General features: G+C 39.5%; 4 protein-coding genes, 1 long non-coding RNA gene and 1 pseudogene across 7 annotated transcripts; 2 read left to right on the forward strand and 4 right to left on the reverse strand.

The window, feature by feature from the left end:
- Window positions 1-551: 551 nt before the first annotated feature.
- LOC124149737 (exonuclease 1-like) lies at window positions 552-192,357 on the reverse strand. 3 transcript variants are annotated; one of them, XM_046521492.2, is made up of 13 exons: window positions 192,237-192,357; window positions 108,270-108,440; window positions 93,790-93,909; window positions 82,176-82,299; window positions 77,224-77,361; window positions 45,671-45,886; window positions 41,064-41,251; window positions 36,177-36,273; window positions 24,446-24,626; window positions 18,464-18,779; window positions 17,085-17,481; window positions 6,044-6,083; window positions 552-1,995 (listed from the first exon to the last, which is right to left on the reverse strand). In XM_046521492.2, the coding sequence occupies exons 2-13, from the start codon at window positions 108,428-108,430 to the stop codon at window positions 1,895-1,897; spliced, it is 2,079 nt and encodes a 692-aa protein (XP_046377448.1). In that variant the 5' UTR covers window positions 108,431-108,440; window positions 192,237-192,357; the 3' UTR covers window positions 552-1,894. The 3 variants fall into 3 exon arrangements, with proteins under 3 accessions (XP_046377448.1, XP_046377449.1, XP_048258994.1); XM_046521493.2 differs by having other exon boundaries at window positions 108,266-108,440; XM_048403037.1 differs by lacking the exons at window positions 93,790-93,909; window positions 108,270-108,440; window positions 192,237-192,357 and adding an exon at window positions 84,900-85,201.
- On the forward strand, window positions 83,828-89,383 carry LOC125384265. The gene is made up of 3 exons (XR_007223140.1): window positions 83,828-84,754; window positions 85,295-89,031; window positions 89,249-89,383. It is a non-coding gene; the product is annotated as an uncharacterized LOC125384265 (long non-coding RNA).
- Window positions 135,376-139,753, reverse strand: LOC124149738. The gene is made up of 3 exons (XM_046521494.2): window positions 136,740-139,753; window positions 135,842-136,034; window positions 135,376-135,635 (listed from the first exon to the last, which is right to left on the reverse strand). The coding sequence occupies exons 1-3, from the start codon at window positions 137,149-137,151 to the stop codon at window positions 135,446-135,448; spliced, it is 795 nt and encodes a 264-aa protein (XP_046377450.1). The 5' UTR covers window positions 137,152-139,753; the 3' UTR covers window positions 135,376-135,445.
- Window positions 143,012-145,876, forward strand: LOC125384263 (annotated as a pseudogene).
- Window positions 192,358-195,018: 2,661 nt separating the features above from the next.
- LOC125384394 lies at window positions 195,019-196,347 on the reverse strand. The gene has a single exon (XM_048403444.1). The coding sequence runs from the start codon at window positions 196,345-196,347 to the stop codon at window positions 195,019-195,021; it is 1,329 nt and encodes a 442-aa protein (XP_048259401.1).
- A 2,314-nt stretch (window positions 196,348-198,661) lies between these two features.
- Window positions 198,662-200,406, reverse strand: LOC124149723. Its single transcript, XM_048403445.1, has 2 exons — window positions 199,691-200,406; window positions 198,662-199,023 (listed from the first exon to the last, which is right to left on the reverse strand). The coding sequence occupies exons 1-2, from the start codon at window positions 200,244-200,246 to the stop codon at window positions 198,662-198,664; spliced, it is 918 nt and encodes a 305-aa protein (XP_048259402.1). The 5' UTR covers window positions 200,247-200,406.
- Between the last annotated feature and the right edge of the window lie 6,862 nt (window positions 200,407-207,268).

A 207,268-nucleotide genomic window follows, 5' to 3' on the forward strand; every position in this document is an offset into this window, starting at 1 on the left:
ACCCTAAAACAAGGACTGGTAGGCTCTGAGTCAGTATACTGTGTCTTAGAAGGGTATTCATCTTCAACTGCGGCAAGGTATCTCACTGGGCTAGCCCAATAAAACCACCATCAGTCCGGACGAGCGCACGCACGCACACATCACTATAAAAGTGCAATAATCTTGGACGCGACACCACACATATTTGATTTGTGAAAGTTACATGTGTCCATGTAGTTTTATTATGAGCATATCTAATTATAATTTACATTGTTACATATACCAAAGGAGTTGACAAGTTTCGTGGACACAGGTAACTTACAAAACTTTACATTTCCAGCTGGAAAGAAATGTTCTGCCTTTCTGTTTAAAGTTATTTTGTGGAGAAGCTGTTATCCAATAATGAAGGATGGAAACTATGGCCCAGTAAAGAAATACTTCACAGGTGCAAATGTCACCGAGCTGTGTGTTGACAGGGGCAGCAAATAAGATGTGTACTGCATTCCATTTGCTTGGAAAAATGATGGAATAGTTAAAAGCTTTGAAAACGGGATGATTTATTTTTAATCAAGAAGTATTTGTTGCTCTACAGATGATTTGTTTCGCCAGCGTCTGTACTATCACCAAAAAGAATGATAACTGGCTGATATCTACGTTGGCAGTACTGGCATTCTTTTTCAAGAACGTGATCTTCAGCCTTAACTCTGGTGTGATTTTAGCAAAGGCTGCATTGATCAGCACTTCAACCCTTAGACATTTGAGTTTTGTTGCCTTGCCATGAACCTTTCACACCCAGAATAGTTCAACATATTATTTTTAAGACAGAAGGATTGTCTTATACTTTACTGGTTTTATTTGTAGGCAAATTTTCTCAGATGATCTGTCCGATATTTCTGCACGGTCGCCTTCAGACTACTCCTGTTTGGTATGGCTGTATCTGGTTCCCGGGCGTTATCCATGACAATAACCTGGGTTTGTTAAGATTAATATCCATTGATATACCCCAGATCATGGGTTCTGGTGTGAAAAACAATGACACAATTACCTTTACCATATGGTACCACAGTGGAATGAATCTTATTCATCAAGGTCTGGAAGCCCCTGTGATCTTGTAGACAGGATGGACTAGTGTCTGAAAACTGCTCAGTCATCGCCACATACAGTGTATCGAAATCCCATCTCATGGAGAGAAATGTAGTCCAGGAAACATTCATTGTCTTTACTCTTCTCCCAAATTCTACTTCAAGTGAGCTCATAAAGCTTGTACCCATAACCCCTTTATCAAAGCTGTCTAATATCCTTTTACGTCATGTTTGATAAATATAAAAAAGAATATAGGGGTCAATTCATACTTGTTGGTATGTCCATTTAGTCTTGTCCTTTGACCTTCTCAACTCACTGGACATGCTTTCTCAAAAGAAGTTGTGTTAACTTTAACCTCATAATAATTGCAAACATATGAAGTAAAGAAGATACATTTATTCTTGCTATTATAACCTGAAATATACTATAAACATAAATGATTGTTATCATAACAGCTTCTGGAATATAAGACATTTTCACCCAAAAGTGGCTAAAGTTGAGTTCCAAGGATGCTTAAAAGAAATTAGTAACAGCTAGAACAAGAGTCATCAGAAGATGACAAATGACATGACATGGCACTATTAAAAGAAACCCCATCTAAATAAACCAATCTCTGAGTTATTGACAAAATGACATTTTCAATATGACAATTTGTAATCACTGGTATAGAATATGTAAGAACAAATGATCACTATCAGGCCTTGATGGAAATAAATAATGCACTGATTTTCTTCACAAAAACATCCTCTATTCTTACACATGATTTTCTCAAGTAAAGACTTCATGAATTTTCATCTTTGCAGCACCTGGAATCAGCATGTTTTCTTCATATCTACTTCTTGAAAGCAAACATGCTAAACATTTCTTTGAGATTTGTCTGTTTTGCACTCTTGGAGGTCTTCAACAAGCCTGATACCCGACAGTCCTTTTCAACTGCAAATAAAAAAACCAAAACATTGAAATTATGATTTGATGAATGTTGGGGACACAATTTCATTGATATAATCTGAAAATGATTCCAAAAGATTAGAATAACTAAATGCAGCAAATGCATCAATTCATTTAATCAACAAACCAGAGTAAGAATCATTTGTTCAATTCAGTGATATGCACCTGATATTCCCTTATATTGAAACAATTTACAACAGAATACAAGGTAATTTCAGTTATATTTTCTAGTTGACAGTCAGTGATTCTTCAAATTGTCTCATTAAAATCAGATCTTAGTTCTCGCTACTGCTAAACAAAGATCTTACGACTTCCTATTAGGAGTCACGTCAGAACGACCAATCAGTGTGTCGCTTACCAGATCATGAAAGTGACGGTCGGAATGTTATTTCTAAACACGGGGTATTCCGAACGATAGTTACGGGCTTAACAACTGCATCTAGACCATCTATTAGCCATTCCAGAATTCTTCAGGTTTTAAATATTTAATCGAGAAATTGTCAAAATATGTTTTGAAGCGTAGTCGCCAATTTGAAGTTAGTGTTGTCTGATTGGCTAATGTCGACTGCTTGTCAGTCATTCCATTGGTCGGTCAAAGTTTGTGCAAGGTTGGTCTGAGAACTAAGATCTGATTTTAATGAGATTGTTCTTCAGCTGATGGAGTCGGGGTCAATTTTGATATTGGAGATACATGTATATTGATGCCTTAAAGTTTGAGCTGGTTTCTCTTAAAAAGCACATTAATATAACATACTAATGGCATGATTCAAAGTTGCATTGGCACATTTGCTTTGCCGGATACAGTAGACTTGACATGAAAAACAAAATATTCTCTGAAAATCCACTCTGCTCCTTTCCTATTGGTATAGAAAGTAAATAAATGAAGTAGTTCTACTAAAGAAGTTGTCACAGGTTGTAAACTAGGATGATACATCAACAAAGTTCCATAGTTTAAATATATATATCATGATTTCCTGCTTAAAACATTCAGAATAACCAAAAACCAAAGCAGGTATGGAGTAAGGTCTATGTTCTAGAGACTGGTTCTTGGCCACAAACCCTGCAAGAGATCTGATAGATATAAAGCTCAAGAAGAGTCTAGTGCATGTATTTCTGATACTCTGCTGTAGCCACAGCCAGCAGAAAAGGCTGTGTTTCTGAATGACTGAAGAAGGAATCCCTGTGCTACTGGCTCATCATTCAATGCTGACGATAGCACAGATAAATCTCATGGAGTTCTGACATCTTCCAGGAAGAATGGCTGATTTTCTATAGTCAAACCATAATTCGCCAACATAGCGGGCCATACCGGTGCAATGAGTATGACTCTGCAGTCAGTACGTTCTATGTATGCCTTGGTCTGTCATTAAAAAATGTCCCCATCCAAAACTATGGAGAGTGTTTAGGTCGAGAGCTTGGGAGTCCCGATACTGGCTAGTGTACAGTAGAAAATTGTTGAGACATGATGACAATCCCCTCTGTGGCCTCCTCTCTGTCACTTGTAATGATTGATGGTTTTGAGCTTTCCCTTAAACAAATGAGGCGTTGTGATCAGGTTGGATTCCAGAAGTGCTTTTTGGCTGGACATTCCGCTCTTGTGAGCAACTCTTCCCACAATGCCATCTAGAAAACTGTAAATGAGGCCAACATGGTCATGGTAGAGTCAAGTTTTTCTGTGTTAAGTATGAAAAACCAGTCCATAGCATAACAACCCCTTTCGCCAGATGTGTTCTAGTTTAATAGCTTCCACTGCCTCTGTAATGGTTGTCAGACGCTTGTTAAGCAATGCTTCATTTAGCTGCTCAAAATCACTCAAGGACTCTGTGTTAATAGGATCGAAGTTGAAAAGGAAATGTCAGGATATGAAATAATTATATAATTCTACATACCACATACAAGTTTACAGAATATCATGCAGAAATGGATAAGAAACTGAGAAAATGACTGAGTAGTGGGGGGAAATTATTACTTGATCCAACATGCAAACTTGTGGTTTCAGAGATGTCAAAAACATAAAATCTCAATATAGATAGACAGTGTTACGACATAAGTTCACTGCAACAAGTGAGATGCCAAAACAATAACCTCCTGTTGAATAGGAGAAAAAGTTCAAAAACATAATGAATGATTTGGTCCTCAAGCCAGGTCATCGTACAGCAGTAGCAGCAATAGATCAAATACTAAATAACCTGTTGGTATTGTTTATTCACTTTCAGTATAACTGTATGTTACTGCAAGCAGTGTACATGGCGTATTGGGAATGTTTCATGTTGTACTGAATGAATTTAAACCCTGACTGTATATAACTCAACTATGAACCAGGTCTGTCATTCATTCAGATTATTGGAATGAAACTTTTTATACACTGAACCACAAAAGAAATGTCACCATGGATAGATATATGAGAAACACTGTAAACATACTTTGAGACATATTAAATAGATGAAACTTGGCAAAACTGATCATCAAGTTTGAAATTAAAGTGTCAAATGTTCTCAAAGTGAAACACAACACTAGTCTGAGAAAATGGCATCACAAGGCAGTATCCTTGGTGTCCCCCATGTGCATTGATGACTACCATGCAACGTCGATATATATAATGGGAGAGGCGGTTGATGAAGGCACTTGAGCCCCCACTCTGATGAACGCCTGATGCAGTTCAGCTGCAGTTGTCTGCCTTCATTCAGCCGTCTTTGAATCTCGTCCCACAGGTGCTCAATGGGATTTAAATCGTGACTGAGGGCAGGCCACTGCATGATTCTGATGCCATTCTGCTGGAGGAAGTCACTTGTTGCTCTCGCGGTTTGGGCACAGATGTTATCATGCTGAAACTCGTTGCGGCGACGTGCCAAATGAGATTTGGCATGTGGTCTCAAGACTTGATCAATGTACCGAGCCCACCATTGCCTCTCCCTGGAAGACCCTCTGTGCAAGACCAATTCCACCCCACAACATGATGCTCAGACTACCCCACGAGTCTCTTTCAACAATACAAGCAATTGAATAACGTTTCCCACGGCGTCGCCAGACTGTCTCTCTCTCTCTGCCATCTGCTGTTGCGATACAGTAACGGCTCTCGTCTGAGAAGAGGACTCTTGCTGGTGGCGCCAATGCTGATGCTGTGTTGCCTACTGAAGACGGTCCTGGCGATGACGTGGTGTCAGAATGGGTCCTTGGTGTGGCCTGTGACAGTGGAGGTGTCTGCTCATCAATCGTCGACGCATGGTGTCTGCACTAATGTATCGCTGGTGTGTCCCCATGGTCTTTCCACAACATGGTTGCTCATCTGTAGTGTTGGTGGTCTGATACCGTTGCTGGAGTCCTTACGTGGATTTGAAATGCATTGGCTACTTGCGGGGCGGTTTGTCCAGCTTGTCCAGCTTGTCCAGCTTGTCCAGCTTGTCCAGCGGCTTGATGTCGCTGATTTCTTGTCAATTTTGGCATGAGGTAGCAGTTCAATAACGAATTAATTTTATCCAATCTGGGTGGATTTTTATAGGGCAAGAAATGGGGGAACGTATGTGCATTTCATTTTGCACGGAACTCACGTGCATCGGGTTACCATGGCCGTTGCCGTGATGCGTTTTGGTTATATCGTCATCTGCTTTAATTTTTTATGATCAAATTTCATTTTTCCGGACAAGGTAATGTTAAATTTTAGAAACTTTGACAAAGATTACCCAGATATTAAAATGACAACTTTTCATGCAATGTTACTTGGGGTGACATTTCTTTTGCGGTTGACAATAGAATAATTGATCTGGTAATCATTCCATCATCAAGTTCTGTTGGTGTGATTACATACCATCTGAAGCTATCCACACCCAGATGAAACACAGCTGTGAAAACAACTATGAAAGGTGTATAAAAATATTTTAATAATTACTCCAAGAAGTAGTAGAAATATTGTATTGGACAATCTTTAGTTAATGCAACAGTATCACTAAGACCATGATGTCCTTCAGATGTCATCTGAGAGACATGCAGTGTGTGTTCCTATTAGTTATACTGGTCAACAGCTGAAAATACTTACATCTATCACTTGATGACATGGCCTTTTGTGCTGACAATTTCTGAAAATATAACAGACATACTCTCAGCTTGTGTTTTCTGTTTCAGTTTGCATTACTCAAATTATAAATGTTAATAATTCCAAGAATACTATCTCTATTACAGCAAGTGAGCAAACCCACCTCCCCAAGATTCTGCTATTAGAGAGCCGATGTTTTTCATCCTTTGAGCATGTGCAAAGACTTGGGCAACAAGATACTATTACTTGCACAACTGATTATATATATAGTTGACAGTGAAGAGGACTTCTGTTAAAATCTGAATTTTTATAGTGTGATCACAGCCAAATTACAGGAATCACGTTCATGATGTAATTAGAGGTTTCTTATTTGCAGGAATTACATGCATTATGAACCATTTGCATTTAACCAAATCAGGTGAGAGTTGACCTCACCAATACTTATCTATATTCATCTTTGTTCCCTCAACTTGGCTCCATACATCTATTTGCCCTAATCAAGAAGTTCATATGTACTACTAATTCAACATAACCGTGAAACAGTAAGTTTCATACCTCTACCTTAAAAACAATGAGAATGGATGCAAACAATTTAGATTTGCAAATCCCTGGGGATGCAAACAATTACAGCTAAAGATTGCAGGCTGCCTGTTACAGATAACTGTCAGTTCTATTCTGGTAGGATATACAGTCACGATTCAACACCTCAACTTTATTACCGAGTCCTCTGGGCTTGACAGTTAATACACTCAGATAAGTCCCTAGCAAAAGCTGCCCAGAATTTTGTTTCTAACCAATGTAGCATTCTATAGTCTATTCAGGGAAGAGTAAACAACAACCTGGAAAAAGCTGGGAGAGAGGGGATCCTAATCATAGGTGAGGTGAAATGGGCTTTAGCGTAGCATTCAAGATTATTGCACATGTGTGTACAAGTGCTTGAGCGTGTACGAGTTCAGAGTAATGCTGATTCTATGCATGGTGCTAGCATACTGAGATGCCATGTTGCAGTTTAACATGAATATATCAACAATACACAGTATCTTCTTTGATAGGCATTTAGAAGTTGGAGTAAGGATAAAAAATTATGTATGAACAACTTCACCACAGCCCTCACCACCAACCTCAAAGACTTCAAAATCAGGAAACTATACAAGAAGCCATCAACATAAAAAAGAATCCAGCCGTCAATCAACCGTGACCAAGGCTATACATACATTCTTAATCACATCCCTATCAAAATTCAAACACTACTCTTACAACTATACAATCTAATTTAGACCTCTGGCTATCTCCCCAAAACATGGAAAACTGCACTTGTGGTGCCAGTTCTGAAACCAGGGAAACCCCCAAATGACCCTGATTCCTACCACCCCATCTCTCTCACATCTCCAGTCCATAATTAACAACAGACTAAAGTTTAAAATTAAAAACAATAGCCTACTTAAAGAGGACCAGAGCGGCTTCACAGCCAATAGACAGACTTTAGACCACATTTTAAATTTGGAACATGATGTTAAGACAGCACAAGCACAAAAACAATACACTGTGGCCATATTTATTGACTTTTCTAAAGCATTTGATATGGTTTGGCACAACGGCCTTATTCAAAAATTATTAGACAAAGCCATAGATGGAAGAATTTTAAATTTCATTCACTCATTCCCCACCAAATTGAAAATGGCACCCCCCAGGGAAGCATCCTGTCCCCCACACTATTTAATCTCATGATTGATAACTTTTTTCCAAAACTCCCCAATAACAACTACAGCAAAATTCGCTGACGACATCTCATTCGGGACGTCATCAACATCCATAAAAGAAATTGAAAAAAGAATCAAACCCATCCTTTCGGACCTAGAATACTGGGCTTCCCAATGGGGGTTCAAAATCAATACCAAAAAAACCATCGGCTTATTATTAAAAAAATCCCACATGCCAAATTTAACACCCAAACTCACACTTAATGAAGAAATTATTAAATTCTAAAAAGAAGCAAAATTTTAGGAGTCACATTTGACCAACATCTCACATGGGCTCCCCACATTCATAATGTGGTCAATTCTTGTCAAAAAGATATCAACCTCATGAGAGCCATCAGCGGCTCTCACTTGGGAGCTGACAAACACACACTTATTAATATATACAAAACACTTGTACAAGCAAAAATAGACTATGCTGCTCAGGGCCTTCACTCCTTAACAGAAAACCTAAAAAAAAGCCCAATTCTATACAGTATAAAGCACTTAAGATAGCCCTGGGGACCAGAGCTGGCACCTCCCTAAACACATTACAAATCCTTACAGGCACCACATCCATACAACTGAATCGACACCAATCAATACTCAACTACTGGGCTGGGGCCCCATTCTTAAACAAATAACACTGAAATATCAAAATGCTAGACCTGCCACCATCAAAAAATTCAAAAACAATAAACACATAGCCCCTTTTATTACCCACCTATACAATCTCATAAAAACCTACAAACTAGAACATATCATCCACACACCACCAAACAATACATACATCCATGACCACCACCCCCCCCCCCCCCACCCCCCCCCCCCCCCCCCCCCCCACCCCCACCCCCACCCCCCCTGAAACAGACACAGCCCTAACCATAACATTAAAAAAACACAACAAACTCACAAACACAGTAAAAGGTACACTCTCACTCAACTACATTCAAGACAACTGGCCGGAACACACACACATATACACAGATGCATCATATAATACAAAAAAAAAAAACAGGGCTGGGTATCCACATAACACAGCCTTCACCAATCACTAAAAAATACCACTACACAAACTATACTAACACAAATACAGCAGAATTACTAGCCATATTACAAGCATACCACCAAGCTGAAACAATAAACCAAAATAAAATCATTATCATCTCTGACTCACTAATTAATTCAATACAAAAAATTGCAGACAAACACTCCAAAACCAGACCCGACCTAATTAACCAGATAATAAACATCCACTCAAAATTAAATACAGCAAATAAAACAATAACACTAGTGTGGGTACCCAGCCACACAGGCATACCAGGAAATGAAATCACAGATCAAACAGCAAAATTAGCAACAAATGAACAGTCCCCCACAATACAATTCCATACAAGCAAGGCCGAAACAAAAACATTAATTAAAAACACTATAAAACAAAAAAAATTCCAAGATAATATACAAAAATGCAAATGACAATGGATAAAAACACTGTTCACCACCCCAATTACAAAATGCAAAAACTATACAAACTCCATTCTAACAGATAAAAGTATAAACAGAATACATAGCGACCAAACAGATTTAAACACAACACTTCATAAACAAAACAGATACCCAAACCCAAACTGCACTCATTGTAACACCACAGAAGACATAAATCACATATTCAACATCTGTACCAAGTATAAACAACAACAAACACTATACAACTCCCTCCCAACTACAAAAACAATATCACCATACTATTTAAACCAAATTAAAAATAGCCACCTTTCTTAAAGCAACAAATTTAATAGCAAGACTTTAGACCATCCCAAACAAATTCACTGCCTAAATCTCCATTATAACAGCAACTTTTCAGATTCGGATCGGGATCGAAATTCTCAGCGCGGATTGTCTTCTACGACGTCCGCGCTTCAAATTCCGCCTGACACTTCCCCACGCACCGCGTCCTGACATACATCCACTCCCCCCGCGCTAGGCCCCAGTTTATTAGCTTAGGCTACCCACCCTTATCCATTGTTATTTTATCTTCTACTATTATTTATTTTTTCTTATTATATACTAGAATATCAGCTTAACTGTTCTCTATCTTCTTCTTTTTATTATTATTTATATCACTTTTTATCCCTATTTATATCACTTTTTATCCCTATTTACATTGGTTAATGTAGGACTTTACAAGCTTATTTGGCATCCCTTTGCCTCTACAACCCAAACCTCTCTTCTCTCCTACTTTATCCCCCTTCATTTACAGTTTTTTGGGCTAGAGGTTTATCATTATTCCCACTATTTATTGTTTTATATGACCCGTCTGCAAAATAGCCAGAGGCTGAAGCGCTCGTAAAATCTTAAACTATTGATTGTGAGAACCTGCACCAAAACATCGCTCTTAATTTCACCACATAAAACTCCGTAGATGTGATAGCGGTGTCTTCATCTGCTCATGCTAAAAATAGGCCAAGTTCAAAGGTTACGATCTCGTGAAACGAGAGCGAGACCTAATTACCCATGAGACCTAATTACCCATAAGCCCTTCTTCATCATGGCCTCATGCTAATAACAAGTACGTATATCGCTGGAGATTTTTTTTGGTGAATATACAAAGTAATATGAGTAGTACTCAATCTAATATCCCCAAACAACCTTCCAAAGGTTCAGGGGATCATGACAAACCTCCCGAAAGTGGAGCAGTCAGTCAAGTGTCGTTAAATCTGGCCAGTACGAGCCATGATGACGACCACGTGGGTCCGAAGGTTAGATCTACTAACCGGGGTACTTCACAGGGCGTCAGTAGCGCAGGCAAACTAGATCAGTTACCTTAAGGTTATAGGATTCCTAAAAAATGGAGAATTAACCACAGAATTGAACATGATCTCTCAGACTGGTCTAGCTCGAGCGAGTCAAGTTCGAGTGACAGTTCGACTGATAGTGACGAGTGCGATGTGGTTGATAGTTATCATCACAAAAGAGAGGTCGATTTTCAAACGTTTGTATCAATAAACTTGATAAACACCGCTCTGAAAATGGTCCTGCAACTGTAGCCGGTTCAGCTGAACCAGTAGATGAATATGTCCCTTTTTCGATCACACAGGCAGAATCAGATTCTTGGTCCTTGCCAAGCCATCTGTCTAATCATCTCAATACTCAGTTCTCTACCTTCAAAAAAGATAATGTGTTGAATGAGAACATTCTTGATGATCACCCCATACCTGATGAGCATTGTTTGACTGCTCCCCAACTGGATGGGTATTTAGATGATCTTTTTGAAGCGCGGGACAGGTCATTTGAGAAAAAAACAGATTTCTCTTTGCAGTTTATTCAAAAGAATGTTAAATGTCATGGGTCCTTTGTCACATTTATGGGGTAATCTTGACAAAATCAGACGCAGGGAGGCTTCACCTGATTTAGACATTTATGAACTTCTTGACATTGTAGAAAAGTCAGTCTGCCTTGTGGGACAAGCTAACTTGTCAATCAATTTCCACAGGCGGCTTTCAATTTTATCCAAACTGGTTAAGGATCCAAAGAAAGCCAAAAAGTTGCTTTACAAGTATGAGGGTACCTTTGCTGATGCTAAAGGGAAGCTCTTCGGAGACCCCTTTTACAACACGCTACTCGCCGAGGTGAAGCGTAAGCAAAAGGCCAGGGATATTCTTGGTAGGCGGCATTCGGCTCCTGAGGAAAAGATTAATTTCTTTAGAAACCAGCCTTTCTCGCAGCAGCCCTTTCATGGAGAGCCCTCAGGTAAGCCCAGTTCGTCTGGGGGCGGATTCAGAGTTCAGGCATCCTTCAATCCCAGGAGAGGAGGGAAAGACCGTGGTGGCAAAAGAGCAAGATCCTCAGGACCATATAGGTTTGTATCACTCTCTTTCAACAAATACCGATGCCGTGAAGCGCGGCATAAGTTCAAGTCCCTTGAATCTGAATGCTCAAAATCCAGAACATCCAGACAGTATGTTACCAGAAATAGAAGATCTAAAATTAGAAAGCATTCCTTTCCCGGAAAATATTTTGGGGGGCAGAATAACACATTTCTACACCAATTGGGCAAAAATTACTCTAGACCCATGGATTCTTCAGACCGTTCAGGGCTTTCAAATCGAATTCATTCAAAAGCCTATCCAGAGAAAACCACCTCCACCGTTAACTCTTTCTCAGGTGAACCAGGTTGTACTGGACAAGGAGATTGGGAACATGATGATGAAAGGGGCGATAGAAGAGATTCTTCCGGGTGTGAATCTGGAGGATTCTCAATCTCAGTTTTTGAGTCCCATGTTCGTAGTTCCCAAAAAAGACGGGGGTCAGAGACCAATACTCAATGTGAAAAAACTGAATGCTTTCATTCCATACAATCATTTCAAGATGGAAAGCCTTTCACTCCTGAAGGATGTCATTCAGGAAAACGATTATATGTGCAAACTGGACCTGAAGGATGCATACTTCAGCATCCCAATTGCCAGGCACCAGAGGAAATTCCTCCGCTTTCAATGGAAAGGGCGATTGTTTCAGTTTCTCTGCCTTCCATTTGGCCTAGCGCCAGCTCCACGGACGTTCACCAAATTGCTGAAACCTGTGGTAAGCATTGCACGCAGAGCAGGTATTCGGTTGATCATATACCTAGACGATATGATTCTCTTTGCCCGCAGCCCAGAGAGTCTAGTTCGTTGCCGAGAGAGTCTCTTGTATCTTTTGAAGAACCTAGGTTTCGTTATCAACAAGGAGAAATCAGTTCTTGTTCCGTGTAAGAACCTCAACTTCCTGGGTTTCGAGATAGATTCTCAGTGTCTCACTCTAACACTTCCCCAGAAGAAAGTGACAGACATCCTTCAAAGATGTCACAGGATACTGAAACTACCAGTGGTAAAGATTCGAACACTGGCCACTTTGTTGGGAAAGCTTTCAGCATCAATGAGAGCTATTGTTCCAGCCCAGTTACACTGCCGGTTCCTATAAATGCAATCATCACAGGAACTATTGGAACATCAGAGCTACGAACACAGGATCAAACTTTCAAGGAAGTGTGTGCAAGAAATTCGCTGGTGGGTAGACAATCTGTCGACCTTCAACGGCAAACCCATTTCAGCAATCCACCCAGATCTGATATTACAAACAGATGCTTCCAATCTGGGATGGGGGGCAGTTTGCAATCAAGACCGGACTGGAGGTCGGTGGAGTCTGGAGGAGAGCAAATTCCATATCAATGCTCTCGAACTGAAAGCAGTTCTACTGGCTCTTCAGTGTTTCTGCAAAAGTCAGTCAGGCATGTCCCTTCTGGTCCAGGTAGACAACCGCACAGCAGTCTCTTATGTGAATCGTCAGGGGGGGACAAAGTCTCATGTTCTAGTCACAATAGCCAAAGAAATATGGGACTTCTGTCTCCAGAGAAAGATAACTCTGGAAGCACAGTATCTACCGGGCAAGGAGAACATCATTGCAGACTGGGAGAGTCGCCATTTTGCAGATTCGAGCGAATGGCTCTTGAATCGCAAGGTGTTCAACCAGTGCAATCAGAGACTTGGCCCTCACTTGATAGATCTTTTTGCATCCCGCCTATCACATCAACTGGAGAAGTATGTCAGTTGGAGACCAGATCCCCAGGCAACTTACATAGATGCATTTCGGTTGGAATGGAAGGGGGCGAGAGGTTATGCCTTTCCCCCGTTCTCCATGATCGGGAGATGTCTGTGGAAAGTAAGGAGGGAGAGGGCAGAACTGACCTTGATAACTCCAGTGTGGCAGGGCCAGGCGTGGTACCCTGTCCTGTTGGAGATGTCAGTGGAGTGTCCAATACTTCTACCAGTGTGGGCCGACTTGCTGGAATCACCACAAGGTCAAACACACCCTCTGGTAGCAAACGGGACACTGCTATTAGCGGCCTGGAGGGTTTCAGGAATCTGGTCACTTCAGGAGGCATTTCGCAAAAAACTGCCGAGCTTTTGTCACACCAGTGGAGACCAGGGACGCAAGGAGCTTATAATTCCTCCTGGAAGAGGTGGTCTTGCTGGTGTGTGGAACGGCAAATCAATCCCTTTTCAGCCTCATTGGAACATATCCTACAGCATCTAACCCACATGTATGAAAGTGGATCTGAATACAGAACCGTTAACACTAGCAGATCAGCTTTGTCTGCTTTTCATCGCCACATACATGGCTACCCAGTTGGTCAACATCCTTTGACCAAGAAACTTATGACAGCTATTTTCAATCAGAAACCTCCATGTCCTCGATACCACCAAACTTGGAATGAAGACGTGGTCCTGGACCATATTGGTAATATGCCTGAAAATGGTAAATTATCAGATAAGCATCTGACAGAGAAACTGGCTATTTTGTTGATGCTTACATCAGCAAGTCGCGCAGCTGAACTTATTTCCATGAACGTAAAGTTCACATCTGACAAGGGAGACAAGGTTGTCTTTCTTTTGACAAAGCCCACAAAGGTCTCTAAGCCTGGGTCAGAACCTCATAAGTTGACCATACAAGCCTATCCTAAGAACCCTTTGTTCTGTGTAGTGCAGTGTATCAGAGACTACCTTGACCGCACACTCCTGTGGAGAAAGGACGGGGATAGAGATAAGTTATTACTCAGTTATGTGAAACCCCACAAACCTGTATCCGCAGCTACAGTTGCTAGATGGGTAACTAATGTGATGAAGGATGCAGGGATCAATGTTACAGTGTATAGAGCACACTCTGTCCGGGATGCTTCTACATCAAAAGCTTACACTAAAGGTGCTTCGATCACTGAAATTTTAGAACTGGGAAACTGGTCTAGAGCATCTACTTTCAAGCAGTTTTACTTGAGGGAGACTAAAGAATGTGGAATCCAGTTTAAAATACTTAACTAGAGCTTTAAAGCACCGCTATCACATCTACGGAGTTTTATGTGGTGAAATTGTTAATTTCATAAGCACATGTAATGTGTGAATTGAAATTATAATTTCATTAATAAAACGAAGTAGATGTGATAGCCCCACCCTTGAATTTCCCTCCCAAGCTTGTATTTTGACTGAATTGTATCTCTTTACAGAGGACGCCATTAGGAGGAGACCTGGCTGAAACTCCCACATTCCAGATGTCCAGCTTGGACCAAGATTATCCGTCCGGTTGCAGTCTCAGATGAGACTGTTTTTGTAGTTCGCGTTCGCATTCGGGTTATTTGTCACCTTAATTTGGGACATCCCAAATAAATGTTTGATTGAAGCTCTTTTCTTAGTTGTTCTTTTAACACTTCGGCATAATGAAGAAGGGCTTATGGGTAATTAGGTCTCGCTCTCGTTTCACGAGATCGTAACCTTTGAACTTGGCCTATTTTTAGCATGAGCAGATGAAGACACCGCCATCACATCTACTTCGTTTTATTAATGAAATTATAATTTCAATTCACACATTACATGTGCTTATGAAATTAACAATTGTAATAAAGAAGTTGTTCATCCATAAATTCTTATCCTCACTCATACACAGTATACTGACTCCGAGCCGACCAGTCCTTCTTTCAAAGTTATTTGGTATGATGCAGTCAGGGATCAAACCCACGACCTTCCACTCCCTAGGCTCACGCTCTATCCACTAGACCACGGAGCCTTTCCGATCCTTATCATAACTAATGATGGCTTTTAAATGGTTTTTCAATATGCCTGCCAAAGCTGCCATTTTGAAAATCGGATTGGAAACTCCTACAGCTCAGGTGTCATCATGAATGCAGGTTTTCCATTTGAAGCCAGAAGCCACTGAATTTAACCATTAATTTTCTTACCATTTGCACTGGTTGTTTTACTTTTCATAATGTGGCTAAAATTTGGGACACCCTTCCTGATATTAGATCTGATAAATCTTAACATGAATATGTATTACGTCATTGGGCTCTGTGTGAGCGTAAGCCATGTTGTATACATGATGCCCACAGTTCCATATACACCACACAATAGGTATCAGACTATCTGGCAATATTTGTTTGTATCAAATATTATTATCATGTAATAAACTATATTTTGAACTAATAAACTCAGTTTCTACCATAATCAGAAAGACTTCTGCCCATATCCTCCCTCTAAAAGCTATATATTTATTCACTGTGGCTCAATCCTTTTAATGAATTTTTAAGGGGGATACAGGAGGAAGTCTTACCCATACATACATATATCACATTCTGGCTGGTTATTTCACAATAAGAAACCTTTAAAATACTTAATAATCACTGTTTCACAGAGGGATTTGAATTGTGACTTCCCAGTTCAATGCATATGCATTTGACCATTCCAGTGCCAAATGCATGGCCTGAGTGCAAGTCGACCCAAATTGATGAAGACTCGCCTTAATTTTCCTTGTTCCCAATCTCACTGATGCAGGGACACAGACTGACAGAGGTGACAAGGGCCCTACGTGTGCCCAGACTTTCACAGCAAAGCCAGGCTTTGAGTGTGAGACTAGATATTTTTTCAGATACATCTGCAATCCAATATATGTTTTTGATTAAAACTGATGAGCCTAAATAATTTTTCTTTAAAGAACATCTTGCAGCTATGTACACTTTTGTGGCAGACAATTTCTCCTTTTTTTTCAACAGTCTGAAGCAGGATAATTTATTTCAGTTATCATATGGGGAAATTTAGTAATGTCCATAAAAGCCACCTCGTCTGCTTTACCAAACTTGACATAACTTATTCTGTTTATGTTGTGAGGTAGTAAGATGACTGAGATTTCACATAGAAAACTTTCTTCTCATCTTACACTGGTTGGCTTGTCACATGAAGAACCGGGTTTGATTCCCCACATGGGTACAATGTGTGAAGCCCATTTTCCGGTGTCGCCCACCGTGATATTGCTGGAATATTGCTAAAAGCGGCATAAAACCACTCATTCACTCTTGTTTACACATGTTGAATGTTCTGAATTTCTTGTTATGCATAAAATGAATTCATTATAATGGAGCTTTTAATTTAACTTCCAGCTTGTGTCTGTACTTCATGATTACTCCTTGACATTGAGTGTCAGTCTTGTCTCAATGTTCTGGAGATTACCAGAAAAAAACAACTTGATGAATTGAATGAAGTCTCTAAAAAATGAGCCACCACAAAAAAATGGAAACATTCCCATGCCCTACCCCCAATTCTGCTGATGACCTGTTGGTTTCATGTGCCTGTAACTTTAATATGCTGCTCGTCTACTTAACTTTCAGTAAGGTGAGCTAATATGTTTAAAGGGAACTGCAAGAGGGGGACACTTAAATTAGGTCACATTAATTTCATGATCGATAGTATATGTCCAGTATATTTTTTTTATCCTTGTGTACAAATTACCTGTGAATTTCGGGGAATAGGTGAACATGATACACCTCTGTTTAACAATGATGAAGAGGTCAATTTCTTGGCATTCTGACGGAGATCCTCATTTGTTTTCCTATCATGAATGTCTTCAGCTTGTGCTCCTGTCACCACACAATCCTCTTCTTTACAACACAGATTGGTGCCACTGGACTTTGACCAGTTAAATACAGAAACAGATTTTTTCGTAGATGAAACGTCAGATGCTGTGTGAGATGAGACCAAATCATTTTGCTGTTTGCTGCCTGCAGGTAGAAATGACTGAAAGTTGTCATCATTCAATGTCTGTATATCAGAATGGGTCTCAGGATTATGGTTTTCAATACTTCTTTGCCTTTGTGCCACTTCATTTTTTTCTTTGCAAGAAAAATACCTGGAACAAATATATAAAAAATCTTTAAACCAAACTTTGAAATAGCAATATTTCTAGATCTTACCTCATTGAACATACTGTATATCAGAAACAACATATTTACTGTATTTAAAGGCATTACATCAACATATCACAAGATACCCCCAGGATGACAGGACCTATGACAAAAACCAGAAAGGAACTGGAGGTGTTTGCAAGTACTTATAAAAACAGATGCAGCCCTTTCCATTTCCTCCAATCTTCTAAAGTCTTAAATTACTACCATGTACTTTGAGTCTAAAACTTTCCTTGCAGATTTTGACCTTAATCAAGACAATAGTGTAAGATTCAAACACAAATAATTGTCAGGGTTGTAAAGTAAAAGTGCAATGGTAGCTGGCAATACAACCATGGTTCACAATGGTCACAAACAAGACCTTGCTTGTAGAGGTAACCTTGCCTGAGAAACTCACAATGACATAACTAGTTTGACAAAAAATGGAATGCTGACCTGGACCTTTCACTATATCTTGACCAAAACCTTTCCAAGCAGGAGCCCATCATAAGGAAGGTTTACACCAAGTGGAAGAATAAATGCAGGAATAGGTTTTAAGAAAGAAGTAACCGCATACGTTTTTGGGATTATTTTCTTTCTGTGTGCATGATTCATGACATGCCAAAAGAATTCCCTTCAATCATTTGGAAAAAGTCAATGGAGGAATAATCTCAATGTCAATAATCTTTGTATTGTTATCATTAGAAAAATCACAGGTGGCAGCCAAATTCCAACAAAATCCTTAAAGCAGTTCCAGTTCCAACTGATCAGTGATTGCTGTTCACCAAAGATCAATTAACATGTTATATACCACGGTCAACAGTCTTATATCTATCAACACACACCTTCAGTTCAGGTGAGATAATAATTAAGCTGGTGCTCTACTTTTCAACCCAGCAGTCTGATAAGAACATGCTATTGTACAGAACATCAACTAACATATTATACCTGCTGTAAACTTTACTTCTCGGTTCATTTATATCCAATTTGGACCTGTGGGATAACGACTGAACAGCAAACATGTTCCTCTTGAAAGATCCAGGCTTGTTTTCTTTAAGGGTTGTGATACTGTGAAAATCTGCAGTTGTGCCATCTCTGCTTCTATCCTTCACAGGAGATTTAGGTGCAGTAGAATTACTATTGTCATTTGTTTTTTGGTGCATTTGGCTCCCTTTTTCATATCTAGATTTCTTATTATTAAATGCATTGTCATCATACATGGACGTCAACTCCTTGTCAGACTTGAAGTCCTGGTTTTCAATAGCTGAAAATAATATTTGCAATAATTATGATGCGACTCAAACAATTGTCTAAATCACACAAGTGTTTAGCTCTAGAATTACTGCATTGTTCCAACGGACATCACAAAGTCATGTGCACACAAATCTCAGATTACACATTGTGGCAATGTGTCCCAAAAGCTCTGCATTCAAAGCAGTTGGGAACTACTTTGTTGCATGGTTCAATGGCTTTCTCATGTTTTGCTAAAAGAAGTGCAATCTATGGGAAATGGTGCATGAAAAAGCCCTGTCTTGCTACAAATGGTGAAACTAAAATCTCAGCAGTCCATAATGCAATGAAAGCACTTATTCAAGTAGAAAAGTGTTTGCAAGCAGTTACAAACATAGAAACCCCTACACTGCAATTTGTAGAAGTCCCCAGAAATCAATACATATACACCTGTCACTTCCAGTGTGATACTAATATCCCCTTCAGTGTGGTGAAATACATGCCTACTACAGCCCAGCACCAGTACCTTGCCTCTAACTAATGTAATGAAAGTATAACTGCATTTCCACTGTTATGACATCCCATCTGGTTGGGGAAAATCATCCCCAGTGCAAAACAATTTGAACCCAGAATCATGACTTATGAACAAGACGATTAGTGCTCTGGGTTGTTTCAAGTTATAGAGGGTTGGAATATAAAACTTCTGATCACGAGTAATTTCATCAGAAACTTAACATTGTGCCGTGGATTCGGCGATGATGTTGTCATGGTGACTTTCTACAGCAGGATCAGCTGTTTGTGACATCAATTATAGAAAGCACACGTCTAATGACACCTTCAAACAAAACAATCCCATTCCTCTAGCTACCTGAATGAGAAAGTTACGTGCAGGGACTGGTAATTTGTTATAGGGGAGGGGGACCAATGACAGTAAGAAGAGGGGTGGTGGTAGTAGTAGTAGTGGAGAGTTGCAAAATTTACCCCCATGGGATGAGGTATCCTCTCTTACACGGCTGCACAAGCCTTGTAGTGCGGCGATGATCGCAAGCGCTCAAGAGCAGGGAAACCAGTCTTGCAAAGCACTTGGTGAAATACTTCACACACTTCCATCACGTGACAAAACAGAGAACTGTATAGCAGACAAACAAAAACGGCGTCCCGAGTTCTGAAGAGATGACAGTGTACATGCAGCCAGTTCCCTGTAGAATGGGTTATGTGACCTCTGCATAAGCAAGTTGATTGATGTGATGTCTGTAACTAAGTAAGAAAAGTCACATCACTGTTGATCACACAAGTAAAAATGGGACAAAAAATCCAGGCAATCTTCATTCCCTTGATAATGTCTATCTTGAGAGGGGTAAAAATGCTGGATCGTTATTAAGTTGGCAATCTCCTTGAGCAAGAGATTAATTGAACGGAGAGAGACTGATTTTTTCCATGAAGTAGATAAGGAAGGGTGATGCCAATATAACCGTCTCCAAACTGACATAGTTAATCCAATCCAGGCGATGTAGAGGTAGAGCGACTATGGTACATGGCGACTTATACATTGCTTGTAACAAACCAGTCTTGATCATACAGTACAGTGGGTGGTTGGCTGAAAGCGAGACAGCTGTAGAAGGTGAAGGCTGTAGAAGGCTGTAGTCATCGAAAGGCGGGAAAAAAATCGGCTATGAAGAATGAAACCAGTAGTGTGTCCTACTTCATTGATAGGTTAATGATGGTCGATGACGTGGTCTTGAACAAAAAACGAGTTCGATAACAATGGAGAACCTGTCTGCTAAGGTTTCTTGGTTGCTGATAGTACAGAATTCTTCAACGAACCCTTTAAATGACGATCTACCAAACGCTTGACAACCCTGGAGGCAGGTAATAAATCCGTCTCCGAGAGTTTGCGACATTGCTGACTTCAGTTATACATAAAATGTGCCTGGAAGGCAGATATCGATGTCGATGTCAACCCAGAGGCTGAGACGAAAATTGACTTCGATATACATATCCTGATGCCGCTCCCAGGTGGTGTGGTGTTGTGGGTCAGGGTTGGAAAATAAGATCAGCCAGGGAGGACAATCCCCGGATCAACATTATATCAAAGGAGAAGAGGTGGGGAATCTTGATGATCCAACACGTATCTGGCGACACAGTAGAAACCTCTTGTTGAACTGGGACTGCGCATCTGGGAGGAGTGACCTGCGCAGTAGTCGACGAGGGAGTCTTTTGAAGGTGGAGATGATGACTGGGAACGACTAGGAGAATGGCAATCCACACAAGCATCTGTCGGAGATGAACATCAAACAAGAGTCATCAGAAAGATGACATATCCCCCCGGCAGCTGTCTGTAAAGTAACCACAAGTAAATGTGCTATTCTGTATTCTGTGGGTTTTTTTATGCAAACAAATGACAATTTACAAGAAACAATGACTAAACAAGCATACAGTCACGAAGTCATCTATATCCCCTGCCCATTTTAACACGTTATGGTCCCAAACCAGGTAAGTGACCCAACATTTCTCTTAGCCCATTTCAAAATAGCGGCAATGGAAATTCTAAAATAAACATTTCTAAAACTTATTAACTTCCTTAATATCAAATGGCACCAGTTCAGTATGTGCTTTATATATCTATCTATCTATCTATCTATCTATCTATCTATCTATCTATCTATCTATCGATCGATCGGTAGGTAGGTAGGTAGGTAGGTAGGTAGGTAGGTAGGTAGGTAGATAGATAGATAGATAGATAGATAGATAGACATGCAATGTTTGGCAAGGAAATAATTAACAGTTTATTTGTTTTACTCCATAAGTGAACCCACCCTATATTAAAACTTATATTAAAAAGTCCAACTTGTTGCCATGGAAACGTAAAAAATCAAAATTTATAAAATTCCTAAATAGCAAAAGGCACAACTTCAGTATGAGACTGATAGATTTGCCAAGTTCCAATCAAATACACTGAATGGTTTACGAATTCTGCCCCGGAAACGAACCCCATCTCCAATTGAGTCTTATGTCCAACTTCATCCCATAAAAATTTAAAAAAATAAAAAATTAGAAAAATCCCAAAATATCATAAGGCACCACTTCAGTATGTGCCTGATAGCTTTGCCAAGTTCCGATCAAATACACTGAATGTTTTTTTAATTCTGCCCCGGAAAAGGAAATGATTACGGACGGACAGACGGACAGATGGACAGACAGACAGACTGGCTGATCGCTATATCCCCCCGCATTATATGCCGGGGGGATAACAAGGAGAGGGATGTTGAAGCTCATCACAGCGATGGTGATGGGCTGAACCCGAAGAGGAGAGCGGTAGTAATCATCATTGAATCAGAAGTCAGGATAAGACGAATTATAAGGGTAACCATGGAGTAGTACATGATGAATCAGTAGTGTCCTTTGTGAGCATTGACCCAAAGAAGGTCAATCCCCCAACCATCAATCCCAAGAGTGACCTTGCGAACCGGAAAGACGAACCTCAGACTGTCGATCCCAAGACAAGCAGTTCTAAGGTGAGAGATCATTAAAGTGCTGATCACGCAATTGACTATTCTAGGAATAGAGATCCGAGGTAGAAGCGCGAGATCGATCTGTGCTCTGTATATCCTTAGTAGAGGGTGAACCCATTTGACCAGTGTCAGGGGAAGCCTTATTCATCACTGTTCATGGAGGAGTGCCAGTAACGTTGGATGGAGAAGAGCGACTGGCAGCAGATAATCTTGTGTATCAGAGGCAGCTTTGGACAAATTGACGGAAGAGAGAATTCTGCGAAAGTCCGATGTAGCTGCATTGAGCCAGTATAATACGGACATTGTCTGTAAGAAAACTGTCTGAGACGACATCATCGACCACCAATAGTGCAGGCAAGGTGGATTCTGGAGGTGGTTTCACCGTAACTGAGGAGGGGATGCTGGATGACCCACAACTCATGGCTGAGGAATGCTGGGAGAGTTGACGGTCAATACTGTCGAGGCTGGCGTAGACAAACGCTCCTTGACTTCACTGTGCTTCTGTCCATGGGAGCAGGTCGCTCTAATGTTGGACTGGTAATGAGTGGACTTGTATCAGATGGCTGGTATGTTTAGGGTGGGAACGTCATCAGTAAGGAAGCTATCTGACATGCCATAAACAGATAAACAACAAACAAATAAAAGACGAGGATGGTATGGTAGACGTAGGGGGTGGAGGACACTTGGTAACATGTTGGGCTTCTTAGCAGAGGAAGGCACGTGTCTTACGTCCTGAAATTTAGACCGCCGATCAATGTTATGGCATTGCATAGGTAATACATAAGGCTTCCTCAGAGTGGGGAGAACACTGGCACCCCCATAGAACAAAGACAACGAGATACACAGCAAAGGTCGTGAGTTACATCTGCAAGTTACACAGGCTGGGCATTTATCCTTGCTGTTCCCATCTTCTTCAATATGTATCGTAGGTGTTATTACCAGGGAGGAGGTAGCTCACACACAAAAAACTAAAATGTATGCATGTCTCAACAGAGGAGGCGATGAGAAAGACCATGATGTGGCAGGGGAAATCATGTGATCACGTTGTGTAGGTTGCTATGCACAGGATTACATTTGCATGGGTCATGACCATGGTGATGCTGGGATGTGTTCTGATGATTTGTTTTTAGAAGAAGGAAACCTTGTTCAATCATGTTTCCACATAGGATTGAAAGAAGAAGGGAGAAATGCATAGAGTGAGAAAGGATAAGTTAAAAAATCTGTATTTCATTCTGTTGATCAATGTGAAGATACACCCTTCTACTATCAATAAAAACGACAAGTGGGCTTACGGTTGGCGCAACACAGGTCACGAACTAGTCAAGGTTTCTGGGATATCATTCGTGTATTCCCCAGGAATAAAACAATAACAAAGGTAACAACCAGTCCCGGTGAATTGTCAGAGATCACTGCCCCCTTAAGCTTCATGAGGAATTTGGTGGGAACAAGCAAGTGTAATTTCATTGATCCTGGGTTTTTTTAGAAGATGCTTACGTCACACTACACATGACTGACGATGGACAAACTGGTCACGACATAAGCTCATGTGAATTGAAGTGTCAGCTTCACTGGTCATGCTCTGGGAACGTTATGTTCACAGTACATCAAGATCAAGGTCAAAAGTTCAAATATTGCAAATACATGTGAACATATGTGTTCAATACCACTCCTTACTAAACATATATCTTATTTCATTACATTGTGAACAAAATGGCTTCATAATGTCCATATATAGATTTCAATATGGCTGTCTAATTAAACATCAGATTTGAATCTTTTTAACACACTCAGGTGTCATCATTAGTGTGAACAACATGTGAATTTTGAGCTTCACTGGTCCAGTGGTTTCAATGGAGAAGATGTTTACACCACACAATGCACGATACAAGATCACTTCAGGAAAAACGTGAACTAAATTTGTCAATTCTTTGCCAAGAACAAATTAACATCAAATTATAGTCTAGAGAGTTTCAGCTCTCTTGCCTTATGTTTTTTGAGAGATAACAAATAGACAGCACATGGAAGAACAATGGGTGTGGCAAGTGAAATATTTAGCTTTGAGCCACCTTAAAAACACAGTTGAGATCCCTTTATACCTACAATGTACTCAAGCAAATGAACATCATGCCACAAAATATGTCAGCACAAACACCCATATAGTCCACTTTTTTGTCTTCCAAGATAGTACCTTCTCTCTTTCTCTTGCAGTTGGTTTTCCTTTTGACCAGTTCATCTCTCAATGCATGGTCCTTTATCACCTCAGTGGTAGCCTGGGCAAGACTAACAATAGATGCAGTTGTTTCTAATTGAACATCATAGCCAGAGTTCCAGATGTGGACTGTTCTGACTTTATTCTGGCACTTGCTTTGCTGCAACAATAAAAATAGATCAACTTTCAATATGATATAGCACGAGAAAATATAGGAAAATAGTAACACGCAAGTTAGTTCTCTTACATGAACAGAACATTTTAAATGCTGGAGCAACCCTATGGATTCTGGAATTGTCACAATTCCCAAGAAGTGAACATTGTGAAAGGATTTTTCTCATAGAAGTATTTTAAGTGTGTTGCATTTTGCATTCTTTTGGCAATTTCAGTTCTCTGATCCAGATTCTAGTTTAAGGCTCTTAAACAATAACTGCCCGGATTTTAGTGGGGTGTCCGTGCTTGCTGCGGTGAGCATGGTGAGGACACATTTAGGAAGAGCTGTGTTTTTTTGTGGTCACTGCGGTGTACCAAGAAAAGTTATGGAAATTGGGGCCAGGAAATGTTTTAAGCATTAATAATTAGAATTATAACAATGTTTTTCTTTTAATTATATCATAGACCTGTAAAAAATTTAATTTCGCGAGTTTACGTGGAAAAGCACATGGTGATATGTCACCTATTTTCATGCTAAGCATATTTACCAGTTGTTAACATTCTTTCGCACTAAATGCAGTAAACTGTTGTTTTTATTTGTTGATATGTATGTGAGATATTCAGATAAACATGGGAAGTTTGGACTAAACAAATTTCTTGATTTTTTTGTGCAGCTTAAACCTATACAACTACACTTTACTGTACTGGTTTGTACACAAGCATGGTAAGGAAACTCTCAAGTATACTAATGTGTCAGAAGACTGATTGAGTTCAAGATTAACTTGGCCTAAATTATTCCCACATAAAAGTTCAAGAAAAATTGAAGATGTCATGCATTCCTAGAGAAGATATGTGTGAGAAGGAGGACTTAGCACATGATGAGAACAGCTGAGAATATCACACAGCTCAGGAGACAGAGGGGAGGTTTAGTGTCCTACTTTAGTAGACTTGAGAAAGTGATTAGAGACAAGTTAGAGGGAGGTGTTAGCAGCAGCGCTTCTCTGGACAATGAGATAAATTCATAAAAGAAACTGTAGATAAACTGATGCTTAAAACCATGCAACTCAAGGATTTGGTTGTTGGTGACCCTGATGAAAGTAAGCAGTCAGCTACTTACTTTGATGAGTTGAAACAGAGAAGTGAACTGTTAATGACTAATGTCGAAGGTGATGAAGCAGATAATGTACATCCAGCTGATTCTGTCAGTCAGAGGGGCGATAATGCAGGAAGTCATATTAGCTTCATATGTTCAAAGTCAAAAATTGCTGCTGCATTGTGTGTGCGTGTATAGGCACTCAAAAAACAACATGATTTAAAGTTAGTTGGTCACCACATACCTCTGTATCTCAAACTGTTCACTATATACACAGGCATACTCTTTGTTGAACTCGCGTATTGACTCGCGTATTGACACGACTCAGGACAACACTTTATTGGGATAAAACGGAACAGTTGTGCTCTCACAACTGCAACTTTATATCCCAAATAGAAAGGTGTTAGTATTACATGCAATAACAGAAGCAGACCAATCCATACTGTTTCCTGAATGCCCCAACACTTTCCCATCAGAAACATATATATCATAAACCATTTTAACTTTACCACATCTGACGCCAGTTGACCTCACTTATGGTTTGAGAAAATGCATGCCCAAAGCAGTACAACTTTGAAAGAGAATGTCTTATGCCTGTAAGTACCTAAATAACCAAGATGTAAGTACTTCAAGCTCACTAACATCCCTTGTGGGAAAACACATGCTCAGTGCAGTACAATTTTGAAACTGAAAAACCTTTGCCTCAAGCTGCATTTATAAAAAGTTGGAAGCACTTGTGTTAATTACCTTGACATTCATTCACAGCCATTAGGTGTCAAGAGATCGTATATGGGTCATTATCCAAATTTGTACCCCTTTTGGTCCTGTTGAATAAACAAAACTAAGCCTTGAAAATTCCAACTTTCAGTGATTTAACAAGAAACATCTAAACTTAACAAATAGTTTGGTAAATTATGCCAACATAAAGAAACATAATTTTGTCATATTTTAAATACTAGTATACCCAAGAAACAGTAGAAATTTATTGTCCTTGGTGTAACCATTATAGTTACTGATCTTTCACAGAAAAAAATTTAAATTAGGAAATTTTAGTATAAATTGTATATTTATATACTTATCCTATCTCACACTTTGCATTTCTCCCTTCTTCTTAGATCCTATGTGGGAACGTGCTTGAATCATGTTTCCAGCTTCTGAAAATAAAAATAGCCCCCCAAGCCCCCCTGCATCTCCATGGTTACGTCCAAAAGCTAGGTCAATTACGTGCCTCTCGTGCACGCCGTGCCTGCTTGAACTGACGACGTGTACGCCTCTACCAATTAATTCTCTAGAGTAAATGAGATGCGGGGATGGTTGGGTGGGCTTATTGCGTGTGAGATAGGATAAGTATATAAATATACAATTTATACTAAAATTTCCCAATTTTTAAACTTATCCTATCTCACACTTTGCATTTTATCCCACGGTCGGATGGTGGGCCGCAGATACCCTAGCCTGTATAGACTACAACCATGAGATATGCACGAGGAAGCTGGGTCTAGACAGTGTAATTTTGAAAAACTGCCTAGCGTCTAAAGACATGAACGTGTGAGCGGGGGGAAAAAATACACACGATCAGTGAGTGTTAATGATCCCGATACGTTACTCAAACGAAACAGCATGAGATCGGGTATACATGCCGAACGTTTTTTCCCGTATGTCATCGTACATATAGAACGACCGCATAGCTGTAAATGCATAAGCGAAATGGCAGACGACTTGAAATCGATCCTGGAAGGGCATCGATTCTTCAAACAAAACACAGCCACTATCTCCCACGGACCATAGAGTGCGTTAGGTTTGGTAACTCTTTTAACACTTCGTCACGGTTATCAAACACGTTCGAATGTATGAAGCGAACCAAAAGCAAGAAGAGGAACGATCGACAATATTCCATAGCAATGGACCTTCGAACCAAAACCCTACATCACAAATACCTTAGGCAGAGGTGAGCAGAATAAAGGTTTGGGACACCGATCTTTTTTGTTGCTGCGTTTATTTTGTTTTTTGATTGGCCGCACCGAATGGTGACTTCGTAAATTAGACTAAAAAGTCTCTACAGATGAGCTTATCCACCCTCCAAAAGGGACTCAATCTGGGAAGCCTGAACAATAAAAAATCATGTAATACCACGTAAAGTTTAATGATTTATTCTGTATATACAATTGTAACCCGCAAGGATTACGAAGGATAACAGTTTATGTTCTGCGTGAACTGGGGCGAGACAGTTGTTGTGCCAACACCAACGAACCGAACTTGTTTAGCCCTTGTACGATTGTGACTGAATGTATACGATCGGCTGCACCGATTGGTCACTTCGTAAATTAGACGAATAAGTCTCTACAGACAAGCTTATCCACCCTCCGAAAGGGACTCGATCTGGGAAAAATCGAATATGTAATACCACGTAAATGTTCAATGATATATTCTGTATATACACTTGTAACCCCGTGGTATAAGTGTTTATTATCTGCATGAACCAGGGCAAGACAGCTGTTGAGCCAAAACCAATGGACCGAACTTATGGAGCCCTTGTATGTCTGTGACAGAAATGTCGCAAAGGTAGTGGGATGCAAACACAGTATCAGACTTCCAAAAGCACCCTTCCATGATGGTTGAGAGGATGCAGTTACTGTGGAGGGCCATGGTGGAAGCAACCGCACAAGTCTCATGAGGATTTGAAGTTGTAGGTGGAGGCAGCCCGGCAAAAGTATACGCTCGCAGAATGATAGCGTCGTCCGAGAAATTTCTGATGTAGACGCAGTTGACAATGGGATGAAAAGTCTCTTCCGGGAACATCTGTGCAGGCGTGACACATCGAGATATATTTGAAGCACCCGAACCGGGCACAAAGAAAGGTCTTCATGGTCGTTCGATCCCAAAATAGCCGAGAGCGGGGGAATCGTAAATAGCCGGTCCGGTTGTCCGGGCAGTTGGTTCTTTGCCACGAAATCCCAACGAAGCCCCAGGAATGCTTTGCTTTCCGGATCTGTCAAACTGGACTCTCGTGACATCCAAAGCATAATTTCACTAACCTGTGCGGCAGTGGCCAAAGCCAACAAAAAAAACGGTCTTCAGCATAACTGTCTCGAAATCCTTCTCCATCAGTGGTTCGTAATCATCAGAAACCAGGTGTTGAAGAATAACGTTTAGGTCCCACGAAGGAGGCCGAAAACAACAAGCAGCCTGGTCGGCTAATTTGTAGGAACAGACGAGCGATTGTAGTTCCATATCCGTGGAAACCTTCGCACTGGAAGTGGTGGCGATGACGGAGTTAATAGCCACGAGGCAGGTTGCCAACGTGGACCCCCTAAGTTTCCGAGTCGAACGCAGGTGATGTAAGTATTCGTCAATCTGTTGAGGCGAAGCCGAGGTAGGAGTGAAAATATAACGAGCGCGACAATAACTCTCAAAAGCCGTCCACTTCTGGTCATAAAGGCGCCTGGTGGAAACATGATGGGCAGCAGAGATGGTTTTCGTTACCCGCTGGGAGTAACCTTTTGCTACTAGGGACTTCTGCAGATGCGCCAAACGCAAAGATGTAGGGTTGTCAGAGACTGATGGAGCCATCGAGAGTGCGGTTGAATGAGGACGTCATCGCAGAGCGGAAGAGGATGAAATCATTCGTCGGCGAGCCTTAGCAACATGGGGAACCAGTTGCGCATTGGCCAGTAGGGCGCGACCAAAATCAGAGACAGGTGATCGGTGGGTGCTACCCTCTGTAGGACCCGGGGAAGGAGCCCTGTCAGGGGAAAGGCGTAGGCATTGAGACCTTCCCACGAGATCGCCAACGCGTCGTGCTCCCAAGCCCGAGAGTCGGGGATGGGAGATACGAATCGGGATAGTTGAGCCTTGAAGCGGGTGGCGAAGAGGTCTTCCACCGGGGCCGTATAAAGTTGTCAAACCCATTGAAAAGATTGTGGATGAAGAGACCACTTGGCTGGTGATGGTCTGTCTGGTCAGGACAGGGAGTCTGCTATGACGTTGGATATCCCTGGAATGTGCTGAGCACGAACATGTATGTTGAGGGAGTCGATGAGACGAAAGAACTCGAGAGTAAGTGAGAGTAGGGACATCGACTTCCGGATCCCATCCTGTTGATGGACCACACCACCGCCGCGGAGGAGGTCCGACCAATGCGAAATCTCAAGAATTGTTATCTTGAACTCGAGATTGTTGAAGTGAAGGCAACGTTATACGTCGGACCACCGCCCTGCTACTTGCCGATCTTGAAAATGTGCTCCCCAACCGACGTTTGAAGCCTCGACGAACAGATTGAGGGACGGGATGAATGGCGTCAAGGAGACCCTGTCGCAAACGTTCGACACGACTAGCCACCATTGAAGATGAGGGTGGAGATTGAGCGGTAGAGAAATGGGTGTGTGACAATCTTTGATCCTCATAAAGGGCGCGAGTAAACATTGGAGAGATCGCAAATGAAGTCGACCCCGTACAGTGAATGCCTGCACCAATGTTGAGAGGCCCAGGAGTTGTTGCCATTGGCGCAGTTGAAGCGGCTGTTTGAGTGCTAACGGTACAAGACATTGAATCTTCACCCATCAGTCGTGGGAAACGAAAGCCGAGTTGTATGAGAAAACGCATTTGTGAAGGCAAGTTGTAGACGGAGGAAAACGACATCTGCGTGAACCTGAATGCAGTCGTCTAGATAAGAATCGAACACGATCCCGCGAAGATGTAGGAACTTCGTGATGGGTCAGGTCAGGCGGGTAAAAAGCCACAGGGCCGAAGAAATTCCAAACGGGAGCGCCTTCCATTGGTAATGGTGGTCTTGAAAAACGAACCGGAGGAAGTGACGGTGCTCCTGATGGATGGGATCGTGCAGATAAGCGTCTTGGAGATCAAGACTGATCATATAATCGCCGGGATGAGCGTATGAAGGGGCGCGATCGACGTCATGCGAAAATGTGGTGGGGTTATGAGGTACGTAGCGTTGAAAGTCTTCATGTTGAAAAAGAGCCTAGTTGTAAACTGTCCTTTTAGGGGACAAAAAAACTGGGGGAATAAAACCCGGGGGTCGGGGGAACTGTGCCGCGACATTCAATAGCGTATTTTGCTGGTAACGTACCTATCGTTTCGATCATTATTGGTAGCTGCCTGGACGAATACATTCTCCGATGGGGATGGAGAGTCGTAGGTGGTGGTGCGATCATCGGTAATCGATACTGTTGTTGAAGGCGCTCTTGTGTCGGGTAAAGGCGACCGATCAAGCCAAGGAGGGCTTTGGGCCCTGTTGACCTCTTCGACCTCTGCCGCGCCCTCGAAAGGGATTAGGCCTGGACAAAATAAGCTCACGCAAATCGTGCTGGGCAGGAACAAATTTGAGATATTGGCGATCCTTTTTCTGTTGATCCTCCAATTGTCTTCTTTGGAGACGTAGAAGGTCCACCGTGACCTGAAGGCTAGAATCTCTCTGCACGTCCTGTGCAACCTGTTGTATCGCGTCAGCAAACAAGGAGCGGGAAGACCAGGGTTGTTGATACAGTTTGGCCTTAAATTGGTCATACCAGGAAGAATGATGTAGCACACCACAGCGACGATGAGTGCCTGTGTCTTCAAGGATGAAGCTGGGGATATGGAGACGATCCCGAAGTCGACGAAAGGACGCGAAAGCCGTGTCTAGGTTAGAGTTAATGTCCAGTAAGACCGGTCTTGGAGTGAGCGTAATCTTGGACGAACTAGCTGATGGAACTGCGAATCCAGAGACCCTATCTGCAGCCGAAGTCGTCTGCTGTAACTGCAGTTTAGAATGACTTCAACGATCACGTTCTTTATACGACAACAAACGCCGATCCTGTGATCTGTGAGGTGGGTAGGCGTAGCCGGCAGAAGAGCGGTAGTCAGGAAAACGTGAGTAGGGGTATCTTGGACGCTGGTAATAAGAATCATGGTAGATGTCCCATCCTCTATGATGGGCCGCATAGGTATCAACCGCCGACAAGGTCCCGTGAGGGTAGCTGCTATGGTGGTAGTCAATGATGGATGATCGGTCTCTATCGTTAGTCGAAGACGATCGGGAGCGGGAACGATGACGCTCATGGAAACCCGATCGAGAATGCCGATCCTGTGAGCGAGAGCGCTGATCTCAGGAGCAAGAAAGCGGACCTTTGGAGCGGGAGCACTGATCCTGTGAGTGAGAGCACCGCTTCCAGGAGCGGGAATACCAATCCTTAGAATCAGAGCGCCGATCGTGGGAGCGGGAATGCCAATCTGTCGTCTTGGAGGGTGAACGTTGTACCGAAGTGTGACGATCTAAAACGACCCGAGATGAAGTCGTATCGATGACTGTAACTCTAGCCCCCAGGGGGGGGCGCAGCGATAGCCGAATCCAAGAGCGGGACTTTGAAAGGACTGGAGCAATCTGTCGCTGGTATAATGAGAGCAGGACCCGGGTTGGTCAGACTTGGTACGGAATTGGTACGTCTGCATTCTTTACAAGCAGGACGTTGATTGTCCTTCTTCCCATATTTATTTACGAACTCGAATAACCTGGCGAAGGACAATGATTCTATGATGTTTTCAAACACGTCGCCACACAGTGGAGATGAGAAAGAGAATGAATTGGTAGAGACGTACACGTCGTCAGTTCAAGCAGGCACGGTGTGGACGAGAGGCACGTAATTGACCTAGCTTTTGGATGTAACCATGGAGATGCAGGGGGCTTGGGTGGATATTTTTAGTTTTAGAAGCTGGAAACATGATTCAAGCACGTTCCCACATAGGATTGAAGAAGAAGGTGGAAATGCAAAGTGTGAGATAGGATAAGTTTAAAAATGTAATATTTCTTTCACTGTATTATTGTAAAACTAATAATTTACCTCTGCCTAAAAAAGAAAGGGAATCACACTTTTAATATCACCACTCTTTATGAGAAATTTAAATAAAATTAATTTTCTCTTCTGTGGCTCATGCATTACTAAATGATCAATTTAATTTTGATATTCTTTGTTTATTAAACATGTTCTTTGTACTTGTTGAAAATCATGCTATGCAATGTGTGTTGACCTGAATAATTTTCAGAATTTTGTCTGGTAACACCGAAGACAAAACTGTTACACCAAAGACAAGGCAGTAACACAAAAGACATAACAATTACTTACAGTGACTTTACTTTCATGTCAAAATAATCTATCAGTAGGAAATGATGCACTATAGTTGGTGTTGCATATTTGCAAAGGCATCAGGCATTTTTGTTTCACAATATTTTCTTTGATGGTAATACTGCTGACTTGTGGTAACACCAAGGACATATTAAGTAATACCAAAGACATTTAGCTTCATCTAACCCTAAGTTAGAGTCTTTTAATAAAAATACACATTTAAGTGTTAATATGATAAAAGAGTTGTAATTTCAATGTCACAAGACATGCTTAGCCATTGCCCATTCTAAGTAAATAATTGCTGACTTGTGGTAGCAGCAAGGTATACAAAGTTACACCAAAGACATGGAACTTTCAAAAGGTGATGTATATACGTCCTTGCTTGGTGTAATCTTTTTCGTTTGAATAACTTTTTCTTCAGTTGACTAAAAAAATATAAAAATCTTTTCTTCATGGAAGACAGGAATTGATATGATAAGGGAGCATTCATTTACCTTCTTTCTACATTAAGATGGACAACTCTTACACCTAATTTAGCAAATGGTAACACCAAGGACAAGAACCTTTTAGACAGGCATGCTTTGCTTATTTTCATTATTTAAAGATAGAATCATAGAGGAAACTGATCCCATTAGTAAAATAACAACATAAAAACTCATGTATATGACATAAAATCTGAAATATGATTACTCAAAAATGCATTCGTTGTCTATTGACAGTGATATTTCAACAATTTCAGACTATATACCACTCCACCACAAGCAAAACAAGAGTGCTCTGAGAGCACAACATCCCTTGCATGAATTTTTTTAACAAGTTTATATTTTCTTTGTATTTTATGAAATAACAACAGTAGATGGCACTGCATTTGAAGCAAATTGTGCAGAACGTTTTGTTGGGAGAAATCCAGTCTGAATACTAATGCCATAAGGATGTAGCTCACCCACAAAAGCCTTATACAAGGAAACTAACTAAAGTTATAGTTATAGTTAGATATTGTGATATTCTCTGGAAACTGGAGGAGTAGATTTCATGAAGCTCTGTAAAACAGGGGCAGTAACTCTGTCAAAATTTGTCGAAATGAAAAAGGACTGCGATATGTATATCATCAATATGTTGACATCTTGTGTGTAGAGTGTCAGGGATATTCTCTAAAAGCTGGAGGAGGAGTTGATTTCACAAGCTTAGTACCTCTCTCACAATTAGGCAAATGAAGCTCCGTAAAACAGGGGCAGTAACTCTGTCAAAATTAGTCGAAATGAAACGGGACTGCGATATGCGTATCATCAACATGTCGACATCTTGTGTGTAGAGTTTCAGGGATATTCTCTGGAAACTGTTGGAGGAGTTGATTTCACAAGCTTTGTATCCTCTGTGGGACGGACAGACGGACGATGGACAGACGGACGGACTGGCAGACGGATGGACGGACGGTCTGCGCCACGACATAATCCCCCTTCGGCCATTCTGGCTCGGCGGGGGAAAAAAAGCACTGACATGGCAAATTTGTATGATGAAATATTTTAATTTGGTTCCCCACTGAAATATTAGTGATGAAAGTCAAACTTTATGTAAGAAAGAGATTACTGACATAAAAAGGATACATATTTTGATAATGACCCATATATAATATTTCATCAAATTCCAATTATTAATGGCTAAGATATCGTGTACCCACGCTTCATGGGACATCAACTTCCCAGTGAGTGACCTTGATCTTCAACATCACTCTATCACATGTGAAAACATTACTTGCTGCAAACTTTAGTGGTGTAACAAACATCATTATCACTATCCCTTGCCATGAGGCACATTAGAATTTTGTTTGTTCATATAGTAGTTAATATAAACTATAAAAAGTCGAATAAAGCCTTAAAAAGAGATAGGCACTTGGGCTGCTTTATGTCATGAGAATAATTGATTAACTGTGAAATTAATACACACAAAAGGTCCCTTCTTTGAAAAAATAACTTTCTAAAAAATAACTCAGTCTTGACAAGTATCTGTTAGATAAGCTAACTTCAGTAGTTTCTGAGAAAACCAATTTTCAAACACAGTCTTGATAAGTATATCTTAGAAAAGCATGCAAACTTTCAATTATGTAACTTCAGTAGTTTCTGAGAAAACTTGTCCCCATTTCACACAGAATGCACTAGTTTGAAAAGTATAGAGCAAGGGCCATAACTCTGTAAAACAATACTTCATGGGATAAATTTTCTCAATCTTGACAAGTATCTCTTTGATAAACTTGCAAAGTCTCATTCATGTAACGTCAGTAGTTTCTGAAGACAGTATGCATTAAGTTGAAAAGCATGGAACCAGGGCCATAACTCTAGAAAACAATAATTGACGGGACCAATTTTCAAACTCAGTCTTGACAAGTATCTCTCATATAAGCATGCAAACTTTCATTCATGTAGTTTTAATAGTTGCTGAGAAAACTTGTCCACAATTTCACACAGTATGTACTAAGTAGAAAAGAATGGAGCAAGGGCTGCAACTCTGTAAAAAATTGAATGTACGACACCAATTTTCGAACTCATTTGAGATCGTGACCAGTAACATCAGTGTGTAGAATTTCATTTCTCTAACTTAAAATAGTTTTTATGAAAGTTTGTCCACATTGAGAAGTGGATGGACGGACGTATGTTCTTATATATATCCCCCGCGGGAGATGAATCTCCATACCATGCAGTCGTTTTCAAGTATAGGTAGCACAAAATACTGTCCTCGGAAGGACGGACAGACAGAAATCCTTGGTATAACTATATACCGCGCAGATTGGAGGTATAGTAATAAATATTCCGACTAGTAAAAGGCACCAAACTGATGTGTACTGGTATACAAATACATAGAGTTGTTATGCTTAAGAAAAGAATCCCACCTATATTTAAACATACCTTCTAGGTAAATCTATTTGGTGCTTTGACACAGCACTGATGTTTTTATAAGAGAAACACAAGAAATTTTCACTGTTTTTGACGGTTCATAACTTCATATGTTTCGTAATGATATCCCTCTTGTGCTATCTTAGACATCCCAAGTCATGTTTCAGCCAAGATACTGGAAGGCTGCAATTTATCGGATACGTGTAATGACAATTCTGCTATATGTAAGTTTTAAAGATATTAATCTATAAACATGACTGAATGTTCATGAATGTCTGACAGTCAAAGAAGGAAAAGGGTCTGGTGATTTGAGAGCTCATATTTCATTACTTTTAATCCCAGATTGGTTGTTCTCTTCACAAAACATATCCACATTTCTAAATCCAAAATATCACTAAGTTTCAATACGTTTGGGTCATGGAAAAGACATTTCCTTTCCTGTGGGGTGTTTTTCTTACCTGGAATTTTGCAGGAACAAATTCTCCAATTCTCTGTCCACTGGTTGTGTCTATGTTACCAAGGGCAATCTGCAAAGCTTGTTTATCATCCATAATCCTTCAGTATTAAGGTAAACTTGGAATGAGTGATTGAATGAGTGGGTTGGAAATATCAGGGTAGTTCAAGTTCAGAATGAAGTGGTGAAAATGGATTTCAGGAAGAATATTTAGATCATCTAAGTGGTATGTGTCTCAGCACAACTCTCCATTGAAGCCAACTTGTGTTCACATTGTTAATGAAATAAACACAAATAGAGACCCTTAGTCCCTATATGAATATGAACAAGTCACCTTCATCACATCACAGCCTGTCGGCCAAGCTTTAAAAAAAAAGCAATCTTTTGAGGTTTCTGAAGTCGGGAGGCAATTCTGTTACGTGTGGGTCCATAAACGTAGTAATGCAGGATCAGTATACAAATGTAAAAAATATTTAGATTTTACTAATTTTTTTACTTATCCTGCATCTTTTTGATGCGTCTGCATCGGATGGTTTGGAGGCGGGTATACCTTCAGATGTCCAAAACCTCAATAATTCACACCCAAATAACGACACATGTTTGTCAATAATCTGTGAGGCGGAAAAAGCATAGAAAAAACACCTTAAGGGTAGGGTTAGTCCAATCTTATTTACAGATGGAACATAAGAATGCACACCCTGCACACACATGGTAATAAAGGATGATAGCTAAAGTTAAAATCTTTACCTGTGTCACTGAGCCAAAGCCTGATAAAAAAGCTTGTCTTCATTTCTTCCACTGGGCATGTCTCATAAAACCAACGCGGGCTACTACCAGAGGGTAGTCCTCGAGAGCCACACCGCGAAGATAATGACTACCGAAAACCGTGTCAGACCTCCAATCATCCTTCCATGATAGCTCTAATAGTTACTATGCAACCCCATGGTAGAGGCTAACGCCCTTATCTCGTGAGGATTATTCGCTCACGGGGATTTGAGTTTGGCGATCCCAAAAGCCTGAAGGATAACTGCATGTAACCATAGAGATATGGTGTTGCGACTAACTTCGGTCGTGGCCATGAGGGATACAGGTATGAATAACCGTTTCCTCAAACATTCCTAAGTTTGGAGCAGCGGATGAAAACGGCGGGCACAAGAGGAGTTCACCCTCATCTTCAACTCCCACAATCGTAGAAATTGGTGGGATGTGTAAGGATCGATCAGGTTGGCCTGGTAGTTGATTTTTGCTATAAAATCCCAGCACAACCCGAGATGTACCGCTCCGATCATACCATGCTCAAAACAGACCTGGGTAATGTCGATTGCATGTATGCCGCAGAGGCTAATGACAAGGGAAATATTGTTTTCTTGGTGAGGTCATAAAATGAGGATGCGCAGAGGGGCTCAAAGGGGGGATAGGTATATGCAGGTATGCATCCTGCAAGTCAAGACTGATAAAGGAGTTGAACGCATTGATGCTGGCTCTGAGCAGTCTCAATGTTGTGAGACGGAAGTAAGGTGGACGCATTAGATAATGTTCGTGGAACACGGAGAATCAATCACATCTTGTCCGAGTCTTTCTTTGGCACCAGAAAGTTGTGAGAGAAATCCTCGTCCAGTGCCCTAACCATATCTCTCAACATCGGGTCCACTGGAATTGAGGTGGTATGTGACCATATGGTATCCTTCTTCCTCGCAACACGACGGGACTGCTACAAAATATGTTTTTGAGTGACCCGTCTATATAGAGCAAAACTCGATGGAGAGAGAGGTGAACAAATATAACACTTAAAAGTCTGGAGAGCAAATCTGTGTGCAAGCCAAACAGTGTGGATGAGGATCTTATATAAGGAGCATAATTAGTTGGTTGGTTGTTTAACGCCGCACTCAGCAATATTCCAGCTATATGACGGCGGTCTGTAAATAATCGAGTCTGGGCCAGACAATCCAGGGATTAATATCATGAGCATCGATCCACGCAATTGGGGGATAATTAGTACACCGCGTAAGCATATGTTATGCAAATACGGAGTCATTGATTGATACAGAGTTGAAGAGTTGCAAAAGAATTTAACAAATATCTATCTGCAAATGTTTTACGAGTTGAAAGTGTGTACAATGAAATGATACATGCAAACTCTATGTAACGCCAAAGTCTACCAGTATTTAAATACACATAAGCATGTTACAAATACCCAGCTACTAATTGCAAACAATTTGACTACCTTAGCAGGTAAACAATTGTACCAAATTTAAAATGGCGGGAAGCAACAAGCTATGAGGAGGAGAAAAACACACCAATATCACCCACATATAAACGCACAAAATAGTGAGAGTAATATGAAAAGAATACATCACCCATCGCAGATATAATTTAGAGTAATAACCGAAGCTAGTGGTCTAAAGAAATCCAATTTGAAAAGCTCCGCTGAGAGACGTCCTTGCTGTTATGCGACAGGCAGTGATGTGAGGAAAGTGACTTGTCATCAAGGTCACATAACAGTGGCAATGATCCATGCAAAAAGCAGGATTTGAAAACGAAAACATTTTTTTTTTTACCCAAGACCATCACTGAGCGGTGTCTTTGTTGTCATAAGGAAGGCAGTGTTTGCATTAAGGAGTAATGTAGGATAAGTTAAAAATTAATATTAATTCATCAGTAAAGAACTTGATTAAACTGCTTACCTGGCAAAACCTTCCCCTGGCCAGTTCATTCCCAGGGACAAAATAGTCTTGGCTTAACCTTATCCCCCCAAATTGAGGTGGGCCTATCTTTGCTGTTCTACTGTTCAGATATATTGTATATCAGAAGGGTAAGAGGTTCAGCTTATTATGTCCGATCTTCCCCTATAGTTGTATATACAAAGTAAAGGAGATGGGAAAGGTTCCGTCTTGCCAAATATCCCCAACTCATGATTTATACTGAACATTGAGATGGCCAGATCTCAAAGCCCACCAATCGTCCCACCAATAACCTTACATACACAGTGTGTATGATGGCAAAGGTTCAGCTTGCTTTCAGCTATGTACTTTTGGATCCTCCACAGAACATCAAACAATAGGTTTAATGTCAAGATGCAAGATTTTCATATTTACATTTAGTACTAACTACTAAATGACTTTATCGCTCGTATCCAAACCATGGGCTAATTACGTCTGTAACCTAATCACCCCTCGTAACTCAATCACCCCGGGTCACCACTCGGCACCGTGCCTGGGGAATAATCCCGCGCAAGCATCATCCCGCCCTTTGTTAGTCCGTCATTCGCGAACAGCCCTTCCCCAAGTACACACGTGTGTCACTGTATCTAATCGCTTTCGCTTTGTACGTTTCATTTGTACCCAGTCGTGACCGTTTGAATACCATCTATTCCAACACTCGCCGTATCGCATTTACACAATCGCGACCGTTTCGCCGATTATGCTTTGAATACCATCTATTTCAGCACTCGCCGTATCACATTTATTCCGTTCTACTCCCGAACTTCACCCTCGGGACAATTTTACGCTTGTGGAATACCAACTCACCACCTCGACCTTTTGTGATGCCTCCCAAGAGAAGAGCAGCCGTCAACCACAAGCTTGTGAGGGGAGCCAAGCAGGCCAGGACAACCAGAAGACAAACCCCGGGAGTACACATTGTACAGGAGGCAACAGTTGATGGTGAGTCTGCCAATTACGGAAATATCGAAGGTGGCAACAGAACTAACGTACAATCGGCGCAGCTTGTAAATGCCGCGCAGGCTGCCAACTCGGCTACCCAGGTAAACGAGCAACTGGAAAAAATACGCCAGTTGCTGGAACATTCAGCCCCCGGCCCGATTAGCGCAAACCAACAGGTAAGGCTTGGTTTTAGTTCTCCCGCCATTTCGCCCAACATAGGGAGAATCCCCGATGCTCACAACGAGGCCGACGGTGACGCGGCTTGGCCAGCCAATCACATCGCAGGATACGGGGATTCCCTTTCCTTCCGTGCGGACGGAATAGACGCGCACGTCAAACAACAGGTGAGGGAAAAAATCTGGCGTGGCAAGTATGTCGACCTCGGCACAATCCTACCAAACACCGAGGGAAGTCACGAAGTTACCATGGCGTATGACTCCTCAGGTAAGGTAATTTTAAACCAATAAAGCAGCAACCAAAGCGCCTGTCCCTGGCAAGCTGGACTTCAGCTTTCCACATTTTCATGTGTATATATGTTAGTAGGCACTCCGAGGTCCGCACAACCCAGGGGGTTGCTGTCCTACATGGAAACCATAAGAACGGCGGCACTTCGATTCGGTAGGGGGGGGGGGGGGGGGGGTGCCTGGTCAACCTACGACCAACAATTCCGACACAGAATGCCAAGGGATCCCTCACGACGCTGGGACAACATCGACGGGGAGTTGTGGCTGAAGTACATGGTAACACAGCCGGTACTACAATCAGAATCAGGCGGACGGGGCGCAATGACACACGTACAGGGGGACATCGCCAGTCAGGTATGCTGGGATTTCAATAAATTTGGCTGTAGCAGGGTCAACTGTAAGTACACTCACAAATGCGGTAAGTGTGGCAAACATTCCCATAGCTCTAGGACCTGCTTTCTCGTGTGTGTGTGTGTGTGTGTGTGTGTGTGTGTGGCCAAGTGAAGAAGGCCACTCATGAGTAACTACAGAGTGAACACAATTCCTTTGAAGAGATTTAACAAGAGATTATTCATTTCTTAACATCAAAGAATGCCAAGGCGGGCCACGATTAATCTTACATGACCTTTAATTCAGCTGGGCTTAAACTATTTTTCCACAATATCCTTTTTCCGGGTGACCTGAACATAATGGCCAACTGTGTTCTCGCAATTATTTGTACAGCTTTATCAGTGTCAAACATTAAACATTGTCTGCAAAGGATACGGTCCAGCATAGTCCATCTGTAACGGAAATACTTCTGGCGGGTATGGGTTTAGCGGTATAAGGGTTCTTTTCACTGGATCAAATACCAACTGATAGAGGAAGGTGTTGTCTGCCTGTACAAATCTGTCAATGTATTCCTGCGTCACAACCAGCTTCATCTTCAGATAGGACGGCAGTTTGGAAAGCAACTGTAAACCAGGAACATAGATTTGTTATATTGCAAATGCAGTAATAGAAATTTATCAAGGAATGAAACAATAGTTATCATTGTGTATTATTCTAAGAATACTCAATATACTCAATTACATCATAGTCAATATTCTTGTAATTTGGTCAACATCACACTATAAAAACTCCTCAGATTTTCAACAGACATCCTCTTCACTGTCATCCATCCTAAACAGTTGTTAGGAATACTGCATATCATGCCGAAGGTTAATAAACTTACCGGTATATACTATTTTGAGGTGACTTGGCCTGTCTACCTGCCTGTGGTGTCTGGTTACTCGTGGCTTAAAATATGAGAGTGACTTCCCTTTGCCTTACACTCGCGGAGCAAATGAAATCTTGCTTGAACTTTTTATGCATTTTTTAAAGTAAAGATCGCCAGGAATAAAAAAAAAGGAGTAATTTTTATTTTTATTTTTTTTCAACATTTGGACTTTGAAAGAGCAGCGCATCTGTAAACCAAGTAATTAAAAACATGTCGCCTTGGGGTTGATGATCAAGACCTCATGAGCCCTGACTAACCCTGGCTAACCCAGCAAGCCAGTGTTTACACAACACAACCACGGCCAAACCATCATCTCAGACAACACCTGATGAGCCATTTGCGCCAGTGTTTTGATGATGAAAGACTGAGGTGAAGCATCTGGTTAAAGCCCAGACAGCACTGATCTGGCCGGCCAAACAGATCTTCCATCAAAGATCTACTCCTGAGGACCTTGTAGATTACCCCAATGGCTCCGATTTGTTAGAAAAATATCCCATTTCCCCAAGCTGGATGAGAGAGTACTCACACAAGCTGGCCCTTGGGGTTCCATGTGTCCGGTGAACTCTGTGGCTGTTCTCCTTCATTGGAAGGTGGTTGGGAACCTCCTCAACCTGCTGACAGAGGAGCAGTGAACCAGATTTAAGGCTCTGTTTAGTCCGGGTTTGGTACCAAGGCCACAGTCACTGGCAAGTGTGACCAGCCCAAGAGAGGGCTGGTTAGTGTGGTGTCTGTTTCATTGTGACCAGGCCACATATGCAAAGGTCAGAGGCCAGGATAAAAGGAATCACCATGCTATTGGCCTGCATCCTGAGAAAGCAGACCAATTTAACCAGGGAATCCAGGAAAAGATCAGCCACCTCCTGAAACAGCCTCAAGTCGTCGCCCTAGGAGAGGTCGGTATAGACAAGTCCACCTCTCCAGCCTCCTGGGTGCGACAGAGGGAGGTATTCCAATGCCTTCTCAAACTCCAGCCATCAGGCCTTCCGTTGGCAGTCCATAGCCGTCTCTTAATATTTATGCGTGACCCTGGGGTCAAACTCCAAAACGAGGCTATCCCCGCAAGCTTTCAAAATGGCATCGGAGCATCGCCGTTTCCTCGAATGCGTTTCCGATGCGAGGTGACATAAATCTATGAGTTTTCATCGTTGTTCCGGTCGATTTATCTTTGCGGAAACGATGACTGGAAGCCATCCGACAAGTTATAGGGAAGTCCTTTACCGTAAGTAAAAATTTTCATTCATGTTTTTGCAAAACTGATGAGCGAATATCGCTTATCAACTATTGATTTTATCGCAGCTACCATGACGTTTCAGTACGAAGTACTCGTGCCTTTTTCTGAATACAATATTGATTTCTTTTCTCGTCACATTAATACTACATATTATCATATATAATTCATATATATAGATCTATATATATATCCTGGGTGTCGTTGTACAAAGCGATATTAGCGTGTCGGTGATCGTAACTTCCATACCTTAACATATGGACAGTCTAAGGTTGTTTTGTAAAACGGCACCCGGGAACTAATATTTATACTAATGTAGGTCACATGATGATAACATATCGACTTTCAAACAATTACATTTATTCTGGTCAGAATATACATATTTCTAGATTGGAAATGGACTACACATATAAAGCTAATATGAATGGTTTAAATTCCAGTCCTTGATTTGTGTGTTGTAAACAAGTATGCCCCTGTGCAAAGAATACTGAAATCAGGGACAATCCCATCCATATTTGCATGGACTGTGGCCACAACACCAAGGAAGCCCCCCTTGATCCTATAGGCCAGAACAATATAGTGTAAGAATTTACAACTGTCCACTATAATAATATGTGTATTAATAAATGTCATAAATCAAGATGGCATTATAATTAATTCTTTTTACTTTATTTATGAAACATTTATATTAAATCAGTATTATTTTGTTTGTAGTGTGAGGAGAACCTGGTTCCAGGAGGAGGTGTGATGGACATGAGGTTGAAGGGAATGATCATTCCACACAGAATGTGGGGTGTGAGGCACAATTTGAAATAAAGGAGATGCAGGTCCATGTTGAACAATGGGAGAACCATCTACTCAATAACCATCTGGCTCTTGAGAATTTTGGAGTATCAAGAACTAGAACTGACCCATTTCATGCACTATCATATTTCATTACTGACTGTGATACTTTCAAGTGATGTTTTTATTTTGATCAACCCAGTGCCACAAAAATGTGTAGCATGTATTATGTTTGTTCTGACAATGTTTCCTTGGCTGGAAGACCCAGGACTATTCTGTTGATTGCACTGAAATAAAAATTCAAATCCCATCGGCCTTTGTCCTCAACTCAAAAGTTTTATACACTTTACAAAACTAGCCGCCCACTCTAAAGCCTGATTGGTATAGCCCCTCACGATGCTGTGAACTTTGTATCATGTTTGTCTACAGCTGGTATATCTGATGCTGAGATGACAATGCTGTGAAGTGTTTGGTATTTTTCTTGATCTTGTACAGCCTGGTGATAGTGTGGGGGCAGACCAAGGCTTTACTATTGCCACTACTTTGCACACAAGAAATAGTCTCAATATTCCCCCTTTCCTATTTTAATTTAACTGTAGTCAGCTTTCAGCCGAATAAATAGGAGAAATACAAACCTTAACATCCTTGAGAGTCCATGTTGCAGAATTTTCAAAACTATCAATCAGCTGTGGACTCAAAATATTAAGAGAGGTCTTTTGCCAGGACAGGCAGTGTCAGGAGCTAGAGTGTCAGACATGAGCATTCATGTCTGTTGCTTTCGGGGGAGATTTCAAGGTCCCAGAGGCCTGGTTGGTCAAATTCCCCAGGACCTTTTTTGGATTCTCTGGTATGGTGGCAAGATTCACATCTCAACAAGAGAAAGCCATCTCCTTAGAGATGGATACACCCTACCTGTCCCCCAGAAATAACACTCAATGATATAGGTGAGGTTGCCAACTTGGTGGCAAGGATCCGTGGGACAACAGCCAAGCTCAGTACCACTTCTAGTAAATGATGAGAATGACACCCGGGTTTACTTCTGGGTGTCAGGGAAGTTGGTACAGCCACAATACACAACTCACTTGTTCAAGTAACCGTGTCTAGTCACTTGTAGTTGGCAACTGCACATCCGGAATAGTTTGTTGTGTTGCTATACAAACCCTTCACACCTCGCATGACAGAATGTGTGGAGTAGGGTTTCAAGAAATATTGAAGTATCCCTCCCAGCAATGATGTGGCCTCTTCGGAAGTGCCAGAGCAGCTTAAAATAAGGTGTTCCTCCAGCAATGACGGACGTCCCCGAATGTGCCCAAGCAGACACTTTCTGGGACTGTATTATAATCATATTGTAAACGGATCCTGATGTGCAATCACATTCTAGAATCTAATCAAATTGTTGTCCATGGAAGAAATAATACTACAATGGTATAGCTTTGTTCAATTTATGTCTGAAGACCAAATCTATTCAGTACAATGATAATGGTAATTATATTAATATTTTTACAAAAACCGAAGCATAACATGTAATTCAATCGTAAATAATTGAGGCTGGACCAGAAAATATGGTTATTAACATCATGAGCATCAACCAAGTCAGCCAGTCTAATTATCAGATCCTGTCAGTTGCCTCTATGTGGCAAGCATTGGTTGCTGAAGACACCTATTCTAACCCGGATCTTCACGGGTGGCGTATAGCAGTGACTATACATGGAAAAAGGGAAGTAAATTCCAAAAGAAGAAAAAATTACTCTTTCAGTTTTTTAACTCAGTCTTGACAAGTATCTCTTATATAAGCATGCAAAGTTTCAGTCATGTAACAAGATGGTTTTCAAAGAAAATCTGTCCCCATTGCAGACACTGTGCACTAAGTAAAACAAGAAAACACATCAAAAGGCACCAGTTCAGCATGTGTTTCATACACATGCAAAGTTTTATAATAAAATATTAAATGGTTTCTGAGTTATTCAGTTATCACCCCACACCCACACCACACACCACCCTCGAGACAATAACCAAAACACTAAACAAAGCATTTCAAGAATCCCCATCTGTTGTTGACACATTGTCAACTTTAGTGCATTTAGTTCTTATTAAAATACTTACCACTTTAAGATCTGGTTGTCGGGCCATTTTAAACACCTTGTTTGCTTTTGCCAATCCAATTCCAGGTAATGAAGCAAGGTAATCACAACCAGACAAAATACACATGTACCGGAATTTATCAAAAGTGTAGAAATCACTTCTGATCTGAAGTACTTCATTTAGTCGAGAATGCTCCACCAAAATTCCATTCCCAAAGACATCCATTTTGAAGATTACCTGAAAATAAATAGCCAATAATCACTGTCTGTCACCAGTCAATACCATTGATCTCACATTAGACCTACATGCCAGAAACCCATGTCATTTTCTGAATGCAGTGATTTTCAAATATTTTCTGACAATGAAAGTATTCATGCATATGTAACTTTAATATTGCAACAATGACTGCAGTATGTGTTTTGTGGCAGAATATATTGTAAATTTATTTCTGATGTTTGTTAGTGGCAGCAAATCAAAGGCCGAATGTTGTCGCAACAAATGAAAACATTTTCTTTCTTTTTTTGCGAGATTCACCGCCACTGTGTTGTTACGCTGGGCTGCTTCTTCCTCAATTTCAATGACTAAAGCTGACCAATTTAATCTTGTAGAAGCAACAGCTCGAATCAGGGACAACCACCTTACGGTACAGGGCTGTTTGACACTGGAGAATTCTGTGTCGTCCAAAACTTTAGAAAGTTCTTTTAATCTGTCATACCGTGTCGTGGAATACTGGTACAGTTTATACACGTCATTGATTGTTTACGGTAATCCGATATGCACTTTGATAGTTTAGCTGCATCCTGTGACGCCAGGGCAACACGATGTGCAATGCAGTGTACGTGCACTAAGCACGGACAATCACTTGTTTTAAGTCTCACACCAACACCACTCCTGATGCCGTTCATGATGCTCGCCCCGTCTGATCCCAAACCAATTATTTTGTTCATTGGCATACCCCGTTCCTCCATCACCTCTCTGATCTTTGCAGTTATTATTTCTGCTGTTCCCCCATGGACGGTATAGTTTCCCAGAAATATTGTCTCTGCTTTGCCGCCATTTACGAGGGGTGTTCATTAAAGATTTCCCCTGACCCACTTCCGATGGACCTAGTGGAATGAAACTTGGCACAGGTATTAGTCTTTCTCCACATAGGAACCACCAAGGGTGACACACTTCTCCCATCGTTTTATGCAACTATGGAGACCTCGCTTGTAAAAGCCCTTATTTTGTATCTCAAACCAGGACTTGACTTCAGAAATCAGTGTTTCATCATCTGTGAAACGTTTTCCCTTCAAAAATGACTTCATGGTTGGTATCATGGGATAACATTTATACTAAGTTATCCTATAATAATTAGACCTACATCAAGTGCTTTTATGAGTTATCATGGTGTAATATTTATACATCATTTCATATAATTATAGTTTAGCAAGTAATAATTATCATTAGGTAAAATGCATATATAAAATATCAGTAGTTTCAGTTAAAGCTTTTTTAGATGGTTGCTAGCCTAAGGTAATGGGAGCTCGTCTTCTAGACATGCTATTCAATAAGACAAGAGTTACGTCTACATAGTTTAATTGATTTGAAGCTTTTAGATAAATGCTAGCCTAAGGTATCAAGATCCCATCTCCCAGACAAAGGATATTTATTTAAGTATATCTGTCATCACCTACCGGGGTATATTAGAATAACATTACTTCAATTAAGACTCATTAAGGATTAGCCCCCATACAAGCTCGTCTATAGTGCATTAAGGATTAGCCCCCACACAAGCTCATCTATAGTGACACCCTAATCTCTTTCAAAGCATCCAGTAAATATGTCAACAAGATTAGTGCCAGTCCAACAGGATAAACAGGATTTAGTATTCCCCTCTGTCTAGCCATCCATTTAGCTTAGGACACAACCAATCGTGTATCAACCAATCACATCCCTTTTATTGTTCAAATTTTTGTTAAATACATACTGTAGGCAGGTTTTAAGCAGATAGACACAACACTAGCTAGCCAAATAAATAAACAAACCGACCCAAACATAGCTAAAACCACCACACTAGCATACATACACGAAAATTAGCCAAATTGGTGTCACATTTACACGGACGGATCTTCAGATCCGACCTCCAAACACACAGGTTTCGGAGTCCATACCACACAACCAACTAAAACTACACAATCCTTCCGACTCCCAAACAACCAATCAATATTCATGGCAGAACTAATGGGCATGGCCTCAGCCCTCCATAGTCAAGAATCCAAAAACCACAATAAAATCCTAATACTTACCGACTCCCTAAGTGGACTGCAAGCCCTCCAAAACAAAAATACCAAAAACCGACCTAAATTAATAAATCTAATACTTAAAAGCTCCAACGACCTAACTAACGCAGGCAAACAAATAACCTTCTTGTGGATACCCGCCCACGTAGGAATATACGGTAATGAAAACGCCGATAAGGCAGCTAAACTATCCCTCAAAATCCCAGAAATAAGCTTAAACTTACCCATCTCAAAATCAGAAATTAAAAGTGTAAATAAGCAAAAAATCACCAAAAAATGGCATAACCTTTATCTTAACTCAAATAGCCAAATCAAAAAGGTACTCAGCAAACCACTAACCAAACCAAAAATTCACCATCCATAAAAAAAAAATCGACAGAGTAATCACTAAACTCCAAACAGGACACACCAACCTAAATAACCACCTAGAAAAAAATAAAAAAACATACTACAGGTAACTGCCCACACTGCAAACAACTAGAAACCCCAGAACACGCACTCATCTACTGCACACACTACCTAACACATCAAACCGCATTACAAACCACCCTCAATCTAAACAAGGCTCTCACTCTAGAAGCAATACTAAACCCACAAAATAAACTAGAAAACTTCAAGGCCTTAGGCGTATTCTTAATCAAAACGAAACTAATAAAACGCATCTAAAAACACTATAATCCACCAAATCAAAATTACATAAACACACAAACATCCACCATACCCAGCTCCCTTAGTTCTCCTCCCCTACCCCATTGGCATCTATTCCAAATCTCAAAATTCCCAAATTCTATATAAGCAACCCCTAAAGCCCCCTCTTGGGTTGCACACACCACTTTCGCCCCTTTCGGAAACACATTAAATGGCCTGGCCGGGCCCGTGTGCGAAATACGCATCAGTCGGAAAGCGCACGTTAAATCTCCAAAGTAAGTAAGTAAGTAAGTAAGGTTTTAAGCAGAGAAGGGGTTTGACTCTCTTACCAAGCAGACCTCTCTCCCACAGCCCAGAGTGTGTACCGACTCTCTGTGGCACCCTCAGTTATTATCTAAGTATATTGTAAATTGTTAATTGTTCTTGTAAATAAAATTGTGATTAGTCTCCTATGACTCTGGCTCTTTGCTGACTAATTCCCCAAGAAAACCAGCACGTCATTTGGAAGGTATTGTTCACCCAGAACAGTTCCATGATAGTTGGAAAGGTGTGGAATTCAGATGGTGCAAGGTCAGGAGAGTAAGGAGGATATGGAAGGATTTCATAGCCACAGGACCGCGCTTCTGTCTGGGCAACATGAGAGTTGTGTACTGGAGCATTGTCCCTGTTTAGGACTCGTGGCGTAACCATTTAAATTCATTCAACCAGTCATCGTGAAATTTCCTGATTTTAGTCGTTTTACCTTTTGTAGCAGTTTTGGGCTTTTTAATCCCGCCGTCACAATCAGTACTGGATGACTTTTCTAATTCATCATTTGTAGGTTTGCGGGTATTCTCGGGTTTGCCATCGAAAAAAATTAAAGCTTCGTCTGCTTTGATGACGCCATGTTACATAATCTTGGGTCACGTGGTTTGAAATGACATTTCACTTTGGTTCGAGACTAAGTCGCTGGAAATAGATATTTAACCTCCAAGCAAAGAGTAATGTTATTTCCTTGCGCTAAAAATAGACAACAGGGGAAACCCTGCTGATAACAAACTATGCTGGCTTCATTCGAAAAATATACTTTATTCAATATCACCGATCTTTTGTTCAACAACAAAGATTTATAAGGTACTTTTTGCCGGTCCACTGGGACTGGCAGGCATATGAATTACCAGTCCTAGCATAATTTATACCGGTACAAAACCGGTAATTACCAGTAAACGGGAACACTGTTTATAAATATGAAAGTTATGTGTATTACATTATTTAAATAATTCATTAAAAACTTAATTAAGTTTGTTAAAGATAAAAATAATGTAAGCTAAAACATTTATAACGTCCGTATTAAGACCACTGAAGCAAAAATTTAACGATTTTCGGCAAATAATAGATTTAATAAAATCCACTTACCGATTACTTTTTTATTTTCATTTGTTTACGTAGTAGGAACATTATTTTAAAAAGAATTACAAATAATATCTGTCATCACCCATTTCCTGATGATAGTGGCTGTCCACTCACTAACATGAGGAAATACCTCCGTTTTCAAAGCTTCATATGAATAACACATATGTCGAAGGCTGCCATGTCAGTTTACATTTTAAAAAACAACTTATCTTGTTTCACCAACATAATCTGCTACAAGGTTCGTGATTGGTCAAATTTAAGCACGTAACCTAAGGCAGCTAATCAAATTAAAGCAACGGTGCCATCCTCGTGTATAATTTTAAGATTTTGATGAAAGGTTTGGGTTAAATCATGTTATTCTGAACGTTTTAAGCATGAAATCGTTATCAATATTAAAAATATGGAACTTTATGGATGCATAGTGCTAAGTTATGAGCTGTGACAAAGATTTTTTATGCCTATATTTTGGCATTAAAGACATCGGGTCCGAGCCGAGAAATCGAGGCAGCGAAAGATGTCAATTTAATATTTTTGTTTGTGCAATGATAATACCATCCATGTCATTATATGCAGTTCATCTCATAGTATCTCAACCCTAACGCCTTTACTTTACCACTCACCACTGGTAGATTTATCCTTTGCCATGTGCTATGGCAGTTTGTTTAAACTACCACTTCCGGTGGTCTCGCTCTCAGTGTATCTCTTAAATTGTTATAATGTTTTTTATCATTCTTGTCAGGCCAATTGACCTTGCTTTAGTATTATTCTCCCATAGCCGTGTTATGGTAAACCAACATCCATGTAGATTAATTTCTTATATACTCCCATGATATCTTTCACTACCGGTCATGTGCAGTGTTAAGGAATGACGTCACATGTGTATTTATGTAAATTCCTTTCAGCCTCCATCTTGCCGTTTAACCATTGTTCTGTCAAGTCAATTTGGTACCCTCCATCCACCCCTTCAACACCTTGGGGCTGCTTGGTTTAAGCACATTATTTCTAGAACTAATCCCCGTTCGCAGGACACTAACCTACCTGGTCCGGCACAGCCACCAGTTCACATCCATACCCACAGGGTACCCCTGTCCCTCTACCCGCAGGGTAGCCCTATCCCACTACCCGCAGGGTAGCCCTACAACTAACCCTCGTCCGCAGGACACTAACCTACCTGGTCCGGCACAGCCACCAGTTCACATCCATACCCACAGGGTACCCCTGTCCCTCTACCCACAGGGTACCCCTGTCCCTCTACCCGCAGGGTAGCCCTACAACTAACCCTCGTCCGCAGGACACTAACCTACCTGGTCCGGCACAGCCACCAGTTCACATCCATACCCACAGGGTACCCCTGTCCCTCTACCCGCAGGGTAGCCCTACAACTAACCCCCGTCCGCAGGACACTTACCTACCTGGTCCGGCACAGCCACCAGTTCACATCCATACCCGCGGGGTACCCCTATCCCACTACCCACAGGGTAGCCCTATCCCACTACCCCCAGGGTAGCCCTATCCCACTACCCACAGGGAAGCCCTATCTCCCTACCCGCAGGGGTGTCTCAAGCCATTGCATGCCTCAGGCAGCAGCATTACATGGCTTGGGGCCCCCAAATATTCCTTACCTACCTGGTCCGGCGCAGCCACCAGTTCACATTCCATACCCGCAGGGTACCCCTATCATTCAATCTAATAATAATAATCTGCTCCTTTTCCTCAACACCTCTCTACCCGCAGGGTAGCCCTATCCTAGCAGGCCAGCACGGCCTTAGAACTAACCCCCGTCCGCAGGACATTCCGTGTGCGACCGAGCAGCCCCCTTGTATATAGCATATATATCCCAATGTGTATTAAATTATATTGTTTCCTTTACCCTTTGTCGTGTTTTCATTGCACAAACCAAGATATCATTTGACTTACGATTGCACAAAAAGATGGAAATAATAACTTAGATGTCAGTTTGGCAACTTTTAGATATATTTTTGTTGATTTTATTACTTTGTATAATATATCTACAGATTTGCTTGAAACGTGTTTATTTTACTGTTTGACAAGTTCGATGAGGTCCCGCTGACGAAGTGTGTCTGAGAATTTTATTTTCAATAACATTGCAGGAAATAGTATCTAATGAATAAATTTTTAATCTATAGATAAAAAATGAGAAAATCAAATGGAATACGTATTTCAGACATTGTGAAATGTGATAGGTTTAATAAATGAATGATATGACAAGTAGGTTAATAAAATTATAAACTATTTTGACGTGACTAAGTCGGTCTACCCTGCGGTGTGACTCATGGCTTCTTGACCGGCCAACAGTGTTGAAATAGTTAAACTGGTCACCACTGCGTTTTGCGTTGACAAGCTTTGATGGTATTAAAGAAGTATTGCAGCGATACTTTTTTGTTTGAACTTTTTAACAAAAAGATTGTCTGTAATAAAAAAAAGGGTAATTTTCATTTATTTTTATTTTTAACATTTGGACTTTGAAAGAGCGGCACAACCGTAAACCAAGAAATAAAAAAAAAGTGTCGCCTAAGTAATTACAAGGTAATTTTTTTTCCAATATGCTTTAACATGGGGAAAGGTCTGACAGACAGGACTGACTTATTACATTTCTTGGGTCCAAGTCATTGACCTGTAAACAGCTTTTTGTTTCAAAATTACTGCCTTCCCAAGGAATACTGAACGTGCCCACCACCCAAGCCTGTGGATCCGGTAACGGGGAGACATACATCATGAGTTGGTTATTTTGGCAAGTTGCAAACAGGTCGATGTTTGGTTGCCCGAACTTCTGAAGCAGTAATTGGCATGCTTCTGTGTGAAGTTTCCACTCGGTGGGGGTCACCCTGTCTTGACGCGATAAAGCATTGGCCAGAATGTTTTGACATCTGGGGATGTGTTGAACTATGAACTTTAGCAGGAACTGTAGTGCCTTGTTCCCTGATTGCGCAGGCACTACACCTGTGTTGTCTGTGGATATTGCTAGTTGGGCGAACTGTAGTTGATTCTGCCAATGTGATATGGCCAGAATTAACACTTCCAACTCCAAGGTGAGCACCCCACCCCTAAAGGTAGGTGTCTATGAATAGGTGTAGATTCAGGGATAACCCTGATAAAGAGACTCCTCCTACGCCATTCGACTCTACAGTCAACCAAATGAGGTAAGGTCTTAGTGGAGCCGGTAGAGTGATGGCCTTCAGTGGATCCTGATGCCTGATGTAAGGTTTCAGGAATTGTTGAATTGGCTGTAATTGTAATCGGCCTCTGATGGTTAGAGCCTGTGCTGAGGTGAGTAACCCTAACAACACTTGCTACTGGTGAAGTGTGCGTGGTTGATGAAGAACAAGTGACAGGAGGCGTAAAACTCCTATGAACTGGAGTCGATACTCCAACTTCGCACCTTGATTATCCACCCAAGTTGATACAGTAGCCTTCTGGTGAAATCCCGGTGGTGTACTAACATCTGAGAGTAGTATAGGTAATAGGGGTTCTGGACCACTTCCACTGGAGCCGGATTTGTATACCTATACTGCTACTACAGGAGGAATTTTTTATGCCAAAATGATGATGCGATTTAATGATAGTCATAAGATTAAGTTAAATTGGCTCTAGCTCACCAATACCTGGGGCCAATCATTGCTTTAGATGAGTCTAAATGGTAATAAAAATATTCTTTATTATTTTTATCGATAAAGCAATATTCAACATTTTTATTAAGTTCTTCGTTCATTTTACTAGGAGACCAGACTATATAACTACACTCTTTTTGTAAATTGATAAGAAACAATTGATAACCGTATTTGGTTGGTTTGGCATCACTGATATAATAAAAACCTTGTGGTAATTCTTTCCATTGAATAGCTTTCTCCATTATTATATATTTATGTTAGCATTTGTCTAAATGTAATCACACGATAGTAAACAATCTATTTTTAATCTCCAACCAGTTCTTTGGTTTTGGCACGGAATAATTGACGCGCTTGTTGCCTCCCCTCTTCTATGAACTTTTTTTTCTCGTCTTCGCTAATACCACTGGTCTTACGAGATTTTGATCGAATCTCCTGCTTCATTTTATTGTATTTGTTGAGCTCCGACAGCACTAAACGAAACTCATCCTCGGATATCTTACAATCAGCCATTGCTGTCGAAATATGATCCTCAATGCTGTTCAACTTTGCTTCGGCGAGTATCCGAATACTATCGTGTTTTAATGCTTTCTTTTGTAACCTACGAGAAATGAATTTTATCGCTATTCCTGCCAGTCCCGAGACTCCAGCGGTTATTTCCATGCCGAGCACGATAGGCGCGGCGATTATAGTTGATAGTAAACCGATACCCACTACACCGAGTCCCATGCCAGATACAAGAGCGGTGTCAACTCCGTCCAGAGCATTCACGGCTCTGCGATACCTTTTATACAATCCAAGTCTCAACTCCCTATCCTTCTCTATTCGATGTTTTATGTCGCTTATTTGATGTAATCGAAATCCATCAACAGTTTCCATCTTTTCAAATGCTTCACCGAGCGCCGGATATAAACTCATAGTGTATATAACGATCATATAATAGTCTTTAATTGGTCTTGCTTAAATGTTTTGAGACTATACATCAACCTTATTAAATGTATATTATACGACAAGAATATCTTAGAAAGAGAAATACTACCACTTTTAATAATTTGGACCCCCTCGAGGGTTGCAACGGGCGATGCTCCGATATGAATAATACTGCAACGTTGACGCTCGTGATTCTTGAACCATTTAATCGATAGACCTGGTAATATTTCGAAAGCATCTACCGGTACATCTCCGACCAAGACTTCAATAATAAGAGTAGAAATATTAGGTATTGCACTCAGGTTAACTTTAATATCTTCGAATTCAGTAACCAAATTTAAACTAATGTTTTTTAAGGACGGACGACTATATAACATATGACCTGGGTTTTCTGGCAGGGGAGTGACCAACACACTTTTTCGTTTTGACGGGATATAAGCCGCGAGTACGATGCCACTATTTATTATCTTAGTTAAATTATGTCCCTTACCCATCATCACATAAGGTGGGATAATGACGATATTCAGTAGCCACTCGATGTTTGCTTCGACCATAGTCCATTTATTATCATCGTTGCGAGTAATATTGTACGAAGTGTTTTTAAGGAGTCTACTAACATCAACATCGCTTAAATCTCCTAGATTACCCGAGAATGTGACTTCTTTCCGCTTGTATACATTATCGTGTAAGTGTAAAGCGTATAACTTACCATTGTAACCGGGTTTATCAAATCCTTCTGTGTCTCCGAGATCGGAAAGCGCAATTGTATTACATTGTCTTACTGTTCCAGGGCCTGATGCATCAACCATTATATAATATGGAGTGTTACACTTAAGTATCCTATATGTACAGGTTGGTGTTTTACATCTAATACAGAAATTTTGAGGTCTGAATTAATACCCCGCTTCAATTTTTTATATTGTAATAACGAGAATGATTCCGTTCTACCGCTATTATATTTTTCATTTTTCACTGGAACACTTCTGAGTAGAGTTGAAGGACTTTCTAGTTGAATATTATCCGTCGTGCTTATTTGATCAAGATGTATGAACAACTCTTTATAGGGAACTAAATCGGGTAATTTAATTCCCTGTCGTGGTTTGTTAGAATTTATAATTCCTACTCTATGATGAAATCCAAGTGTAACTTCTAAGTATGGTCTAAGAACTACAACGTTTTCTCCAGAGTCGACTTTCACTATCCCATTCGACTCATTTTGTGTTAGACTAGCTCCATTAGGCTTAAAAATTTCATCATTGAGTGAGCATACGCTGTAATACCCATCAGGTATAGTAATGAATTTTTCAATACCATTGTTTTCACCTATTATATCTATACTATTATTTCTTCTCGCAGCACTTATATTGGTCCACCGTGGGTAATACGTTACATCACATAGAGCGACTTCGAGTTGTCCATCCGAGTTATCGATAGTATGAAGCAGTTCAATAGACTGACCATTTGTTATTCCCGGGAGTGTAACATACATATTAAATATACAATGATACTATATCATAACTTAAATATGAAATCGAGATACATTACTAATCAATCGATTATAGTAACTGCCTCTGGTGCTGAATTTTTCGTTAAATTCCCAGATATCTTTGAAAATTACAGGGTCACGGCAACTAGCGATAAAATGGTGCACGATTGGTTTCACAATCCGATGCAATTTTGGCAGAATCAGTTAAACTTTGCCATATGGTGTGCCACAACGGGATGTGGTGTATCTGTTAATGCCCCAGGATTTATGCTAAATAAGTCTGTTTTATTATTTCACGTGTACTATCAGATTAGACGTATACTTAAAGAAATTAATGCTCCATTACCGCAGGATCGAGCGTGGAATTCCACAAATAATAATTATGATAGGTCCGCGTATGAACGTATTTGTAATGAATTTAATATTTCTACGAGTAAAGATTGGCGCATTAAAGGAGCAAACCATGGTCTAGGTGTTCCGTACAGCGGACAAAGAACTGTTAAAGAAGTCAGCGATGATTTAGTTAAAAAAACTCATCAACCATTCGATCCATTTAAATTCTTACAGAAAGACAATCTTTTTGTAAGATTGCATAATCTTAATCATGGCTGGGAACTTTCGAGTAACGATTGGAGAGGTTCCCTTATGAGTTTTAAGGGTGGTTTGGCTTATATTGTTACAAAATTTATACAAATGAACGATACCGCAAACGCTTGGAATGAATTTCTTAATGATAAAACGGAAAATAATTTTACTAACCCAGGATTTGTAAGATTTAATGAATCGATAAGAACTTATGTATGGGCAATTCTCGGTGGACTTCGTTTATGCGCCGGGACTATACATGTCTCCGAGTAATATGGAACTTAAGATCGGTCAAGTGATAGGCTATAATAATAAAATTGTTATCGCTACCGATCAACAAAAACCAGGTATAAATTCAGATATTAACGTCGAATTAATAACGCAAACGATCACGGGCGAAAAGGGAATAGTCAAGCCACAAACACCAACTATCGCTCAACCATCTTTTATCGATCAACCATCTACTAATGCTCAAGTACCACCGCATATTGAGGCTAAAAATCAACAACATATCGATGAAAAAACAGCGCTCGTAGTGGGTGGAGTCTCGGTTGGCTTACTCATGATTTGGTTAGCGAACTGATTTGGTTAAATAGTTCTTAGCGAACACGTACAACAGACCTGCAATTGCTACGATCAACCCCCACAAGTTTTGACTAAGCCAAGTGGTGGTCTTAGCTAATAAATTCAATAGCCAGGAAACTACACTCCCTATTATACCGGGAAGTGCAGCCGCGGCTTTCTCAGCGAGCTTTCCCAGTGCTGAACCTAATGCTTTTAAATGCTTTTTTATCCACTCTTTTATCCCGTTTTTATCGCTGGGCGGTGATCCGCCTCCACCTGTACTACCACCTGTTAACGAGAGAGTCAAAGTTGATATAATAAAACCCAACGCGGTTAAAATACTGGCAATGGTTATTCCCTGTTCTCTGAACAATGTTTTAATTTTATCGGCCAGTGTAGTGTCATCGTTGAGGACTTGATCGATAGTTTCTCGAATACGACTGATTTGCGAACGAAGTGCCTTTCTATTACTGGAAGCAGCTTCGAGGCGGGCCGATCTTTCGTCTTCTAAGTTACGTAATCTTTCTGCTACGCGGCGTCTACTGAACTCATCGCCCGCCTGTTCGAGTTTTGTTTTCTCTTGAGCTATATGCTTGTCGATTTCGGATATCTTGGCTATATTATTGATGAGTTCTCCCCGCATTGTTCGCATTGCCTTGTCAAGACCTCGTAATTCCCTAATACTGAACTCTGAATATGGTGATACACTGACCGTGGAATTATCGTAATAGGTATCTAAGATTTCTCCGAGTCCGTTCGAGGCCACGTTAGAGGCTTCTTCCAAATTATCTGTATTAACAAGTTCAGTACGCACGGTTCGAAGAACCTTAGTAGTCTTCGCGGGAAGTTTTGCTCGTCCGTATTCTACAAAACCTAATTTATCACGAACAAACTCGCGACTATGTTTACCAGCTATAGTAGACAAGGCTAGGGGCTTACGAGTACTATAATGCATAAGATCAATATGCGGAGAGTCACGCATTCGCAATATTCCTTTACTATCTAGCATAAACTTTGAATACTCACGACCTATTGGGATAACATAATTTTTATCATCTTTTAATGCATCGTAATAATCATTGACGGTTGATTGTAAAATTTCATCGTTAAGATTCGTGCCACCAAAGTTGGTTTCATCAGTACCCTCTTCGTTTGGGTTATCAAAGTCATCAAATGTACTTAGATCTAATTCATTATGTTCAAAATTAGCCATTTTTATATTAAACATAGGGTACATAATTTCAATATAAACAATGTCTTCGCAATACGGACGCAAGTTAAACCCACAACGTAGACTTCGAGATCCATTAGGGGTCAAGGCAATTCGTCAGTCTGTAACTATAACTAATAACCCTAGTACCATAGATCAGAATCAAACGCTTCTGGTTCGCTTTCCTAATCTCGGCGCACACGATGTGTTAGTTCCGGGAACTGTCCGACTAGCGTTTACGATTAGTTTGACTTCTACAGACGTTAACAGGGAGCCCGTTCAGAACATAGGTCGTGCTATCGTTAAGAAAATCGCGATTAAAATTAGCGGTAATGAGGTTTTGAGTATCGACGATAGCGATGTATACTATTGTTACATGGATCTCTGGAGAACGGATAAAGAGCGGGAAAACTTACAGTACCAAGGTATTTGTAATAAGAACACATTGAGACTGCGCGTGGGTGCTGAAAATGGTGTTGATACCAACGAAAAAGATAAGGCCGTTGCCGACGCATTAGGTAACAGATTCTATGTTCCCCTAGACTTTGAATTACTAGATTCCCACATGCCCTTTTATCAAGCATCCCTAGGCGATAGGTTAGAATACGAACTCACTTTTAATGACTACGGTAGAGTAATCAGATCTGCTAATGAAGATGCTAGCTATTCCATTGACAATATATCGCTGGAGTACGATATGATAACGGATCGGATCCCGAATTAGCCAGACAAATTCGTAACCAGTATACGGGAAGTTTAGCCATTTTGTACGATCGCGTGCTGCGACACCGAAAGATCACGAGGGACAAAAAAGATACGATGTGGAATATCAATCTAAACGTCCCCACGAGGTCGCTGAAGGGTATTTTAATGTTGTTCGAGGACCCCTCCGATGCGTTTAAAAGAAATACCGAGAAGTTCTACAATCCCAAGATTACAAAAGTAGAATTGACTATCGAGGGCGTTCCTAATCAACTATATAGCCAAGGAATGCTAGCGTATCACCAGTGGGATGAGATTAAAAAACTTCCTTCTATAAAACGTTCTCCGGAAGTTAACGCGGTCGTGAAAGATCTGTCTCTCGGGAGTGTATCGATGGGTGAATACCTCACCACGAAGTACGCGCTATGGCTCGACATGCGAACAACGGACGATGACCAATTACACGGCAGTGGGAGGAGAATAGAAAATGCTAGCGAGGGTGCCACCATACAGATAACGAAGCTCCAGGAAGCGGCTGGTAAATTAAACATATATTTGTACGTGATTATGGATGCGCAACTTAATATACAGAATGGGAGATTCGTGCAAGCAATCTATTGATAATCTTTTACCTAAAGATCCGCACTGCGCTATCATATGCGGGCAAACGGGCTGCGGAAAAACAGCTTTTATTCTAGATATTTTAGAAAGTCATTATCGGGACGTTTTCGATCATATCATTATTCTGTGCCCGACTATAAGCGTTAATAAAACATACTTATCGAGAGATTGGGTAATGAATGACGACGGGGTACACAGAGTCGATCCGGGCGATCGTTTACAAGACTGCCTCCGAGTATGTCACGAGAAATACAAAGGAGAATCGACCCTTTTCGTAATAGACGATTGCAGCGCGAGTAAAGAACTCACAAAAAAGAAAGATATGCTTTCGTATTTAGCATTCTCCGGTCGGCATACTCAACATAGCGTTTGGGTACTTACTCAAAAATACAACTCTGTCCTGAAAGATCTCAGAGAGCAGACCAAATGGGTAGCACTTTTTCATTGCAAAGATCGAGATTCATTCGAGGAATGTTTACGCGAAAATGATGTTATTTATACCAAGGGCGAACGAGACAAAGTCAGAAAAGTGTTAGCGGCAACGAAGCACTGTAAACTCGTATTAAAAACCGATCAACCAGCTGCTTATGCAATTGCTTAGCAAATTGTAGCAAAATGTAGCAAAATTATAGCAAAATGTAGCAAATTATAGCAAATTGAACATTAGCGGTTAATATTACATAAAATGTGGTTCGAAATCCTCATTCTTTCACAACAGTTCATTATTACGGGTTGTATTGGATATGTCATATTATATTATGTTAGACTTAAATATCTCCTTAGGTATTACATTATGGAATGCGACGAACTCATCGAACAAATGCTCAAAGAATCTGATGCAGATAAAGATGTTACAGATAAATCTTTAGAAAAACATAGAGAAAGACTTGCCGCTTTGGTAGCCGGTGGAAAATGTTCCCAATATTTGGGAGAAAATTATACCATCGAAAAAATTGATAACATGACCGACGAAGAGATTAAAAAACTGTACGCTCGTTACGAGTCTAGACTGGGAGCTACCATGACTAAAACGATAGGGTCTTCTATATTACAACTATACACAGCCGTAGCTAGTACGTTTCTCCCCATCCCGGCAGAACATCGCCTGTATTTATGCGAATCTCTCGAGAAAGACCCATTCATCGAACACGCTATAAGCTCAGTGAGCTGTGAGTTTTATCATAGATTCGGAATGTTTTTAGCTCCGTTCACCACAGCTTTAATAACGGCTAGGTATTGTCAATTTAAACATACGTGCCCACTTAATAATATAAATGGAGACACAGGTGACACCACAGATTGTGAACGAGGAACCACAGATTGTGAACACACAACAAGTGAATGAGGAACCACCACCAGTGAATGTGAATGCACCACATGTGAATGAGAAAACAAAAAAACAACCCAGAGTTACTAAGAATCCTTTGAAAATAGCTGCAGGAAGAAAGGGTGGGCTGGCGCGCAAAGCAAAATTAATAAATAATTCAAATATTAATCCGATTAAAACATGGGCACTAGTAGGAGTTGCTGGTATAGCGGTTGTATGGTTCTTTTATAAGTCCGGAGAAGAGAAAACGTCACCCCCGCCGCAACAACAAGTTCAATTAGAGGTTAGTCCTCATATAATGCTATAAGAAGCATGACTACTCCAGCTACAGACGGTAAAATGTTGGTAAACGCGACGTATCATTCAGCGGTGGTCACCGGCTTGGCCATTGGATATGCCCGTATGGTTAAAATGATTACTAAAGCCACACCTCCCAAGCTAGATTTTAATGGATATGACATACCAATGATGGTTCTGGATATTGGATTAGCTATGGCGACGAAGGATATGCTCATCAAACAAGGACTTATCCCGGAAGACATAATGAAGTAATTAAACATTTGAATATTTATATTCATATAAACATTTGAATATTTTATATTATTATACATATGGCATCAATTGCGATGATGGTCGGTGGAGCTATTGTTAATGCTCTAGCTTTTTCGGGGAGTAATTTTTTATTTTCTAGTATGAGAGGTTCGGAGCAGAAAAGACATAATAAAGCTTTAGAACAATACCAAGCAGCCCAGTTACAATATACACAGCAGAGAATGAAGAGATTAGACTTTATTCATGAACAACTGATTAAGGAAGGACATTCAATTCAAACGTTTAAGGATGTTGAATCTGCCATGCACGAATACTTCCTCGTTTATGGGAAAAAACTAGACCCAATACCGAGACCAACAATGAGTCAGTTTTATACACCGTCAGAGGAACAAAAGAACCGAGAGATCACATTTATCATGTTGGGATTGACTTCTCTATTGATTTTCAGCTATACCATGCATAAGTCGGAGTGACAGCTGTGGCTATGCATAATCAATATCTCGCAGTGTAGCTGTGATTTGCATTTAGACAAATGATATGATAGATGTATATACCATGAATAACTGCAAGTTTACACTCATGGGAAAGACTACCCTTTGTAACCGACGCTGTGTTGATTTTTTTTACTGCGGGATACACAACTATTACATCAGGCGCGGAAACATCAACTATACGTGTTCTGTATGCGGGATAGGGGTCAAAGGTCGTTATTGTTTATGCAAGGAACACGGTGCTGATAGGGTCAGGAACCAAATTATTTATGCTAGGAAGAGAGATTACATCAATGAGAGGAATAGGTTGGGGAGAATATGTATTTAGATATATGAAAACAACCAATTAGACATTTGTCTCATTTTGCATATACCATTCAACCACAATGGTTTTTGTCAGAGAATTAAAAGCTATGGCAAAGCAAAGTGGACTGCGTGGATATTCTCGTATGAGAAAAGCTGAATTGATGGATTTACTCGGTTTGGAATACAACAGACCCCAGACTGTTAGAGAACTCAAAGTTCGAGCGAGAAACGGTGGGCTGAGAGGTTATTCTCGAATGAGAAGAGCTGAATTGATCGCTTTACTAGATAATAATCAACCTATTGATAATGATGATATTCAACCTAATAATGTTGAGAATCAACAACAAGAATTAATATTTGTACCCACATCCGCCGGCGTTGGTAAATATCTAAGAGGTTGGAAGATGGATATTAATTCCAACATGGATGTTAACGATATTAAGCCCATCATATCGAGTAAAATTAACGAGGAATTAGATGATTTACATAGTATAAAATACCAGCTGACGATTAAAATGACATTGAGTATAAGTAACACAGACGATAGCACCGAATATACCGAACCATATTTCCGAAGCAATCAAGAAGTTATAACCGAATCCGATACTATAAACTCATCATTAGATACATCAATTCAGAGGATACAGGAAACTTTAGAACGCTGGACTAATAGAGGTTCGGGTTGGGGTGTTGATAAAATCGATAGTTTATATTTAGATATAGCAAATTATATGCCCTTCAAAGGTGGATCTTATATAGATTTACCCCCGTATTATAAGAAGAAAAAAGCCATAATTAACGTAAAAAATAAATCCGATGACTGTTTAAGAATGATGATAAGATCTGCATTGTTCCCCGTAGACAAGCATCCAGATAGACCTTCTAGCTATCCCCAAAACGATGGACTCAACTTCGATGGTATAGACGAACCTACACCAATATCACAAATTGATAAGGTGGAAAAGCAAAATAATTTAGCTATAAATGTTTTTGGACATTCTAAAGGAATTGTTGTACACAGGATAAGCTCCGCTCCGGAAAATATTCCCAGAATCAATTCATTTCTGATCGAAAAAGATGGTAAATATCATTATACGTGGATAAAGAGTTTAAACAAGCTATTATACGATCAAACTAAATATAAGGGAAAGAAATATTTCTGCGAAAGATGCCTGCATGGGTACAGCAGACAAGATCTATTAGAAGCGCATAAAGAAGACTGTAGAGGTGTTGGACAGAATGCTATCAGGATCGATATGCCTAAAGAGGGAAAAAATATATTAAAATTTGAACATTATTGTAATCAAATGCCAGTACCGTACGTAATTTACGCCGACTTCGAAGCGCTTATCAAACCCATAGAAAATACCAACCATAATAATCAAGATAACAGTTTTACGTACAAAACTCAAGAACATATTCCTTGTGGGTTTGGATATATAGTTGTAAGGTATGATGGGAAAACAAACACTCCCGTGATTTACAGAGGTCCCGATGCAGCGGGAAAGTTCCTAGAATATCTACAAAATGAAGAAAGAATAATCAGGGAAAAATTATCGTGTAAGATACCCATGCGTATGACGAGGGATGATTGGAGGGTCCATAAGAAGTCAACAAGTTGTCACGTTTGTAATAAACCCCTAGATGGGGATTCCGTAAGAGATCATTGTCACGTCACGGGTAATTATCGGGGAGCCGCTCATAACGAGTGTAACTTGAAACTAAAAATGAATGCTCAAACAATACCCATCCCCGTTGTGTTTCATAACCTTAGAGGATACGATTCACATCTCATTATGCAAGCTATCTCGAAGACCGACGGCGGTTTAACGTGCATTCCTAACAATATGGAAAAATACATATCGTTCTCGTTGACTAAACCTATACATTATAGGGACAAGGATGGGAAATCTAGAACAAAGCAAAGTAATGGGCTTAGATTCATAGACTCCGTACAGTTTCTGTTATCTTCCCTGGACAATTTAGCTAATGCGAACAATCCCGATGACTTCGCGATAACAAATAAATATACCGATAAGATAACTCGTCATTTGTTGCTGAGAAAAGGTGTATATCCTTACGAATATATGGATGATTGGTCTAGATTCGAAGAAACTGAATTACCACCCCTCGAATCATTCTATAGTAACTTAACAGAATCTAGAATAACAGATGCCGATTATGAACACGCTCTGACGGTCTGGGATAAATTAGGTTGTAAGAATTTAGGCGATTATCACGATCTGTACTTAAAAACCGATGTACTGTTACTCGCCGATATATTCGAGATATTTAGAAAGACGTGTTTCAAACAATATGGCTTGGACCCGGCATGGTACTATTCCAGTCCCGGACTATCGTGGGATGCATTGTTGAAGAAGACCGGCGTAGAACTAAAATTACTAACAGATTACGATATGCACTTGTTTATTGAGAAAGGATTAAGAGGTGGTATATCGATGGCAGCTAAAAGGTATTCTAAGGCTAATAATAAATTAGTGGAAGGATACGATCCCAGTAAACCCGACACCATCATATTATATCTCGACGCTAACAATTTGTATGGATGGGCTATGAGTCAACCTTTACCCACGGGTGGTTTTGAATGGGTCGATGAGAATGATATCCATAATATCAATGTGAATAAAGGGTACATACTAGAAGTTGACTTGGAATATCCAAGTTCGTTACATAAAGATCATAACAGTTATCCGCTAGCTCCCGAAAGATTAATGGTTAATAAAGATTGGATGTCGGAATATCAACGCTCCTTGATGGGAAATAGTAGGTTAGCTAACGTAGAAAAACTCGTACCAAATTTGATGGATAAAACAAAATATATAGTTCACTACAGAAATCTCCAGTTGTATCTATCGTTAGGTATGAAACTTAAGAAAATACACAGAGTTCTAAAGTTTGATCAAAGCCCTTGGATGGAGCCCTATATAAGGTTGAACACAGATTTAAGAAAGATAGCTACCAGCGATTTCGAAAAGAATCTATATAAGCTCATGAATAACTCGGTATTTGGTAAAACTATGGAGAATCTAAGGAAGCGTGTTGATGTTAAATTAGTCAGATCTAATGAGGAAGAAAGACTCAGGAAACTTATAGCCAGTCCGGCTTTTAACAGAAGCAAGATATTTGATAACGACTTAGCCGCGTTGCATATGCAGAAGAGTAATATAAAATTCAACAGACCGGTGTACGTCGGTATGAGTATTCTCGACTTGTCAAAACACTTAATGTATGACTTTTATTACAACGAACTTAAGAAGCAATACGGCGATAGATGTGAGGTGTTATATACCGACACAGATTCTTTGTTGATGGAAATACAAACCGAGGATGTGTATAAAGATATGGCAGAAAAAATAGATATGTACGACACAAGCGATTATCCTAAAGATAATCCACTGCACAGCGTTGTAAATAAAAAGGTGTTAGGTAAGATGAAGGATGAATGTGCTGGGACCCCTATAGCGGAGTATGTGGGATTAAGACCTAAGATGTATTCTATAAAGAAGTCCGATAATGGAGAGATAAGAAAAGCTAAGGGCGTTAAGAAGTATGTTGTAAAAAAGCATATCAAACACGAACAGTATAAAGAATCATTATTCAACGGTAGAACGTTCAAACACGAGATGAACTCTTTAAGAAGTTACAATCATAGGATATATGGATTAAGAATGAACAAGACATCATTATCCCCCTTAGATACAAAGAGATGGATTGATAATGATGGTGTAAATACCTATGCTTATGGTTATGGTGGTAATACTGTACCATCGGGAACTATGAACAACTCTTCTCGTACAAATGCCCTACCCGGTCCATCTTGAAGATAATAAAGAATGGGCTCTCCTTCTTTCGTAACCAATCGACTAATGTTATACGTCTTAAGGGACCATATGGGATCGGTTGCGCGACGTAGGCCTCCTTCGAGTTCACCTGCCTGGTATAAATATCTTACCCTTACTCTATCCGGAAGTTTTCGTTCTTTGCCTCTCCTCGGTGCTGAAGATTCGGAAGTCACGGATTTCATTTTAATAGCATGGGATGGTTTCTTCCCTATTAATCTCGTTACTTCATTATTCAGCGCTGATACAACGGCTGATAATCGTGTCACCCATTCGGTTGATCTCAATCGCTCGGATTTCATTTCGATCCCATACTGATAGCCAAACAAACGTTCCGCTAATGTCCTGTTAAATCTTTCGACGATAGCTTGACTGCGGTGGGCCTCTCTTTCACCACGGACGATTTTGACATCGTTCTTTGTTAACAGTTTAGTTACCGATCCCATAAACTCGCGACCGGGATCTACTTGAAATAGCTTAGGCCATTTTAGCGGTCCGCGTTTATATATGCGACTCAGTGCATTAGCTACCTCTGTTGATTCTTTCGAGGTTAATGGCTCAGCCTCTTTGTATCGACTAGCCACATCCACTACGGTTAAAGCGTATTTATACGTTTTGCGTTTTACCTTATCGTGGGGAAGAAACAAGAGGTCAGCCTGATGAACTTCATTCGTCGTAAAAATATCAAACTTCTTCCTCGGTATATAACGCGGTGCCGGTAAATATATCTGCCACATCGCTTGTTTCTTTAACCAATCCTTGGCCACATCTTTAGATACCTTAGCCGTGGTGGCTAATTTTTTTATTGCTCCTACACCTTTCCAATATCCTCGTGGGCTATAGTAAATTTTATCCATTATTAATTAATATTGATATTTCTTTTAAAACGACTTTCGTTGAATCGCATCATCATTTCTATACTAATAGAAGCAATGATTGGCCCCAGGTATTGGTGAGCTAGAGCCAATTTAACTTAATCTTATGACTATCATTAAATCGCATCATCATTTTGGCATAAAAAATTCCTCCTGTAGTAGCAGTATAGGTATACGAATCCGGCTCCAGTGGAAGTGGTCCAGAACCCCTATTACCTATACTTCTTCTGAGTGTGTTGATGACATAGGAGACAGTTGTCTTTGTACACCTCAAACCAAATGTTCCTCAGGTGTAGAAATGCAGTTGTGGGCTTCATGAATCATGTAAATAGCCACAAGGCCACTGAAATGCCAAATGGGAGCATTGTCCACTGGTAGTTAACCCCATTGAACTCGAATCTGAGGAACCTTCGGTTTGAGGGATAGATCAATATATGCAGGTAGTCATCCCGCAGATCAAGACTGATCAAGGAATCGAACGCTTTTATGCTGGTTCTGAGTAGCCTCTGCGTAGTGAGGCGGAAGTAGGGTGGATGCTTCAGGTAACGTTCGTTGAATACAGAGAGATTGTGTATCATTCTCATCTGAGTCCTTCTTGGGTACATGGAAGATGTGGGAATAAAAACCCGGTGTTAACGCTGGTGTGTGTACAATCTCTACAGCTCTCTTTACCAACAGAATGTCTATGTTGGCCTTTAATAGCAGATGTTGCTTTCTTGGATAATACCAAGGATGTGGAGCCGTGGTCAACGGAAGTACCTCTTGTTGGTAACGATGACTATTAAAAATCAACATAACATATTTGCAATCGAAATACATGTAGCGCTGGAAGTCCCTATAGTGACTGGTCAATTTGTTCAATACGTAAATAATTAGGGATGTGAACTCTCTGCGGAAACACAGAAAATCATGTTTTTAAAAAACAGTAGTCCTCGGAAAAAGTCATCTTCTGCGTAGTACGTTGAGAACGTAATCTTCCCTGAGGATGCTCCAGTTCTTCCAAAATCAATTGAGTCTCCCGCCTATGGGGGTATTGACAATTGGGTGTTCCCGGTTGTGACTGTTCAACATCTCAATGTTTACCCCTCTTATCATCTCCCCTACCGTGAAATTTACCACACCGGGACTGATAAGTACCTTGAAGTTTCCCTCTGCCACACCCTTTTCCAGGAATCCTGCACCTGGCCTTCCTTGAGAGACTCGCATTTAGGCCTATAATTGCCTAACTTGCCAGATCGCTAGGATAAACTGTGAGAAACATACTCCAAAGCCTTGAGTGCCGTCCTATCCCTAGCATAACTGGAAACTTTGGCGTGCATGTCCTTAATTTATTCATTAAACAGAGACCTGGAAGACCAAGGTTGACGTAGCAGTCTGTGCTTAAAACTCCCGAGTTCCAAGTAGATAGGGCTAAATAGCCAAGCCTATGTGTGACAGTTATTTCTGCCAACACAGCTTTAAGGTGATTTCTCATTTGATCAATCTGAAGCTGTTGAAAATCGACTATAGTTTGGAGATGATCTAGTCGGTTAGGGTTATCCTCTGACAGATTCTGCTCTACCGCACGTGTTGACGATGCTAGTGCTGATAAAGGTGTCAAATTTCTGTTTAAAAAAACTCAACTCTGGTATCCTGAACCTTAATAGTAGAAGGCCTCAACGAGCCTGTCATTCTCTGTATATCCTAATCCAAACTATGTGCCTGGTCTGCTGCCTCAAACGCATGGATAGGAAATTCATTCTTCCTAAACGCAAGCATCTGATACATAGGCGTAGGCGTGGGCGCAGGATACAATTGCGTCATGGACTGCTGCCACATGGACTGCAAATTTTTTGCATCCAATTAGTGTTCTGTAACGGTGTTGACTCCTGAGTGTGCATCTGCTGCGCTGGATATGTTTGTTCAGCGCTAAACTAATCATGCGTTGCCTGCGTAGCATTGTATGCTGATAGCCCTGGGGCTGATGTCATTGTAGATGCGCTTGGGTAGGAGGCAAGGGCTGCGCTCGGCGCAGGTATCTGAGATGCAATGCTCAATAGTGTTGGCTGGAACGTGGCTTGGGTTTGAGCTACCCCCATCAAAGCGTCTTGAGTTGCTGGCGCAGGCGTCACACATCTAGCAGATCTAGGTGGCTCAGGTGGCTGAAAATTAGGGTCAGTTATGATACTCACAAATACCTCTGGATTTGATGTTTTTGGCAGAACGTGCACTCCAGCCAACATATTACCTGCCGAAGATGTATCATGGAACTGTTCTGGGTGAACAATACCTTCCAAATGACGTGCTGGTTTTCTTGGGGAACTAGTCAGCAAAGAGCCAGAGTCACAGGAGACTAATCACAATTTTATTTACAAGAACAATTAACAATTTACGATATACTTAGATAATAACTGAGGGTGCCACAGAGAGTCGGTACACACTCTGGGCTGTGGGAGAGAGGTCTGCTTGGTAAGAGAGTCAAACCCCTTCTCTCTTTCTGGACCAAGGCTTATATAGCCAAGGTCACCTGACATTTAGTAAGTAATAAATATAAATGTAAACAGTAAATCATCAGTGACATATTTGCACATCCTGTTCAGGATGGCAGATGGTCGATGTACACAAAACTGGGGATTAACAATTAGGATTAGCATCTTATAAATAACAGCAATTAAATGTTTCAAGGCATATAGATGTCATGGCTCCAGGGTAATGAGCCTTTGCAATTAAATGTTCTTTAGACAATGGGTGTCGTAAATCAGTCACCATGACAACTTCCCTCCGTTACGTGAAGCTTGGACCCCAAGCTTATATGAGTCCAAATTGATATGTGTGAGTTTTTTTCACCAACGAAAACGACCATGCAAATGTGAACAAAATCAGTTATATGAAATCCTTATGCAACAAATATATCTATGCAATGGCGGTATGAAAGTGATCATCTAGCTAATTTGAATTAGTGCCAGTTTGAAAACGAACCAAGTTATCTTTGTAATGTGCAATTTCACTACAAGGTTTACTGCTTTGCACAGATTCAATAAATATATCACTGAAGGTTCTTTGAATTCAGGAGTCTGGCTTGGCGGTGCGACTCAGTACCGAATAATGATAATGAGTAATGTCATAAAAAGTACAAATTAAACATCTCAGCAAATATTTCCCGTAAAGAAATTTGAAACCAGGAGTCTAGCTTTACCGCGTGACTCAAACAGTACTTGTGGGTACATTTGCCCTTTTAAGTACAATGGATGCTCTTCCCGTGTCTTTGACGGAGCTTGCCCAGATATTGTGGGTGCGATGCCCAAGAAAAAAAAATCCTTAATTCCGACATCAAAATTCTGAAATGCTGAATACTGCTGTGCTGTTAATTACTTAATACTGACATACAATAAACATATGTGTAGGGGTGGCTCACCCAAGAATATCCCTAATCTGAATTCAAAGTCCTAGACAATACATTCAATTTTGTACCAAACTGTGCACATTAATTACTTGTAACAAATGACAAATTTTGTCGTTTAGATTTTTGAAATTACGAGTCGAGCTTAGAGGTGTGACTCGATAACCCTAAGGTTTGTCTGGGCCCTCGCTGCAACTATATGTCTGGCGTGGCCTGGAGACATTTCAAAGATTCCCTACACAATAACTTCAAAGATCTAGCTTGACTAAAGATGTAATTTGGAGTATATTGCACATATACAAAACTGAATTTTGTAAAGACACATTTTGGCATTAATATACTGGCTTTGATTAAACATACCTGGTTGCAATATTCAACAGTCACACAATATATATCCTTGATTGAGTCCATGTAAGTAAACACAAATTAGTAAGTCCCAATGAGATATCTGTACACAGTGTCCATCTTGTAGGTGCCCGTGAGGCGGTTTCTGTATTGTGCAGGGTCTGCATGAAGATGGCTGTGGTCGCGTCTCTGTGGGATAGGCGTGTATACTTCTTTTCTTAGGTCATGTGCAGGAACGACATCTTGAATTGGAAGTCTTAGCAGTGTTGCTAAGATATTCGAGCAGGGAAGGTTTGGGATCGGAGAACTTGTTCTTGATTGGAGAGGTTCTTGTTCTTTCTTCAATCTTGTTAAAGGCCATTTCTTCGTTCTTGGTGATTGGCCTCCAGGAAGGTAGTATATCCTTTTAATAAGAGACTGTCACTTCCTACAGTTTTGTGAACCATATGCCATGCTGCAAAGAGGTACAGGAAAGGACAGACTAAGAAGTCTGTCATACCCGATAGCTCCACCAAATTATCAACGCGTGTCGATCTGACGTTGATTAATGAACAGTTTGCATACTCGTATATGCAAGAGGCCGACGTATGGTTCTCAGTAGGAAGTGACAACTTGGAGACGATGGCTTGCGGTATATACAGTTTTACTTTATACATGTAGATATATACATACAAAAGACACTATGTGTCAGGTCAGCACATAGTGGTAGTGGTTGTTGTCTAGGTGCCCCGGAAGCACCCAGCCTAACCCTAGCTAGGCTAAGGGTAAGACCTTTCTTTTCCTCTCCTCTTCTCTTCTCTTCTCCTTCTCTCTTTCTGGACCAAGGCTTATATAGCCAAGGTCACCTGACATTTAGTAAGTAATAAATATAAATGTAAACAGTAAATCATCAGTGACATATTTGCACATCCTGTTCAGGATGGCAGATGGTCGATGTACACAAAACTGGGGATTTACAATTAGGATTAGCATCTTATAAATAACAGCAATTAAATGTTTCAAGGCATATAGATGTCATGGCTCCAGGGTAATGAGCCTTTGCAATTAAATGTTCTTTAGACAATGGGTGTCGTAAATCAGTCACCATGACAGATGCATGGTAATGACTGAACCATGTCCCTTACTATTTAGGGATTGTGACATCTTCCTAGTCTCCCGTGTGCGAAATACGCTGCAGTCGGAAAGCGCACGTTAAATCTTCTATATCAGTCAGTCAGTCAGTTCCTAGTCTCACGACGGGATTGCAAAATACATTTGAGAGTGACCTGATTATAAGTCGTAAAATTCGTTGGAGAGAGATTTACGCAAAAGACACATTTAGAGTTTGGTGCACAAATTTGTGTGCATGCCAGACAAAGTGGATGAGGATCTTTGGCAGTTTTTTTCCTTGACAATTAGTACAACACGTAAGCATAAGTCATGAAAATAAAGACTTTTTGAAGAAGCGGGACTGGAAGGCTGCCGTAGAATTTAATTAATCTATCGGCAAAAATATCGAACGAGTTGAAAGTGTATTCAATAATTTGTATATATGCAACTCAATCTTATGGCAAAGTTAGTATTATTTAAGAACACGTCCATGCTGGAGCGCAACAGGCAGTGATGTGAAGAGGTGACCTCAGCTCAACAAGGTCTCAGGACAGCGGAGGTGGTCACCAAAAGTGGGACTACGAACAATAGTTTTATTTTTTCATCCAGGACCATCGCCGTTATGCTGCACCGTCTTTTGTTGTAAGGTAAGCAGTGAATGCGTTAAGGAGTAATGCAGGATAATAAAAAAATTGATGTTTTAAAACTTAATGAACCTATATCTGAGACAAAACTCTGCATGCATTGTTTGTATGCTGCATACAGCTGGTTGCCTCTGCTGTGGCATAGAGTAAAAATATTAATTCCTTGTTCATTTTACAATCCAATTCTAACCAACCTCCTGAGCAATGACTTGGTATCAGTATTTTAGTTTTTGTCACTACCCACTGGTTTTAAAACAGTATGTAATGAAATTAACTATTTGTAGTTGGCATCATGAAGTATTTATAGTGAGTCATAATTTTGTCTCTGCACATTCGCTTTCAGTCGTTTACAGTGACTCAGTGTTGGTATCAAGGCAATGAAAACAGACAAACTGGTGACGTATGAAATTACTGGCAATTGTCGTAAATAAATAAGCTTTTAATCGTCTGGGATATTAACATCTGAATTATTTTATCATTCTTCAAAAGTAGGGGGGTGGGGGCAATGCCAACCCACATCAAAAGACCAGGGCTCGAAAATTCCACTTGACGAGTGAAAGAATGTGCAGCGCGAGAAAGAAGTGAAGAAAAGCTCGTCCTGCTGGGCGAGTACATATATTTCAATCGAATCAATTCATCTCTAAAATATGCAAGATAATTTCGAACCTAAAATATGTTTTCATCTCTCGCATGATACAAGTACAGTGATCCCCTGGCATCACTGCAACGCTAGCTTTGGGGTCCAAATAATTGATGAGCGTTATAGTCGATCAGCAGTTTAACCAAGGTGGAGTTGTAGGGGGTAGACGACAAACACAGCAGAACATGCTCTGCCTACCTAACACATTCTACGATGCAATTTCAGAGTTTGAAAGAAGATTAGAATAGTAGTTGTTTATGATTGATTGGGTACAAAAATATTTATCGATTGTTATGCGTTTAAAAAAAACCACACATTGTATCCCTTCAGCAATTCAGGTAAAGGAACAGGTATGACAAACATGTCAATAAAAATATGAAATTTGATATAAAACATCACTAGACGTCATGATTTACAATTTAAATTGTATTTCCTGCTCTCCAAGGCATTGTTGATGCAATGGTTGGAAGAAATTGTATCTGAAAAAATAATTTTATCTTGAATAATTATGGGATATCTTGTTATTTTAGTTGCAGCCTTTACTATATATATTTCAAATTATAAGAACCATAAGTGTAGCACTTTGGTACAGCTGACTGCTATTGGAGGATATTTTTACATATGGAACAATTTGACCAGTCACCATAGGTGACTTTTAACGAGACAAAGTATGGCATTTATGATATATGTATCGATTCTCTGGAAACTAAAGTTCATTTCAAGGCATAAATAGTGGTAATCTGTGGTTGCTGTAAATAAGAGAGAGTTGTGCGATGTACCAATCACTTCACACACGATTTTGCCGAAATTAATGTAAACAATATTGAATGAAATTGTGATAATGTAATAATAGGATTAAATTGTGGACTTCAGTTCGGATTTGTTGATTGGTATTTCCGTTGCTGCATGCTAGCAGTGATCAGCTGGTAATGTTTTTTGTGATAAAGAAAAAACAGTGTGTCAGTGTAAAACCTCAGTTTATTAAAAATGTATATAACTTTTGGGATAAATGCATTACTGCGATCTACAACCGATTTTGCACAATAGCAACATTGACAGGAGTCATACAATAGGTGACCCTGCAAAGTACAATCTATGTCAAATTCCTTGCAAATAGAAAGAAACAGGAATTGAATAAAAATATCTTCAAATGGAAAGGGAGGAGCTTTCTTTGACCTCCAGGGACAGTACAGTAGAATCTGTCTGGTCAGTCCACAATTTTGTTTAACAAAGGGATTGAGCATTGTCTTTGGTTTGTCCGAGCAGTCCAGCTGCTGCAGGCTGGTTCTGAGCCAACTCCAGAAGGGTTCTCAGAGTTAGCCTACTCCAATCCCGATCATGAGTGAGTGAGCAGAAATCAATGGCATGTAACTCCATGGCAAGGAGGAAAGCTGTTCCTCGGGGAAAAGTGTAGCTTTATGTATAGGTTCATGTCATTCTAAATGGGCTGATAGAACAGCGGTACCTATTTGAGAGCCTGCCATGATGTAAAACAGAAGCTAGTGTTGACCTGTCGCCCTCAATAGTGGCATGCCTGATTTCCTTATCCTGTTTTGGATGAAGTATGAAATCAGCAACCATCGGAATGGTTAAGTCAACCTCTCCCAATCCTCCTGCTCTCCGCCACTGGCAGAACTTTCTCCACATAGTATCATATATGACTAATGTATGAAGGTCTCCAAGACAGTGCCCTTGCTGCAGAAGCAGACTTGGAGAATCTGGAAGCCTGCATTTTGGACACATTAGTTTAGGTATTAATGCAGGCTGATTATGGTTGGTGTTTTAGAGGTTGTTCAATTTGAATGAAATAGCTATGGGTACCATGCTCTGTTTGGCAAAGCCAGAGCCTGTCTCCTCCTACTTCTTGAAATTACTCTGTCCAGGAGAGACCAAGGAGGGAAGGCGTAGGCGAACATCCCCTGCCAACTCATGGATAGGGCATCGACCTGGAGGGCTAATGGATCTGGGACTGGGCTGATGTAAATGGGAAGTTGATGGTTTAGGCATGTTGGAAACAGATCCAGATGAGGGGTATCCCACATCGAGGTGATCCAATTGAATACCTCTGAATGGCAAATCCATTTCATGGGTACAATCCTGTGTCTCCAGGGTAGGCAGGCTGCAAGTATGTTCACTTTTCCTGGTATGTGCCATGCTTCTATCCTGCAACTCACTGAGTTTGCCAAGGCAAATAAAACAGTAATCTCGCTCAACAAAAGTGCTGATCTTGTGCCCCCTTGATGTTGTATGTCAGAGCTTTTAGAATGATAATGCAGCCTGTCTCCTCCTACTTCTTGAAATTACTCTGTCGAGGATAGACCAAGGAGGGTATGGGTAAGGTTCGAGTGAGTAAGTATGGTTTTACGCCGCTCTCAGCAATATTTCAGCATGGTCTTCACACATTTTAGCTATGTGGGGAATCAAACCCAGGTCTTTGATGATACAAGTGAATGCTCTAACCATAAGGCTACCCCGACACCCTGAATGCTTAAGGAAATATACCCTTCTAGCTCATGGAAAGAGCGTCTACCTGTAGTGCTGAGGATGTGGTACCAGGCTGACATAAACTGAGAGCTTTTGGTTTAGACGCCTAACAAAAAGGTCGAGATGAGGAGTGTCACAGTTTGTAGTAATCCATTTTAACACTTCTCGATGAAGGGACCATGCTGTTTGAATTATCTTGTTCATCGAAGGAACAATCTGCCAGGAAGTTGAATTTCCCTGGTATGTGGCGAGCTTCCACTCCACAGCTGATTGAGTGTGATGAATAGTGTAACCTCCATCAGTAAATTTTCTCCCTCACTGACTCTGGATGTAAGCTAACAGAGGTGTGGTCTGTCACATCCAGGACTGAGGACTGATTAAGTGTTGACTCATGTCCTTAAAGCTAGATATATGACCTTCATCTCCTGACAGTTGATTTGAAGGGCCTTGTCTTCCTCTCACCATTCTCCCTGTAGCACAGTCCATGTGAGCACCCCACCCTGTGGTCTGCGCATCCGTGTAAAGATGATGTTCTAGAGGAGGGAACATTAGGGCAATATCTGTCATGATTCAATTCCATTAGTCTGGTAGCTGGATGTTGAATCAACGTCCAGGTCAAAGGATCCAATACTGCAAAGGACACAGCTGTAGCCTAGGTATGGTCCTGAAGTGCTGTGAGAATCCCTTGTCAAGAGATCCACCACCAGCAAGTTCTGTTGGACAGAGAGACCTCCATAAACTAAAGTGTCCCGTAAATTTCACTCACAGGCCCCATAGATCCCCATAAATATAAGTGACTGCTCATACCTTTCACACTACACACGTGTTCAACGGGTGTACAACCTGTGACCAACCTGTTGAGAACCTGTGTCATATGAGTGTTTTCCATGCAAGGGGGATGTAAGAGTAATCAACTTCTTCGTGTTAGTTCCTCTATACCCTTATTTTTTTATTGTGTGTGGTTTCTGAGAAATATATCTTTATGACAGATGCCTCATGATTCTTTTTGGTATTTTCCAATACGCCCACCGGCAGCCATATTTGATTTCCTATCAAGATGCCTTGATCAAACTTTGTACAACAGAAGGTCACCATGTTACCCATGAAGTTTCTTGCCTATTGCCCATTGAGTATATGTTATTTTTTTAAATCAAAGATGGCACCTGGCGGTTATATTAAAATAAAAATTTTGATGCACAGAAATTGAACCTCTTATAAAAACAAACACCTATACAAACCATCTTCTAAATCCATCATGCAATTTTGGGGATCAAGTGAAAAAAAATCAAAATATTTATGGTTGACGTTGAAGCTGAAAATGTTGAGTGTTCAGGTGAGCTAAAAATACACTGAATGCCTCAAATCAATATCCAATGAATGTATGCACCATTATCCTTTCGAGCAACATAAAAGTTCAGGATAGACAAGGCAACACAACTCACTATGAGTTGACACTAATGTTTAATTCAGTTGAGTATTTTGTTCCAAGGTAACTTTATTGCAGTAGTATCAAACTTAATGCCATATGGAACCTACCTTATCACAACCGAAAAGCAATAAATCTGAGTCCTCTGTAACAACTATTTGAGCAACACCAATCTTGTTGAGATACGCCAGCTGAGCATCTGCTTCATACGGAGCCACAATACAATCCACACCTTGCTCTCTACAGGCCTGAAAATATAAGCTTTCATGACATTTTCATCTGGAAAAGGACATTCTAAACTATACTGTCTGCAAGTCTTTCAATGTGTGAATGACCTTGACACAGGGCAAGCATGTTACAAAATGTTTATCCATTATCCATTAATGAAAAATGTTTTGTATTATCATAAAAAAAATTAATGTTAAGTTTAGTTAAGAGTAAATTCCAAATTCATGGTAGAATAAAGAGCAATTTCAGCAAACATATGCTTATGTCACTTCTCCTTTTGAGGAAGTATCCCCCCCCCCTTGCAATACACCTGGTTGTTGTATGTCTCTCATTGTAACCATGAAGTCACATAAAATAGTGTCGTTCAAAAAGTTTGGCCCTCACTCTGCAAGTTAATATTCCAAGGTACTAACACAAAGCAGGGATCATTTGGGGGCCATGTCCTTGTGCCACACATGCACTGAAATATGAAATGGCGCAGTAAATGTTTTAATCCAAGTTTTCAGACTTCACAAAGCGTACTTGGTTTGCTTATCGCAATTCCAAGATTATTGCAAATTGCTTAAATAGGAAGTAGCTTTCTTTTAGCCACTCTCTTCAGTCCGGAAGAATCCAAAAGCATTCTCAAAGCATCGCTTGTGATCGTTTTCTCTGCGTTATATAGATTTGAAAAAGTTCAAACTTGGCCACTCTGAATAACAATCGCTTCCAGCTAGGTGAGTGAGTGAGTGAGTGAGTGAGTGAGTGAGTGAGTGAGTGAGTGAGTGAGTGAGTGAGTGAGTGAGTGAGTGAGTGAGTGAGTGAGTGAGTTTGGATTAACGCCGCTTTTAACAGTATTCCAGTTATATCGCGGCGTGTCAGCTTAATGTGGGAGGAAAGCCCGAAGTGATGCAGGTCTCAGACATTTACCACTTCGGTGAAACCCACGAGCACGGGTATGACCTAGAAACATAATCAGGGCGAACCGGGATTCGAACCCACAATCATAGGTTTCTGGCGTGCCCAAGGGACGCAACTTTGCACAGCGAATTGTGGCGCCTTAGACAACTGGGCCACCCATGATCCCGCTTCCAGCTAGGTAATGTGTGCTAGAAACATGCATGGTTGACAAGTTTGACATTCTTTTGCATGTTATTTGATTAAAACGAGGGTAAATATTGTCATGACAATCTTTGTAATTCCACAAGTTCTCTTTGCATAATCTTGTCAAATGACATGTTTACAATTTAACTTGTTTGCACAATAACAATGTACCTCAATGCAGAGCATGTGTTTGTAGTGTCACAGGGAATGGTTTTGAAATGCTTGTTTATTATATTCTTGTAAATAACATCACATAGTTATCTACTTAACTAGATTATTGATTCTTCAGAACTGTTTACATTTGAACAAATATATCACAAACAAATCTCAATTATTGAGATCTTTATTTGACACAGTACGTAAAATTGCAAGTTTCTTTTGAAATGGTCCCCATAAAGTCACATGCCATATAACCAACATCTAACAATCACTAGGATCTGTCAACATTGGTCTTACTCTGGAAAATTATTTGTACCATATATAGAATTGAAACGAGTTTCTCAAGCACACATTAAAGTTTATTTTGCAGTATGTTTCTAGTTTCTAGTGAGCTATGAAGTCACTTAATGTGCAACATATCAACTGCCTACTTTCAGTTCCAACAGCGCCTCATAATGAGTCATATATGAAGGCTTTTACCATGTTATTTGTATTTCTACCTTGGGTGTATATACATAAAAAGAAAACTCAAAGGTTTGGTTGGTGTTTCAATATTCTATGTTAACAATGTCACCCATAACTTGATAAGATACAGGCCCCCACTTTGAGATTATCATTCATGTATATGTTTCATCAAATTCCAGTAAGAAATATGCAAGCTATCAACTACACACTACAGTAAAGCAGTTGTGTGAGGTGAAATGGGGTTTAACATCACGTCATTGCACTTATACAGCAATGTGAATGCGCGCGTGCGTGCGTGTGTGTGTGTGACGCAGCTGGAGATTAAACCCCCGACCTTCCGCTCTCCAGACAAACCCTCTACAACTAGACCACGGAGGCAGTCAAAGCAGTTTGGACTCTTGAAATAACCATAAGTATGTCACATCTGTGTCTGTTACAAATGTTTTCTCCTGTAGTAGTGGTAGTAGTGGTGGTAGTAGTGTAATAGTCTGTACTGTGAACAAAAAATGAAATGGATGGAGGCTTGACGAGTGCACACCTTCTGATGAAAGATCAATCATGGCAACTATGGTCCTCATTCGCTTTCCACAAAGTGATAGGCTTACAACAGTCATAGCACTAAGATCGATTAGTGGAATGAGGCCCTAAACCATGTCCCCAGAGGGCACAGTTGGTCACATCTTTGGGCAGAAGAAGCTTATGCTCTTGTATTTCTTGCTTGGTTTAAAGCAATATTCTTGAAAACAGACAATGCCATTGCCAAGTGGTAGTGAAAGTGGCTGGTTGGGGGTTCACGGTAAAACTCTACACCAAGATAATCATTGCACTGGGAAAATTGCAAATTGCTCTGATTTCTTGAACTTGACAGATCTGCGACCCTTACTGAAGCAGAGGTTGTAGAAGCAAGTTTGCACAGATGTGTCATTCAGTGAGACTGTGGAAAAGCATCCCAAGACAATGGATATGTCCTGCTGGTCGTCCACAAGGGAATGCTACAAACGCATACACTTTTCCCTGATACACAAACATCGAAACTTCCTTGAATGTAAATTGCCTAAATTAACAGAGGTTTTGATGGACAAGATGAGCTTCATCTTGCAATCTCTACCTGAATACATTGGTTGCACCTCAACAGGTCTAAGATTGGCCTCATTACAAATACAACCCTGGGCATGGAGATCATAATATTTCTACAGAAACTTTCTCCAAAAGAAATTGTGTATTGAGTTTGAGTTCCAAATTCTTGTCCCACAGGTTCCATGCCAGGATTTCACAGACAGTGCATCAGAGGCACAAGACAAGCCATGAAACTGAACCTGACATCCTTGGACAGTCAAGACCAAACTTTCCTATACAAGGAGCAGCTGCTACATAAGGAGTTGTGTGACTGTCTGGAATATGCAGGTCAAATGATACACCTGCACAGCCATGGCCGCCATTGTTGTTCACAAATGTTGTTCCAACTCCACTTTGATCAAAGTAACCTGATCAAGTCCCAGTTAAGTTCTTCATAAAAAAAAGCAATGCCACCACTGTAAAGACCCGTTATGCTAATAAAGTATGAAAGTATTTTTATTTTCAATAAAAAAATTAAGGTTTCAACTCAATTCATGGGGATAAAAGGATTATTAATGGGAACCCGAAAAAAATTAATATTGAAAATAAATATACTTTCATAAAGTCTGGTGCTCCAGAAATGGACTTTTGGTTCATTGCCATTGAATACCTTCAGTTCATTGAAAAATAAAATGACGTTCAGTATTTTTTAATATCCCAAATCATCAAAAGGCACGAGTTCACCACTAGACTGAACAGTAATGTATAGCAAGTTTCAATAAGAAATATTCAACGGTTTAGGAGTTCAGCTCTGGATGGACGGACGGACTGACATGCTGATCTCAAGAGAAAAACTACTGAATTAAATTATTAAAACAAGCTCTGACGCTCGTTCATACAGTTTCTCACTCTAAGAATGTTAATACTCCAATGAACTCAAAAAGTCAATTCAGAATTTCATAAATGACATCACAGGGTATTGTGACATGTTTCCAACTTCGTGGTGCTGAACAAAAAAAAAAAAAATCCTACCCCCCTCTGCCCATTTTGAGAAAAATGTGCCCCAAAAACATTTAATCATTTTATGAAGCATTACTTATTTACAAATATGATCACAATCTATTAATATTTGCTCATGGTATAGGTCTGTAATGTGTCCTCTAACAAACTTCATGTCGACCAGTTTAACTGGTTATCGACCTGGTCTTTGGCATTATCCACAAACACAGGTTGGTCAAATTCCATTGATATCTGTTTAAGTTTATTGTCAGGAAAACAAGAAGTGCTGGCTGGATGAACATGCCCCAACAAGAAGTGATGGCTGGATGAACATGCCCCAACAAGAAGTGCTGGCTGGATGAACATACCCCAACAGGAAGTGATGCCTGGATGAACATACCCTAACAAGAAGTGATGGCTGGATGAACATGCCCCAACAAGAAGTGCTGGCTGGATGAACATACCCCAACAGGAAGTGATGCCTGGATGAACATGCCCCAACAAGAAGTGATGGCTGGATGAACATGCCCCAACAAGAAGTGATGGCTGGATGAACATGCCCCAACAAGAAGTGCTGGCTGGATGAACATGCCCCAACAAGAAGTGATGGCTGGATGAACATGCCCCAACAAGAAGTGATGGCTGGATGAACATACCCCAACAGGAAGTGATGCCTGGATGAACATACCCTAACAAGAAGTGATGGCTGGATGAACATACCCCAACAAGAAGTGATGGCTGGATGAACATGCCCCAACAAGAAGTGATGGCTGGATGAACATACCCCAACAGGAAGTGATGGCTGGATGAACATACCCCAACAGGAAGTGATGCCTGGATGAACATACCCCAACAAGAAGTGATGGCTGGATGAACATGCCCCAACAAGAAGTGATGGCTGGATGAACATGCCCCATGGAAATGATACTCTCATAACAATAGAAACAGTTTTAGCCCACTAGTCCTTATAATGATAACATATAGCAAAACCCTTAGGATACCTTAACCATTGGGCAGTTTGGCAAAAATTATAAGACTAGGGCCAATTTCTAACACTGTCATAAAGTCTTACATTCATAAGCCGAAGAGCCATCTGTGATGTTACATCAACACTCCTCTGAAGACATTCTTTGGCTTCACTGCGTTTACCTTCCCTCAAATACGCTGCTGCCTTCTTCCTATTCGTTTCTCTGCGTCTGAAAAGCAAAAAGAATCATCCTATCATATGACATAGAAGTCTTTGCCTTGAGCAGCTAGCCTTAAGTACAAGTCTGGTAAGCATGATTAGCGCAGCTAAAATCAATTACAGCCTCCTAACTGAAATTCTCTTGAGAAATTGACTGAAATCAAGTTTGGGCTATAAAAAAATGTTTTTTGTAAAGTGCTTAGCTTTAAGCTTGAATATTTTGGACATAACTTTGACTTGCACAGACATATAAAATAAGATAATTGTGTAATTGGCGGTCTTTTTCAATTTATCTTCCTTTCACTAACCCGCTAGGTGCGCTGACCCAGACGGTTCAACCTTAAACTGACGGCGCATGTGGTATGCACGATAAGAGCACTACATGTTACTATGACGCCTATAGACAGTTAACTAGTATAACCTTCAACTCTGTCGGCAACGGTCACGCTCATGTGTGGACATTATATCTTTTCGCCTAAACAATGATTTATCTATTGCCATGTCTGAAAATAAATGTTACTTGATTTAATTATACATCAGGGATGACCACGACTGTTTATATTGTATAGTTAACCACTAGATAGGCGTTCGAAGCGATGCGGTGAGATCAGCTGATGGTTCATCCCAGGTCGCTTTGTTGACGTTTTGCAATCGGTACTGAAAGTGTTGCCCTTGATGTATGAATATCACACTTTTAAAAATTAAGTAGATTTTGTATACGTTCCTATGTCTATGTTGTAGCATCGCCGAGCAGGCTACATCATATGCATGCATTTCAGTATGTACAGTGGTGAGGCGATACGGTACGCGAAATGTGAAGGTCTCATGCAACGTTGCCCGTAGCCTTAATGTTGTGAATATTGACAGCAACACATGTAAGTATTTGTCAGATATATAACAGAGAGCAATGAGGAATGTTCTCAAGAAATTGTAAGAGTAACAGGCACTGTAAAATTACGTCATCAACTAGATATCATGATACAATGTTCAAAATAAAAGAAATGGAAATCACTGAAATGTGTTTTGATATTTAAGGGTTAATTGGTGCATGTTGTAAAAAAGGATTTTATGTATATGAATGGTAGCTGTTTGTTGACAAATACTACCATGATTATATTTCAATATGATCAATGAAAGATATATATTATTTTGGCCTTTTTTGAATTTTACAAAGTAGGAAAAAAACAAAATTCAGACACAGAGGACCCTATATATTAGTTAAAATACATATTCAAGAGTATTTGTACCAACTACAATTTTCATAAAATAAAACAATATACCGTATTCGACGTAATAAGCACCCCGCTCTAATAAGCACCCACGGCGATATTTGCTAATATATTGGCTAGTGAACAATCCCAGTTAGCACCCCTTCCGATTGATCAATATACACAAGACTTATTTATTCGTGTATAATACGTGCGTTATATAACATATGCATCCTTAATTGTGAATTTGATTCTGGAAAAATACATCTGTCGTATATAATCATTTCAGGCTGTCAGCATAAACCACGATCTTTTAACCCTGTTGTTTTTCACCAAAATACTATTCTATTAAGAGCCCCCTATTTCTAATTTTGAGAGCGCCCTAGGCGTTTATTATGTCGAATACGGTATTCATACTAATTGCCAATCTCTATAATGTTGATTGTATTAACCATGCAGTGTCTACATCCAGTTTGCATTGACAATAATCATATGATTGTGACAGATAAAGCTGATTCTTAACTTCATTAGGCCTTGCTTTTTATGTTTCCTTGTTCTAAACTGATGTTTCAAATTCCAACATAAACAAATTATTAATGTTATTCTTTTTTCTCTTCACACCAAAAGATATCTGCATTGCACAATGACTCTTATTATTTTATTTAATATCTTGGCACACTTGTGCATGTGTACGAGTACGGTATTTGATTACCCATGCATGACTTTTTAGCAGTCATCTGTTTCTGAACTGAATACTATGCTAATAAAGATAAGTAACATAAAAAAGGGACTCTGGTTTTCTTTCAGGTTTGGAGAATCAATCAATTCATTGTGAAAACATTTTTAATTTCTTACATAAGTTACTTTGATCTTGATAAGATCAAAATAGATCCAAATTAAATTGAGGAGATTAAATTATGCAGTCTAATTCATTTCAGCCAGTCTGTCTAAAATCTGGTCCTATTTTTCAGGCAATAATAAATGAATGAAAATTTAAGATAAAATGTGAATCAATCAATATGCATATTTACATTTAGTACTAACTACTAAATGACTTTATCGCGCGTATCTAAACCATTGGCTAATTACGCCTGTAACCTAATCACCCCTTGTAATTGAATCACCCCCGGGTCAGCACCCTGCACCATGCCCCGGGCAATAGATCCCGTGCAAGCGTCATGGACTGTGTGTATTTATGGACAATTTATTGCATGCCCTGGCACTTGTTTTGCTCCAGTAAGGATATTATCTCCACAGGTTAGTGTTTCTTTTCAGTACATAGGCAAGCCGGGCAACAATGCTATCTCCGCATATCTCCAATGCTATTTCCGGGGTTACCTGCTTCTCAGTGGGAACCTTGTCTTTGCCGACTTTTCAGCCGGGGAATCGTAAAATAACTTACATTGGGCAACCAATTGCCACGTATATGGGCCCGGCGACGGAAGTCGTCTTGTCAAGCGGTAGCTGACAGTTGGAGGTAGTCGAACAATGGTTTTGCTAATGGGGCCAGGCAGTGGTATCTGCTTTGGCGAGCTACCTGGAGCCGGGCAGCGGAAGTCTGACTTAGGCCAGCAGCGGTAGTTGCTAAGCAATGGTAGTGTTTAAATATGCTACCGTGGGGGCCAGACAGCGGTAGCAGTCTCAGGCCAGCAGCGCTAGCTGCGAATCGCCGTTGGCCACGCTAGTAATCATGGCAACGGTAGCATTTTGGTATACCCAACAAGCAGCTTAGCAGCCCACTAGTACCTGGACACCCTCGGCCATTTAATCCAATCTCATCTTTTGTTTTTATTATAGGCACGGGCATACACAGCTCAGTGGCTCGTGCCTCTCCTTGGCATATCCCGGGATAATGACTGAAATTTTCAGTCAAAATACATATTGGGCCTGATAATAGACACTGACTGTAACATATGTAAGTATAATCTGTTACATGAAAAAACAAATAACATATATATATCCCTTTATCTACATGGAATGATTGTGGGGTTCAGATGGAATTTATTTAACCATCAAAAGATTTGATGATAAACTTTCTAAATTCATATTTGCTATATGATAATAATATCTACAAAATATACTTTATACTACAGATGTCTTGAAGTAGTGTTGAATGAAAATCAGGATACTTAGATACAGCAGGATAGTGTGTGGGTTTGTATGGGAAATAATTTGTCAACATAAAAATAAATATAATGTTACTAAAACAAGAAGATAAAACTTTAGATCTATTTATGCATCATACACATTTTGTGGGGTAGTCAGTATGATTTGTTGTTTTTTGGGACAAATCTCTGTAATTAACTACTATTTTAAGAGCATGAGTATCAGAATTCTGTAAGAAATGATGGATCAATGAATTAACACCTGTGATGACTCAGAGCACTTAATGGTGGGACACATGTTATAAGGGGCAGAATAATATGGGTAAATCTCTTATTTCAAAGAATGATGACAAATATGTATATTGCAACTGAGTAACTGAGTGCTTAATAGATGCATGGTAGATGATCATTTGGCCTATTTCTAAAAAAATAATATAAATTTAAATATTCAGATGCAACTTTAATTTTGATATAAAAAGTAACATTTAAAATCAGTTGTTTTATTATTTTGAACATTCTTAAAATATTTGTAAAGGCACGGATGTATACTTACTATATGGATCATTGGTAAAGGCCTGTCAAATATGTCTGTGTGCTGCAAATGTTGGCGTATCACTAATTTTATTAAATTGAAGTCCATGGTAGTATTTGTTGAGATTTGAATGCTTGAATTGTTGTGGGAAATAACACAAAGGCTGATACATAAAATGAGTTTGCATTATTTCATTGATGCAATATGTAAGCCCAGACTGACAGAAAACTGACCTAGAAAATACCGTGGCAATATACCAATTTTCATGATGTTTTCCCCGCTATATTCCATAGTGCCAATTCGTCTTGTAGTTGAAGACTCAACAAATGTTGATATTATAAACTAATAATCACTACAAAATATGTGCTAGTTAGAAATATTCAGTTGTAAACGTTTTTGAAGGTGCAACAGGAAAACTCTTTAGCTTGGCTCGGTCTCTACATGTCAGAGTTGAATTAAGTGTGTCTTCTAAGTTAGTAAATGTGGAATTAGATTTAATTTTCTTTTTTAATTTTTTCTTTTTAATGCCACACTCAGCAAGATTCCAGCTATGACTGTGGTCTGTAATAATTGGCCAGACAATCCAATGATTGATATCATGAGCATCGATCCGAGCAATTGTAATATGATGACATACATCAAACAAGGCAGCAAGCCTGACCACGTCATTCCATTAGTCGCCTCCTTACGACAAGACCATTTTTCATGTGGCTGTTTCAAATGCCAGTTTTTTTGCAAGTTAAGATATTTGGTATATAGATGAGATGATCTTTATAGCCATGTTTTTGTGGGATCGACGTTTTGTCACAGCGGTGAATCAGACAAACATTATTATGGCTACAAATATGCCTGACATTTGGAACTTTTAATTTTTAACAAGCTGTGAAACAGACGAACATGGGTATAGGTACAAATAAGATTTTGAATTATATAAACAAAGTTTCTGAAAAATATGGGGAAAAACATGAACAAACAAATATATCATTGGAAAAAATCACTGAAAATGTTGGTGATATGGGAGGAAGTTAACCTTCTTGTTGTCTTGAAAAAGATGAACAAGTGTCACACAGTTGGCAACCCAAGAAATATAAATGTTGGCTTATTTGTCATAAAAATAATGACATTGTAATTTTGCAAAATATTAAAAGATGCAAGGATTTCAGATTTTCAACAAGTCCTCTTCACTGTCAACTACACATCACTATTTGTTTCCACATTTGCCCTATCATCAGACCACTGCTCTTCCGTGTGCAAAGGCAGGATAATCCTCACTTCTTTCCAGACATGAATCAACTAGAGACAGAAAATTAGGGAGGTGGGAGACAGTATTAGAGGTAGTATGCTTAGAATTATTAATAATGATAACTATTGTTTTGATAATTCTTGCGAATCCTCTACCTCTATTTCATTATTGCCCAACTATACCAGATAGAAAGGCAGGTTCTGCCTCAAGTTAACTCCCAGGATTGTTGACAGGAAATCCTGTAGACTCTTATTACACTATCTTTGAGACTGCTTCAGATCCAAAGGAGATGACTTCCAAACTATTCACCTCAAAATGACTTGAAAATTGTGCAGTAGAATAATTAGTCCATATGTGATAGCTTCCCTTGAATTACCATTATGTTGCTGATATTCTTATTAATGATTGTCTTTGAACCTTCAACATTTTGACAACATTTCCGGTTCCCTTAATGTCATTGATGATGTTAAGTCCGGTCCATATGATGTCAATGATGAAGTCACTTCCTGTCCTCACAATGCCATTAATGATGTCACTTCTGGTCACATTTCTCTTCCGATTTTGACGTCATTTCCGGTAAATCTGTGATACATGTTGTTTGTTTGCTTAACCCTTTGGCCCCGACTGCCCGATTTATCGGGCAGCATAAACCATGGCCCAGTACACGGCTGCCCGATAAATCGGGCAGCTACTGTCCAAGTCCCACACACAGCTGCCCGATAAATCGTGCGGCACGAACGAGTTTACAAAATCGCTCTTTCTACTGCCTTTATCGTGTGTAATCTCGTTCTAAAAATAGAAACGAGATCGACACGTAATGACACATCATTCCATGGAATTTCCCAGTGTTTTTGGCGTGAAAATTGCGGATATGTCACCTGTTTTCGCGACAGGTATTTTTTCTTGCTTGAATCGTAAATCTAGGGTAATGGCGGCCAACTACGTTTCGGATAGCAATCAGATGACTAACAACGACTCTATCGGGAATAATAATGTGTTTGATTTGAATAATTTACGCAAAGGGGAGAGGGAATTTCGCAAAGATTTTGGTGAAGATTTTGACGGTTTTGACGAGGTGTTCCCCGCCAACTTTCAAGAATGGGAGTGGCAGAGGGACCACAACGGTGGAGACATGAGGGATTTTGAAGAGGCAACCGGACTCAAGAATACTCATTGACACGGTGAGTGAAGAGTCGTGCTATTGATTTTTTCCAACTGTTTTACAATGATTCTGTGTTTAAACAACAACAACAAAGGTGAGTGGCAAGACCTATCTCTTTTTTTTAAAATTTATTTTTCTGATCGCAATCCGAATTGTAGTTTGCTGGTTTGTCGTATGTCCTTGTATTTCGCTCAAATTGAATAAAATTTATTTCCATATTCATGTTCGTTTTCTTGTTTTTCACATCTTTAATTGAAATTTTAGTAACTGTAATAATTAATTATTTATTAATTGATTTAATAAAGTACTGATTTAATTTATTATGCAATTGTAAATAGCAGTGTATTGTTAATATGTTATCACAACTTGTATATTTGCAGAACTTGAATTTACGATCTTTCTGTCCTTTTACAATATTTCCCTCCTTTCAGATCAATCTGTGATATCTTCCCTGTGATGTCATTCTTATAGTAGCTGTGGTTCAATGTTCAGGTAATGTGATAAATTATTATTTAATTACTTAAATACTTAATTTTTGTTTCAAATCCTGAAAAAGAACAAAATAAATCTGATATTTGTGTTTTTACCTGTGTTAACGAGTTTACCTGCGTTAACGAGTTTACCTAAGAGGCTGTAAGTGTATCATAAGTAATCAGTATAGAAAACAAAGTCGGTACCAAGTGTTGTAAACTTGTTTATTTGTTTACAGATGTGCATTAAGAGAATTTACCTTTAACACCTGGGATTACCTGTGCCGTCCAAGATGACAAGACCACCGTGTTATGTTTACCTTGTATCTGTGATTTATTTTTGTGATTTTTAATACAATTTGAGCCAAAATTCATTGTCTGTTATCATTTTTTCAGTGTTTTCAAGTTTATTTCACTTGTAAACACCTGTAATTAGAAAATAAGAAAGGTTAGAGACAATAACAACAAGGAATATTACAGTATACTTAATCCTCTTTACACTGGTATATGATAAATGTATATTAAAAGCAAGTTTCTGGTAGAAAAAGTGCATAAAAAATGATAGTGTGATTTTCCAATAATACTGCCAGGGAGGCCATTGTGCATGCCTTGTCAGTGTCAGGGACTGCAGTGTTTCAAGGGACATAACTCTGGGGCAGCCAGGGATGAAAGAGTTAATGATGCACTACGCAATATTCAAGCCGGTCTGTACATAACCGAGTCTGGGCCAGACTCAGTGATTGACATTGGATCTCATGCTCAGAAAACCAACCTAGAATAGGAGGGGAACCCAGCGCTTACCTATAGCTTGAGGCTATGGTTGACTTAAGCCAGCTCGCAACAACAGCTTTAGTGATGTCCCGGTCGGAATGGGTCTTTTATCATATGAATGGTCTTTTCCCACGACGTCGATGGGATTCAGAGAGAATTTCAGAGCATGGATTGGACATAGTTAGCGACCATATGACATAGTTGCCGGTGGCTAATCCGTCATGTTGAAGAACAGAATGAAGAGCAGATCTATAACCTTCAATTGTACCATGACAAAAGATATAGCAAAACATCAGAAACCATGAGGATGGTGACTTGGGCGTCTCCTAATCCGTATTGTCTTCTCCACTGGACAAACTTGTCCCATCTGTTGTTGTAAATGTGGGAGGATGTCTCCATGATCTAGCAACAGCTGTGGAGGCAGATTCAGAGAATCTGAGAAAATTTCCAGGCGGTTAGATGAAGACTGGGAAGATCTTAGCAGAGTATGTCCAAACTGAAGTGGTAAGTGGAGAGGATCGTCCATCAGTAGGCACAAGAAGACTTGTTGAAAATCTAAAAGTTTAGTTTCAGAGTGATTGCAGCCAAAATACAGGTTTTACGGCAATGATCTAATAGATAACTATTGTTTGGATATTAAAACAAGTCATCCTGTCTTTTTCCAAAATCCTTACATCTATTAATATTTTGCAAAATTACAATGTCATTATTTTTATGACAAATAAGCCAACATTTATTTTTCTTGGGTTGCCAACTGTGTGACACGTGTTCATCTTTTTCAAGACAACAAGAAGGTTAACTTCCTCCCCTATCACCAACATTTTCAGTGATTTTTTCCAATGATATATTTGTTTGTTCATGTTTTTCCCCATATTTTTCAGAAACTTTGTTTATATAATTCAAAATCTTATTTGTACCTGTACCCATGTTCGTCTGTTTCACAGCTTGTTAAAAATTAAAAGTTCCAAATGTCAGGCATATTTGTAGCCATAATAATGTTTGTCTGATTCACAGCTGAGCCAACTTCCTCCTCAATACGGGATATATCTGCTCTCCAGATGATCAATATATTTTCGATGCTCCTGATGATCGACAAGGCACTTACTCAGCCAAATTGAATATAAATTCACCTCATTCCAGGATATGATCTACAGAGGCCAGCTGAATTACTTCCTCTACAATCTCAAGACACTCTAGTGTCCTTACCACTCTTACGCCAAGACCTACTGTGCTGGGCAATCCGCGGTCATGTCATGTCGGGCATTCCTCTCACTTACTCATTGCCCACCCATCACCTGCTCACGGACGCCTCAGACTCAAGATGGGGAGCCCACATGGATGACCTCCAGAAATAGGGATTATCTAATGATGGAAACTTCTTGGGTAATTGCCTTGGCAGACTCCTGCAACTGTTGGATGGTAGCGAGACATATTCAAGGGAAGTTGAAGAAACTATCAGACAGTCTTTCCTAGAAAGGCAGGATCGTGTCCACAGAATGGACTCTTCACTCGGACATCTTCGCCTGGATCACGTTGATGTGGGACACTCTGCATCTGGACCTGTTTGCGACTTGCCTGAATTCTCAGGTTCCCACTTATTTCAGCCTGGTACCAAGCGGGCTCATATGTAGGCATAAGTTCTGACTTGGATGGATGAAAGAAGAATCCCAGATTCGTCATGAGTTGAAATAGTTGATATTTGTCCTGCTTGGCTGTTAGAAAATTGTCCAAATATCCGTTGAGGCGAACCAGATGCAGATGGGCAAAACTGATGACTGGCGCCCGTTATCACGATGGGAAGTACCCGGTACTCATAGCGATGACCATTCACTGCAAATCGGAGATGTTTCTGGGATGAAGGATGAATGACCCGTGCAGGTAAGCATCCTGAGGATTGATGCTGATGAGCCAATCCCCTTGTCGAAGTGTCTAACTGTAGTTTACATCTGGAATTTTGAAGGCGGTATCAGAAGAACTTGTTCAGGAACTTGAGGTCTATTATCATCCTCATTTTGTTAGAATTCTTCTTTGGGACCAAGAACACTGGGGAATAGAAGCCTGTGCTGGGTGTCCGTATCTTGGGAGCTCTCAAACGACTGTGATGGTAAGGTCGGTTGCAGCAACTTGGCTCATTCCAGGTGGAGTCTATGACCTATGGATCGAGATACAAGGAGTAGTTGGGTACATAGTGTAGCTGGTATCAACGTCTTGGATTCAGTGGTCTGATGTAATGAGTCTCAAGAGATCGGTGAAGAATGACAGACGTCCCCCCCACTGGACCCGGTGTCAGTGGTATAAGAAAAAGGGATAGCCATGTCAACAGGGTCTGTGATGGTAGTAGGAGTCCAGGTAGATCTACGGTCTCCACGGCCTCTTGACTTTGCTAGATCCACGGTGCAAGGACTGAGACTGACAAAAGGAATCAGGCTGTTGTTGGGAGAGATCAGATCTTCGGTTAGCTTGAAAGGATTCTATGTCTTCCGTGCTGGTTCACGGAAAGAGGTATCCCAGGAGTGCTCACGTGTTTCGCTTAGATGAGTAAGAAAAAGCATGGGCCTTTACAGTGAGATTGATGGCGGACCTGGAAAGGCTCAGTCGTATCCTGCTGGCCTCATCCATGATGGTCCCAAGTTGGTCGTAGAAAATCTGGCCAAGTGGATGGTGATGTCACAACCTGTTATGGCCTCTCAAGATTTTCTAAGACCAACTTTGGGGCCACAACATCCCCATCCACTTGGCCAGATTCCAGACAGCCTTAGAGTGAACTTGGGACACAAGTTGCTGATGATGCATCCACAGGAATTGGGAGGAAGTCCAAACTTGCGTAGAGAGCAGTTCCTCCTGCATGCATACAATAACAACAAGCAACCTGTGGATGAGGCCAACTTGATCCAAACATATAGTTAAAGGCGTGTTGGGAGGAGCATCAACATATAAGGCTTGTAAGGGAGGGATAGCATTACGTATGTCAACCACAAACCAAATTATATCAGCGCCATTATCCATCGAATACTTGTTTAATGTTGGTAAGTTGACCAGACTAGCTGGAAAGGAGAGCTACATATTGTGATTCTTCTTTAAGGAAATCTTTATCCAAAGTTGTAGAATCCAGGAACGGCAGGTTGTGTGTTTGATACAACTTCTTCAGAATAGGTAGAGGAAATCTGTCATCATGCTGTAGTTTTTCCATAACTGTTCCATAGTCTGATCAATGACCTACTGGGTTTAACTTGGCCACAGGTCTGGTGAACATGCAGGGTTAGAAATTGGCACTAGTCCTTTAGTCCTTGCCAAACTGCCCAATAGTTAAGGTATCATAAGGACTAGTACAAATTTGCCATTTTTAAGGATTTTGCTACATGTTATCATTATAAGGACTTGTGGTCCAAAACTGTTAGTTTCTAACGCTGACATGGGATGACATAACAGAGGCATGGCATCCCACATATTCCGACATCTGAGGGGGTGCTGTCTGGTCCGAACGGGGTTGAACAGAAGGGATAAACTTGTATATTGCCTCCAGGTTATGCACAAAAGATAAATTTGATCCATGTTCCCATCTCCGTCCTGTGGCCGTACATCCATAACCTTTGGAGTAGACAAAAGCGGACGTGGCCTGAATGGAAGCTGTCCCCCATGTCACCTCTTGGCCAGGGAATTCTTCAGAGCCTGTTCTATAACAGTCTGTTTGACCATTAGTCACTATTTTGCATCATTTTAATTTCACAGACCCTCACTGGTAGGAAAATGTCCACAATGCTTACTATGAAGAAGACATTGTCAAGTCTTACATCTTGGGAGAATCCTACAAAAAACATAACAGTAAATATTTGCTATGTCGAACAAAGTTTGAATATTTTTTAGATCCCTATGTCTATCAAAGGACCACATTTGGATCTTTATGACTGTGGGAAATCTAGTAATTCAACTGTCACCATAGAAATTTTAAAACCTGATAAATTCATAAATAACAACATGGTAAACCAACCCAGGACAACTCAGTACTTACTCTCTTCTAGTCTTTTCAACATCCTTCTTGGAAGGTAAACGACACCCATCAAATACCAGAATTGGTCGGATTTTCTTCTTCAGCATGTTATTCACATATTTCATGCAGTAATGGACATATCTGAAAATTGATGAAATATCAACAAGTATCAACTACGATAAAAATAGTGCCATGGCACTGTAGCTTACATGGATACGTAATAAACACAGGACTGCAAAACTAACACTAAATGTTCTAGTTTTGTACAAAACATGATGTTATGTTGGTTGGTTGGTTTGTTGTTTAACGCCGCACTCAGCAATATTCCAGCTATATGACGGCAGTCTGTAAATAATCGAGTCTGGACCAGACAATCCATTGATTAATGTCGTGAGCATCGATCCACGCAATTGGGATCGATGACATGCATCAACCAAGTCAGTGAGCCTGACCACCCGATCCCGTTAGTAGCCTGTTACCACAAGCATAGTCACCTTTTACGGCAAGCATGGGTTGCTGAAGACCTATTCTATCCCGGAATCTTCACAGGTCACATGATGTTATTGAAAGTAGAAACATATATGCCAAGGTTCAGCTTCCTCAGTCTGCCAGTTTCAGGGCCACCATAAAGATGTGCAAGAGAGAAAAATTGCAATTGAAAGAATTTAAAAGGGAAGTTCAGACAAACTAAACTAACTATTGTTCACTATTTGATGATAAAACATATAAACCTAATTAATATGAATATGTAAAATGAACAAAAATCAAACAATAGTTATCATTGTGTATAATTCTAAGAATTCTACCTCTATTACATCATAGCCATAAATTCCCATTTTGGCAATAATCACACTGTAAAAACTTGAGATTTTTCAACAGACGTCCTCTTTATTGCCAATTATCCCAATAGTTTTGAGGTAGACCCTATCCCTTGTCACACTGCATCTGTGCAAGGGAAAAACATCACTTCTTTCCAATAAACTTCATAGACTAGATCAGGGATCCAGAAAGGGTCATATGCGCCAGATATGTCCGATTGGGAATCTCAAATGTCCGGTTTAAAATATTGCTTACCGGACATTTAAATTTTTCTGTCCGGACATTTAAAAAAAAAACACGGTCCAAATAATTGATGAGCGTTATCGAATCCCTTCAGCGAATTCAGGTGAATAAACAGGTATAACAAACTTGGTCAATAGAAGTATGAAATTTGATATAAAACATCACTAGACATGATGATTTACCATTTAAAATGTATTTCCTGCTCTCCAACGCATTGTTTTATATGCAGAGATTAAGATTACCCTGTGTATTTTCTCGTAAACTAAGGCAGAAATAGCAATTAGCTGTGCACACGTTTCCTCCCAATCTACCGGAGATTCAGTTAAAATGTACCCAATGATACAACTTCAAAGAATTTTGATGAAATGGTCGGATGAAATTGTATCTGAAATTATTATTTTATCAGGAATAATATATTCCAATATCGTGTTATTTTAATTGCAGCTTCCACCATAGATACTTAAAATTATAAGAACCATAAGCATAGCACTTTGGTACAGACTGTATGCAAGATATTTTTGACGTATTGAACGATTTTGACCAGTCACCGTAGGGACTTCCCGCGCAACATGTATTTCAATTGCAAAAACGTAATGTTGACATTTAATAGACAAACTGCCTCATGGTACGGCATTTATTATATGTGTATCCATTCTCTTGCAACTAAAGTTCGTTTCAAGGAGTCAAAAGCGGTAATCTGACCGTGGTTGCTGTAAATAACGGAGAGTTGTGCGATCTACCAGTCACTTCACACTGATTTCGACGAAATTATTGTAAACATTATTATAATTATTGAATAAAATTAATAAAGTATATTGCAAACATTAGTCCAGATAAACAATGAACAATTTTTTTTATTACCAGATATTATAACAATAGGAGTAAATTGTGTACTTCAGTTCGGATTTATTGACTGGTAATTTCGGTTGGTTGGTTGGTTGGTTTGTTGTTTAACGCCACACTCAGCAATATTCCAGCTATATGACGGCGGTCTGTAAACAATCAAGTCAGGATCAGACAATCCAGTGATTAATATCATGATCATCGATCCACGCAATTGGGATCGATGACATGCATCAACCAAGTCAGCGTGCCTGACCACCCGATCCCGTTAGACGCCTTTTACGACAAGCATAATCACCTTTTACGGCAAGCATGGGTTGCTGAAGACCTATTCTATCCCGGAATCTTCATGGTATTTTCAGTGTTACGTGATCGTGGTGATCAGCTGATAATGTTTTCGGAGATGGGGGAAAACATGGTGTCATTGGAAAACTTGAGTTTATTAAAAATGTTAGTAAACTTAACTGTGAGCTATAACTGAGTTAGCCCTATATTGAAGCGCGCAATAACAACTTGTAATGTGTGGAAAAGTACTGAAATGTGCTATTTGAAGGGGGCGTGGCCTAAATGCAAATGTCCGATTGGGATATTAAATTTTCTGGACCCCTGGACTAGATGTAAGATATATTGGGGAGGTGGGAGGGACTATTTCCTGATGTAATAGAGGTAGTATTCTTAAAATTTTACACAATGATAACCATTGTTTGATAATTCCTACAACTATCCTACCTCTATTACATCATAGCCAGAATTTACCAGAGGGACAGGCAGGATTTGTCATCTTGTACTCGCGGATAATTGACAGCAGTGAAGTAGGGGAACACATAGAAGAAACAGGATATGAACCAATGCCTAACTTTCTGATTTTACCCCTTGCAAACCTGAAGAAAACTGGCACTTGTGCATCCTTCCCGTTCTATGACGTCATAATTGTTACTTGTTTTTTGTGATATATGACCTTACTTATGATGTTTCCCTCTGGTTCTGAGGTCTTTCATAACGTCACTTCCAGTTTTGAGAACATCTATGACGACACTTTTGGTCCATTCTCTTTGTGACATCACTTGGGTCATTTATGACATCACTTCCAGTTCTTAGGTCATCTATGATGTCACTTCCATTTAATTCTTCTTGTGACATAGACATATACTTGTTGCTCTATAGCCAACATCATATATTCTTATCTCACCTCAGGTATGATATTGACGTACATTCCAACTGTTGACATTTTTCCCATTGTATATTTGGTGATAATACATATTCTTTAGGTTAATTCCGGTTCTGAAGTCTTCCTAAACCACAACTCCGGTAGTTATACATGTTACCCCGAGCAACTAACAATGTAATAACCCTATTACCTATGATCTATCATCCCAGATGATAGCCAATGATCCGACCAACCTAATTGACAAAGTGTAAAGGCTAACTTATTTTGTGGTATTTTCTGGGATCTTCAACAGAAAAGGGGGGGTGGAAAGGCTTCTGAGTGACTATAGCCTGGGCAGCCACCAAGAGGCCCAGGGATTAAAGTCCCTTAGGATCGCGTTGTACGTCTCGTAGGTAGAAAAACGTAATCTCAGTTGGCAGCTTGATACCACTTGTTCGATGGAAACTGAATTCCATGAGGCCAGACCTGTTGCTAGTGCACGAATTTCATGAGCTTTGCAACTTCCTCATTTTGGTGTTGAGAGCTGGGCTTGACAATAACTATCAGATATAGTGGTCTTAAGCCATCCTGCCACTGTAGCCTTAGTAATGTCCTTTTCTGACAAAGGCTTGCAAGAGACAAAGAGCCATTTTCTTTCCTTTCTGGGGTTCTGCAAAGCTGAAATATAGTATCTCAGAGCTCTGATGGGGGTATAATAGTCTATCTGGATGATCCACTGTTTTACTCAATGATGGAAAAGAATATTGTCTACTAGATGAAAACGTCATCCTTTGGGGTGGACTACAAGCTCCGGATGCTGTTGAAAATGGAGTTTGTACCCTCTTTTTACCACTTCGATCAGCCAATTGTCGCTTGGTAATTGACTTCCAATTTTCGGCGTATAGTGACAGACGACCACCGACTGGTCTAAGATATTGTGTCTAACCTGTTGAATGAGATGATTACGTGAGTAAGCAGGAATTGTGTGGACATCCATACTTGTGCCGCTTGAAGACCTTTATGCATCTTCAGAATGCTGTCCAGCGCACTATGAAAGAATCCACCTAATTCTAAGTTCATTTCAACTTTTGTGTCACAAGGTTGGCCTGAAAATTCCTCACTGTTAACACGGGGGAGCACATATCTGATGCCTGCTGCAAACCAGTTCATGAAAGAGCTAATGTTTATCCCTTGCTCATTGACATTGTAAAATTCTCTCAATTTGTTCATCTCAACATTCATCCTTGTATTTGGGTGTCTGACCAGATCAAAATATTCCTCATCAATGGTATGAGATGTGGGGAAAGGACAATTGTGTGTTTTATAGCATTGTCTCCCTTTGTGGGGGGGTAAGGCATGCTAAATCTTCTGCAGGTAGAAGTGTTTAATTCCGCATTCATTTAAGCGACCACATTTTCAGTGAATGACTGATAAAGTAATGTGTGAAAACCTTCCCTCTTTTCTACAGGATTTTCATAACCTGCCCATTCAATAAGCACCGGATCATCTACCTCATTGCTTGGTGGTTTGACAGATGGGATCAACTGATAGATTTCATAAATGATATCTTTAATTGAGAAGTCGTTTGGTTAAAACATATACTATTGGATTCATCATGAGAAGCACCCGTAAAATGCTCTGGGCAGTACCCCTGGGGCTCTTGCCACTGGGGTGAGACGGTATCAAGTGGTGTATGCTTTTCTCTCTGCTGCGACCCTTGGCTCGAGCTGCACGAGGATTGTGCTGTATAACTGTGATTCATAACTGTCCGAGCTATTGACGCAGTTGTCACGTGTGACAGTGGCTGAGGGAGCACGCTTTTTGCACTGGGGATCTTTAGCACGATTTACTTCAATCTTTGGTGTGTATAAGGTTGATATGCACGGCTGGAAGAATGGTGTTTATTTTTGTGAGACCCGTAGCACACAGGCATAAGGCTGTGGTCCCATGACCAGAGTTGGATGCCTGCTCCTTAGTTTTGGGCTGGTGGGTGATATATCCTCAACAGGAAAAACTGGGTTCTCTTTATACATCACCCCTTTGGTGTGCGTGTGTTTCTCTGAGAAAATCAGTTTCCCTGAGAGACAACACTTTTCTGAAACTGATTTAGATTTAGTTTTGGTTTGGGGAGAAAACCATGTAGAATTATTTTTGTCCGATGATCTGGTATTCCTCTTGGACTTTGACAGTTTATGGCTTCACAGAGCTTGTCAAATTTCTCTTTTGTTAAGTCCTTGCAATAAGTGCATCTTGATTTTGGAGTGCACAAGCACTTTCTATATGTACTACATCTAGCGTGAGGATCTCCGATCGCTTGGTCAATTCCACACCCCGAGCAGACTCCCAATGACAGAAGGGGGGAGGCATCCATACTCTACAATACGTTAACTAAATCTACCTACTTACGTCAATGATCTTTCTTCTATACCACCGTTTTCTCACCAATCTTTTGACGATCGCAGGTTGTCTGATGTAATCTTTTAGATCTTGACTAGCTGTGATTTATTATCCAATAAGTGTTTCAATTGACCAGGAAAAACTTTTGCTTGTTGATCCAACACACACAGGAAAGAACTGATGTTTTCCCCCTTGCACATGCCCAGATGCAGTGTGACCAGGGATAGAGTCTACCTCAAAACTATTGGGATAATTGTCAGTGAAGAGGTCGTCTGTTGAAAAATCTAAAGATTTTATAGTGTGATTATTGCCAAAAAAGGAATTTATGGCTATGATGTAATAGAGTGAGGATATTCGTAAGAATTATAGGAATTCATCAAACAAAACATTGTTTATACATCGACCACGGCTTATTTCACATGAATGGTGCTAACTGCATGCCAAAAAAGCATCTTTACACGTGAGTGGTGTCAATATCCTGCCTTGTAAAACAAGAGGAGGCATGCATAAAAACATTATAGAACTTGATTATTGTCTTCATATCATCCGACATGTTGGTGTCCTCTTGTTATCATGGTGAAAGCATAACCAATTTTGGTAAACAAACATAAACCATTTGGGCCATCAGAGTGCTCACTGTTTCCATGTTATGAATGTAGACTCAGGCAAGTGCATAAATTTGCACTTCATACTCACATCTCTACTTCATCAAAGAAAATGCATTTTTACTTCTGCAAATGGTTAAGCAATTTATTTACACCTTATTAGAAAGGCCTTCATCCCAAATGAATAACAGAGAGGTAGTCTACAAATCCTACAATTGGTTTTGTTGTATAGGTTCTTGGGATGGTAATATGTATACATTTTGCAGGCAGGGGTGTTCAAATACCAAGATTTCCAACTTGCCTAAGGGCAAGTATACTTAAAATTCTTTCTTGGTTTACGGATGCACCGCTCTTTCAAAGTCTAAAGTCTAAATGCTAAAAAATAAAAAAATATGAAAATTACCCTTTTTTTTTTAACTCCGCCGATCTTTTCGTCAAAAAGTTCAAACAGAAAAAGATTTCATTTCCTCGTTGAGCGTAAAGCAAAGGGAACTCACTTTGATATTTCTCACTGGGATCCTTCTTTAATACCATCAAAGCTTGTCAAACTCAAAACGCAGTGGTGACCAGTTTAACTATTTCAACACTGTTGGCCGGTCAAAGCCACGAGTCACACCGCACAGCAGACCGACCAAGTCACGTCAAAATAGTTTATAATTATATTAACCTACTTGTCATATCATTCATTTATTAAACCTATCACATTTCACAATGTCTGAAACATGTATTCCATTTGATTTTATCATTTTTTATCACTTTTTCCCCCAGTATTATTGAAAATAAGTTATTATTTCCATCTTTTCGTGCGATTGCGTGTAATCGTAAGTCAAATGACGTCTCGGCTTTCGTCGCCTCGATTTCTCGGCTCGGACACGATGTCTTTAATGCCAAAATATATGCATAAGAAATCTTTCTCACAGCTTATACCCTGGCACTACGCATCCATAAAGTTCCATATTTTTAATATAGATCACGATTTCATGCTTAAAACATTCAGCATAACATGATTTAATATATAAAACAAAACCTTTTGCCAAAGTCTGAAAATTACCGTTGCTGTAAATTGATTGGCTGCCTTCTGGTTGGCTGGTGTTGAAAGAGATAAACGATAAAATAGCAGCGTCTTTCATGCATTTCCACCCATGACATGAATATTGTTATATTGCCATTTGTGCACAAGCTGAGTGCCAGGGATATAATAAAATGTGCTTGAAAAATTGAGTTATTTTACTTTTGTTACTCCATGATATTTTTTTCCATACCTACCTAACTTTTTAGGACAAAATTCAAGTTAAAAAAATGTGAGAGTCTTTTTTCTTTTTTTTAAATTTGCCTACCTCACTTTTGAAATGAGTTTGAAATCCGTAAACCAAGAAATAAAAGTGTCGCCTTACTTGCCCAGCATGATTTTCAAATTGCCCTGCTAAATCACTTGGAACTTTGAAACCCGAACACATTCCAGCATCACAATGCTATAACCCACTTTAATCCCCTGCACTGCAACTTCTTATACAACCTGATCACATGAATACCTCTGCTACATCATTTTCTATTGCAGAGCTATCAGGCCAAAGGAGCTGTGATGAGGGGATGGTTTTGAGGGCATATAGCATGTGAGATATAAATATACAACTTAATGTAAAAGTTTACAAATGCTTAAACTTATGCTATCTCACACTATGCATTTATCCCACGGATACCCTAGCCTCATGACCACCAATGAAGGTGAATAATCCTGGTGACAGGTCAGAGAGGGATAGAACAAGGGGTGGGGCATAAATCTCGGCAACTTTCAGATGAACAGAGGTACTGGAGGAAAAGCTGATGTGGTGTGTGGACACCACTTTTGTTTTGAGTTTGTACATGTATAGACTTTACATGAGGACAATAAGGAATGTGAGAATAAGAACGATTATTTCTGTGATAACTCTGTACTGAACCTGTTCCTGTGCTAATAACGTGGGAATGGTGTTTTGGATTTGGTCTGTAGCGAAGAAATGATGTAAGAAACCAATGTTTACCGGATATTCAATACTAGTGGCATTGTTGTTGATACTGCAATCGTTAAGACGTGGGGGAATGGTTTTATCGCTAGCAATAGTAGTATGAAGTGAGCATGAACAATACAAAGGGGCAAGACAGAGACTACATCCCTGGTGAACCTTAACCTCCCTTCCACACCTAGCTGTAAGTGATATCAGGTACATTTTTTAAAACAACTTTACCTGACCTGAGTTCAAACATATCCGCTTTAGTGCCTTTTGGTAGGAAATGAAGGTTATATAATTTGTGTACCAGATTGACGTCAGTAAGGAATAAAGCAAGTGTACATGTCAGTGATCCAAACATGGGTTCTGGCGGCAGTATATTGCAGTGTATGTGTGATTGTCCATTGCTCGCTTCATTCTGCTCAGTCTGAAGCTCCACATACTTCTTGCTGTCCATGGATATGGCAATGTATGGAGCCACATTCCGAATTATTGTAGTGTGTGGTGAGCCCATGTGAGTCGGTATTGAGAACGTAGATGTCCGTTATACTCACATCACAGTACGGTTAGACACAAGGTCACAATGCATCAAATCGCATGAAAACTTCTTGACAATGAAAAAGCTAGCTGAAGACACATGTTCATAATGGCTATTGTAGCAGTGAACTTGATACACTAATAACAGCATATTTTCCGGTATCTGATTGATAATAACACCAGTGGTCATCAAACAAGTAGTAAGTAATTTATTTCTGCAAGTGTATCTCTTGTATCAATACCATGGATACAGAGAAAAATGTATAGTGTATCGTATGGTCACATGTAAACAAACAATGCACCATGACTTGCCAAATGCTGTAAGTTTCCCTCTCTTAGAGAGTACCCCACAGTGTAGGCAGTCATGGTCATGCCTGTCTGCTGTAAGTTTCCCTCTCTTAGAGACTACCCTACAGTGTAGGCAGTCATGGTCATGTCTGTCTGCTGTAAGTTTCCCTCTCTTGGAGAGTACACTACAGTGTAGGCGGTCATGGTCATGCCTGTCTGCTGTAAGTTTCCCTCTCTTAGAGACTACCCTACAGTGTAGGCAGTCATGGTCATGCCTGTCTGCTGTAAGTTTCCCTCTCTTGGAGAGTACCCCACAGTGTCTCATGCGGTCATGGTCATGCCTGTCTGCTGCAAGTTTCCCTCTCTTAGAGAGTACCCAACAGTGTAGGAGGTCATGGTCATGCCTGTCTGCTGTAAGTTTCACTCTCTTAGAGAGTAAACTACAGTGTAGGCAGTCATAGTCATCCCTGTCTGCTGTAAGTTTCCCTCTCTTGGAGAGTACCCCACAGTGTAGGCGGTCATGGTCATGCCTGTCTGCTGTAAGTTTCCCTCTCTTAGAGAGTACCCCACAGTGTAGGCGGTCATGGTCATGCCTGTCTGCTGTAAGTTTCCCTCTCTTAGAGAGTACCCCACAGTGTAGGCAGTCATGGTCATGCCTGTCTGCTGTAAGTTTCCCTCTCTTGGAGAGTACCCCACAGTGTAGGCAGTCATGGTCATGCCTGTCTGCTGTAAGTTTCCCTCTCTTAGAGAGTAAACTACAGTGTAGGCGGTCATGCCTGTCTGCTGTAAGTTTCCCTCTCTTAGAGAGTAAACTACAGTGTAGGCGGTCATGGTCATGCCTGTCTGCTGCAAGTTTCCCTCTCTTAGAGAGTACCCAACAGTGTAGGAGGTCATGGTCATGCCTGTCTGCTGTAAGTTTCCCTCTCTTAGAGAGTATACTACAGTGTAGGCGGTCATGCCTGTCTGCTGTAAGTTTCACTCTCTTAGAGAGTACCCAACAGTGTAGGAGGTCATGGTCATGCCTGTCTGCTGTAAGTTTCCCTCTTTTGGAGAGTACCCAACAGTGTAGGAGGTCATGGTCATGCCTGTCTGCTGAAAGTTTCCCTCTCTTAGAGAGTATACTACAGTGTAGGAGGTCATGGTCATGCCTGTCTGCTGTAAGTTTCCCTCTCTTGGAGAGTACCCCACAGTGTAGGCAGTCATGCCTGTCTGCTGTAAGTTTCACTCTCTTGGAGAGTACCCCACAGTGTAGGCAGTCATGGTCATGCCTGTCTGCTGTAAGTTTCCCTCTCTTAGAGAGTACCCAACAGTGTAGGCGGTCATGGTCATGCCTGTCTGCTGTAAGTTTCCCTCTTTTGGTGAGTACCCCACAGTGTAGGCAGTCATGGTCATGCCTGTATGTTGCCCCCAAAGAGGATTATGCTAGGTACCGTCAGCAGGGACCGTCTGGGTCATCGGACCCCAGGACTGGTATTCCTCCCACTGATGTACACAAGTCCGGGTCCCTAAGACCCCAGGACATTCATTCATCCTACCTGGTTCACCTCGACCCCAGGGTCTTGCAAAGGCAACCAGGGCAGCCCCTTTTTTTATAGGTAACATTTGTATGTAATAAAAATTCTTTTCATGTACTACATGTTTTTTGTTGTTTGTGGCACAAATTACATAAAATGTAGTACATGAAAAGAATTTATATTCACATGTCATCAACACACCTTATCAACAATTACTTCACATAGTTCCCCTTTGGTTGGCTGGCCCTCTAACTACTATCGGGACTTGTACAGGAGAGAGGATGATTGCTCTATCCCCCTCCTATGGGTATCGAACACACCTGTGGTCAAGATAAATGTGGAATCCATCAGCCACCCTGCCGCTTCGTGACATTTCACCTGGTGTGTCTCCAGGGCCCCAGACAATAGCGTGATGACTCTTTTGTCTGTGGGTTGCCCTGTACCTGTTTAAATACAGTTGACACCTATATGAGACACAAAACTCCGCAGACCTTTCACTCTTCCAGCCATTCATACATGAATATGAAGATATTACATACAGAGGTGATGACCGAACTATTGAAGAAATGTGGTATGGGTATTTTTTATGAGTCTGCAGTGTCAGTCATTATTCGTGTCTTGTTTCCTTGCATTACTATACTTTAGTGTGTACGAATGTTACCTGTATTATGTAATTGAAGGTAGAAGGTAGTTACAGATCGTATGTGATATAAAAACTTTCTATGCATGTATGTTTGTTTTGAAAGAAAACAGCATTGCAATCGAGGATGTATGATGTGATGACACCGACGTATAATGAATAATAGCATCTGTGTCTGTGTCGCCTTCGTTGAGTGGTATAATTTGTTAGCTTTGGGTTACACTATGTCGGGAACTTAGGTTTTCTGTCAGCTTTTTGTTGCTTTTGTTTACTCTTCAGAGTGCACCTTGCATAGTAGTCTTCTACAATAAAAGTGGGCATTTGTGACTGAGATACCCACTGTGGAGTAGGGCGTTCAACATATTTCACTTGAAGGGATGCGTTTTGATGACACCACTTGTTCAATGAAAGGGGTTTCCTCTACTGTGGTTGGTTGGTTTGTTGTTTAACGCCACACTCAGCAATATTACAGCTATATGACGGCGGTCCAGACAATCCAGTGATTAATATCATGAGCATCGATCCACGTAATTGGGATCGATGACATGCAGCAACCAAGTCAGCGAGCCTGACCACCCGATCCCGTTAGTCGCCTTTTACGACAAGCATAATCGCCTTTTACGGCAAGCATGGGTTGCTGAAGACCTATTCTCCCCGGAATCTTCAGTGTCAGATGTGCATTGGTCATGATTATTCCATCTCTTTTGTAGTTCAGCCAGTGGAATATCATCCTGAGGGTCCCAACTGTTATCGTGGGAGTTGGATGCGGGTGTGGCTAGCTGTTTGTGGCCTTGTTGGGAAGTTGATGGTGTAATGCATGGCGTATTGGCATTGTCACTTTGGGTACCAGATGGGTTATCTTGTTCAGCGTCATTGGCACAAGAGTACCGGTTGGGTTTTCAAGGTCAAGTGGGGGCGGTGACGGGCAACTGTATTCACCCACGTAGGGCCCCAAGCGATTTGCGTGGATAGGTGCCTTGAGGGGTTTGTAGGTTAGGCATTGTTTCAATTTGTACTGTAAATCTTGAAATTAATGCGAGCGTGAGTTAAATGCGAAAAATGCAAGTGGTCTTTGCTCGCATTATTAAACATTGCATTTATATCAACAGTAAGACATTTTGGATAGCAGAAATACTAACTTAGACATAAGCTGAAACTATGTATTCCACATCACTGTTGATTGAGAAGCACTTGTAACAAGTATATAAACAATGTCATTCAAACACCAATTACATCCTGTGAATTGTCACTGCTGGGGTCAAGAGTTCTATTCACTTGTCATCACTGACCATACCTGCAAGTCCAGACAGACGCCACCTACGCAACACAGTGTCTTTTTGTTCTTTGCGACTGCGTCAAAGGCCCGTTTGTGACCAAATTGTGTTATTCCGGGACAAGCCAAATAGCAACGTGTGCCCCTCTTGTGGCCATTTTTGCGACGGGGTTCCGTCTAAACACCAATGCGCAAAGCTAAAAGAATTGTAAAGTCGTTGCGTAATGATTCACATATTTTTTCCCATGTATTATATACATTTCAGATGCAATTTAAAGCACATAGGGACATGCGGTATTATACAGTATGACAGAACACATTTAACTGTATCTTGTGTATATTTTTAGATGCAAGACATATATAAATAAAAAATAATCGTTGAGGGATTCTTTGACCAACAAAGGGGCGAGTTTCAACCACTAGGCTACCCGACCGCCCCCCTACATACAGTGAAGAAACAGACCATGATTAAGAAACTCTATTCATTGGATCAGTACAAGATAAATTATAACCAGCCATATCACACTGAGATAGATCCAAAAGAACCACCAGTCAGATCCTCCATGAAAAGTGCGTACTGCACTTAGATAGAAACTGAAGACCTGTGATGTAGTTGTTCATTGAGTCATCAAGAAAGTAGACCAGCCTACAAACAGGGTCAGTTTACTGGTGATAGTTGAGAAACCAAACTTAACAAGTTCAGGATATATTTGGATCCTAAACATCTAAATAGGGCCATAAATCAAGAAAACTTTCAGCTACCAACTTTTGAGGAATTCCCAACCAGGCTATCAGGGGCAAAACTGTACTCTAAGATTGATTGAAACTCAGGATATTGGCAAGTGAAGTTAGACGAACCTAGTGAGTTTCTCACAACATTCAACACACCTTTTGGCAGGTATTGATTCCTCAGAATGCTGTTTGGGATCATATCAGCTCAAGAGGTATTCCAGCAACATTTTTTTTTTTTTTAGAGATTTCAGGATCTCCCAGGTGTTGAGAAGTGACATTCTCACATAGATGGCATGTAATAAGGCACCACACCAGAAGAGTACAATCGAAGGCTACACAGGCCATAAAAATTAAAACAGTTGATACAGAAATATTGAAGCAATCAGCAAAATGCCACCACTGGATGACAAAAAAGGAGTGGAACGACTGTTGGGATTTGTCAACTACTTTGCAAAATTCATTCCTAATCTGTCTGACATAACAAAACCAATGAGACACTGTTGAAGAAAGATGTTGAATTCTTCTTGTCTGAGGAGCAGCAGAAATAATACAACACAATACGTCAAGTTCTCACAGAGGAACCTGGTCCAATGCTGAAGTTTTGTGACATCACCAAACCGGTAGTAGTAATTTGTGTTTCATCGAAGTCCAATACTTCTTCAAGATAACCAACCTATTGCATATGCATCAAGATCACTGACTGAAGCAATTTGCACAGACAGAACTGGTGGCAGTTGTGTTCACCTTAGAACAATTTCATTAGTACACCTATGGTAGAGATGTTAACGTAGAATCAGACCGAAAGCCATTGGAATCCCATTTTGAAGAATCCTCTGTCCAAGATACCATCTAGATTACAGAGAATTTTACCCACGTTACAAAAGTATACACTCAACTTGATATACAAGCCAGGAAAGCGATGGCATTGATTGACACATTCTCAAGGGAGTATATATTCCACCAAGTAGTGATTATGAAAATCTAGAAGATAACACTGCTTGCAATGTACATACTCTCACTTCAAATCTGCCTGCTACAGATGCAAAATTATAGGACATTAAAGAAAATTTACTCAAGGATGAGGAGTTTTATCAGGCCATCGATTTCAAATGACTGACTTCAGAATTTTCAAGATGAACTCCGAGACAGAGAAGGCATTGTTTTCAGAGGGGAAAGAAGAGTGATTCCCAAAGTTATGTATCTGGAAATGCTTAAGTCAGTCAACATCAGATTATAATAGGCATTTATAACACAGCATGCATGCCATAAAAACACATGTAGGAGAAGAAAATGTTAAAAAAATTCCCAGGAATGAGCCAAGACAATATTGGCATACATGAACATTTTGTTTACAATAGGTGAGCCACACTCAGTACTATTCCCGCTAGCTAAAATAAGAACAGTTTGCAAGAGATGTCATGGTTTCAATTTGGATGGATGATTCATCTAATGATAATCATTGAAAACTCACGTACTGATCAGTAGTCTCGCCAAGTGCCAATTTGTCAGCACATGAAAAAGCTCCTTTATGAAGCCAACAATACGCATCCACAGCAACAGTGCAGCCTTCAAACTGTGAAATATTTACTGGGGTGTGGATCTTCTTCAAGTATGGCAGGAGTCCAGTTATACCCATTGTTTGAAATCTGAAATAAAAACATTGTGAATAAAAATTAATGAAACAGCTTGGGTATATTGTGGTGGCATGTGGTTAGTATGTATGCTTGCATTATTCCCTCAGGATTGCTTCATATAAAACATAGAACATGTGTGACTAAAGAGATTTGATTCTGACAGCTTACTTTGTCACGTTTATCTGTGGTAATAAACATTAATGAAACTTCCCGTCAGTCCTTTATTTTCAATCACCCTGTAATCATGTGTCATGAATGAATTAACTTGGGATTCCCCATTCTCATTTGCAAAAAGCACTTACCTAAAAACAATGTGAGTTCTATACAGAAAAAATGTGTGATATGAGAACTATAGATATGTGATACATTGAGCTATATATGCGAGATATATTGAGCTTTCTATGTGTGATATTTTGAGCTATATATGTGCAATATGTGTAACTATATATGTGCAATATATTGAGCTATAGATGTGAGATATATTGAGCTATATATGTGAGATATATTGAGCTATATATGTGAGATATATTGAACTATATATGTGAGATATATTGAACTATTTATGTGAGATATATTGAGCTATATATGTGCAATATATTGAACAATATATGTGAGATATATTGAGCTATATATGTGCGATATATGAAACTATGTATGTGCGATATATGGAACTATATATGTGCGATATATGAAACTATGTATGTGCGATATATGGAACTATATATGTGAGATATATAGCCGTCAATGTGCAGCCGTTATAATATGCAGCTACCAGCCGACTCGTCTCTCATCAAAACATGGGCCGTGTTCTCACGGGCAGATGACCACAGAGTACGCATATCACTGTGTCCGATTCACAAGACTAATGAGTGATTTTGGTAATTCGTTGTAAATTAGTAGTGTCGGAGTCGGAATATGAGATTGTCAGATTAACAGGTCTAAATAGCAACCATCATTAGTCTCGGATAAAGCTGATTGTTGGATTAACGAGTGTCAGATTAACAAGACTTGACTGCATGTGGGACATGTACAATATATATGAGCAGTCTACTGACCAACCTGACAAGTTCTGGCTTGTTATGTGAAGAAAAAAGCATGTCTGTTTTTTTTTATGATTTATCTTCAGGTTTTAAATATTATCAAAGATAAGTGTTTAATCAACATGATCAAACTAATAAACAAACTTTGCACTTTAATATACTAATGATGTATGTTTATGTTCACATTTTTACACAATGCACGAGCTGCATACACTGGTTAGTAGTTCAGTTATTTGTCCCCGAAACAAAATTTGAAATGACCAGGGCCTTGTCACTTTTGCACATGCAACACAACTTTCTCTTGACATAATTCTCACCAATTGCTTTCAAAAATGTCGACGACAATGTGCATGTGTCTTAATCATTCAGATGCTGTTGTATATCTGTATATCAGTTTATTAACAACATGTCACTGGGCATGAGTTAGAGACGTTTGTAACGTTGATAATGATTATTTAGTTGCATATTCCTATATGCAAGGGGTCTATGTACAGTTCTCGGTAGAAAGGAACAACATCAAGTTATTAGCTTGCAGTATATACAAGTTTGCTTTATACAAGTAGATGAATACAGGAAGTACTGCTTGAGTGTGGGGCTGTCTCTTTCTTCCTTCTGGCCAAGTCTTATGCAGCCAAGGTCACTAACATGGGAAAAGTCATAAATTATTAATATACATAACAGTAACTAATAAGAAGTGACATATGCACTGCTCAATCAAGGTGGTTGACAGAAAATGTAGGTGACGCTCACTTCTGACTTCAGTTCGTTTTGCCTACAGAGTTGTCAAAACAAAGTTCTACACCAGAGGCAGAGAATAGCTGACCTCTTCAGAAACAAGTAGCTCAGTCCGGGTAAGATGATATGAGACAAGAAGAGAGTTGTATTGTTTGTTGTTTAACGCCGCACTCAGCAATATCCCAGCTATATGACGTCAGTCTGTAAATAATCAAAACTGGACCTGACAATCCAGTGATTGACATCATGAGCATCGATCCATGCCGTTGGGATACGATGACATGTATCAACCAAGTCAGCGAGCCTGACCACCCAATCGCATTAGACACCTTATCCCTCTGGATGCCGAGGTTTTTTTCTGACGCACATTTTCCTAAGATCGGAAAAGTGAAGGTTGTGCGAGAATTGAGCTCATGCTGCACTGGATCTACCTCTGGCTACAAAATTAAGCAGAGAATATTAAATTTCCTATTTGATTGTTTAAATTTATTTAACTGCAAATATTAAACCGGTTTTAAAAAAGACACTTCTAAGTGTTGTCCGAATTTATTCTGCATTGAAAAAAAGTTAATTTCTCCGCTTTTTATCGTACACCGATAAAAGTACTGTGCGACAAAAAATTTATTAAGAAGCTTTACGGAAACCGTAAGCGAACAAAATACTGCCTATAATATCTGAACGACATAACTACATATCAAATGGAGTTATATGTGTTTGTATAACGACATACATTCAATTTAAAAAATAGCATGCCTTAAATGACGAAAACTGATTTTTCTCTATGACGTCAAAAGGCGAGAGAGAGGTTACACACATACATAGAAAAGGGGGCATAACTCCGCTATGCTTAGCTCTAGTTTGTTGTAACTCAGGTCACTTGATGAGAATTAGCTGTGGGTAAGGACAATATATTTTCATGGTGATTTGTTCAGGAGGAACCAAACTATTCCACAAAAATATCGATATTGAAACTGTACACGTTTAGCTATAAAATATACCTATCATGGAACTGTTCTGGGTGAACAATACTTTCCAAATGACGTGCTGGTTTTCTTGGGGAATTAGTCAGCAAAGAGCCAGAGTCACAGGAGACTAATCACAATTTTATTTACAAGAACAATTAACAATTTACAATATACTTAGATAATAACTGAGGGTGCCACAGAGAGTCGGTACACACTCTGGGCTGTGGGAGAGAGGTCTGCTTGGTAAGAGAGTCAAACCCCTTCTCTTCCTCTCCTCTCCTCTCAATCATTCTGGACCAAGGCTTATATAGCCAAGGTCACCTGACATTTAGTAAGTAATAAATATAAATGTAAACAGTAAATCATCAGTGACATACTTGCACATCCTGTTCAGGATGGCAGACGTTCAATGTACACAAAAATGGGGATTAACAATTAGGATTAGCATCTTATAAATAACAGCAATTAAATAAATGTTTCAAGGCATATAGATGTCATGGCTCCAGGGTAATGAGCCTTTGCAATTAAATGTTCTTCAGACAATAGGTGTCGTAAATCAGTCGCCATGACAACTTCCCTCCGTTACGTGAAGCTTGGACCCCAAGCTTATATAAGTCCAAATTGATATGTGTGAGTTTTTTCACCAACGAAAACGACCATGCAAATGTGAACAAAATCAGTTACATGAAATCCTTATGCAACAAATATATCTATGCAATGGCGGTATGAAAGTGATCATCTAGCTAATTTGAATTAGTGCCAGTTTGAAAACTAACCAAGTTATCTTTGTAATGTGCAATTTCACTACAAGGTAATTACTGCTTTGCACAGATTCAATAAATATATCACTGAAGGTTCTTTGAATTCAGGAGTCTAGTTTGGCGGTGCGACTCAGTACCGAATAATGATAATGAGTAATGTCATAAAAAGTACAAATTAAACATCTCAGCAAATATTTTGCATAAAGAAATTTGAAACCAGGAGTCTAGCTTTACCACGTGACTCAAACGGTACTTGTGGGTACATTTGCCCTTTTAAGTACAATGGATGCTCTTCCCGTGTCTTTGACGGAGCTTGCCCAGATATTGTGGGTGCGATGCCCAAGAAAAAAAAATCCCTTGATTCCGACATCAAAACTCTGAAATGCTGAATACTGCTGTGCTGTTAATTACTTAATACTGACATACAATAAACATATATGTGGGGGTGGTTCACCCATGAATATCCCTAACTGAATTCAAAGTCCTAGACAATACATTCAATTTTGTACCAAACTGTGCACATTAATTACTTGTAACAAATGACAAATTTTGTCGTTTAGATTTTTGAAATTACGAGTCAAGCTTTAAGGTGTGACTCGATAACCCTACAGCTTAGGTTTGTCTGGGCCCTCGCTGTATCTATATGTCTGGCGTGGCCTGGAGACATTTCAAAGATTCCCTACACAATAACTTCAAAGATCTAGCTTGACTAAAGATGTAATTTGGAGTATATTGCACATATATAAAACTGAATTTTTGAAAGACACATTTTGGCATTAATATACTGGTTTTGATTAAACATACCTGGTTGCAATATTCAACAGTCACACAATATATATCCTTGATTGAGTCCATGTAAGTAAACACAAATTAATAAGTCCCCATGAGATATCTTGTACACAGTGTCCATCTTGTAGGTGCCTGTGAGGCGGTTTCTGTATTGTGCAGGGTCTGCATGATGATGGATGGCTGTGGTCGGATCTCTGTGGGATAGGCGTGTATACTTCTTTTCTTTGGTCCTGTACAGTGTGCAGGAACGACATCTTGAAGGGGAAGTCTTAGCAGTGTTGCTAAGATATTTGAGCAGGGAAGGTTTGGGATCGGAGAACTTGTTCTTGATCGGAGAGGTTCTTGTTCTTTCTTCAATCTTGTTAAAGGCCATTTCTTCGTTCTTGGTGATTGGCCTTCAGGAAGGTAGTATATCCTTTCAATAAGAGACTGTCACTTCCTACAGTTTTGTGAACCATATGCCTTGCTGCAAAGAGGTACAGGAAAGGACAGACTAAGAAGTCTGTCATACCCGATAGCTCCACCAAATTAACAACGCGTGTCGATCTGACGTTGATTAATGAACGATTTGCACACTCGTATATGCAAGGGGCCGACGTATGGTTCTCAGTTGGAAGTGACAACTTGGAGACGATGGCTTGCGGTATATACAGTTTTACTTTATACATGTAGATATATACATACAAAAGACACTATGTGTCAGGTCAGCACATAGTGGTAGTGGTTGTTGTTTAGGTGCCCCGGAGCACCCAGCCTAACCCTAGCTAGGCTAAGGGTAAGACCTTTTTTTCCCCCTTCTCTCCTTCCAATCATTTTGGACCAAGGCTTATATAGCCAAGGTCACCTGACATTTAGTAAGTAATAAATATAAATGTAAACAGTAAATCATCAGTGACATACTTGCACATCCTGTTCAGGATGGCAGACGTTCAATGTACACAAAAATGGGGATTAACAATTAGGATTAGCATCTTATCAATAACAGCAATTAAATGTTTCAAGGCATATAGATGTCATGGCTCCAGGGTAATGAGCCTTTGCAATTAAATGTTCTTCAGACAATGGGTGTTGTAAATCAGTCGCCATGACATACCCATAAGAGATGATGAAATCGTACTTCATAAAAAGGAGGTAATAGAGAAATGGATGGCCTTATCTAACCTATAACTTAGTCCTTATATTCCAACATTCTCCTGATTGTGTAAGTGTAATTTGACTAATGTTGCATCATTATTAATGGAGCACTAGCCTTATCATCAAATGTAATGAAATACCCTAAAAATAACACCATTCCTTTTGACGTCATGGCTGGTTTTATGTCTTTGATAACGTCGGAAAAAGACGACACTGGTATTTTGATTAATATATATCTCCCCTAATTTTTGTTCATGGTATGGAAAATCTTGATGTTTTGAACTGAATTTGACGCTTTTCCAACACAACATAAAATGACTGCTTTCACCAAGTAAATAATGTCTGGAATATGAAAACAATTAGATAGTTTATCATGTATCTTAATTGGACAAGACCTGTTTGGCATCAATTTACATAATGAAATTCCCAAAAGAATATTTCAAAACAACCCAAATTATATTCAATATTGGAATATATGTGTTCATTATTATATTATTATTTCTTACACAATAAAAGATGCAAAGAAAGCTCTATTGGCATAGAATTATCAGGGTAATCGTATACGTTTGAACCAACGGGGTACCTGGCATGGGTTTTATTTTATTTTTTTTTACAATTCCTGGAGAAATAAAGTAAACAGTTTACTATCTTGTGATCACAATAGACAAAAAGAATGAACCCATTGATTATATAATGCAAAATGAGAGGAATAATTCGTAAATTGTTTGTGACTAACGCGCACCTGGCGAATCATTAGATATCACTGTTCTCTGTATCAAACGACATAAAAGACAATTCCAAGACCAAGACATTTCAGAAATGTGTGCATATATTTTACCGAAAAATATTATCCATTTTGTTAAAGTAATATATTCAGTTTTAGTTATAAAATAAAATGAAATGGCTTTTCATGGACATTGGTTATATGAACTTATAATATTGACTTATTACACATCCGGGCCAGCTCTAGAAATTAGCACTAGTCCTGTAGTCCTTACCAAACTGCCCAATGGTAAAGGTATCCTCAGGGCAAGTAGAAATTGGCTCATTTTAAGGGTTTTGCTATATGTTAGCATTATAAGGACTAGTGGACAAAAACTGTTAGTTTCTAACCCTTATTCCCAAGAAATACGCACATGCTGCAGTTACATATACACTTCATCTTGTAGCACTTGTCCAAAGGAAAGAAATATCGTAGTCGACACTATAAACCTATCAATTGTTATGTAAACAATGTTCAAACAAACAGGAGATTATCAAAGGTTTGTTCATACATGTTGTGGCCTATGTTTACATATGATATCATTTTGAACACTGACAAATATCCAAAGTGAAATTAATTGTGTGAAAAAATGTATAAAAGATTTTAAAAATATACACCAAAACTGAAACTGTAAACAGCATGATACAATGATCGTGTGCACCCTCATTCAAGGACCTTCACCTCAAAGAAATTACCAACTAGAAAGTGTTTTTACTCGTAAAAACATATGTCTCCCCCCACTCCCCTAACCCCCATTCACGTTACTTCACGTTAAACCCCATCTCTTCATTCCCACCCTCCATTACTAAATAACAGAGACAAAAATAGAACTCCTAGAAATTTCAAACAACTAATGGGCACCACTTCAGCGTCTAATCAACACCACTAATCCCTCAATCATTTACCCACCTGACAGTGTAGTCATCTAAGTAGCACAGTTTTCTTGTTACTGAAGTATTTGTAGAAAATCCACTTAAAGTACTAATAGAGTTTGGACACAAATATATTAATACCCCCAACATATCAGAAATGATGAAGCAATGTTATATGGCACAAAGGAAAGTCTCTGTGATGTAATTGCCCGTGTATCTGACTCTGCAGGTCTTCTACACAATGACATATGTGATGTCATGGAAACTGTAATAGCAAAATGCACCACTTCAGTGCTGGGTTAATGTGTATACAAAGTTTCGCGAAAAAATATTAAACGGTTTCTGAGTTATGGTCCGGAAACGGTGGGAACGCCGACGCCGACGGGAACCGTGCCAAAAACAATATGTCTCCCTCCATTCTGGGGGGAGACATAAATATGTACAACAATGTTGACGTATGACATCACTACCTGTGACCGACTTTTACAAAATGGCGTGTTCACTGTCCACAGTACGCAGGATTTTACGAGGGGACTTTCGTTGATTCAGGGATCGTATATACATAAATGTGACATGTAAGTAATCAGAAACATTCTGACAATCTATGTACTGTTATTTGTTGTTATATTTTTCATTGAAACAAACGGAAATAGTCAGAAATTCCAATAAATACCGTTGTCATTGTGCGTGATTTTGCGTCAGTCATGGCGTCACACAGAACGGTAATTTTGACAACTTCCGTTGAAAATATCAAATCATTGCAATGTATCTATTTTAGATTCCCTAATTCTTACTACGATTCTCTTCCCATGCATATTCTGAAAATGTTGAGCCAATATCTTGAACGAATAGACAAATGGATAGCTCAAAATAGGAGAAAATGCTACACTGTGTGAAATCTGATTTTTGCTTTGTTTACATTTCAACCAAGTGCAGATTTTCGAGCACAGCGTTCGTTTTCACACCTAACCTATTTTGCTTGATTTCATCTAGCCACTTTGTATTGGTGACAGACCACTGGTCATTTCATTCTAAAATGTATAAGGAATTCAAGGATGTAGGTATCGCAGATAGGGTTAAAATATACGTGATGTTACAGGCTTCTCATAACCGGTGTACCTGAAACGTGATTTTGTAAACACTATCCAATATGGCGGAAAGTTCGCTACGGCGTTCGTGTTTTCGTATTTTCCAAAACATTCTACACGATTCTAGGGTTATCGGAGACGTTTTGGAATGATCATTGGTGATTTCATAAAAGACAGATACCCCGTGATCACAAATATGCTGTTTTTGAAATTCATTTCTCCGAGTAAATATCCCAAATGTAGATTTCAAAACATGCTGTAAATAACGCCGTGAGTGTTAATTTAGTAATGTGTAAAAAATGGCGACATTTATGATGTACCTAATTATCAGAGGTCATTTTCAGTACTTTTGCTTGGCCTAAAATTGCCAGTGGATGATATCACAGAACTGGGAATTTCCCACCTTATTAAAAACTGTGAAGTGTATTTGTGTGGGTGATGTATTTTGAATTTTATTCGACTTCAAAGTGAGGGTTGTAGAGGATGGACATATATGTCCCTGTGGCATCCAGGGGGTTAAGTAGGTTCACTTTACCCTCGTCTATTCAACAAGACCAGAGATGCCAACACTAACTGAAGCTTCAGAGTAATCAGGGGGGTAAAAAAACAGAATTTTATGTGAAAAAGACTGTTATAGTACCATAATTCTGGTTTTCACTTCAACACTTTTGTTAGCATGAATTGACGATAGTAATATAGCTGCATGGGCCAGCATCACTATTTGAAACACAGGGCGATAAGGCTGATAATCAGCAGACAAAAAGTTACTCTGTTAGGACACAACCCATCGTGTATCAACCAATCACATTCTTTTTTATTGTTTAAATTTTTGTTAAATACATACTGTAGGCAGGTTTTAAGCAGAGAAGGGGTTTGACTCTATTACCAAGCAGACCTCTCTCCCACAGCCCAGAGTGTGTACCGACTCTCTGTGGCACCCTCAGTTATTATCTAAGTATATTGTAAATTGTTAATTGTTCTTGTAAATAAAATTGTGATTAGTCTCCTGTGACTCTGGCTCTTTGCTGACTAATTCCCCAAGAAAACCAGCACGCCATTTGGAAGGTATTGTTCACCCAGAACAGTACCATGATAATTTGGCGGAGAATCATCGTTTCCGGAACCACAGAGTCCAGGAACTAACTACGACCACCTACAAGAACCCATTGGAGGACATGTCCAACCGTGATCATCTGATGGAATAACAAGCAAGCTGCATCTACCTCTGACCTCAACACTGGATTAAAAGACAACCAACTCCTCCAAAGACACCATCAAAGGAAGAAAAAGTCTTCAAATATTGTAAGTACTACATTGTTGATTACTTGTCTTCCTTTAATTTAGTACGGTACATACTAATAGGTGTCGTGGCAAATATGGAGTATGGTATGGAAAGTAACTTTGAAAGTGAAATTCCAACAGTGTCTTTAGTTACGCCCCTTGCCAAAAGTGTAATTCAGGCAAAATTTGGTACAAAAACAACAAATTGTTTAGTAGATACAGGGGCATCCATTTGTTGTATTTCGTCTGCTTTTTGAGCACAACTTTTGAAAACCTTACTCTTGGAAACTCACCCTTTCCACAGGTTAAAGGTGTTGGCGGCGAATTGCATAAAGTGTTAGGTTCAGTTGTGTTAGTTTTTGTCATTGAGGATCAGGAATTTTCTATGTACTGCCTACACTGCCTAAGGCAGTGATACTAGGTGAGAACTTCCTTAATGACAATGATGCAGTCTTAGATTATAGCTGTCATTCCTTGATACTTAACAACAGCACATCAGATAGGCAATATATCAATTTCATAGCCAATTCAGTGCAAGAGATTAGTGGATTAGCAAAAACAATAGATCAGATTTACATCCCCCCTCAGAGTGAAATTCATTTCAAGGTTAGACTATCAGAGAGACCAAAGAGGATTCCCTCATCCTCATTGAACCCATTGCTTCCCTCACTGCTCATTCTGAAGTAGCAGGTGGTAGAACTCTTTCCAAAGTGAAAAGCAAAACTGCTACATTTAGGCTTATGAATCCCTCCCAAGAAGAAAAGGTTCTTGACAAGGGTACAGTTGTAGGCAAATTTAGTTAGATTGACAAAGACTCTGTTTTTGAAATCGACTCTGACCAACCATTCATCAGTACCGTTAACACCGACAATGAGAAGAGAGACAATGACACCTGGGATTATGTTAAAATTGCACAAGAGTTAGGATTTTATTTGACCAATACACAACTGACTCCAGACCAACGACACAGACTACTTAGAATTTTGGGACAAAATAGAAACATGTTTTCAACGAGTCTTGCAGATTTAGGTAAGACTGACATGCACCAACATATCATTGACACTGGCAACCACCAACCCGTTAAGAGCAGACCATATCGTCAATCTCCTCATCTCCAAAAAGTCACTGAAGAACTTATAGATGATTTTCTGAAGTATGATTTGATCGAGGAGTCTACTTCTATGTATTCAGCTCCCATTATCCTAGTCAAGAAACGTGATGGCTCATATAGATTTGTTTGTGACTACAGAAAGTTGAATTCTGTCACTTTACCAATGTCATGGCCTCTTCCTGTTTTTGATGATGTTGTTGATAACATCGCCAATACACAAGCTAAGATCTTCTCAAATTTAGACCTTGCTAATGGCTTCTTCCAAGTGCCACTACATGAAGATTCAAAGCATAAAACTGCTTTCGTCACCCATCAAGGCCTTTATCAATTCAAACGATTGCCCCAAGGTTTGACAAATTCTCCACTTTGTTTTCAACAGCTCATGAGCAAAGTGCTACGAAAATTGCTTTTTAAGGTTGCGCTGATCTACATTGATGATTTGATAATTTACAGCAAAAACAGAGCATCTCCAACATTTGGAGCAAGTATTCTACTATCTCAAACAGGCAAAATTAACCCTAAAGCCATCCAAATGCAATTTTGCCACAGACAAAGTTTCTTTTCTGGGTCATATTTTATCATGTGGAGGTGTTCAAGTTGATGACAAAAAGATTGAAGCAATTAGAACCTTTCCAGTGCCCAAATCACAAAAGCAGATCCGCTCCTTCTTAGGTCTCACAAACTTCTACAGGAAGTATGTGAAAAATTACGCTCACATAGCGCTTCCCCTGAATGCCTTGCTAAAGAAGCATTCAGAGGCAGAAGTAGGAAAGAAACCAAAGTTCCAATGGTCACTTGAGTTTGATCAGGCATTCAACACACTCAAACATGCTATGAGTAATACACCTGTTCTGGCGTATCCAAATTTTGACAAAGAATTTCTTCTTGCAACTGATACCAGTGATATGAGCATAGGTTTTGTTTTGAGTCAAAAAGATGAGAAAAATAATGAACATAGCTTTTGGTGGTAGAGCTCTTCATGGCAGCAAAAAGAACTGGAGCATTACAGAAAAGGAAGGCTTAGCCCTAGTTGAAGCAATTAGATCCTTTGTCCATACCTTGCAAATTCCAAATTCACAGTCTACACTGATCATATAGCATTGAAGTGGCTGAAATCCATCAAGGATGCCACAGGTAGGTTAGGACGATGGTCTTTGGAACTTTCTACCTACACTTTTGACATTGTTCATCGCAGCGGCAAAGCAAATGGGAATGCCGATGCTCTCTCACATAGGGAATATGAGGAAAATATTAACTGTAATGATCAGACAGAAGATGCTGAGAAAACAGCCTTCTCAGTAACTTCAACTCAGCAAAGCAAATCAACTAGCAGTACCACAATCTTGCCAAACACCCATTCATCCACACAAGTCACACAGACAACTCAGACTGAGGATATTTGCACACCTATTGTCAATCACTTAGAATCAGACACACAGACAACACATTGGTCAGTCACCTTTGAATATGAAGAGGATTATCAGTCAGTACCAGTTAATGTTGTTGCAGCATTACATGCTACAAATGCTGATGTTACCCAAGACACATTGGTTGAAGTAAGTATAAAAGAACATCCAAATTTACGTCACCTACAAAGGATTTGTCCAGATTTCATCCAAATCTGTAACTACAAAGAGGATGATGTCCTTCCACAAAATGAAAAGGATCGTCAAAAGATTCTTATCGAAGCCAATACTTTTGAAATTGACGAAGGCATCCTATACAGATTCGTTCCACAAAGACAGAAAGGCCACGCAGACAAGTTCATTAAACAGCTGGCAGTCCCAAGAACCCTCAGAAATCAAGTCCTGCAATCCTATCATGACTCAGAGTTTGGCGGTTGCCACCACGGGAAAGAAAGGATGCACAACACCATGAGACCTAAGTACTACTGGCCCAAAATGTACAGCGATATTGCTACTTATGTCCAGACATGTGAGGTATGTCAACAGACCAAGAGGCACTACCATGGCAAGAAGGCACCACTTCGTCCACTACCTGTAGAAGAGGTCTTCACCCGATGGCACGTTGACATTCTCGGTCCCCTGCCAACAACACCAGATAAGTACAAATACATTTTGGTCATCACAGATGCATCATCTAGATGGTGTGAAGCCTTTCCACTTTGGACCCTAGAAGCCAAAGAAGTAGCAGATGTTCTCGTCAGAGAAATATTTTGTCGGTATGGCGCTCCAAGGACCTTAATTTCAGACAGAGGTCAGAACTTCATGTCCAAACTTATCAAAGCAATTTGTGAACTTTTGGCAATTAAATTTACCCATACCAGCCCATACCATCCTCAAACAAACAGCTGTGTAGAAAGGCTCAATTCTTACATCAATCAATCACTAAGAGCCTATTGTAACAAGTCTCAAAATGATTGGCCCCGTTTTATTCCTGGCATCATGATGGCCTATCGGATGGCTCCAAATTCATCAACTCAAAAATCCCCATATGTTATGCTTTTTGGCCGAGAAATGAGAGCTCCACAAGATGTAGCATTAATTCCAAAAGAAAATTTAGGCCACAATAACAAAAGTTATCTTTCCAATTTGCTTGAGGAGCTTGAAATCACTAGAACAATTGCAGCTGAAAACACTGCGCGGGCTAAGGAGGTGTATTCAGAACAATATAATAGAAAGGCTAAAGAACCAGAATTCGCCCCAGGTCAAAGAGTTTGGCTTTACTGTCAAAAAGTTGAAAAAGGCCTTTCCAACAAATTAACCAAAAAGTGGTATGGTAGCTATTATATCATCCATACAGGTCCAAATTATACCTACAAACTACGCCGAAGTTCTGACGACAAAATACACAAACCACTGGTCCATGCCAACCGCCTGAAGCCATATTTTGATCCTGCTGATCGTCCACAGTATCCTCCAGAACCATACCTCAATGACTCCAGTAACATAGATTCAGGAGTCATGGATGACAACGAGGAACCAGTCAAGGATACTCATCTTGACAGCAACAATTCCCCACCAACAAGTTCAACTTACCAGGCTACTGATCAATCACCTCCACAACAGAAAGGTAAGAAGGTCAATTCCAAAACAAAGGCAGGTACTTCCAGCAACAAGAGTCCGAAGCAAAAGACCCCAACAAAAAAGAAAAACCCTGTTTCAAGTACAACAGAAAAACCTACCAGTCCCACGGCAACAATGAAGGAAAATCATGCCACACCAGGTCCCAGTGCTCCAACCAAGGTAAATGAAAAGGTAAACAAAGGGAAAAGAGGAGTGAATAGTAAGCATCACCAGCCCAAATCCAGAAAACAACCCGACGACAGCCAGGTACAACCTCCAAGTCCAACATCAGGTAATCAAACCAAGGATATCCCTCAGGTCTTCAATCCAGAGGACATCCACTCAATTGTTAGTTCCAAGAGAGCAAATGGCAAAATCTACTACAGAGAAAAATGGAAGGATCCAGAAAGAGGAAACACATGGGAGTATGGCAGCAGCATTCCAGACTCCATTCGGAGAGAATTTCACCTCAAAAGAAGTATGTCAGGAAAATGACGAAAACGTCCAATGAAGAATCATAAGTTTTTCGACCAAAAGGAATCAGCACAAGACAATAAATCAGTCAATGTTCTGTCAGGGAATACAATGTCAGGAAATGTCAAGCAAGACAACACCAAACCATGCATAGAATTAGATGTCAAACCACATCCGTTTTTTCCCAAACACCTACGAAGAGTAGAACATGAAATAGAAAGAGTTCTGGGCATTGAAATTATTCAAGGAGACTGCTATGTCAAGGTCTCACATAAAAAACATCCTGATACTGTCCACACATGCCATTTTGAAAATGTTCCTCCCCACCTCATACAGCGCTACCTTGATGATAGCTGGAAGGATCTCCGTAATTGGTCCCTTCTAGAAGATAATCCTCCATATGATCCAGAGGAAGCACCAATTTATAAATCCAAAAGGGTTATTTTTCCACATAAAGACTTTGGAAACATCAACACCTTTTTGTACCGTAAAGGACCATACCAGGATCTACTCACCATATATACCGACAGATGCCAATTGAACATATTCTTGGTCAAAATACAAAATCTCCTGAATAAACGGTGCAAATCACGAAACAGCTATTAGCTGTATCTAGTTATGTTTTCTTGTGTCCAGTCTTTTCACTATGGGTCGCCAGTTGGGAACAAATGGCATCAGCCTGATCATCTGAGTTATTCTTATCACAACAAATTTTGAGCATTGACCTGATCAACCAATCTCAAAAGCGAAGTGAAATGACACAAACCAAACAATACTGCGAATCGAACCCAAACCGTACCGAAGCGAAGCAAACCATACTGCGAATCGAACCCAAACCGTACCGAAGCGAAGCAAACCATACTGCGAATCGAACCCAAACCGTACCAAAACGAAGCAAACCTTACCGAAGCAAAATAAACCAAACCCTATCGCATTGAACCGAACGAAAATCATAGCGAAACAAACCAAATTCAAATAAAGCAAACTTAACAACCGAAATGAACCAAAACAAAGAAAAGGCAAACCAAATAGTTACGAAAACTAACAATGTATTCTAAAAAGGATATACACCTTTCTAACACCTTTTGTATACCATATTAATGTAATAAATCAATGCACTTGTTATATGCACATGCACATGCACATATATGTATATATAGTGCGTCTAATGATTGTATCCAAAAGTTGAAGGATATTACTATTTTTTTCATGATATACTTTTGTAATTTGCCGCCAATAGATTCTTCCTGGTCATGACACCGTTTAGTAATAATTATGTACTGATCTTTTACATCCTAATTATCATATTTGTTTTATTTTCTAGTTATTACAGACAAACTGAGGAAGTATTTATATATGACATATTATTTGAACATGCTAAATCTCTTTTCTTTGTTTCCATGTAAAACCTCCATGGACACAGCCTACTATCTTACAACCCCAATCCAGGATGTGGAACTCAAGGCCTCCTACATCACCCATAAAACCACCAGTACAGAGTGCCAAGACAAGCCAGCTCCACATCCAGAATCCCTGATGACAGCATTTTTATATTATGTTTCCTTATATCAAAGAGACTCTATAATAATTATTATTCACTACTACCAGTTTAACTTTATACATTGTCCATCTAAGCCTTAATTATTTTTATTTTACACGTTTGGGGTCCAAACTTTTTCAGACAGAGGGGAAGTTATCATGGGATAACATTTATACTAAGTTATCTTATAATAATTTGATCTACATCAAGTGCTTTTATGAGTTATCATGGCGTAATATTTATACATCATTTCATATAATTATAGTTTAGCAAGTAATAATTATCATTAGGTAAAATGCATATATAAAATATCAGTAGTTTCAGTTAAAGCTTTTTAGATGGTTGCTAGCCTAAGGTAATGGGAGCGCGTCTTCTAGACATACTATTCAATAAGACAAGAGTTACGTCTACATAGTTTAATTGATTTGAAGCTTTTAGATAAATGCTAGCCTAAGGTATCAAGATCCCATCTCCCAGACAAAGGATATTTATTTAAGTATATCTGTCATCACCTACCTGGGTATATTAGAATAACATTACTTCAATTAAGACTCATTAAGGATTAGCCCCCATACAAGCTCGTCTATAGTGCATTAAGGATTAGCCCCCATACAAGCTCGTCTATAGGGCATTAAGGATTAGCCCCCCACACAAGCTCATCTATAGTGATACCCTAATCTCTTTCAAAGCATCCAGTAAATATGTCAACAAGATTAGTGCCAGTCCAACAGGATAAACAGGATTTAGTATTCCCCTCTGTCTAGCCATCCATTTAGCTTAGGACACAACCCATCGTGTATCAACCAATCACATTCTTTTTTATTGTTTAAATTTTTGTTAAATACATACTGTAGGCAGGTTTTAAGCAGAAACGGGAAAACCACCCCCACACCTATTGTAATAATAAACTTCAAAGAAACAGTTAAACACCCTGAAGCCCCCAAACATATCACTTTCGGCGCTAACCATAACTTAGAGGTCAAACCCTACATCAAGCAAGTAAGGCAATGTTCAAATTGTCTACAATATAATCACACCGCTAACCAATGTACTTTCAAAAAAACTAAATGCAAAAACTGTGCCCAAACGGACTGCCCAGGGATATGCACACCCTGGTGCATCCACTGCAAATCCATAAAACACTCATCACTCTCGAACCAATGCCCCCACAGACTATCACTCACCCAACAGGCCAACAAACATATAGACATAAACACGGCCAAAATCCAAACCAAAAAACCCACACCGCAAGCATACAAACAACTACTACCAACACCACCCCCAAACAACAACACTCACGCACGCAAAACAGTATACCCAGTCTCCGTATGGGACCAAAATCAGCGAGACGCATACATCGCAAATGAAACAAACACCCCACACATCCCACAAACTCACACTCTCACCCTCCCCGCCTCTCACCCTACAATTACCACATCTACACCCGCAAGCAAAACCCAACGCACAACGACCACCACACAACCAGCACCAACACAAGCCATCACAGCCACAAGGGCAACAACACTCCAAAACCTACAGGCACCCCCCGAACATCCAGTCAACAGGGAAACTACAGAAACCACTCAGACTCTCGCACCCAAACCCAGCATGCAACCCACCACCGAACAGAGTGACCAAACTAAAGATAACTTAACCGAAGAGGACGAGTACACATCCTCAGAGGAAATAAACGATCTTACCTTGTCAGCCCCAAAAACCAAAAGCTATAGAAAAAAACTCACCCAAAACGTAGCAAGCAAAAAACTAAACAACTTAGTCCTCCTACTAGCTTACATGTTAAAGCAGTCTAATCCAGAAGCCAGCTCCAAAGCCTTCTTTGGTGTAGCACATAAACTACAACTCGTCACCACCTCTTTCGACCGTTTCAGCAGCAACCTTAATAACCTACTAAAGTAAATACCTAAACCAAGCCTAAACCAAACATAAATCCACCCAGTTTCCCAATGGAAGGCCTAAACATTTTTCAATGGAATGCCAATGGCCTCGCTGGCCATGGTTCTGAACTTAAAGCTAAATTCAAAATAGATAAAGGTCCCCATGTAGCTTGTATTCAAGAAACCAAATTCTCACATAAAACTAAATTCAACCTACCAAATTATAACGCAGTGAGAACCGACAGGTCCAAAACCATCCCAGGCAGAACAGGAGGAGGTCTAATCATCTACGTTAGAGAGGATATAAACTACGAGGAAGTTAAAGTAAACACTCCTAATCTAGAAGCTAATGGAATCCAAGTCACCATCAATAACCAAAAAATAAAAATCATTAACATCTATCACTCAACACTAAAACCAATTAAAGATACAGACCTAGATATCCTTTACCAATTAGGAAATAAATCAACCATCTTCCTAGGAGACTTCAATGCCCATCATCCTACCTGGGGCATTGCAGATAAACTAGACAACCATGGACAACTAATATCAGAGTGGATCGAAAAAAATGACCTAATACTATTAAACAATAACCAACCAACTAGATACGACAAAATCCACCACACCATGTCGGCTATCGACTTAACAATATGTACGCCAGACTTAGCACAAAGTCTGATGTGGGACGTCCACCCAGTACCTCTAGGCAGCGACCACTTTCCCATAAATATAACCCTAGGAAATATAAAAATACCAAATCAAACCCCTAAACAGGAACCTAAATTTCAGTACAAAAACGCCAACTGGGACCAATTCCAAGAATTATGCAACGAAGCTAATCTAAACGATTTAGAAACAACAGACCCCGAAACATTCTGTCAAAACCTAACTAACTTCATAATCAACGCAGCCAAATCCGCAATCCCCTTCAAATCATCCAACCCAGGAAAACCCACTGTCCCTTGGTGGAATGAGGAAATAGAGCTAACTAGACTAAAACGCAAATCAGCTTTCAACAGAGCTAAACGAGACCCCTCTCATCTCAAAACAGCTCATGAACTAAACCACCAAGTCCAAAACCTAGTTAAAACTGCTAAAACCAAAAACTGGAAAAAATTCTGTGAGGAGCTAAACCACCACACCGACGCTAGGAAGGTGTGGCGCAAAATTCACGCCATCCGAGGCATCAAACGGCACAAAAAAAGCCCCAATATAAACAACTCAACAAACCCCACCCAAAAGGCCAACAACCTAGCCAAACACTTCTCTAAAGTTAGTAGCAACAGTAACTTCAGTAAGAAATTCCAAGATAAACTAAATAAAGAAATAAAATTCTCCAAAGAAATCAGACAAGACAACCTAGAAATAAATCAACCTTACACCATAGAAGAACTAAATCACGTACTAAACAATAGAAAAAAAGGAACAGCCCCTGGCCTAGACCTCACCTCTTACCAAATAATCAAACACTTACCTACCAAACTACTCCAAACTTTACTTAAACTATACAACCTAGTTTACCTAAACGGACAGGTCCCATCCTCATGGAAGGAAGCTCTAGTAATCCCAATACCTAAACCAAATAAACCAGCAGATCAGGCAAACTCCTATAGGCCCATATCCCTAACCTCAAATCTCTGCAAAATAATGGAACTTATGACTAAAAATAGGCTACAGCACTACCTAGACCAAAACAACATCATAAACCCCGACCAAAGTGGCTTCACTCCTGGCCGATCAACTCTCGATAACCTTGCCCGACTAGAACAGGATATAAAAACAGGACAGCTAAACAAGCAATACACCATAGGCATATTTCTCGACTTCTCTAAAGCTTTCGATATGGTATGGCACCACGGGCTAATACAAAAACTAAAAAAAATAGGACTAAAAGGCCAAATAATAAACTTCATCCAAGATTTCCTAAACAATCGCAAAATTACCGTGGGTATAGACCATACGCTATCGGACCAGTGTCCCCTAGAAAATGGCACTCCCCAGGGCAGCATTCTCAGCCCAACCCTCTTCAATATAATGATAAATGATCTATTCGAGGGCTTATCCCCTAAACTAAACACTTCAAAATTCGCGGATGATGGAGCCCTATGGATCCGCACTAAAAGCATTAAAATGGCAGAAAACTTAATCCAAAAATCTCTAAATAAAATACAACAATGGGCAGACAAATGGGGCTTCTCCCTTAACTCAGATAAAACAACAGGAATAGTATTCAAACATAAAAACATGAAACCTGCCTACCCAATCCTCCAGCTAAACAACCAAACAATCAAATTCCAAAAACAAACCAAATTCTTAGGACTTATTTTCGATCAACACCTCACCTGGGAGGCTCACGTCCAAAACCTAAAAACTAGATGCAGCAAAGACCTTAACACATTAAGATGTCTCACCGGCTCTAACTGGGGAGCCTCCAAAGATACCCTCCTCTCACTATATACAACACTAATTAGATCAAAACTAGACTACGGCTGCGCCATATACAATACCCTAAACAACTCTCTATCTAAAAAACTTGACTCAATACAATACCAAGCCCTTAAACTAATTACACGCACCCAACATGGCACCTCCTACACCTCACTTCAGGCCCTTACAGGAGAAATGCCACTAAATCTACGCAGGGAACATCTAAGCCTTAATCTCTGGGCCGCGTCCCAAACAAACCCTCTCATCGAAAACCTAATTAACCAAAACATTAGCCCAAGAAACCAAGCTCTAGCTCGCAAACACCCCTTACTCACCCCAATATCCCAAAGAATAACTAACTACCTCAATGAACACCAAACTCAAAATCTTAAACAAAACTGCAAAAAATCAAATATCTTCACCCCTAAACTCAAAATACCCCAAATAGACACAACGCTAACTAACCAAATAAATAAACAAACCGACCCAAACATAGCTAAAACCACCACACTTTCTTACATACACGAAAATTGGCCAAATTGGTGTCACATATACACTGACGGATCTTCAGACCCGATCTCCAACCACACAGGTTTCGGAGTCCATACCACACAACCAGTTATATCCACACAATCTTACCGACTCCCTAACAACCAATCTATATTCACGGCCGAACTTATGGGCATGGCCTCAGCCCTGCATAACCAACAATCAAAAAACAACAACAAAATCCTAATTCTCACTGACTCGCTTAGTGGGCTACAAGCCCTCCATAACAAAAATACCCAAAAACGACCTAAATTAATAAACCAAATACTTAAAAGCTCCAACGACCTAACAAAAGCAGGCAAACAAATAACCTTCTTGTGGATCCCCGCCCACGTAGGAATTTACGGCAACGAAAACGCCGATAAAGCAGCTAAATTATCTCTCAAAATACCAGAAATAAGCCTAAACCTACCCATCTCAAAATCAGAAATTAAAAGTGTAAACAAACAAAAAATAACCAAAACTCAAATAGCCAAATCAAAAAAGTGCTCAGAAAACCACTAGCCAAACCTAAAATCCTACACCCCTCTAAAAAAATTGACAGATTAATTACAAAACTCCAAACAGGACACACGAACCTAAATAACCACCTAAAACAACTTAAAAGACACACCACGGGCAACTGCCCCCACTGCAAACAACCCGAAACCACAGAACACGCACTCATCCACTGCACCCACTACCAAACACACAGAACCACACTACAAACCAACCTCAATCTAAATAAGGTTCCTACTCTAGATGAAATACTAAACCCTCAAAATAAACTAGAAAACTTCAAGGCCCTAGGCGTATTCCTAATCAAAACAGGCCTAATTAAGCGCATCTAAAAACTAATTAATCTACCAATCCAAAATCCAATAAACATACAAACACCAACCTCACCCGGCTCCCTTAGTTCCCTCCTCCACCCACCTCGGCATTTATTCCAAATTTTAAAATTTCAAAAAAATCGATATAAGCAACCCCTAAAAGCCCCCTCTTGGGTTGCACACACCACTTTCACCCTTCTCGGAATACACTAAATGGCCTGGCCAGGCCCGTGTGCGAAATACGCTGCAGTCGGAAAGCGCACGTTAAATCTTCTATATCAGTCAGTCAGTCGTGGTTTTAAGCAGAGAAGGGGTTTGACTCTATTACCAAGCAGACCTCTCTCCCACAGCCCAGGGTGTGTACCAACTCTCTGTGGCACCCTCAGTTATTATCTAAGTATATTGTAAATTGTTAATTGTTCTTGTAAATAAAATTGTGATTAGTCTCCTGTGACTCTGGCTCTTTGCTGACTAATTCCCCAAGAAAACCAGCACGCCATTTGGAAGGTATTGTTCACCCAGAACAGTACCATGATAACACTGAAGAATGCATCACATGACCAAACAAAGGAAGCAATCACAACCCACTCAGCCACCAAGGCTTCCACAAAAATGAAAGTATGACAACTGGTAGTCTAGATCACGTATATTGTGTACCCCTCTGACAGGTGTAGAGATGCATGGCTCCCATGAGTGAGTGGGCGAGTTTGGTTTCACTCCGCTTTTAGCAAATGAAGCAATATCATGGCGGGGGACACTAGAAATGGGCTTCACACACTGTACTCATGTCGGGAATCGAACATGGGTCCTCGGTGTGACGAGTGAACACCTTAACCACTAGGCTATGCACACAAAATAGAGTGAACTAGTTTTTATTGTGACAAGAGGTGGAGTTATCATTAGATTGACAAACAGTTATATTATTCACAGTTATTCAGTTAGCATGGATATTCTTGCATGATGTGAATAGGCTGTACGCTTACACTCCTATCACAACATGGTGCACGAGGGCTGGCTAAAAAGTTCTAAGCCTAACTGTGAAAGACCTGTACCAAGTCGATGGTTTTCATTTATTTCTCCACATAGTCCCCTTCCAGGTTTACACACTTTTGCCAGCGATGCTGCAAGGCCTGGATGCCAGTCGAGGAGAAATTATCTTCAGCCACCCTAAAAAAGTCTTTCACAGCGGAAATGATGTCATCATTACTAGGAAAATGGCGACCGGCTAGTTCCTTTGTGATTTTGGGAAACAGGTGGAAGTCTGACGGGGCGGGTGAATAAGGGGGATGGTCAATGAGTTCGAAGCCACAATCATGGATCGCTGTCATGGCAACCACCGATTTGTGAACAGGAGCATTGTCTTGGTGGAACAGGACTCCTTTAGTGAGCATTCACTGTCGCTTAGCTTTGATAGCTTAACGCAACTGTCTCAGTAGGTCAGCATAATATCTTCCATTGTTAGTCTGGCCTTTTTACAAGATAGTCAATCAGAAGAATACCCTTGCAATCCTAAAAGACTGAAGCCATCACCTTTCCAGCAGAAGGAACCGACTTGGCTTTTTGGGGGGCTGGTGATTCCGGATGCTTCCATTGTTTAGACTGAATTTTGGTTTCTGGTTGAAAGTGATGAATCCAGGTCTCATCCATGGTTACAAATCGAGCAAAAAAATCATCAGGATCTGCTTCAAAACGGCATAAATTGTCACGGGACGTCAGGAATCTGACATGTTTCTGATCCGCTGTCAAGAGCTTTGGCACCCATCTCGCAGAACTTTTTGTCATTCCCAACTCGTTGGTGATAATGTGCTTAACACTCTCATGAGAGATGCCCACAACACTGGCAATATGTCGAGTGGTCAATCGTCAATCAGCCATCACCGTGTCATGCACCCAGGTAATGTTTTCCGGAATGGTTGCTGTTGAAGGCCTTCCTGGACGCGGGTCATCATCAAAGCTCTCTCTGCCACGCTTGAATTCCGCAGCCCACTTCTTTACAGTGGAAAAGGAAGGGGCATCATCCCATAAAGTGGAGACCATGTCAGCATGTATCTGTGTTGGAGTAAGCCCTTTCAATTGTAGGTGACTTGATGACTGCCCTATAGCCAGTTTTGTCCATTTCTGGTGATTTCAATGGGTAGGTTCACAAGATGGTCTGGTACAAAGACAATAATAACACTACAGTTGCAGTTCTTATGTCTATGATTCATTAAATGATTGTACTTGTTGGTGGCAAAAGTTTGTTTCAATCCAATTGAGATATCCCACTTAGGCTTAGAACTTTTCAGCCAGCCCTCGTATGCATGTGAAATTGAGGTCTGTTTAGCAGGAGAAGTAAATTGTTTAAAATTAACTCAAAATCATCAACCGTCGACAAATTCCAGAAGTTTACAACTTTAAATTATTTATTCCCTTATCATATTTCAGAATTTTCAATTATCTTATTCCACCTCCAAACCAAGCCCTCTTGCTAAAACATATTTACTTAACAATCCTCGTGATATACATCACGAAATGTCACACAGAGCAGACATGTGTTAAAGCTGACAGCAGGAACCATTCCCTCATGTGCATTTGCTCTTCGTCAGAAATCATTCAACATATTAAGTGCACCTCAAGCTGATCTGTGAGTGTATTGATGTATTTGTCTTTTCTCATGTTGTTAGATTTGTAGAGTGATAGCCTCTGCAACAATGTCTTCTCAATGTGTGTGTTCAATGACCAGCCAGTGTACATTGGTCAGTGGTGGCAAATACACAATATCTCTTGAAATATGTCAAATCATGAATTAACAGCACCTTATAATTATAAGCTCAAGTAGAACTGTCTGTAATAATACCTTTATTCTGTCTTATATATATATATGCAAATCTCAAGTATATATTGTACTGGACCCGGTTGTATCAAACTTTAATGATGCATTAACGTGTCATTAAACCTTCATTAACTAATGTATCATTAAATCCAGTTGTACTAACGTTTTAATGACGTTGTGGTGTCATTAGCGCGTCATTAACTTAATGAAGGTTCTGGGGCATCATTAGCGTGTCATTAAAAACAAACATGGCCGCGAACATATTGTTTGAACGCTTAGGACGCACAAGGAAAGACCGTGTTTTCAGAAAACGAACTCAACACCTCGAATCCATGAGCGATGAAGAAGTAAGGGCACGCTACCGTTTTGGGAAGGCAAGCATCGGATATATCTGCGATCTTGTGAGAGATGAATTACAGCCCAAATCTGCAAGATCGCACGCACTTAGTGTTGAACTACAGGTAAATGTCGTCACTAGAAACTCAGCTAGTTTGAAATAAACATATTATTATAGCGCCAAATTTATAGCGACAATGTTTACAATGAATGAAACGCACTTCTACGTGGGTCAGCTCACTGGTCTGTGTTGGTAAAGTCTTATGTGCAGCCTAATGATACCAACCTTGTAAATATATTTCACAATTGAAAGTAATGTAAATTCATGGATCCCTTTCACTTCACTCCAGAAAGATACGTTTTCAACTTGGCGTTGTCAGCCATGATCAATTTCATAAGGGGGAGTTACTCTCATGACTTAAACTAAATGTGTCGTGCACACTGAAGAGAACAGTTTTGCGTGTTCAATTCCGGCCAAAAGAATCTTTTAATTAATTAAAGCATGCACATCTTATATCAATAATTAACACTTTACTTAGTGAGACATAATGAAAACGCAGCCAAATAAATAACAAAGTGGATATAAGTATTATGGAAATATTTGAAAATTTGTCAAACCTATCATTAGCCTCTTAATAATCATTTTATCAGGTTCTGGTAGCCCTACGTTTCTTTGCAAGTGGAAGTTTCCTGCAAATCACTGGCGACACAATAGGGATAGACAAATCAACAGCCTCACGAGTTGTGAGGAAAGTTTCCCTTGCCATTGCGTCTCTTGTGCCCAAGTTTATTACCTGGCCGTCCGAGAGGGATATAGGCGACATTAGAAAGGAATTCTACAATATATCTCGATTTCCTGGAGTCATCTGATGTATCGATGGGACACATGTACGGATACAGGCACCATCAGACAGCGAACCTGCCTTTGTCAATAGGAAAGGCTACCATTCGATCAACGTTCAAGCAGTGTGTGACAGCCAAGGTGTGTTAAATATTTTTTTATAATAACAAATCAAATGTCACTGTTAAACCTGTACATGGAGCATACACGTCCTCCCTTCAAAGTCACAAGGACAATATGTTTACGACCCTGACACCATTCACGTTGTTAAACGAAATAGCTATCAGACAAATCTTTATAGTATGATATGATTTCAGCATTTGTTGTTTAACGCTGCGATCAGCAATGTTTCAGCTATATTGCAGTGGCCGCATTATGAACCAAGTTCGAAGGTTATATTGACTTATATTAACATTGACCACATTTGTCTCGTTCTGTAGGTAAATTTACTAACTTAGTGGCAAGATGGCCAGGCAGTACGCATGACAGCCACGTGTTCAAGATGAGTAACGTACGGCAACACCTGGAAACACACCATACGACTCTACAAGACAGCGTTATTCTCGGTGACAGTGGATACGCATGTCGTCCGTATTTGATGACTCCGTATCTAAAGCCATCTAGCCCCGAGCAAGAGCGATTCAACTCTTCCCATAAAAGAACAAGGTCAACCATAGAAAGAGCATTTGGGTGTTTCCATGTTCTGCACGGTGAAATCAGGATGAGCCCAGAGAGAGTTTACTAAGATAATAATATACACTGTAACTATGAAATAAATTTGAAGATAACCGATATATAAGTGCTAACACCAGTGGGAAACACTCATTCATATAACATAAGAATCGAATGATAACAATACTGTAGACCCTTTAAACAATCATACTATATTTCACAGGTGCTTGTGCTGTGTTGCATAATCTGGCGATAATTCTTCGTGAACCCATGCTGGATGTTGATGGAGAGGACGACAGTAACATTGAAGAGCAATATACAGGTCCCGAAGATGGACGGGGCATCCGTGATTATATCACAAGGCACTATTTCACTAACAGAAATGATCAAACTGTCTCTGCTTTAATATAACTATACAGAAGAATGCAGAGATACCATCTGTTGTCACTGAAGAAAATAGTTGACAGTGTTCGCAGTATGTAATTGCCAATGCGTGCAAATATAATTCTTACAAATATTTAATCAAAATCTTTGGCGTGCACTTTTGTCTTTTCGTGTTGAATCAAAGGGATAGAGTTTCCCAGCTATGTTTAACTAAAATTTAGATTACTGCGTAAATATTGTCCAGTGTACACAGTGCACATTTCCCTTAAGAAAAAATACAGCTAAACGCTACACGGATACAATGAGTTTGAATTTGTTGCACAACGCCAAGACTTCATGGTGAGCATGTAAGGTTCTTTGTGTATCTTTAGCAATGAGTCTAACACATTAATTTTATTGAATATGGTTTACATAAATTTCGTCGAAATCATGTATTAACTGATCGCCTTATCTCATCAACTCATCGTTATTGACAGCTACATACGTAAAGAGCACCCAGCAATCTACCGAAGTGATACGTGTTTGGTTACTTGTATGTAGTATAAAGTAGAAGATGGATAACAATTTATTAGAATTGACATTGTTAGTTATCTCCCGTTCGTTCAACTGAAGCTATACAATATACAACACAACACTGTGTAGCACACTATCAAACTAATTTTTTTTTTTAATGAACTCTTAGTAACATTTCAAACATGAGGATGTCGTTTTCATTCATGGTGCATCAAGCTATCCAACTCCAATCGGAGCTTCTTGTTCATGAGTTCAAAGTCAATGGTTTGCTGAATGACTTTCTTTTTCTGCTCAAGCAAAACCTCATACTGCAGTCTGGTGATGTCATCCTGTTTGATCTTTCTCTTGGTGACACGATTTGATTTCCCCCCAGTCTGGACCAAAGGCCTGAAAAAATAAATTGTTTTTGGATCATGAGAGTCTCCGTGTGTATATACAGTGAATGTTACGCTATAAACGCGTGTGTTTAAGGCCAAAATTAGTATGAGTGTTTCAATCTAAGGGATGGGCGAGTAGAGAAAAGGACTTGGCACTACATGTTTGTTAGCATTGCTGCAAGAAGTAAGATTCCAGTATTAATTAACAGGACATACTCTTCGATGGTACTAATGTCGTCATGTAACGCAGATGCGTCGACAGACAGTTCTCCTTCTGGGTAGATCTGTGTGCTGGAACAACTGGGCACAGACGCTTCCTGAGTAGGGACATCGCAAACATTTTCTTCTAAAGCCCGTGCTAACAGGTGTAAAGTCGAAGGAGAGCCAATTACATCGGCGACTTCCGTACCTGCACACACAAAGTTTTTTGCACACTTATTGAACATCAGTTAATAATATAATTAATATTTTTACACTGTTAAAACGGGAGAGGTACGGCACCAGGGTTATTATCATTTGTTTTATTACCAAAGGAAATGATATATTAGAATTGTATGATATATTTGTGTGATGACACGGCCTATTTTATGTCTGCAGCCACCTTCAGAAAAATGACTGCTATAATGTGACATATTTTTTCAACCAATTTTCGTTGTCATAAGAAAATTCTCTCATGAAAAGTATAAATGCTTCACATAAAATTTGCATTTGGAGACGAAGAATGTCAAGATTTGAACTTAACATCGAAAGACACAACATGAACTTCTTGGTTTGGAATAGGGGTAATGAGAGTTGCCCCCCCTTCTCTTTCCACAATGGCTGCCTGTCGGAGAACGGATCAGAAATACCATTACAAATGTAAATATGCACTGTGTATTTTATCACACGCGGCAATTTAATTGAAAATGTTGTCAAAAAGGTTGTTTAAATGTTCTTTTTTCATTTCCTTTTGATTAATGATCATCAAATCATGTGCAATACCCGATTCCCCATAGCCTTGTTCAACGTGTATGAACAGCTGATTAGGCTACTAGTTCATTGTATCATGTAAAGTCCTTTTTTAACACTTACAACAGTTTGTGTATCTATATTTTATTGAATGCAGGCGACATACCCATTTGCATCACTAGATCGTCCGATTCGATGCCCGTGAGTCCAGTGAAACTGGGACATTCCTTGTAAATGTCCACTATCTTTTCACTCGTCGTGGAAAGTGGGGCAATACAGGGCCCTCCCCCGGTCTTCCTCATGTCCAGCTGTCTGTTACTGAATTCCCTTTTGGCCGTCTGGTGCATGTTCGTCCATTTTGTTTTTATTTCTTTTGTTGTACGCTGACAAACACCGAGAGCGTTAACTTTGGAAGTTATCTCTGCCCAAATAGCCTTCTCTCTTTCGTGGATGACGGTGCTACACAACTTACTGTTAAGAATGGAGATGTGTTTCTCCACCAACTCGGCAATAAGCTGAATTTCGGAGCTGTCGAAATTCTTGTTTCTATTCCTAGGTTTGGGTGGATACGATGCCATTTTGACAGACGACCAGAAGTAACGCGTACGTATTTACGTCAAGGAATTGTGGGAAATATTTAGGGGAAACACCGAATTTAATGACAGGTTAATGAAGACACTTACATTAAGGCATCATTAGATAATGATATGCTAATAAACGTTTGATACAACCGATTTTAATGATGCCATTAACTAATGGTGCATTAAGCATTTAATGTATCATTAGGGTTTAATGTAGGCATTAGTTAATGAGGCTTTGATACAACCGGGTCCTGTATGTTAATGCATCACTGCCAGTGATTTATCTTTAATGCCACAAGCAGAGACCTGTGTTGTCTAGCCCACACAACTTAATTCCCATTGCTAACCAATTGTGTCGTGGTAGCTATGATAGAAAATGTAAACACTTTTGGGTTTAGCTGAGGTTTGGCAATGCATAATATTTACATGTCAAATCACATGTTGATGCTTTGTTGCAATAACAAATCATTGTTATCTTTTTTATAAATAACCATCGAATATCTCTGTCAATAAGAGTTGATTATTATTTTTATCTATCCATTTTCATTGTCTTGTTTGAGACCATCCGACCACCTATTACTGAATATGGTTTGGTAGCATGAAAATTGATGTTTATCACCTGGGGGGTAGATATCATTATTTCATACAGATATCAACCACTAGGTTTTCACCTTGTCATGAATACACTGTGTTGTGTGTACAATTACTGTTGTAGACATAAATTTTCTTTCAGTATTTTGTATATTCACATGCGAATCTATGAGTGTTCCATGTCAATATAAAATGTACTTGATTTAATACCACAGTTGAAGAGTCCTTCATATACATGATTTTAGTCAGAATGAAATAATGCTAATTAAAGATTATATTAATAGTTTTGCAGAATCCAAGTGCTAAGAAATGAATTGTTTTCACTGTATTCTCCAATCACAGTATGATGTTCAATATATTTTAGGTTCTGGTTTTTCTTCAATAAACCTTTAAAGGGACAGTACATAAAAGGTTCTGTGTGTTTTTAAAGGCAAACTACACTCCAAATCTCAGTCGTTTAGCCATCACCGTTTTAATTAGCCCACATAATCACCAGATGCCAATTAGCGCCAGCGACCCAAAACACTTGGCTTCAGACCAGTGATGGGGCAATTGGAGGACCACATTGACAGAGAAGGGGGAAATCTCATTCGTGACCAACCTCTCGCAAACAGGCATACCCAAAACAATTGTCAAGTCGTTGCATAATGGTTCACATATATTTCCCCATTTATTTATTTCAGATGCAATTTAAAGTAAATCGGGACGTGCGGAATTATACAGTATGATTGAACACATTTAAATGTGTCTTGGGTATATATTTATATGCAAGACATATGTAAAATCAAAAAATATTTATGAGGGATTCTTTGACGAAGAACTTGAAATCATATACGCATTCTGATTGGTTTGTCGTACTTTCGCACATAAGATTCATCGATTCATCGATAGTCTTCTTGCAGGTTACGGAAAGGGGCGAGTGGTGACGAAAGGGGGAAATCTCCTTGAATCCTTGCATTTGATTGGACGAAGCTTACCATAACCTTTCACCTTGAAAATTTGTCTGCGTGGGTAAATGTGAATAGAAGACAGGACAGAAGAAATATTTATTCATGAAAAAGTTTTGGGCTTCTGCCCCTCATCTAACAGATACAACAAAAATATATACTGACAATGGAGGTAGGATACAATTTCATATTTACTGTAAACAGGATTTAATATATTTAGAAATGTGTAACAGTTGTGTTTTACAACTTGTTTGTGGCAGGGTAACTAGTTTTAATTCAGATGGCCTTTCCCAATAATATTTATGTATATATTTAACTCTGTTATCTATATATGTGGGATGATACTCATCTTCAAGTATGTTAACACTTCTAGCTTGACAATAATCACAGTATCTAAGAGCTTTGATAATGTTGTGATATCGTCCAACTTCTATTTTTAACTTGTCACTCGATATTCTAATCATTGTTACATATTTCCGTCGACCCCATGGTAAAATATTGAGATTTAATTCATAACCAAAAGTTACTTCTAGATTTCTCTACAACATCAACTTTCTACTATTATTGAGGTCTGAGTTCCAATTTTGTATATAATTATCTATAAGTCTTTGTATAAACAAAGAGACAAATATCATAGGATTTATAAAGGATTTAACCACACATACGTAAAACCATTTGTACACAACATATCTTTTACATATCATGCCCAATTTTTCACACCTTTATCACAATGCTGCAAACAAATATTATATGCAACCTGTAATATACAATTACAAGTATTATTTAATTTAAACCAGTACTTCAAAATTCTACAAAATCTATTGATGTTAATAGGATACTGACCTAGTTCTCCATATACTGCAATAGTACATGCCTTTCAATGTACATTTAATACTTTCTTACAGAATTTAAGATGCACCCGTTTACCGTACCCCATATCTCACAACCACAGTACATTGTAGATGTAACGAAAGAATCAAATAATTGGAGTAGTGTTTGGGGTGTAAAATTAGAGTTTCTAATATTTGATAACAATACATTCATAGCTTTTAAATCTTTCCCAGCTAATGTTTTGTATCACAAAGAAAATGATCCAGTACTTGTAAAGACGTTTCCTATAAAGTAGCAAACTGTTTTACCACTTTAAGCTGTTCATCATTTAAAAAACATTTTTCATTTTTATGTAAATTCCCTCTTTTACTAAATATCATTACCTTCGTTTTATCGACGTTTATGTGTAAACCCCATTCTTCACAGTAATTTTGCAAGCTATTTATTAACAGTTGGAGCCCATTCGTTGTTTTAGATAAGATACAATATCATCAGCAAATAACATCATAAATAGGTTAACAAAATGAATCAACAATCCTGCATCTATGTTTTCTCAAAGTTTGAGCTCAAGGTCTTCCAAGAATAGAGAAAAGAGTAGAGGTGACATCACCTTCCCTTGTTTAATTCCAGCACCAATATAAAAATAATCGGACAGAGTGGAGTTAAACTTAACAGTTGCCTTTACATTTGTGTACATTGGGTGAATAATGTTCCACATTTCCCCCCCCCCGAACAGCGCTCATAAAGATCTTAAACAAAGATCTTATTTATATAAACACTATCAAATGCTTTGCTTAAATCAACAAAGGTACAATATAGGTGCTTCTTATCACCTAAATATTTACTTACAATGGATTGTAAAACAAAAAATGGCATCGACAGTGGAATATCCATGTTTAAACCCAAATTGAGCATCAGATATTGTGTTGTATTGCTCCGCCCAAGCAGATAATCTATGTGTCAACACTGAAGTGAATAACTTTGAAAAACAGCTATTTAGAGTGATACCCCTGTACCTGTTAGTGTCATTTTTGGCTCCTGTCTTGTGAATAGGAATTATCAATCCAGTACAGCATGCCTTGGGAAATATGCCTGTACTAAAAAGTTTATTTAAGAATTGAACGTCGGTTGGATCGGTTCATTGAAGTGTGAACAATTGAAAAGCGTTGGTTAAACTGTGTGAACCTCGCAAGCTCGGAGTTGATATGAGTTGATCGTAAACATCGATCGAGAATACGGGGAAACCCCGGAAAGTAGTTCCGGCAAAAGTTCACACGATCAATTTCACAAAATATTGTTCACATCGTGTGAACTATTTTTGGTCCGTTCACAGGTGTGTGAACTCCAAATATCAGATCACGCGACTACCCCTTCAGCCAATCAGCAAGAAAGAAACAGTGTAACCTTCAAAGTATGAAATTATTAAATAATATAGTTAATGGTTTAAAAGAGGTTATCACGAGAGTGTGTTTGGGGATGGTAAATATCCTGCATTAGGAATAAACATTGTATTTAGCGAGCCTTGGCGAGCTAAATACATAGTGTTTATTCCTAATAAAGGATATTTACCATCCCCAAACACACAAGCGTGATAACCTCTTTATCATATAATGTCATTCTTTAATTCTGTGCTTAGAAATCACTTTCCCTCTCTCAAAAACATTACTGAAACATTGCGAGTTTTCCAGGAATCCGCGCATTAATATTGATTACTTCACAGGGTAAGTGATGTGTCAGTCAGACAGTGACAGTAGCAAATATAGTTCCAACTGCTATTATATTGGCGAAACAACATATACGCAAAACGACAAATGTTTTTAATTGCCTTTCGCGACAATCCATCGGTCTGTCCGCTAGAGTAACTGTCCTTTGTCAAAGGGAAGCAACTCTAACCCTAGTCTATGAGACGTCACGGCCACGGTCAGACGTTGTTGACAGTCGGTCTGTCCTGTCATAACTTTAAGAAGTGTAGTCAGATGTACACACAGCGACAAAACGAAACACGGTAACAATTCAAACATATTTCGGCCAAATCCAACTATTTTAATTTGTGGAGAAGGTTTCAGGCCGCAGAGGTCTACAAGCACAATTATGGCTACTCATCCCACTTGGCTAGGCCTCGTGCCCTCGCAAAATTGTTTCGAAATTTATATCTCCAAAGTTGCCAACACTTAAAAAATGCCTTAGCTATGTAAGTCACAGTTAGACACTGATTTTCAGTATTCTAGACTGTTCTTTTGAATGACGAGGGCGACGCCATGTTTGTTTATAAACAGTGAAAGTAGTCCCTACTTGACCTTTGATATTTGCATCTCTATCCGCATATGATCCCAATGGATATCGTTTTCATCCGTTGGCTTTATCCTGCCGAGAAACCTACCCATCATATGATAAACCACTATATCAGCACTGCATATAAAAATCTTTTTCATTATCAGATTGTTTTATCTATTCCAACTGCTTTATTATTCTTCAAGTTTGTAATAGCGACCTGTACTTCATTTTCTCTGATATCTTTTCCCAATCCTCATATACAGGGTTGTTGTTTCTGTCTTCATTAGCTTGTTTTTCTACATCCGGCTGAGTAAAGCTTTCAAACTAAGTAATAGTTATAAAATATTTTGCAAAGTCACTGGCATCTAACTGGTTTCCCAGATTTGATGATTTTTTGGCTTAAAAATTTCCAGAATTCCTTAGGATGTCGCCAATGCAATTGCTCAATTTGTTTAGATTTATTATTATTGTAAATGTTTTTCTTTCTCTGTACAATCTTCTTTTATTTCCTCTTCTTTGAATGCAGATCAGACCTATTTATGTCTGACATGTCCCTCTAAGGCACTTATGTAATCCCCCTTACTCGAAACACAGATTTTGTATAGCCACCGTTGAAGCGAGTTTGACCTCTGACAGTCCACCTTCTCCTTTCCATATAGCGGTTTTCAATTTTCAGCAGGATATCACTCACATTTGCAACACTTTCTTCAATATTTTCTTCACAACAGTTAATAATAGTTTAGATTATGTGGTCTATATGATTCATGAGATCTTTCTTAAACATTTCATTATAGCTGTTGTCCCTTTTTGTGCCACACATTCCTCTTGTGAATATGTTGTAGCTATTCTCCGATCTGTCCCACACTTCAATATAACAGCAATGGGGACATGGTCACTGTATGGTGTAAAACCAAGAATTTCAAAATGAGATACCAGTTCAAAGTTGCATTCTTTTAAAAGCAAATAGTCTATAACAGGCATCCCGTTGCTACTTTGATAAGTATATTTCCCTCTAATATCATTGCACAAACGTCCATTTGCTACTCGTAGACCAGTTGAACGACACAAGTCTAAAAATTGAAGTCCAAAGCTGTTCACTGCCTTATCCATAGACGATTTATCGAGAGCGTTATCAACAGAATAATCATCGTCATCTATATATCTTGAAAACCCTGTTCCAGGTAATCAGATCTAAGTCCCACTCTTGAGTTTAAGTCTTCAATAAACACAATCTCATTCTCGTTCAGAATTTAATCTGTGTGGATTGCAGGTGTGCTTTGCTATTGAGTGACATCATAGATGAAACAAGATACGGACTTGCATCAATATTATACATAAACTGTGGAAAGTGTGGTATCTTAAACAGTGTGCCTACCGACAAAAGTCATCACAAGAATGGTCATCGTGGGGTGCCAATATATGACGTGAACACAAAATTAGCTGCAGGTAAGACAACAAATGTTGTTATTGAAATTGATATTGGACACCATTTTTCCAGAAAGATTAATAAATTATTTGATAAATTTATGCATTGTTTACCTTCATAATGTGAACATTTTAAAGTGTCAAAATAGAAAATACATTTTGTCTTGTTTGAGAATGGAAACTAAATTATCATTAACATTTTTTTTCAGATATTGATATTCATTTGAGTGGTAAGTATTTTGGTGTAGGGTATGCTTTGGCTATTTCTGTGCTTTACTGTTGCTTTCCTAACATAGCTACATCTCCCGATTTCTGTCGTAACTTCTGCCTGAAATATTGCCGCTGGCACGTAACACATCAACTTCATTTTCCCCATTTCTATCAGACCTATGATTAATACCCTCTAAATCCTTAGGTTTGACACTTTTCCTCAGCTGATATATCCTCCCTTTCTATTTATTTTGCATGACTAGAAATTAGAAATATTGAAATAGTAATGATATATGTTCAGCTTGGACAAGTCAAACTTTTGCAATCAGTGATGGATCGAATGTCTGTCATTATTAGTGTCAAGCTATTAACATTTTCTTTTCACAGCGATAAATTTAATTTGATTTTAAGGATGTTCACCTAAATATTGGTAGTAATTTCTCTCATATTTGGATGCCTGATTTTGCAGTTGAAAACAAATGCACCAAATATTAATACTTCCATCATCTAGTGCATTGATTAGATCTCTCTTCAACCACCACATGTGCAATGACCACATACTCAACTATTGCCTTGACACTTTATTAAAAAAAATCCTTTTTTAATTTCTTGTGTTTCAATGGGAACAATTTGGACTTGGTCTCAAACAAGTAGCGTTTGTTTCGGCCAGAACTCTACAGCTAATGAATATTTCTGCATGAAAACATTATCTTTAATTTTTGAGTATGAATTTATCATCAACTGAATTGGTGCCTTTTGCTGTTTTTAAATGTTTTGATTTTTCACATTTCCATGTAAACAGTTCACACTGTAACTGTCTCCACGTTGGACGTCACATGAAAACCACAATCTCACATTTCATAGTGTCACAGGAGTGAGAAGACAAGTACTAGATGCTGCCCTGACAGTATATTTTTATCACTGTCCATATTTTGCATTTTGTTCATCCTCAATTACATGTCAACAGATATTATTGTCAAACTTTTAATATGTTGGCATTCCCACATTCTAGTATTGAAAATGGGCCACACATGAAAGTGTTTATTATTTTTCCTTTTAACCATGAAATGTTTTACTATCTTGTTTAGGTGTGATGTTATCAATCATTCACTGTTGTTTACAGGAATGCTTCACTATGGCATGGGACCAACACACATTAACAGCTTGCTGACGTCAATTAATGTCCCTGGCATGTCGACTTGAACCATTAAGAAGCGTGAACGAGAAATTGGGCCAGCCATTGAGCAAGTTGCTGAAAAGTCATGCAGACGGTCTATTCTTAAGGAGGAGGTCATGACGAGAAATGATACAGAGGCTGCAGAACCTGTTGATTTGGTTGGTAGTTATGATATGGGCTGGCAGCGCAGAAGTTCTGGTAGGACATATAACAGTAAATCTGGACATGGTTCATTGATTGGACAACATACTGGTGCCATAATCGGATATGGGTCTCGGAAATCTATATGTCGGACATCTGAAGTTGCCTCTGCCAAGAACGTAAAGCATACAGATCATGACTGCCGATACAATTGGTCTGGATCAGCTAAATTAATGGAAGCCAGTGTTGGTGTTCAACTACTGAAGGACACTCACAGTTCTAAACATCGCATCAAGTGCATTGCGATGGATGACGACACAACAACAATGATCACATGCGGAGAGATTATGACCCCAGCTTAGAGAAATGGAGTGACATTAATCATGCTAAGAAATCTCTCACATATGGATTGTATGCATTGGCAAAATCACACAAGAAACTTACAAACAAGGTGATTTCTTATTATAAGAAATGCTACTCTTACGTGCTAGCCAAGAACAAAGATGATGTAGAGGGTGTCAAGGATGGTGTTAGGAATATAGTGCCTCATTCCTTTGGTTGTCATGTGAGTTGTGGGGATTGGTGTGGCTTTGTGCGATATGGCGAAGTCTATAAACACAAATCACTGCCCAGGGGTGAGTGTCTTTCTGGTGATGAACTGAAAAAAGACCTAGAACGTCTGTTCTAAGTGCATGCTATGAATGCCAGCTGTCTCGCTCCACTTGGTAGCACAAAGGCGAATGAATCATTTAATAACACTGTGGCAAGCAAGGCACCAAAGTCCCATCATTACAGTGCTTCAGAAAGCTTTAACTACCAACTTAGTGCAGCAGTGTGCCAAAAAAACCATTGGACACAGTTATTTGAGCAAAGCTTTCAAAACCAAACGTCTGTCCTCTGGGAAATCACTAGTCATTCGAATTCGTAAATTACAAAATCAAAGGGCGCAGAGACAGATTCGTGAAGCAAAAAGGGCATTCAAATTGGGTTGACTTTAGCTGAGGGAAAACAGAAACAAATTTAACGTTCAGCACGAGGTACGGGAGGGACCAACTTATGAGACCAACATTGGCACAGATGGCGATCATGATGTTACAAGGATACCTGACCCACTGGTATTGTCTTCAGTTCAGCGTATCACCAACCAGGGATGCCAGCTAGTATTCTTTGACCTTGAAACATCTTCAAAAGAACATAACACATCCATTTGTCAGATCAGTGCCCTGTCAGATGATACTGATGTATTTGATCAGTATGTGATTCCAGAGAAACCCATTAGCCCTTATGCATCCAATGTAACTAATTTGAGTTTACATGATGGTATTTTGTTGCATAAGGGTGTAGCTGTGCCGGCTGTTGACAAGCATGCAGGAATGTCAGCCTTCATCAGATGGCTGAAGTTACACAAGGATGTTGTTTTCATAGGTCACAATGTGAAGCACTATGACGCTGTACATTTGCTACGAGTAGCACACAAGTGTGACATGCTTGATCAACTTCAGGAAGAAGTTCTTGGATTTGTTGACACCTTGCCCTTTTTTCAAGTATTGTATCCAAATTTTCAGTGCCACAAACAAGAATATCTTGTGAAGCAGTTGTTGGACAAATCTCATGAAGCGCACAATGCTGTAGCTAACTGTCTGGCGCTTCATGATCTAGTCTCTGTCAACAGTGATAACATTTTGCAGCAGTTTTTCTTTTTGGGGGGCTGTTGAGCATCTTCAGTGGCTACAAACAAAGAGACAAAATGTAGCCTCATTGTCAGGACTAGTTGCACAAAAGATCTTGTCTAAAGCCATGGCAAACAAGTGCGCTGCATCTGGATTGAAGCTTTGTCATCTTGCTCTGGCCTACAACCGAAAGGGGGAGGAGGGTTTGATGCTAGTGTTGCAAGAGAAATATCATGGAAAAGTTTGTGTCACAAGCAGAAAACAAACATTGGACAAGTTGTGTTCGTACTTTGCATCATTGAAGAAGTAGAGATCTGAAAGATTAATGACTTGATTGAGGACTGTGAAAGGCTTTTCATCCAAACCTGGTACATGTTTTTACCAAGGGCTGAAGTGGTGCCATTTGCTATTAAGCAATTTTTCAAAATTTGATTTTTCCCTGTTTCCATTGAAACAAGTTTGACTTACCCGAAATGAAGGTAGTTCAGGAGCAGCACTAAAAATACTCATCTACATTTGTCATCAATGGCAACAAGTTTGACTTTGACTCTGTACATAGTGGTGTGTTTGTCTAGACCATATCTCTAAAACTAATAGGTATTCTCTCTTGAAATTGTGCACACACAAAGACCAGGTTGCAAAATGGCGAAGTTTGCTATCTATTGGTGTTTAGAATTTATATTTTTTCTGTTTCCATGGAAAAAAGTTTGCCTTTGTATTTCTATGTCAGGTATAATGTTCCGAATCCCAATACCATGGTATTGTTTTGATAGCTATATAAATAGTCATGTACAGTGCCGTGCCAGTTATATTCGTACGATCCAAAATGGCCGCCGTTTGTTTACATATCGACTTGCTTTTACAGAGCGTCATATATTAATGAAAAAATTATCTACATACCTTAATACTTGGTAAGATGCCCTTTCATAGTCAGAACTTTAGATATCCGGCATGGAATAGATTCATAAAGGCCACAAATAAAGTCTAGCTCAATGTCCTGCCAAGTGATATGGATCGCTTCAAACAGCTGATCTTGGTTAGTGATGTCGTTTACAGTGTCCTGTTGTTTTTTCTTTAGTTTTAGCGAAACATTTTCTATAACATTTAAATCCGGTGATTGTGCTGGCCAATCTAACATGTTTATGGCATTGTCGGCGATGCATTTTTTGACAATATTTGCCCTAAGATCGGGCACATTGTCGTCTTGAAATATATAGTTATTGTCTCGAAAATGTCTACAAATTACTGGCCACAAATTATTGTCCACAATTTCTATGTATTTCTGGGCACTGATGTTACCATTTACACGCACCAAAGTCCCCACACCCTGATAACTGATACTCCCCCACACCATCAAACTCAACTTCCTGGTTCGAGGGGGACACGTTTTCTTCTGTTCAACCCCCTAACAACCATCTTTTTTTTCGTGATGCGCCTGTAAAATCCTTCTCGGTGTAATTCCCTTTGAATTGTTCTTTTCGAGACAGGTTGGTCTCTCACCGAATTGAAATTACCAGTGATGTCCTTCTAGGTCTATTATTTTTAACGAGTCTGAACAGCGCGGTGCGATCTCTGTTTGACAACTTTTTTTTGTCTAGCTTGTCTCGGGATGTTTTCTACCGAACCCGTTCGCTGAACTTTAGCAAAAATACTACCCAAAGTAGACTTAGGAACCCCCAACAGGTCAGTAATCGCTTGATAACTTTTCCCCTCTTCTTTTAACTTTAACGCTATTCTTTTCACATCACTACTCAATTCCTCAGATTTTCTCCCCATGTTTGCACGGATTATTGTATGTTTTGATCAAAACAGCAGACAATACTTTGAAGGACATCACGTGACCAAAGTGACGTCATGTCAAATTTAACATGGTTCCGAGCATTATTGACCCTACGCGAAACATTTTTGTGCTCGTAAAATATTTGACAGTTATAAACCATTATGGATCGTACAAATATAACTGGCACGGCACTGTATATTGACAGATTAGATATAAATTCTCTCATCAAATTAGAGTAACAGTCCGATGATTTGTTCTTTCAAATTTGTGGGGGCGGGGAAAGGGTTATCATCTTCTGATGACTCTTGTTATCACATTGTAAACATTGTGAAACTTGCATTTGTTACAAATATTGTTGTGTTTTAAACAAGTGTTGAAGCATACATTCATCAGGACATGTATGATAACATGATATTTGAATGGGGACGGTCGGGTAGCCTAGTGGTTAAAGTGTTTCCTCGTCACGCCGAAGACCTGGGTTCGATTCCCCACATGGGTACAATGTGTGAAGCCCATTTCTGGTGTCACCCGCCGTGATATTGCTGGAATATAGCTAAAAGCGGCTCAAAACCATTCTCACTCACTCACTGATGTTTGAATGCTAAAATGTATATCTTTTCCCAACGAAAAGGTGATTACTTCAAGCAATAAAAAGAGATGTTTTTTCAAGTACAAATTGATTTGTCAATCCTCTGTGAAGTATGAATCCATGACAGTTCTGGTGCTGGAAAACATCAGATGGTAATTGGTGGTAAGCAATGACATGTCCGCTTATGATTGTGGAAACCTGCAAGACCTCGGGTTGGCTGTAGCCTATAAAGAAGATCCAGCAGTGCAAGAGTGGATTAGACGGGCAGCAGGTCTAGCGCTTCTCCCTACAGACGATGTCAGAGATGCCTGGCTAGAAGCGATGCAGCACACACCTGATCTACCCAGAGCTGAGACCTTCAACGACTACATGGTATTGACTTGGGTAGATTATGACACCACTGGCCCGAGGACCAACAACAACGTGGAAGGCTTCCATAACAAGCTGAATAGAAGTCCTCCTCACCAACACCCCAACATCTACCGTCTGATAGAAGTCTTCCGAACGATTGAGAAAGCTGACTAGGTGAAATTGGCATAGATCAACCTCGGTGCACCTGAACCAAGTAGAAAGCGGGTCTACCGTGAGGTTGACAAAGGACTCCAAAGACTGAAAGATCAACTGACCCAAGGGAGGAAAAGTCCAATCCAGTTCCTTGATGCTGCAGGTCACCTATTGAAGCTTGGATAGCCATTATCCGCCATTATGATGCTTTGAATGTTGAATTATGTTAAAGATTCTTGTTAAACATGGTTCATATTTGTAATATAATGTTGAATAAACCATACTAATTACAATCTGCAAATGAATTAGCACAAGATAATTCATAATTATAATCCTGGTGTTCCCTATAATTCGAACTTAAACACAGTTAATGATCTGTGTGGAATAGTCCATATTGATAGGTAGAAGGCAGGGGATTAGTGGTCCAGTCATGCATATCCTATGTTGTTATAAGCTGTATGACAAATGGCCTGTATGACTGATGGGAGGATACCATATCGTTACATTTTGGGTCTGTTTCATTTGGAGACTGTAACAGATTGACATTAATATACCTATAATAATATATGATCCATAATTATCCGTCAGGATACTAGCATCTTAGACAATCAGCTTTGTACATCTATACGCATGCGCGGCGTGAGTCCCAGTAAGCCGTCAGCCTGTACAGACGTCTCTTCAGTAAATATCAGTAAACAGTGATTAACCAAACCCCGCATTCGTTACCCAGTTATCAGCTGACACAACAGCCTGAGGATATTACATGGTGGCAGCGAGTGAGAAACTTTAGAACTGTGAACTGTGAATATTTACCGCTGAAACAACATTGGAAGAGAACATTTTGGACACTGAACAAAAAAAAACAAAAAAAATCATCTGTGAAATTTGGCTTCGTCACCCTGTGTGTTTCATCATTAAGGATAAGTGATGGTGCTGAAATTGCAGAATTTTAATCGTTTGGAAAAACAGACAAAATTAGGGGACTCACCACTGCTCACAACTAAGACGTTGGGCTGAAAGGCGAACTGAATAGATCTATCAAATATCAAATATCATAAATCATGTATCAGTGCATGCTTTGAAATTGTGAGCGAGTGTTAAATATTATATTCTTAGGCATTCATAAGGATATTCATGGATTGGAATAACACTGTATCGCAGTAAGTAAGAAATGTATGTACTCTGAACATGAACTGTCATCACTAACGACTCACCGCCATTTTGAAGAATCTGTCATCAAAACTGTAATAAAAATCATTCAAGCTACCAGTGTATGTGAATACTTCTCATAACAAATATCATTGTTTATTAGAACTGGATTATTGGGAACACTTTTCTTGAATTGAAGATGTATTATATTTGACATTATTGGAATTTTCATGATATCTCAGAATGTTGGTTGAAAAAACCCGCGCAAGTAACAAGCATCAGAGTAAAATGACGTCAGAAGATTGACGGATATGATGTACCGGACATAAGTTCTTCTTCCGGAAAAATGTAAACAAACACACATATTCATCGGGAAACTTCATAATAGTGACATTTTATAACCTTTTGAACTTTTGACTTGATCATTGACAACAATATGGACTTGTATTCAACAGCCAAAAGTGTGAAATCAAAGTAGAGAAGATCAGCTTTTTTGGTATGGTATATGAGAGAGGAGCTCACCCAGACCCAAAGAAAGTTGAAGACATAAAGTCAATCAAGACACCACAGACCCAAAAAAAATTACAAGAATTCCTTGGCATAGTAAATTACATGGGACCATTTGTACCAAAATTGTCACAACACACAGCTTCACTTCGTGATTTATTCAAGAAGGACTCAGAATTCTGCTGGTCCGAATCCCATGACAAAGACTTCAAGAGAATAAAATCTCTCATATCCGAAGAAGGCACCCTGAGCTACTTTGATCCAAGCAAAGAGACAGTGATCCAAGTTGATGCATCCTTACGCGGACTTGGAGCAGTATTAACACAAGATGGAACACCAATAGCATTCGCATCAAAGAGTTTGACTGACACTGAACAACGATATGCCAACATTGAAAGGGAGTTACTGGCAGTTGTATTTGGATGTGAAAGATTCCATACATATGTGTATGGAAAGCCATTTATTATAGAGACAGACCACAAACCTTTAGAAATGATCAAGCTGAAGAACTTGACTGCAGCCCCACCAAGATTACAGAGAATGCTTCTACGTCTCCTAAACTATGATGTCAAAATCAGATACAGACAGGAGAAATTACCCTGGCTGATGGGCTATCAAGACTACCAAACAATAAGAATACAAGAGAAATTCACTTGGACATCAAAGTTAGCCCAATACAGTATCCATCAGACAAGCAAACAACGCTAAAGTCATGCACAAGTCAAGACCAAACGCTCACCGAACTTCGTGACATGATTGTTGAAAGATGGCACGTTCAAAGAAATACCAGGACCAATCCACCTGTACTGGTGTCACAGAGACGAATCAGTTGAAGATGGCCTTATCCTTAAAGGAGAGAGAGTCATAATTCCCCAAGAAATGCAACATGAAATACTACAGAAGATACATGCAGGTCACCAAGGTGCAACCAAGTGCAAGTTGAGAGCCAGATCATGTGTATTCTGGGATGGAATAAACAAAGATATTGATCAAGCTGTAAAATAATGCCCTACATGCCAAAGCCATCAAGACTCACAAGCTAAAGAAACCCTGATACCTCATGAGATCCCAACAAGACCATGGCAGATAGTAGGTACAGACCTATTTCATCATGATAAAAACGAGTTTCTTATCGTCACAGACTACTACTCAAAGTTTCCGGTCATAAGAAAGTTACCAAAGCCCTGCACATGTATTGCTTTAATAACAGCTTCTAAGAGTATATTTGCAGTACCAGACAAAATAATCAGCGATAATGGCAGATACTTTGATAGCAAAGATAACAGAAAGTTTGCTAAAGAGTGGTGTTTCGACCACACAACCAGTTCACCCATTACCCCCAGTCAAATGGCTTCATAGAAAGGTCTATCAAGACAGTGAAGAGTACCTGAATAAAGTATAAAGAAGACGATATGGATCCTGATATGGCGCTGCTGTGTCTAAGGACCACACCTATAGGCCATCACCAGGAGAATTACTCAGCGGTAGAAGACTGAAGAGTAACCTACCATGCAAGATGCACAACAACAAATATGACAGAGACAACATCCAAGCTAACCTGAAAATGCGGACATTTGCATTTCGGCCATGCCCCCTTCAAATAGTGTATTTTAGTACGACTTTTCACACACATTACAAGTTGTTCATTATAATATGTATATTTATAATATGATGAATTATGAAATGTTTAAATTTAAATTGTTTAATTCACCGGACAATTAACAAATAACATTATTTTAGAATTTCATGGAAAACATACGTTTATTTCTGTTATAATAACGATCTCTTAACGTAGTGAACAATCTAATTAATATTCATGAGTTGTATCTGCTCAAGTGTATGCGTTGTAACATTTGGATCGAGACTTTATCCCATATTTGGTTATCACGTGACCTCACGGGAAAAGATTTTTTTTTAAACTAAAGATTTTTTAAAAACAAGACAGATAATATAATCACAAATACTAAAATATTGTTGATAGCAATAGTTATTTGAAAACTTGTTCATCCGTACTTAATTATTGACCATAAAAAATGATATCAATCATCACAGAAAACAAAATGGCGGTCAATCAAGATTCAATATACGACTAGCTACTGAAAACAATAAAATCTGAAAATCCTCATTGTATGTCAACCAAGTGAAAAAGTCGTCAACCAAGTAAAAAATTCGTTAACCACGACTTATAAAATGATTGGTCTGGCAGATCCGCTCGATTGATCTGCTGTCACGCTTTCGCTATCATCTTAGGTTACGTATCGTAGCATTGCGAGGATAATGAGGTAGATCTACATCCTTACTTACTTACTTACTTTGGAGATTTAACGTGCGCTTTCCGACTGATGCGTATTTCGCACACGGGCCAGGCCAGGCCATTTAATGTGTTTCCGAAAGGGGCGAAGGTGGTCTGTGCAACCCAAGAGGGGGGTTTTAGGGGTTGCTTTTTTATAGAATTTGGGAATTTTGAGATTTGGAATAGATGCCGATGGGATTGGGGAGGAGAACTAAGGGAGCTGGGTATGGTGGATGTTTGTTTGTTTATGTGATTTTGATTTGGTAGGTTATTGTGTTTTTAGATGCGTTTTATTAGTTCCGTTTTTATTAAGAATACGCCTAAGGCCTTGAAGTTTTCTAGTTTATTTTGTGGGTTTAGTATTGCTTCTAGAGTAAGAGCCTTGTTTAGATTGAGGGTGGTTTGTAATGCGGTTCGATGTGTTAGGTAGTGTGTGCAGTGGATGAGTGCGTGTTCTGGGGTTTCTGGTTGTTTGCAGTGTGGGCAGTTACCTGTAGTGTGTTTTTTAATTTTTTTTAGGTGGTTATTTAGGTTGGTGTGTCCTGTTTGGAGTTTAGTGATTACTCTGTCGATTTTTTTGGATGGATGGAGAATTTTTGGTTTGGTTAGTGGTTTGCTGAGCACTCTTTTGATTTGGCTATTTGAGTTTAGATATAGGTTATGCCATTTTTTTGTGATTTTTTGCTTGTTTACACTTTTAATTTCTGATTTTGAGATGGGTAAGTTTAAGCTTATTTCTGGGATTTTGAGGGATAGTTTAGCTGCTTTATCAGCGTTTTCATTACCGTATATTCCTACGTGGGCGGGTATCCACAAGAAGGTTATTTGTTTGCCTGCCTTAGTTAGGTCGTTGGAGCTTTTAAGTATTTGATTTATTAATTTAGGTCGGTTTTTGGTATTTTTGTTTTGGAGGGCTTGCAGTCCACTTAGGGAGTCGGTAAGTATTAGGATTTTTTTGTGTTTTTTTTATTCTTGATTATGGAGGGCTGAGGCCATGCCCATTAGTTCTGCCGTGAATATTGATTGGTTGTTTGGGAGTCGGAAGGATTGTGTGGTTTTAGTTGGTTGTGTGGTATGGACTCCGAAACCTGTGTGTTTGGAGGTCGGATCTGAGGATCCGTCCGTGTAAATGTGACACCAATTTGGCCAATTTTCGTGTATGTATGCTAGTGTGGTAGTTTTAGCTATGTTTGGGGTGGTTTGTTTATTTATTTGGCTAGCTAGTGTTGTGTCTATTTTGGGTATTTTAAGTTTAGGGATGAAGATATTTGATTGTTTGCAGTTTTGTTTAAGATTTTTAATTTGGTGTTCATTTAGGTAGTTTGTTATTCTTTGAGATATTGGGGTAAGTAAGGGGTGTTTACGAGCTAGAGCTTGGTTTTTGGGGCTGATGTTTTGGTTTATTAAGTTTTGGATGAGAGGGTTTGATTGGGACGCGGCCCAGAAATTTAAGCTTAGCTGTTCCCTGCGTAGACTTAGTGGCATTTCTCCTGTTAAGGCCTGAAGTGAGGTGTAGGAGGTGCCATGTTGGGTGCGTGTAATTAGTTTGAGAGCCTGATATTGTATTGAGTCAAGTTTTTTAGATAGAGAGTTGTTTAGGGTGTTGTATATGGCGCAGCCGTAGTCTAGTTTTGATCTAATTAGTGATATGTAAAGAGAGAGGAGGGTATCTTTGGATGCTCCCCAGTTAGAGCCAGTTAGACATCTTAGGGTGTTTAGGTCTTTACTGCATTTAGTTGTTAGGTTTTGGATGTGAGCATCCCAGGTGAGATGTTCATCGAAAATAAGGCCTAAGAATTTGGTTTGTTTTTGAAATTAGATTGTTTGATTGTTTAGCTGGAGGATTGGGGAGGCGGGTTTCAAGTTTTTATGTTTGAATACTATTCCTGTTGTTTTTTCTGAGTTAAGGGAGAAGCCCCATTTGTCAGCCCATTGTTGTATTTTATTAAGAGATTTTTGGAGTAAATTTTGGACCATGTTCATGCTTTTAGTGCGGATCCAGATGGCTCCATCATCCGCGAATTTTGATGTGTTTACTTTAGGAGATAGGCCCTCGAATAGATCGTTTATCATTATATTGAAGAGGGTGGGGCTGAGGATACTGCCCTGTGGAGTACCATTTTCTAGGGGACATTGGTCCGATAGAGTTTGGTCTATACCCACGGTTATTTTACGATTGTTTAGGAAGTCCTGGATGTAGTTTATTATCTGACCTTTGAGTCCTATTTTTTTAAGTTTTTGTATTAGCCCATCGTGCCATACCATGTCGAAAGCTTTAGAGAAGTCTAAGAAGATGCCTGTGGTATATTGTTTATTTAGTTGTCCTGTCTTAATATCTTGTTCTAGTCGGGCGAGGTTATCTAGGGTTGAGCGGCCAGGAGTGAAACCGCTTTGATCTGGGTTTATGATGTTATTTTGGGTTAAGTAATGTTGTAATCTATTTTTAGCCATTGATTCCATTACTTTACATAAGTTTGAAGTTAGGGATATTGGTCTATATGAGTTAGCTTGATTAGCTGGTTTATTAGGTTTAGGGATTGGTATGACTAGGGCCTGTTTCCAGGGAGTAGGAACCTGTCCGTTTATGTAGATGAGATTGTATAGTTTGAGTAGTGCCTGGAGTAGTTTTAGGGGGAGTTTTTTAATTATTTGGTAAGAAGTTAGGTCTAATCCTGAGGCTGTGCCCTTTTTCCTGTTTTGGATTACGTAGAGGAGCTCCTCCATTGTGTAGGGTTGATTTATTTCTAGATTGTTATTGTTTGGTTCTTTTGTGGGTTTGTTTTCTGTTTTAAGTTTATCTTGGAATTTTTTACTGAAGTTGGTGTTACTGCTAACGGCCGAAAAGTGGTTGGCGAGATTATTTGCTTTTTGGGCGGGGTTGGTTGAGTTGTCAATGTTAGGGTTTTTTTTATGTCGTTTTAAGCCTCTGATGGCGTGGATTTTGCGCCAGACCATTCTGGCATCTGTACGGTTATTTATACCTTCGCAGAATTTTTTCCAGTCTCTACTTTTGGCTATTTGCACTAGTTTTTGAACCTGGTGGTTTAGTTCGTGGGCTATGTTTAAATATTTGTAGTCGCGTTTTGCTTTATTGAAGGCTGATTTACGTTTTCGTCTAGTCTGTTCTATTTCCTCATTCCACCATGGTACCGTCGGTTTGCCTGTCTTAGATGTTTTGAAGGGGATGGAGGTTTTGGCTGCGTTTATTATATAGTCTGTTAGGTTTTTACAATAGGTTTCTGGATCATTATTTTCTATTTCGTTTAAGTTAGCTTCGTTGCAGATATCTTGGAATTGGTCCCAGTTAGCTTTATTGTAATGGAATTTTGGTTCTTGGTTTTCTGTTTGGATTGGTACGTTTGTATTTCCTATGGTTATGTTTATGGGGAAGTGGTCACTACCTAGCGGGACGTCGTGCACTTCCCATTGAGTACTTTGGGCTAGATCTGCGGTGCATATGGTTAGGTCGATAGCCGACATTTTTTGGTTTATCTTATCGTACCTCGTGGGTTGGTTGCTATTAAGGAGTACTAGGTCGTTTGTTTCTATCCATTCGGAGATTAATTTGCCATGATTATCTATTTTATCATCTATGCTCCATGTAGGATGGTGAGCGTTAAAGTCTCCTAGGAATATAGTAGATTTATCGCTTATTTGGAGTAGTTTGTTTAGATCCTCAGGTTGGACTTTTTGTTCCGCCCAGTGGTAAATATTTATGATGTTTATGTTTCGGTTATTTAATGTGATTTTAATGCCGTTGGCTTCTAGGTTTGGCGTGTCTATTTTTATTTCTTCGTAATTTATATCTTCCCTGATAAATATGATTAGTCCTCCTGCGGCTCTTCTTGTTTTCGGTTTAGCTCTGTCAGTTCTAACTGAGTTGTAGTTAGGTAGTGTGAATTTGGATTTTTTTGAGAATTTGGTTTCCTGTATACAAGCAATGTGAGGGCCTTTATTTAGTTTAAATTTAGTTTTTAGTTCATGGCCGTGGGAGGTGAGTCCGTTGGCGTTCCACTGAAAAATATTTAGTCCTTCGAATATTGGGTTCGGGTGATTGGTGATTTATTTTTTATTTTTTATTTTATTCGGTGAGTTCTTTTAGATGGAGGTTAAAGAGGAAGAAGGGAAGATCGGTTAATTTTAGATTGAAAGCTACTTTGTAGAAGGATTTCATGCTAGCTTTTGGTGAGTTTTGACTATGCATGTATGCTAGGAGTAAGGTGAGGTTATTTAGGTTTTGGGTGTTGGCTGGTTGGGGAGTTTGGTTTGTTTTAGTTGGAGTAGTGTCTATTGTTTCCTCAGTAGTGGAGAAATCTTCGTCATCTGTTAGATTAGGTTTAGCTGATTGAGTTTCCATGGGGGAGGCATGTGATGTGGAGGGTTGTGAAGGTGTTTGTGGGATGGGTGTAGCTGATGATTTCTTAGTGTTTGTGTTTTGTTGTTGTGCTTGCTTGTGGGAGAGTGTTGTTACCATATGGGCTGTAGGGTGCTTGGATGAGGGTCGTGTTGTGGTGGTCATTTTGAGGTTTGTTTTGCATGCGGGGGTTGATGTTTTGGCTATGTGAGATGTGGGAGGGTTCGTGGTTGGTTGAGTGGGTGCTTGTATGTGTGAGGTGGGTGCGGTTTCTCGGTAGGGGCCCCAGACAGAGCTGTCGGTTATGGGTGTGGTGTTTGTTTGTGGGATGGTGTTTGGGTATGGTGTAGGGAGGAGTGGTTTAGATGCAGGTGTAGCAAATTTTCGTGTTTGGATTTTAGCCGTGTCTATGTTTATGTGTTTGTTGGCCTGCTGGGTGAGTGTGTGTCTGTATGGGCATTGGTTTGAGAGTGAAGTGTGTTGGGTGGATTTGCAGTGGATGCACCAGGGTGTGCATGTGCCTGGGCAGTCTGTTTGTGCGCATCCATGATGCAAGGTATTTATGTACAGTTGTAAACACCTTTCAATCAAATTAACAAGATGTTCTCAGTAATTAAGCCTCGACTCAGTGTCTTCAATCAGTGTCAACACAGTTTATTGCCTATTACAATGATTGACCGCTTGGACAATCATGTAGGTACGATGTATTTACAGCAATCAAAACAAACAAAGCTTGTCAGTGTAGATAATCGTTATTGTGTTACAGCTGCAGACAGAAACTGCTCAGTCCTAACTGTTGATAATGTCCGGTCAAAATTTAAGAATGTCCGGACAATACTTTTTAAATTGTCTGGGCAGAAAAATTTAAATGTCCGATAAGCAATATTTTAAACCAGACATTTGAGATTCCCAATCGGACATGTCCGGAGCATATGACCGTTTCCGGACCCCTGGTCAAGACTCACAGAGAATGTATCATAACAGGCAAGCCCATGACTTGCCACCATTAGTAACTGGACAGAGAGTCCGTATTCAAGATCAAACAACAGGACTGTGGACTCCAGGTACTGTCAAGCAGAAGTGCACAGAGCCAAGGTCATACTTAAACTCCAAATGGTCATGTATTAAGAAGAAATCGACGACACATCTTAGACTTAATTTCTCCAAGAAAGAAGGTAACCTTTAGAGAAGAAGAAACTAATAGACAGAATGAGACTATAACACCAAATGAACACATGGAGTAGTATAGGTAATGGGGGTTCTGCCGCAACTCCACTGGAGCAGGATTCATATACCTATACTGCTACTACAGGAGGAATTTTTTATGCCAAAATGATGATGCGATTTAATGATAGTCATGAGATTAAGTTAGATTGGCTCTAGCTCACCAATACCTGGGGCCAATCATTGCTTCTATTAGTGATGCGATTCAACGAAAGTCGTTTTAAAAGAAATATCAATATTAATTAATAATGGATAAAATTTACTATAGCCCACAAGGATATTGGAAAGGTGTAGGAGCAATAAAAAAATTAGCCACCACGGCTAAGGTATCTAAAGATGTGGCAAAGGATTGGTTAAAGAAACAAGCGATGTGGCAGATATATTTACCGGCACCGCGTTATATACCGAGGAAGAAGTTTGATATTTTTACGACGAATGAAGTTCATCAGGCTGACCTCTTGTTTCTTCCCCACGATAAGGTAAAACGCAAAACGTATAAATACGCTTTAACAGTAGTGGATGTGGCTAGTCGATACAAAGAGGCTGAGCCATTAACCTCCAAAGAATCAACAGAGGTAGCTAATGCACTGAGTCGCATATATAAACGCGGACCGCTAAAATGGCCTAAGCTATTTCAAGTAGATCCCGGTCGCGAGTTTATGGGATCGGTAACTAAACTGTTAACAAAGAACGATGTCAAAATCGTCCGTGGTGAAAGAGAGGCCCACCGCAGTCAAGCTATCGTCGAAAGATTTAACAGGACATTAGCGGAACGTTTGTTTGGCTATCAGTATGGGATCGAAATGAAATCGGAGCGATTGAGATCAACCGAATGGGTGACACGATTATCAGCTGTTGTATCAGCGCTGAATAATGAAGTAACGAGATTAATAGGGAAGAAACCATCCGATGCTATTAAAATGAAATCCGTGACTTCCGAATCTTCAGCATCGAGGAGAGGCAAAGAACGAAAACTTCCGGATAGAGTAAGGGTAAGATATTTATACCAGGCCGGTGAACTCGAAGGAGGCCTACGTCGCGCAACCGATCCCATATGGTCCCTTAAGACGTAGAACATTAGTCGATTGGTTACGAAAGAAGGAGAGCCTATTCTTTATTATCTTCAAGATGGACCGGGTAGGGCATTTGTACGAGAAGAGTTGTTCATAGTTCCCGACGGTACGGTATTACCACCATAACCATAAGCATAGGTATTTACACCATCATTATCAATCCATCTCTTTGTATCTAAGGGGGATAATGATGTCTTGTTCATTCTTAATCCATATATCCTATGATTGTAACTTCTTAAAGAGTTCATCTCGTGTTTGAACGTTCTACCGTTAAATAATGATTCTTTATACTGTTCGTGTTTGATATGCTTTTTTACAACATACTTCTTAACGCCCCTAGCTTTTCTTATCTCTCCATTATCGGACTTCTTTATAGAATACATCTTAGGTCTTAATCCGACATACTCCGCTATAGGGGTCCCAGCACATTCATCCTTCATCTTACCTAACACCTTTTTATTTACAACGCTGTGCAGTGGATTATCTTTAGGATAATCGCTTGTGTCATACATGTCTATTTTTTCTGCCATATCTTTATACACATCCTCGGTTTGTATTTCCATCAACAAAGAATCTGTGTCGGTATATAACACCTCGCATCTATCGCCGTATTGCTTCTTAAGTTCGTTGTAATAAAAGTCATACATTAAGTGTTTTGACAAGTCGAGAATACTCATACCGACGTACACCGGCCTGTTGAATTTTATATTACTCTTCTGCATATGCAACGCGGCTAAGTCGTTATCAAATATCTTGCTTCTGTTAAAAGCCGGACTGGCTATAAGTTTCCTGAGTCTTTCTTCCTCATTAGATCTGACTAATTTAACATCAACACGCTTCCTTAGATTCTCCATAGTTTTACCAAATACTGAGTTATTCATGAGCTTATACAGATTCTTTTCGAAATCGCTGGTAGCTATCTTTCTTAAATCTGTGTTCAACCTTATATAGGGCTCCATCCAAGGGCTTTGATCGAACTTTAGAACTCTGTGTATTTTCTTAAGTTTCATACCTAACGATAGATACAACTGGAGATTTCTGTAGTGAACTATATATTTTGTCTTATCCATCAAATTTGGTACGAGTTTTTCTACGTTAGCTAACCTACTATTACCCATCAAGGAGCGTTGATATTCCGACATCCAATCTTTATTAACCATTAATCTTTCGGGAGCTAGCGGATAACTGTTATGATCTTTATGTAAGGAACTTGGATATTCCAAGTCAACTTCTAGTATGTACCCTTTATTCACTTCGATATTATGGATATTATTCACATTAATATCATTGACCCATTCAAAACCACCCGTGGGTAAAGGTTGACTCATAGCCCATCCGTACAAATTGTTGGCGTCGAGATATAATATGTGGGTGTCGGGTTTACTAGGATCATATCCTTCCACTAATTTATTATTAGCCTTAGAATACCTTTTAGCTGCCATCGATATACCACCTCTTAATCCTTTCTCAATAAACAAGTGCATATCGTAATCTGTGAGTAGTTTTAGTTCTACGCCGGTCTTCTTCAACAATGCATCCCACGATAGTCCGGGACTGGAATAGTACCATGCCAGGTCCAAGCCATATTGTTTGAAACATGTCTTTCTAAATATCTCGAATATATCGGCGAGTAACAGTACATCGGTTTTTAAGTACAGATCGTGATAATCACCTAAATTCTTACAACCTAATTTATCCCACACCGTCAGAGCGTGTTCATAATCGGCATCTGTTATTCTAGATTCTGTTAAGTTACTATAGAATGATTCGAGGGGTGGTAATTCAGTTTCTTCGAATCTAGACCAATCATCCATATATTCGTAAGGATATACATCTTTTCTCAGCAACAAATGACGAGTTATCTTATCGGTATATTTATTTGTTATCGCAAAGTCATCGGGATTGTTCGCATTAGCTAAATTGTCCAGGGAAGATAACAGAAACTGTACGGAGTCTATGAATCTAAGCCCATTACTTTGCTTTGTTCTAGATTTCCCATCCTTGTCACTATAATGTATAGGTTTAGTCAACGAGAACGATATGTATTTTTCCATATTGTTAGGAATGCACGTTAAACCGCCGTCGGTCTTCGAGATAGCTTGCATAATGAGATGTGAATCGTATCCCCTAAGGTTATGAAACACAACGGGGATGGGTATTGTTTGAGAGTTCAATTTTAGTTTCAAGTTACACTCGTTATGAGCGGCTCCCCGATAATTACCCGTGACGTGACAATGATCTCTTACGGAATCCCCATCCAGGGGTTTATTACAAACGTGACAACTCGTTGACTTCTTATGAGCCCACCAATCATCCCTCGTCATACGCATGGGTATCTTACACGATAATTTTTCCCTGATTATTCTCTCTTCATTTTGTAGATATTCTAGGAACTTTCCCGCTGCATCGGGACCTCTGTAAATCACCGGCGGGTTTGTTTTCCCATCATACCTTACAACTATATATCCAAACCCACAAGGAATATGTTCTTGAGTTTTGTACGTAAAACTATTATCTTGATTATTATCTTGATTATTTTCTATGGGTTTGATAAGCGCTTCGAAGTCGACGTAAATTACGTACGGTACTGGCATTTGATTACAATAATGTTCAAATTTTAATATATTTTTTCCTTCTTTAGGCATATCGATCCTGATAGCATTCTGCCCAACACCTCTACAGTCTTCTTTATGCGCTTCTAATAGATCTTGTCTGCTGTACCCATGCAGGCATCTTTCGCAGAAATATTTCTTTTCTTTATGTTTTGTTTGATCGTATAATAGCCTGTTTAAACTCTTTATCCACGTATAATGATATTTACCATCTTTTTCGATCAGAAATGAATTGATTCTGGGGATATTTTCCGGAGCGGAGCTTATCCTGTGTACAACAATTCCTTTAGAATGTCCGAAAACATTTATAGCTAAATTATTTTGCTTTTCTACCTTATCAATTTGTGATATTGGTGTAGGTTCGTCTATACCATCGAAGTTGAGTCCATCGTTTTGAGGATAGCTAGAAGGTCTATTTGCAATTTTAGAATCTACGGGGAACAATGCAGATCTTATCATCATTCTTAAACAGTCATCGGATTTATTTTTTACGTTAATTATGGCTTTTTTCTTCTTATAATACGGAGGTAAATCTATATAAGATCCACCTTTGAAAGGCATATAATTCGCTATATCTAAATATAAACTATCGATTTTATCAACACCCCAACCCGAACCTCTATTAGTCCAGCGTTCTAAAGTTTCCTGTATCCTCTGAATTGATGTATCTAATGATGAGTTTATAGTATCGGATTCGGTTATAACTTCTTGATTGCTACGGAAATATGGTTCGGTATATTCGGTGCTATCGTCTGTGTTACTTTTACTCAATGTCATTTTAATCGTCAGCTGGTATTTTATACTATGTAAATCATCTAATTCCTCGTTAATTTTACTCGATATGATGGGCTTAATATCGTTAACATCCATGTTGGAATTAATATCCATCTTCCAACCTCTTAGATATTTACCAACGCCGGCGGATGTGGGTACAAATATTAATTCTTGTTGTTCAACATCATTATCATTATCAACATTATCAATATCAACATTTTCATCAGGTTGATTATTATCTAGTAAAGCGATCAATTCAGCTCTTCTCATTCGAGAATAACCTCTCAGCCCACTGTTTCTCGCTCGAACTTTGAGTTCTCTAACAGTCTGGGGTCTGTTGTATTCCAAACCGAGTAAATCAATCAATTCAGCTTTTCTCATACGAGAATATCCACGCAGTCCACTTTGCTTTGCCATAGCTTTTAATTCTCTGACAAAAACCATTGTGGTTGAATGGTATATGCAAAATGAGACAAATGTCTAATTGGTTGTTTTCATATATCTAAATACATATTCTCCCCAACCTATTCCTCTCATTGATGTAATCTCTCTTCCTAGCATAAATAATCTGGTTCCTGACCCTATCAGCACCGTGTTCCTTACATAAACAATAACGACCTTTGACCCCTATCCCGCATACAGAACACGTATAGTTGATGTTTCCGCGCCTGATGTAATAGTTGTGTATCCCGCAGTATAAAAAATCAACACAGCGTCGGTTACATAGGGTAGTCTTTCCCATGAGTGTAAACTTACAGTTATTCATGGTATATACATCTATCATATCATTTGTCTAAATGCAAATCACAGCTACACTGCGAGATATTGATTATGCATATCCACAGCTGTCACTCCGACTTATGCATGGTATAGCTGAAAATCAATAGAGAAGTCAATCCCAACATGATAAATGTGATCTCTCGGTTCTTTTGTTCCTCTGACGGTGTATAAAACTGACTCATTGTTGGTCTCGGTATTGGGTCTAGTTTTTTCCCATAAACGAGGAAGTATTCGTGCATGGCAGATTCGACATCCTTCAACGTTTGAATTGAATGTCCTTCCTTAATCAGTTGTTCATGAATAAAGTCTAATCTCTTCATTCTCTGCTGTGTATATTGTAACTGGGCTGCTTGGTATTGTTCTCAAGCTTTATTATGTCTTTCTGCTCCGAACCTCTCATACTAGAAAATAAAAAATTACTCCCCGAAAAAGCTAGAGCATTAACAATAGCTCCACCGACCATCATCGCAATTGATGCCATATAAAATATTCAAATGTTTATATGAATATAAAATATTCAAATGTTTAATTACTTCATTATGTCTTCCGGGATAAGTCCTTGTTTGATGAGCATATCCTTCGTTGCCATAGCTAATCCAATATCCAGAACCATCATTGGTATGTCATATCCATTAAAATCTAGCTTGGGAGGTGTGGCTTTAGTAATCATTTTAACCATACGGGCATATCCAATGGCCAAGCCGGTGACCACCGCTGAATGATACGTCGCGTTTACCAACATTTTACCGTCTGTAGCTGGAGTAGTCATGCTTCTTATAGCATTATATGAGGACTAACATCTAATTGAACTTGTTGTTGCGGCGGGGGTGACGTTTTCTCTTCTCCGGTCTTATAAAAGAACCATACAACCGCTATACCAGCAACTCCTACTAGTGCCCATGTTTTAATCGGATTAATATTTGAATTATTTATTAATTTTGCTTTGCGCGCCAGCCCTCCCTTTCTTCCTGCGGCTATTTTTAAAGGATTCTTTGTCACTCTGGGTTGTTTTTTTGTTTTCTCATTCACATGTGGTGGTTCCTCATTCACTTGTTGTTCCGCAATCTGTTGTTGCGTTTCCACAATCTGTGGTTCCTCGTTCACAATCTGTGGTGTCACCTGTTGTGATTGTGTTTCCGCAATCTGTTGTGTCTCCATTTATATTATTAAGTGGGCACGTATGTTTAAATTGACAATACCTAGCCGTTATTAAAGCTGTGGTGAACGGAGCTAAGAACATTCCGTATCTATGATAAAACTCACAGCTCACTGCGCTTATAGCGTGTTCGATGAATGGGTCTTTCTCGAGAGATTCGCATAAATACAGGCGATGTTCTGCTGGGATGGGGAGAAACGTACTAGCTACGGCTGTGTATAGTTGTAATATAGAAGACCCTATCGTTTTAGTCATGGTAGCTCCCAGTCTAGACTCGTAACGCGCGTACAGTTTTTTAATCTCTTCGTCGGTCATGTTATCAATTTTTTCGATGGTATAATTTTCTCCCAAATATTGGGAACATTTTCCACCGGCTACCAAAGCGGCGAGTCTTTCTCTATGTTTATCTAAAGATTTATCTGTAACATGTTGATCTGCATCAGATTCTTTGAGCATTTGTTCGATGAGTTCGTCGCATTCCATAATGTAATACCTAAGGAGATATTTAAGTCTAACATAATATAATATGACATATCCAATACAACCCGTAATAATGAACTGTTGTGAAAGAATGAGGATTTCGAACCACATTTTATGTAATATTAACCGCTTATGTTCAATTTGCTACATTTTTGCTACATTTTGCTATAATTTTGCTACATTTTGCTACAATTTGCTAAGCAATTGCATAAGCAGCTGGTTGATCGGTTTTTAATACGAGTTTACAGTGCTTCGTTGCCGCTAACACTTTTCTGACTTTGTCTCGTTCGCCCTTGGTATAAATGACATCATTTTCGCGTAAACATTCCTCGAATGAATCTCGATCTTTGCAATGAAAAAGCGCTACCCATTTGGTCTGCTCTCTGAGATCTTTCAGGACAGAGTTGTATTTTTGAGTAAGTACCCAAACGCTATGTTGAGTATGCCGACCGGAGAATGCTAAATACGAAAGCATATCCTTCTTTTTTGTGAGTTCTTTACTCGCGCTGCAGTCGTCTATTACGAAAAGAGTTGATTCTCCTTTGTATTTCTCGTGACATACTCGGAGGCAGTCTTGTAAACGATCGCCCGGATCGACTCTGTGTACCCCGTCGTCATTCATTACCCAATCTCTCGATAGGTAGGTTTAATTAACGCTTATAGTCGGGCACAGAATAGTGATATGATCGAAAACGTCCCGATAATGACTTTCTAAAATATCTAGAATAAAGGCTGTTTTTCCGCAGCCCGTTTGCCCACATATGATAGCGCAGTGCGGATCTTTAGGTAAAAGATTATCAATAGATTGCTTGCACGAATCTCCCATTCTGTATATTAAGTTGCGCATCCATAATCACGTACAAATATATGTTTAATTTACCAGCCGCTTCCTGAAGCTTCGTTATCTGTATGGTGGCACCCTCGCTAGCATTTTCTATTCTCCTCCCACTGCCGTGTAATTGGTCATCGTCCGTTGTTCGCATGTCGAGCCATAGCGCGTACTTCGTGGTGAGGTATTCACCCATCGATACACTCCCGAGAGACAGATCTTTCACGACTGCGTTAACTTCCGGAGAACGTTTTATAGAAGGAAGTTTTTTAATCTCATCCCACTGGTGATACGCTAGCATTCCTTGGCTATATAGTTGATTAGGAACGCCCTCGATAGTCAATTCTACTTTTGTAATCTTGGGATTGTAGAACTTCTCGGTATTTCTTTTAAACGCATCGGAGGGGTCCTCGAACAACATTAAAATACCCTTCAGCGACCTCGTGGGGACGTTTAGATTGATATTCCACATCGTATCTTTTTTGTCCCTCGTGATCTTTCGGTGTCGCAGCACGCGATCGTACAAAATGGCTAAACTTCCCGAATACTGGTTACGAATTTGTCTGGCTAATTCGGGATCCGTTATCATATCGTACTCCAGCGAGATATTGTCAATGGAATAGCTAGCATCTTCATTAGCAGATCTGATTACTCTACCGTAGTCATTAAAAGTGAGTTCGTATTCTAACCTATCGCCTAGGGATGCTTGATAAAAGGGCATGTGGGAATCTAGTAATTCAAAGTCTAGGGGAACATAGAATCTGTTACCTAATGCGTCGGCAACGGCCTTATCTTTTTCGTTGGTATCAACACCATTTTCAGCGCCTACGCGCAGTCTCAATGTGTTCTTATTACAAATACCTTGGTACTGTAAGTTTTCCCGCTCTTTATCCGTTCTCCAGAGATCCATGTAGCAATAGTATACATCGCTATCGTCGATACTCAAAACCTCATTACCGCTAATTTTAATGGCGATTTTCTTAACGATAGCACGACCTATGTTCTGAACGGGCTCCCTGTTAACGTCGGTAGAAGTCAAACTAATCGTAAACGCTAGTCGGACAGTTCCCGGAACTAACACATCGTGTGCGCCGAGATTAGGAAAGCGAACCAGAAGCGTTTGATTCTGATCGATGGTACTAGGGTTATTTGTTATAGTTACAGACTGACGAATTGCTTTGACCCCTAATGGATCTCGAAGTCTACGTTGTGGGTTTAACTTGCGTCTGTATTGCGAAGACATTGTTTATATTGAAATTATGTACCCTATGTTTAATATAACAAGTATTTGTCACAGAGTGACGAAATATCCCCCGCCATATACACCATAGTACCAAATATGAAGACAATCCAGCGATTAGTTCTTGAGATATTGTGGCAACACCGTTTTCCAACTCCAAAAACAGATTTGCCTGCTGTGACCTTGAAAATGGGGTCAAGGTCACCAAATCGGACAGGTGTATGCGGTGTCTGTATATACACTATAGTTCCAAATATGAAGACAATCCAGCGATTAGTTCTTGAGATATCGCGGCAACACCGTTTTCTAACTCCAAAAGCAGATTTGCCTGCTGTGACCTTGAAAATGGGGTCAAGGTCACCAAAACCGACTGGTGTCTGCGGTGTCTGTATATACACCATAGTTCCAAATATGAAGACAATCGAGAGGTTTAGTTCTTGAGATATCGCGGCAACACCGTTTTCCAACTCTAAAAGCAGATTTGCCTGCTGTGACCTTGAAAATGGGATCAAGGTCACCAAAACCGACTGGTGTCTGCGGAGTCTGTATATACACTATAGTTCCAAATATGAAGACAATCCAGTGTTTAGTTCTTGAGATATCGCGGCAACACCGTTTTCCAACTCCAAAAGCAGATTTGCCTGCTGTGACCTTGAAAATGGGGTCAAGGTCACCAAAACCGACTGGTGTCTGCGGTGTCTGTATATACACCATAGTTCCAAATATGAAGACAATCCAGTGTTTAGTTCTTGAGATATCGCGGCAACACCGTTTTCCAACTCTAAAAGCAGATTTGTCTGCTGTGACCTTGAAAATGGGATCAAGGTCACCAAAACCGACTGGTGTCTGCGGAGTCTGTATATACACCATAGTTCCAAATATGAAGACAATCCAGTGTTTAGTTCTTGAGATATCGCGGCAACACCGTTTTCCAACTCTAAAAGCAGATTTGTCTGCTGTGACCTTGAAAATGGGATCAAGGTCACCAAAACCGACTGGTGTCTGCGGAGTCTGTATATACACCATAGTTCCAAATATGAAGACAATCCAGTGTTTAGTTCTTGAGATATCGCGGCAACAAACAGGTGGGACGTACGGACGGACAGACGGACGTACGGATGGACGTACGGACGGTCGTGAATACTATATCCCCCGCTTCGCGCTTTCGCGCGGCGGGGGATAAAAATGGCTAATTTTGAACATAATGGCTTAGATCTAAGTACATTTGATGACTTTGATAACCCAAACGAAGAGGGTACTGATGAAACCAACTTTGGTGGCACGAATCTTAACGATGAAATTTTACAATCAACCGTCAATGATTATTACGATGCATTAAAAGATGATAAAAATTATGTTATCCCAATAGGTCGTGACTATTCAAAGTTTATGCTAGATAGTAAAGGAATATTGCGACTGCGTGACTCTCCGCATATTGATCTTATGCATTATAGTACTCGTAAGCCCCTAGCCTTGTCTACTATAGCTGGTAAACATAGTCGCGAGTTTGTTCGTGATAAATTAGGTTTTGTAGAATACGGACGACTTCCCGCGAAGACTACTAAGGTTCTTCGAACCGTGCGTACTGAACTCGGTAATACAGATGATTTGGAAGCAGCCTCTAATGTGGCCACGAACGGACTCGGAGAAATCTTAGATACCTATTACGATAATTCCACGTTACAGGTACCATATTCGGAGTTTAGTATTAGGGAATTACGAGGTCTTGACAAGGCAATGCGAACAATGCGGGGAGAACTCATCAATAATATAGCCAAGATATCCGAAATCGACAAGCATATAGCTCAAGAGAAAACAAAACTCGAACAGGCGGGCAATGAGTTCAGTAGACGCCGCGTAGCAGAAAGATTACGTAACTTAGAAGACGAAAGATCGGCCCGCCTCGAAGCTGCTTCCAGTAATAGAAAGGCACTTCGTTCGCAAATCAGTCGTATTCGAGAAACTATCGATCAAGTCCTCAACGATGACACTACACTGGCCGATAAAATTAAAACATTGTTCAGAGAACAGGGAATAACCATTGCCAGTATTTTAACCGCGTTGGGTTTTATTATATCGACTTTGACTCTCTCATTAACAGGTGGTAGTACAGGTGGAGGTACACCGCCTAGCGATAAAAACGGTATAAAAGAGTGGATAAAAAAGCATTTAAAAGCATTAGGTTCAGCACTGGGAAAGCTCGCTGAGAAAGCCGCGGCTGCACTTCCCGGTATAATAGGGAGTGTTGTTTCCTGGCTATTGAATTTATTAGCTAAGACCACCACTTGGCTTAGTCAAAACTTGTGGGGGCTGATCGTAGCAATTGCAGGGCTGTTGTACGTGTTCGCTAAGAACTATTTAACCAAATCATGAGTAAGCCAACCGAGACTCCACCCACTACGAGCGCTGTTTTTTCATCGATATGTTGTTGATTTTTAGCCTCAATATGCGGTGGTACTTGAGCATTAGTAGATGGTTGATCGATAAAAGATGGTTGAGCGATAGTTGGTGTTTGCGGCTTGACTATTCCCTTTTCGCCCGTGATCGTTTGCGTTATTAATTCGACGTTAATATCTGAATTTATACCTGGTTTTTGTTGATCGGTAGCGATAACAATTTTATTATTATAACCTATCACTTGACCGATCTTAAGTTCCATATTACTCGGAGACATGTATAGTCCCGGCGCATAAACGAAGTCCACTTTGGATTGAGCGTACTGTAATGCATCTTGAAAACGCTTTATAGACGATGGTATGTCAACTGGTGAATTAATGGCGTCCTCCACGTTTGCGACAAACTGTTTTTGTGCATCGAGCGCCGTCCCAGAACCGATAATGGATGTTCGTGTTTGCGATTGTGCACCGAGAATTGCCCATACATAAGTTCTTATCGATTCATTAAATCTTACAAATCCTGGGTTAGTAAAATTATTTTCCGTTTTATCATTAAGAAATTCATTCCAAGCGTTTGCGGTATCGTTCATTTGTATAAATTTTGTAACAATATAAGCCAAACCACCCTTAAAACTCATAAGGGAACCTCTCCAATCGTTACTCGAAAGTTCCCAGCCATGATTAAGATTATGCAATCTTACAAAAAGATTGTCTTTCTGTAAGAATTTAAATGGATTGAATGGTTGATGAGTTTTTTTAACTAAATCATCGCTGACTTCTTTAACAGTTCTTTGTCCGCTGTACGGAACACCTAGACCATGGTTTGCTCCTTTAATGCGCCAATCTTTACTCGTAGAAATATTAAATTCATTACAAATACGCTCATACGCGGACCTATCATAATTATTATTTGTGGAATTCCACGCTCGATCCTGCGGTAATGGAGCACTAATTTCTTTAAGTATACGTCTAATCTGATGGTACACGTGAAATAATAAAACAGACTTATTTAGCATAAATCCTGGGGCATTAACAGATACGCCACATCCCGTTGTGGCACACCATATGGCAAAGTTTAACTGATTCTGCCAAAATTGCATCGGATTGTGAAACCAATCGTGCACCATTTTATCGCTAGTTGCCGTGACCCTGTACTTTTCAAAGATATCTGGGAATTTAACGAAAAATTCAGCACCAGAGGCAGTTACTATAATCGATTGATTAGTAATGTATCTCGATTTCATATTTAAGTTATGATATAGTATCATTGTATATTTAATATGTATGTTACACTACCTGGAATAACAAATGGTCAGTCTATTCAACTGCTTCATACTATCGATAACTCGGATGGACAACTCGAAGTAGCTCTATGCGATGTAACGTATTACCCGCTGTGGACCAATAAAAATGCTATAAAAAATAATAATAAGATGAGTATACCAGGTGAAAACAATGGTATTGGCAGAGAACTCATTATACATGATGGGTATTACAGCGTATGCTCACTCAATGATGAATTTTTTAAGTCTAATGGAATGAGTATCACACAAAATGAGTCGAATGGGACAGTGAAAATATACACTGGAGAAAAAGGTGTAATTATTTACGAGTACTTAGCAATTACACTTGGACTTGGACAGTCAGCATTATTACCACCTAAAAAAACAGTGACTGTATATGCATTACCCGATTTAGTTCCCTATAAAGAGTTGTGCATCCATCTTGATCAGATCAGTACGACGGATAATATTCAACAAGAAAGTCCTTCAACTCTACTCAGATGTGTTCCAGTTAAAGATGAAAAATACAATAGCGGTAGAACGGAATCTTTCTCAACATTACAATATAAAAAATTGAAGCGGGGAATCATTTCAGACCTCAAAATTTCTGTATTAGATGTAAAACACCAACCTGTACATATAGGATACTTAAGTGTAACACTCCATATTAAAAATAATGGTTAATTCCATATTTAAGTTATGATATAGTATCATTGTATATTTGATCTGTATGTTACACTCCTGGGAATAACAAATGGTCAGTCTATTCAACTGCTTCGTACTATCGATAACTCGGATGGACAACTCGAAGTCGCTCTATGCGATGTAACGTATTACCCACTGTGGACCAATATAAGTGCTACGAGGGGTTATAATAATGAGACAGAAATAAATGGTAAAAAATACATTATACCTGATGGGTATTACAGCGTATGCTCACTCAATGATGAATTTTTTAAGCCTAATGGAATTAGTCTAACACAAAATGAGTCAAATGGGTTACTGATTTTAAACGCTGGAACAAAGGATGTAAAGCTTTACGTGAACTTAGCATACACACTTGGATGGGGAAGAGAAATAACAGTAATCAAGACATCAGATCAGGGACTCTATTTACCTGAGTTAGTTCCCTATAAAGAGTTGTGCATCCAACTTGATCAAATCAGTACGACAGATAATATTCAACAAGAAAGTCCTTCAACTCTGCTAAGAAGTGTTCCAGTGAAAAATGAAAAATATAATAGCGGTAGAACGGAATCTTTCTCAACATTACAATATAAAAAATTGAAGTGGGGTATTATTTCAGACCTCAAAATTTCTGTATTAGATGTAAAACATCAACCTGTACATATAGGATACTTAAGTGTAACACTCCATATTAAAAATAATGGTTGATGCATCAGGCCCTGGAACAGTAAGACAATGTAATACAATTGCGCTTTCCGATCTCGGAGACACAGAAGGATTTGATAAACCCGGTTACAATGGTAAGTTATACGCTTTACACTTACACGATAATGTATACAAGCGGAAAGAAGTCACATTCACGGGTAATCTAGGAGATTTAAGCGATGTCGATGTTAGTAGACTCCTTAAAAACACTTCGTACAATATTACTCACAACGACGATAATAAATGGACTATGGTTGAAGCAAACATCGAGTGGCTACTGAATATCGTCATTACCCCACCGTATGTGATGATGGGTAAGGCACATAATTTAACTAAGATAATAAATAGTGGTATCGTACTCGCGGCTTATATGCCGTCAAAACGAAAAAGCGTGTTGGTCACTCCCCTGCCAGAAAACCCAGGTCATATGATATATAGTCGTCCGGCCTTAAAAAATGTTACTTTAAATTTGGTTACTGAATTCGAAGATATTAAAGATAACTTGAGTCAGGTATCTTTCTACGCTTATTATTGAAGTCTTGTTCGGAGATGCACCGGAAGATGCCTTCGATATATTACCAGGTCTATCGATTAAATGGCTAAAGAAACACGAGCGTCAACGTTGCAGTATTATTCATATCGGAGCATCGCCCGTTGCAACCCTCGAGGGGGGCCAAATTATTAAAGTGACAGTATTTCTCTTACTAAGATATTCTTGCCGTATAATATACATTTGATAAGGTTGATGTATAGTCTCAAAACATTTAAGCAAGACCAATTAAAGACTTTTATATGATCGTTATATACACTATGAGTTTATATCCGGCGCTCAATGAAGCATTTGAAAAGATGGATACCGTTGATGGATTTCGATTACATCAAATAAGCGACATAAAACATCGAATAGGGAAGGATAGGGAGTTGAGACTTGGATTGTATAAAAGGTATCGCAGAGCCGTGAATGCTCTGGACGGAGTTGACACCGCTCTTGTAGCGGCTAGCATGGGACTCGGTGTAGCGGGTATCGGTTTACTATCAACTATAATCGCCGCGCCTATCGTGCTCGGCATGGAAATAACCGCTGGAGTCTCGGGACTGGCAGGAATAGCGATAAAATTCATTTCTCGTAGGTTACAAAAGAAAGCATTAAAACACGATAGTATTCGGATACTCGCCGAAGCAAAGTTGAACAGCATTGAGGATCATATTTCGACAGCAATGGCCGATTGTAAGATATCCGAGTGAGTGAGTGAGTGAGTTGGGTTTAACGCCGCTTTTAACAGTATTACAGTTATATCACGGCGTGTCAGCTTAATGTGGGAGGAAAGCCCGAAGTGATGCAGGTCTCAGACGTTTACCATTTCGGTGAAACCCACGAGCACGGGTATGGTGCTGACAAACCTAGAAACATAATCGGGGCGAACCGGGATTCGAACCCACAATCATAGGTTTCTGGCGTGCCTAAGGGACGCAACTCTGCACAGCGAATCGCGGCGCCTTAGACGACTGGGCCACCCGTGCCCCCGTAAGATATCCGAGGATGAGTTTCGTTTAGTGCTGTCAGAGCTCAACAAATACAATAAAATGAAGCAGGAGATTCGATCAAAATCTCGTAAGACCAGTGGTATTAGCGAAGACGAGAAAAAAAAGTTCATAGAACAGGGGAGGCAACAAGCGCGTCAATTATTCCGTGCCAAAACCAAAGAACTGGTTGGAGATTAAAAATAGATTGTTTACTATCGTGTGATTACATTTAGACAAATGCTAACATAAATATATAATAATGGAGAAAGCTATTCAATGGAAAGAATTACCACAAGGTTTTTATTATATCAGTGATGTCAAACCAACCAAATACGGTTATCAATTGTTTCTTATCAATTTACAAAAAGAGTGTAGTTATATAGTCTGGTCTCCTAGTAAAATGAACGAAGAACTTAATAAAAATGTTGAATATCGCTTTATCGATAAAAATAATGAAGAATATTTTTATTACCATTTAGGCTCATCTAAAGCAATGATTGGCCCCAGGTATTGGTAGTGGTCCAGAACCATCATTACCTATAAAAATTTATATCATTGACTCCACCTAGAGTCAATTTAACTGAATCTCATGACTATCATTAAATCGCATCATCATTTTGGCATAAAAAATTCCTCCTGTAGTAGCAGTATAGGTATATGAATCCTGCTCCAGTGGAGTTGCGGCAGAACCCCCATTACCTATACTACTCATGGAAGTAATAGCTGACACAGGAAACAAGAACCAGCTGAACAACAAAAGAGTTCCTGATAGAACCCCACAAAGTAGAAGACCATGTGAGAGATGTGTTCCAATGACATTAAGTGACAGTGTCAGTAATCGTGATAGACATCAGTATCGAACCAGATAAGGCAGAGCTATTCGCAGACCTGATAAATTAAATCTGTGACTGTGTTGATACTCTAAGCTCAAGAGTGACTGTTTAAAGTTGATGTTGATAATTTACAAGTTAATGATAAAGTTAGAGTTGTCTTAAAAGTTACAAAGTGATTATGCTGAAAATTGTTACTCCCTGTGAAGATATCTTGAAGAAGAGGATGTAACAGATTGACATTAATATACCTATAATAATATATGATTCATAATTATCCGTCAGGATACTAGCATGTTAGACTATCAGCATTGTACATCTATACACATGCGCAGCGTGAGTCCCAGTAAGCTGTCAGCCTGAAAAGACGTTTCTTAGTATATCAGTAAACAGTGATGAACCAAACCCGGCGTTCGTTACGCAGTTATCAGATGACACGATAACCTGAGGATATTACAGAGACTACACATTTACTATGTTTAGACAAATATATGTCATGAAATGTTTAACTTCCAAGGAGAAAGTATCTGAAAATGTGAAAACTATTTCCATTTGCATATTTATCTTCCATGTGCTGTTATCAAAGTACTTGGGAGAGCTGGCGATATGGTCACTTTGATGTGTCAAGCTGTATTGTCATGCACCTCATGGTCGCAGTTAATTATGCACAACAATATGCGTACCGAAATGCTTGCATTAGAACCGTCTGCTATTGCAGAATAAGAGTGTTGTTTACAAACGAGAGAAAAGTCCGGTTTCGTGATAAGCCAACACCCGCAATGCGGTCACCGGAGCAAAATTATTCCGCTGAGCCAAGTTTGCTCGGGTGTTATCGGCTATTGTTTACAAACAATGCTTCAGAACGGCATGTCCTGTCACTTTTAAGTCCATGGACATCCAGTGTATCATATTTATCATCCTACATATGTGTAAACTAATTTACACACCAGAAAAGGGTTGCTTGGGGACGGGTAGTAGTATAGGTAATGATGGTTCTGGCTCACTTCCACTGGAGCAGGATTCATATACCTATACCACCACTACAGAGGGAATTTTTTATGCGTAAATGATGATGCGATTCAATGATAGTCATGAGATTAAGTTAAATTGACTCCAGCTCACCACCACCTGGAGCCAATGATATAAATTTTTATAGGTAATGATGGTTCACTTCCACTGGAGCCGGATTCATATACCTATACTGCTCTACAGATGGAATTTTTTATGCCAAAATGATGATGCGATTCAACGATAGTCATGAGTTGTATTAAACGAAACATCAATATTAATTAATAATGGATAAAATTTACTATAGCCCACAAGGATATTGGAAAGGTATAGGAGCAATAAAAAAAATTAGCCACCGCGGCTAAGGTATCTAAAGATGTGGCAAAGGATTGGTTAAAGAGACAAGCGATGTGGCAAATATATTTACCGGCACCGCGTTATATACCGAGGAAGAAGTTTGATATTTTTACGACGAATGAAGTTCATCAGGCTGTCATCTTGTTTCTTCCCCACGATAAGGTAAGACGCAAAACGTATAAATACGCTTTAACCGTAGTGGATGTGGCTAGTTGATACAAAGAGGCTGAGCCATTAACCTCGAAAGATTCAACGGAAGTAGCTAATGCACTGAGCCACATATATAAACGCGGACCGCTAAAATGGCCTAAGCTATTTCAAGTAGATCCCGGTCGCGAGTTTATGGGATCGGTAACTAAACTGTTAACAAAGCACAATGTCAAAATCGTCCGTGGTGACAGAGAGGCCCACCGCAGTCAAGCTATCGTCGAAAGATTAACCGGATATTAGCGGAACCTTTGTTTGGATATCAGTATGGGATCGAAATGAAATCCGAGCAATTGAGATCAACCGAATGGGTGACACGATTATCAGCTGTTGTATCAGCGCTGAATAATGAAGTAACGAGATTAATAGGGAAGAAACCATCCGATGCTATTAAAATGAAATCCGTGACTTCCGAATCTTCAGCATCGAGGAGAGGCAAAGAACGAAAACTTCCGGATAGAGTAAGGGTAAGATATTTATACCAGCCCGGTGAACTCGAAGGAGGCCTACGTCGCGCAACCGATCCGATTTGGTCTCTTAAGATGTATAACATTAGTCGATTGGTTACGAAAGAAGGAGAGCCTATTCTTTATTATCTTCAAGATGGACCGGGTAGGGCATTTGTACGAGAAGAGTTGTTCATAGTTCCCGACGGTACGGTATTACCACCATAACCATAAGCATAGGTAGTTACACCATCATTATCAATCCATCTCTTTGTATCTAAGGGGGATAATGATGTCTTGTTCATTCTTAATCCATATATCCTATGATTGTAACTTCTTAAAGAGTTCATCTCGTGTTTGAACGTTCTACCGTTGAATAATGATTCTTTATACTGTTCGTGTTTGATATGCTTTTTTACAGCATACTTCTTCACGCCCTTAGCTTTTCTTATCTCTCCATTATCGGACTTCTTTATAGAATACATCTTAGGTCTTAATCCGACATACTCCGCTATAGGGGTCCCAGCACATTCATCCTTCATCTTACCTAACAACTTTTTATTTACAACGCTGTGCAGTGGATTATCTTTTGGGTAATCGCTCGTGTCGTACATATCTATTTTTTCTGCCATATCTTTATACTCATCCTCGGTTTGTATTTCCATCAACAAATAAAACCTCGCATCTATCGCCGTATCTATATTACTCTTCTGCATATGCAACGCGGCTAAGTCATTATCGAATATCTTGCTTCTGTTAAAAGCCGGACTGGCTATAAGTTTCCTGAGTCTTTCTTCTTCATTAGATCTGACTAATTTAACATCAACACGCTTCCTTAGATTCTCCATAGTTTTACCAAATACTGAGTTATTCATGAGCTTATACAGATTCTTTTCGAAATCGCTGATAGCTATCTTTCTTAAATCTGTGTTCAACCTTATATAGGGCTCCATCCAAGGGCTTTGATCAAACTTTAGAACTCTGTGAATTTTCTTAAGTTTCATACCTAACGATAGATACAACTGGAGATTTCTGTAGTGAACTATATCAAATTTGGTACGAGTTTTTCTACGTTAGCTAACCCACTATTACCCATCAAGGAGCGTTGATATTCTGACATCCAATCTTTATTAACCATCAATCTGTCGTGAGCTTGCGGATAACTGTTATGATCTTTATGTAAGGAATTTGGATATTCCAAGTCAACTTCTAGTATGTACCCTTTATTCGCATCATTATTATGGATATTAATAACATTGATATTATCGATATCATCAACCCACTCAAAACCACCCGTGGGTAAAGGTTGACTCATAGCCCATCCGTACAAATTGTTAGCGTCGAGATATAATATATGCGTGTCGGGTTTACTCGGATCGTATCCTTCCACTAATTTATTATTAGCCTTAGAATACCTTTCAGCTGCCATCGATATACCACCTCTTAATCCTTTCTCAATAAACAAGTGCATATCGTAATCTGTGAGTAATTTTAGTTCTACGCCGGTCTTCTTCAACAATGCATCCCACGATAGTCCGGGACTGGAATAGTACCATGCCGGGTCCAAGCCGTATTGTTTTAAACATGTCTTTCTAAATATCTCGAATATATCGGTGAGTAACAGTACATCGGTTTTTAAGTACAGATCATGATAATCGCCTAAATTCTTACAACCTAATTTATCCCACACCGTCAGAGCGTGTTCATAATCGGCATCTGTTATTCTAGATTCTGTTAAGTTACTATAGAATGATTCGAGGGGTGGTAATTCAGTTTCTTCGAATCTAGACCAATCATCCATATATTCGTAAGGATATACACCTTTTCTCAGCAACAAATGACGAGTTATCTTGTCGGTATATTTACTTGTTATCGCAAAGTCATCGGGATTGTTCGCATTAGCTAAATTGTCCAGGGAAGATAACAGAAACTGTACGGAGTCTATGAATCTAAGCCCATTACTTTGCTTTATTCTAGATTTCCCATCCTTGTCCCTATAATGTATAGGTTTAGTCAACGAGAACGATATGTATTTTTCCATATTATTAGGAATGCACGTTAAACCGCCGTCGGTCTTTGAGATAGCTTGCATGATGAGATGTAAATCGTATCCCCTGAGGTTGTGAAACACAACGGGGATGGGTATTGTTTGAGAATTCATTTTTAGTTTCAAGTTACACTCGTTATGCGCGGCTCCCCGATAATTACCCGTGACGTGACAATGATCTCTTATGGAATCCCCATCCAGGGGTTTATTACAAACATGACAACTTGTTGACTTCTTATGGGCCCTCCAATCATCCCTCGTCATACGCAAGGGTTTCTTACACGATAATTTTTCCCTGATTATTCTCTCTTCATTTTGTAGATATTCTAGGAACTTTCCCGCTGCATCGGGACCTCTGTAAATCGAGGGAGTGTTTGTTTTCCCATCATACCTTACAACTATATATCCAAACCCACAAGGAATATGTTCTTGAGTACTATCAATATTGCTATGGTTGGTATTTTCTATGGGTTTGATAAGCGCTTCGAAGTCGGCGTAAATTACATACGGTACTGGCATTTGATTACAATAATGTTCAAATTTTAATATATTTTTTCCCTCTTTAGGCATATCCATCCTGATAGCATTCTGTCCAACACCTCTACAGTCTTCTTTATGTGCTTCTAATAGATCTTGTCTGCTGTACCCATGTAGGCATCTTTCACAGAAATATTTCTTTCTAGCATGTTTTGTTTGATCGTATAATAGCCTGTTTAAACTCTTTATCCACATATAATGATATTTACCATCTTTTTCGATCAGAAATGAATTGATTCTGGGAATATGTTCTGGAGCGGAGCTTATCCTGTGTACAACAATTCCTTTAGAATGTCCGAAAACATTTATAGCTAAATTATTTTGCTTTTCCACCTTATCAATTTGTGATATTGGTTTAGGTTTGTCTATACCATCGAAGTTGAGTCCATCGTTTTGGGGATAGCTAGAAGGTCTATCCGGATTTTTGTCTACGGGGAACAATGCAGATCTTATCATCATTCTTAAACAGTCATCGCATTTATTTTTTACATTAATTATGGCTTTTTTCTTCTTATAATACGGGGGTAAATCTATATAAGATCCACCTTTGAAAGGCATATAATTCGCTATATCTAAATATAAACTATCGATTTTATCCACACCCCAACCCGAACCTCTATTAGTCCAGCGTTCTAAAGTTTCCTGTATCCTCTGAATTGATGTATCTAATGATGCGTTTATAGTATCGGATTCGGTTATAACTTCTTGATTGCTTCGGAAATATGGTTCGGTATATTCGGTGCTATCGTCTGTGTTACTTTTACTCAATGTCATTTTAATCGTCAGCTGGTATTTTATACTATGTAAATCATCTAATTCCTCGTTAATTTTACTCGATATGATGGGCTTAATATCGTTAACATCCATGTTGGAATTAATATCCATCTTCCAACCTCTTAGATATTTACCAACACCGGCGGATGTGGGTATAAATATTAATTCTTGTTGTTTATTCTCAACATCATTATCAATATCAACATTATCATTATCATCATTATTATCTTGTAAAGCGATCAATTCAGCTCTTCTCATTCGAGAATAACCTCTCAGCCCACTGTTTCTCGCTCGAACTTTGAGTTCTCTAACAGTCTGGGGTTTGTTGTATTCCAAACCGAGTAAGGTAATCAATTCAGCTTTTCTCATACAAGAATATCCACGTAGTCCACTTTGCTTTGCCATAGCCTTTAACTCTCTGACAAAAACCATTGTGGTTGAATGGTATATGCAAAATGAGACAAATGTCTAATTGGTTGTTTTCATATATCTAAATACGTATTCTCTCCAACCTATTCCTCTCATTGATGTAATCTCTCTTCCTAGCATAAATAATCTGGTTCCTGACCCTATCAGCACCGTGTTTCTTACATAAACAATAACGACCTTTGACCCCTATCCCGCATTCAGAACACGTATAGTTTATGTGTCTGCGCCTGATGTAATAATTGTGTATACCGCAGTAAATATCAACACAGCGTCGATTACATAGAGTCGTCTTCTCCATGAGTGTAAATTTGCAATTATTCATGGTTATACATCTATCATATCATTTGTCTAAATGCAATGTTCATACATCTATCATATCATTTGTCTAAATGCAAATCACAGCTACACTGGTGAGATATTGATTAGGCTATTTATAGATTAGCTGTCACTCTGACTCTCCTAACTAGCCACAGCTGTCACTGCGTATTCATGGTATAGCTGAAAATCAATACAGCAGCTAACCCAATAATAACAAATGCCACCTCGCGGTCTTTCTGAGCCTCTGACGGTGTATAAAACTGACTCATTGTTGGTATCGGTATTGGGTCTAGTTTTTTCCCATAAACGAGGAAGTATTCGTGCATGGCAGATTTGACATCCTGAAACGTTTGAATTGAATGTCCTTCCTTACACAGTTGTTCATGAATAAAGTCTAATCTCTTCATTCTCTGCTGTGTATATTGTAACTGGGCTGCTTGGTATTGTTCTAAAGCTTCGTTATGTCGTTTACGCTCCTCTTCAACTTCTTTAGCGTTTGATTCCCTCATACTGGAAAATAAATAATTACTCCCCAAAAAAGCTAGAGCATTAACAACAGCTCCACCGACCATCATCGCAATTGATGCCATATTTATATGAATATAATATATTCAAATGTTTAATTACTTCATTATGTCTTCCGGGATAAGTCCTTGTTTGATGAGCATATCCTTCGTTGCCATTGCTAATCCAATATCCAGAACCATCATACCGATGTCATAACCATTAAAATCTAGCTTGGGAGGTGTGGCTTTAGTAATCATTTTAGCCATACGAGCATAGCTAATGGCCAAGCCGGTGACCACCGCTGAATGATACGTTGCGTTTACCAACATTTTACCGTCTGTAACTGGAGTAGTCATGCTTCTTATAGCATTATATGAGGACTAACCTCTAATTGAACTTGTTGTTGCGGCGGGGGTGATGTTTTCTCTTCTCCGGTCTTATAAAAGAACCATACAGCCACTATACCAGCAACTCCTACTAGTGCCCATGTTTTAATCGGATTTGAATTATTTATTAATTTCGCTTTGCGCGCCAGTCCTCCCTTCCTTCCTGCAGCTATTTTCAAAGGATTCTTTGTCACTCTGGGTTGTTTTTGTGTTTGTGGTGCATTCACATTCTCCTTCACTGGTGGTGGTTCCTCATTCACTCGTTGTTCCGCAATCTGTTGTGGTTCCTCTTTCACAATCTGTTGTGGTGTCATCTGTTGTGATTGTGTCTCCATTATTATTAAGTGGGCACGTATGTTTAAATTGACAATACCTTGCCGTTATTAAAGCTGTGGTGAACGGAGCTAAGAACATTCCGAATCTATGATAAAACTCACAGCTCACTGCGCTTATAGCGTGTTCGATGAATGGGTCTTTCTCTAGAGATTCGCATAAATACATGCGATGTTCTGCCGGGATGGGGAGAAACGTACTAGCTACGACTGTGTATAGTTGTAATATAGACGACCCTATCGTTTTAGTCATGGTAGCTCCCAGTCTAGACTCGTAACAAGCGTACAGTTTTTTAATTTCTTCGTCGGTCATGTTATCAATTTTTTCGATGGTATAATTTTCTCCCAAATATTGGGAACATTTTCCACCGGCTAACAAAGCCGCGAGTCTTTCTCTATGTTTATCTAAAGATTTATCTACATCAGGCTCAGATTCTTTGAGCATTTGTTCGATGAGTTCGTCGCATTCCATAATGTAATACCTAAGGAGATATTTAAGTCTAACATAATATAATATGACATATCCAATACATCCCGTAATAATGAACTGTTGCGAAAGAATGAGGATTTCGAACCACATTTTATGTCATATTAACCGCTAATGTTCAATTTGCTATAATTTTGCTACATTTTTGCTACATTTTGCTAAGCAGTTGCTATAATTTGCTAAGCAGTTGCTATAACTTTGCTATAATTTTGCTATAATTTGCTAAGCAATTGCATAAGCAGCTGGTTGATCGGTTTTTAATACGAGTTTACAGTGCTTCGTTGCCGATAACAGTTTTCTGACTTTATCTCGTTCAATCTTGGTATAAATGACATCATTTTCGCGTAAACATTCCTCGAATGAATCTCGATCTTTGCAATGAAACAGCGCTACCCATTTGGTCTGCTCTCTGAGATCTTTCAGGACAGAGTTGTATTTTTGAGTAAGTACCCAAACGCTATGTTGAGTATGCCGACAGGAGAATGCTAAATACGAAAGCATATCTTTCTTTTTGGTGAGTTCTTTACTCGCGCTGCAATTGTCTATTACGAAAAGGGTTGATTCTCCTTTGTATTTTTCGTGACATACTCGGAGACAGTCTTGTAAACGATTGCCCGGATCGACTCTGTGTACCCCGTCGTCATTCATTACCCAATCTCTCGATAAGTATGTTTTATTAACGTTTTTAGTCGGGCACAGAATAATAATATGATCGAAAACGTCCCGATAATGACTTTGTAAAATATCTAGAATAAAAGCTGTTTTTCCGCAGCTCGTTTGCCCGCATATGATAGCGCAGTGCGGATCTTTAGGTAAAAGATTATCAATAGATTGCTTGCATGAATCTCCCATTCTGTATATTAAGTTGAGCATCCATAATCACGTACAAATATATGTTTAATTTACCAGCCGATTCCTGGATCTTCGGTATCTGTTTCGTGGCACCCTCGCTAGCATTTTCTATTCTCCTCCCACTGCCGTGTAGTTGGTCATCGTCCGTTGTTCGCATGTCGAGCCATAGCACGTACTTCGTGGTGAGGTATTCACCCATCGATACACTCCCTAGAGACAGATCTTTCACGACTGCGTTAACTTCCGGAGAACGTTTTATAGAAGGAAGTTTTTTAATCTCATCCCACTGGTGATACGCTAGCATTCCTTGGCTATATAGTTGATTAGGAACGCCCTCGATAGTCAATTCTACTTTTGTAATCTTGGGATTGTAGAACTTCTCGGTATTTCTTTTAAATGCATCGGAGGGGTCCTCGAACAACATTAAAATACCCTTCAACGATCTTGTGGGGTCGTTTAGATTAATATTCCACATCGTATCTTTTTTGTCCCTCGTGATCTTTCGATGTCGCAGCACGCGATCGTACAAAATGGCTAAACTTCCCGAATAATGGTTACGAATTTGTCTGGCTAATTCGGGATCCGTTATCATATCGTACTCCAGCGAGATATTGTCAATGGAATAGCTAGCATCATCAGCAGCTCTGATTACTCTGCCGTAGTCATTAAAAGTGAGTTCGTATTCTAACCTATCGCCTAGGGATGCTTGATAAAAGGGCATGTGGGAATCTAGTAATTCAAAGTCTAGGGGAACATAAAATCGGTTACCTAATGCGTCGGCAATGGCCTTATCTTTTTCGTTGGTATTCTTATTACAAATACCTTGGTACTGTAAGTTTTCCCGCTCTTTATCCGTTCTCCAGAGATCCATGTAGCAATAGTATACATCACTATCGTCGATACTCAAAACCTCATTACCGCTAATTTTAATCGCGATTTTCTTAACGATAGCACGACCTATGTTCTGAACGGGCTCCCTGTTAACGTCGGTAGAAGTCAAACTAATCGTAAATGCTAGTCGGACAGTTCCCGGAACTAACACATCGTGTGCGCCGAGATTAATGGATCTCGAAGTCTACGTTGTGGGTTTAACTTGCGTCCGTATTGCGAAGACATTGTTATATTGAAAACATGTACCCTATGTTTTATATAAAAATGTCTAATTTTGAACATAATGACTTAGATAACCAGAATCCAATCAAAGATACTGATGAAACCAACTTTGGTGGCACGAATCTTAACGATGAAATTTTACAATCAACCGTCAATGATTATTACGATTCCTTTAAAGATGATAGTCCTATTGTTCGTGAATATTAAAAGTTTGAGATAGATAGTAAAGGAATATTGCGACTGCGTGGCGCTCCGGATATTGATCTTATGCATTCTCGTACTCGTAAGCCCCTAGCCTTGTCTACGATAGTCACTAAACACGGTATCGGCACTGTTCGTGATAAATTAGGTTTTGTCCACTACCGACGACTTTCCGCGAAGACTACTAAGGTTCTTAGGACTGTGCGTACTGAACTCGGTAATACAGATGATTTGGAGGCTTCCTCGAAGGTGGCCTCGGACGGACTCGAAGAAATCTTAGATACCTATTACGATAATTCCACGTTACAGGTATCGGAGTTTAGTATTAGGGAATTACGAGGTCTTGACAAGGCAATGCGAACAATGCGGAGAGAACTCATCAATAATACGGCCAAGATATCCGAAATCGACAAGCATATAGCTCAAGAGAAAACAAAACTTGAACAGGCGGGAGATGAGTTCAGTAGACGTCGCGTAGCGGAAAGATTGCGTAACTTAGAAGACAAAAGATCGGCCCGCCTCGAAGCAGCTTCCAGTAATAGAAAGGCACTTCGTTCTCAAATCAGTCGAATTCGAGAAACTATCGATCAAGTCCTCAATGATGATACCACACTGGCCGATAAAATTAAAACATTGTTCAGAGAACAGGGAATAACAATTGCCAGTATTTTAACCGCGTTGGGATTTATTATATCGACTTTGACTCTCTCGTTAACAGGTGGCAGTACAGGTTGTGGTACACCGCCCAACGATAAAAATGGTATAAAAGAGTGGATAAAAAAGCATTTAAAAGCATTAGGTTCAGCACTGGGAAAGCTCGCTGAGAAAGCCGCGGCTGCACTTCCCGGTATAATAGGGAGTGTTGTTTCCTGGCTATTGAATTTATTAGCTAAGACCACCACTTGGCTTAGTCAAAACTTGTGGGGGCTGATCGTAGCAATTGCAGGGCTGTTGTACGTATTCGCTAAGAACTATTTAACCAAATCATGAGTAAACCAACCGAGACTCCACCAACTACAAGCGCTGTTTTTTCATCGATATGTTGTTGATTTTTAGCCTCAATATGTGGTGGCACTTGTGCTTCAGTAGATGTTTGTGCATTAGTAGATGTTTTTGCGATAGTTGGTGTTTGCAGCTTGACTATTCCCTTTTCACCCGTGATCGTTTGCGTTATTAATTCGACGTTAATATCTGAATTTATACCTGTTCTTTGTTGATCGGTAGCGATAACAATTTTATTATTATAACCTATCACTTGACCGATCTTAAGTTCCATATTACTCGGAGACATGTATAGTCCCGGTGCATAAACAAAGTCCACTTTGGATTGAGCGTACTGTAATGCATCTTGAAAACGCTTTATAGACGATGTTATGTCAACTGGTGAATTAATGGCGTCCTCCACGTTTGAGACAAACTGTTTTTGCACATCAAGCGCCGTCCCAGAACCGATAATGGATGTTCGTGTCTGCGATTGCGCTCCGAGAATTGCCCATACATAAGTTCTTATCGATTCATTAAATCTTACAAATCCTGGGTTAGTAAAATTATTTTCCGTTTTATCATTAAGAAATTCATTCCAAGCGTCATCGTTCAGTTGTACACATTTTTTAACAATATAAATAGACCCACTCTTAAAACTCATAATATCCCCTCTCCAATCGTTACTATAAAGTACCCAGCCTTTATAACAATCACCGGTTTTATGCCAATGATCATATATTCTTGCCTAAAGTTTGCTGTCCTGCCGCAACTTACCAAAATTAACTGGAAGTTTATTAAGTGTTTTATATACATAATCGCTTTCTTCTTTGACGGATATATTTTCCTCTGTGTAAGGAACACCTAGACCATGGTTTGCTCCTTTAATACGCCAATCTTTACTCGTATAAAACATTAAATTCCTGACAAATACGCTCATATGCAGACCTATCATAATTATTATTTGTGGAATTCAACGCTCGATCCTGCGGTAATGGAGCACTAATTTCTTTAAGTATACGTCTAATCTGATAATACACGTGAAATAATAAAACAGACTTATTTAGCATATATCCTGGGGCAATAACAGATACACCACATCCCGTTGTGGCACACCATACGGCAAGGTTTAACTGATTCTGCCAAAATTGCATCGGATTGTGAAACCAATCGTGCACCATTTTATCGCTAGTTGCCGTGAACCTGTAATTTTAAAAGGTATCTGGGAATTTAACGAAAAATTCAGCACCAGAGGCAGTTACTATAATCGATTGATTAGTAATGTATCTCGATTTCATATTTAAGTTATGATATAGTATCATTGTATATTTAATATGTATGTTACACTCCCGGGAATAACAAATGGTCAGTCTATTGAACTGCTTCGTACTATCGATAACTCGGATGGACAACTCGAAGTAGCACTATGCGATGTAACGTATTACCCACGGTGGACCAATATAAGTGCTGCAAAAGATAATAATGATATGTATATAGCAGGTGAAAACAGGGGTGTTAAAAAAACATTTTTATACCTGATGGGTATTACAGCGTATGCTCACTCAATGATGAAATTTTTAAGCCTAATGGAATTAGTATCACACAAAATGAGTCGAATGGGAAAGTGAAAATATACACTGGAGAAACAGGTATACTTATTGGTGGGAACTTAGCAATTACACTTGGATTTGTATGGGCAATAGACTTACCACGCAACAAAACAGTTGATGTAGAGAAATTACCTGATTTAGTTCCCTATAAAGAGTTGTGTATCCATCTTGATCAAATAAGCACGACGGATAATATTCAACAAGAAAGTCCTTCAACTCTACTCAGATCTATTCCGGTCAAAAATGAAAAATATAATAACGGTAGAACGGAATCTTTCTCATCATTACAATATAAAAAATTGAAGCGGGGTATTATTTCAGACCTCAAAATTTCTGTATTAGATGTAAAACACCAACCTGTACATATAGGATACTTAAGTGTAACACTCCATATTATAAATAATGGTTGATTCCATATTTAAGTTATGATATAGTATCATTGTATATTTGATATGTATGTTACACTCCTGGGAATAACAAATGGTCAGTCTATTCAACTGCTTCGTACTATCGATAACTCAGATGGTCAGCTTGAATTCGCTCTATGCGATGTAACGTATTACCCGCGGTGGACCAATATAAATGCTGCAAAAAATAATAATAGGATAATGCTATTTTCCACACGTGGTATTATCAAACGCATTACTATACCTGATGGGTATTACAGCGTAACTCACTCAATGATGAAATTTTAAAGCCTAATGGAGTTAGTCTCTCACAAAATGAGGCGACTGGGACAGTGAAATGGGACCATGCAAATATAAGTGTATTGGGCCAACCAGGTACAGAGGAATTTAGTCGCTTAATTGGCACACATCCTGATGTTAAATTACCCGATCTAGTTCCCTATAAGGAGTTGTTCATCCATCTTGATCAAATAAGCACGACGGATAATATTCAACTAGAAAGTCCTTCAACTCTGCTCAGATGTGTTCCAGTGAAAAATGAAAAATATAATAGCGGTAGAACGGAATCTTTCTCGTCATTACAATATAAAAAATTGAAGCATGGTATTATTTCAGACCTCAAAATTTCTGTATTAGATGTAAAACATCAACCTGTACATATAGGATACTTAAGTGTAACACTCCATATTATAAATAATGGTTGATGCATCAGGCCCTGGAACGCTCAGACAATGTAATACAATTGCGCTTTCCGATCTCGGAGACACAGAAGGATTTGATAAACCCGGTTACAATGGTAAGTTATACGCTTTACACTTACACGATAATGTATACAAGCGGAAAGAAGTCACATTCACGGGTAATCTAGAAGATTTAAGCGATGTCGACGTTAGTAGACTCATTAAAAACACTTCGTACAATATTATTCTCAACGGCGAGAATAAATGGACTATGGTCGAAGCAAACATCGAGTGGCTACTGAATATCGTCATTACCCCACCTTATGTGATGATGGGTAAGGGACATAATTTAACTAAGATAATAAATAGTGGCATCGTACTCGCGGCTTATATCCCGTCAAAAAGAAAAAGTGTGTTAGTTACCCCCCTGCCAGAAAACCCAGGTCAAATGTTATATAGTCGTCCGGCCTTAAAAAATGTTACTTTAAATTTGGTTACTGAATTCGAAGATATTAAAGATAACTTGAGTGCAATACCTAATATTTCTACTCTTATTATTGAAGTCTTGTTCGGAGATGCACCGGAAAATGCCTTCGAAATATTACCAGGTCTATCGATTAAATGGCTAAAGAAACACGAGCGTCGACGTTGCAGTATTATTCATATCGGAGCATCGCCCGTTGCAACCCTCGAGGGGGTCCAAATTATTAAAAGTGACAGCATTTCTCTTTCTAAGATATTCTTGCCGTATAATATACATTTGATAAGATTGATGTATACTCTCAAAACATTTAAGCAAGACCAATTAAAGACTATTATATGATCGTAATATACACTATGAGTTTATATCCGGCGCTCAATGAAGCATTTGAAAAGATGGATACTGTTGATGGATTTCGATTACATCAAATAAGCGACATAAAACATCGAATAGAGAAGGATAGGGAGTTGAGACTTGGATTGTATAAAAAGTATCGCAGAGCCGTGAATGCTCTGGACGGAGTTGACACCGCGCTTGTAGTATCCTGGCATGGGACTCGGTGTAGCGGGTATCGGTTTACTATCAACTATAATCGCCGCACCTATCGTGCTCGGCATGGAAATAACCGCTGGAGTCTCGGGACTGGCAGGAATAGCGATAAAATTCATTTCTCGTAGGTTACAAAAGAAAGCATTAAAACTTGATAGTATTCGGATACTCGCCAAAGCAAAGTTGAACAGCATTGAGGATCATATTTCAACAGCAATGGCCGATTGTAAGATATCCGAGGATGAGTTTCGTTTAGTGCTGTCAGAACTCACCAAATACAATGAAATGAAGCAGGAGATTCGATCAAAATCTCATAAGACCAGTGGTATTAGCGAAGACGAGAAAAAAAAGTTCATAGAACAGGGGAGGCAACAAGCGCGTCAATTATTCCGTGCCAAAACCAAAGAACTGGTTGGAGATTAAAAATAGATTGCTTACTATCGTTTGATCACATTTAGACAAATGCTTACATAAATATATAATAATGGAAAAAACTATTAAATGGAGAGAATTACCACAAGGTTTTTATTATATCAGTGATGTCAAACAAACCAAATACGGTCTGGTCTCCTAGTAAAATGAACGAAGAACTTAATAAAAATGTTGAATATCGCTTTATCGATAAAAATAATGAAGAATATTTTTATTACCATTTAGGCTCATCTAAAGCAATGATTGGACCCAAGTATTGGTGAGCTAGAGTCAATTTAGCTGAATCTTATGACTATCGTTGAATCGCATCATCATTTTGGCATAAAAAATTCCATCTGTAGAGCAGTATAGGTATATGAATCCGGCTCCAGTGGAAGTGAGCCAGAACCATCATTACCTATAAAAATTTATATCATTGGCTCCAGGTGGTGGTGAGCTGGAGTCGATTTAACTTAATCTCATGACTATCATTGAATCGCATCGTCATTTACGCATAAAAAATTCCCTCTGTAGTGGTGGTATAGGTATATGAATCCGGCTCCAGTGGAAGTGAGCCAGAACCATCATTACCTATAAAAATTTATATCATTGGCTCCAGGTGGTGGTGAGCTGGAGTCAATTTAACTTAATCTCATGACTATCATTGAATCGCATCGTCATTTACGCATAAAAAATTCCCTCTGTAGTGGTGGTATAGGTATATGAATCCGGCTCCAGTGGAAGTGAGCCAGAACCATCATTACCTATAAAAATTTATATCATTGGCTCCAGGTGGTGGTGAGCTGGAGTCAATTTAACTTAATCTCATGACTATCATTGAATCGCATCATCATTTACGCATAAAAAATTCCCTCTGTAGTGGTGGTATAGGTATATGAATCCTGCTCCAGTGGAAGTGAGCCAGAACCATCATTACCTATACTACTCGGGTAATAGCGAAAACGGCACCGATTGGCAAAAACGGCACTTTGACTCAAGCGAAAACGGCACCTTATAGGTTTTTTTTACCTTGGTCAAATAAATGATATTAAAATTACATTGTAACTTGCAAACGCCAATAATTGTGGGATGTTAAAACAAGTTTACATTAGAAATTAGCCTCTACTCCAACTATAATTCAACTTAGCTTATACGCAACTCAACTTATTGTGAAAACATAACATGCTTTGAAGAAAAATAATAGAAATTAAACTCACATCGTCTCTTACAAACACAAATAATTGTGAAATAAAACAAGTAAGAAATTAGCCCCCTACTCCAATTTACTAGGGCGTATGTGCGCAAATCTTCCACATCTGTCAAGAGGAGATCTTTGACATATGGCGACGATACAAGGATGGAGATCTCTCCCTGACCCAAGCACTCTCACAATGTTCGATTGTACATGGGCCAATATTGTGAACACGATGAAGATGACGATGGACATGCCGACAAAACTGAAGAACTGTATGAACATATGTACTTATCTGTGAAAACAGGAAATACCATGTAAATATACATCACATACATCCAATAACATGTAAATACATCAAATACCATATAAATAAACCATATATGATACTATAAAAATCGTTGGTATCGTTAATAAAAATAGAGGTGCCGTTTTCGCCCGACACATAGGCCTAGTAGCCGTTTTCGCCAAATGCGGTGCCGTTATCGCCAGAGAAATCGGTGACGTTTTGCTGAGGTGCCGTTTAAGCCTGCACCCCTTGCGGACACACTGAGAGTATGGTTTGGAAAATGCATTATGAAACTGAAAAGTATTCTGTGAATTTGTTGAATAAAAAACAAAGTAGCTAACATATTCTGTAGCGGATGCGAGACCGAGTTCGATTGTGAAAGCGGTTAATACACCAAAAATCCATATTGCTTACGTCGATAATATCGTAAAAATAAAGTTACAAACCTTGAATTCAACGTTCCATGCACTACTCAGATCTCCCGCCACATTGAAAGGAAAATATTCCAAATTCGGGAACGATACATTAAATATCAAACGAAATAGGAATTAAGTCAGTGGATTGTAGTTCCCTAAAAAACAAAACCACGAAGAAGTATTGCCACTGGCTTATATTTTAGTGTGGTTTATAAGTGTTAGGGCCAAATAACGCTGAACACTCAATAAGTCCAAAAAATTCAGATAAACAAACTTACTCGAACTGGTTCCTAGTGCTGGTACGCGCCGCAAGCTTAGCGCTTTTATCCGTGGGCTAGACAAGAGCCCAGTCACTCCTTCGCAGTCAAGCTCCTTCCCAGCGCGTGACACCTTCGTTACACTCTCGGTAACATATTAATACATAGTATAGAGAGCTCAGCGAACGGACTATCGCTGTGGGGAGCTTGCTTCGCAGTGAGTGCCTCATGTGAACTGGGCAACGCCTTCGAAATATTAGACATATACTATGTTATGTAATTGTAACAGGGTATTGTATATAGAGTTTTCAGGAATATAGTTTTAGCTTTTTCATTTTAAGTAGTTTTATATATCTTCGTAAGTTGCTTTTAAGAGTCTCATTTTTGCAGTGAGCGTTTCACGCTATTGTCATACGTCGTTTAATGCTTATATGAGATATCAACATTATGTACAGCCTATTTAAGGATGTTGATAAAATGTACAAGCATTAAAATATTAACCCCTATATAATTAATGATGACTCCCTCTAAAGGATCCGATCTCGCAACGTCGGACAAGTCCATTTTATGTACAGGTGGCTATTTCCCACATATTCTCACAATCTTCACGTCGATTTCCCGCACCATTTCTCCCAATACCGATTGTCATATGTCTCCCGGTTTGGGATGCGTTTATCTGCGTTGACCTACTACAACTATGGGGAACAACAACGACGTCATAAAATTGCGAGCGCATGTTCGAATCTCCAGAAATGACGCCATTATAGAACAATGTTTTATCGGGAAATAAAGTTGCTCTGTACTTCACAGACTGGTTCCCATTTGTTCCTGCGATAATTGTGATTTTGACCTTGATTTGACTTTTGTACTTTGATCATGGTCTTACGCTAATTCTCTCAAAGTTCACTGAGGGTTCTGTCGGCTCATCAGAAATCACTTGATCAGCACAAATTTAACTTCATGTGCCTCTCGTAAAAGGCGACTATGCTTGTCGCAAGAAGCGATTAACGGGATCGGGTGGTCAGGCTCGCTGACTTGGTTGATGCATGTCATCGATCCTAATAGCTGGATCGATGCTCATGATATTAATCACTGTATTGTCTGGTCCAGACTCAATTATTTACAGACTGCCGTCATATAGCTGGTATATTGCTGAGTGCTGCATTAAACAATAAACAAACAAACCAATCATGTTCTTCTTCTCACTAATGAAGACACCTGAATTTGTCCCATGAGGTTCTAATCCGGCTTCTAATATGGCCAAAATGCCAGCCATATTTAAAAAGCTATCAATGGCCATTACTCAAACATTTTTAGTTCACCCATCCGTCTTATCTGTTACTACATTTCTTAGATATCCTCTGAAACTATGGGCCTATGAAGCTGAAAATTTACATGAATGATCCCATCTACTGTGTATCTATAATTTCGTCACAGGATTCCAATATTATTAATAACACTGCAGACATATATATGTATCATATCTGTTCATTACACAACCATTTGACATGCAACAAGTATTTGTTATGTGGAATAAAACATACTACAATGTACATTTTTGGCATGTTATGATTATCTGTCTAGCTTCGACCAGTCACAAAGGTAGAAATACCCTGTTTTTTCTGTATTAAAGCAGTTTTTTTGTAATCTCCTTCAATACTGCAAGGCCTTTGACACTGAAACTTTGCAACAATAATCAAAGCTATTGAGTCTGTTATAGTGCAAACCATTTCAATACTTTTACTTAAATAGTGCAAACCATTTCAATACTTTTATTTAACATTTCATTTATCTAAATACCTAACTGTTTCAATATGTTTCCAAGTGCACCGAAATTCTATGCCCTTTGTCTGTTTAATATATTCAGCAAACATTCGGCGTTCCCCTCTTATCATAAGCCCCTCCGGGCAGGACCCTTAATCTCCAGCGCTATCTATAAATTTTAATCAACACCTCCTAACGTCGCCGGATCTTACGTATATACATACACGTGGGACAATGACCTTGCCACACGTTATGTAATACCTCGCTCTACAAAACCCGACTGACATGGTCAGTCAGGTTGATTGATTGATTGTTAGAAAGTTTTATAGGTGTTCGGGCAACTAGGCCCATGTACACCTTGCCCATAATAAAGGTTTGCTAAGTACCTAGATAGTTCATAGACTAGTGAAACTGCCACACGCTTTAAAAGCACCACACACTACTTTAAGATTGGCTGACATATTCAACAGAGACCCATGGTCATCAGAGATAGCAATAGCGTTATTAGAGACATTAAAAATGGAGACTGATTTTTTTATCCTTCAAATGAAGAATGACTTCATTCCCTTGTAAATGGGATGGTTGAACCTTATTTCACTAAACGACAGTGAGTGAGTGAGTTTAGCACTACCACCTGTAAAACCAAACTGACGATCTTTACGTAGGCAGACATAACCTTCCCAACATAATCGCTGGTTAGGAGTCAAGAATGTCTCCTGAAGACAAAACATCTGGGTCAAAACTTAATACAAACTTTAAATCCTGGACCTTTAGCACTGAGTGATCTAGCATCAAGAGATCCATAAGAAGGATGGATTAAGACTTCCATTGTGGCTCTTAACCATGCTCGTCAGATCATCAGGGGACAATCTTAACCCCAAGAGGGACTGGGCAGCTGACGCTATCGTCTGAAGACCATCAGACTTGAATGCACGAGTAGTGCCAAGATTAGCAACTATACAAATAACAAAGTTGAGAAAGTCAACAGGAGAGACATTGTTAAATAGAGGTTTGCAAGATGATTCAGGCATGATGTCAACAACAGGATCAGTCTGACATTCAACTTCAAGAGTCTCAGTCTGAGTACTAGCAGTCACCATGACAGGAGAAGACACAACATCAGAAATTGTAACAACCTGAGACAGTGGTTTAGCTGCAGGAGGTGGCTTAGGGACTGCTGGAACCTGAGCGACATCAAAATCTCCACGCACCTGTCGAACAGCCTGAGAATAAGACAACTTACCCTCCACTCGGACTTTCTGAATCTGGACAGCTTCCTGGTATTTAATACAACCTTTATATGCCGCAGAGTGTGCACCACCACAGTTCTTACATTTAAGGGAACTTTCATTGCACTCCTCGTATTTGTGCTTCCCTCCACATTTAGCGCACACATGATGAGTGCTTCTACACTTAGCAGAGACATGCCCAAAGGACTGACACTTGAAGCATCGAAGAGCAGGAGGAACATATATCCGGATTGGAAATCTCTGGAAGAAAATGACAACATGATCCGGTAAAGACTGGCCAGTAAATGTAAGAAGAACAGATTTGGTGGGAACTTTATCAGGCCCACGAGTCAGACGCACAGCAGAGCACATTAGAGGTAACACAGGTTTCAACTCGTCCTCAGTTTCATTCATCTCAATATCCAGATCAATACCATAGATGACTCCACGTGTTCTCATTAAGGATTCAGGCTCATGAGGGGTGACAAAATGTTCATCAAGTTCTGTGACTTGCAAAAGTGTTTTGGCAGCCTCAACGGTTTTTGCAGTGACACTAACATCTCCCCTGGCCATCCGCTTAACACTGACTATTTCTGTAGTGATCTTAGCCAAGGCTCTAGCCAAAGCACGCTGTGTCATAAGTTGACAGAGGGTCGGTGAACCATCATCATATTCATCTACATCGGCTTTGAAGATAACAGTGGTTGATTTGACCCGAGGTGGCTCATCAAAGACAAAAGTAAGATCAGACCTTGGAGTAGGAGGAACAGTATTTGGTTGCTTGGCAACACAGGCTTTTTTAGAAGTACCATCTGGAATACGGCCGATTCGCTTCCTCCCTGAAGCAACGACTTTAAATCCTTCCTCACATTCCATTCTGTTGTCAGCCATTGTCGAGGACAATCCCCAACAACTGACTGTAACAATCAGCAAACACCAAATAGAAATTAAAAGTTTGAATGCACTCCAACACAAGAGAAATCAAAAGCCAAAGAACAAAAGAGAAAGGATCATAAACAGTCAAGTGCGCTGTATAACACTAGACAAGTTGCTGAGAAGCAAAAGACGTCCGAACTCGACGGCAGTCAAGACCGAACCCTATCTGTTGTGGAGAATAAAATAAAAACCGGTCAGTCAGGGGGACAGCCTAGAGAACAGCCAGAAGGTAAGTGACAGAACGGTTCTCCCACCCGGGAACATTAGCCATGCACTAGGTCCCGGTGTGCGTTCTGTCACGTTATTATCAACATGTACCTTTTCGACTCATTTCAACCATCAACAATAAATATGGCTGCTGTCGTCTAAACTTCACCCCTGAGTTTTGTCCTCCGTCATCACCCTGAGCTACCATCCGATGATGACGGAGGACAAAACTCAGGGGTGAAGTTTAGACGACAGCAGCCATATTTATTGTTGATGGTTGAAATGAGTCGAAAAGGTACATGTTGATAATAACGTGACAGAACGCACACCGGGACCTAGTGGCCAATGTTCCCGGGTGGGAGAACCGTTCTGTCACTTACCTTCTGGCTGTTCTCTAGGCTGTCCCCCTGACTGACCATGTCAGTCGGGTTTTGTAGAGCGAGGTATTACATAACGTGTGGCAAGGTCATTGTCCCACGTGTATGTATATACGTAAGATCCGGCGACGTTAGGAGGTGTTGATTAAAATTTATAGATAGCGCTGGAGATTAAGGGTCCTGCCCGGAGGGGCTTATGATAAGAGGGGAACGCCGAATGTTTGCTGAATATATTAAACAGACAAAGGGCATAGAATTTCGGTGCACTTGGAAACATATTGAAACAGTTAGGTATTTAGATAAATGAAATGTTAAATAAAAGTATTGAAATGGTTTGCACTATTTAAGTAAAAGTATTGAAATGGTTTGCACTATAACAAGTCTCTAAAACATGGTCACATAATTCCAATTCAATTTTTAATGACCGCCTTTGTTTTTTTTAAAACTTTTGACTTCATATTGAGCTACAGTGCCATGACACAGTATTTCTGCTTGAGTTTGACAAGTCTGATTTTGTCAAGAAATATTCATGATACTGTTAATATTACTGCTAGGTGGTAATAAGATAAATAAACATGCTAATGTTACAATTTGTTATGGAGAATGTGATTACTTTTAGATTAGCCTTAGAACATTACTACCATTCAACATCTGTATATTAGTTTTAATCTTATATTGGTCAGATGATGTGTTTTTGGAAACACTTTGTATACTTCTCTGTACTTTTTGTTGTGGTTTCTTATTACAAAAAGTACTGAAATATCAGATGATTCTAAACAGGGTATGATTGTCACATCGTGTGCTCTTTTATCATTACTTTTGGGATGTATTTTGGTAGGGGTAGATGTCATCCTTAATACTGGAACAGGGCACCCAAACACACCATTTTGACATGTGAAAAGCATGCGTTTTGTCTCTGACTTGATTATATAAAGCCATGTCTTAGCAGTGTTAAGACACAGTTGATCTTTCACTGTCGTGAGACCTGGCCAGGAGAAAGGCTTTTGTGAGTATAATATTGTGTTATTTCAAGGATAAATGTGTGGAATAGTTACTTCGTGTTTAATTATAAATAAAGTTTTCTTTGCCAAAAGGATTGCCCATCATGGAAATATAGCTTGTTATATATGTTATTTTCAATGTTCTTAACTTCTGGTATTGAAAATACATGATAGTTGTCACCTAGTAGTTAGGCATTTTTCATGTTTTCAGGCCTTAGTGTGATTGCTCCTACTTGCGATCCCTAAATTGGTACATCCATCACCGACCTTTGAATGGGACACCTGATTTTGTGAACTATGCTGACTTAACCGGATGTGAATATTGTTGATTGTAATAAATGTAATCAACCTAAAGTATTTTTCTTTTTCGTTTGTAATGTGTGCTGTAATATCCTTAGTTCTACTTTTGATTTGTGACAATGATATCAAGCATCAATCATCAATGCAGATACATTTTAGGTCTATGTACAACATTGTTATGAATGTAATCAGAAGTCATTTCATAAGACATGGAATTACATCATATTGAAACATTGTACATGTTTGCAATCATCATAGCTTATTTTGCGTTTAATCTCCCAACAAAGGGAGAATTGACAGCTGTCTAATGCAGTGAGAAAAGGAAGCAAACACAATGGTGCATAGTTCATGTATGATGAATGACATGTCACAGTGTTACTACATTTATTTTATTTTTGAACAAGTCCTGGAGTTTTTCACCTGTGACTTTGGGATATCAGGAAATTTTATGTAGGCTCGACCCTCTTGATGGTCAAAAGGCATAACTTTGTGAAGATCATCAATGATGTAGAGTTCATCTTCATCTGCACTTGTTCTTTTCTGTGTATTTGATCCCACAAGTGTGCATGCAGTTCTATCAAACTGTTCTGCAATGTCATGAATTCCTGACAGAGCGGATGAACGGGACATAATGTTACTTTCTGTCTTGTTTGAGTACATATGCTTTATATGCTTCTTTTCTTCTCTCACAAGCCACTCCATCTGTAAGTCTGCTGGGGTGCGTAAGTCTGCCTGACCTCTTGTGTTTACAAGACATTATTGTAGGACCTGACATGCTTCTGTCGGTGGCAGAAGGGAATACTGCTGTATGAGCATTTTTAGGATTTCAAAAGGATACTTGGCAACCGGATTCCTCATCATCATCATCATCATCACCATCATTTTGAATACAGCCAGTAGTTGATCACGTCCTGGGGTCTTAATCTGCCGAAGAAACAAGATATAAAGAAACAAGTAAAAAATAGTTCCTGTCTCAATTGCATAATGAGCATAGTCATTTTCCTTATCAGGCTCATGTTTCAGGGTTTCTGTGTATAAACCAACAGGTAGATAAAGCACTGATTCATTACCAAGTTCAATGTCAACAAATTCTGATCCAATACTGAGTATTGGGTTCTTCATCATTGCCAGTCCAACATGGAAATATGAATTTGTCAATCAGTTTTCCAAGGGTTACATATACCCAGTCTCTATGTTCCTGTGGGTTGTTAAATCTGGGAGGGATATTGATGGTAGGATAACTATTGTGATCATTCATGCCAAAGAACTGCTTTCCTGCCTCAACAATTAAGGCTCTGGTATATGACAGAATGAAGTCATGATCTGAATCATAAGCCTTCATAACATTGGTGTCAAAAGAATTCCTGAAAGTTCTTTCAACTTCACATTTTATAGTTCCAAACCCAGCAATACCATCTTCATTCCACAAGACACAAATGATAGATTTTTCTAGAAAGTTCATCCCAAGATGGAACAATTCAAAAGTAGTAGGACTCAAATGCTCAAATCTCTTTCTTGCATCTTGATTTCTAAGTCGAAGTTTCATTGCTCCTGAGAAGCACTCTTGTGTTAGCTGATCTCCTCCAATTTGGAACTGTTTTTGATGACATGCCACTTGATTAATATCAGTAATGATATTTTCATATGAATCCAAGATTTTAATAGTGTCCTTGTAATATTGCTCATTATATGGCAGTACTGTCAATGGGATAACTTTTGTCACAGAAAAGTTGATTCTCGGGGCTAAGGTTACAGGCACAGAATCTTTCACAAATCCTAGATGAGGTAGATATTTGCTTAGTGTATGTGCCACAATGCTTACTACACCGTGTCTAAGCAAACAATACTCTGCCTGAGATAGTAAGACATTGTTGATTGCGAGATGAGCAAGGGATATTTCTGGAATTTCTGGTTTAGACATAAAGTAATGTTCAGATATAAAAGCTGCTGAGGCAAACATATGTACCATGTGTTTGTGCTTCCAATATCTTTCCTGATTGACATCCACACTGAAGTTAACATTGTCGCCAACTAATCAAATTCTCTTTCCAGAATGAACAACATCAATGAGGACATCATTGAAATGGCCACCAACCTGCTTGAAAACCTCAAGGCTCGACAATAGGAAACTGTTACACCTAGCTTGTTCATCTGGTCATACACTTTTTGATCACATATGTTGTCAAGCAGACATGAAGCCATGTCCCTTTGAAACCTTGATAGTTCAGGATTTCTTGTAAACAGCATGACTGAATAGATTGTAGCAAGACAAGGTCGTATATCTTGTTGGTTCTCTGCTGAGTCTTGCTTAGACTTCGGAAGCATGACACGTTGAACTACAAGAAAATGTTCAGGAAATTGTAATCTAAATTCATCAACAATGTCTTCAAAGACAAATGACTTAAGATTTTCAAAATCTTTCTTCATCAGTACTGATGCATTGTATTTCCTACCAGTCATCAAAAGAGTTGTGCCCTGCACAGAATCAGCAAGCAGATCGATGCAAGCATCTTTCAGCGATGGTGTGTTCATGAAATATCATGCAATAATTCTTGGGTTCCTTGTGTTAAGGAGAAGCTTGAGTTTGACCAGATGAGTCAAAGATACTCTTGCAGGAACATTTCTGGTGGGTAAGAAATTCTGCCACTTGACTTGTTATTTTTTTTCTTTTTGATATTTTTCTTTGATAAGATTTGGGTTCTCTTTTGATTTGAGTAGTTATGCTCAAGCATAACTGAACAACAGTCAACTGGTGAGGCTGGTTCCCTGAATGTAAGTGGTTGCGAGTAGTTGTGTTCGGGCACCAACAGAGAAGTGGCATCAGTTGACGGTAGGTCAGAGACATGGCAGGTCTGTGGGCATATAGCAGGTGAGGCTTGTTCACTGACTGAACCATTTAATAACATAGATCTAATTAATGAATGTGAATGAGTGGTATAAAGTGCCTGACTGCAACATGCCCAGGTCACTTCAATCGTAGGCCCAAAAGCTACTTCAGTCTGTACACCCATTTCTCTGATCATTGAAATGATGGATTCATTCATGCATGATGAAGCTGTGGAAAAAGTGATTAAAGATAGTTATCACAGTTCATAGAGGACATCATAAAATTTTAATATGTTAAAAATACATAAAAAATATGCTGATCATGTTAGACAATTATCAGAGAGATAAGTCAAGTATGATATATTTGTTTTTTATTGTCAGTCAGCAATTGACTGATTGATAGAAATTTCCGGCTATATCACCATGATCAGTATTTCGAAAATACTAGAGTCCAGGATATCATTGTTATCACTGGTATACTGTTTCTCGTACATAAACTATTCATATAGCAAGGATAACATGCACCAAAAGCCAACAAAAGGTCATCAAATGTCCAGCTATGTCATAGTAGCTACTAAATAATCAAGTCAAAGACAGACAAAATTATTTTTCTCAGCACCTGGAAAAATTAGCAGAAAACCACACCATGGAATCTGACCACCCGACTGCATCTTACATCGTGCAATAGAGTGCTTGAGATCAATTCTAAACTGGGTGTATACTGATCATTTAGTCAAGTACATACTTACTTTGCAAATGGATAAAACTTAACAATACTGGTGTCTATTTTATTCCTCTTTACGAAACTTGAGCATACTTATGATTTAAGATAATAATGCATTTACCTGTGCAGTTAAGTTGAAAGGCAGTATTCATTTGATCGGCAGTCCTTCCACTTTCTATTTGATGTTTTCCACCCCCCTGCTCTCCACAAACTGTGTCAAAGATTTCTCCTCATCTCTAGTCCAACCCCCATTATGGCATGGTTTCTGCACAATAATATATATATTCTTTTTTTCAAATATTCTAAATTTAGGCAAATGGTGCAACATCAGTATGTTTCATACCAAAGTTGTGTCAACAGTTAAAAACAAAACTTAGAAAATAATGTAGGGAGTCTCATATAAAACTTATCAGGATGGGCAATACTGTTTGCTTTGTCCTAATCTATACCATCTAAACTTTGTATCAATGATTATATTATGGGTTCTGTGATTATTTGGTTAATAATTGATTTAAATAAGTTCTTGTTATGACTAAAAAATAGACACTCAATAAGTCAGATTCAAATGAAAGGATTCTTTACCTGAGAAAATATATGTTTTTCTTTCTTTCGGGTGTTATCCGTGTTGGATGCATCTGTCGCACACCTCTACCTGCACCACCTTTTTGGCATACGGTCAGTCATGACTTCATTCTCATGCAAGTTCCTACTAACAAACATGTATGTGTATGCAGTTTGAATACAACTAATGATTGCATGGTAATGAATGATTTACAAAACCAAAATGACACCCGATTCTTTCATATGACTATGGTTAGTCATTAGAAAAAGCGATAGAGCGAGAAAGCGTTAAAGCGAGATTCAACGTTCCATCCATATGTATAGTTTGAAATGTGACTGGAAAAATCTCAGCTCTCTTTTATGATTAATACCCACCTCAGCATCTGCCCACCAAAGTCAGGTTTAACAATTCATTAATGTTGTTTTAGGTATATACTTTTTATCGTACAGAAACACATAACACATGCGACCCATATAGTAGCCAAGCGGTAATATTGCTATACCGCGAGAAAGCGATAGAGCGAGAAAGCGATATCCCCTCTCGGCCACCATACTAAAGAGACAGAACCGACTTTCATCAATGAAGATGACCCTCTGTCATTCTAATCGCTGCCAACAATGTACAGTCCGGACCCATCTCAATCTCTGACGACAATGTTGCACTGTCAATAACTGTCCTCTGTTAGGCCTGTAAGCCATAATTCCCATGAGCCCTGAAGCGTCTGGCCACTTTCTGTTGACTTACCATATCCCCAAAGGCATTCGTTGCCCTGGGTTTGCTGTTCCTCGTCTGTCTGCCATGTCTGTCAGTGGCATCATAGTCCAGACAATCAAAGCCAGTTTTTTACTCAACTTGGAACAAATTGCAACAGAATTTATTTCACCACAATGCATTTCTACAAGGTCCCAAGAACAACATACTAAAAGTCCCAAGCAATCCTAGTTTGGAAAATATGTCTAATTTGCATATTCCTCATATTAAGGAAACTTGTTGGCCATCTTGAATTTTTGTAGATTTATCAAAAAGTAATTTTTTTTAGTCATTGTGAATATGTTTTAAGAAACATAATATGGCTTTTTCACAATAGAACATGCTTTTTTCATCAAAAGATGGAACCTCATCTGAAATATGGAAGATATATTGATAATTAGGTCTTTGAAGGGCATTTAGAAGTGATACACATAAGTAAGAGAATATATGGATGTCAACTTCTTTATTATTTCGGGGTATACGCTTACTCCTGCATTAGGTGAATGAATGCCATGATCAATGATGATGTTGCATTAAGTGTTTAAGAGGTCGGCTTCTGCCTAAGCAATTTCAGCTGACCTGTCCATCTTTGGGACTCCTGTGTGTGAGTAGAGTACACATATCTATTGTGTGTTTGGTATTCACATAATTTCTGTTTTTGTATTGATATGATTTCTATTTTCGTAAATTGATATAATTTCATTTTTATCCTTGGCTGCCTTTCTTATATACGTTCGAGTAGCTGTCCATCTCTCAGAAATAGTTTGGCCTTTGCTACTGCATCTCTTGGCTTTAGGAGATCTATGACAGATAGCGGATCTAACTGCAATTCTTGTTTTAACCAAGCCTGGGCTGGGGCGTGGTCTCGACATTCAAATAACACGTGAGCAATGGATTTAGCCTGATTGCAAGATGAACAAACCTTATGATAGTGCTTTTTGTGACCAAGTCTGACGCATGAGATGGCAATTTAAATTTTCCTTTCTTTTGAGTATGAGTTTGGCTTTTATTGGATCTTGGGTTGAATTTTGTATAGCCATCTGCCGATTTTACTTGAGTCCCACTGGGCTTGCCATCTTTGGGCTATCAAGGCTTTGATTTTGCTTTTTATCTGCTTGTTTACTAAAGGGTATAGGCTGTATCTCCGCTTTGTCTAGAGCTAGCTTCGCCAGTGAGTGTGCTTTTTCATTTCAAAGAATATCTATGTGAGAGGGGATCCAACACAGCTCCACCTGTTGCCCTGGTCTGATAGTTTTGTGTATTCATATAGAAAAGTGTTGACTGTGTTTGGCCTGGAGTTTCAGTTTCTGTCTTGAAGTGCACTTAACGAGTGCATGATGTGCATGATGAATTGCCTCCAATTCAGCAGTGAATACTGAGTGACCATCAGGCAGACGAACTGAATGTGCATGGGGTTTGGAGCTGTGGATATGGATCCCATAACCAGCACTGTTATTGCTAGAATTCTTGGATCCATCAGTGTATATATGGGCCCAGCTGTCCCAGGTAGTTTGAATTTTAGTGATAGCTACTGATCGTAGTAGGGTTGGGTTTTCTTTTTTAGTGGCTTCTGATGTTAAAGTGTCAACTTTGGGAGTTTTAAAAGTCCATGGAGGGTGTAACCCTTTGCACTGACTTTCTTGAGGATGAATGTCATCACAATTGTGACTTCGGATGAGTGCTTCTAGTGAAGTGCCTGTGGCCAGCATTAGGGCTATGTATTGTATTCTGTCGAGGCGGCAGTAGTATAGGTAATGGGGTTTCTGGACCACTTCCACTGGAGCAGAATTTATATACCTATACCACCACTACAGAGGGAATTTTTTATGCCAAAATGATTATGTGATTCAACGATAGTCATGAGATTCAGCTAAATTGACTCTAGCTCACCACCACCTGGAGCCAATGATATAAATTTTTATAGGTAATGGGGGTTCTGGACCACTTCCACTGGAGCCAGATTTATATACCTATACTGCTACTACAGGGGGGATTTTTTATGCCAAAGTGATTATGCGATTTAACGATAGTCATGAGATTAAGTTAAATTGGCTCTAGCTCACCAATACCTGGGGCCAATCAATGCTTTAGATGAGCCTAAATGGTAATAAAAATATTCTTCATTATTTTTATCGATAAAGCGATATTCAACATTTTTATTAAGTTCTTCGTTCATTTTACTAGGAGACCAGACTATATAACTACGTTCTTTTTGTAAATTGATAAGAAACAATTGATAACCGTATTTGGTTGGTTTGACATCACTGATATAATAAAAACCTTGTGGTAATTCTCTCCATTGAATAGCTTTCTCCATTATTATATATTTATGTAAGCATTTGTCTAAATGTGATCAAACGATAGTAAGCAATCTATTTTTAATCTATAACCAGTTCTTTGGTTTTGGCACGGAATAATTGACGCGCTTGTTGCCTCCCCTGTTCTATGAACTTTTTTTTCTCGTCTTCGCTAATACCACTGGTCTTACGAGATTTTGATCGAATCTCCTGCTTCATTTCGTTGTATTTGGTGAGTTCTGACAGCACTAAACGAAACTCATCCTCGGATATCTTACAATCGGCCATTGCTGTCGAAATATGATCCTCAATGCTGTTCAACTTTGCTTCGGCGAGTATCCGAATACTATCGTGTTTTAATGTTTTCTTTTGTAACCTACGAGAAATGAATTTTATCGCTATTCCTGCCAGTCCCGAGACTCCAGCGGTTATTTCCATGCCGAGCACGATAGGCGCGGCGATTATAGTTGATAGTAAACCGATACCCGCTACACCGAGTCCCATGCCAGATACTACAAGAGCGGTGTCAACTCCGTCCAGAGCATTCACGGCTCTGCGATACTTTTTATACAATCCAAGTCTCAACTCCCTATCCTTCTCTATTCGATGTTTTATGTCGCTTATTTGATGTAATCGAAATCCATCAACAGTTTCCATCTTTTCAAATGCTTCACCGAGCGCCGGATGTAAACTCATAGTGTATATTAATAGTCTTTAATTGGTCTTGCTTAAATGTTTTGAGACTATACATCAATCTTATCAAATGTATATTATACGGCAATAATATCTTAGAAAGAGAAATGCTGTCACTTTTAATAATTTGGCCCCCCTCGAGGGTTGCAACGGGCGATGCTCCGATATGAATAATACTGCAACGTTGACGCTCGTGTTTCTTGAGCCATTTAATCGATAGACCTGGTAATATTTCGAAGGCATCTTCCGGTGCATCTCCGAACAAGACTTCAATAATAAGCGTAGAAATATTAGGTATTGCACTCAAGTTATCTTTAATATCTTCGAATTCAGTAACCAAATTTAAAGTAACATTTTTTAAGGCCGGACGACTATATATCATATGACCTGGGTTTTCTGGCAGGGGGGTAACTAACACACTTTTTCGTTTTGATGGGATATAAGCCGCGAGTACGATGCCACTATTTATTATCTTAGTTAAATTATGTCCCTTACCCATCATCACATAAGGTGGGGTAATGACGATATTCAGTAGCCACTCGATGTTTGCTTCGACCATAGTCCATTTATTATCGTCGTTGCGAGTAATATTGTACGAAGTGTTTTTAAGGAGTCTACTAACATCGACATCGCTTAAATCTCCTAGATTACCCGTGAACTTCTTTCCGATTGTATACATTATCGTGTAAGTGTAAAGCGTATAAATTACCATCGGTACCGGGTTTACCGAATCCTTCTGTGTCTCCGAGATCGGAAAGCGCAATTGTATTACATTTTCTGACAGTTCCAGGGCCTGATGAATCAACCATTATTTATAATATGGAGTGTTACACTTAAGTATCCTATATGTACAGGTTGGTGTTTTACATCTAATACAGAAATTTTGAGGTCTGAAATAATACCACGCTTTAATTTTTTATAATGTAATGTCGAGAATGATTCAGTTCTGCCACTATTGTATTTTTCATTTTTCACTGGAACACTTCTGAGAAGAGTTGAAGGACTTTCTTGTTGAATATTATGTCGTACTGATTTGATCAAGATGGATGCACAACTCTTTATAGGGAACTAACTCAGGTAAATAGAGTCCCTGATCTGATGTCTTGATTACTGTTATTTCTCCTCCCCATCCAAGTGTG

The sequence above is a fragment of the Haliotis rufescens genome, unplaced genomic scaffold (genome assembly GCF_023055435.1).
Source record: "Haliotis rufescens isolate VD_foot unplaced genomic scaffold, xgHalRufe1.0.p SCAF_3, whole genome shotgun sequence".
NCBI classification, from domain to species: domain Eukaryota; kingdom Metazoa; phylum Mollusca; class Gastropoda; order Lepetellida; family Haliotidae; genus Haliotis; species Haliotis rufescens.

What these genes read in the sequence shown, in the direction of transcription:
- LOC125384394 (XM_048403444.1), bottom strand. Translation starts at nt 196,347, where the DNA reads ATGGCTGACAACAGAATGGAATGTGAGGAAGGATTTAAAGTCGTTGCT.
- LOC124149737 (XM_046521492.2), bottom strand. Translation starts at nt 108,430, where the DNA reads ATGGGTATAACTGGACTCCTGCCATACTTGAAGAAGATCCACACCCCA. An exon ending in TTGTTCCTGCAAAATTCCAG is followed by an intron (nt 24,627 to 36,176) that starts GTAAGAAAAACA and finishes TTATTGTTGCAG; the next exon opens with CAAAGCAAGTGCCAGAATAA. An exon ending in CTATTCCCCGAAATTCACAG is followed by an intron (nt 6,084 to 17,084) that starts GTAATTTGTACA and finishes TTATATTTTCAG; the next exon opens with AAATTGTCAGCACAAAAGGC.
- LOC124149723 (XM_048403445.1), bottom strand. Translation starts at nt 200,246, where the DNA reads ATGGTACATATGTTTGCCTCAGCAGCTTTTATATCTGAACATTACTTT. An exon ending in TGTCTTGTGGAATGAAGATG is followed by an intron (nt 199,024 to 199,690) that starts GTATTGCTGGGT and finishes AATGTCTTGTAA; the next exon opens with ACACAAGAGGTCAGGCAGAC.
- LOC124149738 (XM_046521494.2), bottom strand. Translation starts at nt 137,151, where the DNA reads ATGGCATCGTATCCACCCAAACCTAGGAATAGAAACAAGAATTTCGAC. An exon ending in CGATCTAGTGATGCAAATGG is followed by an intron (nt 136,035 to 136,739) that starts GTATGTCGCCTG and finishes TTGTGTGTGCAG; the next exon opens with GTACGGAAGTCGCCGATGTA. An exon ending in GACATTAGTACCATCGAAGA is followed by an intron (nt 135,636 to 135,841) that starts GTATGTCCTGTT and finishes TTATTTTTTCAG; the next exon opens with GCCTTTGGTCCAGACTGGGG.